The sequence below is a fragment of the Teleopsis dalmanni genome, chromosome 1 (assembly GCF_002237135.1).
Source record: "Teleopsis dalmanni isolate 2A chromosome 1, ASM223713v2, whole genome shotgun sequence".
NCBI lineage: Eukaryota > Metazoa > Arthropoda > Insecta > Diptera > Diopsidae > Teleopsis > Teleopsis dalmanni.
This window is the reverse complement of record NC_051846.1, coordinates 74,481,836-74,717,356: the sequence shown is the minus strand read 5'-3', so window position 1 is coordinate 74,717,356 and position 235,521 is coordinate 74,481,836. Positions and strand designations below refer to the sequence as shown.

Here is a 235,521-nt window from a genome sequence, read left to right as displayed (position 1 = left end):
TAGAATCTCGTCACAAACAAACAACAAGAAAATAAAATAAACAAAAAAAAAAAACAACAATAGAATTAAGGTATTTTTAGTTAAATATAATTTGTTTATTATTAGTTAAGTTACACATAAAAATAAATGTTAGTATAAGGTAATAATAAAAATTAAGGTATGAATAAGTTTAAAATTAAGGTATTATTAAGTTAGTATATAAAATCAGTATCATTAAGTTAATATTAATTTAATAAAAATTAAAAGCAATTCCTTTTAAAATATAAATTAAGTAATAACACACCTTTTTGTTTGAGGGTAACTATTTTGTAAAATTTTAAATGTGCAGCAACAGTAAGCATGCCAGACGCAGACACTTAGAATAGACAATAACAAAGCTGTACAAAGTGCACTCAACAATTAGAAGTCCCGTTTCCAGAATTTATATAAAAAGAGGAATTTTTTAATAGAAAGGCACTCTATGGCAGGCCACGAAGCAGAACACTTGACAGAGCCAGATCAAGTGTATAAACAGGTAATTAAAAATATTTAAATAACATTTTCCTAGTCCATCAGTGTAGCCCTATCGGTAACACTGCTCCTAAGCAACGCAGCCTTGTCGGTAGCGTTGGTTCCAAGCTCATCAGTGTAGCCCTATCGGTAACACTGCTCCTAAGCAACGCAGCCTTGTCGGTAGCGTTGGTTCCAAGCTCATCAGTGTAGCCCTATCGGTAACACTGCTCCTAAGCAACGCAGCCTTGTCGGTAGCGTTGGTTCCAAGCTCATCAGTGTAGCCCAATCGGTAACACTGTTCCTAAGCAACGCAGCCTTGTCGGTAGCGTTGGTTCCAAGCTCATCAGTGTAGCCCTATCGGTAACACTGCTCCTAAGCAACGCAGCCTTGTCGGTAGCGTTGGTTCCAAGCTCATCAGTGTAGCCCTATCGGTAACACTGTTCCTAAGCAACACAGCCTTGTCGGTAGTGTTGGTTCCAAATCCACCATTAATTAAAAATTCTTATTATAATTCTTAATATGTATTATATATTTATTAGCAAATAAGTTATAAATATTGTAAAAAATTCCGAAAAAATAATAATAAAGAAATTAAAAACAATTAAGTGGCTTGAAAATTATTATTCGAACGATTCAGGGTTACAGAGAAAAAATATTCTTGTAACGACTCTGGGATCCGGCGAGAAAAACCCCGGCTTGAGAGAAAAAAAAAAGGTTATTTACAAGTGGCGCCCGAGCAGGGACCCTGAATACAACGTAGGAAACTTCGTAATATAATAATGAGTAAGGAGGATTCGATTTTAGCACGAACCTGGTTGGTCACATCACAGAACTCTTAACTCGAATGAAAGGAATTTAAGAACTCTGGAAGGAAAAAAAATATATCAACGTATATCACACGTGGAATACAAAAGGGACAGATATGAGTCCTACAATGCGCTCATCCATTCAAACAATAGAACATGTGGAAAAATGGTCCTTCAGATATGACGGTGGTGAGGATCCATTGAGTTTCATCGAACACATAGAAGAACTGGCAGACAAGTATAGCATCGATGTAAACTTAATTCCACGCACAATGCCCTTACTTCTCGAAAATAATGCACTGATATGGTATCGCAACAACAATTGTCGTTGGCAGTACTGGACACATTTCAAGGTTGATTTTCTAAAGTTTTTTATCCCGTCTAGATTCTTTAAGCAAAAACAAAAACTACTGCAATCCATAGCCGTCGAAGAACAACAGCAGCAAGTTAAACAACAACGACAGCAACAGCAGCAGACTAAGCAACAGCAGCAAGTTAAACAACAACGACAGCAACAGCAGCAGACTAAGCAACAGCAACAGCAGCAAGTTAAACAACAACGACAGCAACAGCAGCAGACTAATCAACAACAAGAGCAGCAAGTTAAGCAACAACGACAGCAACAACAGCAGACTAATCAACAGCAACAGCAGCAAGTTAATCGACAACGGCAGCAGCAGCAACTACAAGATACGCTAGAACACGGCGTACAACAACAAGATCCAAGACCTACTAAAGTGAAAATACAGCGAGATCCAAGGCCTATCAGAGAGAAAATACAGCAAGATCCGAGACCTATCAAAGTGAAAATACAACAAGATCCGAAATCTAGTAAAGCACCGAAGTTACAACAATACCGAGATCCAAGTCCTATCAATACAACACCTAGCCGAGATTCACAGCAACCACAAGACACGCTAGAACACATCGTACAACAACAAGATCCGAGACCTATCGAAGTGAAAATACAGCAAGACCCGAGACCTAACAAAGGGAAAACACAGCAAGATCCGAGACCTATCAAAGTGAAAATACAACAAGATCCGAAATCCACTAAAGCACCAAAGTTACAACAATACCGAGATCCAAGTCCTATCAATACAACACCTAGCCGAGATTCACAGCAACCACAAGACACGCTAGAACACATCGTACAACAACAAGATCCGAGACCTATCAAAGTAAAAATACAACAAGATCCGAAATCTACTAAAGCACCAAAGTTACAACAATACCGAGATCCAAGTCCTATCAATACAACACCTAGCCGAGATTCACAGCAACCACAAGACACGCTAGAACACGGCGTACAACAACAAGATCCAAGACCTACCAAAATGAAAATACAGCGAGATCCAAGGCCTATCAGAGAGAAAATACAGCAAGATCCGAGACCTATCAAAGTACAAAAGTTACAACAACTACAAGGTACACAAGAGCAAATAGTACAACAGCAAATAAAATTTATTGAAACACAACAAGGCCAACAGGAACAATTACCATACCAAATTAAGGAACGTTGTCTCGAAACAGATGACAAAGTCAGCACAGAAAACCAGCAACGGCAAACGAAAATTTGTTGTACAACCCAACCGGAGAACGATCAGATTGTCACCACGGCCCAAGACGAATTTTATAAAATATTCAAAACTCCGAAGAAACGTTACAGAAGCCAAGCACTATAATTTACGACCCAGAGCATGGAAACCACAGATTGGCGATATGGTTTTAGTCAAACACATCCACTATCCAACGCTCAGGCTCATTTTGCTGCAAAACTAGCCCCAGAACCACCGCAGAACTTTGGGAACGGATACAGAGGGACGCTCAAAAGTTAAAACGGGGCCGTCGCCATGTTTTTATGTGCAAAATCAGGAAAAAAAACATAAGGTGCTCATAGCAAATTCTGGTGCCATCCGGGTCGTTCCCCCCCCTTTCCAATGAAGGGAGGGAGTGTGACGAGTTTTAGAATCTCGTCACAAACAAACAACAAGAAAATAAAATAAACAAAAAAAAAAACAACAATAGAATTAAGGTATTTTTAGTTAAATATAATTTGTTTATTATTAGTTAAGTTACACATAAAAATAAATGTTAGTATAAGGTAATAATAAAAATTAAGGTATGAATAAGTTTAAAATTAAGGTATTATTAAGTTAGTATATAAAATCAGTATCATTAAGTTAATATTAATTTAATAAAAATTAAAAGCAATTCCTTTTAAAATATAAATTAAGTAATAACACACCTTTTTGTTTGAGGGTAACTATTTTGTAAAATTTTAAATGTGCAGCAACAGTAAGCATGCCAGACGCAGACACTTAGAATAGACAATAACAAAGCTGTACAAAGTGCACTCAACAATTAGAAGTCCCGTTTCCAGAATTTATATAAAAAGAGGAATTTTTTAATAGAAAGGCACTCTATGGCAGGCCACGAAGCAGAACACTTGACAGAGCCAGATCAAGTGTATAAACAGGTAATTAAAAATATTTAAATAACATTTTCCTAGTCCATCAGTGTAGCCCTATCGGTAACACTGCTCCTTAGCAACGCAGCCTTGTCGGTAGCGTTGGTTCCAAGCTCATCAGTGTAGCCCTATCGGTAACACTGTTCCTTAGCAACGCAGCCTTGTCGGTAGCGTTGGTTCCAAGCTCATCAGTGTAGCCCTATCGGTAACACTGTTCCTTAGCAACGCAGCCTTGTCGGTAGCGTTGGTTCCAAGCTCATCAGTGTAGCCCAATCGGTAACACTGTTCCTTAGCAACGCAGCCTTGTCGGTAGTGTTGGTTCCAAGTTCATCAGTTTAGCCCTATCGGTAACACTGTTCCTAAGCAACGCAGCCTTGTCGGTAGCGTTGGTTCCAAGCTCATCAGTGTAGCCCAATCGGTAACACTGTTCCTTAGCAACGCAGCCTTGTCGGTAGCATTGGTTCCAAGTTCATCAGTGTAGCCCTATCGGTAACACTGTTCCTAAGCAACACAGCCTTGTCGGTAGTGTTGGTTCCAAATCCACCATTAATTAAAATTTCTTATTATAATTCTTAATATGTATTATATATTTTATTAGCAAATAAGTTATAAATATTGTAAAATAAATTCCGAAAAAATAATAATAAAGAAATTAAAAACAATTAAGTGGCTTGAAAATTATTATTCGAACGATTCAGGGTTACAGAGAAAAAATATTCTTGTAACGACTCTGGGATCCGGCGAGAAAAACCCCGGCTTGAGAGAAAAAAAAAAGGTTCTTTACAATATAATAATTATTATTCTTATTATTAAGAAGGCATAGCGCACTGTAACCTAAAAGATCTATTGTGCCTTTTAGTCGGATTAGAGTGTTTAATGAAAAACAGTATAGAATTTCTAGTCTTCAATTCTTATGATCCGTGAAATACCCTTCTATGTGTTTCTTTCGCTTGTGCGTCTGTGCTGGGCACTCCCCGAGTACATGGTATGCACTTTCTCTCTCTTCTCTACAGTATCTGCATTCTGCAGTCTGCTGTCTGTATACCATGTTATCATGTTTCCACAACTTTGTTAAGTTATGGTTTACAATCATCCTGTCAGTCAACATTTCAGTTTCTGGGTTTTGTGCAGCCAGAGTAATAAATTTCTCGCGCTGGTTCCAAGACCAGTCATCTTGTTTGTAATTTCTCTTAGATTGCATACGGATGTGAAGAGGTCTGAGTTTCAGGAGTATTTAATATAATAATAAGAAAAGAATTATTATTAATATAATAATAAGAAAGCAAGACTCTTATATTGATTAGGCTATTAATTCTGCAAATGGGTAAATAGAAATGGTCTGACAAAATCTTCAAAAAATTAAAAAAAAATTAGTGAACTTTTAAATATTGTATTTATAAAGATATTTTAATATATATATATATCAAAATATATCTTAACTGTATTGAAAAGTATATTTTAAAATTTATCAATAACGCGCGGAATATTAAAATTCTTTACTATGAATACAAATTTTGAGTATAAACACATAAAGATACACTTAAACAGTTCGGTTGTTTTCTAACATATTCTGATCAGAATCCAGATCTGTATTATTCAATCATGAGTTAAAACTGTACTATTGCGAAACAGTATCATTGCTAAACTGCACTATCGTTAATTGTATACTTCGACAATTACTCTACTTAGGTCGTGTGCGAGTTAGGCTAAGTTGCGTTCTAAATGAGGGAAATTCTAAGTTGTGTCGATAATGTATTGATGTGTCGATACGTGTTGATAAATGGCAAAATGTGTGCAGTGCAAAAAATCCCAAAAAATCTCCCATTTGGTTTAGCATCAACTTAGCCTAACTCGCACACGTCCATAGTTCTATCAAATGTTATAATATAATGTTTTTAAAAAGAGAAACTGTAATAACGCCCAACTGTATTATAGTCGCTCATACTGGACTTTATTCGAACTATACTGTTATAATCTATTTTACTTAAACTGTTCTTTTGTTAAACCGCACTGTTGCTGAAATGCATTTTCTTGAACTGTACTGGTTTTAGTACAGTTCGACTATGGTGCACTCTAACTGCGCTCTAATCGAACTATGCTACGTTTTTATACTATACTGAAACTGTACTTTTGTTGAACTGCGTTATTAAAAAAGATCAATTAAACATTTTTAGAATAATCTAACATTTGTTGTTGTCTTCGCAGGAATTTATATTTTTAAAAAATACATATTCGAAATCAAATTACACTTTTGAAGCCATATAAAACAGCTGTTGATTTTAGGGTAAACTTGTTACTTTGGATAAAAATCGAGAGTGTTATAAATTATATGTTTTGTTTGAGTTTTATTTTTTTTATGTATTTTTATTTGCTTGAAAATTTATTACAATGTAAATTTAATTAATTATTTGTCCTGTCGGAGCGTAGGGCTCGAGATTTTCGAATTGAAAATAAAAATTGCATTAAAAGTGAATCTCGATTGAAATGTTACCCCAGATTTACCAATCAAAAATGGTAATAGCATTAATTTTTTTTATTTCAAACTGAAAACAACAGCAATTTCAACTTTGATGTGATTATGATTTTCTGTATAAAATAGTATAACAGTTAATCTAATTCAAACTGTGCTATTGTTAAACTGTACTCTATAAGAGTACAACTGTACTGCATTTCCGTTGCACTGTTTTATCTTGAAACAGTGTTGGCATCAAACTGTTCTCTTGTCAAACTGGTGCACTGCCGTCAGAAAGGTTTTGTATTTTCGTAAATCGATGTGAATACATGCAATTGTCGATAATTTGTTACAAATAGTGATATTAGATATTGGTTTACGAATTAGTTATGTTACAAACCCAAAGTTAACACAATATAAGAGCATCGCATTTTATGCCATAAGGTACGTATTTGCTTACATTGTTTATACTGTACTTATACTATATTTATACTGTACCTAATTCATTCATAAATTTTTCTTAGAGTGATTGCAATACCGCAAAGTATCAAAATGAATATTTAGGATTTTGAAAATCGGATTTATCGGAAATAAATTACAATTTTTTTGAATGGACTTTAAGTTCATTAAAGTTACATATAATTATTTATTATTACAATTATATGAAAACTGAAATTAGTTTATTTTAATTATTTTATTTTAATTTGACACAAAAAAATTATAGCTTTTTATTATTGTTTGTTGCGTTTAATACTTATTTCTAAAAGAAATAGTTTAAGTTTTGGTTAAACCCCAAATACGTTTTCATCAGATACTATACTTTCACCCTCTCATCCACAGTTTCACTTTATGTTTATATATTAATTTGAGAACAAGTGAAAATTAATTCTTATGTAAACAATATAATTTTCTTTTATGAATAATAATTGGGCTATAAACCTGATTTTGATAATTAAACTTATTTATACAGTACGCTCTCGATAATCCGAACATTGCGGTAATCCATACAACTCTTGGCACATTGATTTAAGTTTTAGTTATTTTTTATTGCATACTTTCCTGCGCAACATTAATAATCAGTTTGTTGTTTATTAGAAAAGTGTGAATGGAAGGCGCAAAGACATAGTCCTAAAAATGTGGCATGGCGAGGAATAAAACATTTAATATTATTCGCATTAATAAAAGTCTTAGTATAGTATTTTTTTTTCTTTATTAACTTCTAATTTAAAGAAAAAATCTTTAAATGTAATAATAATTTAAATTATAATTAACATAAACTATACTACATTAGTTAACAAAAAATTTTTTTGTTTCGCTATATATAGTCTTATTTTTTTAATCGTGTGCTGGATACTAATAGTTTCATAACACATAACAACAACTAAAACTATACAAGTAAAAATATGTACTTCTTGTATTATTATAAAGCCGTATTCCATCAGGAACATAGATTATTTACATATAATCGCAAGGTATTTCTGTTTAATGTTAAATATCTTAATTTGTTAAATGAATTATTAGTTTCATGCCGGATTGTTCTTCTCTAGGTGGTACAAGGCCTGGCGGGTCTTCTATTGCCTTGAGGATTCCATTGTATGGCAGCATGACAGACCTCTTCGGAGGGTTTTCTTAATGTGTACCCGAGCCAGTTGTATTTTCGTCTTATTTTTCGTTATATTTGCACGTTGCAGCAGCGTTTCGTTGTCCACCACACGGGGCCACCAGATTCTCAATATATTTCGCAGACATCTGTTAGTAAAAGACTGCAGCATGCGGCTAGTTTTAGTGTTCACCAGCCATGTTTCAGAGCTACTTCTTCTAGCTTTTTTATATTGTGAGCTAAATAGTTATTAAAGATTTATAATTTGTTTTAAATATTTATTTAACATATAAAAATAACATATTTTTATAAAATCAATTGCTAGGTTTGCCAACATTGAGTCCTTTACAACAATTATCTACTTATTTGCAATTAAAAAGGCCAGAAGCAGAGGGTTAGAGATAGTAGAAATTAAACTACGATCTTATATTACGGGTATTTTTTTATATTAATATTTTTAATAATATCAGTTGTTCGACTTATAATGTATCAAAACAGGGTTCAGACAAAAAGAATGTAGTCTTTGCTACTATTATTATTTTTATTGATTATTTATTTTTAACACTACGAATTTTTTAAAACTCTTCAGTTTTGTTGTTTCAAATAATTTTTAGCAGATATGGTAATATATCGTGCAAAACTTACATGTCGAATATAGTCATCGGAAGTATTTTCTCATTAAGCTCGGTTTCTCAAGTCGTCGTCGGTGATAATGTAATTTTATTCTCTGATTCTGGTCCATTTTTTTTAGAGCCCAGAACATTACTTTGCTGACATCAAATATATTGTATTAATATTGATGGGACTAACTCATAATAGATTTGCTGTTTTTCACTAGTAAGTATATATTATAAAAGTCTCTTTCTTTTTTGCCTTTTAGGTAAGAATTCATAAATCCTTTTTCAAATTTCAGTATCTAAACCCTTTAATGAATATTGTATCATATTTCTCACCTCATGGACCAGTTTAAAATCTGTTTTCTTCGGTTGTGAATTAGAAAGCAATTCCTCGAAAAAAAAACTGTACTGTGAGGAACCATTCTTTCCTATAAAAAAATTCAATTAAGATTCGAATATAGGTTTTCTAAAATATATATATTTATTAAGAAGGAAACAAATGATTTGACGATTTACACATCAATATGATAAACGTCAGTGTTGTCAGAGATGTATAAGTGTTCCATTTGTTCATATTTGTATTATTTAATATTCATATTAGAAATTATGTTAATTTACTCACCAAATAAAGTTATATGAAACATAATTTATCTGAATTGGTGTTTGAATCTGACCTTAACTTTATGAAACTTGGGACCTTAAGATTGATCCGATCAAAAAATACTTAAAGGATAGAGCTCTGCAATTATTTGCGAAAACTGACAGACTTATCAAAACCGCATTATCAAATCTCAGAATGGTTACAGGTTCCTCGGGGAGGTATGCAGATCTGAGGTCAATTATTGCTTAGTCTGATGAAGTAATAAATAATAATCCAGTTAAGACGTAAAGAGGGGTTTTGAAGATACCTCGAGTTAAAAAAGAGTAAAACTGATCAAGTGCACTAGCTTAAATAGCTTCAACATAATATAAACGAGTAGCACAACCATCGTTTATTGACTACTGATGCTAATTTCTACTAAAATTTCTGACAAATACTCAATTTCACTTAGTTTATTGGTAGTACATACGAATGAGTACTTGTAAATTAATGCTAGACCTTTTTATTCTTCCAAATGGAACAAATAAGGTAGTAAAACGAGACCACTTTTATCAAGACTATTAACTATTAATAAAGTACCATATGACTGAAATCAATATTATTATTTTTTTTATAACTAGTTATCTCCCTAATAAGCAATCATGCACAAAAAATTCTGACCGATAGATTGCACATAACATCTATGCTCAAATAAAAGAAAAGAATGTTTGAGATCTCACTCATTCAATAGATGTCTAGCTTAAGCTAGAGGTTAGACCATAATATTTGAAAGACTCTTCTTCGACGATTCCGTAGGCTCTTTTAAATCAGAAGAGTCAGAAAGCCCTATTATTATTAGACTCTATCAGACTGTATTATCATCAAAATAGAGCCTCATAAAATTTTCAAAGAAAATTAATTAATTACACTGACATGGTTAACTTTTGATAATGGAATTCATAAATTATTAGTTCATTTATTTATCATTGCAATACTCAGTACGTGGAATATTGAATCATTAGAGGGTGAAGAATAACTACTACGACGATTACTATTAAAACGCAAAATACCTGTAAACAATTTATGTGCAATATAGTAAATCGCAGTTTTACCCTTTCATATTTTTTAAAACTTTATGTGAAGAAATAATATTCACATACTTTAATAAAACTTTCACCTCTATCTGAAAGTGCAAGATGACTTTCCTTAATATTCCCACTTAATTTCTTTAATTTTCTTCATTGAAGTACTTCAGTCTCAATGGCGCAAATTATGTCCAATTAGTGACATTTTTTGCAAAATTTTTCGCATTTTGATTTTTTGAAATAATTTGCAATTAAAATCAGAAAAAAATCTTGAAAATAGTTAATAAGGAGCTGTGAAACACTGAGCACAGTCACCCCTCATATATGGACGTTCCAGCCGTCCTCTAGTGCCCGCGCCGACAGCGAAGAAATCATTTTGAGGCGACAACCGCCGCAAACTGCCTTCATTAAAAAGCGTTTACTTTCGCTTGCTTGAGATTTAAGGATGCTTACTACACTCGAGCGCTCGAAAGCGAATCCTGCCATGGAATTGGATTGCTCATGGCTTTTCGCTTGATAATTAAATAATTTTAATAAATTTTAATAATTTTTTAATATTTAATTTGCTAACATTGCTCAAGGGTGTTCCAATGTACCTATGAGGGATGTGGTTGCTTCAGTGTGTGATTTTATATTATGAGGACTGAATTTTTGGTTAAGATGATTGTTTATTAAACGTTGCTATTTGTTGTTCTATTATCTCATAAAACACTATAGATTTCAACAATTGTTTTGTATTGTAAAAATTATTTAAATAAACGCAGGCATTACAGAATATAGTACTTTTGAGGTTTTGACTGTTTTTTAATTTTGCCTATAAAAAATTATTCTATGTTATCATTAAATCATCAAAACGTAATCAGGTTCAAAATGGTAGATTTACTTACAGGTTACTGTAAACTTGGGAACCATGCTAGTAAATTAGGTCTCCTTTTCAATCAAACCTGTTGCAGCTGTGGGGAAGATGATGAGTTTTTCTGTGTTTCAATTCCCCTATATACTATAACACAATGGGTCAATAAGCCAAAGTGGATCCACAGGGGATCGCTGTTATAACGTAACCTAATCATCAAAATGAAGTCACGTCAATTAAACAGATGAGATCAATCATCAATATATTAAATAAAAGGGTTCCATAATCTACGAAATTAGTATTAACTTATCAGCAGGATTCAAGCATTCAGTAAGGAAGAATTATACACTTTTAAAATTAATAATTTTTATAATGATAAGAAAAAGGACTTCCACAGTAAGTAGCTGTATTTTGGTTATAATTGCACAGTTTTTTGTTGATCTACTCCTCACTGATCTTTTTTTTTTTAATGGAACATTATTTTTATCTTTTTGCCTAATGGAACAGCTTTATCTGGAAACAATCTTTTTGAATATTCTCATGTTAGATATATATATCACATTACTAAATAACTCTCCGGTCTGACATTTATTTTTTAAAATGGCAACACTGTTAGTGAACCCTTAGTAATTATAGAAAGTAGTATTATTTAAACGATACGTTCTTAAATTTAATCACTTTCTGATAATTAGTTACAATGGAAAGAATTTCATGTTGATTTCACGTGGTGTTGATTAAACATTGTATCGTGACGAAGAAAAGGATTGTTAAACCCAAATACTAGTTTTATAAACGTTCTGGAAACTCTGTTCCATGGAAATATTATTATTTTGTATGTCGAATTTTAACGCGGTCTCACAAAGACTAATGCTACTGAACGCTATGACTAACCAATATCGGCAGCTGTTCTGAAAAACAAAAAGAGAAGATGAACTAGTCTCGAAAGTTGCTTAAAGTAAGGTTTGAAATTGTGTGAGATAGTTGATACCTTAAAGATTTTGAGAAGTTAGTGTATTTATAATTTTATATGTAAATTATAGCTTCCGTAACTTGTTTTTGAGGTAAGTGCCACGGCCTTAGGTCTCTTTTGAGGTCACTGTAGGTAAGAGTTAGAGTAATATCATCTGATCATTTTTTTACCATATGAACATTATTTAAGTATTTTCAATGTTGTTTGTTGATTGACTTATTGATTATACAATTTTATATCAAATAGACTTGTATTAATAGTATCTTATATTTAAAGACGAGCTACGTTTAATGGTAGTCAGTTACTTGTTTTAGAGTCATTGGTCAAGATATTAGTTAAAGGGTGATATACTTTTTTATACATATAAATATAACTGATGTAGGGTATACTAGATTTGATTCTCAGCAAAATCACATAAGAATTATTATGTTATTTACAGCATTTTGATTCCTTCAATCCTATTCTTTTCAGGGCTAAATGAAAGCAGATAAACTGTTTTAATATAATTTTTTTTGTTTCTGCTATACCTACATATTCTTTAAGTGCCCCTGTTCGTCACTTCGATCGTATGTACATAGTGCTCGATCATATAGTGCTATATATGTACCACTTGCCTGATTATTTCGCGGGTTACATGATTTATATTTGATGAATACTGTTTTTAAGAAAGTAGATTTTCTGACTTAAAGAGTTGTTTCGGATATAGTTTAATATAAATCATCAGTGGGTTTTGAAAATATCTATTGTTTTAAATAAATGAAATAATAATCGGCATAAATAAATAATCTGCATATAATTTTGGGGTTCAAGTGGCAGGAATTGAACCCACAAAGCCAACATATTCTATTTTATTATAAATATTATATTATTTTACAAATATATTTATATTCATATTTGTAGGGCGTTTCCAACATATTGGCTATAAATGCAGAATATGAATCCCTTGTTAAAAACACAAAAAGAATAGTACAGGAGAGAGGGGAAGATGTAACATTTTCAATATTTACCGAGATGTAGGGTTTTACAGGGTATCTCCATCCGTAGGTTCATTATATATATTTTTATATTACATATATCTGAATTTGTAATAGAAGTATGTTTGATTTGAAAATTTCTGTACATAATCTCTGTATAAACACTTCCAGTGTTAAAATCTGTTTACTCTTATCCTATCCTATCATTGATATAAGGAACTACTTCTTCTTCAATGAAGAACTCAAAAAACAATTTGAATTCTACAGATTATATGGGCCTAGAATGCTTATAACAAATATATAGTCGAGTCTGGCTGCTAAAGAACAAAAATTTTATCTGGTTATTTAGAAAATATTTGGAGTTTTGTATAAAAAAATTTTTCAACTTAATAATTAATAATACATGTTTTATTTATCTTCAAGTTTCCATTTTGTTTTTACGTTTAATAATGGATTAAATTTTATATATAATTTTTATAATTAGTATTTAACATATATTTATTTTTATGCTATGCATTTAGATTTCACTAAAGTTTATAATATTTCATAAATTAAACTTAATTTAAAATATTTTTTCTTTTTCTCTTTTCACTAATAAATTTTTAATTTTTATAATAATTTTTTGTTTTATTTTTTTTTTTTTGCTAATCTTAAATAATTTCAGTTGGCTTATTTAATTTATTTTTGACGCTTTCTATGCTAAATTTAAAAAAAAAATTATGTATATGAAAAAATTTATTTTGTTTTAAAGACTAACGAATTTTGATTTAAACTTAAAATTACAATTGATTTTTACATAGCAATTAATCTCATCTCAATTTTAACCTAAAGGTTTCATCTTAATTCACAATTATTTTGAATAAATTGCACCGATCGTTGTTATAAAAATTCAAAAAAAATTAAACAAAAATTAGAAATAAAATATAAAAACTTTTATTTATTACATTTAAAATATTTAACCTAGTTTTATATTTAATATATATATTTATTTATATGTTTATTTATTATTTATTTATTATTTATTTATGAAATTCTACTAAATTAACAAATATTTTCTTCTTATTCGACTTTACTTTGTGTCCTTTTTTATTGTTGAGAATATTGGAAGCAGTTTGTCAGATGGAATGAATGGTTCATTCGATGCTTCATCAGAGTTTCACTATCGGGAACTCCAGAGACTGACAGTTGTCAGCTGTGAATGAAAGCTACTCTAACAAACTGGCAAGAATCTGTGGATTTTTGAGTTCAATTTTTATTTGTATGAGTTCTATAGATTTATGATTGAGTTAAAATTATAAGTTGTATTTACTATTTAAGTATTATATAGTAAAAAAAAGTATAGGAGTTGTTTTAATAAATTTTGTAATAAATATTATTAATCAAATCGCAATACTCTGCTCCTGGAGTATATAGACATAGTGAATAGTTTTTGAAGCGAATTAATTTTAAATTGAAATCTTTGATATTGCAATATCTATATTGCCAATTCATTGATACAGAGGCTGGAAGTCGGCTTTTAAACCAAACTAATGCTTCAAAGTATAAAATCAATATACCGAACTGTTTCCAAAATTTTTGTCGTTTACAAGTCTGATAGAAACATTATCGAAAAGCCGTAAAATATGAAGTTTAAGAACTCCATTTAATATTGACGATTTATATTCATTACGTTTTATATATAAATGTATAAAATTAACTACTGCTTTTTGGATTGAGAAGAAGTGAGGTTGTAGAACAATTTGTACAATGGAAGTTGCTTTAACTTAACTTCAACCATTAATTTTTACAAAAGTACACATAGTCAGTCAAATGTCATAGCTTAACCAGTACCAGGCTTGAATTTTTGGGAACGTTATCCGTTAATTCACTCAACGATATTTTTAACATTGGTATTGGGCAGATACTGGCATTTATTAATGCGTACGACTGGTTCTAACATGCCCAAGAATCTATTCACAAACAGAATGTGGAATCAAAATAGCTTTATTAGCTTGTTGAGAAAGATTTGTTATTTTTTCCACTTAACCTACCTACCTAAATATGCAGGCCTTATATACATATGATTCCAACAGCCATTATATATAACAGTTGTAATAGAGATTTCAGTATATTTTTTTAATATAATGTATTATTTATCTATGTATTGTCCTCTATGGAAAATATTACAGTACTGTATTTGGCATATAGCTGGTAAAAGCTCGCTCATAATTTAATTGATGTTCGTTCACAAAGCGTAGAGAATTTAAGGGTTGTCTGCATAAAAACGATTCTATGTCTAGTACCTAGTAACCAATAATATCCTATTAGATAATTATGTGGCTACAGCAATCAGAATGGGCCTTATTCTTAAAAAAAGGGACGGGACTATTAGCACAACAATAACATATAATGAATTTTTGTGGATACAAGGTTTCTTTAATAATTATTTATGGATTACTTCTATTCAGATACGACAACTATGTTTATTGACATATCCATCAACGAAAAAATGAATTTCATCATTTTCAAAAAAATTCCATTCAAAGTAAGTTATATAAGTACCACCTTGATCACCTTGAAAAGAAATCTGTAGTTAATGATCTTAAATTATTAAAATCTGAAAAATCAGATGATAGGGTTAAATAAATGAATAACTGGCCTAAATACTTTGAGTATTTTTAACATATTAGAAACTGCCCGAAGAAATAAATTTACTTGTTTTCATAAAATAGATCAATAAATAAATATATTTTTAAATTTTATATATAATCAATACATGAACTATATTCGTTTTCTCTCTTTCTCACACCTCAGGCAAACATGAGTCATAATTTTAATAAATATTTCCTCAATTCCTCAAAGATATTTAAATGAGTTTAGAATTGATTAGTTAAATCAATTTTTCTCAGGGGTGAAGAAACATACTTTTGGGACTGGGAAAGTCCCAGTAACTTTTGGGAAAGTTAAATGGAAGCGACTATGTTCCAATGGTTTGATTAGAGATTTAGGAAAGGACAATTTCTTTCTAATATATATAAAATAATTAGTTATTATATTTAAGTTTAGAAATTAAAAAATTATTAAAACCTCTCCTTTACATCTTGTGTATTTTAACTGAACCATAATTCGCGATTCACCCGACTTAATTTTAATTTTATTTTTATATTCAATATTTTCTGAAAAATATTTCATATTTTTATTTAAATTCTAATTCGTCATGGACAAGTTGAGTTCTTCACTATCGATGGATGGTGGTCAAAATATAACAGTGAGTGGACGTCGAAAATCACCGCCAGCGCCGGCGCCACCACCTCCGGCACCACCGCCCAGAGCACTGTTTGCAACACCGCCGCCAAGACCCAATGCAGCGGCACTGCTTACCTGACCGTACTGCGTGTATTGCGAGTAATCGAGTTGCGTATCATTCGGCGAATGCTGCAAGTGTGACTTTGAATCGGAAACACTGTTGCCACCACTACCTCCACCGGGACCACCACCGCTATCCAAATGTGGTGTATTATCGCGCTCATCCAAGTTATTATTTGCTGTTGTGTGGTTGTTGTTGTTGTGTGCACTGGCAATGCTGAGACCGTTTAGCAAATGTTGCTGCTGTTGCTGATGAGCCACGGCGGCAGCTGCAGCAGATGTGCCATGCTGTTGAGCCCCGCCATATATTTTTGATATATCGAATGCATAATTAGCTCGGTCCTGGTACATTTTTGAATCGAAGTAGGCCTTGGTGAGAACACTGGGATCTAAATAGGCGCTATAAGCAGCACTGGCCTGTGCAGCCTTCGATGATTCGTACAAAGAGCCTGCAGTAGCTGCGCTGCTTAGGTACGAGCTGCGATCGAGCGCAAATTTTGGAACGTCCATTTGTCCTGATAAGGAGGTCTGAAAAGAGTAATGTAATATAAAATCTTTATTATCGTTTTATAAATAATTAAATATATGAAAAGTATGGTATTTTCTTTTTTACTATTGAGTGGGTTTGCGTGTCTATTACTTGTGTGGCTTGCGGTTTTGTTGGTAATTAAAATATTGTCACCATTGACGACGTTGGCATAAACAAAAGCTTAACAGAATTGTAAAGCCAATAAAGTGTTGCCAGACTGTGTCGAAATTCCATTGATTTGGTCACAATTGAAAAGAAAGTGGTAAGGAGGTAGACGTATGGCAACTCGCACAAGCGATTTGTTAATGCTTTCGTTTTGTTTATTGCTTTTTTTGTTACCTTAACGACTTCATAAATTAATGTAAGCTTCCCCCACCAACTCACCAGCCCCCCAACCCAGCAAACCACTAAACCATCAATCTAGCAAACAACCACTATTCACCACCCAACATAAGCCAGCCACTAAGACATGTTGTTTTATTTGCTAGTATCAAGAAATAAAACAAATCCTTCTCTGAGTATATGTGTGTGTGTGTGAGTGTGTGTGTCAGTGTACTGTAAGCACTTTGCTTGTTCTTCTTCTTCTATTTCTTTTCTTTTACTTTGATTTGCCATTGAGGGCAAACGTTTTCTGAGGCATTCATTGTTGCGCATTTAATGATGAGGTTGGCAACTGTGTTTACGGCCTAACAGAATTAAAATGCGTTGCCAACTGTTGTTTTGTCTGTCCGTTTGTGTGTTTGTGGTCGTTTGTGTGTCGCTTAGAGTGACTAAAGTGTGAAAAGATGAGTAGTACTGAACTGTGGAGTCTGCAGGCTGCGCTGCCGCTTGTTAACTGTTTCGATGTGTTTTGTTCTATTCTTGCTTTGATTGCGAGTTGGCTTTGCTAACAACTTATTAAAAGCCATGACTTTTGTTTGGCATTGTGCGTCCAGGCATGTGTGGACTTTTAATGGATACCTGCGCTTCTCGAGAGCGCAAGGCGTAAGGAATGTTTTCATTTAGTTACGCACAGTCAGATTTCCTTTTGACGTTGAAGATCATTGAAGATGCTGCGAGGGCGTTAGTTATTGTTCCTTCAGGTAATTATAGGCTAAGCGTGTGTAGCAAGTGTGGATGATTATATATGCTGAAGTCTGTTTGTTAAACTAAGCCCCCTTTTTATGATAATTGAATTGCTTACTTTGTGTATGTTTTCACCAGTTTGCGAATAATATTGAATAAATTGAAATTTGTAAATAATGAATTTATGTTAAGAGCAAAAAGACGTCGAGAAATGAGAAAAAAAAACTATTATGTTATGTTTGTTAGTTATATGTTAAGACCAATTGATATTAACAAATCTGAGAGCATTCTAAAGTAAGTAAGTTTTATTTGTATAATATTTATAATTGCTTGGTTATTATTATTTTTTTTCAAATATTTTTATATATGTATGGTCAGCCAAAAATTCAATTAATTAAAATAATATTAAAAAGAATTTGTTGTAGTTCACTACTTTTCGAAAAAATTTTGTGATCACCAAAAAAAGTTTTTCTAGTTTTGAATAGTCTTCCCTGATGAGGCTTATTTTTCAGTTAATCGATAATTCAACGATTAATATTGTTACATTACACAGTGCGTCTTCAGAAGTAACTGTCCCAAGACAATTGCATCCAACCGACTATATGGTGTGGCATTTTAGCTACTGTTATGATAATCCCGTACTTTTTTAGGAATATCGGATGTCGAAGATTTGGCACAAATTGTTATATCTGATGGCTACAGTCATATGATGTTTGTGAAGATATAAGGTCTCAACAGGACTGTACCACAAAGCAAACAAAACGCACTTTTTGGCTTTGTACTTTTTTAGGAATATCGGAGGACCAAGATTTGAAACATATCGTTATAACTGATGGCTATAGTCATATGATGGTATTTTGTTTTGGTGCGAAACAGACGATATAGTTGTGGAAGATATAAGGTCTTAACATAACTGCGTCACAAAGCAAACAAAATGCACTTTTCAGATTTTTCCAAACCAGAAATTTTGTGACATATAATTTCACGTTTGCATAAAATTTGGATTCGTTTTTGGGGGGTTAGACCAAGGATTGCATTTTTCGCTTAGTGGAAAAGCAAACAAATAAAATTGTTATATCTAAGGCAGTGCTTATTCACTAGTAACTCTCGCAAGAAAGTTGTAGCAAAGCTATTGCTATGTGTCGACAAGTCATCGAAAATTACCTCAAAGTTCATTTAGGAACGTATTTATTATTATTGTAAGACGTCCATTGGAAGATAATTGAATGATATGTTTCACATCTAATGGAGATTCGAAAAATGTATATTGGAATAAAAATTTGTACAAAATCTCAATCGAAATTATAATTTATTTACGTTTACTTTTGGAACTTTTGAAGAATGGACAACTTTGTAGAAACAAAAAAAAATTTATTGGATGTCGTGCCAGGTACAGTGGGATACATTTTTTTCTTTTAATTGGGATGTATTTTAAGTCTTGAGGAATAATTCATTCCTTCACTTAGGTACACAAGAAAATACACCGTTTTAAATCTTTGTGTTTCAAAACCACACAAAGATCTTCAAATAAAATGACAATTTTATTGAAATGTCTATCTAAGTTGCTTCTTAGATAGATATTAAGATAGACTTAATGTCTAATATTAAGTATTTTATTATATTTCGTCCGATATTCCTAGACAGGTATTTGTTTATTGCTTCACAATACTAATTTATTTACTTATGATATTTAGCTATCCGTTATCGGGATTCTATCTAATGCACCACCCTCTCCAGTCTTTTATGTTGTATGCGCACCATTTCCAGTGCGATTAGTGCTCATTTAGATGTGAAAAGTTTTTATGTAGAAATATTTTCTTTTATTATAATATTATGGTCTATTCACATGAACCGAGAATTCTTCCCCTACAAAATATGTTGATTAAGTAAATACTTTAAAATAATATAAAAAAAAAATAAAAAAAATCACTACTGTTCGAAAAAGCCTCTTTGTAAATACTTTTGTTTATAAATTTATATTGGGTTTAAACCGATTTAAAAAAGTGAGCTTCAGAAAGAGTGCTTAATTTTTCTTTTTTATTTTCATTCGATACTACGTAATACTTTTAAAATTTCAGGTTTTATACTTCAATATTATTTTCTTTTATAGTTATATCACTGATCGTATAAGCTATTGTTTCGGGAATGGTTCTACGTGTTATTCTTTCTAAACTATGTGGTTTTTCAGGTAATTTTACCAATGAGACTGCTAAGTCTACTTTTGTTAAATCTGCCAGGTGAGCAAAGAAATAGTTTATTAGACATGACTTCGTCAGTAGACCTAGATATTGATACATGCGGTGGTTGATCGATATATAAAAACATTGTGTATCTTTGTATTAGATAAATAAATGAAACAACAACTGTAATAACCACGCTACATATCATTCCTATAATGTTCCGTAGTATATTCCTAAAGTGGATGACATCTATATACAAAGTATACATGAATATACATGATTGAATACTTTTTTTCTTCAGGTGACATTTCACAGTTATAAAATAAGCTCATACTTCTTAACGTTAATACCAATATGAGTACTTATAAATTTGATTTCCTGTCTTCTAAAAATTTCATCTACCTTTTATCTATCCTAACAAATGATTATAAAGAAGATTTTGAATAGGAAAAAGAAAATCTATTAATACAAATTTGCTATTTATAATGTATTCGATCTGTTATTTGCTTATTAAACAAAAAGTATAACATATGAGAATAGATGGCTGACAATTTTAAGGTATTGCATCCCCATAGATATTATTACTTTTAGTAAAAACTTTTTCAAAATCGTTGAGAATACAATTTACTTATTTGCTTTGGTAGTTTTTACAGCTACTAATAAAAAACTAAACAAATTGGTTAAAATTTCGACAGAAATGGGAAAGTATTGAAGAAGCCCTTTTATTTTTCGCAATCACCTATTTTTTGAAACTAAACTACAATACCATTAACTCTTGTATTGTAAATTAACTTTAATGCAATAAATGTACTAATTCAGTGGTTACTTCTATTCTAATATTGTGTTTTTTATGAGTCGTATTAACCCACATAAAAGTTTAACCCGATCCTTCCTTTCAGAAAAAAAAGAGTTCATCAGACAGTGACACAAATCATATTAATTAATAGCCCTTGGCAATTTTTCACCTACTGCGGAATAAAGGACCGATGCGATGTTCGAACTTCAAGCCATAAAGTCTTATACAAATATTTACAGTATTTACAAAATTCAGTATGTAATTCCCAATTGGTTTCAGATTATATTAAATTGTAATTTTAAACGATTAAAATCCTTTGCCACAAGCAGTTTTGTTTATATTTCCGAGGCTATAATAAGGACGATGATGATGTGTTAACAATTTAATTATAGCCTGTGAATTATTTTAAATTCTGAACAGCCCTTTTTCATTCTTTCCATAAATCCATGAATTCACGAATTCTCGAATTCATGAATGGTAATGCATTTCCGTTTGGACAGAACCACCCCTCATACCGCTGAATTCATAACGACACGAAGTCGAGCAGACAGCAGGGGCAAATGAAATGATTAAGCGTAAAATGTATCTCAAATCAGAACAGATTTTTTCTTGGCACATTCAGAACATTGAGAACATTTAAACAAATACGATTACATTGCATTAAAAATTTGTTTGTTTTTGTTTGTGTTCGGAAACCTGCTCGACTTATTTGTTTTTCTACTTGAATGGTTAATTGTGGGTACAGGATGCCATTGTAACGACTCAATTCGGTATTCTTCCTCTATTATTTTCCATTCAAATTCATTTTAGGAATTCTGATAAGTGTTCAGTTTCATCATGCGTAATTTAACACGCCTGCGGAACATTGCCTTCGTCCTGCATCCTTCGCCATTGGTAACAGTTGCGATATTCAAATAAAAAAATTAAACAATTTCTATTTGCAAATACTTGTATGTTTAAACAATCCTGAGCCTGTAGAGGATTGAAAGCGAATCTTTAGAATTTTGTTGGATTTGATTATTCGAAACTAAACAGGGAAGAGTTAAGTGCATACTTCCATATAACAAACCATTCAATGTGTGACAATATTAAAGCGGAATATAAATAAACATTTTTGATAAAAGAACCATTCAAGGAGTTTAAGCGACAAAAGGCATGGGAGTAGATAGAGGAATAAAATATGTATTGGAAATATTATAATAAATTTTAAAACTTAATTTGATCTATTTTCATTATGCATTCTTAAATTTATTTTATCAACGTTTCGAAGTTATTTTTGTATCTTCAAGGCGGATACTTTTTATCACGGCTCTCGACCTAGTGTACAAGAATTGCAATGAAGCGGGTATTCTCTGGAAGATGATCTAGCCTACGCTGATGATGTGCCTCTATTTAGCAACACATATAATGAGATGCAAGAGAAACTTATGACCGTATCTAGTAATTTTGCAAAAATCGGCCTGCAAATTAACACCGCAAAGACTAAATATATGCGTCTGAACTCACGTAACAGCAATCAGTTTAAAATATACGGGGAGCCCATAGAAGACGTTGAAGGATTTGAGTATTTTGGAAATACACTAACAATTTAAGGCGAAACAGATGAAGATATAAAGAAAAGAATAGCGAAGGCTACTGGTACCCTCTCCGAGTATTTCAAATAAAACAATTTCACGAAAAACCAAAATTCAAATATTTAATTCCCGCGTCAAGGCAGTACTAATCTACGGTAGCGTTATATAACACTTAAGACAAGAAGCGATTCGTAAACTACAAACATTTGTAAATAGATGTTTATGATGTATACTCGGAATTTGGTGACCCCGTACGATAACTAAGTGGTAAATATCTAAACAAATTCCTATTGAGAAAGAAATAGTGCGCAGAAAATACAAGTGGATTGGGCATACCCTTTGGAAGGACGCAAACGCAATAGTACATATAGCTTTACAATGAAACCCGCAAGGTGCATGAAACAGTGGATACTTCTAAATAAACTATAATTGAGAAAATTCAAACTAGATTTTAAAGAATAAAAGAATAATTATTGCTATTTTACTTTTATTCAATAATAAAAGACTTTAAGTAAAAGTCATGATATTAGCTACAGAACTACTTAATTACCGAATAATTTTGAATATATGTGAAATATATTTTCTATGCTACAAAGAATAAGAGTTACTCGAAACTCTACTCAATTCTAAGAGTATTCAAAAGTGTTCTCATGGAGGTCTATGTTTCAAAGCTATGCGTCAGAGAGTTTTTACATGCACCGATAAACATATCTTTTCAGATAATGAAGTAGGTTGAAAGTTCTTACTGGTAATTTTAGTATAGTTTAAACCCCATCTAGAAATAAATTTATATTTTTACCATTGATAGCAAGTCATACCGGATAAAAAAGAAGACTGGTATGCCAAAAAAGACAGAGGTAGTCCCTTCATAGGTCGTAAAGAATTCTGCTGAGTTAACAATAGTTTCAATTGCAATTTGATTACAAACCGCCTTACTGATAGATCTTTCTTAAGATGGTAGTATAATATGAAGTCAAACCACAACGGAAGTAATTCTCCAAGAGGTACCGACAAGAGGTCAGTCAATCCTCTTGCTTCGGCAGCCAGGACGTCGAATTTGAAGCTGCTAATTTCACGTTATAATGATAGCCTGATGAATGTAACCAATCACACAACATATACTGTTCCAAATTTTACAGTAAATAATGGAACTTAATTATTATTTATTGGGATACGAGCGCTCCTAAAATCGTTTTCATTCGTCAATAGCAAGAATCCTAATTTACAGTTGTCATTAGGATTATTGATGTATGTGGTGTTAAAAAATGTGCATAAATGACAAAAATGTTGTTATATCAACTCAGGTTCCTCCGACTAAAAAAGCCAATTTCTTTTATTGACATAATATTATCAGGGAATGCATATCACTCGCATTCCCTGGATATCTCTTAATCCTTTGAAGACATCTTCAAAGAGTACTTAATAATACGAGAGCACATTATTGTTGAACTTCGGGGAATAGCAGGTGCTGAGCAATTTGGTTATGATATGCATTAAATTATGCAACTGTCGTTGGAAGTGCAACGGTGTGTCGTGTCAGATACATTTTTAGTGCACACGTCATAATTTAAACGAGAATGTCAACAATTAAAGGCACTTGTCATGCTGCCATGCACCCAAAGGTGTTGAGGAATTCTTGTTAGCCATTAAATTTCCAGTTACGGCAAAATTAAGTGCTAGTTTATGTGCAATTTGTGTATTTGTTTTCAAAATAATGCTCGTATCCTTTCATATCCTTGTACAAAATGATAATTGGAAAATTATAACATTGGGAAAGTTGTTGGTGTTGTTATAACGTTTAGAAGCGTCAGCACCAAGCGCAAAGATGACTTGCAAAAAAGGACAAAAATGTTGTGAACTTAACAATGTATGAGTATAAAAAATCGACGAACTGGAGGATAGAAGAGCAGACCCAACAACTGAGAGGCGTACAAATGCGATGGCCGTTTATGATAACCGTACGTTTCATCATTTCGCCTTGCATGCGCATTTCTACTTAAGCGTTTTACCAGTTTACACGGTTTGTATGTAGGCGGTAACTGAAGGAGTTCGTAATTATGTTATTACACAAATAATCATAATAATATAAAATTGCAGGTGTTGAGTGTAAAACGAAAAAGGTTAAAGGTGCGCTCACACCAACCAACTTTTTTAACGTTTTTTCAATGAATTTGAAAAAAAAAATTTCATGCTTTTTATATGATTGATTTAATTGGTTTCGAAAGTAAATATTGGACTGTCCGTCTGTCTTTGTGTCTTTGTGTCTTTCTGTTTGGCATATACAAAATTGCTACTGTGCACCATCTTCTATGTTAAGTGCTTAACTGTCAGTTTGACAGTTGCATTGGAACGTTTTCATCGCGGCAACTGCGATCGCCGCAAAGCAATTAAATTGAGCATCTTTCAGATCTTCGCAGCGCACAAAGGCACTTGACTTAATTGAGAACTGCTTAAATGCAATAAATGCATCTCTTAGTTGTAATAATTTTCTTCAATAATTTCTCATATTTCCACAACTCACCTGTGACGTTGGTGCATTTGTCTGGGTTAGATGGCTGCCCAAGTGATAAGCGGCTGCTGGTCCCGGCGCAAAATAACCTGGTGTTATACCTGTAATATACAAAGCAGAAGAATTTTAAATGGTATTTTCGTTGTTTGCTGTAATTGGTACTAAAAATAACTAACGATTATTCTTTTCTACAGCCTCAGTTTTTTATCTCATACGCAACACAATAAGTATTTCATTTTTTTAAGCTGCTGGAAGATACGAAAAATGAAGCATAAAAGGCTTAAGTTGCTGACTTCATCTAATTGCTGTGATTCAGCTCTTTTCTGACACTTGCCATAATGCTTCGGGTTTACTTTTCTAAATTTAATTATATTGTTCGAAATAAAGGCAGTAGTCGAAATTTTAATTAAATAGTTTTTCCTACTGATTTTAATGTTCGGTTGCCTTATAAACACAGCATTTTCAAAGCTGTAATTACAAGCGCCATCCTAATAATTTTGTTCATCTTTTGTTACCTCAAGACACAATAAACTATTTTTATATTTTGAATTTCACAAAAGTAGTTTTTGTTTGCCTATTGCCACCTCATTTGCTACTATTTTAAGTACGAAAATATATAGATATTTGTATAAAATTAATGAAATAAATACACAAAGCTTTCTTATTTTTACTTCTTTATTGATGTAAAAAATACTTTGATTCAATAGAATAAAATAATATGAAGTATCTTTGTTATTAACTAGATGAGAGCTACTAGAGGTTTATCTATCTTAAGGTTCCACGAGTGAAAGCAAAGGAAATGCAGTTGTAATTGAGATTTTGATCAAATTCCTACCTTTCGGAGATTTTGAATTAATGGCAAAGAATTTTTCAAATCATCAAGTTTTTAAGTTTTTTGCCTTTAGTTGTAAAATATATTATTCAAATATTCTTATTATATTTAACATTATGGGATATCTGATAATACGTATAGTAGGACCTGCAATTATAAACTATGGATATCATTTTGACGGTTTATACATTAATATAATAATAATAATGTGAGATAACTATAGATACAGATTTTAAAGCAATCAGATGTCGATAAGACTGTGAAAATTCTAATAAGGAAAATAATTATCAGCTCACTGTAGTGATTGCATATATAATTAGGAGAGTACTGGATCTTTTTGAAGAAAATTTAGACACATAGTTAATATATATTAAATATGTTATTGAAATGGATGTTCAATTAGATATTTCAAGGCTCGAGAGTTTGAACTTTGTTCGCATAAACTTAATCGTTTTCATAATCGCATAGAAATGGTCCAGAAGAGAATATTCCACAAATTTTTGTTGACTGATACCAAAACGCCTACCATTACTAAGTTATTATTGAAACGTATATATATTATATATATGAAAAATTTCATTGGCAACAAATTCTGAATAAAATGTGTTATCTAATTTTTGGCATGTTTTTGTGTAAAATCACATTGGGTCTATATTGGCTTGTCACTTATTTTTCAAAACCAATATTTTGTCGACGCAAAAAGAATATATACAGATATTCCGTTTTGTTACTACAAATCTTAATTACTAGTCATATAAACGACGGATTCTTGAACGTTGCTTATCGTTATCATGTTTATGAACCCATATTGAAAAGTACTTTTGGAGAGAATTATGAACCCATATTGAAAAGTACTTTTGGTGAGAACATTAACCAATTGATTAAGAGCATAAATATTCTAATTTATTTCTAATTAAAAATGGATATATCTGATAATCGATGTGGTAGATTTTAGCAATTCTAAGATTAGCGCATTGGTGGGTACCAAAACTGAAATGTAATATGGTAAGAAATAATTTTCAAGAGTTTATAGAGTTCTCTATTATGTTTTCAGCTGTCGATATAGCAAGATAGATAATAAGTATTCTAGGGGCTATGCACCAAACTAGAAGGCAATAGGTGGAAGGAATTACCAAACAATATTAAAAATTTTTATTTTTATTATTTTTTGTTCTTTTAAATTTAATAATAATATTTTTATATTAATGTATGTGTTAACACATACATAACAAGTGCTAGTTCTCCATATTACCTTAATATAAATTTATTATCAAAAGTTTTGCTCTAGTCGCTAAAAGCTATTAAAGACGTTTAGATATGTACGCTCTACTTCTTTATTTGTGCATTAATTATTTGGATTAATTAGAAATAAATTATGGGGTAAGCATTTTAATTTTGATAAGAAACTTGTTTTTTCTATGGAAGGAACTTCATTAACAACTAAAGTGATTCTATAACTCAGATAGACTATTACTTCACTAAAATCTCAAATCTTATAAGAATCTTACTAAATTTGAGAATCCTCCATTTCTTATACAAAATTAAATAAAACCCTTATTAATTACAATAAAAAATAGCATAAAGTAATCTATTTGTATTGGCTAGAAATCTGTCCTTTTACTTTTAATCCACCCAATTTGGAACATAAATCATACCCGAACTCCAAACACGAGCCCAAACTTAATGTAAAAGTGCTTATGTAGCGAAATATAATTTACAAAAAAGCATAAAATTACCACAGAACTTCAATACTAATTTCTATTTTATGTGCTCCATGGTTATACACAATATTTGGTCCTCTTTGTTGAACTAGTGAATCCTTTGTTGCGAAATGAGTAATGCTAATTTAAAACCTCACTCCAGAGCTAGTCGTTAATGTAAAGACGTTAGATGCGTTGTTTAGTGAGTTTTTCTTTCAAACAAGCATTCGTATATCCTTTATGACTGCCTGCAAGGATATTAGCCCGCTAAGCACCAAGTCGAGTCTGTTCTAACAATAGTTGATGACTTCACAGTTTAACATATGCTTTTTTACATTATGTTGAATTAAGTAATTTTTTAGGGCTTTCGGGTGCTGCCAATGGGTGAAGTGGGCGAAATCACTATAACAAACTAAACGAGTCTATGACTGTCATAACAGAACTATGTGTACTTTAGGGTGTTTCAGTACTCAAATGTTCGTGTCATGCAGGAATTTATCTTTTGACAAATAATAAACTTCCTGTTTCATATTCATGTGAATGGCTTTATGTTTGCTCATAAATTAGGGTTTCCTACAATGGCTTGAAACGTACGGGCACGATTATGAGTACGAGTATATAGTATGTATGGGAATATATGTTAGAGAATTATAGTTTTAATTTTAGTTAGGATGTGGAATTTTTCCGCATCAACTTGAGCAGAGATTCTGAAATTAATTTCACATTTATTTGTATTTATGTATGCTTATTTTTATTTTTTTATATATTTTTAAACTCAACAGAGAACTCACCTGCACGTAATGCTTCCACGGGTACTGATGGGTATGGCATCGGGTATGGATAACCGTCACGACGTAGCGCTTTTGGTTTTCTGCGGGGACGATATTTGTAGTCAGGATGTTCCTTCATGTGCATTGCGCTGTTAATAATAAAGAATTTGGGAATTACAAGATTTGCAGTCATATTATTTTACATTAGCATGATTATATTTATTTTTATGTGTTATATACTTAAAGATATATATACTGGTGAATGAAGTATTAAAACTTTTACATTGTAAATAAAAGCAATGAAGTAGGTAGTTGCTCTTACCGAAGTCGTTTGGCCTCATCAATAAATGGACGTTTTTCTTCCTCTGTTAAAAGCTTCCATTCGGCTCCTGAAATTAAAAATGCAATCGATTATTTATTAATTAGTGACATTTAAGTATTTTTTTAAATCTAAAATATTGTTTAAAATTTATTTTTCCGAAACTAAGAGATGATTCTAGTTTCAAACGATTTTGGGTTAATATAGCTGATGCTAACTTGAAGATATTTCTCATATATATTTTTTGTACATTACTATAGGAAAAGTAATTACTTTTTGTACTCAGATAATTTGTTACTGTTACTAAAAATTAATATTAAAATTTTTGTGCAATTCCTTAAAGTATCTTTATGTATACAACATAAATGCATGAAAGTTGGTTAATAACTTTTACTAGTAGTTGGGTGCTTTCTTCTTGTAAAAAAAGATAAAGACAAAGAAATAGAAAAAAAAAATAAAATTAAAATTAAAAAGTTCAGCAAAAATGAAACAAGACACAATTTCTAAAGGAACAAAAAATAAGAACAGGATTCATTACGTACAACATAGTAAGATATAAATACAATAAATATTTGCCCCACCTATTCACCCACCACAAGACAAAGCCAACCCAGTAACAGTAAACAAAACGAGACAAAAAGCTATAAAGGATAGAATGCGTTGAACATAAAAATTGCTGAAATACAAGATACAAAATACAAAATACAAAATACAAGATACAAAAAGTTACACAATGACAATTCTCAAACTAAAGTTGTACATCAGCAGGCATTGAGGCATTGAGGTATTGAAGCATTGTAAGGAAAGAAGAGTACACAGTCTCAGTACACAGTACATAGTATACACAGTATATTGAGATGAATAGCGAACGAAAGAAAAATGAATCTCTACTCGCAGATACAAGTGAAAACAATGCACAAGGACATGCTGCAGGAAGTACCATACAATAATGGAATAATGGGTTTAAAAATAGGTGAGTGGGTGGTAGTGCGGAGATGCGCTGCGCGACAGTTGTTAACAAGTACTTGTGTGCTTTTGCCTACGCTTCTGAGTACTGGGTTCACATACGACTGACTCGTACTCGTAGTCCGATTATGTGCTTGCACACATTAAAGATATTAACTTCATTCTCAACAATTCATGTAGTACACGTTGAGGAAGCACTTAACAGGATACAAATAAGAAACAGATTTACGAATTTATATATAATAATACATAAAGTACATCGTTAGACTACGTAACTGGTGTGTGACTGTGTTTGTGGGCTTCTGAGTAAACTTCAAGTGAATGACAGGAATTTACGTAAAGTAGAAAATCACACAATAAAATGTTTCATTTGATGGGATTTGAAATACAATAACGACAAAAACAGTTTGAAACAAAATAGCACAGCATATGAAGGATTCAGGCAAGGATTCAATTTAAGTAAGAGTTGGTATGGATGCTGGTGCTTTTGTTGGATATGATGATGATGATGAGCTTGGCTAAATTTACGGAAACACAACATGACAGGTTGTATGTCACGTTGTAGTGCATTTTCAAATTTATGTTTGTAGAAGTTAATAACAAAAGCATATATACTTGGAATCCAAATTAAAATAATTTATATAATTATAAATTAGTTGTATTGTACAAATAAAATCGGTCATCGTCATAATTAATTCTGTTCTGTTAAGATTTACTTTGTTATAAACCCAGATATTACTCGTACATTGCAATTCTCTTAACTATAACAGGTACCTTAGAATTTATTTAATATAATAATAACTAATTGACATATTTAATAAGAATAGATTCAAATTGTTAAATTTAATATAATTGTAATTTTTAATTAAGAAATTTAGAATCCTTAAACATACGTCTTTAATGTAAACAATGTGGGATAATTTAATTATAATTTTAATTTGATTTGTTTCATTTTATCATTTTGAATTGATCTAAAATAATCAAACTTTTACTGCCTTTAAATAAAAATTAATTTAAACAGAAATTAATAATAGTTTGCAATAAGAGATAAACACATATATTAAACATATAAATATATATATAAAAAAATTAAGAATATTCATTTTCAAATTTATAATATTAAACCATTTATCAGTTTTCTCGTGAAAAACCACAAATATTAAAAAGAAATGTTTCATATATATTTCATATATAAGTAAAATTATTGATAATTTCTTAAACGTAAGTGATAATAATAATATAAATTAATATGACATAATTTTTATAAAGTTCAATTTATTAATATTTAACTAATCAATAAAGAAAACAATAATGCTTGATTTAAAACTAATTATTCAAAAATAAGAAAGTCTCACCTCACCTCACCTTATATAAAATATCCATAATAAATAGTTCTTGAAAACTTAATAATTTTTTTAGGTTAGAAACATCAGTTTATTAAGCTAGAAGCGTTTAAACAGTAATGTAGAAACAACAGCAAAAAATTTAATTCATTTATTGAAATTTTAACATAGGACACTGGGGAGCCTTGCGCCAGTCAAGAAGATTTGTTGATTCTGAACACATCAAAGCTGACGCTATCCTTTACCTTAGCAGAGACGATATTAGATTCTACACTACTTACAGTACATCTACTTACACTGTAGACTCAATTACCACATGAAGCATATAAGCATATGATAGAAAATGATTCCTGTCGAATCCATCACGAAGAGAAGGAAACATCAGAACATGTTCTATGCAACTGCCCAGCGACGGCAAGACGTAGACTTCACTACCTTGGAAACGAGAATTTGATCCAAATAGATAAAATTATTCACAATAATTACGAAATTTATAAATAGTCTAGAATTGTTTTAGTTTGACATTAAGGCGCACAATAGATCTTTTATGTCGCTTTATGTCGGATTATTTAATAATCGACTACTTTGGAAACGGGGCCTTGGTCCAAATAGGTAAAATAATTCACAAAATAATTACGAGATTTATAAAGAGTTTAGAATTATTTTAGTTAGGCATTAAGGCGCATAATAGATCGTTTAGGTCACGGTGCATTAATAATAATAAACATTTTAACATAATTAAAAAGTGGTTACCATATCTCTACAGTTGGCAGTTACACGGATATCTGCTTAATAAACAGATAATATTAATTCGTTAATCTTCGTTACAGAAAAAATTAACTTACAAGAATTTAAAAGTTCTATATAAATAATCTCTATTTTAACTAATTGTACTGATATTAATAATTTGGAAAGCTTAGAAGTTGGAATTTAATACTTATAAGATATATCAGATATACTTTATTTAGAGATTAATAAATATTAATAAATTGAAGTTGTTTTTCTGTATTTTAATAAAATTAAATGATAAATGATAATGCATATTTTAATGATGTTTTTCTAATTAATTTTAATTTAAGTAAAATGTTTAATTTTTTAATGATTATAAAATCGATTTCAAGTACAATATTCCTAATAAGTGCATTTCCATTTAAACTACTCATTATTATAATAAAAGTAATAATTATTTTGATCAATCTGAGTAATTAGCAATTATAAAAATAAGTGAATGATATGATATAAGTGATAAATATATGTCCGTCACAATTAATAAATTCTGTCAATTAGAAATAATGTGGCAAATGCATTTGTTCGACATGTAAATGTCACAATTATTTATCAGTCACAAATATAAACAATAAGAAATTTGATGAACCAGAAACAAAAGAGCAACTCTTCGACTACAGTGGATATGTATCTCAATGCACTATTAAAACAATCGACAATAATAATTTCACTCCCACATAATTTCCTTTGAGAAGAACACTTTCATTGCAAGATTAAGCGACGAGGTACGAGTGTGAGTCCAAAGGTACAAAATGCGCAGTTTGACGCGACACCTTGAAGAACAAATAATACGAACACTAATTGAGGACTCTTAAGCAGAGTAAAAGACGTTAAGGGGCTACAGGCACTTATCAAGTAAACTTAGACATTTCCAAAAGGACAAAGCCAGCCAGCCAGTATGTTTGCTTTTATTATAAGTTTATGTGGAATGCATAAGAACCTTAATAATTGATATGAAAGGCAAACAAACAATTGTGTCAGTTCCATGACGTGGCGACACTGGACAAGACATCCTAAATGTGAAAACAAATGCTACACATTTTTACAATGTTTGCGACAGGAAGAAGTAAGCAAACATGCTTTGTTCACTTGTTTGACAATTAACAAGAGTGGAACAGTTTTCAGGGGGGAAAAGTAGAGTTATGAAATCCATATGAGTCAATTTTAGTTAAAAAACTGTAGCTTTTTGTTTGCTCTGAGCTCATATTTGTGAAGTTAATTTTTTTTTCTCTGGTTAATCTACTAACGATAAGTGCAAATATAGCAAATCCACATCATGAACTGAAGTTTAAAGTACTCCAAAAATATTCCATTGTGTGATGACAATGTGGTCAGTCAGTCATTGTTAGTTCTGAAATAGAGATTTTGCTACTCAACTAGATTTTAAAGAGACCCAAAGTAGATGAAGTGGTTTTCACTGTTTTTGATTAGTTTAATTATTGCATTTCTATTAAAAATATTTATTTTGGGTTTTAATAATTTCGGATAAAAAGAAAAAAATTAATATTATAAAAAATATAACAAATAAGTATAATAAATAATATAATAAAAAATTTAATATTTTTTTCTTTATTTGAATGCGGAAAAAGCGAGTCCTTTTAGTCATATAAATATTAATATTGAAGGTGTGTATTGTTCTAAAAAATGTATTAAATTTTGAATTGGATTTCATTTTCATATTATTGAATTTTCAAATTAAGATAACATCATCATAACTTTTTTTAAAAATTTTAAATTTAAAGGTTGCATGAAGAAAATGTCTAAGTTAAGTTTCAATTAATTTGTTAAAAATATATTATTACAATTATATTGAAATCATTTAAAACTTCAATATTGACATATACACATTTTTGACTACTAATATTCTGAATACAAATTAGAGAGGCGAAATCATAAATAAATTAAAATTAAAAATTTGTGAAAACGAGAAATGTAAATATAATAATGAAGCACCTGTCAATTGCACAGCGGTGGCCAGCGGCTGTCAGTCAGTAACACATCCCACAAGCAATCACGCCACTGGTTGCTAAGGTTGCCACACCTACTTGAGTCTATTTAGCGCGCAATGTCTTACCACCCCGTTTACGTTATTCGATTTTGATTATTTCGAACTGTTTTTAGCAGATTTCAATTCCAAACTAATCATTTGCCCGTAATTCATTGCTTTCTTACGTGAATCCAATTCTTATTTTTACTTTGTTTTAATTTCGATTTTAATGCACAACGAATACCTTTTGTTTACTCCTGACGCCGCTTCCAAGTACGAGAAAGGATAACAATCGAACCTTCACTTTTGCTTTGTTTAGCATTTAATATCCCTAAGGATTTTGATTGATGAGTGTTGTATGCAAAGGATGTTGATTAAAATCAACGATTCGAATTACGCTCAATTCTCTATTCAATCATTTTGAAATCCTTTAATTTTTCTATTCTTGTTGATTTTTATTACGATTGTTTGGTTGTAGATTTTAAAGCATTTTGTGCGAACAAGTGTTTGTATTGAAGAAGACCTGAGTGTGGGTACGATAACTCATGGATTGATTTCCATTTTATAGAAAATATTAAGAATGAGTTAAATTGTTTAAAATTGCCTGAGATTTATTTAATCATTATAAGATACGATTTTTATAATTGCATTATTTATACTTTGAAATCTATGTAGAAATATAACGGATAATCCGAAAATGTATAGATTATAATATTAGGTAAGTGTGTTAAATTTATTAGGATCTCCATCAAATCACGAGTAGCTTCCTAAGGATTTGTCTTTGTTGTGTGCATTAAATGTTTATTAAAAATTATATCCAGAATAAATTCTCTAATTAAAATATTAACATGAAAATTGGAACTAATTATGGCTTAGATGAGCCTAGCTCGCTGGATATTAAGCCTATATTCATATCTCTTTCCCCTGATTACTGGAATGAAATTTTCTCAATGCTGTGGAAATCTTCTCCTTTCGTTTCGAAGACATGGTTAAGGTGGGTTTAAGTCTCACATTGTGGATTAATTCTATAACATTCTGAGAGCAGTTAGAGAACTAAAACGAATCGCTACGAATAAATTAAATTTATTTTAATGCCAGATAGATTTATGATACAATAATTTATTTTAAAATATAATACTGCTCTTATTCTTTTTTTTTTTTTTTGATCATCTCCTTATTTCAATAACGTGTATAGGTTTACCATTCTTTTATATTGAACCGTGTTTTCTGTTTCTATTACTATTCATATCGTTCCAGTAATAATTAGCTTCGATAAGTTCTTTATCAACAGTTTTTAAACAAGTTCTTACTAGATTTTTAGAACAATGGCTAATTTGTGGGACCTGTCTAAGCATCTGACGTGCAATATTTTTCTTGGAACTATGGGAGTTGTGTCAAATTTAGTGGCACTTTTTAAACTGTAGTTGCTTAATGTAATTGATATGATAATGTAAATTTAAATGGATATAATATATATATATTCAATTTGTAGCAAATATGCTACGAAGTGGGCAGTAGAAAAAGTTAGTAGCCTAACTTTCTTGTTGGTATATCATTTAAACAAATAATTATGCTGTCAAATAGCAGACTTCAACTCATCTTAAATGTACACATTTAGCAGTAAAAAAGAAAAAAAATTTAGATAACATAAAGTACAAGATTGAAATTATTTTGTCATTAACATAACTAGTCAGCTATTTCAACTAAGGCGGAACATGCTTAACACTACGGTATCTGTGCTGACGGGACACTGCGAAATAGCAAGGCACGCTATGAGACTGGGTCTACCCTATAATGATTTTTGTCGAGGTTATGGCTCTGAGGATGAGGAGGAGACAATACTCCATTTCATGTGTCCTTCTTTAGATAGGAAAAGAGTAAATATCTTCGGATCCCTTTTACTCACCAATTTGTCTAAGACTTACGACTCTTATATATAATTTGTTTGTAAATTTAATATATGTAATTTTATAATTATATATGTTTTGTATTATATTATAAACCAAAAACATTTATATTCATTTATGTAGTTGGATTCTGTAAATTTTAATATTATGTTTTTTATTTGTAATTTTCATCAAAACTTCTTCAGTTCGTTAATGTCTTTGGAGTATTTTATGGTTTCATATTCGGAAAAAATACATTTTATATGAAACAATTGTTATTCAGATAGAACATTTTTTATATATTTGTTAATGAAAATAATGAATGTATATTTGTATTAATTTGTTTTTTTAGAAAGTTTATTAAATATGACATTCATTAACTTCAGAATCGACTGTATCAATATTTTTAAATTTAAAAAAAATTTAAACTGAGTTGAAGCTTAAACCTAAATGTTCAATCTTCAGCGCAAGGTATTCATAGATCTATTCCCAACGTTTTAGTGTTTTGATGAAGTTCATATATTAGAACAATTTATATAGTCGAGGACATTTCAGTTATGACTTAAAATTAAACTAAAAAAATTTTGTAAAATAAAGTTAAGAAACAAAACTAATGATAATAATTTAAAAAATTATTTTCTTTAAAAAATAAAGAAATATTTTTCTTTAAAAAATAATAGTACCAAAAACCAAAAAATTTCGAGCTGCAAACTTAACTCAAATATTGAGCAATATTGGTTGTTATAATTTTCTTCTCATACTAATTTAAAAAAAAAAATTATTTAAGGTTTCTGTTAAGAAAAACTTCATGAGCGGTAATCAGAATTGTTTTTGTTTAATTCCTAATAGATCTAATCTAACGAACTGCTTTAATTAAATAAAAAAATATCATATATCACTCAAGAGAATGAATGATTTTCATTTGTGTTTTTAATTATTTCATTAATTTTATTATTTAGCGTAAAGTAAGTCATTGTGCGGAACGTTTCAAGAGCCTTTCGAACTTCAGGAAAAGAACTCTGCACACTAATTGAAAACCGCACACTTCACTCATTTACTCCACAAAAAAAGTTTGTTTGAAAATAAAACAAACACAAAGGAGCAGAACAACAAACTCAGACATTAATTAATGACAGTTACAATTTCAATTTGAAGTGAAGAAAAAACCAAAAAAAAAGAGAAAAATAAATAAATTGAATAAAAGTACGAATACATGCTGAAGCGCACTTCATGTTTCCTTTTCCTGAGAGGTTTTATTCAAAACGAAAAAAGGGAAATTCGCGCCGCCATTTTTTGTGCCTCGTTTTTGTTTCAGTTTACGTGTTTGTTTTTTTTCGAAATTACATAATGAGCAACGATTTTTTGTTCCATTATTTTAAATATAAAAAAATAATTTACAATAATAACAAACAGAAACAAAACCGAAATAAAAAACACATAAAACGAATACAAAAACTTTTTCAAGTGCAAAAGTTTGACATTTGTGTAAATGTGGCAACATTTAATTGTTCCGCGTAAAATGGCCGTCATTTATTAAAGTTTCTATTAGAAAGGGAAAAGGTGTTTCAGTTTTGTTGTTTTTAACTTCTTTTTTCAATTTTTTATATTTAAAGTTTTATATTTCAAATAATTTTACAATAATAGTTATTAAAATATTTTTACAAAATCTGTAAAAATTTGTTTTTTTATAATGAAATTATTTAATTAAGAATCTATTATAATATATATATTAAATATATATTTTGAACTTTTTATTGGAAATAGTTGATAAATAAGAAAACTAAATACCTTGCTCAATATGGTATAACAATAACTAAACCTAATTATTCTTTCTAATTTAAATTGAAATGATTTTGTGTTTAAAATATATAAGCATTTTTTATAAAACTCCTTTATATAATGAAATGTAATGTATGAATTATAATGAGTTGGCATTAAAAATAGTAGTCTGAGAAGTAAGTAATACGGTTCTTCTAGTAGCGTATTGTCAAGTAAGAAAATTGTTTTCAGTACATCACAATAATACAAACTTGATTATTTGAATTACTATTGATCAATTCAAAAGAAGATTTAAGGATTTGTATTAATTTTAAACTTGTTGATTTAATTGTGATATGCTTTTAATTAATGTGATTCTTCAATCACGTATCATAAATTATATTAAAAACAATTATTTATCTATATTTTTTAACTACTTAAAGTCCTTTTTCGGTTATACACAATATCTTTTTATTGTAAAAGTTTAACATTTAATCATTGATAAAGAAGGCACTTTGCATAATCCTGTTTTTGGTTCCTATGTCAAAATATGTTGGTGATATTACAGAAACGTACGTAGGATGTATTAAAGCTTTGCAGACAGAAGGTTTTTGGAAGGCTACGCAGTATTTATGGGATATTTTCTCATTTTAAGGCATGCTGACTAAGGCCACTACAAGATCTACTGTCATATTGTAGGGTAGAAAACGAAAAAGAGAATGTTGTTTATTGCGTTAACACTTTGCGGGGATTCTCATTCTAAAATTCCTTTCCGATGTCGCTACTATATATTTTTTATTTTGTTTTCAAAAAATTATTTTCATTATTAATATTCAAAACAGGATTGTGAACCGGATCTAAATCTAGAGGGTTTTGAATCTAGAATCTTACAATTTTTTATGTTAATGAATTGAATTGTAATACGCACTTTTTAGATTTAAATTAAATTGCTGGTGCAGCGGATAGATAAACTGAGTTTTCAGCTTAGCCTATGAATAAGTTGACTATCAGTCTTAAAATGGCATAGTCTCTCAATTTTTACTTTGTACAAAGCACAGAAATCAAGTGCGACTTCCTCCAGATTTATTAGTTCAATAGACAAAATTGATTGACTTTGCCATAAAATGCCTTTTCAAGATAACTGTTGAAAATTTCATAATTTTTAGAATATGTATATGAATTAAATTTGAAGCATAGTTATGAGGAAACGTAATTAAATTAAAATTACCCAAATGAGCAATTAATAAATGGTTTATGATGTAGCTATCTGAACGAAAAATATTGATTTCATCATAGCTAAAACTAATATTTTAGGCAATAAGCACGGATTTGGGTCATTTGGTTAAGGTGCGCTAACTCTGAGTTTCAAATTTGGCAGAGCACGAGTTCGATTCCTGATATTTGTAGTCTCAAATAATTATTTACGAATAATTAAATACTAGAATTATTTCCAAGACCACTGATGATGGGTATTTAGCAATACTCGAACCAGCTGTATGGTCAGCCAAAAATTCAATTAATTTAAATAATGTAAAATGAATTTTTGTTTTTGTAGTTTACTATATTACAAAAAACCTTTTTATCAATAATATTAACCATAAATATATTTAATTTAACTACATACAGTTAATTTAAAATATTTTATTTTTTACTTTTTCAAATATATCTAAAAAAATTTTGGAATATATATTTAACTATTTTTGCTACTAAATCCCATAAATCGTCTTTGATTAAATATTTAAGATTATCATATACTTTGCTATTACATTCCTCCTTTAATTTAACATGTACTCGTATGAGTAATAACTTCAATTTTCAATCAATAATTCTAAATTCTGTGATTTAAATTGAGTTCAAAATGTTAACTGTGCGATTGCCGAAGCTCCTGTGGCACTTCAGTTTCAATTTTAAAACTTAGCAACAAACTTTTGCCTTATATTTGTGTTGTCATAAAGTAAGTACAATGCGGAACTTAGTTATCCTTTCTTCTTGCTTCTCTCTCCTTTACTCATACACAAACAGTTTTCGACAAAAGCAAACAATACACAAAAGGCTGCAACTGACAGAAAATATTGTATTTTTGTCAATTGACATAATGGATTTGCTAAAAAAATAGAAGGGACAAAAAGAATTGAAAAGGAAAAATGGAAAATATTAGCACACAAATAGGAAAAAAAATTCAAAAATTGATTTTCGACTCTTTTATAACAAAAACAATCTCTTTTCAGATGACACTAAAAATGTTACTCATACGCTTTCGACGTGGAAAAGTTACCTTTTTGGTTAGTTTTTAAATTGAAATTCTATTTCCATTCACTTTTTCACCTTATTCACTTTTAAAATCTCCACTTGTTGTCTCTTTCTATTGTGCTGTGCACAGTGCACAGTGTACAGCGCAAACAACAAAAGAAAAACAACAACAAACAAAAATATTGCAAACAATGGACTGTCAGTCAATTTCTACTGTCAGAATAATGCGCGTCTCCCTTTTTGACGGAAACAAAATAACGAACACAAAATTAAATTTTTCAATGAAGAAAAAAGTTGTAAAATTAAAAATTTGCTATTTTATATTTTTTTTCGGTATTTTTTGTATTTCCGGGTTCTGTTACATTTTTTGATTAGGAAATTAACTAATATATTTTGCAGATTTAACGGTGCTAATTATAGATAAGATAGGGTAAAATTTCAAATATTTGTATGTAGCATATAGAACTAGTGATGCATATAATAATTATTTCGGATTGAGTGGTACATATAGGAGTTATTTCGAATTGAAATTGGGAATTATGTTCGAAGGATATTCGGAAAATTGGAAGTCTAAGAATTATAAAAGAACATAATCCCATTTTACTCGATATAAAGTTTATAGAACTAGTGATGCATATAATAGTTATTTCAGATTGAGTGGTACATATAGTAGTTATTTTGGATTCAAATTGGGAATTATGTACGAAGGATATTCGAAAAATTGGAAATCTAAAAATTATAAAAAAACCTTGCTGTAGTTCATTTTGGGACTTAATTTTACTTCCAAATTGGTGTGTTATGTGAATTTGTTTCTTTTTTACAATCGAAAAAATTTAATATTGTAAGGATTAAGTTTCTTGTTAGATAAAATTTTAAAGGCAATGTAAATGTACTTTAAAAGATTAATGTGTTAGGTGAATCTGTTTCTTTAAAAACAATAAGTGGGCTAGTCTGTTATAAACTGTTCCTACAAGCTTAGAAACCTTTTTTGTCAGTGTTCCTTATTACACGGTAGAGGTGTTTTGAATTAAAGTTTATAATTCGTTCAGAGGTTGATGGTTTATCAATGTGGTTTATCATATTAAATGCAAAGGTGATGGATCCAACATATGCAACCAAGTATATGTTGGTACAACAAAAAACAAGCTAAAGACGCATACAGCCGGACATAAACACAGCGTAAAGTATAAATAATAATATTATGTCAAAAAGTCACATTGTATTACATCAAACCATGAGCCAGATCTTGATAATGTAAAGGTGTTACACCAGGAAAATAATTAGCAAAAATGATTTTTCTTGGAAATGCTATACATCCTCCAAATTCCTAGTGACACCAGACTCAACTATAAAACTGTCATACAACACCGTACTCAGGTGTATAAAAACCTCTTCAACCAATCCGGAAAAGGATAAATATATCTTTCCTATATAGGTATGTATATAAAGGGAAGCACATCGCACCATAAAGGGAAGCGATGTGCAATTTAATGGCTGATCTTTTGAAATGACGCCTCACACCTATCTCTTCCAATCTCCTCATATCGCCTGCAAGTGGTGGTGCTGCTAACCCTAACAGAGAAACTTCAGTGGAAAGGAAGGGAACAGAATAGTTATAAAATCTATTGCTACGAATTCAAGAGGAGGCAATGGTCCATCCTGGACTGTGATACCAAAATGATTATGATAATATAGGTATGTTATTTTTATATTTGTATAATTGTTTTCCATATATAATTCATGTTAATGGATTTTATTATTGTTTCTATCTAATATGTACTAAAATATTGTAACATTGTATTAAAATTTTATAGAAACCTGATGATGACCATAGATTATAGTCGAAATATCGGTTAAAATAAAATCTTTTAAAAACAAATAAAAAATTTTTAAAAAGTTTGTTTTTTAATTATTGACCAATTAGCCAAAAACAAAAATATTAATAAAGATTTTTTTGTATAAATATATTTGCTTGATATTGTAATTAAATTTTTTTTTTGTATAAAAATAAAAATTCTTAAATAATTATTTTTTTCTTTGTAAAGGATGAAGATTATGGTAACCCCTTTTCCGTGTACTTCCATTAACATATTTTTTGTTTTAATTATATTTTTTTTTTTGACTTAATGGAGCTCGTCTTTGAACGCCTGTTTTTGTTTGCTCAACTGCATAACAATTCATTCGTTATTAATTATTATTGTTTCTGTTTTGTATTTGCATTATGTAAGTGCTTATGTAAGTCATTCCGTTCAAATAGCGGAAAATGTTTATCATTGAGAGTGACTTCAATGCAAGCGTAAGAAGGGAGTTTTTACTTAGAATAATTAAAATCATCAAAATTTGTCAATGTGTGTTATTGTCTGTGTTCAGATGACTAAAAGGCCGAAGGATGAATTTGGTAGAATTATAAAGAGTTTGGAAGATATATGAATAATTTGTAAAATATAATATAATATAATGAATATATTTTTAATATAACTGGTTTGATTGTACTATCAGAAAAAGCATATTTATTTATATTTAAAATAAAACAATCAGTTAAATAATCTATATACTTCATTAAATGTTTTGAAAATATATACCTAATATAACACAATATAAATAATATCTGACATTTTTTGTAATAAACGAATAATTCTATTTTGCTTTGAACATTATATGATAACACTTTGATATATGAAAGGTCTCATAGTAAAAAAATTTGGTTATTTTTAAAGCATTCTTTTTGGCTTGCGTTTGTAATATACACAAAAAATATTTATTACCTTTATTATTTATTACTCAGATCTTTTTTTTTTGAATTTTGAAATAATTTTGTGACATATTCTTCTTCTTATTTGACACTACAGTCCAGTGTAAACCTTGGCCTCCCTTACGATCTGCCTCCACCTGTCTCGATTTTCTGCTACTCTCTTCCAAATCAGTACTTTATTCTTTCTTGCATCACAATACACGTTCGCATTCCATCTTGTTATTGGCCTATCTCTATGCCTAATTTTTATCGGCTTTGCATTGTATATGCTGCTGGGCTTTCTCTGTAGTCCCATTCTTACTACATAAGCAGCCCTCTGTAACCTTTGCGACTGAATGTGTCTCACTATATTTTCGTTTCGTAGTAGTTTTTCGATTTCATTATTTGTTCATCTTTGAAAAGTTTTTGCCAATTTGGATTGGCCCGTAGAGTTGGCGAACTACTTATCTTTGGTTATGACATATAGATTATTATATTACTACTAATTTAATTGAAGAAATGATATCTTTTGTTCTGACTGTATATACTTTAATTTCTAAACAATTTTATGTAGTCATTAAGAAAAACTAAACAATTTACTTACAAAGCCACAGCCCGTAGAGACGTGCCACTACAGAAGTCCACAGCTTAGAACGTGGTAATAAAACATAGATCTTCGGAATATAGTTTCCTTTATCTACCGCTGAGTTTAATCTTAAAACTTTGATATTAATGAGTAGGTATGTGAAAATAAAATGGTACTTATTCGCTAACTGAACAGAAGAGTAAGTTTCGCTGCCACCAAAATCATACCAATCAGTAGCCTAACTACTTAATATATTCAAACAAAATAAGGATTAACCAATGGATATTGACCTAGCAAACCGTATGTCACATCAAATCACATCAAATATATTTATTATATTTACCTTCAAATGTGAAGTAACTACCACTAAGCCAGTACCGCTTTTGTCTCAATATTATTTTATCATAATGAAAAATTTTTTGCACTATTATATTATATGTTTCTTATGTCTCTATAAGGGATTTTTCAAGATTTCTATATTCTGAGTAAATTAATTAAAAATTAAATTTTTGTTGTTTTATTTCCTTACTATTTATCCTTAATAGTTATAGGATCCATTTTCTTTAAAGTAATAAATGAAGCTTTATCTTACTATTAAAATAATGAATGTGTTATGGATAAATATTAAACAACTTTTGTAAATAATTTGATTGAATATTAACTTATATTGACTAACAAACTATTACTTATATTCTACAGTAGTGAAATAATTTAATACAACATATTCAAATGCTTATTTATTTTAAATATTTTATTAGAAGATAGTTTTTATTAGCTTTTAAGTTTAAAATTTGATATATAAAAATCCTTTTACTAGATAACTGATGCCTTATATCTGAGTTACTTGAGAACACTTCCGTCACTTAATTAAAATTCCCTCAAAAATAACCAAAATCATTGGCACACTCCCGGCAAAACATTAAACTTCCTCATCTGATAAAAATCGTCCGCAATGGAATGATTTAACATAATCGAGTTAAATCCAAACCAAGTGACATTCATAAGCTCCGAATACGTAATCCAACTAAGCGTAATCAAAGAGCTGCAGCGTCACCGGCGCTGTTGTCGCTGTTGTCACCGCTTCGTAAACGTCAAAACTGACAAGAGCTGTCAAACAATGACACAAGCTCATTGCAACAGACGAACAAACAGACAAACACTTAAATCGTTAAGGTACTTGCTACTTGCAATTAAAAATGGGCAACCTCAGATAGGGGGAAGGGTTGCTTGATTCGTAACTTGGCGAAAATTTTTGTAAAATCATGCCTAATAGAGTTTCTTGCATTATTGCGTCTGCCTTTATCCTTGGTCTTTGCGCGACATAAAGAGGAGTTAACTAGTTGCAAAGTAAAGTAGTTATATTTAGCTAATCCCTGCGAAAATCTAATTCAGAACAGCAAACAAAACAAAACAAAACAAAACGACGCGTGTCCCTGCTCAGTGCTTTGCTCAGATTCATTTTAATTCAATTCACTTTCAATCACACACATCAATTGTTACGTGGCCCACTAGACACGTGCCACTGACTGCTGAAAATGTGTTTTCCCATATTAGTTACTCACTGGCTACGAAGTTTTAGTATAAATTTACACTTTTTAGCATAACAATGGAGCCAAATCTTAAATATTGATTTTCATATTCTTTAGGAGTGCAAGAGGCAAGAGACAAGAGCTGGCAGGTTTCTTCAGCTTCGAGTATTTTCATTTGAATGAAGGACTTCTTATGTCGAAGGAAGTGCTTTTGTGTTTGACATTTTTAGGGCGTTTTACATGCAGACTGTCATAACACAGATAGCACGGCATTCGAAATTAAGAAGTACTTAATCACTTCGATATCTGTGGTTTTACTTTTGAGAATTTAATTTTATTTCACAAATACATAATCGTCGCATCAGGTGTATACATATATCATAATATTGTGGAAAAACAATAAAAACTTTTGAAATAAATATAATATAATTATTATGGAATTAATCATGTTATAGACTTTAAAATAGCTCAATTGTTTTTAAGGGAGAAAACATCAGAATAACACAAATGAAAAATTTATGTGCGTTTCAAAATAAATAAATTTTCTATTCCTAGCGATAATTTTATTTTATTTTTATAAAATCTTAGCAAAAACCTTGCCCAAAACCTTGTTTTGTCTGCAAATTTCAGATTGATTTAGTAATTCCGTTTCTATTCGTCCAAGGACTATTCAGAAAACTTTGATGATATGTCAATAGATGGTTTATGAATATCGATTTTAAAAAGTTTTATGTACCTTGGACTCTATCTTATATATCGACCTATATATTACATCTTATTTATATAATTTTGGAGAAATGATATTTTCAAATAATTAATCTTAAAAAAAACTGAATAAGTTCTTTGATTATTCCTAAATATGTGAAACATAACTGATTATGTGAATATTGTTGTAGGTGGATAATTGCTTAGGATTATATATACAAAAGTTTTTACATTAAATTGTTGTTCTTACAGGAAGTTCATTCTTGTTCTTTAATTTTGTGCTTCTCTTTCTACTATTACTGATCTACAATAGTAGAAATAGAACATCTTACGCAGTGCTATTCAGCCTCATAATTGATTGCTATATAGTTTACGGATAGGCGTATGATCTTAAGTTAGATCAGAATTTTATTTAAAATTAATGAAACTGTGAAAGATTCGTATCACATAATGAATCGCGATTATGAAATATATTTATATTTCCAATCATTTTGTGTTTTATTTCTCCTAGGTTTTTTTTTTTAAATATACAGTCGTAAACTTGTAGAACGATTGCAAAGAATAATTTTGTATGTATAGGATGACTGACAATAACTATATATTATTCATATTTTTACGCCATTACTATTATGATTTTTAAGTAAATTATCCATTTAGCACCCTTAAATGTTAATATCACAGTATATGTACTTCAGCTCCTTAAAGCGTGCTATATTCTACAACTAAGAAGCACTTAACAAGTTTTCGTAGACTTCTTTTAATATATGTAAACCTCAAAAAAAAAAAAACAATCCCCGAACCCATTTATACTACCAATATACCTATCTCCCATTTACTAAAATCAATGCAAGTACATTATAAATATCTAAAATACATGGATATATTTTAATACTCCAGAGATATTTCTTACAATTCTAAGTTATAAAACTGAGATTGGGAGTCAAATCGCAAAATGTTAAGAAATCAATCCATCTTCAAAACTCATTCATGTTCTAATATTTTTATTTCAATTTATAATTTTTTAGGTTTAACATTTTAATGGTTATAAAAAGTAACTTAATGCCAATTGTGATGATTTTGAAATGTCGTGATTGTTGTTAGTTGTTACGAAAAAGTTTTGGATTATATTTTGAACCCGTAAGGTACTAAAAATTTTAATATAAGTGAATTGATATTTCCCCAAGGGTCTGTATCGTCAACCAAAATACAATCTAACCAATAATAACACAGAGACAATGATCTGAATTCATTTCGATCGCATAGTATCATACGTGGTAACCTAATGTAAACCACGTCATTTCTTCGGTATAGGGAAAATTGCACTAAATAAATTAGTAGATTTGCTCACTTCTTGGTTAATGAATAAAGATTCTGCAGATTTATATTTGTGCAGCTTTGTATTTATTTGTCGATCGAGTTAAAGTTACAGGTTTTGCTTCAAGCGGCCATATTGAAAATTTAAAATCATAGCAAGACTTAATTTTTTCCAGAATTTCTTTTTCAGATCAGTAAAATTAGTTTTCAAATAAAATATTTTGCTTTCGGAATATTTGCCAGAGTATCAATATTGAATCCAAGTTGTTTTTTAAGCTAACCAATTAGCTCTTACAGTAACAGGCGTTAAGCTAACCAATTAGCTATTAGAGTAACAGTCGTTATTGATATTATTAAAGGAGAAGAGTTTTATCTATTTTTTTTAAAATGGTATCCTGAAAGTTACTATACAATATAGTTTAAATATCTTATACCAATGTTTTGACAATGAAAATCAATTGAAAAGTTTAATTCGCCAAAATTATGTGGAGAAAATGAAGGACTCTCCATGTAGTTCTTCTAAGTACCTTTATAAAGTACAAAAATATATGTAATTTATACGGCATATTCTGTACACACATAATTTTTTCATCTATACCTACATTTTATAGTATAGCAGTTCAACTAATTAAGTCACATTGACGTTATGTATAGTACATATTTGTACAAGTTGCAGCTTTAATCTTATATACAATACTATAAGTAGTAACATCGCCAAAAAAAATTATGGGGAAATATGCAGGGTTATGTTTTGTAAATAATTAAAATGACGATTTTTCGCCAATAACGGTAGAAGGGCATATAAGGAAAAAAATCATTATGATTTTCAAGTTCTACGAATAATTTCACTATAGAAAATGTAGATCTCGTCTTTGAAAATAACATTTTTAATTATTTGCAAACTAGCGTTATAGTCTACTGAAGACGATCATTGTCGAAAGATAGTTAACAAACAGATAGTTTTTTAAAACTAATTTAAAAAGTTCTGGTTTACTTAACTTTGACCAATTTGGTCATTAAAATAATTAATAAAAATAAAAAATATTTATTGTGTAATGTAATTTAATTAGCCTTTCTTAATTAAGTGGACTACATTACAATTGTTTAGATGCTTCAGAAAGTTGTCTTTGTCACGAAAAACCGGATATAGTTAAAGACCCCGTTTTTAATTCAATGGCAGTTTATTAATTAGAATAAGTTTTCCATCGTTGAGTTTTCAACCATCACAGAAACGTATCCATAAGTGCAATATACATTTTTTTATCAAATTAAGAGGAACACTCAGACAAATGCATTCCAAAATTTACTTAATTTCAAAACAATTTGAAGTATTTAATAGCTGACCTCTGTTAATTTATAGGAAAATAAATTTTTCCTTTAAATTTTTTTTTTGGAGGACAGCAAAACAATACATTGATTACTTTAAAAAAATATACACTCGCACTTTTTTACAAACTCCTCTAATAGAGTTTTGCTTTATGTTCATCATAAGCTAATACCCATGTTCACATCAGCGCACTGTTGTCCAAATAACATATTCAAAGGTCCTTTCATGCACTGAAGTTACTTCTCATGTTGATAGGTCAAAAACCATTAGACTGAAGTGAGCACTTGTAATAACTTTTCCCCCAACCCAGACGATGAAACTCGAAGACTAAAAATACTAAAGTTCACTGAGTTCAAATCGCTAAACGATGAGACACTCCACAATTCATATTCATAACCTCACTTATTTCACTTTTCATTGTTGGGAATTCAAAAAAAAGTTATTTTTATGTGAGTGAGCCGCGGGCATTGTTTGCTGGTGCACATTGTGAAGTTTTTTGCACCCTTGCAATTGTTTCCAAACAGTTGGACTTGTGTACATTCCCATAATTTTTTTTTTGATTCTTTAATTTTTTATCCTTTTCGTATTATTTTGCTGGCCCCATTTCGTTTGTGTTCATTTGTTAAAAAAGTTTAATGCAGCTTTTGTTATGTCCTTTCTTTTGAGTATTGTTTGTTATTGATTGGTTTTGTGAAGCACATATGTCAGTCAGAAATTAATAATAAAAAAATTACATTCATTGCATTCCCACTTACCTAAGCGTTTCGATATTTCGGAGTTATGCATTTTGGGATTATCCTGCGCAATTTTTCTGCGTTGTAGTCTGGACCACACCATAAACGCATTCATGGGACGTTTAATGTGTTCTTCGTTTTGTCGTTTCGTTGTATTCTGTATCATGAGACTGAAAAAAACATCACTGAAATAAAAACAGATCGAGAATTATAATTCATTATTTGAGTCAAAAAGGACTTAATTCAATGATTGCCTAAATGCAAGCTCCGCCGCACACCGACAAAACTATACGCACAATGCGAGTAGTGCAAATTTGCATAATGTTAATTAGAACGATGACAACCGGAATGCATACACAGTCTCGAGCATTATGAGTTTTGGGGCTAGAATTTCCGACTCACAATTCTTCGTAACCGGCAACTAAATCCGCCATTGTATGGCGTTAGAAGTTTCCAATTTCCAATTAACATTCAAAATTCTATATGCTTGCGAAATCGACAATCGAGAATCGACAATAGACAATACACAATACACCGGTGCGTTTGCATTGTGCGGTGCGGAATATAATTACCTGGCACTGCTGCCTGTATTCATCAGGCTTCCCATGTTCTGGTGTAAATTTGTCATTGGAGAAGCCTGTGAATTATGATGCAAATGCGCGGCAGCTGCTGCAGCCATGACGGAGGCGGGGGAGTTTGTTGATGAGCTTGAGGAGAAACCAGTAGTTGCGTTATTGGTAGCTGCCGATGCCGAAGACAGGTGGTGATGATGGTTGTGATGATGATGGTGGTGATGTGCACCCGCCGTTGGATGTAACGTGGCTGCCGCAGAAGTGGACGCTGTTGTTGAGTGCTGATGTGATGAGGACGACGAATTATGTGCGACACCCGCGTGTAAGTGTGCCGTATGCGCCAGACCACTTGTGGTGTGATGTAGTATATTGTGATTTGTTGTTGTGTGCAAGCCTTGATGGTGATGCAATGTTGTTGAACTTGTTGGTGAGGCGCTCGAATGCGCTAAAGAGTTTGGTGTTGAAGTTGAACTTGAATGTAAGCTGCTTAAGGAATTGAGAGACAATTGATGATTGTGATGGTGTTGATTATGATGATGAGCAACTGACGCTACTGCGTTATGATGGTGGTGTTGTTGTTGTTGCTGATGATGCAGTTGTTGCTGCTGTTGTTGTTGCTGTTGTAATTGTATTTGTTGTTGTTGCTGTTGTTGATGATGATGATGTACTGCAGCTGCTAATTGTCCTAAATGTCCGCCAGTTGAAGAACTAACCGCCGATTGTGCGGAATTGAGATGATTTTGTAAAGTTTGTCCAGTTGAAATTGAAAGTGGATGTGCGAGCGATATGCCTGAGAGTGACAATGATGGGATGCGATCCATCATTTTGTAAAAAGCATGAAGTTAAAACTGCTCATGTAAGGCGCTGGGATGACCAAGGGAGACGTGGACTTAGGTATTATTATGCCGTAAGGTAAAACTTTCAAGCTAAAATGAATAAAAAAATAATAATAAATTAATTTTTTTTTGAGATTAATAAAAGATTAGCAATTAAAATAATTTATACAAATATAAAATAAAATATAAAATGATTTATACAAATGTAAGAATTGGAGTTATAATATGTGTGTTTATTCTTATATCAGACATTTTAATTGTCATTGATTTATCTTGCCCAATTAGTATGTCAATTAATTACAATATATTATAACAGATGAAAACATATTTTAAGTTTTTATTTTGTGAATGAAGTTTAAAATAACCTTCTAAAAGCTGTGATTTCGACCACTCCCCTTTAAAGCATTGAATCAGTTCATTGATATCGAACTCATTCATGACTTTCGTCTGTATTACTTTACCATCGTTTAATATCATTGATCAATGTCATCTTAGCACTTTGTCTGGCACTAACTCTTGACACTCATGCGGGCGTTGCGTACCTGTTCGTTTGTTGAAGTTTAAAATAGGATTTCTCGTGTAAGCCAAGCTTACAAGGTTTTAATATAAATTCAAATATCATTCTTTCTTTCTCTTTAAGATAAAACAGTTAAAGTTTGATTAATTGTTTCCTATTTGATTATTAATACAAATTATAAATATTTCTAAAGGAAATTTAAAAATCAATTTTCCTTATAGAGACGCAATTTTAAACAATTCAGGAAAATTCTATTTTGGGATAATAAATGTGGAGTGAATGTTTTCAACTTGATATAGTGTCGAAGTCACCATATCATAGAAAAATAAGTCAAAAATGTAGGTCAAAATTATGTAAAAGCCGTTTTATGCTAAGTACCGCTAAATAAATAAAACCCTGAAAGCATTATTTCTACTTAAACTCCAACTTGTATAAGAATGCAGTGTTAGCTGATTCCAGTGAGGATATCACTCACTAATTTTAGTTTTATTTTCTTTGTAGTGTCTTGTTCGATTGGTTAACATGATTGTTATATATCTGATTTAATCAAAGCTTTTTGAGAGAACGATCTTATACTTTAATTGAACTATTGTTGTATATGTACAGACATAAAACTCTTTCACCCTTAGATTTTGCCTTGTATCGGTTCTGTGCTCTATGATCAATTTAAGTGAACCACACTTTCTAGATGATGTCTTAAAATATATTTTAACCTAATTTTAACTTTTTAAGCATGACAATATATAAATTAAACTCTGTGTACAAAGTATACGAATTTATAAAATAAGTCAAACAAATATAACCAATCAATTACGAATCGAACGAATGAAAAACGAAAATATATTTCCTTCAACTATACACAGACTTTGATGTAAGCGAAAATGGATCGAAACACCTTCCTCGAAGTGGTAACTTTGTCTTTGGAAATTGAAAAGGTTATCCGGACATATTTCTGTTTATTTATTGAGTTTGGCTGTTTTGTATTTCCGTATCCGAAAACTGGCAAGGAAAGGGGTTATGTATGAGGGTTATGTCTGATAAAAAAAATTTTTTTTATGATTTAGTTTTTGCTTATCCAAACTTTATAAGTTCTTTTGATTTCGAAGTAGGAAATTAGTTACATTTCTTTTATTATTGTAAGTATTATGTTAATAGTTATAATGAAAAACTTAATATATATATTAATCCTATCTATTAACAAAATAGTTTATATTGAAAAAAAATTTATTTTATCATAATTGACTTTAAAAATTAATTGATTAAAAATAATATTAATTTTCTATTTTCACAGAATTTTTCATTCTTAAATAAAAGTGATTTGCAGCATATTGATTTCCTAAACCGCATATATTAAAGTATCTACAGTCTATTATAAGGTAAGTGGTAAGTAAACCCTGTTATTGAAACTATTTAAAAATATGTAGAAGTACCCAAATTATTAATTGGACCTCACATCCCCCGTTTAATACAAGATGTTTTTATTACAATGTGTGAAAGAAAAAACTACTATTATAGTATTTTAATATCTAAGTATCTTAATAATATTTAGTAATTATATTTAATCATCTTTAATCATCTTGCTGGTGGATATCTAACGGGTCACCATGAACTACATTACCACCTCAACAAAATGGGTCTGTCCGAAGAGAAAGAATGTACACTCTGCTTAGAAGCAGAGGAGGCATCCAGTCACATTCTATGTGACTGCCCAGCCTTGATCTGGGACAGGAGAAGGTCACTGGGTCGGGAACTGCTCTCACCTTCCGACATTAGGAGGTCCTCAAAGTCCGACATTTTAGCCTTCATTCGGAAGGCGGAATGTCTTCTGTTTGGTTAGGGTCTGTTGTAGCACAAAAGATCAATCATGATCGCAGTGCTCTGTTCAACTGGGAGCTAGTACCACGTTCATTCTTATTATTATTATTATTACATAAAATCTATGTATTTTTATTGAATGAATACATTTCTAGAATACGTGTTAGTTAAAAAAAATGTTAAATGAACTTATAAGAATCTATGATGGTATAAGTACTTATAAATAATTAACGCTAAAACAAATGATTTGAAAAAAGAAATGTTGATTAATTAATATTTTTATTATTAAAATATATTACTATTATTTATTATTATTATTTATTTATTATTATTATTTATTTATTTTCTTGAAAATTATTTTAATTTAAAATTCAATCACAATGACCAGAGTGACTGCTGATCATTGGTAATAAAGAGATTAATGCTTAAATAGCATAATCAAATTCTTGTTTTCAATAAATAAATACTTGTTATTTTTTTTCTACTTTAATCATGATTGGCCCAGAATCTTTCTGCGGTCCAGGCAAAGGAACTCTATCCATTTTTTTAAATAGAGGAAAAAAAGATAACTATATTGGCAAAAGCTATCAAATCTATCACAATCTAAAATGCTTTAGATTGAAACTTACAACCGTTTCAAGGTTTGCATAGAACAAACGAAGAATAACCTAAGAATTATTACGGGATTATTAACCGGTCACTGTAGATAGAATAATCACCTAACACAGTCAGAAATTCAATCCAATTCAGACTGCAGATACTGTAGAGAAGAAAGTGCAACCGCATACCATGTGCTAGTGGAGTACCCGACACTGATGCACAAGCGGAAGAAACACATTGTAGGGTATTTCATGGAACATAAGGATTCAAGACTAGGAAAGGTAGGTTCTATATTTTCGGACTTGGAGAAACACTGTAATTCGACTAAGGGGTACAATAGATTTTTTAGGTTGCAGTGTATTATCTCTTTTCTATAATAATGTATCCTATATCTTTTGTTAATAAATTTTAATTTTTTTATAAAATTTTTAATTCATTTTTATACTAAACCTCACTAAATTCCGAAGTAATAATTAATTACTTTATCCAAAGTGTCTCATACACTTTCAATAAAAATTATAGAGACAAGGGAAAGTAAATAATACCCAATTATGGTCAATTAACCGCAATAAAAAGCTAAGCAAAGCTGTAATAAACACTTTACTTAATCCTTATTAAAATCTAACAAATGAGAACTTTTATTTTGTCACATTCCATTTGAATGAATCCTAGTTTATTATCTTCATATCACTTGCACGAACACTGTCGTAAAGCGCTTAAATGGATGAAGTGCATAGAAGTCATAGCAGGGAAATAAAAAAGTTTGTGGAACATTCAAGTAAAAAAAAAAATTAGCATGAAAAATAAAGGCTTGTACTTGTCAGAAAGAGGACGGGCTGTCTAAACACAAATTTGAAGTCTGTGTCACGCCTACGCAAAAGCAACAGTGTACACTGCCCCTGTAATTGTGGCACTGTAAATCAATTAAGTAATTGATTAAAGCTTTTAAGTGTACCAAAAACACACTTGAAGCCATCCCAAAGGGTATTTAATTTAACCTTTGCCCCACACTCTCCAGTATTTTAGAATCATGAACGCACGAAAGGACAATACGAGACAATGGCGCAGTTGTAACTTCAGTTTCGTTTTCTTTTGCAGTCATTTTTTCAGATAAAGAAGCTGTCGTTTGCCTGCTGGCCAACGTCGTTCGCGTTATTTTTGTGGCCATTGTTGCCATTGTAGTCAGCATAGTCGACTGTGTTTTGAACCACTCTTCCGTTTCCGGTTTGCTTGCAATTCAAGTCTTTGCTTTGGCTTTTGTGTAAATTAAAAACGTCCATAGACTACACAAATTTTCCAGAAAAATAGCTAAAATATAAAATACTTCAAAATCCTTTTTACTGTTTTGACTCCTTCCTTTCTTCTTGTCAACAAACAAGTTTCAACCCTTTTGGGACGCTTGTGTCAACCCCGCTACCCATGCAGAGTTTACAGCGTTGAGTTAAACGCTTCTAAGTGGATTTTTGAATATCTTGCATTACAAATAATATTAAAATCATTATCCGTAAAGTACTTTAGAGACCTCTCTCCCAGACTGTGTGGTTGCAGTTGAAAGTCGTAATTATCAATTTAAAAACATCAGCTCTACCTATAATATTATATTAAAGTGATTAATTCTAAAAATTTGTTGTAAATAAGATTTAAATTTATATTTAATAATTTTATAGCCTGTCTATGGATGGCATATGCTGTGGACATATGTAGGGTTTGGGCTCTCGGTCAATACTTTTTATTTATGAAAATGTTTTCATTGTATTCCATTTTTCTTATTGTTGCATTGTGTGCTACATGTTGAGGCTTACGGATGTTTTAAGGGTTGCCCCACTTTTAGTTTCAAACGTGCTATTAACACTCGTCACTAAATGGGCACTTCGTACGTATCTCCTGGTTATCTGTTCTTGTAAATGTTTTTGATATGGCGTTATTATGGGATTTATTCATGATCTACGGTTTGTTATGTGTTAAATACACTTGAATTGATATAGAAGTGTGCAAATACTGATTAAGGGTTCATTTGCCTTGAGTAAATGCATATTTAAATATTTTGAATTTGATGAGCCGTCATTAATTGTTAATTAACTTAATGGTGCACATTTCAAGAACATAATTGATGGATTCATAAGAGCTAAACATTTATTTATAACTAAAGCAGCATATGTATAAATACGTATGAAATTTATTATAAAAAAATAATTCGTGAAGTAACATTAGTATAACTTTTTCATTATTACGCTGCTAGTCTAGGTTCTATACATAAGAAAGAATATATAAATCATGCAACAAGTAATGCCTCTACAAACAGAATAGTATCGAAATTTAACAATAAAAATATAATTAATTAATTCAATTATTCTACAGCTGGTTTATGATTTCGTTTTAATATAAACATAGCAAATGAGTTTGTTAATAAAACTTTCACAGCAAATTAACAAAAACTCCAGAAAAATGTGCGAATATGAAAGTGAAGTACGGCTTTGGGTCAGTTGGTTAAGATGCGCTGACTCTGAGCTTCAAATTTGGAAGGGCATGAGTTCAATTCCTGGAATTTGCAATCTCAAAAAATTATTTACAAATAATTAAATACAAAAATTATTTCCAAGACCACTGATGATGGGTATTTGGCAGTAGTCGAGACAACTGTATGGGCAGGCTAAAATTTAATTAATTAAAATAATATAAAAAGAATTTTTGTTGTTGTAGTTCACTACTTTTCAAAAACCTTCTTTTAAAAAGTAATATTTATATATGAAAATAAATAAATTAACATCTGTTTAAAGTAATGTAAAGAAAAAATGTTATGTAAAACTGGCAGCATGCGGAAATTTATTTACAAAAAAGGTGTTCATAAATAAATAAATCATTTGATTACTTAAATTTTTTAAATTTTATTTACAATCTGTTTTTCTGCCAGATAAATAAATAAAAACAATCAACTTGTGTTGAACAAAAAAAAATTAAATTAATAAAGTTATTATTTTTGAGAAAAAAAATGAACAATAAGAAATTATACAATATTATATTTATTCTGGGATTCACATATTTGTATTTAGTTTTTTTTTGTTCAAGAAAAAAAAATTCAATATTTAATTTTAATTAAAATTAATAAATATGTATATTGATATTGTTTATGTAAAATTATTATGTTTTGTTGGTTTTAGGCATTTACTTTGGCTGTGATAAATGTGTGTTAATTTATCAAATAATCTTTCAAAGCATATAGAACTACTCATACTATAGAGTTATTTATTCTAGCTTTATATGAGTATAATAGTTCTTAAGATGGGACATATTTAGTAATATATATTTTAACAAATTATTCACCTATTAACTGAATTGACTTAATTAATGCAAGACTAAAGGTATTTTAATTCATTAAAGGATTGCCTAAAATCTTCATTGAAATTTATGGAGTTTTAATTCAACATCTTCAAAAAATTGTTTATCCCGTTTCGACTGCTCATTTTCGGCTATCAGAAATTTTGTAGACTATTCATAAAAGTTGACCGGTGGCAAAAAATTATTTTTATCGATGAAGACTTGTGAAATGATTTCTTACATATAAATTAGGTCTCCAATGGTAACAATTTTTATATATATTTTGAAAACATATTTATAGTGGTCAAAATATTTATTAATTGTAAAGATTTCGGTACCTGGGACACATAGAGTTGACAACGAACTTTGGTCAATATGCTGAGCAATATATTTTTTTGCTATGATAAATATGCCGATATAGCTTATTTCTCGAGATATTGTTTTAAAATTTAAAGCTAGCTTTAACTAGTATATGCAATTTTCACACTGATTATACAAATGACTAGTAACAACCAGAGCAGGTGCCAGATAATATGTTAATTCTCTATCTATTGGTTTTTAATCGTATAAGTCGAATTATAGAATCCTGTAAACTAATTCGTCCGTAGTAATGTGAGTTTTATTGAAAGCACTCTGCAATAGATTAGGTAACAAGGGATATTTTTTAAAAATTTGGAAAGTAAAAATAAAATCTGTTGAATAATATGAATATGGTAGTACTACATATCATTCTTCTTCTTATTTGGCAATGAAGTCTAGCGTGAACAACCCTCACGATCAGGCTGTATCTGTCTTGATCCTATGTTACTCTCTTCTAGTTCAGCACTCCAATTTTTCTTGTATCACCACATACGTTATCATCGCATCTTGTTCTTGGCCTACCTCTGTGCATGGTTGTCATCGGGAGTACTTAACATAATTCGACCAAATTTTCTGTTGATATTACTAACTAATGGTAACTTATTGTGAAGAAGCAGACTTGTTTTTCATTTACAAAGATAATTTGATTTCACTTTCTGATCGGCCAATGGCTAACTCATACGTAATATAATTAGTTATATACGTTTTTTAATTAAACAAAAGCCATGCTTTTTTCTACTAATGGAACTAACTTTGCATTTTTTTATGGACATTCTTCACAAAAAGTTCACTATTTCGACTTCTCTCGAAATACAGAGATATGTCATTTGAAGTTGTGTTCGTAAATTAAAGCAGATTTTTTTTTGGAAGTGATTATACGAACACATTTTGATCCATATTAGTAGGCTCCATTATTAAAAGTTACATTGGTAGGAAGTTAACATATCAACGTTATAACTGGGAACTCCAAATGTATTTACTTAATATTTTTAATGAATTGATAATACCACGGCCCTATATTCGACCATCATTTATCAGTAGATTACGGATTTTATCTAACATAGGTGACGTTGTTACTTTTTCGTCAATTAGTGCCTTTGATGCTCATACGCTCACAACGAAACACGGTAAACTATTATTAAATTTTTCCATTTAATTGTGCAGGTTGTTAATATTTTTTATCAAGGTTTGTAAAACCAATGATTTCTTTTCAAAAAGTTGTATTTAGTCAATAAGGGAACACATTTATTCTCCATTTTTGCAAATTCATTGAAAGTTATTTATATTAAACAGCTGTCTACATAAAAGAAGCTCCATTAAGAAGGAGCTAGATAATTAGAAGCTTCGGCTAGATTACAAAAAAGTATTTTAAAATTGTTTTAAAATTTATTTAGTGAAAATATCATCGTTTTATAAAATATTCATTGTATATAGATTACGTTAGGTTATGTTGACAGACCAAAAAAGCCACACGTAGATTCTTGGATATAGGTTTAAGAATAAAGCTCCTTTTTCTGATTCTTGTCTTTCCATAAGTTGAGGTTCTTACTGTTATATGCTGAGTAAGAGCTATCAATATAATACAGCACATATTTTTGGCAAATATATTTTTAGAAAAAGTATCGTGAAACTATTGTGTAGGTGCCACTCTGTATACTTGGCAATAATAGTCAGTCTTTGATTTAAGCTATTATATTATAATACATCCAAAATTAATTAAAAAGTGTTTTCTAACTTTAATAGATTTACAACAAATTATAATTAAAGAAATAAGATATATAATAAAAGAAATAGAAAAACAATTATATATCTTCCAAATGATATAATCAATAATAGATCATATCACCTAATGCTAGGTGAAATGAATTTTACAAAACGTTTAGAAATGCAGAATAGCAAAAGACAATTCATGAGTATATGAAACGATATCAAATTCATAAGTATATTCATGAGTATTCATGAGTATATGAAACGATATTACAATAGTGGGTTTCCGATTAGTTGAATACCTGCGCCCGTATTAGAAGACATTGATAGAAACACTAACCGATAATGTTAAGAATTGTGAAGAAGAATATATGTTTTTAAAAGTATTAGAAACGACAAATTTAATCTGTAAAATTACATATTATATGACTGAAATCAAGTTTTTCGCTTTATTACTTTTATGTAGCCTTTAAGAGTTATTTATTTTCATTATAAGTTTTCTGGATTCTATTTTAGGTTATAGTTGTTGTAACTATATAAAAATATAATAAAGATTATAAAATAGGGAAAACTGTTATTTTTGTAATTTTTATCAAGTATTTTTTATTAGTTTAAATAAAAACCTTGTACATATTCAGTAAATTTTTACTCTTTTTAAGAATAAGTAAGTTCTGTGGATATAATTCTGTTGCATCCTTCAAAGTTTGATTGCATCTTAAAATTTATGGATGGGACTATAAATATTTTTTATTCATTTATAATCTCAATTATAGTTTTATTTATATTTTATTGATTTTCAAATGTACAATATAGAAATTGTAAAAAGCTTTTGTAGCTCCACAACATTTATAATTTAGTTTGGTTTGCTCTAAAATTTATTTATGGTATATTCTTTTTTTGGGAACTTCTAATATGCGCTTGTAATGAAGCTATATATTTGTAATAAAGGTAAGCTTAAAATTCATCACACCTCGATAAACAGGGCGAACATATTACATCTGAGATGACGGTTTGTTTGTGTTATCCGATAAAGAAATTAGCATCGAAAAAAGAAACCTTCGTTGTAATGTATCCAAAAGTCACAAATTGATGAATCAAGTTTATGGTGATGATGGTTTATTCCATGACAAAGTTCATGCATGGTTAACGAGATTTAAAAATAATCTTAAGGTAATAAGTGAGAAGCAACATGATCACAAACTGAAGTAAATGGTTTTCAAGGATTAGTTAAAATCCTTACTGAAATTTATGGAATTGGTATTGCACATTTCTAAAAAAATGTTCAAATATTGCAAAGTTTGTAGTCGGTGTTAGCTAGGTAACTTGATTGGTCACAAAAAATTGCTTGTATATAACGATAAATGAGTTATATATATTTTTTTTCGATTTTTCAAAGAATAATTATATTCTTAAGATCAGAATGACCGGTGACTAGTTCAAGATCTTCATTTGTTTTTCTCATTTTCAAATTGAAGTTTACTAGTATAATTTTAAGATAGGTTTTTGATAATAAAAACAGTGTATCGCTTATGCACATGACTTAGACAGATAGACATTGGATGAATGGTCACAATAATTTTATGCACGTTTTGGTCTTGACCAAAAATTATGTTATACAGAGAATCATATCACAATTCTACATTTCGTACTTCAAGTACTATTTTATACACTAATTTAAACGATGTTGTATGAATCGTTTAATATTTTTTAATAAATAATATTAAAGACCAGTGATGATGGGTATTTGGCAATACTCGAAACAGCTGTATGGTCATTCAAAAATTTAATTAATTAAAATAATATAAAAAATAATTTTTGTTGTTGTAATTCACTACTTTTTGAAATCTTTCTACCAAATATAATAACGTTTATTAATTTTTAATAATTTGTTTTATATTTCTAAACAAAAAAGCACTAAATTTATTTATGTGTGGAAGTGTTTACTTATCCAATAAAAAAATTATATATATATATTTACTCCCAATAGGCGCAAATTTTGGTATACATAAGGACCAAATCCTACATAGTTAGTTACATGAAGAATGGTCACGGCAGTTTTACGCAGTCATGACCAAAATTTATGTTTTATAGAGCATCATATCACAATTGTCTATTCCGTACTCCACTCGCAAGTAATATTTTAAACCTAAATTTAAAAGATATTTATTTTTGTATGGAAATCCTTGGTTATCCATATAAAAATGAAAACATTAGCTTCTAAAAGTTGTAAATTTTGAAATATTCTTTAAATATGTGACTTGTTTTGACCAGAAATTATGTTATATGGAGAGTGATATTGCAATTGCCACTTTCTTATGACTAAAAACTATATTGGTCCTTTTTTAAACTTAAATTTAAGAAGAAATGCTTACTTATCTTTATAAAAATATAAATATTAACTTCTAATAGGTGCAAATTTGGACATGTTGATGTTCAAGACAGACAACCAGTCATATGTTGAATGGTGAAGGAAGTTTTACGCTCTTTTTGCTCTTTACCGAAAGTCATATTATACAGTGAATCATATCACATTTGTCAATTTTAGTGTTTTTTTTGTGAGTCTAAATAAATAACGTTGTTAGTTATATAAAGTCGTTTTTCGAACAGCAGTGAACTACAACAACGAAAATTCTTTTTATATTATTTTAATTAGTTGAATTTTTGGCTGGCTATACAGCTGTTTTAAGTATTTCCAAATACCCATGATCAGTGGTTCTGTAAATATATCTTGTATTTAATTAAATTTTTTGAGATTGCAAGTACCAGGAATCGAACTCGTGTCCTGCTAAATTTGAAGTTTAGAATCAGCGCACCTTAGTTTTACTTATAACAATCATAGATTTTAATATTTATTACTGACTAACACTGTTTTAACCAAATTGAAGCCTCGTCATCGTGACCAAATTTGAGTCCAAATTTTTCCTTTTCCCTTATTCTCAGTTTTTTAATTTATTTTAAAAATAGCAATAATTTCACATTTGGAGACGTAATCATAACTGTCTGCATAACATGGCCCTTAACCAATCAAAAAATTGTCTTTCACATTCTCGTTAGCAACTTTGCATATATATATATATATATTTATTGACTATTAAATTATCAAAAATAATAATTTTGTATTTATATTTACTTTTATTGAAAAATTAATAAAGTTTTTACTATGAAAGCGTGAAACCCAGCGTCGACAAAAATTGCATAAAGTTGTCAACATGGAATTACTTTATTGCAAATTCAAGCTAACAGCTGTTGTCTTATAGTTCGCAAAACTGTTCCATTTTGTCGCAGATACAAAAAAGTGGACCGAATAAAAAAATTAAAAAAAAAACCAAAAAATTGCTAAGAATTTAAGAAAAGGGAATTTTGAAATCGTTACGGATTAAGCTTTTAATTTATTAAAACACCTTGAATAACAGAACCGCATGCATTTTTCATTTTTGAGCAGTCGCCTTTATGGGCAAATGTCCTGCCAGTAGGCACTTAATCCTTATTGAGTGCAAACAAATTTTTGTTGTCATTTATATGAGAATACATTCAAACATTTCATGTGCATATATATGAAGGTATTTGATTGTGTGTGTAAGTATAGATTATTTAAAGTGTCATTTTGTTTGTTGGCAACTTTGAGACAAGCTTAAACTTATTGATACTTTGGATTTTGGGAAACTGCAACTGTGGTTATCGCCAATGCCGTGCGATGCCAGTTTAACAACTGCTTCATCACAGTAGTACGTCATGCTGCGTTTAAATTGCAGCAAAAATATTTTTATTTGCTGCTTTATTGAAACAGTTTCACAGCGCAGACTTAAACTGTGGAAGGTTTGGAAAAAAAAATATTTCATTAAATATTTCAAAATTCTTACCAAAATTTTATATAAATTTAAATAAATTTGAAAAAAAATTTTCTTTTTAGCTGCATATTGAATTTATTGTTCTCACGATATTTACAAAAGCAAGTCTGAGAGCATACTTCCAAAAATTATTCTTCTTTTTTGAGTAAACATAATTTTCTATGTATAAATATATGTTTTATACTATAACTAACAGCAATGAGAACAAAAGATATCATTTACATTGTTTTCTAAATTATAACTTCCGTTTTAAGTGCCTGCCCTCGTAGGTTTTGTCCACATAACATCAAGAAATGCATTAATTATAACGGTTAGAAAGAAACCTCATTAATATCTTCATAAAGTATGAAATAAAAAAATAATAACTAACAAATTGGTTATCAAAACATAATAAAAATCAAAATTCATTCATGCATTTTTTTCAAAAGAATTGACAAATCTCAGCCTGGTTCCATTAAGTCTGCTGCAAGTCGAACTTAAAGATTTTTCTCAACGGTCACGTTCATAAGAATACACGACTAAACATACAAACATATTAATTCAAAGTAACACCAGTTAAACGAGTAAATAGATATCATCTATGAAATTTATATCTCGCAGCGCTAAATTACATTAATATGCAAATGTAGCTCATGCATGATGCTGCATAGCATCAGTTACACCAGATATTGACTACGGGGAGCGGATTGCGGATTGCGGACTGCGGACTGCGGTCTGTGGACTGCGACCTGCAGGCTTCTCTCATGGCTCTTATGGCTCTTATGGTATGCTTTCTTAGTGCCAAGCTGTAGCAGTTATGCTAGGGAACGTATAACGCACAGTGGGAGCAAATTGCTTGCAGCCACTTGACACATGAGCAAATATCACAAAAAAAAAACACAAGAAGACAAAGCTGAAAAAATCAAAAGTGGGAGAAGAAATGCAGTAGGCATGCCTGGTATAAAGAGCCAAACACGTTCTTATAGATTTTTTTTTGTTTACAAGTTAAAAAAAGCTTCTTTATCTGGGACTGAGACTGACAAACAAGAATTATGATCGGCTTAGCCACATGCTGAGCTGACGCTTAAGCCGCACAGCCAACAATAAACACCACAGATACGTACATACCAACAAATTTGTGTACACTTAAACCGAATGCGTTTTTCGTAATATATTTTTAGTGTCATAATTCTTGTTGTTGTTGCAATACAGTAGGGACTAAATGTCTGTTGGCTTTTATTTTATAACAAAAAAATAAAACTTAAAATTGTTACGCTTAGTTTTTATCTCCTCAAGTCAAGACGTTGTGTTTTCTTTGGTTGCAGGACATGGGCTTCATAGTCAGCAACAAACAAACCAAAAGGTAAATAAAATTAAATAAATACATTAAAAAGTGCAAAAAAAAAAAAATAATAAAATACCAGAAAATCTCAACAGTGCCCCCTAACGTTTACAATTAAATACTTTCACACTCGCCGGCAATCGTAAGAGCAGCCGCTGTGGGTTTATTATGTGGCCAAGGCATGTATTCGGTAAGTTAATGACGTCCCCGCAAATATTTTCAGGGAATGGCATTACACACTATTAGTTTCTGTCAACTAGTGACCTGCCCTTTTTCGGACTGTGATTAAATTCTATTCCCATTTCCTACAGTTTTTGATTTAATAAATCATGTGTTATTTATTATAAATTTTTTTCAGATTTCTAATTTCATTCTAAAAAATATTAGAAATATTAGAAGTGCACATTCAATTAAATAGATAATTTGTCATTAATACTACAACTACTCTTCATGTTCATATTGTGAAAGAAATATTTTAAGTTGGCCAGTAGGTTTGTAATACCGATAGTTATGGATCTATCGGGAATACGATAAAAATCAATTTACTAGAGTTCGTCAGCTTTTTTTTATTTTATGTGGATCTATGTTAAAGCAAACGAACCACAGTGTTGGTTAGTTATTCCTATCTTGAGAGAGATGAATAAAAAGCGCTCATAAATTTTATTGGTGTGGATCCGAAATTTATCGGCATAATAGAAATCATTTGATTTTATACCATAGTTGCAGCTATGGTATTTGATTTATCTTTATTATATACAAAAAGATTTAGTTAAATTTTAGTACTTGATGTTTGTAGATCTATTATGTATTTACTTTAGGACCGTTCAAATTATGATATAGTTGCTAAGCAATTTGATAAATCAAATATTTGAACTTATAGGCAAAACTTTTATATGAACTCAATTTATTTTTAATATATATTCATTAAGTTTGTGTGTTTGGTATAAGAATGTATATAACATAAATAACTGAAGCGGTGGACTATAAGTAGTATATAATACCCAGGAATGGATATTTTATGTCACTAATTTATATCTTGCAGATCATACAATGCAACTTTGAGAAGGAAAGTGGAAATGACTGATAATAGCACGTGTTTGAAACGCCAGTCTTAGAAATTTTTGCTATGAAGCAGTACACACCATTCTTACGTGCTAAAGCCCATGACGATTCTTGCCGAACAATTATTATGGGTGATTAGTTTCACGAAATTATCAACAAACAAAATTGACGATTCGAAGCTATCGGAAATTAAACCGTGCGTAAGACTGACATGAGCATTTGTCATATGACAAATGCATTATATCGCCTGTAATCTTAGTCAAAATCGTTGTTCTATGAGAATAAGTCTGTAATGGATTTGTTCTCATAGATTCAAGAAATGTAGTCATTATCTATCGGAAATGCAATTTTGGTGTGGCCTATTAGATTACGTTATTTGTCGTTGGTAGAGCATTATTTGTTGAAGTATAACCGAATTTTGTTTTTTTTTGTATTTGCGGATGTAGCAGATTAGGTTCTCGGTAATAAGAAGACTGTCAAAGAAGTTTAGAAGTGATTGAAGAGAATTGTTTATTATAATATTACTTTCAGATAAATAACTGTGATGTGATCTCCAATAAGTTATACCAATAAAGAGTTACGTATTTAGAAAGATTAAATATTTAAAAATTAGAGTTATAGAAGATAGTGTTCTTTCTTTTATTTTTTATGGAAAGATGTTTCGATAACTGCTAAAAGACTGATAAAATTTTTAATCATTAATAAATTGAATAAAAAGTTATTTTTTCATTCGAATGAAAGCTGTTTGTTATATTTTGATTTATAATCTCCCATCTCTTAAAAAAACGTCATACTCAAAATTATTTAAAAAATCCCAAATTTCTATTATTTTAATTAAGTTTATTAAAATATTTTATATAAATTAAAATAAAGAGGTTTTTCGAACAGTAGTGAACTACAGCAACAAAAATTCTTTTTATATTATTTTAATTAATTGAATTTTTGGCTGACCATACAGCTGTTTTAAGTATTGCCAAATACCCATCATCAGTGGTGGATATATTTCTTGTATTTAATTTTTCGTAAAAAATTTGTTGAGACTGCAAGTACCAGGAATCGCAATCGTGTCCTGCCAAATGTGAAACTCAGAGTCAGCGCATCTTAATCAACTGACTCAAAGCCGTACTTGACTTTTATGTTCGCACATTTTTCTGGAGTTTTTTTGAATGTTAAAGTTTTCTTAACAAATCATAAACCAGCTGTAGAATAATTGAATTAATTAATTAATTACATTTTTATTTTTAATTGTTAAATTTCAATACTATTCTGTTTGTAGAGGCTTTATTTGTCGCATGATTTATATCAATTTAAATAATAATATATAATATAGAATAATAAAACTATAATATAAGTATAATAATATAGAGGTTATTATTTTTATTTTAATACAGATTTTTGGATAAACCTTTTAAGTTTTAGTTTTTTTTGCGGTGCATTTTGTTTTAATTTTATTTTTTTTATTTTATTTTAAATTTTCTGTCTGAACTTCTAATACAATTGTCGGCCATTATTAGAAGTTTTACAAAATTTTTTATATCTCTCCAACAAGCACGTTGAAGACCACAGACCATAACAAATTTATGTTCTACCCTCGGTGTTAAAATTGTCTATGAGGGTTGATAGTCAAGGCTCACGGAATAATCGATTTAGCTTGGTTGGAGTGACATTTGGATGCGTCGCCATTGTTTACTTTCAGTACAGGTTTTGTCTCCCCCACTTAAGCGTTGTAGTTCTTAACACCTGCATGCAAACATTGTCTCTGATCGAATAGAGTCGTTACTCGTCTGCTCACGGTGCTTCCGACACTGAATTACAACAGTTACTTTGTCATGGTGAAAAATTGAATTCGAAATACACATTTAACTCAGTTAATTAACATGTAAAAATAATAAATACTGAAAACTATGTAATAATGCTAATTTGGGTAATTTACTTTGTTCATGCAAATTAGTTTAATTTATCTGCTGCTATTTGTAGTTGTGTTAATTCATGATAGCCTTATTAAGCCATTTTAGACGTACTAATTTGCAAACTTCAAGACTGAAATACTGAAGTATAGTATCTTAGTGCCACACGTAAAAAAACTTATTGCTATTAAGATGTTTCTAATATCTTCCTATTTCTCTGTTTGTTTTAACTATTTTTGCATTTTGTTAAAATTTGCTTTCAAATATTTGTTCAAGTGTACGTTGGAGTGAATTCGTGGAAAATTGCAAGTGTTTGCTTAGCTGTTTCGCCTCTGAAATATGGCCATATGGCTTCGGTTGGTTAAGAGTTTGTCTTGACATATATTTTGATAGGAATGTGACTAACCCCAGAGGAGAAACAATTATGTAGATAATTCAATTCAATGTTTTTGGGAAATTTGTGAAATAAATAAATATTTTTTAAAATCGCTAAATGAATAAAAAAAATATATTTTTGGAAAGGGCGACGCAGTGGCTACATAAAAATAACAGAAGGTGTAATTAAATAATTTTAATTTGTTTATACACAAAAAAAAAAAAAAATACGTATATGAGTATATAAAATAGACCGGTCACTTTAAGATTTCCTGAATTATTATTTAATGTAAGATATCACTTAGTAAAAATTGTCATTTCATTCAGTTTTTATTCTCAGACGGAAAATATGGGTTTTTAATTCTATATTCGTCTGCGTTTGCTTTTTTGATTTCTTTTATTGTTTTAATGGGCTCCTGGGTTTTGGTTTTTATCTAAATTAAAGTATAATGTTTAACATTTGATTATAATTGTATTCACTTTGTAATTAAATTAACATCAAATGAATTCAAGGTTAGTTTTCATAAACGCTGAATTAAATGCCCAATAAATTTGTATTATTATTTCACTGTTTAAAATTTTTTTATAGATACAAATTCTGTATCTACGAGATATTTCCGAAATCTTTTATTGATTTAGGTTTTGATTTTTTAACAACACTTTTTTAATATTTTTGATTATATTTTTGTGGGTTTTTATTACTCATATAAGAATTTTATTAGCTAATTTGATACACGTTAGTTGATTTTATTAAAGTTCAAATTTTGTGATTTTTGCTTTAATAACTTTTAGTTTTCTGTTATCTTTAACAGCTTCTTAAGATTCAATCATTAAAATTTGATTACTAACTCTATTCTTTATAGTGTACCGGCTGAGTGGTTTTTAACTTCTTTATGTATATTAAAGAAAACTTTGAAGTCTAGTTTTTATTGAAGCTACAGTTTGATAAAATTATATGTTCTAGCTTCCAAATATTTAAACTTTCCATTATATTTCGTATTTAAGAAATTTTAATTTATTTTTCTATATTTATTTGTAATTTTTTTTTTAATATTTTAAATGCAAGAACTATGAACGCTTTATTCTTAAATCTTTTGATTATACAAAAAAGTCATATTTTCATTTTTCATTTTCTTTGGCAAAAATTTATCTAGCATTTTCACAATATATAATTCTGAAACATATGTAACTCGCTAAATATCAAATGACGACGGCAGTGAATAAGACATATAAAAGTCAAATTAGCAATCTGTTGAAGTACTTAAGAAAACAAGATTATCTTTCCGAGACTCTCTTCAAAGAAATATAATTCAACGAGATTATTCAATACTAAAGTTAAAGCCCCATTTTTGTGTAGTAGAGAAGAGCTGAAATATGATTGTCAACACCTCCAAGGATTTGTCTACCCTAGTTCCTTGCAAGGTTTTGTCAATTATAGTCTTCTGTAAAGCTTTGTTATTCTTAATCTTCTGCAAAGGTTTACCAATCACAATCTTTTGCAAAACTTTGTCAATTACAGTCATCTACAAAGCTTTGCTAACCACAGCGCATCTTACAAGAATTCTAGTCAAAAATAATACCGAATTATGGTTCAGAACCTTTCAAAAATTACTAATGAAATAGTAACCTGGATATAAAAGTGGGTTCGTCGTATTCCAAGTGGGAATACAAATAATATAATCAAAAAGTTCCTAATGTAGCTTCCAATATAGCAAAAGATCCAAGCATTTACGCAACACATGGAAGTGAATACAAGCAGATGTACGAACTTATAGGATATACGTAATGGATAATCCAAAGCAATTTGAAACCGTGAATTAAATAATGGTTCATTATAATTATCAGTTATATCAATATAACGATATAATGAATGCAGAAGCCATTACGAAAAAATTCTTGAATACTCGCAAGGTATTAAAGACTCCAAACGTTACTGAACTTATGGAAGACACAAATCGCAGAAGACGTGGCACTTTATAAAAAGAATTTAAATATAGTATTTGACATTCGGTGGAATTCAGCAAAAGATTATTTGTTGTGGCTTTATATTTTTTGCAGCAATTATATATATAGAAGCAGACATATTAAAATCATACCGTTCAATTTTTTGTCTCTAGAATTAGAAAGTAAAGTTATGTCGCGTTCGAACTTTTAGAAAGGTGATAAGAAAAATTTATTTTTCTTGTTAATAATATTTGACCAGTTTATTTCTATATAGTTGGATTTGTATTATATTAGGCTGTTCTGTGTGGACTTTTTTGTAATAGGATACGAATAAAACAGTTGTATTTTATCTTTCTAATCCGATATTTCGTCGATTTTTCAGATCATTTTCAGAGGTTCTCATAATTTTCACACTTTGTGATTTTGTAAAATAATATAAATCTTAAAATTATAAACTATAATTTTAGAAATAATAAAAAAAAATATTATCACAATTTTTGCCTCTTTTTTTTTTAAAAAGAATTATCAGAATAAACGCTCGGAGCAAACACTTCAGTTTATAAATGATTTCAAAAAGATTTAACGTACTTTGCTATTGCAATCGTTCGGGAATTTTTCATTTGAAAACTGATTTATTTCGATACATTACTACTATATATATGCAAAGTATATTTGTATTATTTTTCATTAAGTAGTAAGAAATAGAGTTTTTTAAATTACAAACTTTACTTGTAATTACAAAAAAAAATTACGACCTCAAGTTCAATTTTGGACAAATCTAATACATTTTTTATTATTCATCAGAAATTATTTCTTATATTTAATATAATTACTTTAATACAGTTTTATAGTAATATGCCCGTTATAAAATAGTGCTGCTAAAAAGCATATTTCAATTTAATTGATTTTTTTTACATTTGTCTGAAATATCCATCAGATATCAAATATCAAATATTTTTCTGTTGTTACATTAATATTTACATCAATACTTTATGAATAACTGAATATATAATAAATTTTGATACAGTCAAAGTCAATTGTAGATTTCTTTTTCTCGTATCACTTATAACGGATAGATATTAATGTAGGGATCAAGCACTTTATTATTATGTACATCTTTTAATAAATTTTAAAGTCGAATGTCGCGATGTCCCCTGAACTTCTTATTGCTAGGACTTTTATTTTGTTGATTTTTTTGAAAATTTAAAGAAATTAAATTTTTACAAAATTATTAAAAAAGGATAAAAACAGATTGATGGTAAAATATGTAATTTGGAGTGTCTTTTGACTGTGGGATTTTTTTATTAAATATATTTAATTTTTATTCCTAACAACGAATAAAAATTTTATTTGTTAATTTTATTTCTTTCTCATACGATCTACGGGAACCAAAATTTTTAAAAATAGAACTCATTAATTAGCAAACATAATATTTTCGCTATATTCGTAATTACAAGTAAATGCTCCACTTTAAACCACTTTATAGATAAAAACTATATAACAAAATATATTATAATATAATTTAATATTCGTAATTACATTTTAATGCGCTTAAACTACTTTATAGAAAAAAACGATATAAGTAATATAAAGCTTAAGGAACTTTTAACTGTTAAGGAACTTTTCAAATATATTATATATATGAATATTGAAACTAAAAAAATGTTTAATACCAAAATTAAGTTGGTGTGATATAAAGCTATACCTGTACATAAATTAAAACTCACTGCATGCAGTTCATATAAGTATATCTCTGAAATGTTACACAATGCTCTGAAATGATCAACGAAATCAAGAAAATGATTTCTAAGGGAAATTATAATTATAATAGCCTAAAAAAAATTAGAAATAAGAAAGTATTAATAATACTGTTGTAAAAATATACTAATGGAAAGTTCTAACTTGACAATGACGAATTATTTGAGCTAGATAGTGGTAAAGTTATAGACAGTTTTTGTAATTCATACATACCACTTTAAGCTTGATATCTTATAAGAATGGTGAGAAAAAGCACATAACATAGGATCCTTACCTAGACCTCAAAAGTAATGTGTAATACAAATCTCACTCAAAAATATGATGGGCTAATGGCATCAAAGTTGATTTGCAGCGCAGTGAGAAGAAAATGTACTTGATGAAGGTAAATGATAGATAGATCTAAAATTTATAACCTGAATTTGAACAAAGCTTTGTATGAACGTATCTGACAATTAGTTTTTAGTAACTAATTAGTGATTAATCTTGAAGAATCATTCTCTTCAAACACAAAAAGGAACATAGAGCACCAATATAAATGCAAAAATATGGATAAAACAAAAAATAAATTTGCAACAACAATGATAATTTGTCTGAAAGTTTTATAAAATAGGTAAACTTGGAAATTAAATCAGTTTTGATATCTAAACTTACTGATTTCAGTAAAAAATTATGAGGGTTTTTGAATCTTTTCGGTATATCGGATGTGGTCTTTGCAGAGTGAACGAGAATTATTAAATAATATATTTATATCTATATTTATTTATTATATAATATATTATTGAGCAGCCTTGGCTACTTGTGGATAAACACGATTAGTCATCGCTTCTAACTTCACAGGCACAAGTTCTAAGCCTGGCACTTGCAGTCCAAACAAATTATATATGGACTATAAACTAATTAAAAAAATTTGATTATTTTCTAAGACCACTGATGATAAGTACTTCGAAATATTCAAAACAGCGTTGTATGGTCAGACAAATTTTAATAAATTAAATAAGGTTTTGTGTTTGTCTTTTCTTTCTTTGCTATTCGAAAACCCTCTATATTATATATATATATATATAGTATATATAGCATTTTAGTAGTATTATATATAAATATAATAATAAATTAATATATATTTAAATAAATATTTGAAGCTTTCTATATAGTTATGAAGGTTATAATTAAATCACACCAGCAATCCTAGGGATTCAAATCCATTGGCCCATTGTATTAAAGGTAATATTTAGTTAGTTATTGTATTATTCATTTCAAAATAAAATATTTTGTTTTATTTTTATTGCATTATTTTTTACGACAGTAATATGATTTATTATATTATTGAGTATTCAAAATTGTCAAAATTTCTTCTTAAAATTCCACGGTAGTTATTATTATTTAAATACATTTAAAATTTATTTAGCTAACGATTATGAACGATGGTTTCATATATCGGATTGTCTGTATATATTTGTTGAGGAGTATCATAACTTTGTTGTTGAATTTATATTATATAGTACCAAATGTTATTTATTTACAAAATATATAATACAATGATTTAAAAATCTTTTGCATTTCTAATAAAATTCCTTATTCATGATTTCAAGAAAATTTCAAAGATATGAAAGCATATTAAGAATGCCGTCGGTACTTTGACTTAAGAAAGAAGAAAAAAATCTACATAAGAAAACTGACCTACATAATTAAGTTTGACTAGATTATTTGTTCAGTTTTTATGTTTCTTTGAAATAATTAAGTCCTTATGTACCTTGAATATATGAATACTTTTCATTATAGTTTTAAGATCACAAGCTTGCGTATATTCATATTTTCTTGGGTATTAAAAGCTCTTTATCTTTTTATTAGATTTCAATTACACTTAAAAAATCAATTATAATAACAACATTGGCTGCACTTTTTCCGAGTCACTTAATTTTTCACTTAATTTCAATAACTTTTAATATCTTTGAAATGTTGAACGATTTTTATTTACTTTCAACGTTTTTCATCGACAAATACAAAAATATTTTGATTTAATTTTTAATTCTTTTTTACCAAGTCATGTTGTCTTTGACGCCGACGCGTTTGTTTACATCCGAGCTTTTTAGTGAAAAGCAAAGTCGCTATTATAGCGTTCAGTGTATCCGTAAGATACAAAAACGTTTTGTTGGAGCACACGCGCCGCACAGAAAGCAACGAAGAAACCGTACTCGAAAAAGTTGGCAACTAAATCAGAAATATGACAAAAAACACTTGCGGCAAACTTATAAAAAATGTAAAAAAATATAAATGTAAATATGTACAATAAATGAAAATAAGATAAAAATATTAATTTCGGCTTCCTACAAGAAGATTTCGAGGCTAGCCACGACGAATTCAAATAAAATGACGAAGACGAAGCTGAAGTTGAAGGCGATATTCACACAAATATACTTGGTGTGAAGCTTATTTAATTATTAAAATTTGTTTTATTTTAATTATTTATTACAAGCGCTGACGTCAAATTTCTTTTTTGTTTTTTTTGTTTTTTTTTGTATTTGTTCTCTAATAAGAAAAGTTTATTTGTTTTTTGCTGGCTTCATTTTAAGTTTAGAATTATGTTTTGTTTGCGAACAATTTTTGCGCGCGCCAAACGTCACCTCAATCTGTCTTTTGCGTTACTTGTATGGTCGGCCAACTTGTATCTTGTCCCTAGGCATTGCATTTTGGTTACGCTTATTTTTGTGCTGCTACCATTTCGCAAAAATAAAAGATGAAGAAGAAAAAACTGCAGGAGAGGAAAAATAGCAAAAATATATGTTTATTTGCGAAATTTCACCACTCCCCAAACAACAACATCTTAACTCACCACACCAGTTTTGCATAAATAATTCGAAACTTGTGCTAAATGTAGGTGGCGCTCTTTTCCGTTCTTGTTGTTGGCTTCAAGCATTCGTTTTTGTTCGCCAAAACTTCGGCATTCGCGAAACTTGTTACATTTACCCAACAATACACTGTTAGATTATATACACGCACTCACACACAACAACTGCACATATTTTAGCCAAAGGTGCCTGCTGCCTTTTGTATGGTGTATGGTGTATTGTGTATGTATGTTTGCACGTGCCCAGCCCCAATTCTTTTATTTACTTTATGTTTGGTTTTTGTATGGGAATATGTGTGTTACGCACACTACGAAAGAGAGTTGTATATTTTTCTTGTTTGTTATTTTATTGTTCTTTTAATGCACTCTTTGTCAATTTCTTGAATTGATTGTTTGTGCTTTTGTATTGGAAATGTTTTTGGATCCTTTAGGTTTAATACTAATATTACTGAAGAAAAAAACAAACCATTTATTTAATATTATTAACTGATAAGAAACAGTTTTTAGTTCTACTGTGGACATGTTAAATATATAATTAAATACAAAACCATGCGTTTTTGAATAGTTCATAACGCTTTCTGGAAACTTGTGAAGATATTAAAGTTGACGCGAGGACAGGACGTTCTTGTACAGCCACCAATAAAAAAGTGAATAAAATAGGTTGTACCATATAGAAGAAGAAGCTTATAATACTTTTTGTCGAAAACGCAGAAATTTGAAACGTCTTATTTTAAGAAATTTTTATTAAATTAATCCATAAATTTGTTGCTTATACAACAGACAAAATAAACCCATTCTCTCTAATTGCCCTATTTTTTTAGACATGGCGCTCTGCGATTTTTTTCTATTACCCACATTTAATAAGACAATGAAAGGACAGCATTCCTCAACAATTGATGAGGAAAGCAGAATCGTAGAGTAAGTTCAAGACAACGCCTGTAGAACAGGCGTTCCTTTTTTTATTAAAAAAAAATTTCTGTTTAACAATTAATCTAGTTTTTGCTAATAAGTATTTTTTGAAAACATTCTCATTACTTTTTGATCTGAAGTCATGTATTATAAGTAGACCAATGTATAAATTTAGTATGATTACATAAAAAAGAAGGTGTCTAGAAATCAATTGCTTCAAATGGAATAATGTAATAACATGTTGCGTTTATTCAGTTTTCATACAAATAGTAATTATAAGGTTCTTTGAGTTATTCTAATTCGAATCAATTTTATCTATGGATGGAAAATCTAGACACTAAAAAGTGGCGATATCCTAAAGATATATAATAATCATAGTCTATAGTTTTTTACGTGATTAACTACGGTGAAGACTAAATACCAAGGTGTTCTTAACACACTTATCAGTATAATGCAACGATAAAAGCTCCCATGGAAATTCCGCCGGTATCAATTAAACTTATATATCGGTATTACCGGATTTACTCCTCCGGTCAGGTGCCACAAGTAAAACTTACTGAGTACCATTTATACTCTAAACAGAATTCCCGAGATAAAAATAGTTTAAGGTAACGAAACGTTATAAGATATGTCAAATCTAGATTTTTCTATAAGTGACCTTCGAGCAGGGAAAAATCAGTCTTTTAAAAAATGATAATTTCATTTTTCTTTTTTAATTTCGTTGAAGAAGCAAGGAGACGAATATAAAGAAATGGAAATAAAACAAAATAAAATACAAGAAGAATTGAAAATATCAAAAACAAACATACTTAAACACTTAAAAATAAGCCGCAAAGATTAATTTAAAGCTTTACAAATTCCTAAAACTATGAAATCTCTTCAATATATTCAAAACAAATCCAGATCCCAAAAAACAAAGAAGTCCTTACAAAAATCTTGCATTTACAAGAACGCTATATACGATCATATCTGATATGAAAAATTGACTAATTGTGCAAATCGTTAACTAACAAAAGAATCAATTGTGTTTATCAGAGAGGTCATACCATAACTTAGATATTCGATCCGTCAGAAAAAATTAACAACTATTGTTTGTGATTGCTTACGCAGCTATCGGTCGTTGGTTGCTTTCCGATAGTCGTCATTGGTAGTGGTAAATGTGTATACGAAATAATTTCTAGTATTTGCTATGAAGCCATGGGGAACTTAACGTTCGTTGGGAAAGAGTGTACCTTTTATCGGGTTTATGTATGGTCACATAACATAGAAAGTAGGTGCTAAGCAATAATGCATTTATCGAAAGATATTCTTTCTCACTTTCTTTCTCGTCGATGATCAAATGCAGGTCTGTCAACTTCTTGATATAGGATATTCTTCAGGCCAAGAAGAATACCTGAAAAGTATCTGCAAAATAGCACACTGTTGATATACTTAAGATAGTTGTTGTTACTAAATTGATGAATATTCTGATGGTTCATATACGTGAAGCGTGCCATTCGTTTGTAGACCGACTCAGAACCAAATTTCGCAATAAAGCCAGCAATATCGAAAATTTGACATAAATTCAGAAAATTTAATTGTGTGTTCTTGTTGGTTTTACAAAATAAAAAAAAATCTGTAGCTTAATAGGACTACCATATACATATATAAAACATCTCTAATAGTATTATTTCAGTTGCAATTAGTTGTCATTAAATCTACTTCAATATAGTGCCTCCATGACTATATTACAATTCATTTAACTTTAGTGACAAAAGTGGTAGTTTATGTCGTAATTATTAAGAAGCTATTAACAAAAAAATTAAAGAAGAATTAATTTTTATTACATATATATACCCGATGTCGATTCTTAAATGGGAGAATATTTGCGAGTTGTTATTTTAAACCAGTTCTTGTGAAACGTTCTACTAAAGATTATAAAATTAATTTGTATGACTCTTTTACTTTATAAATCTACCTATTAATTCATTGTCTATTGTCTACCCTATTAATTTATAAATAGCAAGTTCTCCATACATATCCCATGTTCAGAAACACCGTTTTGCTTGTGTTTCAATATTCACTATTTCAATGTATTGTAAGTTACATATTCCTTATAGATTATATTGAGGTGTCTGTAAGGACTTCTTTTATGTTTCTGTTAAAGTAACTACCAATTACATCTAAAATTAAGTATCAAGGGAGTAATCAGGATGATGTTCTCTTTAAACGTGTGACAAATATATTATTTTGTTATAACCGAATTAATATTATTCCGTATTAATATTATTTTACTATAATAACTAGCTCTGGAGATTCTTTGCCTACCTCTCCTTCATTTAACGTTCCTGTTAAATGTCTAACACTTTAAAAATAATTTTATTATTTAATGTATATTTGTTAAAAATAGTTTATTTAAAGTAATTAAAAATCTTTACTTTAAAATATTCTTGATATTCCACTTTGACTAGAAAGGGAGGTCTAACGAACGGAGATTAGTAGGAAGGTAGGTTTGTAAATATTTGTTGAACTTGTGAGTAATGGCAAGGACTTCTTTAGTTTGATATGAACCGCAATTAATAAGTATTAGAGTATGCATATCTTAATGAAACATATATGAATTTTAGTGATCATAGTAAGGAAATAAATGAAGAAAGCATTAGATAAAGCGAAAAAAAAATAAGTATCTAATTATTAAGAGAAAAGTCGATATGTTATTCGTTCGCGGTATGAGTTGTTAAGTTTATTTTTATTATTGATATAAAACGAATTAGAATTTTATACAGAAAGTAGACCTTATTGGTATATTTTTTAGTTTAGTTATTTTTTTAATTATTTAGTCATATTAATTATGTATAACCGAAAAACTTCTACGTTGTTTATTGCTTTGTTTACGTTTAGTAATTTAAAAACGAGTAAAGTCACATTATTTATGAAATAAATTTTTAAAATTTTTAAAATCGAACTTTATTTTCAAAAAAATGTCACTGAATATATACTATTTATATAAGAGTGGATTAAAATGATTTTTTGTTTCGTTCCTTTTTGTGGAAAGGTGAGCTGTTTTATGCCTCATCAAACCGACCGTCGTCTGAAAGATGTGTCTGTCTCCCTAACACATAAATATGTATTATACGGAATATACCAAAATGATATGATAGTTTAAGTTATATAATATATATATAAGATGTATATATTATATATAATTAATGCATTATAAGTATATAGTAAGGTTATTCTAGCGATCCACATAAGGTTGTCTTGCTTTAAATCAATTAATTATAAATTATATTTGTATTGAAATTTAATGCGAGATCACTCATTTATCATTAGCTACATAACATTTTAGAAGGGGCTTATTGTTAGAATTTTTAAAATTACCTAAATTCATGAAATTTTTTCACATTACTTCTGTATTCAACAGACGTAAATAATTATTTTATAATTAGTTTAATAGCATTAATTTAATTTAATTTTTTTTTGTTTTTGTTACTTAAATAAATTAGTATTTATTTTCATTTGAATATTTTTCACATAATCAAACTTGCACAATATATCACATTATATAATGAATGAATTAATTAATTATTAAATGCACAGAAAGTGCCACATTTCCATTAAATGCATAACGATTTCTGACGGCCCTCGTCAAATTTTATTGTTTTTTTTTTTGACTTGTAAATTTTAAATGCAAACGGCTTAGGTTTAGCCAACGTCTAGACGCGCGCGTTAACAAATCAAACTGAAAAGTAAGCGAACACTTCCAAACATAAACAAATTTTACAAACGGCTTAGGTGAGCCACTGCAAGACGAGCGGCGGCGGGAGGGAGTTCAAAATGGCAAAACGGCAGCTAAGCCAGGTGACAGTGGAGCCACAAGAAAGCCCACAAAATACCAGAAAGATTAAGCAAAAAGTACACATAATCTCGTACAAGTAGTTAAGATATCAATTAATAATTAACCACATCAAAAAGCATGCATAAATAAAACATAAAACAGAAAACAGAAAACATAAAACAGCAAATGAAAAACAGAAAACAGAAAATAGAAAACATTTCATACACATGCAAAGAGCACGTGTGAGTTGAAGTTTATTTGGGCTTTGTAAGTTTTTGTTAAAAAAAAATAAATTTTATTAAAATGTTTAAGAAATGTAAAAGTAACCTGAAGTAAAAAAAAATGTTGAGTATTTCATATGCAAATACCTTTTTAAAAAAACGTTAAGAGAGATTAAACAGTTTCTATAAATCAAACTCACAAACACAAACAAATACGCTGCAGGTGGTTTTCTGTGCACTAAAGCATAAAGTTAGAGCGGGAACACTATAAGTACACCTAATTGTGCTTAATTCCATTCTACAGCCACCACACTGTAAGAGGGCGTTTCCAATTGGATTTTGGCTTTCCTATGCATGTGTTTGTGAACAAGTGCAATAGCTGTTGTGGGGGTCGAACTTTGGTTTTATGCAATGTATTGAGATTGGTAAGTTGTCTGAGAGAGTTTTTCAGTTGTTGAATTTGTGATTATTTGCTTTATTTACCAAGTTTCACAGGAAAATGTAAAATGAAACATTTCCTTTTAGTAAAATTATTTCGGTTTGTATGTACAAACTTTTTGCTATAAAAATTATTTTGATTCAGAGTTTGCTATAAAAATTTACTATTGAATTTTTTGCTTACTTATTTAATTTCTAATGGAAAAATTTTTTGTTACAAAATTGAAGAAATTTTCATATCTTGTGTATATACTCGATTAACGATAGATATAGCAAGTAGAAATATTTTCAAATCAAAATATTAATTGTGTTTGGAATGCTTATAAATTTAATGGATAAAAATATTAGGTTTGGCTATAGTTCCCTTTTTGTTAAATAATTCAACGTTTTATATTTTTTATTATATTCTATATTTCGACTTTCCTGAGAGTCATCATCAGATTCAAGATCTAACATAAATTATTATTACTAAAACTGTATTTACGCTAACCTCTTTATCGTCTATATTGCACTGAAAAAAAATGAGTTAAATGAGTTACATTTAAATAAAGTTATTTATAAATATATACATACATTTATATATATATTATACATGTATAGTTATATATATGCATATATATAAGCTATTATAAATTGTAAAGCTTCAATAGAATTCATGAAATAATTCTTTAAAATCTTAATTCTATCTATTTATCCTAACCATAGCAGAGCATAATTAATTATTTAACTATTGGATGTTGTTCGCGTTGATATTCAGACCTTAATTAATTTAACTTTATATTAAACGTTTCGTGCTCAGTGGGAACCGAGATCGGACCTCAGTAGTAATGATCAGGGTGGCTAATCACTAAGTTCCCGTCATCACCTATTAATAATTTTTTTCATTTCACATCCTTTTAAAATACTTAAAAAATGCTGCAAAACGGCACTATTGGTTAATGCCTTTTACATGATTATATATAGTCCTATTAAGGACGTGTGCGAGTTCAAGTAAGTTGAGGAAAATAGTGAATTATGTTGGTATGGCAGCAAATGTTGGTATTTATCAGCATTTCAGATAGGGTGAATTAGATAAAAATTAGATATTACCATTGTAAAAATTTTATAAGATGTTTAATAAATAAATAAATAAATTTGAAAACTATTAGCCAAAAATAATGAATAAGCGCAATAAATAAATATTTAAATAAATGCAGTGTTAAAAATCCCTAGGAAATCAATTTACTTTACCTTAAATAACCAGAACTCGCACACGGCTAAAATATAATTCATATTTTTACTTTAATTACAATCTATTTAAAATATTTATATATTTTTTTATTATTTTATTTTTATAATTATAATTATTTTTAAAAAATTTAAAATTCAATACATGTTGTTAACTTGTTAGGGACAATAGATCTTCTTAAATATTTTTTTCTCGAATTCTCCGAATGCCTTAACATATTTGTTGATTATTGTCTAAGCATCTAGACCATACAGCAGAATGGGCATGATAAAAACTGTATAGCCTGATGTTTTGTTTATCGGGTAAGGACTTCATTTCTCAATCTGGCATCACTCTGAGTTGCGTTACCTTTATTATCTGCAATAAAAGATGGTCGGGTGTGTTTGTATCACATTTCATATGGCGTTAAAACAACATATCTTTTCTATGGGGTTAGTTATACACGTTCATTGTGTATGTAGTATATTCGAATGGAAGGAATTTTACAGGAAGAAATTCACGGTCACAAAGCACCATTCCTCTAATGTTGTAAGGAATGCAAGGTGCTTTTTGTATGTAGTATCTTCAAGAAATTTGAATTTATTATAAACCGTGGATATGCTTATTATGTTTAATATTATTTTAAGAACGCAGTGTCTTCTGAGTTCTTTAGTAATACAAAAGATCAACCATGGCCGGTACGCTCGATTCCGATAAGAGCCAGTACCATATTTATTCCTATTATATTATTATTATTACTATTACAGTACGTTGTCAATTAGCTTTCAAAAAATGACTAGGAATTAATATATATATAAGGATTTTCAATAGGTTGTGTATTTCAAAGTCTTGAAAAAGAGATATAAGATGTTGACTAAAAAATAAATTTAACTGTATATTTTGGGATATCGTGTCTAGTAACATTGGTTGGTTGATTGCAGTGGCAGGCCATTGGATTCTTTAATTAGTGTTTTTTAGTATACAAGTTTCTAGTATACAACTGTAGAGATTAAATCCATCTCGTCGAATTCAGATAATTTAATACGCTCCTTTTCTTCACCGATGAACTGTCTGATAAACTGTCAAAGAAGTATCTTTCTAAAAACCTATTTCTTTTTGATGCCAGAGCGGGGCATTCACAGAGAAAATGTGTTATAGTTTCTTTTCCCTGCCGTCTTTCCCAACTTCTGCAGTGAGGATTACGGGGAATGTGCAGTTTCTCTGCGTGTATTTCTATAAACCAATGACCATAAAGAACTGCAGTAAGCATTGCAGTGTTCACGCTGTTCTCTTTTGATGAGTTCCAAGGATCCATTTTTATTATAGGTGGGCCATGTTAACCTGGAAGTTGCACATGACTTAAGTGTTTTCCTTCTGTTATAATTCTAAAGTCAGCTTAAGAAGACTTACGATCGATTACATAGTATTAACTATAGTTGCAACACTAACTTAAGTATAACTTAAATCAAGAAAGACTTGAGCATAAATCAAGTCAAGAAAGACTCAAGCATAACTTAAGTCAGTATTGAGCCTTAGGTTACGTTAAGTATTATAACTTTATAATCTGCCTAATACAATATTTGCTAAAACAGTTGACTAGCAATGAAGGTAAAAGTCTTAAAAAAAGTTAATTATAATTATCCTGGAAATGTTTTATACCACTTTTGTTGATTCTCTATTCTGTCATTTATATTTTAATTACATTCAAAGCAATTATTATCCTTGCATTTTCATCATTATTCCCTTTATTTCTACACATTTATTTAACTTTTGCTACGTTCATTCACATTCATTCGCCTTTAATTTTCTTTTTGAATATCCTTGGTATCCTGTTGCCTAGAGCGACTCCATTTGTCGCCATTGTTTCGCTTTGTTCATTAGTGTTGGTTTCTGTGAATATAGGGGAGTACAGAGTGCGGAGTGTGGAGTATACATAAATGAAGTTTGCATATTTTTTTTTTAATTTTAGTGAAAATATTCTGGAGAGGGTATGTTCATTTCCCATTTTGTATTTATAAATTCTTTTTTTAGGCACAGTCTGTATTCATATATAGACTCGTATGTATGCTTTCAGTCCATTCATTCGGTGACTAAGTGAAGGTGTTCGACTTGAAAGGATTTATTCGCATTTAAATGCAGAAAGCATTCCCACCAGACAGCAAAATAAATGCAAAACAAAAAGGATTAAATTTAGAAATTTTACCTTTTTTGTTGGTAATTTCTCTTAGTTTCGTAAATAAAGGATATACAATTAAATATAAATTAATGATTTAATTTACGCCAATAGCACAATTAAAAGTCAAGGACTTCGTTATTTTAATTAAAATTTCATACACATAACAGGCAAAGTATTTTAATTGTTTTTCAAAGCTGGTGAAGATTTTTGTGGTACATTTTCCTTTCAGAAGTTAATTAAGTGTTCGGTGAGCTTGAACTAATTAAAATGGAGAGCTTCACTTCTGTAAACTTACAACACGTGTCCTATGTTTTCGTAAATTGAGATGTCTTGGAAAATATTTTGTATTGATTTAACAATGTCAAAGTGTTATTTATCAATTTAGAACTGATTAATAATTTCAATATTTAAGTACTAATATTTATTTATTTAAATTTATTTTTTAATCTAAAAATATTATTATTTCTAATAATAGAAAAGTAAGTACAGAAAAATACTAACTATAATTAGTATAAGTATAACTACTGCTTTATTCGGTCTACTTCTATGTTTTGTATACATTTTGTCATAATGTTTTATTGCGGCATATGGCCTAAATAAAGTCTAATTCTAATGAGCTAATAAAATAAGTGTTGCGTTGCATGCGTCTAAATACACACTAATTAGAATGAGATAATGAAATATCTGTTGCAGCGCCTTAATATAAAATATAAGACATTTAACGATGTTAGAGATCTTAATTACTGTAAGATAACAAATTTGTTTTTAACTGAACAGCTAGGATGGACAATGGTTATATAAAACATAAGATATTTAACGATGTTAGAGATCTTAATTACTGTAAGATAAGAAACATGTTCATAACTGAACAGCTAGGATAGACAATACAGTTGACTGTCCTACGAAGGGCTATGAATTTATCGAAATATACTTTTTGAGATATTATAGAGCTCGAAAAGTACTGAATATTATTAATTGCAAACCATAAAACGATTTTTAATATAGGCTTTAGTCAGTTTCATGGCATTTTATCATTTGCTCTTGGCTCAATGGAATGACATTAACTGTTCTGCATATTCCCTTTTTGCATCAGCTGAGTTATCCTTCAATATTGTTTTCAATTCTTTATCTTCAAACTATTTTGCTTAACCAGAATGTTTTTTGTTTAAGTTTTAGATTCAATAAAAGAAACGCTACTTTTATTAATTTTACTAGCTACATAGGTTAAATTAAAACTAAAAGTAGAGAGGAAACATTGTTTACATATGATACGGTTCTGAAAGTATGGCGTCGAGATATGAAGTCGTTGCAAACAGAACCAATATTTAAATAATCCGAAGACTGCAAATAAAAATACCTATGACTAGCCTTAATAATGAGTTGAATAACTTTTGGAAACTAAAAATATCCCGCACTCTATGCATTATTCGATAAAATAGCAAAAATGAAATAGTTACTCATCCCACCGTGTTCCAGGTAACTATCCAGGGGTGTCACATGAAACTTATGAGACAGCTTGAATTAAGAACGACAAGAATTACGCTGGCATTTTTCAAGGTAAATGCAATCAGATTCGTTGCCTTGTGTAGTCATTCACAGGGGCTAGTGGGACCCATCCACGTGAAAACAAAATGATTGGTTAAAAAAAAACTATCGGTTAAACACAACAGGGGACAAGAAAATTTTTATTCAATAATTATATATTAAACTATTTAATTATATCCAAAAGTTTTAAATTGTTTAAATAATAGAGATATGATTTTGACTTTACTACAGAAAGCCCTCGGGCCCCATGCAGCACGCGGCTTATATATGTGAGGGCCGCGACATATTAATTAACCACAATTACACAAATTTTCATTTGATGTATTTTGGTGAAATTTAATTATTGTATTTTATGGTATCTCAAAAAACAAAAATTCAAATGAATAATTAATAAAATTAATTTTAACATTAACACCGTATTTTTATTTTTCTCCAGAAAAATCATGGATTTATGTACTTGTTTCTGCGGCTCTCCAATTTGCACAGTGATTTTTATTAACCGGCGATCATATTTGGTATGGATTGGCGTGGTGTAGAGTATAAAATAAAGTTAAAAAATAATTTAAAATTTTTAATAAATAAATGAAATAGTTGAAAATTAAAAAAAATTAATATTTAACGTATAATTTCCTCAAACAACAGCTTTATGCACTAACCCATCCTCTTTTAGCGCTGTAGTTTTTGAGGTCTATAATTTTCGTAACTGACATACTTACCATTGAGTGACTCCTCTATGTCAGGCATTCAAAGAACCGATCTATACACAAACACAATTCATCATTGTAGGCGTCTTCTATTCGCAGTCGTCGTAATCACAGACTCTCAGTCATTAAAATAATCAGGCATTGTTCGGTTCCATTACAAAAACCGTTGTTTTTTCCGGCATTTCTCTTCGTCGTTTTCATGCTTTCCTCATTCATTAACTCTTCATTCTACTACTTTTTCTGCTTTGTACATTAAAATATTTTATATATTTTTGCATTTGTTCGCTTTTAGCATTTAGCATTTTGCATTTAGCATTTTGCATGGAATGACAGTGCACAATTGTGCAAATTAACAATTGCAACTCGAACAATAGCGGCCTCTTTCTTTCTACGTTGTTGCACTATTATTTCTTTCTCTCCTTTTTAACTCGGTGCAGTATGTTGGCAGCCATTGTTTTCATTTACAATTTATTTTGTACTTTATCATTGCAGTTACATTTGCATAATTTTAATTATTATGCCAGCACAAAGGCAGAAGGTAAGAGAGACTAAGGATCCAACAATGTGTAACTTTTTCAAACAGCTCCATATTTCGAAATGATTATGAACGTTTTTAAGATAATAAAAAAATTTTAAATTTTAATATTTTTTAGTCTATTTCAGTTAAGAGTTCGAAGTAAGGTTATCATTGGATGCTAGCTGATTCCATGAGCTCAACTTTCGAAATCCATTACATTAGATGCTCTACGTACATAGATCAAAATGTTTTTTATTTCCGAATTTCTGCTTGTCGATGAGTAAAAGAGCAGCTGTTCCAGTCTTCTTCCTTAAACTTAGAGAATTATTCTGAACTCATGAATCTGTGGCGTAGCCAGGATCAAGTCAAAGTCGGCACTGCAGTGTTTTACAGTACATCAACTGTGGATTATATTGTCTAGAGGGCAGTGACGATTGCTCTAAGGTGCGGAGGTGTGCGGTGAACACCCTAACATAATTTGCAAAATGTCAAATAACGTAGGTATATAAATTTTTTAGGTATTTTCACATCAAGAATTATTATTAATTATACATTTCCATATATAATTTTTAAAGTTTTAGCAAAACAATTAAATATATATAACTTATATATAATATTAATTTAATTTGTTTAATATGTTATTTTGCTAATGAAAGTTAATATAATATTGCGAATATATGTTGCCTAATATAATATGGTTATTATTATAAACATCTCACATATTTTATTTAATGGTACATGTAAAAAAAACATTAGAGAGAGCCGCACACCCTTCCAGATAGGGCACGCGTCGTCACTGCTAGAGGAAAATCTATTCCCTAACCTCCCAACTACAGTAATCAGAAATGTCAATAATAAAGCAAAGCAAATGCATTTTTCTTAACACGATTAAGCTATAGTCGCTAGCTATTGTATTCTTTATAATTAGTGGCTGCGCTAAAATAACTGTCGTTATTCTCATTATTGAGCTGAATCACACTCTTATAAGTGCACGATCAGAATAAATACACATTGTACACATCGGCTGAGGAATTCAAAGGTCAACGAATAAACCAACAACTTTTTAGCAAAATTGACTTTATCCATCACCGTAGTCTCCTTTAAGAGTAATACAAGCATTTCAGCACTTCTCTTTCATTTCGTTACCTCTCTTGTAGAATGATTCGTCTTTTGAGCCACTATACATAATAAAATTAGATGGAAATTCTGACATTCTCCTCTCCAAGCATCTATCACATATCAGCTGCGTTTTAATAAACAATGATGTAAATACTTTTTGAAGAAAAGTTGAGGATCACAAATGAAAGTGATTGACAACACATCATAGCGATTTTTCGCAGTTTTGGTACCAAATTCCTTGCAAGAAACTCTAAGATAGAAAACAACAGACTAAATCCATTCCGTCGAATGTAGGTTTAATAGGTCTATTGTCTTTACCGATGAACAGTGTGATAAGGTGTCAAAGAAGTACCTCCCTAAAAGCATATATCTTCGGAACGCTAAAGCCGGGTTCACAGTGGAAGTGTTTTTCCTGCAGATTTCCACAACTTCTGCAGATATGATTATGATGGACGTAGGATATATTAGAAAACATTTTTTTTATCGAAATGTTTTTGCAGTTAATTTAATTAGATGTAAAAACAGTTAGCAACAGTTTTACTTATATACAACTCTACAAATAAATAAAAATATTGTATATATATGTGGAAATTCATATTCATATTTATGTTATTTTTAAACGATTGTTATAAATACACTACTGCTCAAAAGCTAAAACTAATTTTTTTTCTACTCGAAAGTTGTTTTCAAAAATTGACAAGGTTCTCCAATGTTACAAATGTGTCATTATTAAAATAAATATTGATTATTAGTAATAAAATATAATATATGTCTGAATTATAGTATTATGTTGAGGCTAGTTAAGTCAGTGTACATGGGCACTTTTACTCTCTATTATTTGCGAGATTTCTTCATAACCCCTCTCTTCGCCTTAACTGGAATATTGTTTATCACTTCATCAGACTAAGCAAAAATCGACCTCAGATCTGCATACCTCCCCGAGGACCCTATAACCATTCTGAGATTCGATAATGCGGTGTTGCTAAGCTTGTGAATTTCGTAAATAATTTCAGTGTTCTATCCTTTATGTATTTTTTGATCGAATCAATCTTGAGGATGCCATCCGTCTTAATGTACCATAGTACATTGAAAAGTCTTCTCAGAGTTTAGCTCTGTGCAATTTCCATATAGAAGTAACGGTCTAATTATTTGGTTATACAATAGTTTCCTGTTCTTAACATTGAGATTTTCTTTTTTAAATAGCGATTGGAGGTGATAAAAAAAAATTCCAAACTTTTGAACAGAAATGTCAATTCATCTTGCAATTCTTATTATTGCCTAGGCGTAGGACTTAAAAGGCAGGCTACGTGTATAGATTATACTCTCGAGGACGGATTTATCCATTTAACTTTGCTCCTTGGTAGCTTTTTTAATAGAAATATAATAAATTATATTTCAATATTTAGTATTTGTGGTATATGGTGGTGACGGAGAGTGGTGATATTGTATTTATGCTATTTTTTTTATCATAAGGTGGATACATAGCACATACGGTTCTGGTGTTTTTTAAATATTATTTGAAAATACACTCAATAATTTTACCATTTAATTTTATTTTTAAATATTACATACTCAACATAAGTATTATATTGATTTATTACTTACCATACATTTCCATACCTTCTCACCTCGAAAGTTCCATTTTTGCATATAAAATTGTGTATTGCAAACCCAAATCGAAGTGAATAGAATAGGAAGAAAATAATGCAGAAAGGAAAGTACAAATACAAAAGAAAGGAGGATAGAGAAGATATTGTTTGGGAGAAATGAATAAATTGTAACGGTTCCAGTGAAAAGGGCAACTTTCATTCAGAAAAATTCTTCGTTAAAAAACACAATAAATAATAATGTATCTTTTGTGAGTGCTCTTTTCTCAGGCATTTGTTTTTCGAACTTGCCTACTTTTGCATACACTTTTCTGACTAATAGAATTTTTCCTTTTCCTTTTTGCAAATTCAGGAGTAGGAAATCGTATCCTATTCTATCCTATTGAAATCGAATAAGGAATGGAAATCAATTTGATGCTGATTTGCTGTTGCTGCTTTAGTAGCAATGGGATTTGCGCAATTATATCTGAAAAATAAAATGAATGAAATGACTTGGAAAATTATAAAAAAAATATGAAGTGAATGCAATTTAAATAAAAATAAGAGAAATTTAAATGAAGCAGAGTAATGCGTTAAAGTAATGGATATATAAATCTAAAACATATCTTTTAAATTTTAACAGATATAATTTTCACTATCACAATCCAGTATTTCACCATCTATCTATTGTGATGGATGGAATCATTATTTCTGTAATACTATATAAGTGCTGTACTATTTTCACAATTTTAACACGTTCAGCATTTTAAACTAAACATACGATGACTTGGAGAATAGTTATGTCATTGAAATAGTATAGCTCGATCAGGATCACAGAATGAAAAATCTTTAATAAGTAGCATCTATTTTGTAGATTTTGAAACCTATTTAATGTTATTTTTTATATAATCCATTTATTAGTATTGCCAATTAATTGTGAACTATTTAAAATGCAAGAGGATGAAAATAGTTTTCTCATATCAATATTACTGTTCTGAATTATTATTAAAAGAGTTTTTTTTTTAATAAATCTAGAAATTTAAAACGTACAAGAAAAAATTTCCCTAGATTGAGAATAGAGAGGGTAAGAGAGAGAGAGAGAGAGGCAGACTGAGAAGGGGACAGAAAGATAGAGAGAAATAGAAAGACAGAGGGATCGAGAGAGAGAAAAAGAGAAGGAAAGAGAGATGGACAAGGTGTGAGGGGAAAAGAGAGAGATGGGTGAGAAAGAGGGAGAGAGTGTGACAGAGGGAGAAAGAAAAAGAGAGAGAGCGAGAGTAATCGAGTGCAAGAGCAAGAGAGGATTAGAATGAGAGAGAGAGACGATAAACAAAGAAAAAGAGAGAGAAAAAGAAATAGAGTGGATAAAGTCAAATAGCGGAACGAAGAGAGAGAGAAATAGAGAGCAAGCAGAAGAGAGCAAGGAAAAGAGAGCAAGAAAAAGAGAGCAAGAAAAAGAGAGCAAGAAAAAGAGAGCAAGAAAAAGAGAGCAAGAAACAGAGAGCAAGAAAAGGAGAGCTAGAAAAAGAGAGCAAGAAAAAGAGAGCAAGAAAAAGAGAGCAAGAAAACGGGAGCAAGAAAAAGAGAGCAAGAAAAAGAGAGCAAGAAAAAGAGAGCAAGAAAAAGAGAGCAAGAAAAAGAGATCAAGAAAAAGAGAGGAAGAAAAAGAAAGAAAAAAACAAAGCGAGAAAGAGAGAGAGGGAGAGAGAGAGGGAAAACAGAAAGAGTGAGAGGGAGAGAGAAGACAGCACTACATAAAAGAAACCAAATCGTATCTGATGAAGGAAACATTTTAAGTTCATAAGAAAAAATAGTTTGTTACAAAAAATCAAAGGGCCTGAAATTGAAAAAGCCTTCCAGTTAGCATACGCACAGAATTAAACTGAAAATATATCTGAACTTACAATTTTTGTAAGAATACTTTAGTTTAGGTAAGCATTCAGAAAAAAAATTAGTGATCTTCGTAGCATATATAGTAAACAGGGGTATATACAAAATATATGAAATCAATTATTGACTGCATAAACTTATTATATAATTGGCTTATCTTAACTTAATGATAAAATTTTATCCCTGGGGTTCAGAACCCAGTGACATGCTTGAAGACTGTTATAAAGTATATCAATCTCTGTCACAAGAAAGATCTGCTCTGAGTTAGTATTGAAAAACCTAATATTGCGATCGCTCTTAATCAAAAAAACTCAAATTTGACAGACTCAAAAAGTCTACTTATTAATTAATTGGTTTTAAGTTCAATAATATCGCAGTAAAAAATATTTTCTTGAAACATATGACTGCCACGGGTCAGTTTAACTTGGAAAGATTTCTGAAATCTTCGTCTAAGTATTTATCTGTTTGTCTAATTAGAAGTTCCAAATAGTGTACATACTGTGCATTATTTTTTAAAATTTAAATAATTTTTTTAACTTAAGTTACATTTTTATAGAATAAATACTACAGCTTATTACTATTATTGTGAAAAGGGATAGTCCACTCAGACCTAAAAGATTTATTTTACCTTTACTAGTATTACTATACGTTTATTAAAACTTTAGTATTTGTTGGATACAACTTTACCATTGAATACTTGTACATATCGTTAATATTCGTAAGTATCAAAAAAATTTTCAAACTGTTATAAAATTATATTATAGATTTATCTCAGATATCTTTGGAATTTAAATGCTTATGCCAGCTACGCGGAAAAATTGGAAAAAAACCAAAATTTATTATATGGTGCTTAGAAAAAAAAAATTATATTGTCCAGTATTTGTTTGCTTTCCCCTTTTGTATTTGCCTTTTAAATGCAGTTTTTTTATTGTTTTCACTGTCAATTGATACTTTCTTCGACGATAGGAGATCAATCCTAGATTAGCAGTTTTCTTACTGCAATCGAGTGTTCTCCTGTAGAATATTTCTTTTGCAAAAATGCACAAAAGACGCAAATGCGATTCTTATCAACACTCGAGTGCGTTCAATCTTTGCAAAAACCAACCGAAATCGAAATCGGAATCGGTATCGATTGGAATAAACTGAACACATGTGACATATGCGCCCAACTGCATACGTGGAAAGACAATCACGAACAATAAAAGTACTTGAGACGATAAAAAATACAGAAGAGAAATAAAAAATGATTACAAAAATGACAAAACCAGAACAGAAGAAAAATCTCTTAATCAGATATAAATGTATTAACCACAACGATAAGTGCTCTACAAAGTTGTGCTAATCCTTTATGGATCCAATTGCATTGACAACTTGGAACACCAATTTTCGTTCCGCATTGCGATTTAAGCGCAGTCGAAACAAGTTACTGAGTCGTGATTTAATTATAATTTCGTTGGAAATTTCTTAAAATTAAATAAAATACATGTAAGAATTAAGAGCAAAACTTAAATTATCACAGAAAGAAAATTATTCAGAAGAATTTTATTTGTAAAGAACTAGAGCATTTATAAGAAAAATAGGTATATTAATGTTTATCAAATGCCATTTTGAAAAAAATATGTGTAATTAGATTAAAATTTTTAGAATATTATGGATAATGATGTCTTTTAAATAACCTCCACATTAACGTTTTCAGACATCAATGACCCAGGGCGATACAAAATTTAAATCTATTTGCGAAGTTCATAGAGCATTGCGTCCATTTTACTGTAAACATAATGAAGATCACTTCTGGTAAAATGGTTACGCCGATAAACAAAATTACCGTATATGAAGTGAAAATAATCCTCTAGCTATTAAGAAATCATCATTACTTAAATTGATTGTGGTTTTGGCGTGGTTTACACGTTGGAGTCATCATTGGTCCTTATTTTTTTCAAAATGAGCGAGCGCTATCGAGCCATGTTGACTGAATTTTTGTCAGCAATTTCTAGAAATTAATTTGCTAAACATTCGACGACATTTGGTTCCAAGAAGACGCAAGATGGTGCTACTTGCCATACACAGTGCTTAACAATCCATTTATTTCGAAATTAATTTGCTTGCAACTTTATTTCCAGAAGTGGCCGTATGTGGTCTCGCTTGTGCGATTTGATGCCTTTCGATTACTTTTTATGGGGCTATGTCAAGTCATTGATTTATGCCGACACACCAGTAACTCTTGAAACATTGAAAGCTAATGTTCATGCTATAATTGACACCATAAGGCCACAGTTATTGCAAAAAATAGTCTAAAAATGGACTGACCGAATGGACCAAGTAACTCGTAGCCGCGGTTCTGACATATGCCAGAATGATATTCCAAAAAAAAAACAAAAATGACGTAAAATTACTTATCATTACGCAATATATACTTATTAAAATCTCGTACCCCTTTGATTAAGTGCTTATAATGCAAGTAATATTTAGGGATAATAAATCAGCGTATCGTAAGGATTAACGGTACTAATAAAATGTATCAACAGAATCGGATAATTTAATATATTTCCCTCCATGTGGCACATTGCCACTGTATATTACGCTAGTCATTATAAAGTAAAAATATATATATATCTTATCTCTTTTCTTCAAAGGAAAGGCAATGTAAAATAAAATGCTTTACATATTACTAGAAATCCATGGAAAATATACATACATTTGCATAGATTTTTTTAAAAGACATTTCATCTTAATTCTTTTGTTATAAATCTAAAATTCTTTCTACTTAATTTTTTATTTTATATTTTTTACTTATATCAGTAATGCGATTCATATGCGAATAATGCAAATGAACAACAATGAAAAGGAAAAACTTCAAATGCGTAGCATATTTACAGGCGTAATCGCTTATTTTTTAATGCTCGTGCATTGCTAAGTAACCAATTGAAATATTTAAAAACGTATTTAAGAATTGAAGTTAACTGAAAGAGAAAAATATATATCTATATATGTCTAATCTGTTATAATATATCAACAATTTATTTCCTATACAATATTCAACAAATTTTAAAAATAAGTTCTTCGAAAATTTGTGGACTACAACAAAAATGCTTTTTATATTATTTTAATTAATTGAATTTTTGGCTGGCCATTCAGCTGTTTCGAGTATTGTCAAATACCCATCATAAGTGGTCTTGGAAATAATTCTTGTATTTAATTATTCGTAAATAATTTTTGAGACTGCAAGTATAACAAATCGGACTCGTGCCCTGTCAAATTTTAAGCTCAGAGTCAACGCTCAAAGGTTCAGTTGGTGAATACTTGACTTTTATGTTCGCATATTTTTCTGTAGTTTTGTTAATTTGCTGTGAAAGTTTTTATTGAAAAAACTAATTGGTGTATTATATTAGAACGAAATAATAAACTAACTGAAGAATAATTAAATTAATTAATTATATTTTATTTGTAATTGTTAAATTTGAATACTATTCTTTTTGTGGAGGCATTTTTTGTTGCTACTTTGATATTAGTCTTTCTTGTGTATAGAACCTAATCTAGAAATTAAAATATCAAAATATTTTTTTAACAAAATGAATCAACAAAATCTTTATATATCTACAAAATGTAACAGTAAATCTAATAATAGTAATAATAGTAATGTCATAGTAAATCTACAATAAATATGTTAATCTAAAGTATATAAAAGTATTAATTATATTTTAACTATGAAAGTTTAAGTAGAAAATTAAAAAAGAAGGAATATTTCAATATTCTAAAAAAATACGTCCTAATTATATTAGGCAACGCCCTTAAGGACAAAAATTTTTGAAAAGTTTTTGGTTTGTAAAATTCTTAGTAATTATAAAATGAAAGAAATTAAAAATATAAAAAATCGAAAAGTAATTTAAAAAAAAAAAAGATAAATTGTTAAATTGGTCAGACACAAATAATTAACTTTTGTACGATTTCATTCATTGATCTTCCAAGTCATTGATCGGCACCATTGCATGGTGTACCATGGTGTACTGCCGCCAGGCCTGACGAATTTTTCAATGACGAACACCAGCCGCGCAGAGTTGGAGTTAGAAACATGAAAAGTGTCAAAATGCTTTAATCCGCTTTAGAATATTACTCATAAGACTACGCAGGATAACAATAACAACTGTACAAGACTGCCAAAAATGAGAAGAAACAGTAACAATGCCAAGGGAAAGGACTTGCTGCTATCTAGAATATGTGGCACCTTGCATTGCCACACATGAATGAATTTCATTATTCCTACTTTAAACATCCTTTGTGTCCTTTCGCCGTAAGGACAAAGGTGTGTGAAGGTGCTCAACGTATTTTGGGTTATAGTTTTTTACAGATGTTATAAAAAAAATTTAGTTTCAATGAATGGAAGAAAAGAAGTATGAATAAAGAAATAAGAATGAAGAATTTAAGAACGTGTACTGAAACAATGGCACAGTAGTGTGCAACTTAAATAAAAGTATCTTACAGATACATAATACCAAGAGTTTGTATTTAAAAGAAAAAAATATGTAGCCGCCATTGAGAAAAGAATTAGAAAGAAGTGTGTATATATGGTATCGTTTGTAGTATAAAATTGAAAAGGAGCAACAAATCGATTTACAAGTGTTGCAAGCATTAAAATTTGGGAAGGAAAATGTATAGGAGAAATTATGCTGACACACTTAATGTAACATTTCTTGAACTTATTCCATTTCGAAAAGAATTGCTAATAACATTATGTATGTATATTCCTTAGTTTTAAATTGGGTTCACTAGTAACTCATCCCATTTGCTCCATGCAAATAAAAAAAAAGATTTAAAAATAGAAAATTATCTTTATAAAGGACGTTGATCGTTTTCTTATAGATAAGCTTGTATATTTTAATCAAAATCATAAATTGGTTCAGAACAGAACCACTTTTACATTGGAATCTCTGATTTTTCAGTATTAGATTAGGTTAAGTTAGAGCGACTTCCCGAAGACCACTTGACATCAAAGAATGGCTCAGAATAGCGTTGTTCATACTTACACTAGAGGTCAGCGTATAAGCAAAGCCTAAAGCCAAAACTTCCCAACTTGAAAATTCTATAAATTTGGCTAAGTTCCTAATCTTTCACGATGACACCAGCGTCAGAGCGGTAAGAAAAACGGCCCGAAGATCTTAGATCATCTCCTAGAGAACATTACATGACATTAACACATGTGATGTAGTACAGTTCCCTCTTCATTCGCAGATGAGAAATAGAACTAGTCTCATACGATGTCTTTCTAGTATGCAGTAACCCGTTAACACCGATTCCATAGTGCTGAGGAAATTACGGCTTAGTTGAAGCAATTGACTGGTAATTTTTTTTTTCAGTTTGGACCAGATCACTCTTAAGATCTGACAGCAGGGTTAATCAGTGCAATTTCGTTTAGCTATGTTCAGATATTTTTGTTACATTTGATATAACATTTTGTTACATATTAATATTTTGTTGCAAGTGGGATACCAATATCTGACATATTGATGCCAGAGACCAGTAAGGCAAGTTCATCCGTCTTACAGTTTCTCGAGATTTTGCTGTATACATGCATTTTACCATTATTTTCTGTATGGATAGCTAAACTGTTTTTCGATGCTATTAAAATATCTGAGGATATTGAGAATTGCATAAAACAAATATTGAATATTTGCTCAAAAACTATTACGAATCAAAAGCAAAAAATACGATGAATTAGAATCAATAAGCTAGTTTAAGTAACTAATTCAATATTTGAAGAGAATTAAATCAACTTTTGGAATTAATGCGTATAATGATTTTTCAGCATAATAATGACAAATTGTAAGAGTGCTTAGAACCAGGCAGAAATATATTCTGGGCTCTTAACAAGAACTTGAGACTCAAGAATAAAAGTAAAATCAAATCAAAATTCAGTCAACACACCATATTTATTAATATCAGTGATGTTATGTGAAGAATAATTTATATATTTCAAAAGCAAATAGCATCGGACTAAGAAGAGGAGAATAATCTGCATTCAGAATCTTTTAGAGCGTGGTACATTATTTTTAAGAAAACGTATTAAATATGCCTGCTATTTGAGATCTGCAAAAAATTTAACAAATGTGATCGCTAAAACACTACATTTATCTAAAATGACCCTATGCGAACGTTTTCTATTCTCGAAGTTAAAATCATCATTTCAAAAAATACATTGCAAAAAAAAGTAGATTTGAAGAAGGAGTATAGCAAAATAAGGCTATGAAAAAACTACGTAGAATAGGTCAAGCAGTGATATAGTTGCAGTGTACTTGATAAGAGGTCAAAAGAGATTAATTCACCGTTTTTTGTGTATTCATATATTCATTAATAATAGTAATAATGGTAATACTGTCCAACACTTTGAAAAATATCTGTTGGTTACTTCTGAGAAGAAGAATTTTATATAATATATATAATAATTAATCATTTAAAGATAAAACTAAAAATTAACTGAACTATTACTAAAATTTTAATCACGAGATAAATTCATCTTTTGTCTTAGCTTCATTCAAAGTGACTTACAGAAATTCTCATACCAAATCGTTTGTAGCATTTTTCCACGCAGATTAGTGTGTGTTTTTGCCTCAATCTCGTTAATGCGACAGAAAATCCCTGCGATAAAATCGTTTCCATAATCAGATATAAGTACTTAATTTCTGCTTTGATACAATTTTTGCAAAGATATCATTTTCGAAGAATCGATAAATTGAATTGCACTTCTGGCCGCACACAAAAATGCGTCAACTGGTCCGGCTCTCAGGCGATTTTAGTAAGAGCATTCGAACGCAGCGAGGCTGTGTCCATTAAAATTGATGATGAATTCTGGTCGAGCGCATCAAAGGCATTACAAGTGTTAATTTATGGAATTTCGAGTGATTTTAATGCGAAAGATGAATTGCACATTTTCCATTTGATTTCTCATTTTGTATTCATTAACCAACGATGAATGTGAAAAAGTAGCTGATGTTTGGTCAGTTTGAAAGGTTCTAAATTTTTTTTCATTTTTTTTTGGTATAGATAATTCTTGAATCCCAACGAATACACAAATACAAGAAAGACTGAATTGCAGAAATTGTTAAAATTCTTAGTTGGGCGACAAGCTGTCTGGTTTGTTGGAAGTGCTTCATATAATTGTATTTTTCTTTTCTAAGATACACAGCCTCTTCTACACAGTCTCTTCTACAAGCGTACACCTATTACTTTATTTATATTAACAAATATATTCAAGTGTTCTGTTTTGTACAGTTTCTCATATGCAAACAAAATCAGTTTAAAAATGTGCCGTTAATAGTCCTTTGGGATGCAGAATACCACTTAACTGAGCACAATGTTAAACTATATCCTTTTTTGTTTGTTAAAAATTTTTAGAATGAATTTTTTTTTTATCAATGGCATAGAAAAATTAAACAAAACGGAAAACGCTTCAGTTATTGTAGTGAATGGTTGCAAATATTTGTCAAAAGGATTAAGCCGGCATATATACGAATGTATATGGTCTTGTCACAGTTGTCAATAGATATTTATGAAAAGAATAAAGGATATGCACACGCAAGCATCCTTAATCACAAAGACACTGTGGGTGTCTTTCAAATTGTTTTCATCTGCATGTGTAGGTGTTGTCATGGCTGCTAAGCAAAATCCTTTTAAAAATGATTATGGAGAGGATATTTGCATACTTGCAAGCATAGCAATGATAAAGAAATGGATGAGAATGGATGTTACTTAGTTAAGTATTTTTGTGGTTTCATTAAAACTTTTATGGTTTTAAGAATACCGACAATTGAGTGACAGTATTTTGCGATTAGTCAAGCGTTTTTAATTATTTTTAAAAATTGTTAACTGAAACCAATTCAATTATTTAATTTTTATTTTTGCAACAAATGGAATAAATTAGATACAATGGATACATATGGTTACACTAATAATCCGAGTTTATTGTTTTATCAGTTTAGAGGTAATCTATCAACAAAACTTCTTTTGCATCCCGAAAAAGTAATGAAAACAATTTCTTAACATAAACTCGCTTTCAAATCGAAGAACCTGGTTCGCATCAATCTTTAGGTGCTGGCTTTGATTTATAGTCATGATGCCAGACACACGTCCACAAACAGAGTATTCTATATAAAACGACATAAGTATGTGGTAATAAAATCCAAATAATAAAAGAATCGTACTGATGTGATGATACATTTTCACTATCAAGCAAAATATCTGATGTTAAAAAGTCAACTTCTCTCAAAATTCATTTATAAAAAACTTTATATTGTCTTAAATATGACTATTTTTAATACATACAATAATATATATTTATCACTTTTATTCATCCTTGACATCACTTTTATTCATCCTTGGCTACTTCACAAATTTAATACAGAACTCCACGTAAGATTTCCTTTAATCAACATTAATATCTAATTTAATGTATGTAGGCATATGGTATAAGAGGGCATGTGGCTACAACATAAAATTCTCCAAAAGAAAATAAAGAAGAAAGATAAATATTGATAAGAAAGTTATAAGCGCGATTTATTTATAGTTTGTTCAAATCATATAATTGTATTCCAAATGTATAAATATATATTTCAGTATTTGTCGGTAAGATCTGTATTAGAATAATATATACGTTCGCAAATCTGCGCCATCTGCTTGTCAAGAGTAGAACTAAAAGTTCGGTGCCAAATTAAATTTATCTTTCATTTGAAAATGTTAATTCATTCTTTGTGTGTTGACGTGTTAGTGCATTTTTTAATAATGAAAATAATTAAATATCGTGCAGTGAATAAATTCTTAATCAAAAAAAGATTTTAAGGCAGTGAAGATTCATGCCGAAGTAATAAATGTGTTGAACGTATATACTCTGTCGTAAGTGAAATACTTTATTTGTAAGTTCTGGTACCAGCTTTGAAGACGATCTACTTGAAGGACGTCCAAAAGCTGCATCAATACAGGGAATTGTCACAAAAGTAAAATTGGTTAGGAAGATCGGCGATTGACGAAGAGAAATTTGGAAGAACTTGGTATTTAATTGGGCACTAAGATTGATATTACTTGTTAATTTTAAAAAATTGTGTGCACACTAGGTGGCCCAGTCGCTAGTAGAACAAAAATATATTCGAATGTGACCGTGTGAGTAACATTTTGAATTTTGTTGTGATGAGGAACAATCTATGGAACATCTGATCAGCAACTGTGATGAACTAGGTCACAGAAGAAATAAAATATTAGGTGCATACCAACTAGAGGATGATGACCTTTAAACACTCTCTCCGAAGCAGCTGGTTCGAGTCCTCGAGATACTAGATGTCTGAATACAACATTGTGGAGTTTTTTTAAATGGGTTAAAAAAAGTTCTTGTCACTATAGATGAGAGTTGGATCTTCCGCTTTCTGAATTAAAACAAAAAACAGCCTAATGGGGGTGAAGTGAACATAACTATGAGGTTCCGTAGCGAGAACGTGTCGAAAAGTTGCCAAGAAGGTGTTAGTGATCGTTTTTTGGGGTTCAAGTAGGTTTGTTGGTAGGTAACCTTTACACAGATAAAATTATAAACTTACATAATTATTATTGCAAACTTTTAGACCAATTTTCAGCAATTTTTTACATTTGTAAAGTTTCATGAAAGATCTAATTTACATCTGCAAATGAAGTTAAAAACTATTAGTAATTACTAAATTAAAATATGACTTTTTTCTACAACAAGCCTATTTGTCAGATTCAACTCCTTCTGACTTTCAGCTCTTCTCACATTATTATTTAAGTTGAAGAATTGTGGTGTAGAAAAAAAATAATATTTAGCATGACAGATTGTTGGAGCATGTGTATTCTATGTTAGTTGAGAAAGATTTTACTGCCATATATAATTATTTTCGCAATTTATTATATTAAAAAACTACGTATAAATAGTCAGTGAAATTTTTTTTTTTGATATAAGTATTACTGCATAAGATGGGAGACTTTTCTAATAACTCGAATAAAGTAGTTTTGTAACTTTTTCAATATTTTCACTTACCATATAAATATCTATGTATTACTTGAAATTTATATTCTAGTTTTCGCGAAGCAGCTCAACCCGAAGATGCATACATCATCGCTGCAGTATTTTATGTCACATAGAACACCAGATGCTGCTCTTTAACTTTGCCATCAGTATTAAGAATAATTCTATGGTTCTAGGAGTGAAACATCTGGACTGATAGTTATTATTATATTTTATTATCGACTATATAAGGATATTTTGAACTGAGACCGCGATCAATCGTTCCTCTTTCATGGACTCAATATTTCTAGAGAGAATGTCTCTAAGTTTCTCATAATTACATTATGTATTATGTAGGGAGATTTTGTACTGTGACCGAGATCTATTGGTCCCCTTTTCATGGATTCTGTTGCTCCATTTTCATGGACTCACTATTTTTACAGAGAGTTTCTCTAACTTTCTCCTTAAATTGTAGTATTAAACCTATATTTCAGAGTCTTATTTCTTCAACCAATAATATGCATCATAAAAACATATAAAAAATCACACTAGTTTTCTTACAAAATCTTCCTATATTGATTCTTAAGTTAAATTATGTAACTAAAAGTGTACGATAGTTCTCATATACGACAGTATGGTAAAAGCGATTACAAGCGGTTTTCATTGTGATAGCTCTAATAGATTATATCGACTGATATGAGACCTCAAATATTTAAAGATGTTCAACACTTTAATGGGCTTATTTATTAAATGAATTTATTTTTAATGGTGATACTAATAACGATGTTCCTTTTTAAAAAAATTTAAAAGACAAACTTTGCTTGAATCGTTTTATTTTGTGACTGTAGTATGTGTCGTCATAATTTTTATTATAGGTCGTGCTTATATTTATTGTATTATAATAGTCACATTTAAACGATGATATATTTTATAAAATTTGTTTAACATATGTGAGCATTCTATGAACTGTGTTCAGTGATATTAAATTGAACAAATATTTTCCATTAAAGGACATTTGCAAATTTCACGCTTGTATAGTGCAGAACACTGTTGTACTTTCTTTTTTTTTGTCATAAATGCTAATTCTAAAATATTTAAAAAACAAAATATGATATTTTATAGTTCAGCACCCTCCGCCCTTTACATGTATGTTAAAAATTTGAACGCATTAAAAAATATTCATTACAAGCGATAAAATCAATTGAAATTCAAATTTGCAAAATGCGAAAAGATGCGAAATGAGCATCGAATCGATGGATGCTGTGTGCAGAATGTCGAGGCGCCGAAATGGCTCAATTTGTAACGGCCTTTACGGTTAACAATTCAATTCGAATCAATCGATTTTCGTCCTAGAAAGTGAAATGCAAATTGCAGATACAAAAAATGCAGATACAGGACGCAGGATACAGAATACAACATATGTGTATAGATTCACATACGAAGATATACGACTTATTTAAACTGCCATCGATTTTTATGCAAACGTGTATTCGAAAACAATAAAAAAACATTTATTGTTAAAATTTAAAACGAATTTAACCCTTCGTTAGAGATGCGCAAATCAATGGCAGTCAATAAAAAAAAACTCATAAATATCTGATATAATGAAGTCATTAAAGGATCAGCAACTAATTGTGATATAAGCAAAAAAAAAAATTATTTAAAAAAAATCTGCAAGGACAATGAAGAATATTTAAAAATATAGAGCATTTATTTTTTTGCAAAAGTAGGCGTTATCCTGCGGCTGTTGCGATTTATTGATCAATTGCATTTTACTTTATTGAATTGCAATTTTAAAATTTTTTAATGACAAAAAATAACGCCTCTTCTTTGCGAGTTAAGGAACTTAAATATCATCGTTAGCATTTTTTAATTTCATTTTTTATTACTAAAGTCTCTAACGTGTGACCTTATGAGAAAGAATTACTATTTTATCTACTTTCGTGACAGTGAGTTTCATGGCCTTTATTTCAAAATAATTTTTCAACATATTTAATTATATAAAAAAGGCTTGTTTGTCTGAAAGTATTCTATATATTAATTTTATACTTCAAGAGAAGTAAAGGTTAAAAATTAATCAATAAAAATATTGCACGTGCAACCCTTTTTTCCATTTTTCCATTTCGTCACACGAACACGAAATCTAAATTATTTTTCCGGGTATCATTAATGTGATGTCCTGTAATTTTTAAAAGTAAAATTATGTTATTTTTATGGTTGCCGTTTGCAATTTAAAATGTATCTCATTTTTCTACTTAATATTTTTATCTTATTTAAGCGTTTTTTTAATCTATTATATCGACTCTATAATTTATTTAATTTTTTTTAATTATTGACTTAAAATTTATTATTTTTTTTAAATACAGAAATTCAATAATTCTTTTTGGAATATATATTTTAAACCGAACTTTAATCAGCCAAGTATGCTTAATTTTTGCAATTAGATTAATTTATAAAAAATAATAAATTAAATTTGCTTATTTTTTTCAAAAAATAAATACATAAAAAGAAATACACATTAATATACACATAAACGAGTGTTCAAGTTTAAAAAAAACAACATTTCAAAAAATGATTAAGTGACTTTATATAGCTGTAGTTTATGGGTTCTGAGTAATAACACAGTAAATGCGATGGATGTGTATGAATAAAGAACAAAAATCAATAATACTTTAAATTTGAATAATGCAAATTAAGTGTATGTTGGCTTCTTTGTGTATTAAGACGTGAATACACGGTTCAAAGTTGACAGGGTTCACCGGGTCCTGACAGTTGCAGTCCAAATTCACAGAAGGACAGTAGAACTATTGATCACTAGCACTGTTAATGGATATTTAGTGATATTCACAATAACTGTATAGCTAGACCAACTATTTAGTTGGTTATACATTAATAAGTTTTTAAATATTTAAATTTTCTTGTTATGTTACCACTTTTTCTACTCGCAACAGACTTTTTGTCTTTAAACTTGAAATTTTTAAGTAAGGGTTATTATAATATTATTTTGTATTAATTTACTTTGATGCACTGTATATATATATATATATATATTACTTTATGGTATGTTTAATTTATGTTAAATAAGTGTATTTGTATTAACTATGATTTCCGATATATTGTACATTAAACAAAAGTCTCTTCAAAAAAATTATTGTTAACTATTTATAATAGGTCCAGAACTTCAAAGTAGCCTCAATATTGTTATAATATTTTTAGATGACATCAGTGAATTACTCCCATAGGGAATAGAAACATCAGTGAATTGATTTAACATAGGAATGAATAAAAATGGAGAATACACACTTGAAGGTTCATTTGTGTTGGTGGCGTCTTCAGAAATAATGCTGTAGTTGAATGATAAATTAAAATATTTCAATAATCTTTATGGTTTATTAATAATTGTAGAAGAAATCAAATTACCAAAATTTTTAAATAGTATATGACGCCATATAAAAAGAGAAATGATATTTAAATGGGTAATTAATAGAGCTCTTAAATACTTTTCCAGAATGCCAATTTTTTGGCATAAATTCAAAAAATTTTTTAAAATAAAAATAAAAAAAAAAAATATTTTAATTAAATGCTGTTAAACAATATACTATATTTAAAATAAACTGATAAATATTTTTGAAATTAAGGTTATGCTAGAATTTTAATCAATTTTCAAAGTCAGGTGTTCAGTCATCTTCGATTTTGTCGTAAAAAATTTGCGAGTGTTTTACTAAAATTTGTGCGTTTGTGAATTTATAAGGTGTGATTAGAAAGTGAATGTTAATCATGGAAACTAAAGGCCAAGGTATGTGATTGTAAATACTATATATATAGTATTTATATTGTTATATTGTTATATATAATTTCTTATGTACTGTTTTGTATAGTTCTAAAATTGAACCAGCAAGTTTGTGTGTTGTGGAGTGAAAACTAACTTGCTAAATAGTTTTCTTATAGTGATTTGAATCATATAAATGATTCATTGGAATCAGTAACGCTAATCCCAAATGATGCTGTGGCATTTTTAATTAAAAATTATTTGAGTAAAGGTTTATGGTATACCTCAATATTTGAGAATTAAGTTAAAAGTCCAATTTTATAAACACGATTGGTGATCACATGCTCAACAGAACAGTCAAATCAATAATATAACCAATATGTTCCACAGAGCACTGGATTCCTCCAATCCTCTTATATCTAGCTTCTTTATAAATAAAAGACCAGGTCAAAACAAAAATAAAATGTTGCCAAAAGATGTTTTTATAGTTTTAGAGTCATGATATATGGAAAGATAATAACAGCGACTCGGAATTTGATGTTTAATCTGAAATTGTATATACCTTAGAATTAGAAATAGAAGTGGAAATAGATAAAATAAGGAATTATTATATTTATAGAAAATAGTCAAGTAAGAACACTTTTTAGTGCTCTAAACAAAATATATACAGTGAAATAATGTTTATAATTTTTAAATATGCTTAAATGCTATTAAAAATTGAATAATAATTTCCAAACAAATATATATTCATATATAGTATAAACAGTACGGCAGGTAAAAAATATCAAAACTTTCTAATAAATTTAATAATTGCAATTTAATCTTGGCCTCATCAAATATGCAAGGTTTCAATCGTGTAAATATATTATAAGAATTTATGATCCAGTATGAAGTAGTATTCGCTCAAAATGTATTTGGATCCTGTTAATCACATTGTGAAAATCGATTACAATATATACCTATGAAGCACATGATAAATCTAAAAGAACTATTTTTTAAAAGTTAGACAGAAATTATGGTCTAATATAACAAGCTGGGTCATATGACAGAAGAGGCTAATATAACAAATAAGTAAAGAAAAAGGAGTCATGCCTGTATAAACCGAGTAAAGTATGAAGTATAGTGGTTGTATATAGATGGTTAAACTATGATTAAGATTAAGATAGAATAAATTATTTTCTGAACCAATATGGAATTGTATTAATAAGCTTTGTTTTTAAAATACGTGAAAAACTTCTGAAAATTAGCTTTTATGCCAATAAATTTGTTGATTCTATGTAATCCACACTTTAAAAATCATATGATGTGAAAGAGATGAGACTATGACCTAAGTTAAATAAACTGAAAAGTATCTACTTAATTCAGTTAGAATTTTCACGAAGTAATGACAATCAACTGAATTAAATAAGGAAAAGTTAGTAAAATTAATAATGACACAAAATAACAAAAGGAAATTTTTAAAGTATAGCATTTTTAAAGTATAGTATACACAATTATATAATAATATATCAAAAAATATTATGTATTGAAAGCGGCTTTAATATAACGAAAATATAATTAATGATATATAAAATAAAATATCTAATAATTTTCTTTTGGATGTATTTTATTATATGGACAAGGACTGTTCAAAGCACGACCCAAAGCCGTCATACGGCCTACGGCTATTATATATGCGACATGTTTCTTATCTACCACAATTTAATAAATTTTTCTTTGTTATATCTTGGTAATATTACATTATTTTATACAAAATATATTTTCTATAGCAATAAATGAAGGTATGTATTTTTTTCGGCAACCTATTTAATGACAGCCCTGATATAGATTATGTATCTACACTCAGAAAAATATATTTTAACCTTATAATAGTTGAATTGACCTTATCATTTTGTTAGCGAAATCTTAGCTAATTTGGTAAAGAAGATATAAGAAACCAACATGTTATATGATTGAACCAATATGATACTCGAGTAAGAATATTATAACCTGAGATTATGTTAAATAAATCAATTTATTTTTCTAAGACGACTATTGCAGTCATCGTCTTAAGTTTTTTCTTTAAAAAATAAATGAAAATGCATTTATTATATTTAGTAAATATTATATATCATAAAAGATCTATTAGTTTTAGTATAAATACTATAGCAAATTAAGTAGAATTTTGAATTAATATATTCTTATTCAATGGAACATAATTCCTCTAGGAAATAAACTGCATCTGTTACTATTTTTAATTTTTTTTTAATTTGAGAGCAACTATTTGACGGTTATATTTTATTTTAATTAAAAGTCATTCAAAATATTCGTTACATTTATTTGTTCCAAAACAAAAAAGATGTCATTTCAAAAACAAATATAAGAAAGCTTGTGATTTTAATTCAACTCATCATGAGAAATTTATCCTTCTTATTATTTAATTTGTATTCAATCGAAAAGGTCATTTTTGCGCTAAGCAAACAATCGACTCATCAGCATCTCACAGGAAAAACAACATAAGAAAACAGTAACAAGAATATCCTTTTAATAGGAAGATAAATTGGAATAAGATCAGCATTTACGCGCGCACGCAGTTCTCATTTGCATATACAGCGACCACGCTAACGTCCATGTCCACATCACGATCATCCACGATCATGATGATAATGACGCTTTGGCATCTCTAAGGACACTTCACGGGTTGACCCTTTGCGCCCTTAAGCTAAACACACAGGTATAAAAGCGTTTGTGTAGCCGCTCTTTCCTGCTGTAGGTTCGTTGTGAAGATGATGAACCTTTGCAGCTGTGACGCATGTTCCATGCATTTCACGTTATGTTACCCTTTTCCAGTGTTGCGCGTTGCGCACTCATCTGCACGAATTCCTCTAGTGGCTGCTCTTATATTTTACACATTGTCATTGTGTATTTATATGCGCGCTGTCACAAGCAATCAAAGAAAACCTTGTCAAAGTCGCACAATATGTCACTCGACTCGCTTATCCATCATAGATTGGATAAGAAAATCTACCTCACTTTATTTTCGGAAGAGTGAATACAAAGATTCAAGTAAAATAGCTGCAAAAATTATTTTGAAAATTTTTCCTTTTTATATAAAAAAAACTCAATTCAATACATCAATAATTGAAGAAGTAAGATTTTTTATATTAAGCCCGACAACGCTATAAATGTATTTGAAATGATTTGTTTTATGAGTCCGCAAAATGTTTTACTAATTAGTACTATTCTTTGTGTAAATTTTATTTTTCCTTAAAAAAGTAATAAATTATAATTTGTAGTTACCGTTTTAAAGGTACAAGACCGCGCTAATTTTATTAACATTCTTGTACGCCTTGTAGATCACTCCCATTTAATCTTGCACATCATCGTTTATTTCAGTTAATAAAGTAAGATCGTCCGAAACATTTCATTCCTTTGAAATTCTTAAGATCAATCTTGATTCCTAACCCTTCGTTTTGTTATTTTTATTTTTTTTTTGTTCTAGCAATGCAATTAAATTGACCCTTGCACGTTTATGTTTTACATGCAGTACAACTTACCTGACCTTGTGATCAAACCCCTTTCCTAAACGGTGCACTACTTTCAATTTGATGAACTTCCTGGTTCTTGCTGAACTGGTTACACTCCGGTACACTTTACTTTTCATTTATAAAACAAATGTCATTCCTATAAATGTGCTATTTCATGCCCGATGCCTGATGCCCGATGCCCGATGCCATTGTCGAGTTTGTTATATGTCTAAAGAAACATATGAAAATAATAATGTTGGTCACATGAAGTGTCCTTTGCGGCTCATTCCCAGTACCACGTCGAATTTCTGTAAATGATTTTTTTCTCTTCACTGATGTTTGTCAATTTTGATTATTTGGGCTGGTTTTCAGTCTAATTCTGATGATTGGCAGCGCTTCGTGGTGATGCAACTGCTATTGCTTATCCTATATGGGAATGAAATGTCATCGTCGGCTTTTAAAACGGATTTTTTAATAGACAAAATTATCTTCAAATGATTTCTTTAAAAACCGGAAAGCAATGAATTGCTTTTATAATTAAATACTAAATCTTGTTTTTAAGAATTACAATTTTTTAAAATAATTTCTTATTTGAAACAATACATTTCTATATATGCTTCTTTAGCTCATTTAATTAATTTTAAACGGAAGCTATTGAATATAACTTTCAGGGCTGAAATAATTAACAATTGATATATCAAATTTAAAATAAAAATATATGATTTTACATTAACTACGCTTAGCATAAAAACTGGGTTTTGAATTTTTGAAGTCTAAACAACTTTAAGAAAGATTATTATTTTATAATAAAAATTTTTCACTTTATCACTGGACTTCACTAACTTCACTGGACCTATATAACTGTGTTAAATAATTTGACTATGTTAAATAATTTTGATAAATAAAATATCTGATGGGAATGTGTGATATCCTAAAATAATATTTAATATATAATATAAATAATAATATTAAAAATTCAGTTATCAGAATATTAATCTGAGGTTTCGTATATTATAATAACTCATTCAAATCGTAATCAATTTATTTCATTTCTAAAAACAATTTAGATAAAGTTTGGTGGAGAGCTTTGATTTTAAATACTGTAAGTTGTTCCAAATAGATGTAAAAAGTTGTAAGCGAAAAACAAGCAATAAAATAGATGATTAAAAAATATAATAAAAATATAGTAAGCCGTATTAAATTACAGAGACTTCAATGGACCACTCATGTTGTAAGAATAAGTGAATCAAAGAGATTATTATAATTGCTTAAATAATAACAACTAAAAATCAAGGTAGATCAAAAACAAGTTGGTAAAAAACAATATCCATGGAGATGTTAGAATGTTTAAAAATATTAATTAGAATATTTTATTATATGTCCCTAATAGAAATAAGGATACCAATCTTTCCAAATTACAAGATTTGAGACTGGACTGTAGTACTTAAGGAGATGGTGCAATTTATCATTTTATCATTTTAATAAATATTTAACATTTCCAAAGTTAAGGTACTAAATTTATTTATTTCTATTCCAAAAATTAAGAAACTGAAAACAACAACACCGATAGACAACGATAGATTCATTGATCTAATCAAGTTGATAAGTTGATAAAATATACATATCACAAATTTTGTAGGATCAGGGAAGTTTCCTACACCACATCTTAAGAAAGTTGGTACATTTAGTGTACCAACATTAATAAATCACGTGATGGACGTGGATGCGAAGTATGCATATTTTTTTTGAGTCGTATATATCGCTCATGTGTTAAATTCAGTCTCCCCAACTAAGGCCTATTAAAATTTTATTAATTGAAAAATTTATTAAAAATTTAAAGTATAAAATAAAAATTTTATTTTATTTATAAAAAATATTATTAATTATTTTTGTTTTTTATAATTATTAATTATTGTTCATAAATATGTGATATATGAAAGTAGTTAATCAAGGTATTATGCGATAAATATACAAATAATTTTTTATCTTTCAAAATAATTCATTTTTGCAAGAAATTTCTTAAAATCTTAAATAAATTTATTTATTATATATTTATCTATCATGTATACATATATAGTGCATGATGGATATATGTATTGAATTACCTGTAGGAAGTTAATATGTAATAGTGAACTGACAACAGAAAAGCAATATTACCCTTCTGGTTCAAAAATATTATAAGGCTATTTATTATATGGTTGTGATTTCTTAGTACTATATGCCAGAAAGAACTGTCATCGAAGACATCAAATGCTTAGTATAATACTTGTCATTTCACAATATGAATCACTTAACAGCCGCTAAATGTGTTAAAATTGTCAGAAGTCACTGCAAATATGGTGACGACTTTTTACTTTGAATTCTGCAGTGATGAGACTAATTTTTTGCTCGAAGAACATGTCAATAAATAAAATTATCACAGCTGGGGTTATAAAAACCACAATATATTATTGAAATATTATTGGATCCACAAAAAGACTATGTAAGTTGTGGAGTTTGGTTTAGATCCGACTTTCTGTGAAATTTATGAAAGTATTATGGTAATTTTATATGTTAGGTAGTTACCACACGACATTATCACAAACCGAACAACACATTCCGTTATAAGTTTGTGGGGCTTTGCGTACAAATATTTTATATTTTTTAATATTTTATATCTTTTATATTCCATGCGTGATATTTGAAAGGTGTTGTATTTCATTGCCAATGCTAAGGTCCAAACAATATACTAAAATAAAAATTTGTTCAAAACGTTATTTATAAGTGAGTTTTATTAACGTTTACGATATGGATAAATGGTAAAAGGTATGCGGATTCTTTAGTAAATCGCTCTTATTGCTCTCTTGCAAGAGATCTATTCTATAATAAATTTTTTCTATTACTCCGTTGTGACACTTGAGTTCCAATTGCTATTAACAATTTATGAATATATTTTTATTTATATAAAAAATGTTTCCAAAAAAAGTTTTATTTTATCGAAATATCTACTCACATTTATAATAGGGTCGAAATGATAGGCTCGAAATCATCACAAAAACAATATTATATCGAGCACTGTAAAAGGGTTAATAATTGAAATAGTCACCTGGTATAAATGCTTAATTTTTAATTGTTATTATTTCCTTTTTATTTTTGGGTCTTTTTTAATAATCGAAAAATATTTAAAAATAAAGAGAAAGCCAATTTTTTTCCTTTAAAATATCATAAAAAAAATTATTTTTTTTTATTCTTTTCAAATGCCAGCACATATTAAGTTCCATACTACTAGAGTATGAGATTCTAACAAAAAAAAAAAATATTCTCTATGACAATCCAAAAAAGTACGATGTTTCTTACTTGTAAAATACGGATACGGACTGAAATTTTACAATTCTGCCCTCCAATGTGCAAGTTATTTGCATTATCAGTGATTGCAATCAGCTCAGCATTATTGGTGTGCACGATGATCCTGGGTAAATATGAGATCATTGCCGGTATCTCATTGATATTGTACGACGTGCATATCGCAGTAACGCAGTATCGCAGTATCACTGTGTAACGTTAGATCCGCAAAACATTCTTACTTGGGATGGCAATTGATTGCAATTCTTTTATTGCCGATCTCAATTGCAAAATCTAAGCGCATTTCATTCATGCAGTTTTTTCTTATAATTTTACATGCCCGGCGGATTAAGATCAAGTTAACTGCCTAAGCTGACAGCCGTGCAGGCTGCGTCTTTTTTACATATTTTATTATTTTCATTTCTTGTTGTTTAATCTAAGCCAAACAAACGGGTTACGCTGTTTTTGCATATTGCATTCTAGTGTATGTGACGTTCTAGATACAAACAAACAAACCAACCAACCAACAAACAAATGAATTTGAATAAAATATATATCACACAATCAGAGCAGCAAATAAAATTATGACATTCGCAAAATGTTAATCCTATCACAAGAAAATTTCTGTTTTCTTCTGAAGGAGCTGTAATATTCACAAGTTTTTTTCATCGTGATTCCAGTCTCTGTAAGTGAGCACATGACCTAAGGGAATGTTTAGACATTTCATGGGACATTTCCGTATTAATACTTGAAATGTTTCATAAGTATTTGAAAGCATTTTAAAAAAGGATAATATTCATAATGTATAACAAATATTTTTCTTTTCACTTTTAATCCATTCAACTTGTTTTGCAAAAAATCATAATTTATAAAAAAAATTTTTTGTGTAGAAGATTTAATTTCATTTTAATTATTAATCTGGGAAAATATTTATTTTTGGTTTGTCATTAGAACTTAGGAAAGTCGGGTATGCGTTGTACATGGAGGATTAATTTCTGCGTAGATTCTTATTTATTTATCATATCTGCCAAAAAATAATAAATTCATGAATACAATATTCATTTAATTATATCTTTGACAAAAATTAAATTGTTTATTTTTAAATGGCTTTTAAAAATCCCGCAGCAGATTGAGTTCATAATTCAATACCATACTGTATGTAGAAAATATAGCAATTAATAAAAAAAACAATTATAATATAATCTAAATAAAAAGAAAAGTCCGAATATATATTTTGGGGTGATGGTATTTAAAATTTGATAGGAAAGTTAAGGAAAAATTCTTGTCAAGAGTTTTTTAGATTTTGGGATCAAATCAATAAAAGTTATTATCTCTAATAAATGATCTTGATTGGTTAAAATATTATTAAATTTATATTCAGTGCAAAAAGTATCAGGAATTTTTTATTTGACAAACGAATGTACTGAGTAACGCAAAAATTTATTTTCTGTAAGTTAGTTTTACTAATGTAAAACTATACTTTTATTATATATACATATACTTTTATATATATTTTTTACATATACTTTTATTATTCTATGCTATCCGATATTCAAATCTGACATCCTTAAAGTGTTGCAAAAATATGTAGAATAAATAAAACAATAAGATATCGGTGATTAGAGGTCAAGTGAAATAAATGTTCTTTGAAATAATCTGTAGCGCCCACACTATCATACAAAATATGGACGCATTCTGTCACCTAGTGTTACTGCATCGACTTTTATTAAAATTATAATTTTGAATGTTTTGCGATGACACAGTCATCGTTACGTAAAACTTTAGAAAGAAAACTCAACGAATATGATCGGTCATAATCCGTATACGTCTTACAACACTTTATATGACTTATCGTTTTCAAAAAATTGAAGTCATCACTTCGAGAAAGGTTTTCCAGTTATTTATTTATTTATTATAATTAATTACAAAATATAAAATCTTATAACTAAGATAAGAAAAACGAGCGCTAGCTGCCAGAGCCTTCAGCTCGGATATTATAACTTTCCAGTTAATTATGACCATAATAGCAATAATTTCTTTTCATTCGCTAATGAACAAAACTCCAGAAAAATATGCAAACATAAAAGTCAAACACGGCTTTGGGTCAGTTGGTTAAGGAGCGCTGACTCTGAGTTTTAAATTCGGCAGGAAACGAGTTCGATTCCTGGTACTTGCAATCTCAAAAAATTATTTCGAAATAATTAAATATAAGACATAATTTCAAAACCACTGATGATAGGTATTTGGCAATACTCGAAACATCTGTATGGTCAGCAAAAAAACTTAATAAATTTAAATAATATAAAAAGAATTTTTGTTGTTGTAGTTCACTACTTTTCGAAAAACCAATTTATGAAATATACTAGTTAATATATGTAGTTATATTGCAAATTTTATCGAAAGTATACAAATCTTTTAACAATCGATCTATAAAAAGATATTTTATTACTTAATTATAACCAGCACAAAAAATCAACTATGGTCGCAGTGCTCCGCTCCATTGGGAGCTGGTACTCTCTTTATTTCTATTTCTACTTAATCATAATATTATATTCTTTTTAAATTAATAATATTAAAGTTACTTGAAGTTTAATGTCTATGCTTGCTTAAAATTACTTATTACCACACATTATTAAAATCTGGTGAATAGTAAAAATAAATATAATAAACTAAATAAACTAAATATCAATATAAATTGAGTCGAAGATTTGTAGAATGTTCTAGTTATTTCTATGACATATACAAACATGGGTATGTAGGTATATATATCCACTCGATATATATCCCGTGAAGGTATACGTACGCTAAAAGTGTGCTTAATGCCAAAGACAAATGACAAATGCAGAACATTTAAGAATTTTATTTATAAAAATCCGACGTGCTCAGCATTTTAAAATATGCAAAATAGCAAGAAATTGAAGGAAAAATCAGCTAACCCTTAAAGGGGTCGTGATGAAATGCTTTCTTAACATCGCAGAACGTACATCGCAGAATGTTATTTGCATATGAAAAGATATATTTTTATCGCATAATATAAACATAAATTACAGTCTTTGTGTTTATTCGTTTTTAGAGCTCGAAGTGATCAATAACTACTATAACTACTCCTTTGTAGTATTATTTGCGTTTAGTTACTTTAAGACACACATATGGAAAACAATATCCTTTTTGTGGTTTCTGCCCTTATGTGTGCTTTGTTGAAATAACTTTTTATTAACCATTGAATGAATTTATTCAATTTATTATTATTTTTAAATTATAAAGCATTTACCATTTCAGGCTGTCAACTTAATTATAAAAAATAAAATGCGAGCATGTATCTCAAAAATTTTTAATATATTTATTTTTTTTGTGCATATTTGGATGAGAAGATTTTCTTTTTTATGAGCATTTTTTAAGCATGTGATCCACTCTTACCTTTAAGAGCACAATACTTATATTCTGTTGACAATACTATTTTAATAATCTTATGTCAATGATGTCCTTTGATTTCTTTTTGTTAAATTTTTTGAATTCATATGTCCACAAAACATATTAAGCATCTAATCTGTATTCAAGAAGGGAAAAGAAAAATATTAAAAAGAAAACTCATATGTGCGGAATACAATCTTAATGCAGCAAATAAGCCGGATCCCTATTGACCAGTAGCCACTTTGCTAGCTAATTCGTTTATAATTTGCGCCTGAATAGCCATACAAAGGACGAATACAAAGCATATACAAAAAGTACGTTATTTCTTCATATTTCTTTAATATATCTTTATTTTTTTATTTTTTTGTGTATGTGATTTTAATAGAAAAATCTTAAGCCAAAAGCTGAAGCCAAAAATGGGGCGTTCATTGTGACAAACCACAATGACAACTTGAAATGTCCTTTTCTGCCGCTGCCGTTTTCATTGTCGTTCCTACAGCAGAGGAAGCTCTTTTGATGCGTGAAATGGTCACCAGTCAATTTATATTTAATCGGATTATGTTGAACGATTTTAGCACTCTTGGTTAATTCAATTAGTAATCATGTTATCAGATTTTTTATCATTTTTTGTGTGATATAATAGAAAATTTACGAGTATTAACAAGTAACTTTTTACTGTTATATCTTTAATATTATGCGAAATTCAATTAAATATTCAGTAACAGTTATATAAATATTTTATATTGTATATTAAATAACAATATATTTTTGATTAGAACATTGAGAAAAATAATAAACTGGATATCTTCCGTATCAAACAAACATGAATTTAGAACAAATTATTGTTTATTCCTATCAATTTTTTTGTCTTAAAAGATTACTCATGGGAGAGACTTCTGATTAAAAATTATTTAGTATTAGTTGATATCAAATTAAACACATATTTTGTTCTTCCGTTAAGGACAAGCACTTATATATCACTTGCAATTATTCATAGGGGACTTATGAACTCGGTTTAGTTAAAAATATGAATAAACAATTAATAATTTAACATATATATTGCATTAGAAGTTATAACATACAGGTCAGTAAGCATACTTTTGAAAGTAAACATTGTGTAATCAATGCGACTGTGAGCTTAGACACTTTGGATCGCTTTTTTGGTTCTACTTTGTGATCACAGCTTTCGCCAGGTAACTCAGTGGACGACTTTGATTGCTTTTATGGTTCTACTTTGTGATAACAGTTTACGCCAAGTGACCCAATGAATACCTTGCATCGCTTTTTTAGCTCTATTTTGTAATCGCAGCTTACGCCAAGTCAATGGACACCTTAGTTCGCTTTTTCGGTTCTACTTTATGATCACGACGTTTATCTGCTTTATTTCATTTTGATCGAAACTATTATGTCTATAGTGGGCTTGAAAATTAGCTGTTCGTGACACTGCGTTCATTGATGAACTATTGTGTCCTTATCTATCAATATTACTGAGAGATTTTTCCCACTTCATTTGTATTTACATGAATCTTGATCCTTTCCAGATTAACATATGGCCATGCTATTAATGAAGCATTAGTAAATATAGTTATTTGGTTATACTTATTTGTTTATTCTAAAGTTTACTATACTGTTCTATTAAAATATTTTATATATTTTATGTGTATGTATGTATTTTTATATATATTTTATTTACATATATTTCATTTTTGTATCATACCATTTTTATACATACTTAACAATGATATTACTTAGATTATAATTTAAGATATAATTTTGTATTTTTAAAAACATTTTCGAATTGCATATAATCAAATAGAAGAGGCTATTTTGTAGACGACAAAATAAATTTTGATTTTTAGATAATTTTATTATACGCCTGGGTCCATTTTTAGTAAGACATTTGACGGAGATTTAGACATTTAATGTTTTCAGCAAAGTTTCTTTCATAGCCCTAATCGCATTCTTTGAAGTGATAATTTAAGTTTCTTAGAGTTTTTTACTAAAAATACTAGATCTGCGCTTTTTTGTGCCATAGAACAATAGAACATAGAACATAATGCGTAGCAGATTTCATTTAAATCTTAAGCACATTATAGTGTTTTCTCTTTGGTGGTATGTTGTATGCGTATTTTTTTTTTATATTAGAAATTCCGGATACTTTTTATACAACACACATATTATATTTTTTATGCTTTTCCGTTGATAATTTACATTCTCACATTTTACTATGAATTAGGCTGCTCTTTCTGCTAATTGGCCACACCCCATAACCAAATTAACGAATAACAAAACTGCCATTTGACCTTTAGTCATAAATTCGACAAAATAATTTTTATTACTAAAGTCTCCTGGTCCTTAAACGGGATATTATCAAACGAAATTAGTGCAACACTACCTTTATAAATTTATTGCAATCTCTTCCCGAGCACATTTAATTATTTATAGCTTTCTTGTAAGAACGTGTACGATACACGGTACTTGCCTTAACGTTATCCTTATTGAAGAGCATACTTTTTTTTATTCTCATACATTCGCAATAAAACTCGACTTACAAGCTGTGAACTGTCAGGATCACAAGCGCAATAAAAATAAAAATAAAAATGAAACAATTGACAAAGGATTGCAACAGGGGAAGAATATAGTGGAACATCCTGATTTTGACCCCTCAGGATATTTAAGAAAGTTGTTTAACGTTTTGCGTAAAAAGGATAACAAAAGTTCTATTGCCATTTGTGGATGAAAAACTAAAATAAGAAATTGGGTAAAGTCCTTTTTCTGAAGAAGTCGCAAAAAGGGTTATTATGGTTTCGTATTGAAATGTTTTCGCTTAAGGAAACATAAAGTGAAATAAATAAAAAAGCATATCGAAATGTTCGAAACAATAATTTAAAAGAAATTAGCTAGGATGTTTTAGCTAAAATGTAAGAGTTATTTGAAATGTCATTTGCGGAAAATTTATATCAGAAATTTATATATACACTTATAAATTTTATTAAAATAAATTTAAATTTAAATATTTAATAATTTTTTAGCTCTAACCAAGAAGCAATAATATTAAGAATATTTAAAACAATACTTGTACAGAAATTATTAGACCCATTTTAGGATACTGAAAAGTGTCTGACATTAGCTTAATAAAAGTATATATGTATGTGATTTTTTCCTCCTAGGTGCAGCATAGAGCCTTTGTTTTCAATTCTAATTAGACTTTATTACTTTATTAAAGCAATAGGAAACGATATCGTTTCTTGCATTATTAACATTCTTCAATTTGCATTCTAGTGGTCTCCTCCATCAGGTTGTCTAGATTTTTGCGAAATCTATTTCAATGCCCGTCGAGTACTATGTATTTGAGTTTCTGAACTTCCTATGTTGCTTGAGATTAGCCTATCTGAGTCTACAGATTAATGTTGTATATCCTTTAGAGTCGACAGATGTGTTTGATTCTAGGTATATATTAGTTCATAAAAGTCTAAAGATTTTATTGGATTACCGTGGTACTTTTCCATGTTTCACTTTAAAAGAGAATATTCAACAACTGCTTTTATGTAGTATACTTATATTAAATATATATACATGGAATCATATATTATATAGTATTATATTATATAAGCAACTACATCCTATATTATATATAGAGAGCATATATTTTATATATAATTTTCATATCTATCTTCGAATTCAATTAAAAATTTTTGATGCCATATTGCTTTTAATGAGCAAAACAAGAAGAAAGATTGTTTTTAGTTATTTTAGTCAACTGCTAAACATAAACCTAATTGTCTTGCAAATATCTCTAAAATCCGGAAAATTGATGTAAATATTACTTTAATAAATTTTTTAATTTATTAAAGAATTTATTTTTTCAGTTTTATTTGTGGAGGATGCCAAAGTATACTTATCTATTTATTTATGTATTCTTATCTTATATTATCCACTAAAATTTCACAGCTGGATTTTAGCAATACTTATGGTATACTGGCATGCGTATTTCATTATAATGTCGATAGCAGTAGCAAACTTGCAGATATTGTTCCACTTTCCATACTTAACAATTATTCATCATTTCATCAAATTTAGGAAATGAATTATATCTACCTAATTGTATTTAGATAAATAAAAACTTCTTTCGTACTTATCGACGAACAATTCGACAAATGTAAAAGAAGTTCATCCTTTAAATATTTCCTCTTTTGGAACCAAAGCCAAATATTTAGAGTTCTATCTGAATGTTTGAGTGTTTATTCCTTTAATAAGTCAATATCACAATGCTTTATTAATCCTTGTTTATAGTTCTTGTAAAATCGTATCATTGGTCTTCTGGTATTATTTGTTATTGTTAACGGATATGGCACTGCAATTTTTGGGTCTATTATGCCCCCTACTATTTTATAATAGGTTTCTAAGCCCTGTTGGCTAAATAAAAAGTAGTATAAAAGTAGAACTTTATAAAGTTGTCCTTCTGTCAGAGTATACATACCCAGGAGTCTATTTCGTTTGTATATTAACATTGAGCATTCTCACAGCACATGTGTCGCTCACTCCTCATTCTCTTCCCAGAATCTACAGTTTGCATCCTTATATATGCACAGTTTCCACAGAATTTAGGATCCTGTCTATTCCAATCGGTTAAAAGCACCGAATCGATTCTGAAGTGCAGTGATGAATATATAATTTATTAATTGTCAAAAATCGGTTTATATATAAAAATCTAATTCTTAAAGTAAATCATGACGAAAAAAATAAAAGAGTTTTACTAATAGAAGAGTTTTTGAATGGTATTAAATTAGAACTCAACCATATTTTATTTTAATAAATTGGACTTTTTGACTTATCATATAGATGTTTTGAGTATTGCCATCAGTGTCTTTGGCAATATTCGTTGATTTTATAGGTCTATATATAATAAATTATATAATTGTTGGACTGCAAGTCCTAGTCTTACATCTTTAAACTGGTAAAATTGGAATTATTCACTTTACATGAATTTTCTGAACTATTTAAAGCTGAAGGAAATTTTATTTTTTTTCTAAATTTTAAGTTTTTGTGACTTATTTTTGAGTTTTCAGAATATGATAATTAAAACTAAAAATCATATATCATATGGACATAGAAATTATGTCCAGCAGTTATGTATGTCCGGTTTACAGTCTTTTTCATTTTAATGAATATATTTTATATGAAACAAGTAAAGTGGGAACTAGCAATATGTCAATATGTAAATAAAATTGTAGTTTTAATTAATAGTGTAAAATTTTGGGGGCATGGTCAAGTGATTTGCTTTACTTATATTGGCTCTCATTAAGGTTTAAACAAATTTCTTCTATCAGCAAACTAGCATATCACTTAATATTGTATATTTCTCATCAAGAATTTCAAAATATTTTTATTGCTCTTCTGTGTCAATAGTAGAACTGCGTAAAATTGATTTAGTTAAAAAAAAATAGTTTCCTGAAAAAGTATCTACTTTAATTTTGATTTATTACCATAAGACATGCATCACCTTTGCAGCGGCAGTCGCTGGAAATTCTTCTGCTTCACTCATAAAGCTGTGCTGCACTGTCATCGACATATCGCACTAAGCCACTTAAAGAAGCCATCACACTTAAAGCACAACCAAGACGCTGCTCCTGACCTCGCGGGCATCACATTTACTTTTCACACAATTTAAAAAACGTTCACAACGCGCTCATCACTCAAATCTGATGGCACTGCATTGTGTCGTACTGACATGACAATGGGACCCACCGAAAATACTAAACGAAACGAGACGTAGACGATGGCGAAGACGATGCAGGCTAACAATCTGAGGAAAAATACGTTTCACAAAGCACCTTGGGCCCAAGAATCGCACAAAGAAAAATTGTTTAACAAACAATAGCGTTAATAATGAAAACAACAACTTCACGTTGCCGCATAATAATAAAATAACACCAAAGGCAGCACTAAATGTGAGTAACACCAAGAAAATCTCCTCAATGGCGTAAAATAATAAATATTTATTAGTTTAAAGTTGTTGCTTGTTGGTTATTACCAGATTAACAAAGGTATGGGCTGGAAGCGTGAGGAGCGCAGGGAGCAAGCAAGGGAGGTACGAGCTGTTTTTGGTTTTTAAGTAGTTATGATTAATGTGCAGAAACGTGTTAAACATTTAGAAAATTAATAAAAAAAAAAATATTCAAAAATGCTGAGTACATAAATTCCTGTTAAATAGACGAAATCAGCTGAACGCTATTCTAGAAGCACTTCAGAGCTATGGAAGCGGATCATTCGTAGAAACAAGTGTGGCACTTGAGATATGAGCTTTATAAAGGGAAAAGGAAATAATAAATAATAATACTGAAAAATTAATTAAAAATGACAGATTAGAATTTCTTATTTGATAATATTCTAATATTATTAAAAAGCTTGATATAGTAATCAATTGATTACTGAATAGTGAATGGTGACGAAATTTGGTATAACTAAATCACGCTGAGACACCCACAAACGTAAAGTCCACTATTTTTGGACTAGTTAAGATATTTCCTAGTTAGTATATTAGTTTAATGACTTTTACTTTATTAATCAATTATAATAGAAATTATATGCAAGTGTGAGGGGTATTACAATTCCACCCTTCAGTACTTTAAACTTAGTTCTTGAAATTTTTGTAATCATTACAAGAAAGCCATAACCCTAATAAGTGTAAGCGTACAATATAAGTGTATATTTAAGGAGTATGAGAATTTAATAAAAGTTTACGAATTCAGAATACTATCACCGACTAAATTTTTTTTTGTATGTTTTTTGCAATTATATTTTGACCTATCAATTTAAGCCAATATCCAACTTTAATTAATACTTATACTGCATAACAGAAATAATTAACTTCCAGTAAAATTAACTATTGCATACTTAGTATTTCAGACCTAATCACCATCCTATCCCGAACTTATAATACAATCAGGTTTATTATATATAATGCAATTCTTAGATCATACTTATCAATTTTCTTATCTTATTATATTATCTTATCTTATGTTATCTTAATATAATATACATATATATACAAAATTTCTGTAAATTTCAAGTTATGTATCTAGAATATAATTTCTTCTCAGTTGTCTTGTTGTGTCAATCACCGACTTGCATATGGAAAATATGGATGTATTCAAACACATTTCTCTTACATAATATAAATCATTAATAAAACATAAAATATAGAAACATAGAGGATATGATTATGATTTTATTATGACATGTTCTTTATTTATAAAAATTATTTATAAAAATTACAACTTAGTTTATTCACAGTTTTTTTTTATAAAATTTTTCCATTCGTCTCAGCAAAACGTAGCTCATTAAAGGATTTGTTCGTTTCAGTTGCCACTGTTTTCCGCCAAGTGGTTCTGGGACGACCTTGTCTCGTTATCACTTGCTGAATCCATTCCATAACTGCGTGAGCAATTGTGTCTTTCGGCTTTCTCAAGTTTGTAACTTCTGAACCGACATATTCGTTAACGGACATATGTCATAATAATATCAATTTTACGCAGACGTAGCATAATTTGAACTTAGTTTCAACACTTACATTGTTGTTCTTCCAGACTTTATTAAGCGACGCGAAAGAGCGTTTTGAATTTTTCACTCTTATGTCGATATTCATTGACGTGTCACCATCGCTGTTGACTATGCTTCCCAGGTATTCGAGTTTCGGGACATCTTCAATACACTGTTGCTGAGTGTACCTTCATGTAAAACTCTACTCGTGACCCCTTCGTAGCTCTTTTTGAGGATGCAAATGATTTTGTTGGGAATGCCTTTAACACTAGTACATTTAACGCTAGCCATATGTAACTTCTCTTAAGCGCGTCAAACGCCTTTTCAAAACAAATAAATGTTAGATATAAACCAGCATTCAGTTCAGAGGATTGTTCAATAAGTACTTTGATGGTGTTGATTTGGTCGAAGCACGAGTACTCTAGACGGAAATCCGCTTGAGCTTTTCGAATAAGTGCATTTAATATTTCGGCGTTTCTTCTAATATTATTTTGTTGAAAATTTGGAAAACTGCTGTTATTAAAGAATTTCCCCTCCAGAAGTGCAACTTCTTTCTGTCACCTTTTTTCCGCAATTTGACGATGATAGACTTCTTCCATTCAAGAAGAAATGATTCTTGCTCCCAGATTTTCTTAAACAAGGGGTTCAAAAGTTTCGACACAACGTTAGAATCAACAGTATTTATGGATTTATGCTTTTATTCCCAATAAAATCATAGATTTATATATATTGGAAACCCTATACAATTTGTTGAAATAAACAAAAGATCAATATTTAAAGGATGTTAACCTAAATATGCCAAAACATAATTATCACTTCAGCAAATTTTAATAGACTGAGTACGCATACCAATATTTAGAACACAGATCAACATCATCCCGCATACTTTTAAGATGTTCTACTAAGGCTTTATTGTTGTTAAGGTGTTAATAAAAGCAAAGCTATGTTTCCAGTTCTCAAGTAATATTGTTAAGATCGACAAATCTTCATAAAACTTCAAAAAACGGTGCGTGATAGAAAAAAATGATTTTAGTAAAAAATGTTTGTAAGATAAATTTTTGATCCATAAAACATGGTGAAAAAAATTCTACAACTACTTAAACTACCACAATGTGAAAGGTATTTTAATAGAAGAATTTAATAGTGGAGAAAATTTTTTTGGGAATTTAAATTATAGAAATGATCTATTCAGCATGTGTGATATTATTTTTTAATAGCATTTTAGATATCTAAAGATATATTTTACTGCTTGTACTCCAAAAGCATGATGACCAGATAACCGTGCTGTCATTCATACTACTACAGATTATCATATTGTGAATATATGTGCAAATGTTCTTATGGTTTATAAAATCAGCTTACCTTCTTCATCATGGTTCTAACAATAGGTATAAGACATGATAATCAATGTAAATCAATATAATGTTCGTTTTTAATAAAGGTCTAAAAAAGTAAACCAGAGTAAGTAATAAAGCGGTCTTAAATAGCTGCGATGTATCTCCTATTCCTTGATGCATAGTCGGTTATTTTATTGTAACTTCTTTTATATAGATATTTTTCAGAAATTCCAAATATAAAATCGAAGAAACGGATTGCACTAATTTTTCTGTAACTGTAGCCAAACAACGCAATCCAGCAATCTTATTTCAGTATATACGAACGTAAGAAACTACTACAGTATTAATGCTGAAAAACTTAATAAGTAAAATGTAAGCCCAATATTTTATTAGTTTTCAGGATTCAGGCATATGGATGACGTCAGATGAAGGTACCAATTTAATGGTTAATCACTTTGTTACAATCTGTACTTAAATTTTTGAGAAAAAAAGTTTGTTATTGGTACAATGGCTGTTAAGTCAGCTGTTAAACCTAATAACTGCAAAAGAAATTTTGGTGATGTTACTAAAAAAAAAAGGGGTACATTAAAATCTTAATTTCAGTGTCTTTTGAAACACGGCGCTCTTAATTATAGCCATTAAACAACAGCCCCGTACGTAAACGACAGTTTCTGCAATTTTTATAGAGTTGAACGCACTAACGACGGTAAATGAATGCTAGAAGTAGACAATAACCATAAGAAAAAATCCATAAAACAAAATCCCAAATGTTTTTGATTAATTATAAATAGAATTATATCCATATATGTAAAAAGTATCAATTTACATCACTTAGTATTTAAAGATGGTAGTTACAAAAATTTTAAGGACTTCAAAACAAATATTAAACTAATTTACTTTTTTAAATTACAAATGATAATCATATAGTAACACGTTTTTAAGGTAACTGAGAATTATAAATAGTAGCAAACACTATGTGCTCGCATATATGATTTTTTAGCGTTGTACCTTCGTCATGTTTTCATGGGGGTTTTACATAAAAATGAATATATATTTTTGAACGGACTAATTGGACATTTGTATAAAGAACACAATTTTTGAAATAAGTTTTAAAAAATATACTTCATTGTCAGCTTTAGTAGACTTTAATCAAAATAATTGAAATTGAAAATACAGTACTTGATACTATTTTATAATTCTCATGTTAAAAATACATTTCTTTATATATGTATTTGTCCTCTAAAAATTGTGTTTCTTTATTGTAATGAATTGAATATATATTAAAACTTAACTTACAGTTTACGTATATTAAATGTGAAAATTGGAATTGGTTTTAACAATTTAGTAATGGTTTATATGGTTATAATTCTAATTATAATCAATCAGGAACATTTGTAATATACATATATACACATGCCTTATAAATTACATATATTTTTTTAACAAATAAAGGCAAATAAGCGCACAGACGAGCTTGCTAGACTAGTCGCCTCTTTCATGGATACCCTTATTTCAATCCCTGTCGCTGCCAGCTACGGTCGCAGGTTGATTTATGACCATTGTTTTGCGACAGACAAATAGTGAGTGAACCCTTATCGTCTCAGAAGTCAGCTCAAGGGCTACATAGTCAATCTCTTCCAAATGTAGAACCTCTGACTTAATACACATAAGCAAATCAGAGGTATCTAGGTTGATATCTGTCTTTACAGGACACTGGACCATAGTGCGGCATGGAACTAGGCTTGGCCTGCCCTGTGGTATCTCCTGCAATGCGTGTCTACCAGCTCTTGAAGAAAGGATACCAGAACAACTATGTCCAAATTTGATCAGAACTAGGTTTAAGTTTCTGGGGGCCCCCGTTTTTAACACACTTGGCGATATCACTAGTATAAGCATTGGTTAGATTCTTGTCTTTCTAAATGCCTCTGGCTGGTTCTACCTTGAATTTCTCTCTACTACCTATTATTACGAAGATTTGTGGATTCAAAACGGCTATTTTAGCTAAAAGAAGAGGACTCGTTCCTTCCTCCACCACAACTATCTAACTAACTAAAGGCTCTTAGAAGAACTGCATGGAGAGTACTTGATTTACTCTTTATAACTATAACAAGTAAGAGTTCAGAATCAAATTTTTTTACAACCCAATAAAATTTATAAATATTTCTTTTTTCTAATTCATTTGTTAGTCGATAATTTATTTGAATATAAATTAGAAATGCTCTTTGCGCTTTTGTGTTTGTTTGATCTTTCAAAAATGCATAGACTTTTCCATTTTATTTGTTAATTGCCGTCATTCTCACACGCTTTCTTATACAGCGCTGAAGTGAATGACTGACTGACTTGATTCTCTTTCAACGGCAAAGCGCAGAGTAACAAACTGTCACTTAATGCGGCCATTTTGATAAATGAGCTTATGTGACAGTTATTTGACAATTGCCGTTGTTATTTATCTTGTTGTGCGCATTGTTGTTGTTGTTGCGGCTTTCCAAATAAAAATCATTAAATTAACTGACAATAAAAAAGCGTCATACATACTCACTTCTATGACAAAAAAAATTATGTTCCGAAACGAGAAAAGTCCGTAAATACTTGTAAAGAGCGGTGCAAAATAATAAGAAAAAATAAAAGCCGTAAAATAAAAAATAAAAGAAAACTAATCAAAAACGTAAATCGGATTGTTGTAATGTAATGCACCGCAACAATAACTTCAAACCTCACTGGCACACAAACACGCCTCATACGAGACCTGCTATAGATTGTATGTATTTTCAAAAAAACGTAAAACAAAAAGTAAATGTCACCTTTGTTAAGTACTTCGTAAGCTCTTCTTGTCCAAACAAGAAGTACAATGGGTAATTTCAGCAGGTTTATGTTAAGCCCAAGCGATATGTGGAATAAACAAGGGCGGTTGTAGAAATAATAAAAAATGTACGTAGTGTTTTGCGATACTAACGTCTTAATTGAACAGATGTTGCATGTACTAAATAGTATATAATCTAATGACATATATAGTTTTTTTAAGCTCTTTATTCCCATGATATCTAAAAATATCATTTAAGACATTCTCATAAAAATTGATTAGTTTGAGATACTTTATTTGAGTGTGAAAGTAATTAATACATACATTTTTAATTAACATTTAAAAAGTGTAGTTTTTGTTAATTAATAAAATCTTATGAACAATGTTTAAAATTCTAGCTATTCTAGAAATTAATATATAAGGTTAGTAAGTACTCCAAACTTAAATATATTAATACATATAACTATAAATATTTGTTTATATATCTTAATTAATTAAATTGAATTTTTGTTTTGGTTTTTCTTTTTGTTTTGACGATATGTGGAAAAAACCGAAAGTCACAGTGTGAAATTTGAACCCACTAAAATCACATCTTGAAAACCATCAGGCTGTAAAAGATGAACCGCTTTTTTCTTATATTTTTGTATATTTTCCAAAAACTTTTTGTGCGGCATTACATTGTTTTTTTTATAGATATAAATATGCTACTAATAGCAGAGTATATAATCCGATATGGGAAAATATATATATATGCTACTGAAAGTAGGTTGTCTGCCTGAAACAGTTTATCCGTTACACGTTAGCAATCTTAAGTACTCAGAATCTAACAAAGTATAATTTTTGCATAGGCACTTCTTGCGAATTAATTCATCATTCAGCATAAAACAGCAAAAATATTAATTGTGATTCTGAGACTGGAATAAAACACTTCAAAAATATCAATAATTTATATATTCTTTTGATATTTGCGCTACTCAAAACTTATTGTTTCTCAACAGTTAACTAATGATCAATATTGTTATCATGTATTGACCTTTGTAGCCTAATTTTTAGCTATAATCCTTTTTAATTTTTAATTATTTCTCTATAAATTCAATTTCACCGCTTACATTCATTTGAATATCATCAAGTTTTGGCAATACAGCAGTAAAGGATCCATCATATCGACATGTACTTCAAAATAGCTGACCTCACTACAAATGTCTCGCTTTAAAATGCCTCTCTAAACTTTGAAGAGTTGATGCATCAAAGCTTACGAAAACCATATTTAATCTTATTTGGGTTAAATATCAATTCATTTTATTTATATTAAGAATAAATATAAATAAATAAATAATTACTACAACAAATTAAGTTTAGTATGATTGACGTTCCGAGGCCTACCACCTAGCGTGTACCATTGTTTGCTTTTAAATCTTAGTTACAATTGTAATGTTCTTATTTTATTATAATTTAAAGATGTAAATGTAGTTGACTATATGCATCGTTTATTGTAACAAAGTTGAAGATAATAGGGCACTATAGAAATACAGTTTCCAGTTTTAAAATATCAAATCTAAGGCTTTTTTTCGGTGATAACAATATTTCTAATCATTTTATGGTAGATAGAAGTTCAGACTATTAAAACCCTTTTTTTGCGGTAACACTAAAATCTGTTAGAAATGAATGAAGAAGATTTCCACCACTGCACTGAGAAGTGGGAGAAATTTTATTCTAGTAATAAGAGGAAAGACATTAGATCAAGAGGCTTAGAGGTCGAAAATCTCAGCTTATCTAAACCAAAAGGCATAGGCCTAGTATAAGAAGAAATGGGGTATATTGAAACCGCTTTTCATGAACTTTGTAGACAGATTCAGAATAATACTAGTTAATACTATTTAAGTTGATCTGATCATTTTCTTAGAAAAATTTTAGCTCATGTGAAAAAGAATATATGAAAACCAACATGTGGGCGGTGTGCGAGTTTGAGTAATATATATTGATGGTTCATTGAGGAAAATAGTAAATTATGTCAGAATGGCAGTGAATATTGGTATTTACTAGAAATAAATTAGATAAAAATTAAGTAAATTAGGTGTTACCATTGTGAAAACTTTAAAAGATGTTTAATAAATAAATAAATAAATTTGAAAACTTTTAACCAAAAATAATAAATAAGTGCAATAATTAAATAAATAAATATTTACATAACTGCAAAAGATCCCTAGGAAATTTCAACTTTACCCCAATTTACTCGAACTCGCACACGGTAGTGGTATGGTTAAGCTAACATTATGCGTCGAGTAAGAATATTTTGAACTGAGGTTTAGTTTTTAGTTTTTATTTTCTGCACGTCTGTATGAAGCACTGTCTAGTATTACTTATATCATGGTATGAATAGTACATATGTAATTATATTAATTAAAATATTAGTAATGACAAATTTTTTTTATTTTTAATATTCAAACTTACTTTCCAATTCCACCAACGAAATTCTTTTTATATAAAAGTCATCAATGTGACACTGATCAGAAACAAAAATCCTCAATTAGAAAAACTAACAAAATAAAGAAACTTAAGAAATTATAATAGCAATAATAGTAACAACAACAACAACAACAACAACAACAACAATGAGAAACAATAACAATGAAATCAATCATAAAACAACTTCACAACTCACAAAATCACAAAAGCACAAAGGCGAACGCATTGATTTAATAAGATTTCATTTTTTCCAGCTTCTTCAGTGTCATTATTGGCAATTTCACCGCAGAGAAACAAACAAATGCGCTTAGTTACGATATGTGCGTGTGTGTGTATGTGTGTATGAAGTGGACACATATGGAGCATATATAGTATAGTAAGCCTATAAAATGACGTTAATAATTTTAGTTATTAACTTCGGCAACACAAAAAAAAAAAAAAATAACGAAGTTAAAGCAAAATAAAAAAAAGCGGGTAAATAAAAAAAAATTGGCTGTTTTCATAGTTAACAGCCATTTTTATATTTCGTTATTATGTTTTGTTATTTTACTATTTTTTACTATTTTTTCTGCTTCAACTCTTATTAATCTCATTATTACTTTTATTTATTACGCTCATTGTTGTTATCATTTTACTTTACGTAATTATTGCAATTATTTTGTGGCTATTTTTCGAGCGGCTCAATTATTTTTCTTTTCTTCGCGTGACATTGTGTCTTTATGAACTCAGCCAAAGCGCAGTTTTACTTTTGGCCAATCGAACAATGGCCGCCTTCGGTGACTGTTGTGTTATTGGCCATTGTTCGCTTGGTTAGTAAATTGATGAATTATTGAGCAATAATTTGATTGATTGCGAATTCTTTTATGTCGTTTGGTGTATGGTGTATGGCGTATACGATATTTCTAAATTTTCGTTATTAATATTTTTCTACTACACTTTTATTTTATTTTTTAATAGTATTATTTTTTATTTTTTTTATTTTTTTGTTATTTTGGCAACATTGTTAACCGTTATTGTCTGTGTTGACCTAATTTTTATTCGATGGCTTTTCAAAGCTCGAGTGGCTAAATTGTCGTATTGATGGAATGTCATTTTTATAACGTTTCTTTTTGCCAAATTCATTGTCATTTCTTTTAATTTTTATTTTTTACTTAAAGAAGTGAGATCTTCTGTGTTACTTTTGTTATCTGGGCAAGAATTATTTTTAATATTATTTAACTGTTTATTGTACTGGTGAGATAAGAACGGTGTCTTCGAATCTGTTATTATTAACAGCATTAAACATTCTTTAAGCTCGAGTTTGCTTCTTATTTCATAAAATTCTTTATACTTTTGTTTTGTTAACGTGATTTTGTAATGTTCTTGTTCTATTGTAAAGACAGTTAAATAACAAGATATTTTTGTGTTCTTCATTATTACATGTGATTCTCAAGAACAACAGTTAAAGAGTAGCATTAAATTATTCTGTAGAATCATTGGTGATTATGTAGAATGTTTTACTAATTAGTAAAAGAATATAAGACTGACAATAATTTGTTACAAACTTCAAATTATTTAGATGTAGTAATTTATAATAGTTTAGTTTTTTAGTATAGAAACATATCCGTACAAAAATATATACTCGGAAATTTAGGAACAAAAAAACATAACAAAATAGTAGTAAAAGTATGAAATTAACAATTGATATTACTTTGACTAATATGGCTCTCTGTATAATATGGCTCTTCGTCGTAACCACAAAGAGCGTAAAGCTGCCATGGCATAAGTGTTATAAACAAAAATAAATAAATTTTACTTCAGAAACCAAAAATGTGTTAAAGATTAGGTTTGGTTTAGTATATGCCTGTTAATGCCAATATCAACACTTACATTTGATACCTATAGAGCAATAAAAAGTAATTGATTCCACTTAATTCTTATCGTCCGAGTTAGTGTCAATCAGCATTTCTACTTTCTCGATAACACTTATTAATATTTCATTTACATTCTGCGTAATGTCATAGTATCATATGACGCGGCTTCTACATAGATTCGTTAATGTTCAAGTAAGCACACAAACTTTAGGTTTGTGAAAGCCCTATGATCTTTCGATCTACTCTTATCTAATCTTGGTTATAGCAACTTCAGAACCCATGTAGTTAATTCATAACTTATATGTTCTTAAAGTGGCAAATTTTTCTATGTTCTTGAACAGTTTACTCATTATAGTTTATATATCTATGTATATGCGGTAACCATTATGGCGATCTAATCTGCTAATCCCTTTCTTTTCAATATCTCTATTAACAAGAAAACAACAAAAAAAATTAATATATATAATGTTTATCAATTATCAACTATTTTGGATTATTTTGATTGCATTGCTGTCTAACTGTCTACAAAGATAGTGATATTCAAAGCACGAATCTACCTGCATTACCTTGCCTAGCTTGTTTGAACGCATGTTATTTACCTTAAAAATACTAAAATTAATTAAATATTAAAAATTTTGATTTCTATCAATAACTTTATGAAACCATATCGTTAGCCATATCCTTAACCTTATCTATTCAAATGACAACAGAATCAAACTAAAAACTCTGAATTGCACTTTATTATCTTATCAGTAGTTTCTTTTTAGTTTCATTTATGAAGAACTTCTCCCAAATAAAGCTAAAGATACACTTATCGTGGGATAATTTTGAAGACCAAGCAGGAGTGTTAAAAAACTCTATAACTTACATACAGTTAAGAATTTCAAGATATCAAATCATAGTTTTTATGATAATAATGTTAACTGCCTTCAGTCCTTGGCATTATTTTAGAAGTTACTTCTCAAATAATTCATTATAAAAAGAAATAACTCAGCACAACAGATGATCAGAAGGACAGACAAATACCTACATATCTAAAAATTGATGGCTCATCATGCAGATGAATCCAAAGGTTTCATTAATCTTCCACAAAGGAATTATAATGTATATGTTTATATAAATTGTGGTGTGGTGTTTTATAGTAGAGAAGAACCAAAGAACACCTTCGAGTCTCTTATTAAATATTTATCACATAAAAATTAAATATCGTATATATATATTTCATGTCCTACTCCTCCATTGCCTATGATATAACATTATATATGTCAAACAATATTAAAAATGCGACCATGTAAAATATAATTCAAATCCTTTTTTATTGTGCAGTACAAACAAAACACGAATAAAACGCAAAAAGAGGAGAACACTTGATAAAACTAAAAATTACTTTTAGTGGTAATAAAAATTTCAGCTGCATTCGGTCAACACGGATTGGCATAAGTAAAATACAAAAAAAAACGTTGATATGTACATGTGTGTGTAAGTTTTGCTAGCGAATAAATGCAAGTTAACTCTTTACTACGTTGCCAGAATTGTTACCATAAATTTTTTGTGGTGACAAAGTTAAATTTATACACATACAGTTTTTTTTCCTGGTGCTTTGACTCAATTGAAATGCCCGTACTCTTCATGCCAAAAGGCTTTCAATGCATTCATTCCGAATATCATATGGCATTCATACGGGGACACATTGGTTGTACTTTTATTTTTATGAAGTGTGGCAACATATGCCATAACAAAAATTAACAGTCAAACAGCCATATTGTTTGCTGAAAATAAGTACAACTGATCAAAAAGAATAAGAAAAATATATGATGATAATAAAAATGTAAAAGGAAAATAAAAACAAATAGAAAGAAGCTACAAAGTTTTCAGCGGCAAACTTCGACGGTGCCAATGGCTAACAATGAGGGTGTCACATGCAAGTGCAGTACTACGGCTTAAAATAGCATATTGTCCGCACAGTGGGCATAGAATTCAAAAAGCCTTTAACTTTTAATAAAAAATATATAAGTTAATATAATACAAAAATAAAAATATATGTATTATAAATAATATGATTATCTTGTGTGATTACTCTTGTGATTACTCGAATCATTTGGTAGTCAAATACAATGGCTGATTATACCAAACCATCCTATTTCAGCAGTAGGTTTGCTAATTTTCATAAAAATTGTTAGATCCCGGGCCACCGAATTTGACCCAGTCTTTATGTGGCAATTGGTATTTCCCCCAATAACCATATGTTGTGAAACAGTTATACCGCTGATAGTGAGAGGAGGTGATAATTTGAGGTTTGCATTCCACCACAGTAATCAAAATTATAAAATACTATATTCGCTGTAAAACATATTCTGCATATTATCTACATCTTCACCATTCAGATCAATAATATCTGTGTCGTTTTTAAAATTAATGAATTAATTTATATTGCGTGTATAACTTAGTTTTTTTTTTTTTTAAAAATTCGTTATTTCTAAGAAATGGTTTATTTTATTTAATTAATTTTCACCGTTAGCAATATCTTTTGACTAACTTTCTGACAAATTATGGATTCCATGGAAAAAAGATTGTTTGCGATCCATTCATCGAGCCATTTTTTGATACCTTTGTGGTTTCTGAAGTGCTAATATTACAAAGCTTTTGCATTGATGGGAACAAGTGCTATTCTGATTGAGCACAATCTGGTGAATAAGGAGCATAGGGTAATTTTCTATTTAAGGGCTTCCAAAATATTTTTTACTTATCTTACGATATGTGATCAAGGTTTTGGATGTTTTTAGTTCAATGCATGGTTTAACTTTATTAATTGTTGTTGATAAAGTTTAGCAATGAAAGTTTTGTTTAGTTCAAGTAGCTCATAATACACCACACATCTCTAATTCCTTCAAATATACAACATAACCTTTTTTCTATGAATGTTTCATTTTGCTATTGATATGGATAATTCGCCTGAATGAACCCATAATTTTTTTTCTCTTGGGGTTGCCATCTGGGTTTCATTCTTTATGAAACAATTTGAAGTGACAATTTGATGTAAAAAATGCCAACTTTTAGTGTCTCGTAAGCAAAAAACAATTAAACGATATTTAATGTTAGCTGTATTCAGTTCGAATGGTATCTATTTTCCTTTTTTTTTGAATCATTTTCATGTCACTTTATCGTTTGCGTATGGCTGCTTAAGTGATATTTAACTATTATTCATGTTTTGCTTCTATTTGCGTTGAGCTTTCCTTCAATAATACTTCCAATACTTCATATTCAAACTTTTCTGGTTGAGCAGACCGTCTTTTATCACTGACATCAAAATCATCGTTTATGTTAGTTCTCTCAAATCTGTTGAATTGTTATATGTTCACTATATGTTTCTTGAAGTAAATAAAAATTTTTTATGACTTTTTTCTTATAATGAAAGCAAAAAATTTCTGTACATATGTTGTTTATGCTTTCACGAATAATGACATATATTATTATATATTAATGTGGGATGGCAACACTGTAAAACGCTACAAGTGTCGTACTAAAATAATGTTTAGTATTAAAGTTTCGCCACCTTTTGGAAAATCCAGAAAAGTTATATACCCAATAAAATTAAAAGTCTTAAAAAAAACATTTTATAAAAGTGTTAACTATACTAAATAGAGAAGTTCTTATACTTATGAATGTCACAAATTTGGCAGTATCACATTAAACTTATGTCCACTGTGCAAACGAAGGCATGAGTATGTCCTGCTTTATAGAGCAACAACACTTGAATTTAACTGCCATTTTTATTTCTTCTGATACGTGCTGGGTTTTCTTTTTTTAAACAATTGATTTCACTATTATGTATCTTTTTCCACCATTTTTATCGGACATTCGAGTGCACATATAAATTTTTATTATTTTTATAGGTGAGCAGAGCTGGCATTGTGGCCCGAATATGAATTGCAAAATACTTGAAATGCGCTACATTTTGTTGAGCATTTAAGCTTTATCAACATTGATTAAGTGTGCCATTTCTTTGGGTTAATGTCATGGCAATGATTTAGCATCTCGTTACTTGTGCACGAACGCTCTTGCCACCATCGTCGCAGCTCCAATTTCTGTTGTTGGCGAGGATATCGCTTAAATGATTCTTAAATCGTTTTTTCATCGCTTTGACGCTTTTTATTCCAGCTCCGATTATTGCGATTTTTCTCAACGCTTAATTGTGGTAAATTGGACACGTTGGTGGGATTCATTTGCGATTAGACCCAAACTGTGCCTAATTGAATTTGTGGGTGTGTTGATTGTTGTGATAAATAGTTGACAATGTTGGCAACACATTTCACTAATTGAAGAAAAATTTTTATTAATTGCGTTTACCAAATAAATTTAGAATTCCTTTTTAATTAATGAAAATTGAAAATTAAATCTTGAATACAAAATATAATTTCATTAAATAACTTTTATTTGATGGTACATTTTACTTGCCTTTAATTACTGAATTTTCAATTGATTGACATGAATTCATAACATAATGAAAGATCTGAATTGAATATTGCAGTAGCATTCCAGAAACTTGAGAAGTTACATACTATACTTGAACCGTACATTCACTCATGTTGTTTTATTAATGCCTGTCAAATTTTGGTTTCATCAGTTGAGTTCATTAATATATGCATCTAAATTGATCAAACCACGGAAAGCGGATGCTTAAGATTTATAAATTATAAAACCAAATAAAAACTATTTTAACTGTACTGGAACTTGAAGGTCCTATAATAATTATTTAATAAATTTTTAAGATGTAATACACGTATTTCAAATTTGATACACATATAATATTCAAAGTAGTTATATTTATAAACATATCCTATTATAAAATTGTTCAAATCCAGTATAACATTCAATGCAGTTATGTACATAAACATAATTTTATAACTCATACGCACAAGCATAATTATGATCCCGTATAATGGTTCGTGTGATAGGTGTATAAATACTACTTTTATTAAATACTTTCACTAAAAGTATTAACTAAATAACAATATGTAAATATGCAAGAAATGACAAAAAAAATTTGTTTGGAAAATTTTGTGATTTAAAAGTAAAAAAGATTTTTAGCAGAAATGAGCAAGGACTCCAAAAAAATCAACATGGTACATTATAACTTCAGTACCAATTCAAGAACAAAGACATATAAGGTAACAAGTGTAAGGATTTTTATGCGTCTTTAACTGTGTTGATAAGAATAATTTGAGAAATATATATGTTTAAAAGTTTTTATCAGAGATATGAGTTCCCACACCGTGTTCCTTGATTAATATTGCAAATACAATTTTTTTGAACTAAATTACTCCTCAAGTTACTCCTCAATTTAAAGTACTTTAAACTGAAACTCAAACTTATGTATTATAGAATAGAATACGCATTTATATTTATAAACATATATGATCAATAAAATTCCTTATAAATTTTAAAGTCCAAGTATGTTTTAGAGATTCTGTAGTGTAACAAATCTTTTACATTGATTTTGCTAAGCAGGACATAAAAATCAAATATAAGGCTTTCTCAGACAATACAACAGTCACAGTGATTATATATCACGTTAAAAAAATTTCATAAAAATTTCATATAAAAAAACAAAAAAAAATATTTCATAACACAATTTAATAATAATAAATTAATATTAACATATTACGATATAACAAGCCGGGAGACATGAATGATTGTTTTTAATCACATGTATTTTTTTGCCAGGATATATATAACATTAAAATTTATTCCACCTCTTTATGGACTGAAAGCAGTACTCTAAGTCTGACTTCCTCAATAAATAGTAGTATTTGTGCTATTTTATCTAACAATACTTAATCAGATGCTGCAGTTCATTCACCTAACTACTTTTCTGCTCATCTATCTTTAAAAGGACATTTGATTTTTAGAAGCGTATCATTAATTTTGTTCTAGCCCTAACAAAACATCAGAACGAAATTAACATTGAAAAATAGGGAATATTCTCCGTTATTTGTTTCTTCGTCTGATAGCCATATCAGTCATCTATGAAGAGTTTCAGGGGATTGCAGATACAAAGTGGACTTACTTATTTTTTACTTAACTTTTTTATTTATATATATACATATAGATATACGTCACAGAAACTGAAGCCAGATTCGACTTCTAACTCGGACAAATGTTCCCTTTTGGGAGCAGTTACTTTACTTGAATTATTAAGCATCGTTACTTCATCATAGTTGTACTCATGAAGACTGTACCAAATTAGGGAGGGAAAAATAGGAAAGGAAAAAGGAGAGGGGGATAAAAAAAGAATTTTAAAAAATCTTATAATGATATTAAGTAATAACTAATAAGCACTGAGTATTAATTACGCTGTGCAGCAATAATTAAGTCTTTTTTAATTTTACCTTTTTTTTTAATTGCTTAATTTTAATATGGATCTGTCGATTTGCAATTTGTAAACTGTTTTTCTCCTAGACATCTAGGATTTTGGCAATAACAGGTTAGAATGCAAAATTTAAACTTTTAAAAAGCTAAAAAAAACATTTTTATTTTAAGAGATACGAACTTGGTGTTTTCAGTAAACTTCTACGAATACATAGATACATAGAATCTTTGTCCTTCGTTTTGATAAGAAAGAAAAGCAATTTGGGAAAGGTAGGCTAAAGCAAAAATGTTTATATACTTATTCGCAACATGTTTACTGAAGACACTAAATTTGTATCTCTTAAAAAAATTTAATCCCTTAAAGTCTTAATTTTTAGACTTTAACCAATTTTTGCTAGCGACTCAGATACCTACAAAAATAACACATCTTACATTTAAACTCAGTAACTTGAAATAATCCTAACACTATTAGAAAATCGTGAGAGACAAGTAGCGAAACATTATTATTATGATCCATTTTAAGAGGTCACAAATAATAATTTTCTTCGAAAATCTGTGTATGAGTCTTTTCATCGTATATGGTTCTGACCTTTAAGTATTTCTAGTGTAGCATATTCGTTTGAGTGAATTTCAGTTAATTGCTTCATCACTTTGCAAAACATATATAAAATATTAAAGAAAAAGAAACTATATAAATTATAAATTTATGTTAATCTTTTGAACTAATTACTAAAAATATTATTTTAATTAAGTTGCACTTTATTTATATACAAAAACACTAGCTGGAATTTCTTTTTTTTTTGGCTCAGATTTGTTAGAAACTCCAATCAAAACGAGTATGAGGAATTCTTCATTTATGAAATTAAAAAAAAAATTAATAATAATAAATTTCATAAATAAAAAATGCAACAAATTATAACAAACAATTTCAGCTGCTGCCGTGCTTGCGACCCCCCGTTGTCACTACTCTGTGCCCACACTTTGCACATCGCATACAAAGTGTTTGGTGCTCGTTTTTGATAATCCGCCCATAAAATGTTCTATCATAAATTTCGTAATTTATGGTGGTAATTTAGACTAAAATGTCCTGCTCATCCGGTGCTTGAATTTTCGACACTTTCGACTTTTGCTCCATTCAAACTTACAGCGCACAGCACATACCCCGGAATGCGACTTCATTCCTCAATCTGAACTCGATTTTATGAATTAACGTTTCCAATAAAGGTTTCGCTGGTCGACATTATTTCGAAATCAAATAAGAAAAGTGTAAATAAATTCTTTATTCTTTTCTTATTTATATTTTTCACGATTTTTATTGTTTCTGTACTGCGAGCAGCTTCTTCAAGAGGCGGTCCCCATCTTCTGTTGTTCGATACTTTTCGTTCGCTTATGTGATCATCTGTCCGTTTGTTCTACAATGTCCACTAACAAAGGCTCATTTGTGCATTGTTCGCCTTTGTATTTACACTATGCCGTCCGTTGTTCACTGTCTACAGTCCACAGTCCGCAAACCACTGCTCGTAGCGATGCACATCCAGTGCGCACCTTGATTAACCTCGCTCACATAAATCGTGGGTTCAATCAGTTGCGCATGCGCAGAGCAGAGAAAAATGTTATGGACGCGGGTGTAAGTTACGGCGACTGTGACTATGGCTGTTGCTGTGGCTGTAGCTGCTATATTGATTGGATTTTGTTGCAATCGTTTGAGTGGAGGACACTAAGAGGGCAGCTCATTAGGGTCGATTCTTTTGCTATGGAGTTTTGTTATTGTTATTTAATATTGTTGTTGTTATTGTTGCTGTTATTTTTGATATTATACAATTTTCATTGTTTTCTTTGTGCTCGATTGAAAGACAGAATTCAAATTCGAGTGTTTTGGATGCTTTTAATTTTTTTCTTCCACTCACGGATTATTGAAAATTGTTTTTACCTTTCGTATGCATTTTTTTTGTTTTGCTTTTGTTCTTGATTTTCGTCATCATGGTTGACTGTTTCTTTGTTGTTATATTTATTAATCCTTTGTTGTAGCTGTAGTTGTTTCACATTGATTGGTAACACTTGAATTCGGTACAACACAATGAGCAGTGACACTTGGTTATTGATTATACACTGCAAGAAATTATTGTGCAAATGCCTTTGTTTTGTTTTTTTATTCAATTTATTATAAACAAAAATATATACATATTTTAAAATATTTTTTTTTACTTCTAAAAAATACATATTTTTGTTGAAATCATTTGAATATAATTAATAATTTTTGATATTTGTCATTAGCCATTATGTATGAGTTTAAATTTTTTTTTATTGAATCAAGCGAAAATATCTATATATATATATACAGCATATTCATACGGTATAAATTAATTATATAATCTGTTAAACTGAATTTAGTTAATTTAGTTGGAGTTTACTATTTTTAAACTCATTTCATTCAGTTTTAGAATGAAATATTTGTTTTTATCTTAGTCCTTCTTCGCGTTTAATATTAACTTATATAATTTCTGATGCATCACATTCTTCGATTCCACTTCGTTCTTATAAAATCGTATATTTTTTTATTGAAATATTACTTTCAACCAGCTCTTTCTAATTGCATTAGTAAAGATATAGTGTGAATACTGATTTTATCAGATTTCCGAGATATTAAATCACTTTGGTAATATGAATAAGTTGAAAGATACTGTAACAATTCATTACATCTTCTCCTGGTTCACATTCGTTGTCATATTTCAAAGATATAAAATTATGAAAATTTAAACAATGGAGAAATCGTGAGTTTTTCTTTATTGCTAATTAAAATATAAATTTACAACTACTTTCATCAATATTTGCAATAATTTGCACAAAGTAAGTCTTAAAAAGGTGCAATCTAGTGTAGATAGCACCTTTTTTTAAAAATAGGAATTTGATGTCAAGAATCGATAATGACAATTATTTCGATAAAATATACTCTTTACTTAAATACTGCCTACATTTAATGTTTAAAAAAAATGGAAGTAATCCTTATAGTTGTTATAGATTACTTAGTATGAGCATTTGTTTTGTTTGGAAATCACTTACTATATATTTAATACTAGACGATCCCAGTTAGGCACCTTTATTACTCAGTCCAACATCGTTAAAATGATATTACCATAATATTCTTATAACCTAGTATTTATTATTTGCTAATAGGAACATCATAGAGATATTTGTGCCTATGTTCCAAACAAAACTAAATAAGGTCTTAATCAATCCTGCCTTCTATTTATGCAGTTATTATTGTATGATAGTAATGATTATGATAGCAATGAATATGCTAGATTAACTAGATTTTTGTAACTTTCATTCCAACTAGATAAACATTATATGCGATTATATACTCCATTAATTTATCAATTTATCGATAATTAGATTACCTGTCACTGAAAATCGACAATCTATGCTCTTTCTGTGACTGCCTGGTTTTGGTAAACAGAAGTAATATATTTTTAAAAATCCTCGTAACAATTTCTTGACAGCCTGTCAGACTGCTCACCATTAAAAACCAAATATTTGTTAAAAATAATCAACTTAACTAGATGCATCTAGTTTATCTATATAGATTTCTTGTTATGAAAATATAATTAAAATGAGAAATTCTGAATTACGTGAAATGGAACGGTATTGGTCTTTTAGTGACTACAACTAACCAACTAACTATTTTTCTACTGTAAAAAGTAAAGTAATAGTACCTTTTCCTGATCATTAAAAAGAAAGCACATATAGCCTATTAAACATTTCAGCACAATATATTTCCAATAAAACTGATATCCAGGGTGACATGCAAAAAAAATGTCCAAGTTTTAAAAGTTATATTCTTAAAAAACAGTATATACTAAAACAAAGTTGCTAGTGCATATTTCTAATATTCTAAAGCGCTTGAAATACAATTATTTCTTTCAGTGTATTGCATGAAATGCTCCAAATCGTTTTTGTATAAGTGCTGCATTTGTAACTGACTCTGTCGCCATTAAGTCTACCGTGCTCTAGACATATCGGAACCTCCAGCTGCGTGGTTATATCAACGTGAGTGTACATACCGCACTCGCATTTGCTTTTTCGACCATCAACGGTATATTATATGCTGTCTGTCTTCATTTACAAGTGCTTGTCACAGCACGTTCCACGCTTTAATTTAGCATTTTTACCTTAAATTTACTTTAATTTAAAATCGAAGTGACACTTGGAGCACAAAGAAAATATGGATCAATAACAATCCATGCCGCTTTGAATGGTTCTTCGATAAATGACTTTAATATCTCACAAAACACAAAATACAAAAAACAAATGCTTTGACTGTGACCTAAAGAGCGTGAAATGTTAGCTTTCTTTCTGGACTACCAAGACCGGCCGCTTCTGAGAGTCCAAATCTGTGACTTTACTTTCAAATTTGTGTGAGCTTTTATTTTGTTGTGATTTGAAATTCGTCGAACTCGTTTCAATTTCCTTAAGTAGAAAATTAATTTGACATTTACTTAACAAAATTCTGGGAAATTTACAAAATTTGTTACACAATTCGAGCTCATATCGTTTGTTGGGCGGCAATAGATCAAGTTAATTGAGTTATTTTTAGAAGATTGATTAGATGGCAAGATAAACATAATCGGAGTAGTAACGCGGAATATAAAAGCCACAATTTTATAAATGAACTCTTAGCTTCCACTCCCACATGACGAAGTAACATTTTTATGCACAATTTGTATGTATAGGATTATTATCCACGTTTTACATATTCATTAGGAGTTGCACTCGTATGAAGATGTATCTCTATTGTATACTCGTAGTTTACTCGTAGTTTCTTGGCTTTTCAATTTTGTTAGCACAACGCACTGCACGAAATGAGTATGACAACTCACGTGATAATTGCATAAATTTTCTGCCACTTATGCGGAAAATCGCAGCTCATAAAATTACATAAATTTAAACAAATAAAATAAATTGTCTGTGAATACGAGGAACGTTCCCTATCTTTAGCGTTTATGCGAATGAGTTTAACAGTAGCACAAAAGCAATTACGCGCCAAGAAAAAACCTACGTAGCCTCAATGCGGCGCTGATGTCATAAAAGTACGTAGGATTATCTCATTTATGCTAAAATACGACGGAGTACAATGCGAACAAGACATCTCTTCATTGGACCCAAAAGCTTATTGAGGATTGTTAACGAAATACAGAAGTCTGTGAAATTGGAAAAAAACTATATCAATTAATAGTTAAGGCACAAGATACACTCGCAACATGCCATTAATATTAAAAATTTATATCCATTCTCACTTCCTTATTAAAAGTTGAACAAATTGACTTAGAAATATGTATTAGGTTTCGGCTTTGATTGCTTACCTTTGTACGGGTAATGTGGTTTTGTGGAAGATGGTTTTGTATTTGATAAGTTACAAATAATTTATAAGACACGCCTCGCCTCAGCGCAGCATCGAGATAACGCCTACACAATATTTATGTCATCAAAACTTTAATTGAATTATGAGAAAAAATTAATTAAAGCCAAGAAAAGTGGATATCAAATTTCTTTAGTCGAGGCAATACCATGTGCCACGTAGTATGTTAAGCCTGCTAAAGAATAAGTGCTTAAATGAAGTGGAAACTGTGATGCAGGAATTATTTTCGAAACAACAAAAACAACTATTATTTTTTATTACAGTGGACTGTGAAAATAATTCATTATACAATAATATTTAAGAAATAAGTGGCCTGGCTGCTTCCTGGCCCGTGATTGCATTGCTTAGGAACAAAGAATTTTTTTCACTCATTCATAAAAACGAAAACAAATACTGAGGGATATACTGGAACCATCTACGTAAGATATTGCAATTACAAGTTCGAAAAGAAATAAACTAAGCTATACTGGTACGGACTACAACGTCTATTGCAATTAGAATCATTTATAGGCGCTTTCAAACTGAATTAATTTCAAGGATTGCAAGTAAGTAAATAAAAAAAATTTAAGGATCAATACCGAAATTTTGACAGGATACTGTATGTTTAATTATCACCTTAAAAACTGGGTCCTAATTGTAATGGACCCTAACTAACTCTAATAGTTTTACAGGAAAAGATTGATAACGTAATAGATGTGCTGAAGGCGTGTAAGGTATTGACATGTAAACAATAGAAATATGTACTTAGATGGGCATCTCTGATCTGAAGAAGAATTAAGGATCAGTAAAGTAGGTACTACAATTACTTCAATTAATTATAGAAATTGAAAATTGAATTTATAAAATTGGACTATAGTTTGCAAATTAAAAATATATATGACCATAGGTATACTGTCCATAGGTATACTTGTTTCTGGGATTACATTTCGTCTTTATTAATTTTCGAGTATAAACAGATTATTATTCAGTAAGTTTTGTGTTTTGTTGGGATTCATAAGAAGATCTTTTATAATCTTCCACTTTACTGTTCTACAAAGTTATTCGTAATTTTGAAGTGACAATATGTTCAATATATAATATGTTGCAAGCTATTTTAAAAATACAATAATGAAAAAAAGTGTATTATAAATGAACTAGTAGCTACCGCAGAAGGTGTGCTTTGTACCATTTCTAATTATTTAACAATCGTTTTTATTCCAATACATTCTCTAGAAATATACGAAACATAATTTATAAATAGCTAAGGGATCGCATTTAACAATGCATATGAAATTTCAGCATATACAATAGGATGGATATGGTACACAGGTATACGGTAGGTGTGAAGTATGTTGAACCTCATCTGGATCCAGATAAGGAAATCTTTTCTCTGAAATGGAGAAGACTCCTAACGCAACAGAAATTAAATTTTTAGGTGTGGTCGAAAATAAAATTAGGTGAACAACGTTATGAGGCTAGAATTACAGTTAAGGTATGCATTGAAAACAAATATATATTTATATATACAGATTATAATTGTGCACATAATTTCGTACACTTTAAAGACGTATATCAATCAATCCAAATTTTGAAACTAAAGCCTCTTAAAGCCGTTTTTGTGACTAAATTTATATCGCTCAATCCATTGCCCTAGAAGAGATTTAGATAAAAGGCAAAACTGTAAAATTGTAAAACTGGCTATAATTTTCAATTCAAGCCATTCGTCAATATTTAAGTAGTTTTTAATTATGCGAAAGTTATTAATGGTCGGGATGTAATCTATGTTCTAACCAATACGGTTATTATACGAGTCTTAAACGTGTGTGGCAATTACAGATGAATCTCAATAATAGATTTTGGACTTTAATGTGATCAAATACATGAATGGCGTAACAAGAGAACTTAATAATGAAAAACGGTATCACTGTTAATGAATTATATTATAAAGTCAGCATCCCCTCGTTTTTTATTTTACCTCTCGTTTAACGTATAGTTTCTATAAAATATTGAAAGAAATTTTTCGTTTATTGGGAATGAGTTTCAAAAACTCTTTTAAAAAAATTATTCCTGGTAAGCTCAATTTTAAAAATAGTATGAAATAACAGAGCAAATTAGAGTGAAAATAAGCATTTCATTAACAACAACTCATCTATTAAGGAAAATATATAATTAAATTTGACAACAAAATATGACAAACATTGAAACAACTTAATTTTAGATAATTGTATTAATATGAAAATGTCTACAGATGGATTATTAAGCATTTATTAATAAATTGAAAATAGTGCTATTACTCAGCTTTCGTGTGCTAATGAACTTCACTTTTGGCAAGAAGTTTTTAAATTAGCATAAATACGCCAAATACGAAGTCTTACGATAATGACTTGTCATTAGGTAATACTGTTAATATAAATAATTTACGATTTGGTACAGAATGTATGCAATAAGTGCCAAAGTGGACCCGCTAACTAGATTAATGGGGTATATTAAATATTTCTTCTAGTTTGAATAAATTGTCCTTTATAATAAATTTATATATTGCAAGAATTTTTAAAACCATTATGCCTATACATTAGTATGTTATCTTTTTGGAGATACATGCCATGATCATAAAGTTTTACTGATAGATATGTTATCTTACTTAATATGTTAGATTACTTAAAGTATTAATGTAATTTTACATAAATTACGATTTATGCTTCTAAATAATGTATATATAAATTTTACATAAAATTATGAAACAATATTTTGAAGAATTCATATTTAATGGAAACATCTGATGTGAAAATTATGCAACATCTAGTCACTTTCTCAATATTTGCTCGACTTTATTTTGAGTTAACTTGGGGACTTCAAAAAGAGGGAAGACCTATCTTCATCTGATATTAAAAGGTTTATTAAGGGAAGATTATTTTGACCTTTTTGTAGCCGAATGCCATCTGATTGGTTAACAACAATCTGATGATCGCAGTATTACTATTTAAAGAGGAGCATAAGTCTGGGTGCTTTATCCAGCTGTAAAGATTGTGTTAATATATTTTTTTTTTAACTTGAAAACTGAAGTTTTTGTTATCACTTTCTGCATATAAAGTAAATAAAAATATTTATTAACATATTTTTTTCTCTAAGGCATATGCCTTAATTTATTTATTATACATTTAATATATATATATATATATAAATTGAACTTCTTAATATTCTAATTTTTGACTTCGTTCCGTATATAAGTATGATTAATTACACTCGAATATACTTCTTCATTCAATACACATGTAAAAAGTCTATCAATATGCAATTTAGTATGCAGAACAAGCACAATTCATGTAATAATAGCTCAAGTGGGCTTCATAGAAAACAACACTTAACCGGAAAAAATATACACAACTAAAAATGATCAAAACTTCAATCAAAATGATGGATGAGAATTTCATATTGCACAAATTGCACAACAGAGAATGCCACACAAAACCACCAACTGACAGATGCAAATCTTAAAATTGACAAGACACGAGAAAAAATTGTCAACCGAACTTGCCTATATTTTAGCATCCATAGGACCAGAAAAAAACTCATGCGTAAAGAAAAACTTAAACTGTGCCAAACAGAAATCAAATGCGAAAATGTTACGCAAATCAAAATTAAATTAAAAAACAACAAATAAAGGAAAACAAGTAAATGTCGACTTTTCATTTCCAACCGAAAGGATTCAAATTGAATTTTCATGAATAATTGCAAAAATATGAAACACAATCAACTAAGATATTCATGCAAATTTCAAACAATGCGAACTCTGAAGACGTTCAGTAATCCTGCAAATAAATAAAAATTGAAAGAAATTCAATTTCGCATGCAAAGATTTGAAATAGATCGATCTTATAGGATCACACGCAGCCTGCATCGAGGCAGAAGTGTCAAATATTCCCCAGGGTAAGCTTGCGTGCAAATACGTAAGTTCTTAAGAGGGTTGCGCTTGATTAGGGTATCTGTTTGCTGTGGAGTTTGAGATTTATTTGTGAATTTATTTGAATTTTTTTAATAAGTGGCTTAATTTTGCATGTGATCTATATGTACAGTTCTACATATTTTGTTTTTTTTTTGCAATTGTTTGCACATAAGAAACCTTTACGAAAACATTGTGGCAACTTATACTTGAAATAATATTGACACTTCTGTCACTTGAATTTTCTTTCATATTGCAAAAAACTTGGATTAAATTTGCATTTTAATTGATCTGTTTTCTTTGATTTGAATTTTTTGATATTTGATACTATAGTTTTGCATTGAAGATGCTAATTCGACTTAAAATCAATTGAGTGCAAAGTTAATTTTTGATTTGCATCTGATCGATATTTTTGACAGTTTGTGAGAATAAATGAAATTTAAAAAACATTTTTAGTATTTCTACATTACATGTAAGATATCTTATTTTTTATTATTTATATCCATTTCAGCTATGTAAAACACTTTGTGACTTTTTCTAGTAGAAAGAAATATAGATAAAATTGAGTTTGTTGCTTAAGTCTCTTGAATCGGCGACATAATTATATGCTATTGGTCGCTTATACAAAAAAACACAAGGTTTTGCTAAAAAAAAAAAAATTTGCAACTAAAAATAATTTAAATAAATTTAAATTAGATTTATTTGAAATCAATTGTTATAGAGACAATTTTTTTTAAATAGAAAATATATAAATGAGTAATAAGAGTTAGAAATTTAAATTTTTGACACTTGAAGTCCAAAAATAATATATGGACTAAAAAAAGCCAACAAATTTTTTTAAAACTAGTGATTACGATAACTAAAATAAATATTGTATAATCAGCCAAAATATTTAATTATTTTGAACGAAAGTATAACTATTCCTTTTTTTCTATTGTTTATTCTTTTTCTAATCCAAAATAAAATTTTTGTTTCTATATTTCATTATTCAAAATTTTTAAATAAATTTATGTTTCAATTTTTTTGATAAAAATAGTGTTTTAATCTATTTTAATAATTTATATTAAAATTACTTATATTGACAAGAGACGCTACCTCTATTGTCTTAGTGTAGCAAATCCACCCAGTCCTAAGCGCAGTAATAATAGTTGACATAATACATTAATAATAATTATGATATGGCACAACTGTTTGTTATAAAATTTAGTTACAATTTTTTCATAAAATTAGTTTTAGTTACTTTTTTATAATTTACTTTAAACTAATTTATATTAGCAAGCGACTTTTACTCTATTTGCATCACTCGTCAACGGAACGTTAAGCCTTATATAGGTAATTATACTTAGGCATATTGAAAAAATACTTATTACACTAGTTGTTGACAAAGCTGACCAAATGCAACCGAAAATGGATTTTTACTGACGAAAACACACTTTTCTATAAGACATGTCTATAAGATATGTCTATCTAAAATTGACCTGAATGCTTGAACTAGGATCGTTTGGAACCATTTAAATAAGGTTAGATACAAAAAGAACCTCCATGTTTGGATGCTACACAAGTTAATGCAAAAAAACATTATTAATCGAATTTGTATCTACAATCTATACTAAATCGTATCAAATCGACTTATTTCTGAAGCGTAGACTGGTGATCACTTACAACAACGACAAGAGAAAACAATCGTGGACGAATCGCGGTGAGCCGGCTGAAACGGTGACCAGCTCAGTATTGACAACCAAAAAAGTTTTGCAGTGTTTTTGGTGGGATTGGCAAGGAATCATCGACTATGAGGTGCTCTTCTACGGCAAAACTTTTAACTCGGAAGTAATTGCAGAGGAAGCAGAGGCTTTTTGTTCCATTTGGACAACGCTAGGCCGCTCACATGGATAATAACTCTTCAAAAGCTCCGGGAACTTGGTTGGGAAGTTCTTATGCATCCACCTTACAGTCCAGACCTTGTGAAAAACGACTGTCACCATTTTTTGTCAATGGGGGCGAGAAGTTTTATGAGAGAGGCATAATATAATTATCTAAAAAATGGCAATAAGCTGTCGTAAATAAGCTACGGTAAATAAGCCATCAATTTCATTTAAAAATAGTGCATTTTACTACACCTATTACTAGTTATTCAAATTTACTATATTCAATTTATTAACTTTTACGTACAAATTTGTTATTAATTACAATGTTTATTTGTTTAAACAGATACGAATACATTTAATAGTCCTTTTCATAGTTAACTAATATGAAATACCACCGGTGGTGTCGGCAAAATTTCCAACCAATTAAACCATTTGCTGTCAGTTGTCAAAATATTAAAATCATTCTAAAGTCACAGAAGTTGGAGGTTCAAAGGCGGCTCTATCAATAGAAACATATTTTATAGATCATTAATACCGAAGCATAAAATTTAAAATAAAAAAATTTAATTCACTGCTGTGGGTCCGTCCAATTGTTTGCAAACAATGACTGTAAAAGCACAAATTTGTACTGAAATTTGTTAAGATTTAGATACGTACTCATAAAGTTTGAAGTCTTCAGCTTGTAAATATTCAGATTGACATGCATTTATGGATTTATGGCCAAAATCGTATGTACGAATACCGCATTTTGAGGCGTCATAATGACAACCAACAACAATGAGTTCTCGTGTTTTGACTGGCAGCTTTTGAGAGCTTTGAAAGGCAATTAATATTTAAAATCATTCAGGCATCGGGTACCGGGCACCAAGTTACGTTATCTGCCTTTGTTTTCGATTCGGATGTATTTCATTGTATCTAGCCTGTTATATGTTCGAATTTTACCTAATAAATTTATGCGTTCAGCCATAAAAATGTTTAAAATATTAATTTTCTTACAAAGGCTTTGCCTTTTTCTTTTATTTTATGACTGGCATGCGTACAGATAAGTTGCTTAGTTATTTAAATTTTTATTTTTGATACAGAATATTGTAGCCAAATTTATGTTTGCTTTTCAACTAAAAGAAAATTTGTCAGTTAGTTTTGTGAATGAGGTTATAAATTCATTAAATCAAAATTCTTATCGGGAATGTCAGCCACAGTTTGTCATTCATTGAAGTCATGTATGCATAATACATATTTTTAAATCAAAATAATTTAATCTATTTTTATGTATGAAATAGATTTTTTTTCATAGGATATATTAGTTTAAATTATATTATTACGGTTAGTATTAAATCTAAATGTAATAGCGTTTAATGCTCTATAGCTCTATAGAATAACTAAAACAGTTTTTAATTAATAATTTTTTTTTTATTTTATTACAAACCTATTTTTAAAAAAAATTTTTTTACATACAACTCACAATTCTTATTTATTTTAAATTTTTTTTAAAATTATTTGTAACATTATGCAAATGTTTTTTCATAACCCCATTTCTTAAAGAGATTTAAATTAAAAAACTGTCAGCTACATGAATATCCTTAACAATTACATGCTTGCAAATTTATAAATTAAATTATTTAAAATCCTTTTTTTTTCTTACAATCAAGCGTGCAACAACAACTAAAGAAAAATTTGAACGCAAAAACTCAATCAAGTCGAAAATATTTAACCCTCACCTGAGAAAATGTATGGCACACCCCTTCAAGATGTTCATGATTTCTATGGTATAAAAAAGGAAAAAAATTGTCACATTGTCTAATTAAATTTACCGTTTTGCGATTTCTTCAGATCACAAAGGATAACAACGATCATGCATTGAACTTTCGCAATAAAAATCCCAAAAGATCAATAAAGACCTTTCGAGTTCAATGCAAAACAGAGTATTCGACGACAATTGTAAAAATAAATTCAGTCCATTTAGAGTAAGACTTCTTCCTTTCCTATTAGGGTGCATAAGTCACGCAGGTGAGGCAAATATGTCACCCTTCCGTAAGAACTGTCAATTGTGCGAAAAGGGGTTTCGCATTCACTGCTCGCTTTCTCGACTATTGATGCCGTCTTCGGTTTGCTTATTGCGTTTTTGCCAAACAATTCGCTTTGATTGTCTGACTTTTCTGAACCCGTTCCATTCCTTTTCTTATTCACAAACGTTTGATTATTTTAGCGATAGACAAAGGGCATAACCCTTTGTTAGTCAAACTTAAAAAAATATCTATGGTAAAATTATTAAAAAGTTTTATTTTCTTATTTTTCGGATATTTATAATTTTATCCAAACGATTTTGAATAAATCGCATAAATCAATATGATGATGAGGATGATGATCTTTCGCAAAGTTTGCGCTCGTTTTCCGTTATTGTTTGATTTTTGATTAAAACCGATTGTTCGAAAGTTAGTGAATTGAAATTTTTCACATATATTTGACCTTTTTTTTATTTAAAATTAAAAACCGAAAGTGTTGAAGTAGCGTGTGAATTATTCAATTTTTTATAATTGAAGTTAATTGCAACTGACATGAGCGAATATTATGCAGTTCCCAATGTCTAAGTAATATTTTCATTATATATTTTAATTAAAACTTTAGTACGCAGCAAGAGTTCTTTAAGCATTTATTATTATATATAAACATAGAATTATACATAATACGGAAACTTTAACTTTTAAAATGTTTAATTGGAGATAAAACACAACCAAACTTAGTTTAAGTTGGGCCTTGTTCAGACCATTTATAGGAACTTATTGTGCCACCACATTTTATTGGTATGGGGATATACTAACAGTTTCAAGGAGATATTTACATCACTTCATCAAGTAATTCCCATACTCATAATACCGGGAAAACAATAAAACAAAGAAAACCATGGAGTGTTTAAACGCCTTCTAACGAATGCTGTGCTATTTTATGGGAGTAAAATTATAAAAATTTGTATATATATTTTTTTTAATTTTGTTTTTTATTTCTAATATTATATATTGACAAGACTGCTGCAATAATGCTTTGATAGGTTAAATATGCTAAGCGAATCAAATCAGCTGTCGATTCTCTGGGTGCCGAGATATACTGGTGTACGCAGAAAAGAGTCCGCAGACAAACTAGTCAGAAAAGGAACAACATTTCTGTGAATTAGGACAAAATTGTCTCTCATAAATTTCTCTCATAAAGTTAAAGGAGAACCATAACAAAAAAGATAACTGAGATAATATACCGGGATTAACACAATCCAAATCACTTATTGGTACTTATATCAATTAGAGATACCGTTAGAGATGAACGTATCAAATGATAAGCTTAGAATCATCATAGGAACTATAACAGGGCACTTTAAATTAAATTACCATCTTATAAATATATATATATGGACGCAAACTGTAGATTCTGCGAAGATAATGAGGAGTTAGCCATATATGTGCTGTTAGAATGCCCTGCACTAATGCACAAACGGAATAGACTCCTGGGATGTGTACCCTTACGGAAAAGGCAATAAAACTATGAAAACTAGGTTCCATACAACAATATACAATATACACATATACATATATATATATTATTATTATTATTATAATTTTTTATCAAAAGAAAAATCACACAATATGTCCTAATTTGACTTATGTTGTGAGGAGTTTTCTGGATGTGTACTTTCATGCTTTGTTGATGTGTATTAACCACTAAGATCGTGTTTTCCTTCATCACTACACATTGTGGGGTTGTATAAAGAATCGTGTTTATGCAATTAATCTTCAAATTTTCGATGCCGTAAAACATCCTGATAAACAACTTGTCCACGAACTATTCCCAGCTATATGTTGATAAGTCGTTAGAAATGTACTCAAAACGAGCCAGTCTTATAAGATATTCGGGAATAACATTTAAATGTTGTTGTATTTCTCATATAGTAACCAACACTAAAGATCCAAATAATATATTGAAATAAAAATTTGATCTAAATTTCAAAGTGTGCTTTTTTTACGATTACTTTGGGATCATAAAATGGTTAATTCCGTATTATTGGAATTAAAATTTCTATTCCTGACAGATCAAAACCACTCGGTTAAAACTTTTCTATTTTTCTATATCTAAAAATAACTAACGATGGGTAGTTTAAATTTAATTTCATGTGGTGTTAGCTGCACGCGAATTTAATCTTTACCAGATATCTACCTTAATATGTGAGAACTCGTTGTAGAAATCATTGATGCCATTATCTTAGATTTTATTACTGATTCAAAGAATTCATACAGCACTTACAAAAATTATAGAATTTTACAAAAAGCATATATGAAGCATATATCCTCTGAAATGTATTTAAGATAATAAAAGTAAAAAATTGTGAAACAAACTAAATCAGTTAAGTGTTCCATATCTTATCCATTCATTACGAAACTAAAAATTATTCCAATCGCTTAACAATACACCGCAAATGGCTTATTTGTGGTCATTTAAATCCTTTGTGGCAGTTTCCCTAAACTCTTTGCGAATTTAAATACGCAGACAAAGCGTCTCTCAGTGTTAAGCACCTACAACTTCTTCTCTTCGATGTTTCGAAACCAAAAGAGATTAGCAAAACAAAATAACTGAGGAATTGAATTAATATTGGCATTATAGGAGCTAAAGATAAAGATAAAAAAATTCAAACAATATTTCTAATGCTCAATTGTCAAATTAAATTTGTGTTTGTTTTGGGCAAAATTGTCCAGCTGTGCTCAACGTGGAATGCCAAGCCTGGGAAATTCCAATTACGTTCAGGTGTATAGCCTCGGAGCATTGTTTGTCGAAACTGTACTCTGCTCTGCATCTGCATTCTGAGTTTAGTTTGTTTGAATGATGCTTACCTGCACCATTAAGTTTGTTTTGTTTTCAGAGTTTTGTTGGAAAATTCCCAAAACAAATGAAAATAAAGAAAAACTAGCAACAAAAGTCAAAATGGCTAAGCAGCAGCAGCTCAAGACATTGCTTTCGATTGTGTAGCTAAGATTTTGATATTGAGCTGCTTAAGCCCAGATAGACACACGACCTCAGTGCCAGTATGGATGATGATCTTGTAGGCTTGTTGAAAATGATCTTGTTGTGAGTTTTTTTCTTTCTTTGTTATTTTTTCTCTTGTTTTTGTCTTAGGCGACAGACTGTCTGGCTTGAATATTTGTTTATATACTAATACATTATATACTATAAGTATATGAAAATGCTATGTAAGTGTTTGGTGTGAAGATGAGTATAATGATAACTAAGGTTGATAAACTGCATTTCTTACTACAATAAGTTTCAAATGTAGTTTTGATTGCTTGAGATAATACCTCATATACTTAAAAGTAAAAAAAATATTAATTAATTTATCATATTTACAAAGGTAAAAGTATAAAAAACTTAACTGAGGAATCGAAGAGTGCTCCTAGCTGTTTTATTGATTTACTTAAAATTTTTATGATTTAAGTATTACTTATGACTAACCTTTTATGTCTTTATATAATTTTAGCTGTATTATTGAAATATAAATAACAATAAATGTTTATATCTTCAATTAAAATACATTTTACATATTATTAGCAATGGCTACGAAATTGGAAAACCAAACTTTTTATTTAAAAATAGATTAGTGTGATTAGTTTTTATTAAATTTTTATCTACTCTAAGTAGATATATAATCTTTTATAAAAGTTTTACGAGTATACGAAATCGTATGTCTCTCTTCTCTCACTCTCTCTCTCTCTTACCCTCTCTCTCTCACCCTTTCCCTCCCCCTTACTCTAACTCTCTCTCCCATCGTAGTAAAGAGAATATCAAGTAAGATACTTTTGCTAAGAGGGAAGACTTAATGACTGTCTGATTATTTTAAAGATCACTGTAATCTGCGGTATCACTTAAAAACAGTGGGATTCCGACACGAACATCTGTTGTTTAAATGAATGGGAAGCTCAGAGATCATTATCAGCTCTCTCCAAGCACGAGCTTCATCACTTTGATCATATTATTATATCTCCATAGAAATTATAGAACAACAAATCCTAAACTATGCCTATATTTATAAGAAATTTTATATACGAGGTTAAAGTTCAAAACTATGCACAACACGTTGAGCTCTTTGTGCATTTTGTTCTCTAAAAGTATAATATGTACTCATAACCACGTCAAGAATCACCGAAAGAAATATTTAATATCTTAGCATTGTGTCCTCACCGATTTTAATCCGACAACGTATTTCACTGAAAATGCAACTGAGTGTAGTATGGACCGGCTTATATAAAGTATGTACGTTATTGAAACTTTTCCCTTAAGTACTTATGTTCAATAACTGTTTGCCTAATGCTACTAGAATGCTTAAATCTTTCACGTGTTCTTTATTGAATGTGTTTTTATATACCTCACCTTATGTATTATCAACCTAGATCGTGGGTCTTTCAATTGTCTACAATATTTGTATTTGTATAATTGGAAACCGAAAGAAAAGAAATTGTTGAACTGTGGGGACATCACATAGCAACTTAAAACCGTTTTAGGTATATATTGTAGTAAACTCAAGGACTCTAAATCAGTTTCACTGTCTGGTTTAAATATGTTCGTATTAATAACATATTATTAACTCCGGATCAAATATTAGCTGATCTAATATCAAGTTCTAGTTGAAAAAAAATTTTTTTGACAATTATCTTTGTATTTAATTTTTTTAAACTGTTTTAATACATAGATTTTTATAACGTCTTCAGTTCTCCATTTAGAAAACTTAAAAAACGAGTATTTTACTCAAATAATCTATATATTTCTATATTACTTAGATTACTTCAACACAAGAAGGTCTTCATATTGAAATCAGGAATCATTTGATGCCAGCCGTTGTTACTCTAGAACTTTGGAACATATAGTCTCACCTTCGTCTTTAGAAGGAAAGATATTTCCATGTAGGAGATTCTTATAAAATATAAGTTGGAACACTATTTAAGAGAAAACGCACATCTTTTTTATCTTATCTTCCATAGTCCTTCTAGTTATTGCCATAGCCATGCATAAAGAGACTTAATCAACGTAATCAACTGCAAAAGAGTAATTGAGAAGTAACATGGATATTAACAAAATCATTAGTTCAAAAATATGATTTAGCTAATAAGAGAAAAAATATATGCATATATATATAAAGCCAAAACTAATTAACTAAATCTTAGTATGGTCTTAAAAGAGCCATTAAGGTAATATTATTACCTAGTTTCAATTAAACGGTTTTGTAAAGACAGTGAAATTAGTCGAGAGTAATGTAAGAAGAACATTCGTTCATCTTTTCGAATATTTGAAATAATTATATATTTCACCATTTCGTACTAATTTTAAATATATGTTAAATAATATGTATAATTTTGTTTTTTAGAATACATTGAGGTTCACAGTTAATTAAACTACATAGTTGATTGATAAATTGAAACAATTATATTAATTATAGACAGATTCGAATAGCAAAGAAAGGACAAACACAAAAATTTATTTTTAATTTTATTGAAAATTTGGCTGACCATACAACGCTGTTTCGAGAATTGCCAAATACTCTTCATCAGTGGTCTTTGGAAATAATCGATTTTTTATTTAATTAGTTTATAGTCCGTATATAATTTGTTTGGACTGCAAGTGCCAGGCTTAGAACTCTGGCAAAGACCACTGATGAAGAGTACTTGGCAATTCTCGAAACAGCGTTGTATGGTCAGCCAAATTTTCAATAAAATTAAAAATAAATTTTTGTGTTTGTCCTTTCTTTGCTATTCGAATCTGTCTAACTTTTAAATAGTTTCTTTCGTCATAAAAAGACACGCCATTATCGGCAAGAAAAAATTAACCTTATATTAATTATAATTATATTTATTTAAATTTTTTTATTTATACTATATTTTACGATCCTTTTTTCCCTATATATTGTATTAAACCATATCTTTATATTATCTTTATGATTGTTTCTATACTTTTATACTATTTTATGAAACATTTTCTTTATGAATGTTTGAATATGGAAAGTAATAGTTGACTAATCGGAACTAATTTGTTGACGTTAGAGAACAGTTACTATATAGGTACATCTCTAAGATTTGCTTCATAAATCGACTTCTGTGATTATTTTATATATCATTTAAATTTAGTGTTATCATACTAACACTACATAGAACAAAAGCGAGACCATGATTTTGTTTTTTTTTCTGACTTAATACTTATAAAACCCATAAAGTCCGTAGTAGAAAACTATTACATTGTAATAAGGATGTTTTCCAATAGGACTGTTTGTATATCAGTTACATACAATTCTTTTGTTAATAATTTCCTTAATTTTATTAAAATCATTGAAAAACTTTTAGAAAACAAACAATGCAGACAATTGATTAGCGTTTCATTAACAATTTTCTTGAAACGGAAAATGCAACAACTCCTCTCTACCGAAATCCGCACTTTGTTTAACGAACCGAAGATCGAGAATGTATCTAACAATTAAGATGACTGTGTTGTTTGTTGTGCGCATTAATAAAACTGAGTGGATTTCATTAAAAAGCCAATAAATAATAACTGCAGCCGTACAATGGATCTGATTCTTGTAAAAAAGTGCTCGATTTAATGTTCAGCATGACGTCGTACAATATCAACAATGACAATAAGAATATTAGAAACAGGAAAATAATTCAACTGCCTTACAAAAGGATTTCAGTTTTAGTGCAGTGAAACGTGTTTTTCATTTTCTGCTATTGCCTTGATTTCAGGCATTCCCTCTTCCTCTTTCCCAAATCAATAGTAAAATATACAAATATTTTTCCGATTTCAACAATCAAATAAAATAAAATACTACCTGTACCGATGACCAGTAAAGAGTCGCCAGTATGTCTGGCAAGATCAGACAATAAAAACACACAATGAAAAATCGAAATGAAAACTAAATAGAATAAAACTAAAATAACAATACCTGAATGCAGTGGTACAGCAGATTAAAAATTTAAAAATATTGTACAAAATAAAATAGTAGATACATAATGAAAATTCATTCATACAATAATCCTTCAGTTCAGTATGTATATGAAAAATGAACTGAAGCGTTAACAATAATAAAAGTGCGGGCGACATTTGTCCAATGTCGCATGGAACCATAGTACTCGTATTCAGATAGCTGAGATAACGAATAAATGAGGGAAAGAAAGGGAACATCTTGGCACAAAGATATATCGAACAAAGACATATCAAAAGACTGCAGTTAAAAGTCTTGTTGAGTCTTCTTCCCTTTGGTCGACTGTTTCTTACGTGCGGCGTTTATGTGGCGACACTCTGTCTGCCAGGATCGTCTGCACCACAGGTATTTTTTAGGCGATGCTGTAGGAAGACTATGATCTTTCCCTCTTCTTGTTGCATGAATTGTGTTATTAGTTATCTTAACAAAAAATTATTGTTGGTCACGTTTTTGTCACTCTCAAATGTGGGATCATGACATTAATTAAATTAGAAAGACATTTTATTTTCATGGATTTTATTGGAATAATAAAACGAACCTTTGACGGTTACTAATTGGACTTCTACTTTTTAGTTTAGCTACAATTCAAGAATTTTATGCACATTTCACCATTTGTTTAAAACAAAAGAAAAAATTTTTAATTAGTTAAAAGTGGGTGTTTCACGTTATTACCAAAAATAATAATAATAGGAATAATTTCTTGTTTTTGTATTTGTTGCAATATGGATCAATTATCTATAAAATTTTAATATGTAATTTATATCTTTTTTCACAATTTTCATATATTTCGAATTTTATTAATATTATTTAGTATTTATATGCACAATACATCTCATCAAAGATGATGATAAATTTTAATACACTGTATATTTTTTTTTTAAACATGACCGAAAGTTTATTAATTACTTTATTCAATTATTACTAATAAATATTTAAGAATTGAAATAAAAAAACTATTTTTTAATTATTATTTTCTGAAAAAATTACTCTGTAGCCAAATAACGTACACAATTTAATAATTTAATTATAAAACAAGCAAAATTTGTGATGGATAAAAAGAGTTTGTGGTTCCGAAATATTAAATATTGAAAAGTATCAAAACAAATAGTAGATAGTAGATATTTGATAGTACCTATGCCACACTTTTTAAGAGGCGTAGAATATTATAATTCTATAAAATTTATACAAATATAGGAAATTAGTCAATATATTTTAAATGCGGTAAAAGTTCTATAACATTACTATGAATATAACTGATGTTGGACATTTGGGCGCATGACCAGAGCCTTAATCCTAATTTTCGACCACTTTTTAATCAATCTTTCATAACGAATTGTGTGTTTGTTTTTCTTCAATTAGCTTAAAGCCGTCTTAATTACACCCGCATTGGTGGGTAGGAGAATGATCTTGTTAGAACCAGCCGGAATCATTGATAAATACGAGAATCTGGCCAACGCTAATGCTGGAAATATCGTCGAGTGTGTTAAAGAATGGGACATGTAATAGCTTAAGCCTGATTTTAGATAAGATTGGTCATAAGAATAGATATTGGAGAACAGATATTCTGGTGTCCACTGGAGTTAAGGCACTGACCCAAAATACAGGCCTCTTTAAATACAGAATAACGCCATGCCTTGCGATAGTTCCACCATGAAAAACTATTACTATCACAATATGGTGTTCATAAATAATACTGCCTTCTGTTTGTTCTCCAAACTTAGCATATGCCTGCCTCACAAGATTATCAGACGTTGAGATCTTTCCAGAACAGCACTCAAGCAATATCACATTCTACCGTAGTTTCTACATTTAAAAAATACATAATGTATGTTCTCAGCAATACCGTTTCTGTAATATGTACAGTAAGGATTGCGCTAATGTGTAAATCTATGTAGGTATAGCTTAAAACAGCCATTCTCTTTAATCACCGTTAAGAAAAGCGTTAAGAAAAAATCCACGTGGCTGTGTTTTTTCTGCATCCACAGTATAAGATCCGGAATCACATTTTTTGTCCTTCAACCGTTATAAAACCGTCGTCATTGTGCGTGTTGTTGCTCTAAGCTACCAGTTCCAGCTTTATGCAATTTTTCGTCATATACCTATGACCAGAGGCTCATTTGGCAGAATCGTTTGCATGGGCCTGTTTTCTTATATATTAATGATAATGTTGAACGTATAACACCCATATATATATATATACCATATATATATATATATGTAGTAAATTAAGTATAATTAAACAAATCCAGTCCCAAGCAATCAAAAAACCGTAAGAATTTTGAATTATAACCAATGATTTTTATATGATTTAGTTGTCTAATTAACTATTCTAAGTAAATATTATTTTTTTATATATTGTTAATTAAATTAAATGAAAAATCTTTGTTTCTGTATTAACGTTATGAAAATTAATTTTTTTTTTCAAAATAAACAAAAGTAAATTTTTTTAACTTTGGTTTAAGAATCATGAAAAATAATTTTTTTTGTATAAAACAAGCATGAAAACCTTTTATTGAAACTATCAAAGAATGTTCCATCAATAATTGAAGGCTGCAACCATAAAATTTCTGTCTAGTCATGAAAAGAATTTGCTACATTAATAACCCAAAAGAAAAAAAAAACTCTAATAATAATAAATAAAAATATCCATGCATTATCCTATAGGCAGGGGATAGACTTTATTGACTTAAAAGGTGCCAACATGTCTGCTAGGAAGAGAACGAAATTACAAAAGGAAAATAATTAGGAAAGGTGCAATTTGAAAGGAGCAATACACACTTGTCCGTTTTAAGAGAACTGAGAAAGAAATATAGGAAAGGAATATGAATAAAAAAATTATCTATCCATTCAGGTGATCTTATTGTTGGCACTACGTTTTTAATTTATAAGGTAAATTAGGTTTGTTAATTATATATGTAAGGTATAAACTTGCACGACATGTACATCATGTATCACCACCGTTATATTATATTTAATGTATTTTCTGTCAACAGGTCTAAAACTTTGATTTACTTTTCTTTAATGGAGTGGTTATCGGTCTATAATTTCTTGTCTATTTCTGATCACTACGAAATGATGAACCATCTCTTTGACAATATATCGGCCAAGGGTAGATCAAACGAATGAACTCATTCCATCACACCTTACGGTTAAAAAGACTGCAACCAGTGCCGCACTAAAGTATCCTTATTTATGAAATCTTAAAGATGACAATCTGACAGGACACGCAAAGATTTTGGATGAAGTCCGTGCCTTAAGGTCTTTGATAAAATGAATATAAGACCAGTATCCTCTAGACTTGGAAAATTAACGACATTATCTCAAAATATTGCTCACATTTATGGTATACTGAGGGTCCAAAATGGAAGATGGCAATGCAGAAGCAGGAATTGTAGGACCGAAAATTCAGAAAGCAATCGCAATAGGAAAAACCACTTCCATTTTTCAGACAGTGGTCCATGCCTTACAGTTTACAGGAGCACCCGAGGTACCAAAAAATGCATTCTTTCGGACAGCTAAGCAGCTCAAAAATCCTTAGCAAATCCTGCATTCCTACTTATAAGGACTACTTATAAGAGACTTTCTGGCAATGAAGGGTGCATGTACTCCTTTCATCGGTTCAGAGTCTTTCTGCGAGGTAAGAGTAGCTTCACAAACAACGGAGGAAACGAAGTCTACTTGAACACAGGTGAGTCCAAACAAGCATGCGGCAGTCAAGAAGATTTATTAATCCTGATCACATTAAAGTTGACGCTTTTCTTGACTTTAGCAAAAACGATATTAAACTCTGATTCAATTACCACATGAAGAACATAGCTATGATGATTCCTGTCGACTCTGTCATGAGCAGAAGAAACCATTACAACATGTTCCATTCAACTGCACAGCGGTTTCAAGACATAGACTTTACTAGCTTGGAAGCGTGATCTTGGTCCCTTTACTAGCAATCACGAGATTTATTAATAATATAGAATTGATAGAATAGGGCTGGGTAAATTTTCACAGCCTATTATTTAATAATAATGAAAAAAGAATTACAAATATTACTACAAATATTACAAATATTCCTCGAAAAATGAAGCAATACACTGTGGAATAATTTAATGAAGAAAAAAGGTTAAAATTACCGTTACAAAAATAGTATCAAATTATAAACAAATTATCTCCAAAAAATAAAAATTATATAAAAACAAAATACATATTTTATTTTTATAGGATATATGCTTTTCATGTATGTATACAAGATATGAAAATATAGTCATATTCCATGAATATGTGCAGAGAAGAAGTTAAGCGGATAGGTCCCCCACTTAGCAATATAATCTACACATAATACACTGCAAAAACTCTACCAAACAAAAATACCTTCAGTATATTCCTCTGGCACAATTTTTTCCTACACATATGCTAGTGACGTATCCAGAGGAAGAGATTAGCGGTTAGAGCTCCCACTTGGTAATAGATTCTTCAAATAATAATCTACAAAAACACTATCAAGAATATATTTTTTATATAAATCTTCCTTTTACATATCATCCCAGGATCTGCAATCCCAGGTACATCACAATTTAATGGAGTTTTCACTGACATAACTTTCGATAAAAATGTTTTGACACAATTCTAAAAAATATAACTATAACTTGAATTCTAGAATATATCGGATATAGTGTATTTAACTTTATGTATTCAGATGAAATTATGGTTATCGGGATACTTCTAAACATGAGGTACGTCGACGATACAGAGCTTACTGCCGATTCAATAGAAGGCTTACAGAACCTTTTAAATGCTGTTTTATTAAAGTGCAGAGAAAACAAATTAAAATTAAATTGCAGTAAAATCCAATATACGGTGGTAAGCAAACGACGTACTTCTGGAGGTAGATTGACAGTATTTGGTTCAATCATAAAAAGAATCGATAAGTACAACTACTTGGGATGTCAGCTTATTGATCAATGAGATAATAGTAAAGAAATACATGTCCAAATAGAAGAAGCAAGATCTTCTTTTATCAAGATGAAAAACTTACTGTGTACCCGGGAGCTATCATTACCGCTCAGAATAAAAATGCTGCGATGCTATATATTCTCTATACTCCTCTACGGGACAGAGGCCTGGACGTTGTCTATTGCATCGCTGAATAAACTCGAGGCTTTTAAAATGTGGTGCTATCGACGTATGCTAAAAATAAGCTGGACAGAAAAAATTACAAATACAGTTGTACTTCGACGCGTCAACAAAGAGACAGAAATATTAGAGACAGTAAAACGCCATAAGTTGGAGTTTTTTGGTCAAATTCTGAGGCATCCGGAAAAGTACGGACTACTGAATCATTGAAGGCAGAATTGAAGGCAAACGTGGCCCTGGAAGATGAAAGATATAATAGCTGAATAATTCCAATAAAAGTACAAGATTACTTTTTCGAGCGGCTGTAGATAAAGTCAAAATAGCAATCATGTTAGTAAACGTGATTGCTATTTTGAAAAAAATTATTATTGCTTGCTACTGAAAAATAATCAAGTAAATAAGAAAAAGTAGCAGTAGATGAAAAAAATTAATGAATTCAATAAAATGTAACCTAAGTTAATGTAAACTTCAAACTATCTTCAGTGATCAGAAGTTGATTATTTTATTGAATATTAAAATGATATAATTTTGTTTTGGAAATAAAGAGAAAGGCGTGGGTAGTTTCTTGATAATCTTTTCTGAACACACACATCAGTCTACCATTTTCGATTTTTTTCATTCAAGATATTCATTTATAATACGGTTTTTAGTATAGTGTATTTAATAGAAATAAATGCAATTGAATAGTACAAAATCGTTACTTACGAGTGGCTGATCATGATAAAACAATCTACTATAGGTATTAGAGATAATACCTACCACTAATATAGATCCAACTGTTTGAGTTGTGAGATTTTTAAACTTATAAAGTTGTTGATATTACAATATATGTATACAACATAGGGAAAGTATATATTGAAAGCCATCAAATAATAAATTATGTAAATCAACTAAAATGTGCTTATCAAGTGATCATATTTACGTACTATCAGGGAAACTAGAATGAAACAAACATAAAAGTTCATCAAAAAAATTACAAACGTAATTGCAGTGTCGACTTTTTGTTTTATTGAAATTTCAGATAACGTGCGTAGCTTTTCCCCTTTAACTACGCAGCGTGTCCTTTGCAACAGTTACAATAACCACTTCACTTCACCCATGATGTATCACCCATTGCAGTAACGATTGCAAGGAAACTTACAACCACCCCTCTTTCCAATCAAACTCGTACTCGTACATGTGAGTACGTGAAATACACTACATATTTTTATGAATATAATGAAATGTATCTAAAATCCTAGCTTAGGATAATGAAAATTCAAACGAGCGTAAAACGCTAATCTGCTCTTCTTGGCGTTGTAAATCGTTGTGAAAAAATATCAAAAATTTTGAATTTGTTTATATGAAAATCTATTTCGGCTTAAAACTCATGCACGCATGTCAGATTAGATAATTTTTTCTGCTTGATATTTTGCGTGCACATGAATGTCAAACTGCATCAGGACATCCGGCGGTGATTGTCTCTAGCTCCGAACAAAGCGTTGACGTGCCATCACGCTTGAAATCATCATCAGCAACATCACCTTGTCAGTGGAATACTCATGCGCTTGCATCAATCGGGGACTCATAATCACGGGGATATCAGAGCGGACTTGTTTTCTGAATTAAAATTTTATATTCGTTGAGTTTTGTTTATCAGTCGTTAGTACACAAAGCAACTTATTGTTTTCAAAAAGAGGTGGTAGGTTATTATATTTTTTCCATAATTTTATTTATATTTTATGAACTCATTTATATTCATCACATGTTAATTGATGTCCGTGGTAAATACGAAAAGTGAGTGAACATAATAATATATTAAACAATATATAAAATAATAAAGATTTGATAAAATTAGTTCAATTGCAACTGTTGACTTTGAGCATTTCGCATTTAATAATCCCATAAGTGATCTAGAGATAGTGGATATTCTAGACAGTATATAACTGTTCAGAATACAGTATGTAACTGTCTGGAATATCTAGATAATTAGTTAACAAATGTATTGATGTTAACTAATTATCTGATCAACACATAAACTCATATTCAACATTTATGTTCTAGGATTACTAGAAAAATAAACCATAATTTGGATTTAGATTTTAGAATTATTTCGTTCAGTAAAAAAAAAAACTATAACAAATTTAAATATTGGGTACTGCTAAATTTATCAATAGTTTTGAACTCTGTCCGGGTTATATTTAGATCATATATAGATTATACGATCAATTTATCAGTGTTCCTTTAATAATAAAGAGTATCATCAAAAATACAAATACAGTTTTCGAGACTTCTCTAGAAATTCTCCTAGATTAACGAGGAATATATAAACTAAAGTAGTAATAAATAATATTTTTTATTTATTTATATTTGTTTATTATCAAATACTTATTTATATGATCAATAATCGTTATTTGGTAATTATTTCCAACAGGAACTAAAAATAAAGATTCTGAAAATGAATAAGATCTATTTTTGTAAGTCTAATTAATAATAATAATAATTATAAAAGCAAATCATTATCCATGCACTTTCTTTGGGATATCCGGAATTAACAAAATGTAAATACGTGCTTAATTATAGCTCAATAAAGAATACCGATTAATATTATATTTTGTGTGCTGAGCAAGTCTCATGTTTAAACCTATGTGTGAGGGCGGATAGTATCATTGTAGGAATATATCGGTTTTCAGCAGTTAGTTTTCTCATTTATTCGAATATGTCTGGCAAACAACTGATAGCGCCATTTCCTTTTAGTATCATTCGCTTTTGATCAAAAACGAGCAAAAATGCCAGATAAGAATACCAAAAACAGGACAATAGGAACTCATGTTTAGATACGATTATAAATTTTTGAAGTAACTTCTATATAAACATATTAAATTTTTTTAAAGTTTCTTTTTTAATAATATTTTAGAGGAAAATATGAAATTACGACTCATTCTAAATTGAAAGCAAATTAATTTAAAAATATTAGATCTGTCATCATAAAAAATAATACGAAACGAAATCCTTTTTTCAAACTTGGAAAAGAATTTTAGCTAAAATATGAATTAAGAACACTACTTGAAAAATGTAATATCCAGTGTTGCCAACCATAATAAAAAACGTATCGGAACTCCATAGCAAATTTCAGTTATTTCGCGTAATTTTCTCTTGCCTCTTATTAATCTCTTCATTCCTTTTTCTCTTCCATTTTGATTGTATTCTTTTCTACGCACTAATATTCTATTATTGTATAATAATATATTATTTCATGTTAAATAATAATAAATTTATTATATAATACCTCTTGTTTACTTTTTTTTCTATTTACTTTTTGCTTTATAATAGTTTTAGTTCCCTTAATATTAAACCCAATTATTCCTATATTGTTGCCTTGTATATTCATTTCTTTATTTTTTATTGTTTTTTCTTCCACTTCATACTTACAGTATTTTTTTCTTTTTACCAAATTCTATTCTCTTTTGTTTAATTTTCATAAATTTTCTTTTTTTGCCGTGTTGTCCAATTCCATTATCCTTATATTAGTCTATTCTGTTTCAATTCTATTCTATTCTATTCAATTATATTCTCTTCTGTTTCTTTTCAATTGTTTTTTACTATATAATATTAGTCCGTCATGGACATTGTATATTTTACTTTACTTTTTCTCTCTAAATATGGCATTATAATTGCTGGATCTTATTGGAAATTATATCAAACTTTCAGAAACGGCATATTTATTTAATTAACCATTGTACGTGCGCAATCCTTGTTAGCATTAATTATCTTTTGCCAGTTGGCTAATGTAGATTAACTACTGTTTTGTTCCTTATAATGTATATTTTTTAATACATATCATATTATATTACTTTATACCTCTGAAGATACCAGTAATAATAACTGCATACTGTTTGTAACACAGGAACTATTTTAATTGGAAGTATGAAACCTTTCTGCTTAAAGGAATTTATTAAAATTACGGATTTATTATGTATGTTGTATACACATTTGACAATATCTTTAATGAATCATATTTTTCAAATACCTTCATAAGTTCTATTAATTTCTTAAAGTATATGTCATAAAAGTCCTTATTTTATTAATACTTCTTATTTCTTATATTACGAAAAGAACACAAGCATGATACAAGCAGAATTCTTTAAAACATTATGGACTTTTTTGAGCACTTATGATAAGATCTGTATTCTACTAATGGTCTTTTTATTAAGCTACAGATAAACCATATATCATAACATACTAAATAAATAATTATAGGAATACAACGTTACGAACTTATAATAATTTTAAACAATACCTAAACAGTCTCTGGTAGTTTTAGTGCTGAAGAGGATTCATGTTTGTAAATAAAAAAAATATAGTCTAAAACCCTAAATTGGGTTTTTTGGAGCGGTTCTATCAGATCCGAAAATTTCATTATCGCTACCAGACCAAATAAAGAGACGATCTCGATTTCAAATAAAGAGTCATTGAACTGATTTCAGAGTCATTGATAGATAAAATAAATTGACGGATTATTTATTCTTTTATTCATCACAGCGCTTGTATAACTTAGCTTTGAAAATATTGCCCCATTATTGAAACATTGTCGTAGATGTATAGTACTCTATTAGTATTTCTAATACTAATACTATTTCTAAGTATTTTTAAGATCTTTCGTTTTATTGTTGTCCAATTCAGATAATAAGGTCCTAGCGACCTCATGGTTTTCGCATTTAGTTCAAAAATTATTTTGACCAAAATGAAGTCGTCTCATTTAACGCATTTATTGAAAAAGTTGTTATAGGTGTTTTTGACACCTTATCCTCCGAATATCAATAGGGTGTCAATAGGTAGGAAGTAGAATAGTTATATTTATAGTAATTGAAACTATTATAAATAATATATGTGAACGCTACTCCCAAAATTTGATATATATAATTTTACAGATACAAGTATTATTTATATGAAATCTTTAAGAATACGAAAATGTCTTTTTAAGAATACTTAATTTTAAGAACTTAACTTTAAACTATAGGTAAGATATGAAACTACATGTCACCAGTTTTATTCATAAACAAACTAGATGTTTATAAAATGTGGTATTATCACAATGTACTAGGAATGCTGCAGACTGACAGGTTCACCAATGTAGAGTCACTCAGATTAAAACAATACAAAATGGAAACGCAAATCAAGGACATATTGTATACAAATTATTTGATCTTATAGTCAATGGCAGCAGACGCTCTGGTACACCGACTTTAACTTGGAGAAGGACAACTGAAAGAGAAATGACAGAAGCGCACTACACCTGGAACGATATATGCAGAGAAACACCTAACAGAGTGCGGTTTAAGAGAAACGTTGCGGCCCCATGCCCCACTAGAGGAAACGTATACTAAGAAGATGATACTCAATGGTCGTATAAAGAGTATAGGGGGTATAAAGCAAAAATAATTTTAATAGCTAACAAACATTTGCAATTTAACTATACTGTAGATCATTGGAGAACTGACACTCACTGTACGATCCAGTATCAGTTGAAATCTTATGAATAGCACTAGAGGAAACGTATACTAAGAAGATGATACTCAATGGTCGTATAAAGAGTATAGGGGATATGAAGCAAAAATAACTTTAATAGCTTGCAAACAATGTGCAATTTAACTATACTGTAGATCATTGGAGAACTGATACTCAGTGTACGATCGAGTATCAGTTGAAATCAAATGAATGTCAGTTAATATATACAACTAAAACATGGAAGAATATTATAACTATAATATACTACTAGACAATAAACTGAACCTAATTTTAAGTGTTATTAAATATTGTTAACGCAAATTGCTTATTGTTTGATTAATAAAACCTCTAACTTTCAAGTGTGTATACGCAGAAGAGAGAGAAAAAGTAGACAAGTTTAAAATCTCTAATAATAAATCGTTCTATGTTTAAAAATTGCAATTAATAACTTTATCAAATAAACAAATAAAATATTTATTTAAACAAATACACCACATATACTTGGTGTAAAAATAAATAATTATAAAATAATTATAGAAGAAGTCTTGTCCTTATAATACTATACATAAAAATATTATTGTTGCCATCAAGTCATTATGGTATTAAACGATATGAAAAGGTGATTGCTTTCTAATCTGGAGCTTAGCCAGATGTGTAGTACTCTGCTGTTCCTGCACATCTGGTTTCAGAAAGAAATTGAATGCCAAACTTCTTAATCTTGAGTCAGATTTCACTCAAACAAAAAAGAGAGAGAAGCACTCTTCCATTGATGAGCGTTTTCCTTTTCACTGTCGAAGAATCTGTGTGCCTTCTAAGGCAAACAATTTGAGATTTTCGCTTAAACCAAATTGTACTTTTGTTTTGACCAGTACTTACCACTAATCATCGAATATATTTCCATTTATTTTATTTTAATTTATGTACGAGTATATCTTTTTCCTGACAATTGCGTTTTTTGTCCTTTAGAATTTTGCCGTAATTTGCGCCTTTGTTTCAATTTGTTATTACGAATTGATTCGGGTGTTTGTGAGACTACGCAATAGCAGGCATTCTTCATAAATTTAAATATAAATAAAAAGACCATAAAAATTAAATACAAAAGACCTCCCAATATGACTTCGTTCAACTGTCACAAAGTGACAATTGTGATTCTAACAAAAGGGAGAAAAGAACAATAAAATTCTAAACAATAATGTCCTTTTTAAAAAGAAACTATTCTTAATACGCAATTGTCCTATAAGAGGCAAGTCGTTTTTGTTTTTCGAGTATGGAATAAAATTTCAATTCCAATTTTTTTTATAAAAATTTTAAAATACAACTTCTTTTCTTTCACAATTCATAGAATAGATTTGATATATGCGTTCTAAGCTGCTTTCTTGACTATTAAAATATTTATTTAAATTGGCAATTCTACATACTTGCATTTTAATAAGTTATTTTCCATTGAGCAAGGCTGAACTTTAGCAAATATTTTAGGTCTTTGACTATAGCTTTGAAGTAGTTATTGTAGTTCCTAGAAGTATAACTTCATTCGCTGTTAAACTGACCCACCACACGGTTTTATTTTCTTAAGTAATTCTATTAAAATCGAACCTCAAACGGCCACCAGCTACCCATTTTGGCTGGAGGTTTATAGGTGTAGTGGGATTGCAACTTAAATTCCAAATGCACAAAAGTCATCAGAACATTTTTATGAGTGCACTCGGCTATAAAGATCCACAGCATTCTGTAAGTGTTGCGCAGGCGCGTAAATTACTATTCAGCCAGAAGACGAACAATTTCCGTATGAGTTATGACATTTGCAGAATTATGACTGACATGTCAAATAAATTTTAGCATTGTTAAGTTTACATATATCAATAAAAGTGCATAATAAGCGTTGCCATATTTGTGTTGAAATTTGCTCGAAGGGCTAACAGATAAACAGACAAACAGACGAAGAGAACAGCTGAACGGACTGTAAAGCCAAAAGCAAATATACAAAGCTTTACGACCTTATCTGGTTTTATTTTCTTTGTGAAGGTGTTGATGGTTTTTGCATATATAATACCCAAAGGCGAAATTATTCAAATTTTTAAATTAAAATGTGCCAACCTATGAATACGAGTATATAGATACTTTTTGTTATACGAATATTATGCCTTAGCTGTTTTATTTTCGAAGGAGATTGCAATACTGTTTATAAAGCTAACGATCTCGAAATGTGTATATTTAAAATAATACATAAAAAAGAATTAAACTACAAAGTATATACTCCAGGGTTTACAATGTCGTATCAGGACTAAAATCAGGCAAAGAAATCTCTTTCCGGGTACGCAAACGGATATTCTAAGTTAATGTAAATGAAACGGATTAATACACCGCTATATGTCGATAATGTACAATTTTAATCTGTCGATCAATCGATTAATCTGTTTGTAAAAGACCGGATCAAAAACTTGCTTTTAGTTTAATAGATATTCTGCGTAAACTGCATCTGAAATTACCAAATAGCACGCATAAAAAAATCATCGTTCAATCAAAACATATATGGGCTAGTTAGTCGCTAAGAGCGAATGCAAAAGTCAATCAAATTGCATTTAACCTAAAGAATGCCACTACAATCCTTGTCCAGTTCAATCAAAGCAAGCTCCATCGAAAACAACACACTTCGAATAATTTAGGCATGGCAGTCAACTACTTCAGAGAGTTCCAGACTTCTTGAAATGGCAATTTCAGATTTGGAAACAGATATAAGATACACAGAATAATGTAAGGAGACTGAGCTCTTGCCAAAAGCAGATCATTCAAAAGTTTAATATTTTTATGATACTTTTAGATAATGCACTTTTAGACAATGCACAATTTCCCGGATGCGAACTCTATTTCGAGAAACTTACTTATAAAAAAATAATATAGAGGTATCATTTCTGCGGAATGATTATTAAAGTCCTATGGTAAGGAGATTAGTATAATGAATCAGAACAAATACCAATTTCGTATGAGGAAAGTATGGAAGTGGAGTTGGTGCAATCATGAAGGAGCTTGTGCTCCGTCGAAGAAACGGATTCTTTTCATCTGGGCGGAAGTGATTACAGACCAAATGGTGAAGACGTAGGTGAGCAGGGGGCAAATAAGCTGTTTATAGCAGAGCAGCTTAATTTTTAGAGTACGTAATTCTGTAATGATTATGGCTTTATATAAAGCTTATGTTTATTTATTATAGTTTTACTTTTTGAGTTTGTTTTTAACATTCCTTGAATTCTACAAAATCATTAGATATTGGTAGCTTCTAAACATTAGTATTTGTACTGTTTTTGAAGCTAAATGTGTTTTCTGTTATCCCTGTGGCTGCAATTACCTCGCATATTATCACTTGTTGATCAATTAAGGCATTATTGAAGACTACAGATCATTTGTAGTATAGCAATATTTATTAAACGTCTTAAATAAGGTACATCGCAAATGTTTTATTCCACGTTTTGTTCAATGTTTTCTCACCTATTCCCTTTCATTAAAATGTATTTAATTTTTTTTATTGATATTTAAACGTACACACTACTGCAGATAGCCTGTGGTGTAAAAAGTTGTATGGATCTATCTGTAAATGTTGATAAATCCAATTGTTCTACATATATGCTACATTAATGTAATAAAAGCATCATTGAACATTTTTTAAAAATGAACAGAGATAAGATCGCAGTCGATTATTCAAATCATCATTGCTTCATGTGGAATTGAAACTGTATATGTAATATATTTCATCGTACAACTATTATATATAGATCCATGAAACCACCGGTACTAATAAACTCCTAGTTTTTGAGCGCAATATATTGCGAAAGATAATTACCCTATTCAAGAGAAATATATCTACATAGAATAGGTTTTGTAAAATAAATTTAAAAAAGCAAATTGAAATAATGGAGACAATTATTTTTTTTATTATAGTCCATTTATAAAAAAGTCTATTGAATACTAGATTTAGCCTTCAACTACACGTCAGGCCATTTCAATACAAAGCAGTCAGAAGAGACTAATTTTTCGCTTCTTCACAACAATTGTCAATTTAAGAAGAAAACAATAAAACTATACCAGAAAACTACAATAAATGGCACAAAAATAATTATTTACCAAAAATTTTAATTGTACATTGTCCTTGCAAAATGAGGATTAAGCGCACAATTCTAGTGTTAAAAGTGCTGACCTATTTAACTACGGAGCTGCCGTTAAATAACTGACAAGACCGCACCTTACGTTCTTTGACTCAGAAGTAGGAGTGAGTAAAAGGCGTACTGTGACCTGAAATTATTAGTAAGTGACCTTTAGTCGAAAAATAGTACAAACAGAGTACAAATACAAAAAGATGCTCAACTAAGTTTCATAAGAGCTAAAAACTAAGAAGAAAGAGCTACTGGGGTTTTCCCCAAAATACCAACAACTGCTACGCATAGTGTTAAATGCCTTTTAAGACGATTCGTTTAAAACGATAGAATGTACTAGACACTACGTCGCCCAGAGCATAGAAGGTTTTAATATTTGGTCAAAAAGGTCAAAAGACTGTTGAGTTTTGTTGAGCATAGCTAAATCCTTTTTTGTTTTCTAACACAAATTCCTATTGTGTTAGCTAATGCTAAATACTTTGAAGGATAAGCCAAAACCTAATAAATTGCACATTGTTTCTGTTATTAAAATATTATTGATTGTATTGAGTACGCAAAAGATACAAGTTGTATTGGGGGGAATTCCCATTATTTTTGAAAATTTTTATACTACATGCTAAATATGACAAACACTACTGCTTCAACAGTCAATATTCTTGGAACTCTGGCGATATTACAAAGAAAAATACTTTCAAACGAATCTTTTTCGCTAGGTCTTTGCATTTCCGAAAAGCGTATTAGAACCAAAGACCCTGCGATATCATTTGAGCGCCATTCTTATCTACAAAAGGTGTGATCACGATTTCATCTTATGCATATTGTGTACATACACGCGACGAAATCAGCTATTTTGTTGTGCCGAAGAAGTATTCTTAATTCCTTGTCAAATTTTACTTGAAATTTCACACTTTAATGTGAGATTAAATTTGAGAAGTTTGTTGTCTTTTGCTTTTATTTAGCTGCTATTCTATTGTATGGATGCGCAATGAACACACAAAAAAGATCATCAGGATCGATGAAGAAGCATGTGATCATATTTCCAAACTTCACACTCCTCCTAAAGGCAATCTTCTCTCGGCATCTAGATATTAAAATACAACAAAAATATTATAATCTCTTTTTATGCTACTGAATATCATGTGCAGAATTATTTGGAGTTTATAATACCTCTGTATCAGTATTTGAATTTTTTTTCTTCCATTTTATATATAAAACCAAATAAATTTAATTGATGAAAATTTGGAGTGACATTAACAATTTTGAACATAAATTTATGTTTGAAATTTCGCTGGTATTATTTTTATCATAATTTTTATTATAAACACTTACAATAATGTGTTTTAAACATATTTTATTTATTAAATAATGATATAATATCTGACGTTATTGAACGTCATTAACCTCTGATAGCAAACACTTAAAGGATAAACTGCAATAATGTTAATACCGCCACTCAATCAATACTCATACGAGGAAAAAAAGATACATAGCACTTGTGTGAATATGTAAATCCTTCCTGAGCACCTTTTTGTTTGCTTTCATTACGGTGTCTAGAGATTTTTATTATTTCCTCCCTGTTTACAATGCCACTAAAAAATTATATGAAATAAATTGGTATCGCAACAATAAGTTGCAAAACATTACGAAACAATTGAAATATAAATCCTATATTCAAGCATTATCCTGTTGTATCCTGCGTGGAACAATACTTTTTTATACCGACATTTTATTTGGTGTTTATTGTATTGTTCTTATGTTTATGCTGCGCCACTACCACGGCTTTTATAGATTTCGTTAAGTATTTATGAATCGCTACAAAAACGGATACAATTATTGAATTGTATCTAGATACAATTGAGAGGGGCAAGGTAAAATAGTGAATCTGTCAAAAGGACATACGCATCATTAGGATGCTTTTAATTGGGATTAGTTTGAATGTGTTACCTATAAAAAGTATTAGAGAAGTAATTTTTTATTATATTTATATCTCGAGGGAATCATAAATAAATGTTTTTTTTTTTGATATCAATATAGAAAAGAAAAATTTGTTGCGTAGCTAAACCTACTCTTAATATTTACCAAAATTAAAAACATTTTTATCTGCACTTATGTAGAATAGCTGCTGCCAAATTTTTTAATTTAAAATAGAATTGGTATCAGAGAGAAACTGACTGTTTAATAGTTACAATTCTTTGTTAATATAAATAAACAAATCAAGTTCAAGATACTTTAAGAACCTTTAATATATTATATATTAAACTCTTCACATAAAAATCAAATGCAAATCTTATGTGGACTGAGCTATTAAGTGATGGAAAAAAAAAATATTTACTACTTTATTCAATTTGATTATAATGAAAGAAACTATTTTATTATTTAAACTATCGTTTTCAATACAGAAGTCTTCAAACAATAGTGAATCGTAACCAAAAAATTTTATTACTTTTTATTAAAAATTTCTGCTAAATTTTCCAAAAAAAACGAAAACAGAGCTGGAGTTCCGCTAAAAGAAAAGGCAATCAAGTCCTCTGTTATTAAAGTGTTATATACATGGTTGCCACTTATGGTACTTTAGTACCAAAATTGGTACTTTTTTTTTCGTTTGGTTTTTTTCGTCATGTTCAAAAAATGGTACATTTTTGACGACCCAACTTTATTGTGGATATTTCCAATTAATTTTTTTTATAAATGCAACTTTGCACTATTTTATATTTTGTTCATTTATAACACTATGAAAAACACAGAACGAAAAAACAAAAAGGTCCAAAAAAATTTGGACCTTTTTTTACAGAAATGGTACCTTCTTAAACCAATTTTGGTACAGAAAAAAATTTTCAAGTGGCAACCGTGGTTATATATTCAATTAAAAACAGGTATGTTCAAAACTTGCTATATAGAAACGAATATATGACTCTATCCCTCTAATTCAAGAAATTACTGACGTCTTTTTCGCTACGTTACAAGCATTGCCATAAACATAATATGTAATTTTGTTAATTTGTGGATTAATAATGGTATAACACTGGTATGTATGATACAATGTAGCATCGGAAAGATTTCCTATATCTCAAATGAGGATATGTTATAAGAACAAAATAAAGAATATTTTAACTTTCATAAATATATACTTGTGTATATGACAAGTCATACTTTAAGTTTGTAACTCTAATTATATAAAATTTTCATTTCACCCACACTAGCATCTAATTCTCCAAAATTCAAAAATTATTACTAACACCGAAAACTTCCAAACGAGTATATACAATGACAATACAAAATATGAGTCTATGTTTACTTTACATAAACAATTTCATATTAAAATAATAATTTTGTACACTACACCTATTATGCTTTATACTTTTTATACCTCATTTCTAAGTGCAAATTGTTAGAAAAGTGCTTTATTAAAGCATTTATTACTACTTAGAAACGCATGTATTTTAGAATTTATATTTTTTATTTTAATTAAATTGGAATTTTTTAGAAAAAACAAGTGATGGAACTGGAGGACATGATAGATTTTAAGAACAGGAAACTTTTATTTTTATTAACAAGTCCATAACTATATCCGAATAGTTTTATTAGGAGTTCAAATATTATTTTTTTTTTACTAATTTCACTACTGCAAAAATGATAATTAACTGTATAGGGATACTGTATATATATTCCTATAACGAATATAGAAATTAGAACTATCTAATGTAACGAGTATTAGGTACTGAAAAAGCACCGAGTTGATAATAGGCAAATGTTTGAGATTATCAAACATCTCCTGTGTTGGAATCCTTTTCGACGACAGGTTTTTGCTATTATATTAGCGAATAATATAAACATATACTATTAAATAAATCCTACGTTGAAAATGATTTCAAACAAAAAAAGATTTCGGTATTATCTATTGTATCGAATATCAAATACTCATACATAAAGAAACCAAATTGATGTTGCCAGATTGACCGAAACCCAGAAATGATTACTTGATTACAAATGATTACTTGTACTAAACCAGCGCTACGATTAAAACCATTTCAATACCATTTAGGTACTGTTCACCAGAGACCAAAATGAAAGTGCTCGATCTAGTCTGTAATTAACTTTGAAACATAGCACGAAAGGGTTTTCGTTGGAAAGGGATATAGACACATGCTTCAATCAGGAGGCAAAAAAATAAATGTGCATAGTTTAGTTAAAATTTGTTTTGATTCAAAAAAAAAAAAAAACTAAGCTGTTATTTCAAATATTTGGTACTTAAAAACGCTTTCCATTTTATTGAAACTGACGACATTAATTTTAATATACGACGGTTTTCTTTATATTAATCACATTGCTCTATTTTTCATTTATGTAGTTTACGAAATTATATGATAAAGTTTTTAAATCGAATTCGTCCCTTCGATAACATCTTACTTACTTACTTAATTGGCGATCACAACTCGTTATTGGGGTCGGCCTGACGCAGGATATCTCACCAGACGCCTCTGCTGCGTCCGGTTACTGCAACCTGATCTTGATAACTCCACCGGAAACACGGTCTACCTCTACGCTTTCTTTCTCCAACTACTGCTTTAAATACCTCTTTCGCTGGAACATCTTCATCGATTCTAACGACATGACCAAGCCAGCAGAGCTTGCTTACATCAGTGTTGTAGAAAAGCTTGTACAGCTCGTGCTTCATTTGAATGCTGAAGTCGTCGTCAAATTATAAAGGACCCAGTGCTGCTTCATCATTCTGTAACAACGTCCATGCTTCTGCTTCATACTGCAACACTGATATGATGAGCAACTTATTGAGCGTAAGTTTAGTTTGTCGATCGAGAGCTTTACGTCGCAATTGTCTACTGAATCCATAGTAGCACTTATTACTAATGGTGATTCTGCGTCTGATCTTCAGGCTGACATCATTATTGTGTGTTATGCCAAGGTAAATGAAAGTTTAATATAAATAATTTTTATTATAAATAATAAATATATAAATAATAGAATAAAAAACATATTAATTGGTTGTAAAAAGATACAAAATATGCACAGTGTATATTTTAATCATTACCCAAAAAAACACTCAATTAATTCGAACCTTAATATAATAATACTACTTAAATCATTGTAGATAATTCCAGTAAACCAGTAAAGTAAAGAGATCTGAGATGACCATATATACAGAAAATATACATATATTAATGTAATGTAATGTGGAGCCTTTTCCAAGTTAGTGCATCTGGGCACAGTTTCTGCAGAGTTCCACTCATCTCACTGACTAATTTGAATATTCCTCATAATCTTCGTGATTATTCAATGACTGTTTTAAGATCTGCGTACCGCCCCGTGCGGCTAGTGATTACTCTGAGATTAGATAGTGCTAAGTAGGGCAGCAAAAACACTGCAATGCTTACAACCACTTTTCAAACACAACAACCGTAACGCGAAGAACCGAAAGCTGATCTACAGCCAGATAATTATACCAGTACTCTTTTATGAGTGTGTCGCGTATAGCAAAGCTTCCGACTCTACTATCCAGAAGCTACATATTCATATAGTACGTATATTATTATATTGGTATAAACTCTGATATGAAAATGTGATTATAATGCTTCGGACTAACAAACAACTAAGGGCATTACCATTATAATGTATAGGTAAATACCTGTTTAACTAAAGTCAAGTAAAGTGTGACATAATTACAAATTTAAATTTATTTATATAACGTTTATATAAAACAGAAAATAACTTCATATATGTACATAATACTAAAATATTTCTATTTATGTGTTTAGTCCAATAAATGAATTTCGCACTGGTTTCTGGATCTACAGTAATTAGAATGTAAATACGGAATTTCAGTTGATTTAGATTTAGTAAATACAAATTTAACTCTCGTTAATATTGTTCAACTAATAACTCTTAATTAATAACTTTTCACATCTGAACAAGTTCAATTTCCGCTAAATAAGCCAGCATTAAAGTATCCTTGCTGCATGCGAATGCTTATTTAATAAAACTGTACTTACAACTCTCCCATTCCCATACCCATACCGAGTAGATCTAATCTCACATATTTGCTTGACTGGCAGCTTTGGTTTATGGACTCCATTTAGTGATGTAGCAAAGTTTAACGCTTGGGAAAATCACCAAGCACATTCCGTACTACAGCGGAATAATCCCTTTTTCAAACTTATCTTCTCTTTGCATATTTTCCAACGAATGAGGAATCAAGTAGCGGAAAATATTTGCAGCTTCATGTCTGTTTGGATTCATACGTTTTTTACTGGAAATTCTAACTCTTCCATTCAAATTAAGTGCTTTGCGAATTGTAAGCATTTTTCACATGTTCACCTCTAATTGAAAGCAAGCTTTGTAGAAATTTTTAATTGGTTGCTTACTATGTTTGAGGAACTTCAATTAAAGCAAAATATTTTTAAAATATTTTAATTTATTGTATTTTTCTTATTTAGTCAACATTATTTTGTATTAACAATCTTTTTTGTCTGTAATTAATTGCTTGTAAAAATAATGATATTTAATTACTTGCTGTATCTACAATACGACCGAGATTATCTGATTATTAATTTATTATTATTGAAAATTTATTTATAATTTGCTTTAATAATATTTTTGTTATAAATTACAAATAACATTTTCTATTTAATTAATTTTTTTAAGTCATAGTAATTTATATTGTATCAATTAGATTTCCAGCTATCAAAAAATTCGTTTATTTAAAATTATCAAAAATTAACAAGTAAATTAAATTAAAGTAACAAGTCACTTATTTTAACTCTAAAATTGATTTGGATCCAAAAAATTCAAGATGAATTATCCGCAAAGTACACAAAGACTTGTGTATATATAACACCAAGTTAAATATGACACTTCAGTGTAATGAACTTAAATGCTTGAAGTATTTACCAATATTGATTATAATATTATATACTTCTTTTGAAATTTTATTTTTGAATTTTTAAATCGATTTAAACTTTATTTAATTAAGGATTTGAGCAGCGCATTTAATTTTTGGGATTAGAATTAATTAGATTTTGGGATGTTTAGAATACAAACACAAGGAATTCTTTCTGCAAATAGTTCAATTCCAGCAATATTTTCCAATATTTTTTATAAGCTAGACTTATTGCAAACTTAAAATTTCCAAATCAACCTATATAATCTTTAGATATTATCATCTTTGTCCATCAATCTAAATCTCAGAGAATTTGGTGATAAATATTTGAATATTAGATATAGTTTTCGGAATTAGAATATATTAGGAATACAAACATGACGAATTCTTTCTGCAAATGGTACAAAATACTGCAGTAGGTGTACATTAACCTAAAAAAGGATTGCAAAGGATGTATAAACATACACATGATAGCAAAGACCTTAGTCTACACCGAGAATCAAACACGATAAACTTTACTCTATTGGACTACTACATTAAGGTACTAATGAGTATTATAATTTAAGTTATATCGCTTAATAGATACATACCACTTATTGTATTTAAGTTTAATGTACAATAAGTAAGACTAATAAGAAAGATAGAATCGGTGTAAGATAATGTAACTATTAAAATAACCGCCTTCTAAAAAATTGAATTCCTTACAATCCTCATTAGTGCAAAAAATACGTCCAAATTCAATTAAAATTTAGAGCATTCTATTTTTTAGAATTGAAAATAAAAATAATTAGAACTTTATGTTATGAATAAAATTATCCGATCAGTGTTTCAATTACTGATAAAGAAACAAAATTTTTTTATTTTGAAGTATCCTCTCTTTTATTTTAATTTCGACATTTAACTGGCCCAAAAATGTCCTAAATTTTTATTTGATATTGGTTTTCTTTCATAGCCGTGCAAACATTATGCCTTCTTCAACCTAAAAATCATGAACCATAATCTTTCCAAAGATAAATCTGTTTTATTCTGTACTTTTTTTGAGAGCACCTTTGTCAAGTGAGGTTCACCTTTAAGAGAAGTGCTATTATCATTCTTAATGATGGATCTGTCTTCGTTTGATATGTTTTTGGAGTTCGAGCATCAGGTGGCGTAGATGGTTTCGATAACTTTTTCGTTATCAAAGTATAATAGCGGTATTCACGTCTTATTTGCACTTTCAACTCTTTAAAATTGCATTATTAATTTCGTTAAAATATTTGCCGTCATTACTTGGAATTGATTGCAAGGGTTTCTTCAAAGTGCATCAAATATATATCTTTATAAGCATATATCTTGCAAAATGTTATTAATAAGAGCATTCTAAATTTAAATACAACCGCAACCTTGTCCATATTTATATGGATATCTCCATTACTTTAATTTCATCTACAATATTTGAAACTGCTAACTCATTCCAGGGTCTTTCCTGCTCACATGATCACAACCAAACTCAATAAACTACTTTTAATTCATTGGATATTATACGACCGGTTTTTCATATTGTATTCCAAACATTTGTGTTTTTAGCAGTTGTGTTTTTAGAACTGAGTCGATTTATTGCTAATCTATTAAACAATTTTTATGGAGTAGAATTAATATGGCTGGTGGTCGTCACATTAAAAAGTTGGAGATTAGCGAAATTCAGAATTTTAGATACTTATATTTTCTTTTGCGGATAATGTCTTCTGCTTCTGATGACTTTAAAAGATTAATGATTATTATTCGTCAGTTAATATTAGCTCAGTTCATACCAAATTTGTAGTATCTTATTGAAATAGAACAATTTTGATCAGCACCTAAGAAAAATTTAGCGAGAACACGATGTCTGCAACAAAACATAAAGTGAATAATGCGAATAAAAATGAAATAGTTCGTTGCAAATGAAGACATGTTTTGGAGAAAGAAAGAAAAAAGAAGATTTCTTTGGAATGAGGAAAATACACATATCTTTAATTGTATAAAACTTAATCTTATAAATATTTATACAGCTTTAATGTAACACAATATTGTAGCGTATACGTCCTTCATTACTAATATGCCAGTCAATCTTTTCTGTATTTTTACAATGTTTAGAATTCCATAAGATCAGCTTTTTAATATAATGTTACGCTTGGGTTTTGATATTTTCTTTGCGAAGTTTTAAACAATAAATAGTACAAAACAAACCATAGACCGCATTTTAAACTCCGATTTATTAAACTAATGAAAGTGTATGTCAGATGCCGCTTTGGGCTTAAATAAAAGCCTGTACATTATTAAGGCTGTACATTACTTAAAAATTTAATTCCTTTATTATTTAATAAACATTTTAACTTAATAAATATTACTTGTTGGTTATAGAGTAAGCACTTGAAGTTAATCTATATAAGGCCGAATAAGTCTCCCGACTCTGGCGTTATATGTTGACGATATGTGTATGCTATACTCAGATAAATGTGCTCTCAACATAACCAACACACTTCAAGAGCATATAAACCTCATTCTGGAGTATTTCCAGAAATGGAAAATAAAAATCAAAAGTGAAAAAACTAAGGATCTGTTTATAACGCGTAAGTGGAGACAGAATCCGTCGAGAGTGAGAGTGGGTGATGTGGTGATAAACTGAGAGGATAGCGTTAAATATCTCGGCATCACGCTGGACAAATGATTCACATGGCTTTAACATGTTCAACTGAATAGAATTAACTGTGCCAAAATTCTTCATCACCTCCAACCGCTATTAAGAAATGAAAATCTCAATGCTAAGAACAGGGAACTGATATATAACCAAATAATTCGTCCGTCACTTTTATATGGTTGTGTAGCGTTTAGCAAAGCTTTAAACACTTCTATTCACCAGCTGGAAATTGTACAATGCCAGGTTCTGAGAAGATTTTTCAAAGTTCCACATTCAGACGAATAACATCCTCAGGGACATCAAGATTGATGCCATCAAAAATATATAAAGGATAGAGCCCTGAAATTACTTACGAAAACTGATACACTTACCAACACCGCGTTATCAAATCACAAAATGGTTACAGGCTCCTCGGGGAGGAATGCAGATCTGAGGTCAATTATTGCTTGGTCTGATGAAGTGATAAACAATAATCTTGTCAAGGTGTTAAGAGGGGTTTTGAAAATACCTCGAGTAAAAAAAGAGTATAAGTGCTTAAGTGCACTAGCTCAAAACAGCTTCAACATAATAACAAGTTATTAAATTAAAATTAACCAACGAATATGTTTCAAGGATTGATTAATTAATTTATTATTGTAAATCCAATTTCTTTTTAAGAGTTTTTGATACAATAATATCAACAATACCTCAGAAACAAATTAATTGGAACTCTGTTAACAGTATCTAATGCAACTTTGCATATGTTACCGTTGCTCGAGTCAAGCTGTTGCTTCAGTTTAACATAACTATTCCAAAATAAGTTATTTTCATTTGCAGAATTGCTTAAAATTAAAAAATTAACACAAAATTTAGCAATGTGAAGTAATTTATTTATTACCTAAATTAATGCTTCATTGCTATCTTAACAAAGACAATTATAATCAAGAGTAAACAATTTGTAAATACGTAAAGTACATGACGTTTAAAATTGTGATTTGCATCTATACCGAGTCAGATTTTAAAGTAACTTATAAATGCTTATCAACTCATAAGACTGCTGCATTCCAAAATATTTAGATATAACTTAGATTCATTTAAAAAATGTATAAAAACATAACAACCTTCCCTCTAAATTATCGGTTGTTTATGTTTTTTACGAATATGAAATGACAAACTTCGTTTAGTAAATTCATTGCCAAAAATAAAAAACAAAAACATTGATAAAACTACATTTTTGCACATTGCAGATAAACCAAAAAATATAATTTACTAACCGAAAAACCTTGAACAGGCAATTAACAAGTTTCTCAAGCATTCAAAATAAGGCATTAACAGGCCCTTATCACTTTTCGTATCTGAAATAAAAAAATTAAATAGACGTACCTCAGAGACAAACAGTAATTTATCATGTATTATGACGGCATATACTAAATATCTTGTAGTTGTCCTTTTTGACATTTATAATGGCAATTTTGTGAAGATTTTTTGCTAATTCCCTTCGTCTCTAAAGTACAAAAAGCACAGAAAAAAGATGCTGTTATTCTTAAAGATGCAACTGTATTCTTGTGTTTACAAAGGGTATCTGTTACCCATGAAAGACGCATTGTTCTTTCAAAACAACAAAATCATAAAAAGCATTTAACTGAAATTATTATAATTTCGCACAAAAAACATGAAAGGATACATTAATGATGCTATTTTATCAAATCAAAATCAAATTCAAAGCAAAAAAAATTCAATTTGCTACAAATTTGACCACATTTTTTGGCTTTTGTTGCTACGTTGCTACCCCAAATTACTTTTTAATAATGTACGGAATTTGTTCCAGAGACACCAATTTGCATCCTTAAGTGCTATCAAAATAATCAAAATTTTATTAGAAAAGCACAAAAAAAAAGATGACAAAACTAAACAAAAAGGATATTCGCAAACTTGTTACTTTTTTGTTTGATTCATAAATAATTTATGTGTTTACATAAAAGTTTGTGTGAAGATTATTGCGGCATTATAGGCAACACCCAGTGTACATCAGATTCGCTTACGCCTGTTAAGTATCCTTTGAGCTATTTATGCTCATGTCAAACTTTGTATTTAACAACGGCAACAACACGTGAATTCAGGACTAACTTGATCCTGTTGTTTTCTTTTAATTTTCAAATTCAAAAAAAATGCTGCCTTGCTACCCTTTGCATATTTGCAAAAGCCCTGAGGTCATTTTGTGTGCGAAAGTTTCAGCTTTATCCAAAGCATTTGCTTCTTGGATAGCACCTAATTGCTTTGTTTCCTTCACTTAAGTATTCATGGTATTCAAAACAAGGATTTTAGATTTTTTTTGCTCTGCTATTAATTTGCTTTTTAACGAAAACAGGAGCGAAAATTTTGACATATTTGTTAGAATTCCAAATGAAAAGGTTAAAGTTCAGACAGGGATTTAAACACTTTAGTGAAAATACTTACTAGATTTTTTCATAAAAGGTGTTTTCTATGATTTATATACGTCCCTTGTGGCAATCATACAAGTCACATAAATTAAATATTTCAAATTTTTTTATAAAAAATTAAAATTTAACTTATATACATAAATATATTAAATATATGTATTATAAATTAAAAAATAGGTCTGGAGATATAAATTAAATATTTTAAATTTTCTTAAAAAAAATTAAAATTTTACTTATATACATAAATATTTTATATATGTGTATTATTAATTGAAAAATATTAAAAAATATAAATATTTTATATTTTATAAAAAATTAAAATTTTAGTAATATACATAAATAAATTAAATAAGTGTATTAATAATTAAAAAATAGATCTGGAGATATAAATTAAATATTTTAAATTTTCTTAAAAAAAATTAAAATTTTACTTATATACATAAATATTTTATATATGTGTATTATTAATTGAAAAATATTAAAAAATATAAATATTTTATATTTTATAAAAAATTAAAATTTTAGTAATATACATAAATAAATTAAATAAGTGTATTAATAATTAAAAAATAGATCTGGAGATATAAATTAAATTTCAAATTTTTTTATAAAAAATTAAAATTTTAGTAATATACATGAATATATTAAATATGTGTATTAATAATTAAAAAATAGATCTAAAGAAATTTTTTTGTCGACTGTGAAGTGTCTAATGACGAAAAAAAAAATTATGAGGGTTCTAACTTCTGTTATTAGAAATAATAATGTAGTTAGACAAATTAATAAAGTGCAATTAGACATTATAATATTTAGACAAATTATTGTAATGATAATAATATAACAAACGAAATATAATTATCGAATAGAGACCGAGAAAAAATGGGCAGCCTCATATTGTATTGGGCCACAATCATTCTGCGGTCCTTCGTAGAGCTTTTTCAAACTTAAAACTAATGAGTGGCTGGAAAGTGCAGTTCAGACTGATTAGGATAATACAATTGCCTGCAGACAAGCCAAAGAATTCATGCCGTTTCGATCAAAAGCCAGAACTAAGGAGCTACTTATGCTGAACAGAAGTGATATCCGACTTGTCGTAGGGTTTCTCACTGGGCACTGCGGAGTTAAAAAGCATCTATCGAATATAGGTATTACTAGAGACGATAACTGCAGACTTTGTTGCGAAGAAGAGGAAACAGCAGAACACATTTTGTGTCACTGTGATAGTCTTGCCTAGGCTTAGACTTTTGCACTTATCCACTGCTAATTCGCTTATTACGGAATTAGGCAACATCTCTCCAAAGGACATATTGGTATTTTTAACTGCTACTCGTCTGTGGAACTGAAGTGGGTATATCACAGTAATCCTCAAAAATACTTTTTTAAAGTAATAAATTGCAATAGAATATTGTTATAATGAAATTATTGAGTTTTTGGGCCGACTGTTTTGAATATTGACAAATAATCTATAAGTTATCTTAGAATATATATTATTTCAACCAATCCCTGTTTTCAACTACAGGTGACTTTTATATCTTCGGATTCAAGCATTTGCTGATAAAAGGAAAGCATTTGATGAATGAAGAGACTACTGGAAAGAATTTCAACAACATCTATAACGGAATCGCCGGTATAACCTATAATCTTTTTGCATACCAAATAAAATTTTTATTAATAAGAGCATTAAAAGTCTATTATGGCTTAGTGTTTATTTACTGCAGATCTATTTCCTTTCACATACCAAATAAATTTTTTTTTAATAGACTTTTAATTCTCTTATTAACATAAAATCACATGTTATAATTTGCATGTTTATTTATTTTCAACTAATTTCATAAAGAACTAGTAATAAGAATATAAATACAAGTATTCAATTGGAATCAATTTTAAACGAGAAGTCAATATATATACAATGTTTAATATAACTTTCAATATTTATGTTATTTTCTCAATGATCATTTGAGATCATTGTCAAAAAGTCTCCTAAATGTCTCGCAAGATACTTTTGTTATGTTTCGGTTCACACAAGTCATGCTCTGCTTTAAAACTCCTCTGGGAGAAGAAGCACAAAAGTAACCTGACTACTGTGACTGTTCTTTGCTGGAGTTTGGCTCTTAATGTCTTTCGATGCAGTCATCAGACTAAATCCAATCAAAATCAATGACATAAACCAATATCGATACACATGCGCATTCATGCAGCATTTTTATGCTTTGACGCTTCTTTTCTGAAATTATAATAAAAGTGAACATTTCAAAAAGAAGATCACACATCTTCACAATCGCAAGCACTAAAGATATTTTGAAAGCACAAAGAGTTGAACAAAAACAAGGAATTGAGTAAAACTGGGCATCCCTGCTGTGTTAGGAATTCCGGCGGGTGTTTCACAAAAACAAAAAATCTCATAAAACGCCATAAATTAGCAGCCGCATACAAAAATTTAATTTTAATATTTCCATAAAAAAATGAGTTGCATTTATTACAATCATTTCGATTTGTGGATCATCAAGAAGAGTCATAAAAATTTTTATATGGGCTTTTACCTATGAAAATAGAGCAGATAAACGGCGGACGTAAATGATGGAGAAGAAAAAAAAATATCGTCAACTAGAAACTAGACGACGAGCCACACTGTCTACTATTCGATATTGAAAAGTGGAGAGATTCTATAGTATATATTTTATGTTAATTAAAAATGTAATAACTGTTAAAATTTTAAATAAAACACAATTCGGAAAATATTATAATATTATAAAAAGATTAATAATTAAAAGTGAAAACAACATGACTAATTTCTAAACCAAACAAGAAAATATTTGTGTCTCATTTAAATCAATTATATAAAATATTATATTTAATTGTTAAATATTAAGTCAGGGAATAAAAAAATAAATAATTTGAATAAAAAAAATAAATTATATTTGTTTTAGACTAAAACGATTCACAAATTTCATTTAAAGCACCTGGCTATTGTGTCCAATGTAAAAATCCTCAATAAGCCAATGTGCTTCTGGACCCACCTTGCTTACACTCGTTAGTTTCAGTAAACAAATTATTAAAATCATACCTGTTTTTAAATGAAAAAATTTAAAAATAAATGAAGAAGAAGACGATTGTCATAAAAATACGACCTTTTGACGGTAATCCATGATTTACTTTTGTTTTAATGTTCGGATTAATTTTTGATTCCAATAAAATCGTATGAGAAACAACTCTAAAAAACGATTTTTTTTCGTTTTTTTTCGATTTTTTCGATTTTTTTATGAAAGAAGTTAAAAAAAAACGCCCACAGTTAAGGTGTAACCATTTTCTGCTTATGAAGTCAAGAGGGTTTGGATGTGAAATTGTACTCATGGAAAAAGACTGTGACAATTTGACTATTTTCAATGTGTTCAGGGCTCAAATTGAGAAGCAGTTGACCTGTCCGACACCGAGCAGCGCTCAGTCCAAGCGACGAAATTATGCAAATCTTTACACCTTTCAAATTTGTTAACATTTTTAAAATATATTGTTGTGTACTTTTGGATTTTTTACAGATATTTTTTATTCAGTTTTTCATATTTATTTATATAATTTTTTTGTTTTTAATTAATTCATTGATGCTTGTTGCTTTTATCTTAATTTCGTCAAGCTTAATCGGATTAGCTTTGTGCGCATTTTGTTCTCTCAATAAATTGAATTTTTATTAAAAACATTGGTATGAGCCGTTTTAAAATAAAAAGATTGAATTATGTGTTGACTTTCTATTTTGTTGTAGAGTCAAGTTAACAGCAATTCTCGAACTCATTTAATTTTGTATTTTATTGGACTATTTGACTAAAGTTAAATTTTCATTCATTGTAAAAATGTAATATTTTTTTGAATGTAACGGCTGAAACACGTTTAAAACGTTACTTTTTGATAAAATGAATCAATTTCGCATTAATTTTTTTTTGGTAAAAGGTTTCATACAACACACTTACTATATTTCAATTCTATATAAAAGAATTTCATTTAAGTGATAATTATATCACATCTTTATTAAGAAGTATTCTCTGCATTTACATACACTTTGGCTACAAATCAACTGATCTGTAATGTAGCACATTTAAACTGTCAAATTGTTCCCTATGCTGATAATGAGCTTCATATAGACTTTTAGACTTCTTATTCAGCCTTCATGAAATATTTGGTTTACTTAAAAAATTACGCAATATCTAAATGTATAAAATAACACTAATCCAAAAATTTTACTCTCTGTGTACTCAGCATATCATTATTGTTCTGCAGACTTCTTATGTGAAGCTTCTCGAAATACTTGATTCACTTAAAAAATTATCAGTAAAATCAAAAAATCAATAAAATCAGTATCTTAATATATAAAATGTTACTGATCCTAAAATTTTAAAAACTTTTTGGTAACTCAACATATATACCGGCAAACCAATCATCTTGATTTAATTTCATTATTGATAAAGACCAATATAAGGTGTAAAATAAAAAAACTCTATTTAGAACTCTAAGAAACATATAGTCAACGCCATAGTCCTGAAAGTAAAAACAATTTGTTCATCAGAGGAATATTCCACAACCTGAACAATATAGCACAACTAGACTAAATCCATCGATTTTTTTTGTCCCATTCGCTGCAGAATTAAAACTATTAATTAATGCATAAATCCGACTTCATATCCCCCACCTCAACTATCGAATTCCCCATCTGTAAGAAGAAGACAATCGGTTGAAGACAGATATATAGATATAATCATATGTATTTAATCTAATAAAGGTAATAATGCTAAGCCACCAAAAAGAATATTGATCAGCTATATCTAAATTTCTATGTGTATCTAATATTAATTAAATCAGTTAATGGTTCAGAGTTCATTACTGTTATGCCTCAGTCGTACCGATATTTGAAGTTATGCTGTGTAATAACTAACAAAGAAACTATTTAGTGAAATGCCTCCTATATAAAGCATTTTCTGTCTAAGTCATTATAATAACTGCAAACCTGACATATGTTTAAGCAATTATAGTTCCCACAAAATAAAAAAAAAAGGGAACCTCTTTTCAAAGTACCTCTTATTACGTGTCTTATAGAATGGATTCAGATTTAAAAGTAGCCATCTAGTCTACCAAAGGTAATCGTTTTTTTTACTAAATTCGCAAGCTTTTTTATTACAGTAGATTCCAAAACATTCTGATATCTATCGGTACATAATTTTCAGTATATAATTTATTATGGTAGATTATTTCTTTATATGAGCGCCATAAATACCAGACTCGATTTTCAACCTATATAAAAACGAAGTAACGATGTGATGCTTTAGAAATTCTTTAGAATGAAGGACTCAGAATAGTCCTGCATTTAATAAAAGCAGAATTGTAGAGACATTACATTGGAATGCTTTGCACCTTAACTAATACCTAAGCATTAATTAAATATTTATACCCTGAATAGTTTTGTTTTACTCCACTTGTTATGTGGGTCGATGGGTCTATCTCTAAGACAGGCAAGTCTACAACTACTTAAATTTGGACATTCAAAAAGCATATTCAGACATTTCAATATTTATTTCGCATGTCATATAGTAGTCAGTAAGAAGCCTAAGAGGATTTTTGAAATTCAGACTAAATAACAGATCATTTTTAAAAGATAATAAACCACCTAAAATTTAATTTATAGTTTATCATTTATTAATAATTGAAACTGAACAGGGCAGCTAGTAAACTTTTTGAATATATAACAATTCCAATTTCGCTGAATACATAGACCACCATAATAACCAAAATGGACTACGAAACTCATAGCTCATTTTAATAAAACTTTTCTTTTTATTTTAATATTAATTATATTTAATGAAAGAACTGATGATAATATATTTTATATGTACTGAATTTTTAATATTTGAATAATAATTAGCATTTTTCTTTTGCATATGAAGCTTTATCAAAAATTTTGGATATTTGTTATAGAAACCCGATTTTTAATACAAAATTTTGCATGTGCATGTCTGATCTTATATTAAATCATTTAAATCAATTTTTTTTTTAAATGAAATTTAATATTTTTCTATTAATCTAAGCTTTGCAACCCACTGTGAACATTATTGCTCATTATACGTTGGTATTCTTTAAATTAGAAAATAAAAACAAAAAACTAAGATGCAATTTGACACCTCAACTTGATTTTTATACAATTTTTGTAGACAAAAACAACACGGAACCAAAATTATTAAAAAAAAAAGATATTTTAATAAAATTAACAAAACAACTAATTGAAATGTCTAATGCCAATGAAAAATGTTAAATTTAAAATCATATATCAACAAAGAAATACAAATTAAAGACAAAAAGATTTAAAAAACTGCAAAAAGAAATATTAAAAAAAAAAGAAAAAAATGATATATTCAAGTTTGATTATATCTTGTCAAAAAGCAAAAACATAATAAAAAGATATCAAAATAAATGATGTAAAAAATTAATGATTAGACAAATCAGAGATAAATATTTGTGAGCAATTCCCGTATGTGTAAATGTGACATTCAACTTCGTGTACTTTTTTATTACAGCATCCCAAAGTATTGTAGATTACAAATGGTCCAGACTTGCGTTGTGTGAGCAAATATTTTTATTAATTATTTTCGGTAGTCGAACTCCTTTTGTCCGGAGTTATGCTGGTGGCATAATTTTATGATCAACTCACTTAAATATTGCACCCTTAATGGATGTCAAGGTTCCAAATTGGACGAAATATAAAAAGTGAATAAAAAGCAGCTAATTGTAAATATGGAACACAACAGATGTAATTGTTATTAATGATTTTGGTAAAGATTTATCAAAAAATAAAATCAAAGAATGCAAATCACAGTACAATAAATGGAAATTGTGAAGCCTTTTTCATAAGCAATGGTGTGAGAATTTTCCCAGAGAACTATTAGGATGAAAATATTATACACATTAGTAGTATGGGAATATTAAAAAAGTATAATATTTAATTAAGAAGTAATTAGATTAGTAATTATTAATAAGGCATAAATGCTTTTAATATAATTGTTCTATAATAATATGTAGATAAATATAAGCTGAAAATACACAATAACTTCTAGACCACATAATGTGTTAAGAGATAAATCTCTACAAACCCAAAAGCAATATTTAAATTTTTAAGGAAAGAAATAAAAACCGAAATTTTCTGATCTCAATTTATGTTGACTAATAAATTTTTTTTTTATTAGAGTTAATCCAAATTTCATATATAATTTAAATTACTTTGATATTCTTAAGACTACTCCAGAAATTTTTGAAGAAAAATTACTAAACCGCTGTTTATTAAAATTGCATGTTCTATAATTGGTCAGAAAATCTTGACTTGTTTGATTTTTTTTTTAAATCGATTAAACAGTATATTTTTCTTGTTTTAATTCCAAAAAATCAATATAAAAATAGACCAAATTTAAAATTTGAAAACCGTTATTTATATGCGATATTCGGTTATATGATTAAGATCTGTGTATTTTAAATCTGACAAGTTGTAGGCTATATATATAAGCCTGACATTTTCAGACCAGTATGTAATATTAATTTTCTATAATATAAAATAAATTTCTTAAAAAAATATATTTTACTTAGTTGTACTAGTGACTTATTCAGAGATATGTTAACTATCACTTCTTCTCTTAAATTTTCGATCCGAAAAAATCTTTTACAGCGTACCATGTGTGAGTAAACATAATCAGCTTTTAGTTTTATCGAATCTGAAACCATGGAACATTTATATTGTCGGAGTTATCAACGAATCAAGGATTCAATAGATTTATTATCTCCAGAAATAAAATTTTAACGTGGCCTCCAAGATCATGTGGTTAACTGCTGGTGGAACTCCTTTTCTCCAAATATTTAAAGTCATTGGTATATGATAAAAATTTTGCATTTGAGGTAAACACTCAACACACTATTCGTATAGTGTGTTATAGTTTTAAAATTTTTACGGCTAATTGATAGACATCATTTTATGTCTGTCATAAAAAAATTTGACTTAGCTTTATTAGTATTTTTTTTTAAATTTGGAATACTCTTTTTTTTAAATAAACATTTTACACAATAGAAGTAGTAAGAATAGTATGTTGTAATTATTTATCGCTAGCTACATTGGATATGCTTAAAATCCATTGTATCGAATGCTATGTGCGATCGGAACTTCTCTATGTTTAGCAGATAAGACCGCTAACAATTTGCCCACATATTGAGCGAAATATCTCAATAACATGTTAAGTAATATATATTTGATATCTTGAAGGATATAATAGTCTTAGATATGAGAATTAAAAAAATTAATGGTTATGTATTAAGTATATAAAAAGAAATCAGTGGAATGCAACTAGACGAAACACATAATATTAATTTAAGGAACAACAAAAAAATTTATTTTCATTAATCTATTCGATTTTTTTGTCGAATCTGACGCGTCGAAAACTAGACGATGACGAAAAGAAAACTAGATGGTTTCAAACAGTAATGAAAAAACAACAACTACAAACATTTGATTAATTTATTAAAATTTGGCTAACTTACAAAACTACTTGGTCAATTATTTGAGCAAATATAGTTGGTTGGGTTAATTATTTATTATTACTCTAACTATATTTTTGTATGATCAATTAATAAATATGCAATGAGAGGACAAGAAATGTATTTATCTTCAGTTTGAGTATGGCTTTTAGTTTGTAAGACTGGACTTTTTCAAAATACTTAATCTATAAAACTTAATCTGCATCTTTGATAGAGTCATTAAGTGAAATCTATAGAATGAATGTGTTAGTCTTCCTGCTAGGAAAATTCTTAGTCGTTTAAATCGACTTGTGGTTAAAAGTAATGTGTTCTTATTTTAAATCTTGTGTAGCATTTAAAAAACGATTATGTGTTTATAAAGAAATTAATATATTTTATTTGAATAATAGTAAGCTTTTTTTTTACAAGTTTCTTAGTTAAAAATATATAAAAACGAAATGAAAAATATAAAAAAAAAATTATTTTTCTGGTTAGAAAACTATATTTCTAATTCGGCTATCTCTATTTAAATACATAGTTCTAAACAAATTTTATTTATTTAAAATTTTTCAAAATAATTCATATGTTTCTTTATACTATACTATGCTATATGATCAGTATTTAAAACTTTGCTCTGATATATTTTACACTATTAGCCTTCTATGTCAGTGGCATAACATATATAATATTTTTATCATTTATTCATAAAAATATCGCTTTTGTTATAAAAAAATGAATGAAAGCTTATTAGACTTTAGACAATTAAGACACACCCATGTGTGGCTTTTAACAAATGAAAAGTTAAATTATTCAACAGTAGCCATTAGCCAAAAATTTTTATTTAAAATAAATAAGAAAACACAAAAAAAATTTCTTATTAAAATTCTTTAAAACCGTATTTTAATCTTTAAACAAAAAGTTTGTCTAACTCTGACGTCAATGGATTGTATTGTTCTCTTAATACTTTAGGCTTTAAAAATAATTATTAGTTTGTCAGCTACGGATGTAGACTCAGGCCATCGTTACTCATGTTATACTTAGGGCGCTTTGAATTTAAGTTTATCTTAGATTGAAATCAAATGATTTCCATATAGTCAAAAAACTTTAAAACTTTAAGATCATTTTAATCAATTAAGTACTTAATATTTGATCGACTATACCTGGATGAAATATATGTTAGTTGTGACTGTCTGGCTTTAATCTAAACCAAAGGAGGTTACTCCGTCGGAAGGTTTTACTATCATGCGATATTAGGATATCCTCACCGACGTAAAGGTGAAATGTTTTCTTCAGAGTATTAGAGTCGGTGAAAAGCGCAAGAGATGTAAGATCAAAGGTGATTTGGACTTAAAATTAATTGATAATCGCTTTCTCTAATTAAAATAAGAAAGTATAAAATGGCTCAGAAAGTATAACTGTCAAGGTTATGAAAGAAATTCTTACTAAAACTTGAAAAATTAACTCTATAATTTACTCTAAATACACTTAGCACAATACTAAGTACACATAAAGTCTATTAATTCCTATAAAAAGAATTGTAATATATTTTAAAATAGGTTAGTCATTATATTACAAGGAGTAAAATAAAAAAAAAATAATTACATATTTAATGTGGGAGAACATATCTATTTAAATTTTAAATTTAATCATTGGAGGAATTATCGGATAAAAGTATAAAATGGGCACCTATCTTTATACAAATATTTGTTAGAATATTCTTAATATACAAAAAGGTGTGTTGGCAGGGAAAACAATGAATTAAAATAGAAGTTACTAAAATTAATTATTCCGGAAATGAATCATTGTAATATTAAAATAAACATCCTTTCCGACAGACAGTATATCAGCTGTATTGCAAATTGATATAGATTTGATACAAGCAATAGTTTCGTCACCTTCGCTAAAATTAATCACTAAGTGTATGGTTACTTATTATAACTGGTGACTCCTTCCATGAGTCCCATTAACAACTTCGTGCTGTTTTTTGTTTTCGCCAAATCCCCATTACCAATTATGTGTTTAACTGTTTTTGTAGACAATACGATTGGATGCAGCCGGAACAGTTGGGAGGCTCTAAATTCGCTAATGCCAACTTCTACTATCTACCAAAGTTTATTGTAGAGAGATTTTCTCTTCGAGAGTGAAGTGGTACAGACGTGCTCAGAGAAATCAAATTAAGATTGCAGCTTTGAGTACCCGCTCTTGAATTGAGCAGAAACCACCAATTGCTGTCTTCAGCATCTCTAATGTTTGTTAGAGATAGTTTTTGTGATTTTGTATCCAAGCCATATTGTCTTTCCTCTGATCTTATATATTGTCATGATAGTGAGAGAGATGGGCTCTATATCCACAATTGGCTGTTTCAAGATATAATATAACAGGTCTTAATAGATTTAATAGATCTTATACTCATTTTCAATGGCGTGAGCTGTGATATGAACTACAGGTTGTACATGTAATACCTATTTCTTTAAAAAATTCTTTCTTTATAATATTAAAATGAAAAGTATTTTTTATATTCCACTGGTATTACATAATGCAGCAGGGCGCGATTTAACCTTATACCTCCCATGTACTTTACTGAACTAATTAAGAAGATTGGTATATACTTTTTTATTGCAAAGAATATTTCCTTTTATACTATTTTAATAATATCCGTGTATTAGAATAAATTGTGAACTTAAATTAATTATAATTTATATATCACAACATTATTAAAAAATGCATAAATTATTAAAATGTTTTGAATACAAATGTTTGGAAAAAAAAAATCTTATTAATTTCCTATATCTGACTGAAGTCTGTTTCCAATAAGTTACGGTTTTTATTGCTATGCTAAGTAATAATTATTGATTTAATGTTTTATTACCCCTACGTGGTAGGCACCTTGACGTGGTGTAGGGGCTTAGCTACAGGCAAGCTTGCTGACTTTGGGTCTCCTGCTCATTGTCTATGCAATGGTCAGAAGACCTTTTTGTCGGTCTGGCTTGTGGGTACAACAAAGAACTACCAGTAGTTGTGTTGTCCTGTAGTTTATGTGCATGTATGTGTGTCTTTGTCTCTATGTATGCATGTATGTTCTTTGTGTTTTTAGAATGAATGGAAGTGTGTAGGTCCACTAGGTGTCTGGGGACCAGGGTTTATGACGAACCAAGACCGTCCATACGTGGTGCAGAGCCACATATTATGGCGGATCTAGAGAGGTAAACTCGATAAAACCCGCAATCCTGGGTGTATGAACGACCGTGCCCAAGGATGAATGGCACTGCGTAAGTGTGTCTTAGAACGGTGGACTCCGGATACCTGGCGACCTCCGGTTTCAATCCAGCCTTTCTGAAGTAAAGGGGGCTATGCTTCGGACGACCTCCCTTTCCCCTACACTCGTGGGAACATTTATGGACTCTTTAAACAAATTAAATAAACAAAAAACTAACAAGGAACTAGGTACCAGTTCCGAAGACGAGCTCCTGGCATCAAGCCAAGAAAACGAGCGAGTCGAAACCGCCATACTACCCAAAGTAGGCAGTAGCAGCCGCACTGCGCCTACTTCGCACATAACAGTAAAATCGGCAGACAAGCGCGCCAGCCATAGTGCGCCTGCCGAGAAATCAAAAAAGTCTGAGGCAAAGATCAGACGTCAAAGGTACCAGAAGGCCATGTTCATTCTTGGCAAGATTGCTAAAAATGAAGCTGAAGGTAAAGAACAGGCGTTTGACCGTACAGACAAAGTACGATATCAGAAGGTGGTCGATGAGTATAACGAATACCAGGCCACCCTATCAAAACCCGCAAAGGCAATGAAGAGGGATCGGTCTCAGGACGAGACGGCCCATACTTCAAAAAGCAAGGTAGCGAGAACGAGTTCTACTAGTAAACCGTCAACGAGTGCGAAAAGGGCATATAACGAAGTAGCAAGGGATGAGCTACAGGTGGCGCTCATTGATGATATTACCGGGAATGGAAAAAAGGTGCTGGAGAAATGGGGCGAGATTGAGCCCAAGCTGGCTGGAATGGTGATGGAACACCTTCTAACAAATCTAGACGCCCCCACACCAGGCTTTGATTCATCAGAAGTGGTTCGTGGTTGCAGGGTCTTCAAATGTGATGACCAGCTATCTAAAGTATTTCTTGGCAACTGCATTGCTAAGGTAAGTGATACATGGGAAGGTTTAAGGCTAAAGCTTATCCCAGCCAACGATATCCCTAGAAGACCAAGGGCCCGCATTTGGCTGCCAATTATGAAGATGGAGCATGAGAAAGTTCTCCAGCTGCTACAACGGCAGAACCAAAATGTGCCAATGAATGACTGGGTAGTCATCAAGGACGAGGGCACACAAAAAAACAATATGACGCTTCTTCTGGCGATAAACGAGGAATCCGTGAAGCCATTGGAAGAAATGGACTGTAAGCTAAGGTTTGGCGTACGGTACACCAAAATAAAAATATTCCGCCCAACAGGCAATGATGATGATGGCAAGGAGTTAGAGGATGCTAACAAATTGCTTGACGGTATGAAGCTTCAGGAAGAAGCTTCAGAAACCTCGTAAGCCTGCACGAATGCTGAAAGTAGCACAAATTAACCTTCAGCATTCAAAAATCGCATCGGACAATCTCGCCATCTTTCTCATAGAGGAGGATGTCGATGTCAGCATTGTGCAAGAGCCATGGGTCAGAGGTAAGGACATCATGGGGCTAATGCTGAAAAATTATAACAATTTATATATTAGGAACAATGGTAAGCCAAGATCATGTATCCTAGTAAAAAAATGTATTAATGCCTTTTTATGTCCACAGTATAGCGATAAAGATCTAACAGTCGTAAGGATCGAAATGCCAGGTGGACAAAATTTTATTGTGGCTTCTGCTTACATGGCACATGATAGAGATGCTCCTCCGGAAGAGGTAGTCGCGCTAGTAAACAGAAGTACATCAAAAGATATTCCCACGTTAATTGGATGTGACGCCAATGCGCGGCATACGCTTTGGGGCAGTTCGGAAACCAATGACAGGGGTGAGTACCTTTTTGATTTTATTAGCAATTCGAACCTTTTAATTTGCAATAGAGGTAAAACACCTACTTTCACTTTCCCCAGTTCACAAGGGTTTGAAGGATGGGAAGAAGTGCTAGATATAACACTCCTATCCGAAAATCCAGATATTGTAGTTAGTAATTGGAAGGTATCTGACAAGAAATCCTTTTCGGATCATAGTTGGATTCTCTTCAACTTAAACATTAAACCAAATCATACCATCCCCTTTAGAAACCCGAAGAAGATAAAATGGGATATTTTTACAAGGGTAACTAAGGTGGAACTTAATAAAGTAAGACAAATTAAGATAGACTCTACTAGTAAGTTAGACGAGAGGATATATAATCTTGAGGCAGCTTTTAATATAGCTTACAAGAAATCTTGTCCAACAAGTAGAAGCAAAAAATCTTTTCCACCTTGGTGGAATTCAGAATTAAGTGATCTCAGGCAGAGAACACGAAAACAGTTTAACGAAAGCTATAAGGACAATAGTTGGCATGAATATAGGGAATGTCTTAAAACTTACAAGAAAGCTATCAGGAAGGCCAAAAGTAATGGCTGGAAGGAATTTTGTAAGTCAATTGAATCAACCTCATCCTCTGCTAGGCTCAGCAAGGTTTTATCCAAGGAAAGTGCAAATCCTTCTTATCTCAAGAAAGAGGACGGCACATGGACTGAAACCTCTGCTGAGACACTAAGATTACTATTAGACACTCATTTCCCAAACTGTAACGATGATGCTAGAGAAAACGGTTCAATCACCTTGGCAAGCACATCATCACATATGACTGAAGAAATAGTCACAGCGGAAAAAATTAGGTATTCAATTAACAGTTTCTGTCCCTATAAATCGCCAGGTTTGGACGGTATTTTCCCTATTATGTTGCAAAAACTACAAGACTTAGTGGTTCCATGGTTAGGGGAAATTTACAAAGCATGTCTTAAATATAGTTATGTACCACTTAGTTGGAGACAGGTTAAAGTAGTCTTTATACCCAAGGCAGGCAAAATCGGACATGAGTCCGCCAAAGATTACAGGCCGATTAGCCTAACTTCATTCTTACTGAAAACAATGGAGAGGGTAATAGAGCTCCACCTAAGACAAAAGGTAGAACGCTTTCCAATCTCTAAATCCCAGCATGCTTATCTCAAGGGTAGATCTACGGAAACAGCTCTGCATGAGGTTATTCGTACTGTGGAAAAATCGATTCATTTTAAGCAATACTCGTTGGCAACCTTCTTAGATATTGAAGGAGCTTTTAACAATGTAAGCAATAAAGCTATTCATGACTCACTTTCCAGAATAGGTTTAGAGGAAGAGCTTAAAAATTGGATAATTACTATGCTTAAAACAAGGATTATTCAATCAAAGCTAGGCAGCATAACACAAACGAAGCACGTCAGCAGGGGTACGCCACAAGGAGGGGTTATTTCACCATTACTGTGGCTGCTGGTCGTGGATAATATTCTTAATATTCTAGATAAGATAGGTGTGAAAGCAGTAGCGTACGCGGATGACGTGGTTATTCTAGTGTCAGGTATGTTCCCTAACATAATTAGCGACATTATGGAAAGGGCCTTGGTTAAGATAAGTACCTGGGCCACAGGTTGTGGACTAGGTATTAACCCAGGAAAAACTGAAATGATGCTGTTTACTACTAAAACCAAAATACCAGCTTTCAGGTTGCCTTCACTAAACGGGCAACAGTTAAAACTATCGGAAAAAGCCAAATATCTAGGAATTCTGTTGGATAGTAAGTTAAACTGGAAACACAATGTCGATCTTCGTATCAAGAAGGCATGTGTAGCTTTCTATTCTTGCAAGAGGATGTTTGGCAAAAAATGGGAGATTCGTCCCGAAATTACCCACTGGATGTACACGGCAATTGTACGACCAATTCTCACATATGGTGCTGTCGTATGGTGGCCGGCTCTAAACAAGAGCTATAATATCGACAAACTTAACAGAATTCAGAGGACGGCATGTGTAGGCATCACAGGAGCTTTTAGGACGACTCCTTCGGACGCCCTAAATGTGATGCTGCATTTGCTACCTATTGATCTTCACATTAAAAACATGGTTTGTAATAGCGCTGTAAGACTGAAAGTAACAGGCGTATGGTTAGAACGAACATATGGACATAGTCGGATTCTAGGTACAGTGCCAAATTGTCTGTATAGGATGACATCGGATTATCTGAATCCGTGTATAGACTTCAAAAGGAACTTCCAGACAATATTCCCTTCAAGAAATGAGTGGAAAAGGAAAAATTTCGAAGCAAATTACGATATCTCAATATATACAGATGGCTCGAAAATGAGCGGTGGGGCAGGAGCAGGAATCTTCGCACCATCTAAAAATATAAATATCTCTCTTAGGATACCTAATGAAGCTACGGTTTTTCAGGCTGAAATCCTAGCAATAAAAGAAGCCTGTCGGCAAATTGCAAGCCACATCGAGAACAGATGTAGTGTTGCTATTTTTATTGACAGCCAGGCAGCAATTAAAGCTCTTGAATCCTTTATAACAAAATCAAAAATAGTAAACGAATGTAGAGAAGCAATCGACGAGCTAAACCGGTTGGCCGATATCACACTCATCTGGGTTCCTGGGCATAGGAACATCGTAGGGAATGAGAAAGCTGATAGTTTAGCCCGCTCTGGTGCCTCCCTAGATGCGTCACTGGCGGTATCAGTCTATATTACCCTGGAGACCATCAAAAGAAGTACCTTTCTTTACTTTCTGCAACTCGCCAATAACAGATGGAAAGCACTAAGGTCATGTGCAACTTCCAGGTTAACGTGGCCCACTTATAATAAAAATAAATCTCTGGAACTCATCAAAAAAGATCGCGTAAACACTGCAAGGCTTATTGCGGTTCTTACCGGTCATTGGTGGTTAGGAACTCACGCAGAGAAACTGCGTATTCCCCATAACTCTCACTGCAGAAGTTGTGGAAACCCGCGGGAGAAAGAAACAATAATACATTTTCTCTGTGAATGCCCAGCTCTAGCATCCAGAAGATATAGGTTCTTAGGAAAATACTTTTGTGATAGTTTATCAGACTGCTCAATGGTAAGGATGAAAGACCTGTTAAATTACCTAAATTCGGTGGGATGGATTTAGTCTCTACTCTTCTATACTAAGGTTCTTGCGAGGAATGTGGTAACAAAACGGCGAAAAATCGCTAATTGAGGTACATTTGAAGTTATCTTATGACCTGCCACTGCAACCAACCAACCATGCCTATTATTTATTTCATCTTTGTTTTCATTAGATAACCTTTCAATAATTGTAAATTATTAATATCAATGTATTTTATATCTGTTTCTACTAGATAGATCGGTTAAAAACACGATAAAATTGAGAATATACGATATCACGGAATAATCAATGGAGTTAAACATCATGACTTCCAGTGTATAGTATTAGAACTCTTCACATTACTAACTTTTTAACACTTCCTTTAACATATTTTGATTTTTAGTTTTTCAACATATGAATAGAACTCTATGTTTTTTAAGTTATAATAATAGCCAGGCAATCGTTAACCTTTGGATTTAACTATACGAATGAATGTATTTTTAGAGTCCAAAAATTTTATTTAGGAATTTGTAAAACAAAGCAATAATCTAAAAATAAAAGTGAAATAAATTTAACATAATATCCAATATATTGATAAAAAAAAACATCATATATTATATGAAAAACTGAGTTTTAAAATATATTTATCTTTTTAAATTGGCTATTTCAATACATCTAGATTAGCATAAATAAATTATAATAGCAATATTGGACAAAACATACTTAGCAGAAATTAATTCGTTCCAAAAAGAATACATTTAGCTTCTTTTAAAAAAAGTTACGAACCAAATAAAAAAATTTAATGACATTGGATATGTTTGAATATCATTTAAAAAACTTTGCTGGACTCTCAAATTGAGCGATATTCTATATAAAAAAGTTGCATTTACATGTGGTTTTAAAAATAATAATACCTCATATATATTGCAGTGGCCGTCTTTAACGAATGTTTTCAGATATATAATTCCCAGAGCCTGTTGGTATTAAATCCAGTTCTCAATACAACCTTTTAGTCGAATCGAATGCTATTTAGAGATCATCGAATATAAAGCAATAATATATTGTTAGTTCTTTCAAAATTTGTAATAGGCAATGCATATGATAAGTGATCTGTAATTCTAATTAAATATTCCTAAGATCGAAGTTGTTGTATAGATGTATATTTACTGAATCAGGAATTTCTAGACTTACCAAAAATAGTGTTAGAAAGATTAGTAAATGATCTGCAATAAATTAAAAATATAGATCTTCATAGGGATCTGAAGCTTACAACAATTAAAAAACATATTAGATGCAAAGCACCAAGCTATTTAAAAAAATAGGCAACTATTTCAATAAATACTTAATTAATTAACGGGTTCCGCCATAAGTAGAAATACAGAACTACACACACACTAACAAACGAATAAGATGTTCAACGTAAATAAACATCAAAATCATCTAACAGTTCTAGATATAGTATATAGGTCCACTCACAATTTATAATAGTGGTGCTGATTGTCAACAACTCGAATTCTAATAATCAAATTAATACTATTTTTTAACATTTTAACTTTCATATAAGCCATACCAGTTTCACAATAAATAAACTATTGTCAAAATAAATATTTGCGACAATACATCATTCACAAATTCAATCGGAAGAAAATATACATGTTTCTAGTAATTTTATCTCAAAAATTTCTCCAATATGAGCGAAAAGAATACCTATTTGGCATCAAATACTTTCATATTAAATTTTGGACAATCGTATACTATTAAATACACGTACAACTAAATAATTCCCCAAAAAAGTGTCTAAGTGAAGCCTTGGAGAAGTTAATAATTCTTCGGTTGCATTCCATTTAAACATATATATTTATCTATTAAAGATAAATAGATATTTAAATTCAAAAACCATTCTAAAAACTTAAGAAAAACTAAATTTATTAATTTTTGATGAAACAATATACCAATTATTGTATAGGTCTTCGATATAGTTACCCACTAACATGCTCTAACTATTCCTAAAAATAGAAGCATAGATCATAGCATAGATAGAAAAACAGAAAAAATAGAACAACATTTTAACTGATGAGAAATAGTGTGGAGATCTTTCATCTTATTCCTCTCACTGCTGTGTGTATTCCCAACATGTTGTAAATTCACAATTTAGCAATATCTTATTTTAAATTTTGTTGAACCGTTCTAAGAGAAATTTAGAAATGTTTAAACAATTGTGTTTCTAGTAGAAATGCCTTTTCAAATCAAATCTTCATCCCTCTAAGTATATTCAAGCGAAATACTGGCGATATTAAATAGATCTCTGAATTTTATTTTGTAACTATTTAATTTAACATACTGTACTTTTTTATGAATTCTTTAGAGATTCATATTTGAATTCAGACTCCCACCTTTTTATTATATTATATATAAGCATAAAATTTCCAAACTCTCCATTATTATTATGTTGAAGCTAGTTAAGTCAGTGCACTTGAGCACTTTTACTCTCTATTAATTGCGAGCTTTCTTCATAACCCTTCTCTACGCCTTGACTGGATTATTGTTTATCACTTCATCACTTCTCAAGTATAAAAAATCAGTCATAGCGCGATCGTCTTCACTTCCACAATCCCTTAAAAACGGCCGATAAAAATAACTGGTAATAAAGTTATATTTTATAGTATTGTGTACAAAATCGAGAAAATATTTTTCAATTGTTAAGCATTTTTAATCTAATTTTATTATACTTATGTGATTATAAATAAGTTTTTATACTTAAAAATGTAAAATATATAGTTCATAAAATTGTACTATTTATATTAAAAATAAATCTTGAATGTTGATGTAAAATTGGCATAAAGTCCATTTTTATATAAAATATCGATAAGACCAAGTTTTATGATATCTTTATATTTTCCATAAAATTACATAAGATTGTAAAACAGAGGAGGAGATATCGGATTTCATCAATATAAAACTCAATCTTAAGTTTTCTGTTATCGAAGTATCTCATTAATTTAATTAAAAAGCAAGTATGCGCAGAACTTTTATATCATACGGAAACGAATATACTACTATATGTATATCTCTTTATTTTGAAAGGTTACCAATGTTTGCTTAGTTACTTAGGTAGTTATATAGTTATAATAAGAGATTACTCTTAAAGATTATTTATTTTAATAATTAGAAATAAAGAAAAACATTGAATATATCAGTCTGCATAAAAATAAGCATACTAATTAATTCATTTAAATTAGAAAGTATACAATCAAAATTGCTGGCTAATACCATCTAAAATTATGAGAACTACATTGTGACCGAAAGGTTTTCGGAAGTTCTCATTTAAAATTCGCGCGCTGTATATTTTTCGATATTTTAAGTTTATGTAGTTTGCGCAGCACTGTCCTTAATTACTATGCCAAAAATGAGCGCGATCTGTCAGACAGTTCGTTTACGGCAGCTGTTGAAACCAGTTCCCCTCAGTAGTGCGTTGCGAAAAAACAATGGAAAAAAATATTGAACAAAGAGTTTGCATCAAATTTTGTGTTTCGAACGAAATTTCGTGTGCAGAATCGTTGCGAATGCTACAAAAGGCTTATGGGTAATCAGTTTTATCGAAAACTCAAGTTTATGAGTGGTACAAAGCCTTTCAGGACGGTCGTACGACCGTCGAAGACATGCCGCGTTCTGGACGACCTTCGGCCTCTACCACCGACGAAAACATTGAAAAGGCAAAGGAAATCGTGTTCCAAAATCCTCATGTGAGTGTTAGAGAGATAGCACGAGAGCTAGGCATCGGTCGTGAGAGCTATCCGCCGTAAACGGCCTCAATTGTGGAAGGATAATTCATGGATTTTTCATGACGATAATGCTCCCTCGCACCGAGCCAACATTATCAACGATTTTAAGGCCAAACATTCAATAAATACCATCAAACAGCCACCGTATTCACCTGATCTTGCACCGTGTGACTTTTTCCTGTTTCCCAAACTCAAATTACCACTCAGAGGAACGCGTTTTGAATCCATAGAAGACGAAAAACAGAATTCGCAGAGGGAACTCAAAGCCATACCGGAAAGCGCCTATAAAAAATGTTTTGATGATTGGAAGAAACGTTGGCATTTGTGTATCGCTTCTAATGGAGCATATTTTGAAGGAGATAAAATAAATATTGATGAAGATTAAGAATTTTGCGTTTGTACATTGTGACCGGAAACTTTTCGGTCACAATGTATATACACGGTTGCCACTTATGGTACTTTAGTACCAAAATTGGTACTTTTTTTTTAGTTTGGTACTTATGTTCAAAAAATGGTACATTTTTGACGACCCAACTTTATTGTGGATACTTCCAATTAATTTTTTTTATAAATGCAACTTTGTATTATTTTATATTTTGTTCATTTATAAAACTTTAAAAAACACAGAACGAAAAAACAAAAAGGTCCAAAAAAATTTTGGACTTTTTTTTACAGAAATGGTACCTTTTTAAACCAATTTTGGTACAGGAAAAAATTTTCAAGTGGCAACCGTGACTATATAGCACTATTTTTAGAAATTTATCATAAACCTATTAATACCAAGCTTATAACAATAACCATTTCAAGAGATTGTTTCCAATTTGGGTTAAAACACAAAAATAATCTCACATTCTATTAACATAGCACGAATCGATACCACAAACTATTGATATTTTTATAATTTTAGTCCACTATTCTCATTGAGAATTATAAAGGAATTGTGTTTTATTAAAGCACTTTTTAGAAATGTAAATACTTTAAAATTCATTTTCATGGCATTTATTACAAAACACATATTATGGTGGAATTGGAGAACTAACAAATTGTAAAAGTAGGGAATTTCAAATTAGCAACAAGGCCATTACTAAATCCTTATAAAGGACAAGAATCAAGAAATTAAAAACTATTTTTCTACTGCAATTAAAAACAGAAATCTAGTTTGAGAGAATGTCACTTACCGAAAATAATAGAACGAGTTATAAGTACTTCTGAAATCAGGAGAGGAAACTGGAAATGAATATACGCTGAAAAAAAATGATTAAAAGATTGTGAAACGGGGGCTAAGGTGTAATCCTTTTCAGCATCCTTTTAGGCTGTGCGTTTTGTTTAAAGAATGTGCTTTACATTGTACCGCTCAGCAGATATCGAAATGAAGATTTGTTCTGTTTTTGTTGTTCGAGAAATCGCTCAGAATTATGATTTCATACTATGATAATGTGAATTGAGGACCATCAACAGATACCAAACTGAAGTTTTGGCTTCGTTACACGAAAAATAGTCCAGATGTATGACTTCACACTTTGTGTGAAGTTTTGGCTTCGTTACACGAAAAATAGTCCAGATGTATGACTTCACACTTTGTTGATGTGAATTAAGGACCAAGATTATGCCATTTCACATGACTAACTTCTTTTGTAAATTTACGCATTGGTTTATGTTCCATTCTCAAACTCTAGACGCTTTAAAAGCAAACATCCGTCAAATTATGTCCGAGTACTTTCTAACTATATACTGACAAATTATTTAAAATAATATCAAAAGAATCTAACACTATTAGATGTCCATTGGAACACGTTTGAACGAATTTTTTTCTGCCCATATTGTCCGATTCAAGCTTAAGTCTCAATCACAAGTGTATTTTATTAACGTTTATTTTCGGAAGCATAGAATGTATAAAGCTATATATGTTTGTATAAGCTAGCCAGAATCCAGAAATTCACTTTGTAATCGACACGAATTCCATTAAGAAGGAAAAGTAGTCAACAGTCTTAAAAACCATCAAGAGTAGCAAATAATATAAAAATCAATCGATACTTTCCGAAGTTTTCGACCACTAGTTTGGACTATTCTGATACCAGAGCATATATCGGAATGTGAAAATCGAGAACCAATAAAGTTTTTTTCAGAAAAACTTAAATTTGCTTTTTGTTCTAACAATAGAATTTATTAGTTTATATATTCTATATAATTTATTTATATAAATCCATATATATATTAATTAACAGATATGTGAATAGTACAAGCCAGGTGTAAAAATTTAAAAGTATATATATATAAAAGTTTAAAAACGACAAACCAGTAGCTAAAAATGTTAACTGTTTTGTAACCTGTCAAAAGCCTGCAGTTGATACATTTTTATATTTTGCTCTCTGACAGCTCTCCAAACCGGCAGGCATGAAGCTTTGACAAACCCAAAACCGGAATCATTCCCACATTTTTGTTGCTGTTATTATACAATATCACTGTCTTCGAAACTCATTTCAAACTAATTCCAAAAATATTTAGTTACTTTTAACTTCATTTGTTTTTCAATATCTTTTTTTACATATAATAAACTGTCAAAAATTATAAATTCATACGCGGTTGAAATATGGGCATGTCGCAGTACTCGACTCAGAGACGCTGTACACTTTATTTACGACTCTTTAGTTCATTGCTTATAACAAAAAATTAAGTAATAAAAAATTTAATATTAGCAACTTATATTTAACAAATCGTAAGAAAATAATTAAAGTCTAAGTAATTGTTTATAACTTTATTTAATACTGCATTTATATTGTAACTAAAGCTTGTGAGTATGTCCAATGACTCTGAAGTACTGCATATATAATGGCAAGTATTGCCGGTTGAATTTTATGCAGACCACTTGAGGTACTACACCCATATAAACGGTTTGACATTTGTTGACTGACATTTTACGGTTTAAGTTTGTTGTCATTCCTTTATGTGTCTTTGCTTTTACGTCTTTTAGGTTTAAGGCTATTTTTATTTCCAAGCCACGGTTCAGACGTTGTCAGAAATAAGCTTTAATGCAATGAAACTTTCAATTACAGCGAATTAAAAGAATAAATTCAAATTAAACCTTTTGTAAGAGGTTTTTGAGGGGCACGTGCTATTGTCTACATTTTTGTTTAGCTTCGCATCTAAACATAGGAAATGTATCTGAAGTGTCAAAGTAGCGATCAATTTCGATATTTTCTGGGTGATTGCTGTAATCGTCGGCAGGTTTGCAATGCTCTTAAAAACGTAATTAATGACATTTTTTTAAGATTGAGCTCGTTGTTGAGTTTCATGTTATTCCATGAATTTGAAAACTATTTGAAATGCTTGAATTGAAAATGAAAGCAAGTTTAAATAAGATATTTTTGTATCTAAATACGCGTAATCAGATTCTAGAAAAATAATTTAAATTTTAAAAAATATATTTATTTGATATATTTTTATTATTTAATATTAACAATATTATCTAATGTTATGGATGTTTTAAAGCTGAAAGTAACGATAGCCAGCAGATGGTATCGGGTTCTGCTGCTTTTACATTTTACTCTAATCGCACTATATGGTAGAACCAGCGAAATGTTCACACGCTTAATTGGATCAAAGTTGCAGTGAGGGGTGTAGTGATCATCATTTCATTTAGTTCTATACTTGTTAGTAACGTTCACTTAATTTTCTGAGACATCTAACGCATTATCATCAGATTTTTTCAGACTTCATAAAATGTTTTTGATATGTAATTGTCATTTAATGTTTATGTACTAAAATGTGTCAGTGTCACTGTGAAGCCTATGCAGCTCATTATTCTGTCTAGTTCGTTACTCGTTGACAACGTTAATAGGACTATTTTGTGTTTCATCTAAATGCTTCTAACATTGTCATCACAGGTGGCCATCGCATAAAATTCTGAACATATAGAACCCCGTGTTGATTTATGGATCAATGTCTTTTTTCTTATTGTGTTTGTATTTTTATCATCTGATACCATTTTATTTTTTCTTATTCCCTACTTAGCCCGATATTGCATCTATTAGAACGACTCTTCATTAAATCTGTAGACATATGATAATCTTGATTTTCAAGGTAATTCGCATATAAAGAGAGTCTTTCACAACTTCAAGATTGTCAACTTCAAGCTAGTTATCAACTGTGGTATAGGGTCCAAAATTATTCCGAGACTTGCTTGGTAAAATAGAAGACGTAGTTAAAATAATAATTTATCAATTTGTGGACATTAATACCTTACCGCAAAACTTGTATTTATATAGAGCTTTTTTCATATTCTTTAGTTGGAGTGTGATCGAAAAATTTTAAATAATGGTTAATAACAGTCAAACGATGAACTGTAGATATAGTCAAAGATTTAGTGTTTTAAAATATATTTACTATGAATATATTATTTATATAAGTTGGGTACCGTAAATTAACCTTTACTTAACCTGTCTAGGTAAAATAACTTTTTAACCAGAGACCAGAGGTGCAATAAAAGTTATTGGATGTCAATATAGGTCAAACGATGGTAAATTAGTTGTTATAATTAAAATTATAACAATAATTTTAAATTTTGGTGGCAAACTTCAAATTGTCCACCCAGAATTGTTTTTGGAATAATCATACAGCCGTGTGTAGTCAATTAGAGTTATTAGTAATCATTTCTGGTCCAAATGTGGTCGAATAGAATGCCACAATATAATGTTTTTTTGGTGTTTAAGGGGCTAACTTCACAGGCCTATCAATATAATTCTGCAGAAAATCAAGTCAGTACTGTTCGAACAATCGTTTCCAAGATTAAGTTGAAGAAAAAAGGGCTTGCCTGTAATGTTGTTTAATATTAAAAAGCCCGGAGAAGTTTTAACCGATTGGAATGAAGTTGACGATGTTCTTTAATATCATTTACATAACTTTATAGGTTTTACTGGCCAAATTTTTATATTATGATCAATAAAAAGTCCGTTTGGTCGGAGTATTAAAAGTAATTTTTTAATCGACAATAAGATGATGTGTGTCCACTCGTTTTTAATGGGTGTTCCAAGTTATTGCAGAGCTATTTGAAATTTATTTCATTTATAAAATATAAGCCCTTTTTAAGGCTTTGATTACATCAATTATATTAATTCATAAGATTTAATTACTATATATATAAACACTTTATAATTTACTTTTACTGTTTAAAATTAATATGTAGAAAATTTTTACTTTCGAGACATGTCATAAATATATATAGCACATTACTTATACCAACTTTGAAATTCATTTAAGATACATACGAGTACATCTGTTTTCTTAAATATTGTATTTATGCATTCATACATCAAGCTCAGTATTCAAATTTGAACATCATAATTAAGGCTTTTGTTTGGCAGAATTTAAGACTTAATTACCGAAAGAATCTCTCCTAACACTTTTGTGTTTCACGTTTAGCTTTTTATTATTCAACAAATAAATTAGCTAAATTCTAAAAAAAATTTGTGTGGTTTCATGATGAATTGTGATGAATCTATATTCTTTTGTTAACCAAATAACGAAGCACAGCTGTACAAAAGCACATAAATCAAAAATACCTCAGCATCACATCTACACTGAGTCCGACTGAGACTGAGACTGGGAAGTGAAGAATTTGGCTTATTGCCTCGAATTTTTAACATTACATTTTTTTGTGGTTGAAAGCGAGGTTCGAATCGGAATACAAAGGAATAATCGCATCAAGTATAATGATATGTTAACACCTTCTCATACGGCTTCATTAAACTTTCAATTAATAAACAACAAAATGTATTGTTAATGCATTTTATTGAATTAAAATTTAATATTTCTTAAATCATTTTTAAAATTATAAATAAAAATAAAATATTTGCGAATATTTAAAAGCGAAACTGAAGTAAACTTGATGTTGATTGCAGGTGATTTATATTATTCGCTTAACTTAGTTTCAAAATTTGAAGTTAGATTTAAATGGACTTGTATATTGAACATATTATTTATACATATATTACATATGTACATGTATCAATTTCTGTTATATTCATTGCGTAGTGTTATTTAACTGATTAAAAAATATTCTTTGAAAGCAGTCACATATGTCTTTTTACAAACTAATCTTTTCTGAATAATTCCATAATATTTTAAAGTTTTATTTGTTAAAAGACAAACCGATGTGTAAACCGATGACCTATCCCAAAAATAACATTCAAGGCAATGTTAGAGCCTTGGAGTTTAAAAAAGGAAATTAAAAGAAAGTACAGGATTTTAAAAAAAGTCAAAAGAGGCAGGAATATATGTAAGGCTATTAGTAGGGTTTTTAAATCCGCACCAGTAACACCGCAAGTTCATAAAGTGACATAGTTTCGTCTTTAACAATATTATTATTATAAATATATTGGTACTGGTCTGTGAAAAACACATGGAATATTTTCACGGTCCACAGTACTGAACTAACATGCCATACTGGCTAAACAACACTGCTATATCTCATATCAGCAATTGTATGAGATTAAATGCCATGTATAGATTTCACTATAAAAATACTGAATCGACAAAATATATATTTGGGAAATGTATCGCTCTGATACACAGTAGACAAAAGTACTTGAAAACATATCTGACAAGGAATCAGCAAATCCATCTAAAATTCTTCTTCTTCTGTTTTACAGCAATAACAGATAGAAAAATTATATTATCTCAAGCTTTCAAGCAATCAAGCTTTTCTGTTATAAATACAACTACCACTTACATTACAAGCCTCAATTGTTGTTTTATTTCGATATAGTATATACAATATGAAACATAAAGCGTCATCCCTCGTCTTTCCCTATTCAAATATTCCTACAAACAAGACGGTTTACCTCAAACTACTTGGTTTCCCTAATGAATTTAAAAAAACCATATGTTGGGAAAGTATGTACATAGTTCATGCTCAGCACATCATAACCTTACAGTCTTAATTTCGTTCTAACGAATGTTGGACAATAATAAAGAAAATGTTGTGAGTTATCCACACACTCAAGATAGCATTGACATGTCGGATCTGCGATGATTCCCACTATGGCCATGTGTTGTCCATCAGTATTGTGCCCTGCGATAGAACCGACCAGCACTCTTCAATTCTTACTTCCTAATTGCAACAAAAATTTTAATCAGATAAGTAGCCACAGCGACCACCAGTTAATAATAAGCAGATAATTATAAATATTCAAATTATTTATAACCAATTTCATCTCTTGTAAGATTCCATTGTAAGTAGATGTTATGAGTCAGAGATCACTAAACATTTTTAAGTGTAAAGGTGTAAAAAAACTTTCAAAAATTTAATCTAATTGTATAGCTGCGGTACTATAAGCGAAATTAATATTATTACCAATCATAAACAACTTACAACTCTTTCAGTAGATGTGCGTAAAATGCTGCAATTTTAAGCCACTATAGTAGGAAACTATATACAATCAAATATTTTTGTCAAGAATACGAAGACCACCAATCTGATCTCCACATGGATATTATCGAAAAGATCAAATACAAGTCCACAACTCAAGTGAAAGTAAAGCCATCTGACAAGTCAATAAACGTAATTATGTTCTTAATTTTGTAGATTGTCAGGGTCTAGAGAAATGAGGCTACAAAGATATTAAATCTGCTTTTAGTTTAAAATAGGCAATGACACAAAAGAAGAATCACATTTTTCTCCTTTTATGCAGACCCAAAGCTACTACAAAAGTCATTATGGGGTGGACCAAGTCTCATTGCATGTCTTCCTAATACGCAATAACATGTCAGTGCCGATAGCATAGTGGTGATAAGGTTTGACTTTAGTTGAAGCAGTTACCTTCTATGTTTCTTGTCCAAATTAAATTAAGTAAATCTTGTAGTTTCACAAAAATCTTCATCTGTCAAAATTTTTGTAGCTCTTGCTTAAGGTTGTTGTTTAAAACCGTATGCAGTTGTTAGTGGAAAATCGTATATCCATGGAATGATTTTCAGATAATCATGATTTTGAATAGTACCTCAACAAATTTGAGAAAGATTTTATGAAAGCATTAGGCATACATTGTTAAAAGCTCTCCCATGATCAAAAAAAGTAGCAGTAGTATATTCCGTAGTAGAGATAGTTTTATCAACTAGTCTTTCAATAGTCTTTCATTACGTGTAGGCATGCTGCTAACATTTCAGGATTACTAATATACCCAATAAGTAGGTCAAGAAACTTTTCCACTACTTTTAATAAAATAGAAAACAAATTGGTCTGCAGTTCATTGTTTCAGAGAAAATGTAAAACTCTTTAGAACCCGTTTTCTGACTACCTTAACTAATTTATATTCCTATTAATATTATATACGAAATAGGCTCCTAGGAATGTGTATTCTTACGGAAGAGGTAATTAAACTCTGTAAAGTAGGTTCTATACTACTTTTTATTGACACAACAGGGCTTAGAGACCTACTCTAAACCCTGAAGGGGGCGCAATAGACCAGACGGTCGCAGTACCACATCCCCTAACAATAATAATAATAGTATTATATTACCACAAAGCAAAGAGAAAATCATAACTATCATAACTATTAAAAAATAAATTCTATATAAACATTAATGAGACATATGAGTTTATAATAGTATTTTCTAGGTATTCTCATCTAAATTATTAACAAATTTTTTGTGATTTACTCTTTAATGAAAACTTGTGCAGTTATTAAGCTCAACATCCTTACAATCCCTAATTGCGTGTCATAGATCAAAATATGTTTTTCCACAAATCTCATATTAATTACGTATGTTGTCCTCACAGCTTATGGTTTCCACGACACTTTTCAGCGGTTCACAGCAACGCTTGGAACCAATTTCGTATCACAAATACCGCGTTGCCGGCGTACGAGTATTGATATCATAAATTCTCTCAAGTGGCACTTAGCGATTTTTTAAGCATTCTGAAGCGCTTTCGCTACTTCAACTAGGAAAAAATCTAACCATTAAAGCGTGTTTAATGTTATTTATTCATTATGATGAAGAGTACGGGAAAATAATAATAACAGTTAAATATGCCAGGATCATCGTTCAATAGTAAAAAAATAACAGCTACGGAATAAAAAAATAACAAACATCAGTTGTCGATGAAAAGCATGGAAAGTTGCACAAAATGAGGGAAAACATGAATCGCACTCCAACCCGCAAATGCGTAAATACTCGCATCGAAATGAATAAATACGCGATTTTATATTTTATTTATTTTTTTAGGCGAGAGTTCAGATTTTTTATGTTAGTACAATAAATATTTTCCATCTCAATTTTTAAATATGTTTTTGTAGCGAAAGCAACACTTTCATTCTAAATAAACAAGTGCGTACTTCACTTCAGTTGGATTCGTTCCAAGTACGGAAAATAGCGAGAAAGGTTCACACCGATTTTCAGAAGATTGGAAAGATGTACAGATATTTTTCAAACAATAATTAATCATTTTTATAAATTTCCTAGCAACTTTGCAGTGTACCTACATACTCACAATGTGGAGTGCATTCATGTGTTTAAAATATATATTTATCAAAATTAATTTACTTAATACTTCATTCAGTTTAATTTCACTCCTTTTCTCTTTCTGCGCTCCTCAGCTTCAGTCACCTTTAAACCAAATCACTCTTATGGAAACTAATAAAGATGTCAACTTGACAATTGACACTTTCTTTTTGTTTTCCATAATTTTCTTTATATCCACCATTGTGTCCTTTCACAGGACATAATCATAATTTTCATAATTTACGCTTTGTTTGGCAAACATTAGCGTCTTCACAGTTCCATTTTTTAAGGATATTCTAATAGTTTTGGGGTGTGTTTGTTGTTTTACCACTGTAAAATTTTCTTTATTCCAGCAGAGACAATCCAATGTCATAATTCATATTTATGTTTTTCTTATAAATCATAAGAAATTTCTTCAAACAGTAAATCTTTATCTAACATAAATTTCAAATGCACCATCTTTTTATATGAGCATGCATAAGATATTCTTAGCCCGGCATGTCCTTTAATAAAGAAATCATAATTAATATTTTACGGCTGAGTAGATATGTACTGGGTTATGATTTATTACACAAATTTTTTGTGACATACTTTGCTTATTACAAGCAATTCAAATGCATTATTTTTTGACCTACTATACCCATACTTTCTCAAATCTGTTTGAGATTTACAAGTATTTCAATAAACCCAAATATTAAGCACTAAAATATGTGTACCAATAAAAATTTTAGATCCAAAGAAAAAAAGCAAAGAGAATGGAATATAATTTTACCATAAAAACTACAGGACTTCAGGACTTCTTAAATGACTATTAAGGTTCTTCAACAAAAAAATTTTAAGATAATTTTGCAGTCACTAGGTATAGTAGCTGACAGCACTCAGTCTAGTTAATTTAGTCAACGACTATTGGTTTATTATATTTGGTGCCACTAAAGTGTAATTGTTCCACCACATTTTTGACATTTCTAGGGACTATAGGTCAATCACTCGTTGTATATTGACTGATATGGTAGATATACCTATGGTACATAAACATATCACAACAGCTAATGGACATAATTTCGATACATGTTAAGTCAATCAACAATCAAATTCGAAGAAAATATATAACTAAACTCTGTTAACTAAAATTTGTCTGAAATAGAAAACTAAACTTGTATCTGAACTAAGAGTTTATATATTAGCTGTATAAACTAAACCGGTGGGCGTTACTTACTGCAACAGTATAAAGATATCTCATGAAGTAAATTATACTCGTATTATGTTTAAAAAATATTCAATAAAAAATTATAAAAAAAATCAACATTTACTGGTCCCCATTGAAGGCAATATAGTTATAACAATGCTGGACCTAATTTTTGTAATCAAGAAAACTTATTCCATAAGTTGTAAGAATGCTGATGTGGATATGGCCTTTAAACCCATTTAAAACTTTGTTTTTTAACAGCAAATTGGCCTGGAACGTTAAAGTAATGGTGCTTCCTTAAAGTAATAGTTTTGCTGTTGACAATATCAACTGAATTCAAGAAATGGTAACTATCAAATGTTTAACTCTTTCTATAATGGACTTTTTAGTCTTACATCTCGTGATTTGAAAGACTGTTGTAAACACAAATTTGAATTTACAATATATAGTAGACCCAGTTATTTCTAGACTTAAGCAAACTATAATGAACATATCAACTATATATTCATAATAATCTAAAAGGTAAATAACTGAATTAAATTATTGTCTTAATATAACATGACTATGTTAACATATTATTGAAAGTTCGGTAATAATTTTGTTGCGAAATGTACCCATCCGATGACTATTTGTTTTGGTGGCTTAATAGCTCAATTAATGGTTTAAACTAGGTAATCTGATTTCGTTCTTCAAAAATTTATTTTGTAATGAGTTAATTATTAAGCTTGTTATTATTATTGGAAGTAACAATGCAGTGAAATCACAACAAATTCGAATTGCCCAGCTAGACGTCTACAAGTACCTAACTTAACATAACTTAAAAGCAATAATGCAGTACGACCTATAAGTTTAATTGTACCATACCTGGAGAGAATCTCCTAAGTTCACCTCCACAAAATGGCAGTTATTGCTAAGCCTAACAATATTTATTTCTTTAAAGTCTCAGATTTCATTCGATTTAATGAAAGTACGATGAAGGGCTATAATCGTTTCCTAGTAATGATATAGCACGTGCAAATATGCTTGATACAAGTTTCACTACGCATTTTACATAGTTTGCAAGTATCCGGATCTTTTAGCCCTATCTTTGAAAACAAAATTTTCAAAAGAAACAACTTCAGTTGACAAAGCTCTCAAACGTGTTCTAACTAAAAAAATCTGCTTATTTTTGGTATTGACTAGGTTTAGGCATTCAGACATTATTATTTCTGACAGTTAATATTCTATGTTTCTAAATATTGATATATTCTGGTTAGCTAGTGTATATCATGCAAAAAATTGTCGATATTATAAAATGACCATTCTCTTTCAAGATGTTTCCGCCAGGTATAAAAACGAGTGCTACTCAATTCGTTCAATATTTTTTGACTAACTAAGTTGGGGTATTATATATATTTAACATATATGGATCGCCTTTTTAGGCATCATATATTGTTGCATCATATCTTACAATTAGTAGTAAAATCTTATCTCTAATTACATAATATTACAATTTTTATTTTTACTATCCATTGTATAAAATAAAATAAAATAAAATAAAATAAAATAAAATAAAATAAAATAAAATAAAATAAAATAAAATAAAATAAAATAAAATAAAATAAACATTATATCATGAACCTCACTTAAGAAAGCAATTAAACTTTATCAGATTACTAAAAAGAAAGGTACGGTTTTTACTTGAAGCTATTGAATATTAATTAATAGCTAGACGGTCAACTCTTTGTGAATACTTTCATTCCTAATATACCAGTATTTTTATTTTTATATCAGCTCAGTATTTTTGACTGAGCTTTAAAGCACTAGCATTATCAAATACAAGTCCATTTTGATTTTATGATACTGTTATACAAGAGTACTTTATACTCTAGATGAGTTTAATAAGTACTTATATTGTCAAATTCAGCTTTAACTTAGGGAATTTGTAGATCTCTGTGGATACTTCCATTCCTAATATACCAGTATTTTTATTTTTATATCAGCTCAGTATTTTTGACTGAGCTTTTTGGATAATTTCAATATTTAAAGCACTGGCATCATCATATACCATAAGTCCATATTGATTTTATGATACTGTTATACCTACAAGAGTACTTTATAGTCTAGAGGCTTGAAGTTTCATTTGAATTTTTTTTGGCTTTAATATGCTTGCGCCAAGTTAGTCGTTTTAATTAATGAAATCATATTATTTAATTTTAATATCACATATTCTTTAGAAAATTATTTAAAATTTGTAATATATTATATCTAGCAATTGGAAAATAGCAACTAAAAAAGTAATTATACTCTTTCCAATAATATTTCTTCATATATGTTTGAACACTTAAATAAATTTATGCGGTTTTTATAAACAGAATATATATATTTCAGGGGTTAAAGATATTTAAACATACATATGTGTGAACGCTTATAAGGAAAACGATTTTAAATACAATATAAATATTTAAAATAATTTAAATAATTTCAAAATTTCCTTTACATTTCACACATTATAAGGAATTTCGTGTCCTTAACACCATTGTTATTTAAAAAAACACTAATATTATTTAAAATTATTTCGTATGATTGACTCATTCCTTCGCAATTCACTTAGCATTCGAGTGTTGCCGTGGCATTCGAGAAGGTCCGCTACGTTTTAAGTGCCCTTTTCAGATTTACATTTGTACTTTTGTACTTTTTTATACATTAGACTACCATTTTAAGCACAAAGGGAAAATAAAGCACAAATGTAAACCATTTATGAAATAATTACAAAATGGCAGAAGAAAAATGTCAATTTTATGAATTTTAGCGGCAGTAGAGGCATTTGTGACTGCGTTTGTGACTGGGTCTATGTCTGTTGCCGAGGCTGTGGCTGCGGCTGTGATCCTGCTTGGTTGCAGGAGTCAAGTGGACGCGCGTCGAGCTACCAAACAGGCACTCACACAAGCGCTGAGTGCAATTAAAGCATTTACCGCAAACCGATTCAGATCCTTACAATTTGTGGTTAATTTTTAATTCAGTATCGGGTATTATGTCCTTTGTGCAATTCTTCCTGCGAATGGGGTACATTGAGCAGAACTTGATGCTGCAATTGTGACATTTTGTAATTGGTAAGCAGTGGAAACTGTTAAGTGTTTTTAACTGCTTACAAATTACAAATTACAGTAAAAAATATGTTTTCGCTATGAGTTTAATAAGTTTTCAATGCAAGTGCACTTCAGTATTTTTATACTTTACGATTCATTAAATTTTTTATTTGAATGTTTGGTACATACTCGTTTAAACTACATTGTAGATATATTTAAATATATATGTATATACTAGACACACATCATATATATCGTTGGCATGGTAATGTGCCATTTTTGTGCCACACTTCAATTAATTGCACTGCAAAAGCATTTAAATTAAAATATTCATAAAATTGTATTGCCACTACAAAGACATATGGATAAACGTAAAAAGTTGTATAAAAATAATTATGTGTTTTGTTGAAAATAAGCCAAGCCATAGTGTAACTCTATTTTCTCCAAAGAAATTTAACTCAACTGTCATTTCTGTGATTGCCGGTTCCATTACAGCACACAATCTCTCTCCTATGGGCTCAGACATTGTACGGGAATGTCAATGCAAAGGCACTTGAACGCTTTTCTTTGACAAACTGTCAGGTGTGCCTAATTAAATTAAAAAGTAAGCTACTAGTTCTACCTTTTTGTGTTCACAAAGGTGACATAAAGCCAAAATCAAGTGTGCGAAAAATTAATAAAAGTCACATATCCTTTCTAGCCTTTTGACACAGTACCACTTTTGACTCAAAGCAAAACATAACGCACCGCAAGCGTCAAAGGCGAAATTCACATAAATTAACACTTACCATATTAAGCTCAACTTCTGTGTAAATACTTTTCTTTTACAATTAAAAATTTTTTCATACGAGTATATATAATTCTACATTTATAATATCAAGATTCTCAATAAAACGATGTAAAGTTAAATGCTTTAAAATTGTAAAAAAATTCTTTTTCAACTGGCCATTAAAAAAGAACTTTCATCACTCTGAATCTCTTTGAAGATAAGTTTTTATTTATTTTTAAAAGATACTTTTCACCACCTAACTCAATTTATATGAAATTATATTCAAACTCTTGTAATAGTTCCAAAAACCGAAATTTTTCCCACCTCTTCTTAGAATGGCTGTTGTTTAAAAGATTCAAAGCTAGCACATAGGGATGCCGGCTTAGACTTTAAGTACTGGTATATTTTATGCTAGATTTTCGAATATTAATTTCTAAATTTAGTAGATACTAAAGAGCTTTATAGTATTATTACATTGAAGGAACTAGTTGTTGTTCAAAAGATTCAGAACTAGCTCATAGGGATGCCAATTATCCCTTATGTACTCATATATATAATTTGCTAGGTTTTCGAATATCAATTCCTACAAAAGAAATTTTCAGGTTCTGATGAATGGCTTAATTTGGTAGATACCATACAGCTTGAACAATATTTTCTAATATTTTTGATTGAAACCTTTATAGTACAATTATATTGAAAGAACTTACAATGTCCCAAAGTCATATATGTTGAAACCATTTTAATCAGTTTGTGTAACAAAATTTTGTTCTCCAAACTAGCTCGCCCAAGCAGACAGTATTTATTTATTATTTTACAACATGTTGCCTTCTCTTTATATGGTTTCTTCAAGACAGCGTACGATACAAATATATCCTTATAAAATATATATATTTTATAAGCTCACACAATGAAAACACATCATTCGTTGTTATGATTAACTTGTGAAAACTTAAAAAAAATTCTAAACAGGCATAATTTAGTTCGGCGAATAAAATAAAATATCAAATATCTGAATACCGGGACATACTAGCGTACGTGGAAATGAATGCGCAGACAAACTAACAAGGAAAGAGGTAGCCACACTGCTGATGGGACCAGAAAGTTTCTGTGGACTAGTACATTCTTCTTTCACATAAATATAAAGGAGAACCATTACATGAAGGAATACTAGGATAATTTAACACGATTAACACAATCCAAATCACTTATGGATACCTATAAAAATAGGAGATACCAGGATTTTACAGACTTATTAAAAGAAAAACTTGACAAGAAAAACTGGATATCTATACGAAAACAAACAGTAGATTCTGCGAAGAGAATGAAAAGTCAGCCATACATGAGCTGTTAGAATGCCCTGCGCTAATGCATATATGGAATAGGCTCTTGGAATGTATATCCTTACAGAAGAGGCAATAAAACTCTGTAAAGTGAGTTCTATACTAATTTTTATCAACGCAACAAGGGTTAGAGACATACTTAGTATTCCGACAATTACTACTTTGTATTTATACAATAGCCATCATATACCGAATTTTATATCCATATTCTATTAGCACTAAATAAAAGAATAAGCAGGATATAAAGAAAATAAAAAAAACAAAATAAGAGAAAAAAATGTTAGTGCTATTTATTTAATTTAAATTATTTTTTATAACGACATGATATTTTGCAAATATAAGCATTCTTTCAACTTGTTTGATAGTTTGAATATTGTTTGTACTGTCTAACTTGAAAGTTCAACAATTATATAATACGTAATATTAATTGTAATTCTCATATGGTTTGTAGATATCTTTTTATAAATACCTTTAAAAAGCCAGTCTGTTAGTGATATATTAATATTTTTTCATTAGACTTAGATTCATTATCGAGAATATGACCAATAACTTATACTAATTAAGGCAAGATTCATTATCCAGAATATGACCAATAATTTGTAATATTTAAAACAATATTCATTATCCATAATATGATCAATAATATATATTAATTAAAACAAGATTCATTAGCCAGAATATTACAAATAGTATATATTAATTAAAACAAGGACCAGTTGCGATTTTCCGTTTACACAAAAAAGTTAAAGGTTGCATGGATGAATGTTTATATACTCATATATCTAGAAAATAATTATGAGTGCAAGAATTATTATTCAAAGCTTTTGACGTATTAATTTTAATATAAATGCAAAAAAGGTATTTAAGGGTAAGAATAAATATGGTGCTATTTCTCTCTACCCACATAAGTATATAAAGAGTTTTAAGCTGTCTACGTAATGCGATATCTTTTATATTAGAATATATACATCACCGACATGTAAGCTTTACTTTATTTTGTGTTCATGGACTGATCGCCTAGAAAAAGCCCACTTACGTGGACAATTATATTATCCTATAAATTTTGTTTCATTATCATGGCTTTAATGATTAAAATGATTTGTCATAACATCAAAATATTCTTTGATCATATGTGTGATCAAATATATATTTCTGAAAATATGTATTTTAGTACCGGGAAACTAGTACTCATTTATATTAAATAATATTTTATTGCATCACTGTTCTTTATTTTAAAATTCAAGACTACTATAGACGTTTCAGTCTTTACCAACGTAATTTGTACTCGATATTTTTAAAGCCGTTCGCAATTTATTGTTAATATATAATTTATATATACACAAAAGCAATGTGGTTAATTTAGCAAGAACTTCGGTTTCATAAGGCCCTTCCCTGACTACGTACCTGGTAATGAGCCTTCCTAAATGTGACAAATCGACAGCAAAAGTATGGGTAGGGTTGCGGGCACTTGTGTTTACAATTGTAGTTATATGAATTTTATCCTTTTATTTATATTTAATACTGTAATGATTAAAATTTTTAGTAAAAAGCTTAATCGTTTGAACACTTGACACGGACGACACATTTTCTAGTACAGCAAAATGGACGCGGTTGAAAATTTCCAAACACAACACGATTCTCTAGCACAGTTTCTAACAAGATATTCTAACGCACTTGTATTAAAAGGAGAACTGGGTTAAACGAAATGGATTCTGTTACGAAAACACCTGTAACAGAATGTGTTACAGCTCACCGCAACCCACTGCCGCCAGCAACATAACTTTTACACTTGATAAACCCTGAAATTGCATGAAAATTATTGGTGAATGCATAAACAAATATATTTGAATAAAGCAATAATGCACATACCTTGAGCTATCGTTGAGTGTTCGATTTTGCTGAAACTTTGTTTAATATAAAACAATTTTAAAATAATTTTTCACTTAAAAGAATAAAATAAACACGTTGACCGGCACAAGACATTGTAAAAAAACAAATAAGATCAAAACAAAGCAATAGAACGAACTGTCAACTAAGAAAGCTTTTGCGCAAAGGTGTGGAACTAGAGCAAAGCTTAAACAAAGAACAACGTCCAGCTTCCACATGAGCAAGAAACAAAATTCGCCCTAAAGCTAAACTTTCGCTGGTGCATTGCAGAGGGATCAGATAATGAGCTTCGATCAACGGTCATTGAACTTTAACGCGTTGACAGCTGGCACCGTTGATCGTTGACGGTATAAAAAGTGAGTGCACCAAGAACACCTTTTTCTTTGACGACGTCGACTTTGGCAATGAAGTTGTAAGCGATTGATTACTGGGTTTGGAAAAATTATTTAACTGTAATTATTTAATGCAAATTTATTAAGAAGTATGTTTAAAGTAAACTTCTTAAATGTAAATACTATGAGCAACTAAGTTTTTTTTATAAAATCCAATGTCAATACCAAAGGAAAAAGAATAAATATATTTACGAATTATTTAAAATTAAATGTATTGACTATAATTTTTGTTGGTTGGGAAAATTCCGTGTGCAAAGGCGCTTGGCTGTTAAATCCCACAGATACAGGTGAATATTCATAATATTCATAAGCGAGTGGTTAAGATAAATCTGGAATCGAATTAGGTAGCGGTGGCAAATAGTGTTGATGGATGGAACAAAGTGTTGAAAAGGTGAACAAGATTCAGGGCTTTAACAGTTACTGAACCTAGATCGCACGGAGTATAACACACGTAGCTTTAACAGTTACGAGTGTCTATACAATAGTGTCGGAAACTTTAGGTGACTTTTAACAGTAACCTAACGTCTCCGACCCCTGGACGCTTTAACAGTGCACAGACAAGGGCGTGTTGTCTACGACCTGTAATACAACCCACGTAGCTTTAACAATCACATGTGCCTGTATTATATCGTGTCGAGTATCGAGAGGGGTTCAGCTGTATAGAGTGATTTAGTTAACCTTCAATTCAGGCCTTCAGAGTTCAACGGAAGTGACAGGATATCAACGAACAAATTTCTTGTGAGGACCTTGAACACGGCTGAGTTATCCCAGCTCTAAACAAACCGCAAGAAGGGTTCATTACAGTACATTATAACACATATTCATATCTTAATTAATTATTTCTCATTAATTTGTTAGTGAACTAACTGATCATTTAAATAAAATACAAAAAAATTTAAGTGTTAATAGTATTGAAATTTAACAATTAAAAAGAAAAATCTAATTAATTAATTAATTCAAAAATACTACAGCTGGTTTATGATTTCGTTCTAATATAAACACAGCAAGTAAAATTGTTAATAAACAAATTAATAATATAAGAGTCAGGTACGGATTTGGGTCGGTAGACTAATGAACACTGACTCTGAGCTTCCAATTTGGCAGGGTACGATGTCGATTCCTCATACTTGCAGTCTCAAAAAATTATTTACGAGTTATTAAATACAAGAATTATTTCCAAGACCACTGATGATAGGTATTTGGCAATACTCGAAACAGTTGTATAGACAGCCAAAAATTCAATTAATTAAAATAATTTAAAAAAAATATTTTTGTTGTTGTTGTTCACTACATTTCGAAAAAAGTCTTTAAAAAAAATTTTAATTTATTATTTATATTTAAAACAAATTATATTATTAAGATATTTTTTTCGATATTTCGATTATCTTCGATAGTCATCTTCAAGGAAATTATTTTTAATTAATTAATTATTTCACTTTGTTTTTCGTTTTTGTACGTTAATTAATTTCTAGAATTGCAAATTTTAAAATGTCACCTATTGTAATTTAATTGGTAAAATAATAATAAAATAAAATTTAAAAAAGTGTTCTTAGCTGTTCTTCTGGCACCCTGGACCGCTTTGTTAGGTCCAGGGTATTGGGTTAAATATAAAGAAAATTTTAAAGAATGATGCTTAATTTTTATAAACAGATTTTTCCAACAATAGTTAAATACAACAACAAAAATTTATTTTATATTATTTTAATTAATTAAATTTTGGGCTGACCATACAACTGTTTCGAGTTGTTTTGCCAAATATCATTTTAATTTTTAATAATAATCAGCTAACCTAGTAATCTAAGCATCTCATTAGGCCTATTGTGTTATCACATAAAAATTGAAGTATTTTAAGCCATCTGAATACTTTACTAAAGCTTACGAGATGCCATTTCAGAGATTCCTAGCTGACTACGGCCCTATAGACAATGGGTCTCCGTCACTTTTATGCCTGCAGGGTTGTGGTAAAAATATTATTTCGAAACGATTTAATAATTTTCAATGGAGTTATTATAAATATAATTTTTATTGAATAATATTATAATATTCTATAACTTAGTTTAAACGTAATTTTTAACTTATTAATAAGAATCTGTTAATATGAGAAAAGTGTTAAAATATGCAAAATATTACAAAAGCAATTGTCGAATAACAATTACCAAATATTGTTGGCACCAACAAAGGAAGTTCATACAACACCACAATATCAATAATAATCAATAACAACAATAATAATAATAAAATAAAATAAAATAATAATTTGAGTAATCATAAAAATTATTACAAATTTAAATTTCTTTCAAAAAATAACGCTCCGTAACAAAACAAAAACTCCGAAAAACCACAAAAACTCACACAAAATCCAATTGTTCGGAGTCGTTTAAATTCGAAAAGCCAACAAAGCCAACAAAGTAAACCCGTTTGTGTTCAATAAAAATCGCAAAAATTAATTAAGCAAATAAAAAAATATCAAATAATGAAATTTAACATTATTTTGAAGCGAAATAATTGAACAATTCCACTTCGATTTGTTGTTACGCGAAATAATGGAAAAATTTTAAATGCAACCAAATTGGAAAATCAAACAGAAAAATACAATGGAATGTGTTCGATGAACGGCGAAGGGTATTGCCATAGGTGGGGAACTTTACATTTAGTTAGAATTTTAAAGGAAGCCCCTTCATATTTGAATTAGACGACCTCACATCAAATTATTCATATTTTGAAGAAAATGATCGGAAAGTCAAGTACAATTGCGCTATATTAGAAAATTTGGTCATAGTAAATTTGTAAGATAAATTCTTTAAAAAAGATACTGACTATAGAAGATAAATTGTTATACAATGTCATATATCTTCATATTTTCTACATTAGTCTGTTAGGCATTTTTTTAATCGAATCAGAGAGTTCTTATTAAATTTTGTTGAATTTTAATGTCAGTTATGACGGTAGTGACTATTTTACTTTATAGAAACTATTGTATTTAGTAGGGACGTTTCAAACAGTAGCAAACTACAACAACTTAAATTTCTTTTATTATATTTATAAATATATAAATATACAAATTAATAATATTCTCACGGCGAAATCAAAAAAACTCCAAGTTCAAAAATACAAGTGAAACACGTCTTTGGGTCAGTTGGGTAATGAACACTGACTCTGAGCTTTTAATTTGGCAGGGTACAAAATCAACCGTTGGTACTTGCAGTCTCAAAAAATTTATTTACGAATTATTAAATACTAGATATAATTCCAAGACCACTGGGTATTTGACAGTACTCGAAACAGCTGTATAGTTAGCCACAAAATCACAAAAACAATTTTATCGTCTTTTTTTTTTGGCAGAGAAATTATCTTTCACATTTGGAGGATCATATTATACACAGTAATATAATTACACACAAATTAAAACTTTCTGAAATTAAGATGTTCATAAGCTAGAACTTGACTTTGTTATGCATTAAAGGTTCCGGAATTAAAATTTTCTAATAGCAGAAAATTGTCTCCTCCTAGTTATTTTGAACATAAGTTGGTTATTTTACACGTAAGTTGATTATTTTGCACTTAAGTGGATGATAATCTAAACGAATCTTAAAATGAGGGAATCAGCATACTCCATTTTTCATTTTCTATTACAAATTTTGATAAATCAATGAGAGGGTTCAACTCGTTCCCAACTAAAGACATGACCAATCTTTAGTCCGCTTTGTCTTTTGAATACCATATTTACTATAATTACCATAATAATAGCATAATTTGAATATCTTTTTTTCAACATGTTGCATGAAAGAGTTCCTGGGAAGAAAGGAGGTGTATGTGGGATGAGAGCGTCTCTTAAAATGTGTCTATAGTAATATTTCATAATAAAAACAATACTAATCTGTCAACAGTAGTGACCTGTTTTGATAGATAATATAATTACAGATATGTGAATTTCCAAGAAGTTCTATAACTTTAATAAGTTCAGTAAGTGAGTGACATAAGAATAGAAACTGAACGGCACGATTGAATCAATTTCAATTATTCGGCTCCCCATGCCGGTCTTAATGCTTGTAGCCATAATAATATTAATTGTATTATCTTATATGTAAAACGAAATGATCAAGTCTTATATTGAGGTACAATACAATATAGATACAATAAGTTAAGAGCTTCACTCTATTAAGCCTATGTATATAGTAACATTATCAAAATAAATAATTTGAAGTCCTGCAATATATGTGATATAGATAATTATATATTTATAATTAATTTGATTTATTCTTTGATTTATTTATTTATATATTAATAATACTTATGTTTATTATATTAATATATTGCGATGTATTTTTAATACTGTTTGACACAAAAATGCTAATGCATTGAGTAACTTAAGCAGTACCTACATAAAGAAAAAACAGAATATCTTCGATAACCAAACCAGTTCTGACTACTTCCGAATCCAAATCAAACCTAATACTCCCAAATAAAACTAGACTGCATTAATGAATTTTTCACACTTAATACTAATTGACAAGTAGAGTTTTTGGAATTCGCTCTACTTATAAAATTTCCAATTCAGTTCCGGTGTGGATGGAATAATTTTTTTACACGCATAAATCCATGTAAAAAACTTATTATTCAAACTGTCCCTGAGTTCCCCTGAGTTCGAATTAAAAGGATCATTTTAAGTGCGGAAGTACTTAATTTTTTCATAAATTTTATCTCTTGCACATCTCCTATTATCTGAAACTGTAGTTTACCATTAAACTTGGTTGTTTCGATACCACTGATAAAAAACAAATAAGGTTAAGTTATAAAATCTAAAAAAAAAGTAAACTATATACAGTAGACAATTATATGTAACAAATAGATAAGGCATTAGGAACTTATGCTGGCAATTAGGGGTTGGTAAAATCAGGGTTTGCAAATCATTGATGCGCAGAGCTTAACGCCTTGTCAGTGGTCTGGCATAGAAAAGGGGCGATTTGTTTATTGTGTTAGTGCAATAAAGTGAAAGTAAATTTATTAAGAACAGATGAGAGTGCACGAGAACTGATATGTTAAACTAATAATCTGTACTGTAGTGATCGGGAAACTGGAAAACCAATCTAAGCAGAAAATATACTGCGAATCTCACAGGAACTAGTGATTCGTTCTTAAGTGTAACAATTTCCTCTTCTTAAGACTTAGTAGTTTTAATTGTTTATTATAGCTACTATCTTGACACTTTCATAGTTCAAATATGTAATTTTGCAATTTTATTTAATGCTTTTTTAGTAAAAACTATATATATAGTTAAAATTAGAACTTTTTTAATTAAGAGAATGAATTGATTCCACTGGTATTCAATCAGCGGCACATTTATTCTTATGTTCTTATTCCGCCTTTAGCGCACACCTGTGCATACACGAGTACATATGGTTAACCCTGCCTGTTTGTTCATTGCCCAGCTTTTTAAACAAACATGAGTGGGATTTATTGACTCTCTGAACTGCAATGGAACAATGTCCGGTTTTGTGCTTGGTTTTTTGTTTTATTTTATTGTTTTCATTTTAAACAAAAGAATTTATTGAAATCATAGCAAATAAAACAATCAATTACAAAGATTAGCTAAAGTATGGGAGTGGTTCTGTTTATAGTGCGATTGCGGAAAATGAAAAAATATCTGCAGTAGAACATATTGCGTCGTTATAGTAGAGATGAAAATAATTTAAATAAATTTGGGCCTTTTAAACATTCAATTTAGTCAACTGTTTATCAAAAGTATACAATATGCGTATATTATTAATATTGCTTTGCTTAGACAAGGCCATAATATAATAGTCTGCCTGTCTATAATAGTCTTTATATTAGTATAAAGCCTAATAAATCTCCACCGATCAATTAATGATTTGATTCGAAAGTAGTTCAAATAAAAACACATATTTTAACACTCGTCTCTTAACTAGATGATCCAATAGAGACTAATTTAAGTCTCTCCATACGGTAGAGACGTTTTTTGACAAGACGTATTTTTAGTACCCTAAAATTTATCGGAAGTATATTTGGATGAAAACTTTCAAATTTTATTTTGTTACTCTTCTCCTTCTTTACTTGATGAAACACTACTTAGTGTGTAAAGTGCTTTTACTCAATAGTGTCTGTGATCAGTTGGGTCACTGTAACCAGTGGATCCTCCACTTTGTTAACGGTAGAGAGAATTTCATTGTCTTGCTCACACAACCAAACAATGGTTGCGCAACCAATCCTTCAGTATATTGCTAAATACCATCAACTAACCACAGTGACTGAAGATCACCGGTAAACTTTTTATATACTCAGCGCTACCACTTGCTATTGATGGGTTAAGCCTCCACATGATAATCTATTCCAAAGTAATAAAAATATAGCAATAAAGTGAGATGACAAAGAGATTGGGTATTATTTTAAATATATATAAATATACAATATTACACTGTATTATAATCCTATCACTACATATAAAACGTAAAATCCAATTAATATTTTTGCAGTCACTTTATTAGACACTGCAATATTGAATATGGAACAAAATAAACTAACTTGCCATTGCATATATATAATTCATTCAGGTTTCTTCGAACAACTTTTAAGTTCCGAAAATTTTATTTGAATTTAGTACAGATTGCTTATAACTATCTGTAATATAAAATATTAACATTGATGCAGCCGACCTTAATTCCAAAAGTTGGAAGCAATTTCTTTTGCAGAATCGGCAGCAAAAATTAAGAATGAGTGAAGGCTAGCACGGATGCAAGTGAAAGATCTTATGTTGTTCGGATTATAATAATAGTTTGTAGTAATGTTTTTAAAATTTATTAATTATTATTATTATTATAATTAAAAGTACTAAAAAACTAAATATCTTTATTATTATACCTTAATATTAATCTAAGAAATTGGAAGACGGTTGCGAAAAAAAGTATGGGTGGAGGCAAGTCCGGATGCAAGTGAGAGTTCTTAAGTAGGTCGAACATTCAATTGTGATGATGATGATACTTTTAAATAAATATTTTCAAGTTTTTAATAGTTATAATAAATAAAAACAATAATAATAAAAAGTGCTAAAATAGTTAATACATTTATTATTATATCTTCATATTTATAAAAGAAAAACTAAAAATGTATGTATGAGAAATATGCTCGCAAAGCCCCCAACTGCTTGAATAATTTATTTCTGCAAATTTTAATGAGTTATAACTTTATCGTGATCTACCTTGATCTGGGCCAGAAGGAGGAGGTCACTGGACCGAGACCTACTCTCTCCTTCTGACATTTAGTAGTCCTCAACGGCTGACATTCTGGCTTTTGGAAGGCGGAATGTTTTTTGTTCCGTTAGGGTCTATTGTAGCACAAAATAACAACCATGGTCGCAGTGTTCCGCTCTGTTGGGAGCTTGCACCCTGTTTATTTCTATTCTGGTGTAGAATACTCTATCTTTCTCTATATACTCTATCTTTCTTTATATATAATATTTATAACATATAATTTTGAAGTATATTTTTTATTGTTTATTGTATTTTAAAAAAGCATATATTCAATTTCCTGTTGTTTTAAGATTATTTTATATGGTATATATTTTTTTAACGATTTTACCTTTGTTTCTATATTTCATTATAAATCTCTTTCTTTTAATCAAACTAAATTTTGAAATATATCTTCGGTGTAAATTCACATATGACACATATGACAGCTTAAGAATTCATCATCAAAACCAGATTAAAAATTTGTAAAACTGAAGAAATTTTACAATCGACAAATCTTGACATTTCAACAAAGCCGAAGAAAAAGTATACATTTCAACAGGATTTTTCTGAATGAAATTCTCAAAATGATCAAATTCTGATTGAATCTGGAACAATCAACAATGAAAGTATTTTTCACGCTTTCAACGCTCTTTTGAACGCGAAAATAAAATAATTCAACAACAACAAAAACAGCAAAAACAACAACAACGACAGGAACAAAAGTTACAAAAGAAACCAACGTGCGTTGTCAACCAATTTTTATTTTTTTTTATTATTTTTTTTGTTTTTTGTTGCATCCTTTGTTCCTTTTTGACAGATAACACTTTAAACATGTATCTCACAAAACAAAGGAAACCGAATAAAATTTCGAATTTCATATTTTGCACCTTTGCTCAGTTTTTTCCCCGCATTTTTTTCTTTTTTTGGCTGTTCACTGCGTTATTCCATCAAAGATTTTTGTTGATATTTTCATGGAAAACACAATCGAAACGGGGGAAAAAAATTGTCTCTACTATAAATTTCCTAAAAATTGCCTTAAATTTCCCTAAAATATTATTTTTATTTTTACTAACAGATAGACTGAAAGTACTAATTTGTATCTCACATATTAAAATTTTTGTTTATATTTACTGATTGTTTTAAAAAGTAGTTAAAAAGAGCAGTAGTTTACTCAGTTGTTATTTCTTAGAAAAAGGATCCGTATACATTTTTGGTTAATGCTACAGTAAAACCTCGTTTTTATTTACTAGTTAATTAACACTTTTGTTGCTCACTAAGCTGTGTCAATATTTTATTATAGTTTTATTTTCCTATTGACATCAAAAATTAACTTAAAATTCAATTTTACACGTCATCACAACACCTAAATAATTATACTGGTGAAATTCCTAGTCAATAAAAGTACTAACTTCGTATCCTTAAATTAATAATTTGAAAATATGTTATGTTGTTTTTTTTTCTACTGATTTTTGTCAAAACCCACTTAATCAATGATGCTTTCTTTTTCTTCCGTCTAAAAATTCGCATGTAGTGTGTTACCTCACTTTGTGGAGCGCAAGATACGCTGCGTACTATATTTTCGCGTGAAAAAGTTTGGTGATTAACAGAATCCAAATATATATAGTGATGATGTTAATAGAATTAAAATGATTTTTTTTTTTTTTTTGTCAGTGGATGCAAACCAATAAAACCCACAATGCGAGACGTTATACAACAAAACTACCTTGTCGGAATGATATGTTATAGGATATACATTGAAGGTCTATTGTACTCCGATATTTTATAAAAATTTCCATTTCTTTTTCAGTAAGGGAAGAACGTTGGAAAGCGCTAAGCAACTGATATTCAGGCAACTAATAACGTCGGACTCAAAAATACTAATTGTAGATATAAGCTGTAATCAGCGAAGTCTTGAAGAAAGAGGTGCTTGCCATGAGTGATATACGCAGTGATCGCATTAATTAGTGGTTCAATTAAGATAATTACAAAAGGCAGTTAAACACTAAATTCTATGTGTTTTGTGTTACATCAACAAAATATTACATTTATTATAAATCGTCAGTAATATTTGACCTAGTAAATTATAATATACTTTGAAACGTAAAATTAAGAGTTGAATGTCCTTTGATGAGAATACTATTTCGAATAAAAAAAGCGGTGGTACTAATGAGAAAATTTGCAAATCCAAAAGACAAATTTTTTAATTAGGTAATCTTGAACGGGGGGTGTAGTCTTAGATCGCCTCCTCGTGGTGCACCCTGGGTAACGCCAAATGATCTATTCCCCCCCTGGATGCTGTCCTCTTCAGGGGCTCCAGCATCCTCTGGTAACGACCGTTTTTGTCCTCGGACCACGCTTCTTCAGATCCTCTTTTTGTATTTGATCGCTTTGGGCTGGTGGTTACAGGTTTCTGGACCTAGCTGTCTTCTGACACGGTAGCACCGGGGTGAAACTCGCGTGTGAACGGCTCCAGGCTAAGTCTGTGGCTGCCTCCGTCCCGTTAAAACCCTGGCAGGCCTCAAGGTACGTTCTGCATCCGTCACCATTAAGTTGGTCGTGTAGGTTCGGTTGTAGCTTAGCTCCCGATTAGTTCTGGTCTGGCTCTGAGCACTTGCTCCCATAAGGACCTGTGCCAACCCTCGCATGGCCTCCCTGCATTTGCATAGATAACCATGGGACTTCTTTTTATCAGGAACTACACTTACGGGTGTCAGATAGCGGCTTTGAGTGGGGACCCTTTTAGAATGAACAAAGCAAACAAAAATTCCAATAAACCTTTTAAAACTCCTAACCCTTCAGGGGGGCGTTCAAGCCTTATAAGGCAAGCGCCTATTAACAACCAACCGTCTAGAGCTTCCGCTCAAGCGGTTCGTACAAGCAATGCTCCATCATTGAACACCTTGGCAACTGTGCCAGGTGGTAATGCTGCCTCCTGCTCTTCTGCTAGTGCTGCGGTCAAAGCTAATGCGCCATCCGCACCATCTGCAATTAGTGCCAACTCAACTTCTGGCACACGCTCCCACCCTAACCCCTCGACAAGGGCGTATAGGGCGCGAAGGTCAGCATATCGCATCCTCTCTAGGCTCAATGCCGCGGATCCTTCCTCGCTCTCAGAGAGCGATAAGGCATCATTAAAGTGGGCAAGGGAAAATGTCAATCTTCGGCCCTCCGACATCGCTTCTACCTCTGCACCTGCTCAGAAACGACAAAGGTCGATTGAACAGGCTGGGAAACCAATTTCAACTAGCGCTCCTAAGCGCCCCAAATTTGGTCCTCCGAGACCCCCATCGCTGTCTAAACCTCTCAGCGAAATAGTTAAAGAGAGCCTGACCTGGGCCATCATCGACGCTGGCAACAGTGATGGCACCATCTCTCCAGCAAACTGGAAGAAAGTCGAACGGGCTCTTCTTAAAATATATATGGAAATCATTGCCCTCAACCCTGGGCCATCTCCCAGCTGTAAAGACGCTGGATGGTACCAGGGTCATATTAAAATTATTGCCTGCTCAGATCAGCGCTCCGCGGATCTTTACAAGCAGGCGATCGAGAAGGTTGGGGAACTCTGGCCCGGCGCACAGCTCAGAGCTGTTTCGGTGGAAAATATCCCACAACGCCCCCGCTCCAAAGTGTGGCTTCCTTCGGAGCTTACTTCCCCTGAGGAAATTCTTTCCCTTTTAAGGGCCAGTAACACTGACCTCCCCACGCATAACTGGAAAGTTGCGAAGGTCAGTGACCCCAAGGGCGACTTTGTCGAAGCCGTCGTAGTCCTCAACGAAGAATCTTTAGCACCCCTTCAAGCCCGAAATGGGGTGATTCATTATGGCTTCGGTTCGGTCACTCTACGTGTTTACAAAAGTGACTCTCAAGCCGCTAAGCAACAACCTTCTGGGGGGGCACCTTCGGAAACGATCTCCGATGACGGAATCGGTTCCATCCCAGTTCCAATCAACCCCGATGTAGGAACTTCCGATTTAATCGGCACTCCTTCCTCCGAAGACGGAGGTAGCGTAATCTCGTCTTCCGAACTGGTCGGCGAGTTCTTTACAGGTATGGCGCTTTCCCGGGAGACCTCACCGATGTCGGATGAGGATGAACTGGACAGTACCATAGTTGAAAAACAACTAAGCTGTTGAAGGTCGTCCAAATTAACCTCCAACACTCCAAAACTGCTTCGGCAGCCCTTACCCTCCGCCTAGCTGAAAAAGGAGAGGACATAATGCTGATCCAAGAACCTTGGATTGTAAACAATCGGGTTTGTGGACTGAATACAAACGGCTATCGGTTAGTATTCACAGAAGGTCAAGGTAAACCAAGATCTTGCATTCTAGTAAAAAATAACATTAATGCCTTTTTACTCCCTAGGTTCAGTGACAATGACAATGTAGCCATGGCCATCGAATACGACTCCAAGGCCCTTTGGATTGTCTCAGCATATATGGCACACGATCACGGTGCCACTCCGCCACAGGACTCCCTCAAGCTTCTGGTGTCAGAGGCAAATAACAGGAGGATCCCGGTGATCATAGGAGCTGACGCCAACGCACATCATGAGATGTGGGGTAGCACAGATACAAACGCGAGAGGTGAGTGTCTATTTGATTTCATTCTTGCAGGAAACTTGGTGATCGCTAACATAGGTAGGGAGCCAACCTTCATGAACTCAATTAGAAGGGAAGTTCTTGATATCACCATGATTAGCGAGCACTTCTCTTATTTTATTACTAAGTGGTCCGTATCGCAAGATTGCTCCTTTTCTGACCATAGGTACATTAATTTTGATCTAAATTTTGTGGAGAACCCTGAAATGAACAGATCATCTAAACCAATAAATAGGAAACGTACTGTATGGCCCATTTTTCGAGCCAACCTGGAATCCAACTTACAGTTGGACCCTCCCACTATTCTCAACTGTTCCGATATAGATCGAGCGGTTGACCTTCTCACATCAGCATTTAGATGCGCCACAAATGCGGCCTGCAAGCCACCCGAATTTAGAGGCAAACCCAAACCTCCATGGTGGAACTTGAATATTGCAGACCTCCGAAAAACCTGTAGAAAACTTTTTAACGATGCTAAATCAACAGGTAACTGGACTCCATATAAAGTGAAACAAAGAGAATTTAAATACGCCATTAGGCGGGCCAAAAGGGCAGCTTGGAAAAATTTCTGTGGCAACATAGAATCATCTTCCGAGTCAAGCCGACTGCGCAAAATCCTCAATTCTACCCGTAAGACACTCGATTGTATCCAGGCTCCAAATGGTCAATGGACCAACTCCAGTAAGGAAACTCTCGACACCCTTCTGGACTCGCACTTCCCAGGGAGTATAGCCTCTGATGCTGACTTATCAACTCAAATCAGCTTACCCCCTCTAAATAATCCTAATCCGTTTCAAGTGACCAACACTCAAATAAAGTGGGCTATCCAAACTTTTAAACCGTATAAATCTCCAGGTCCGGACGGAATTATTCCCGCAGATATTCAACAGGGTGAATTCGTAATCCTCCCCTGGCTTCTAAGCATTTACAACAGTTGTATTAAGCTTATGTATGTTCCAAGCTGCTGGAGAGTGGCTCGAGTAATATTCATTCCCAAAGCAGGAAAAATAACTCACTGCAGTGCCAAGGACTATAGACCAATCAGTCTGTCTTCTTTTCTTCTGAAAGTACTGGAGAGAGTTCTTGATCTGCATATCAGGAACAAGATAAACCCAGCGCTCTTATCTCCATCACAGCATGCTTATACAAAGGCAAGTCTGTCGATACTGCGCTTCATGCACTCATCTCGCAAGTTGACCATTCCATCTCTCTCAGGGAATACACACTTGCCACCTTTCTCGATATTGAGGGCGCTTTCAACAATGTCTGCCCCAATGGTATCATAAAATCCCTCTCAAAGTTAAATCTCGACAATAGTCTGGTTAAATTTGTAGAGGCCCTTCTCAAAACTAGGATTATCACATCCGACATCGGAAGTGTTCAATCCTCCAGAGCAGTCTGTCGGGGAACGCCACAAGGTGGAGTTCTCTCTCCTCTTCTATGGAACATAGCGGTTAATTCGTTGTTAAAACTTTTGGAACAATCCGGATGTAGTGTTATAGCTTATGCGGACGACATTGCTATTGCCTCATCTGGCAAATTTCCCCAAGTTCTATCCAATGTTATTAACTCTGCGCTCCTCATTGTAACTGAATGGTGTAGGGAATTCGGTCTGGATATTAACCCTGCAAAGACAGAGGTTATTCTCTTCACCAGGAAATATAAAATTCCGACATTTTCCTTACCAAAGATAAAGGGCGTTACTCTAAATTTAAGTTCGAACGTCAAATATCTGGGTATAATTTTGGACTCTAAACTCAGCTGGAAAGACAACTTGGCTGAGAGAGCCCGCAAAGCGGTATGCGCCACCTACTGTTGCAGAAGAGCTATAGGTCGTAGTTGGGGGCTCAAACCGTGCATTATACTCTGGCTCTATTCAGCTGTTATCGAACCAATTCTTCTGTATGGGGCTGCTTTCTGGTGGCAAGCAACTGAAAAAGCATGCCACACCAAATTAATTGACAAAACTAGGAGGATAGCCGCACTACAAATCACTGGTGCTCTTCGCTCTACCCCCACGCAAGCTCTTTTCGCTATGCTTCATTGGTTGCCATCTCGGCTTCTGGTAAAACAGCAAGCCAAAATAGTTGCAACTAGGCTCAACGCCCTCTCCTGCTGGTCAAGAACTGATATAGGCCACGCGATCATACTGAATCAGGATCTGCCAACTCCCGTCTCTATTGACTACATGTGTTGTTACTCAGACCTAGACAGGGGGTTCGAATCTCTTATACCTACCAGGGAGGACTGGATCCTTGAAAGAGGGATCCCTCTCCAAACGGTTGACATTTACACGGACGGCTCCAAAATAGATAAACGAGTCGGCTGTGGCATTTTCTCTGAAAGACTGGTCAGCATCTCGCTTCGACTTCTGAACCACTGTAGCGTCTTTCAAGCTGAAATAATGGCAATTCACCAAGCTGTAAAATGGGTTCTAAGCAATCGAACATCCGATTTACCAATCTCAATTTTTTCTGATAGCCAAGCTGCCATCA

At 30.1% G+C, this 235,521-nt stretch overlaps 2 protein-coding genes across 3 annotated transcripts; one reads left to right on the top strand and one right to left on the bottom strand.

Moving 5' to 3' along the window:
* Positions 1–15,592: 15,592 nt before the first annotated feature.
* On the bottom strand, positions 15,593–220,873 carry LOC119669098 (intrastrand cross-link recognition protein). Of its 2 annotated transcripts, none has more exons than XM_038078886.1 (8): positions 220,775–220,873; positions 220,310–220,704; positions 48,993–49,918; positions 48,442–48,590; positions 28,522–28,588; positions 28,221–28,348; positions 24,910–24,998; positions 15,593–16,772 (listed from the first exon to the last, which is right to left on the bottom strand). In XM_038078886.1, the coding sequence occupies exons 3-8, from the start codon at positions 49,814–49,816 to the stop codon at positions 16,134–16,136; spliced, it is 1,896 nt and encodes a 631-aa protein (XP_037934814.1). In that variant the 5' UTR covers positions 49,817–49,918; positions 220,310–220,704; positions 220,775–220,873; the 3' UTR covers positions 15,593–16,133. The 2 variants fall into 2 exon arrangements, with proteins under 2 accessions (XP_037934814.1, XP_037934807.1); XM_038078879.1 differs by having other exon boundaries at positions 15,594–16,772; positions 48,442–48,605.
* Positions 194,546–195,697, top strand: LOC119685251. The gene has a single exon (XM_038099495.1). It carries the CDS (start codon positions 194,546–194,548, stop codon positions 195,695–195,697), a length of 1,152 nt encoding a protein of 383 aa, XP_037955423.1.
* Positions 220,874–235,521: the final 14,648 nt, after the last annotated feature.

Excerpts from the sequence above, each read along its gene's own strand:
- LOC119685251 (XM_038099495.1), top strand. The coding sequence starts at position 194,546 with ATGGACTCTTTAAACAAATTAAATAAACAAAAAACTAACAAGGAACTA.
- LOC119669098 (XM_038078879.1), bottom strand. The coding sequence starts at position 49,816 with ATGATGGATCGCATCCCATCATTGTCACTCTCAGGCATATCGCTCGCA. Across the intron at positions 48,606-48,992 it reads AATACAGGCAGCAGTGCCAG|TGATGTTTTTTTCAGTCTCA; the intron begins GTAATTATATTC and ends TTTTTATTTCAG. Across the intron at positions 24,999-28,220 it reads CGTGGAAGCATTACGTGCAG|GTATAACACCAGGTTATTTT; the intron begins GTGAGTTCTCTG and ends TGTATATTACAG.